At 37.4% G+C, this 288,358-nt stretch overlaps 2 protein-coding genes across 11 annotated transcripts; both read left to right on the forward strand.

Annotated features, from left to right (window-relative positions):
* Positions 1-1,856: 1,856 nt before the first annotated feature.
* On the forward strand, positions 1,857-134,518 carry SCEL (sciellin). The gene is made up of 34 exons (XM_063714831.1): positions 1,857-1,912; positions 2,592-2,709; positions 5,746-5,805; positions 9,898-9,966; positions 13,753-13,821; positions 14,368-14,406; positions 15,444-15,524; positions 18,824-18,889; positions 35,797-35,877; positions 38,049-38,114; positions 40,211-40,270; positions 44,289-44,333; positions 46,084-46,143; positions 46,444-46,503; positions 48,815-48,874; positions 49,408-49,467; positions 49,830-49,889; positions 51,092-51,151; positions 55,419-55,478; positions 56,423-56,482; positions 57,403-57,462; positions 60,259-60,309; positions 61,257-61,319; positions 64,953-65,012; positions 65,154-65,213; positions 65,357-65,413; positions 74,997-75,059; positions 80,366-80,458; positions 81,154-81,225; positions 83,987-84,061; positions 87,450-87,558; positions 89,472-89,574; positions 130,879-130,988; positions 134,180-134,518. Exons 1-34 carry the CDS (start codon positions 1,870-1,872, stop codon positions 134,516-134,518), a joined length of 2,592 nt encoding a protein of 863 aa, XP_063570901.1. The 5' UTR covers positions 1,857-1,869.
* Positions 134,519-134,541: 23 nt separating this feature from the next.
* On the forward strand, positions 134,542-200,377 carry SLAIN1 (SLAIN motif family member 1). Of its 10 annotated transcripts, none has more exons than XM_054528698.1 (9): positions 134,548-135,401; positions 155,049-155,188; positions 178,678-178,827; positions 179,939-180,088; positions 182,179-182,520; positions 182,785-182,835; positions 189,186-189,341; positions 196,979-197,261; positions 199,293-200,377. In XM_054528698.1, exons 1-9 carry the CDS (start codon positions 134,770-134,772, stop codon positions 199,366-199,368), a joined length of 1,980 nt encoding a protein of 659 aa, XP_054384673.1. In that variant the 5' UTR covers positions 134,548-134,769; the 3' UTR covers positions 199,369-200,377.
* The last annotated feature ends 87,981 nt before the right edge of the window (positions 200,378-288,358 follow it).

Here is a 288,358-nt window from a genome sequence, read left to right on the forward strand (position 1 = left end):
CATTGGTTCTTAATCCACATCTTAGGTCAGGTTTCCCAGAAGCCATTTCTGAGAGGCATTTGGGTGCTTGTGACTTATTGAGGCTGTGCTTTCAGGAGAAGGGAGCGAGGCGGGGGAGGCCGGGGAAGGAAGTGAGCAAGGATGTGCTCTCTGCTGGTTGAGCTACAGCCGGATCCCAGCTCTGAAGTGCAAGTCACTGGATAGAAGTGATTCTATCTTGAGGCAAGGGACTGACCTTTTTTATCCCGGGTCAGTCAGCCACCGGCTGCAGGTTGTAGTGACTGGGGAAGTTGTGCAACCAGTCAGGCCTAACAGCGAAGGGCAAACCCTCAGGGAAGGTGCAGTCATGAGCCTGTAGCTGCCAAGCTTCAGACTGGTAAGGGAAACCTGGTCTGGACACTTACAGCCTCCACCTCTGATCTTCTGCAGTGCTACTGACATTCCAGAAACAGACCCGAAGGAAAATAATACCTTGACCCAAAGCAGTATGTCTTTCCCACTTCAGGTCCTATGGTAAGTTGTTGCAGGAAATACTTTCACATTAGAGGATAGGAGGTGGGGGCTTTTAGAACCCCAAATTATAGCTATAGACAACTGTCCAATAATACTGCCTTAAGTCCAATAGCATTGATAGTTTAACAAAGTGGTTTTTTTGTGTACATTATTCATTTGATCATCGCAGCAACTTAGGAAGCCGATGGCAGGTTTCAATAGCCTCATTTTGCAGGGAGGTTAAGTGGTTCATTCTCAGATGTTGAATGTGATAAAGATGGACCTAAAACTTGCTTCTGACTTGAGCTTGAATGCCCCTTCTATGTTCCATACACAGTCTGGGTGAGATGGACACTGGAAAGGACATAATATCCCACTTAGGGTGACCAGCCATCCAGGTTTGTCCAGGACTTTTCTGGTTTGAAAACTGAAAGTCCCACTTTCAGGAAGACTCAGAGCTAACTAACGTGCACAAAGGCCCCCAATACATTTATGATCCACAAAAACATTCTAATTTTAATTTCTTTCAATTACAAGAAAAATATTGATATAATAATAATAATAATGAAGCCAGCCAGGATTATATTCATACTAACATAGTCATAAGATACAATTTTAAATTTGTGTGTGTGTGTATGTCTGTGTGAGTAAGAAGGGACCCTGAAGGCAAAAGTGCCTAGGATCCACAAAGTCATAATTCAGTTCTGGGGAACTGGATCAGTCCTGGGCAGACTGGTGCTGTGGGTTACCTTAACCCCTTAACACCAGAAGAGTAGTTCAGGAACTTTGAATTTTCCATGTGGTGGTTGCCTAAAATCACCAGTGTTTCTCCAAGTCTGTGATTTCCATGTGCCTGGCTGCTTTCCTTCTAATTACACAGCAGTTTCCTGAGTTTGCTTTAGCTTTTTTCAGGAAGGAACTGAGGAGCCCTTCTTTGGGCATTCACAGTGTGCTGTGGGTTCAGCACAATCTCTCTCTCTCCCTCTTGACTATGACCAGACACTTGTCTAACTCATTTTTCTGTCCCCAGCACCAGGCTCAGTGCCAGGCACACTGTAAGCACTCCATGCGTAATTATTGATTGAATAAATGAATTCACTGATGGCCTGATTCTACCGATTGCTTATGATATAACACTGGAATCACAAAACTCCCTGGGCCTCATCTTTTTCATCTGTAAAAGAAATATGTTGGAAGAGATGAACTCTCGGGTTCTTAGGGGCACTTTATGTCATGCATTTGTTATGACAGATCATGTGACTATGTCACTGTCATTGAAAAGTGAATCTCAGTCATGAAACAGTCACAGGTTCTCAGAGTCATTGATGTACTTTCTCTATTTCCCATTTTTCTTTTAGGTCCTTACTGGAAGACAGCATGTCCAACGTTACCTTGAGAAAAATGTCTCCCACAGGAAATGGTAATGTACATGATGTTTCTCTCGCTCAGAAAATTTTAAAATTTTGGAAAAACAACTCACAGATCTGAATTCTTTAATACAAATATTGAATGCTTAGAAACAACAGTCTAATTTAATTATCATTGCAAAGTTAGGCTTAAGAAAAAGTATATATGCTGCAGCTTTTAGTCATGTAATTGGAATTCAATTTTTTTAAATTAATAAAAATATCTTTTTTTAAATATGACCTTCTTTGTGTTTGGCTCTTACAGGATAAAAGAATTAAGTTACTTAGAATCAAATGACCAGGACTTATTGACTATTACTATGTATTATAAAAACAGTCTTCTGTGGGCTTCTAAGATATATTTCTTATGGGGTAAAATGGCCAACCCACTAAATCCTGGCTCAGTTTATCCCAGTCTGGGAGTTCTCCTTTCCCAGGAGCTGGATGGGGCCTCATGAGTGGCACTGGCAGTTTCAGTTGGCACCTGAGCAGCTTTATGTGTTATCTTTGGTGATGGGGTATGGGATCTGTTCTTTCTTGCTGGTACATCCTACTATGAAACAGTACTGCACTTGCCAGCCTAGAAGATTGATGCTGGCCAATCAGACGTGCCTCTCAGGATTTTCAGGTTAACAAGCCCACGCTCAACTCCACACTATTACATCTTCCAGTCTTTCATGTTTCTGTTGATAGAAATGAAGAGCACCACTCAGGGAACCACACGGAAGCAGCAGGATTTTCACGAGGTGAACAAAAGAAGAACTTTCTTACAGGATAACAGTTGGATAAGGAAACGCCCTGAAGAAGAAAAGTAAGCTGGTGTGGAGTGTGTTGGGTGGATGGAGGGGCAGAGAGAGGCATTCTCTGTTTGGGAAGCTAATGCTTATCTGAAAAGTGAATACTTTTCTCCTGAAACACTTTGTTGCATGGTCTAATTTTTGGTAAGACTTAGTAAGCGTAAATAAGTTTCACATCAGAGTTTCAAGAATATCTCTGCCATTTTAAATATACACATACATAAGAGAATGTGAGTCATTACTGAGAGAGAGCCTGGTTATTACCTAGGATGGGTGTTTGTGCTTACTTGGTAAACTGGAAAGAAAACATGACTTTCCAGTTTCCAAAAAGGTAACAGTTAGTCCGGGATTGGACAGTTCCTGCTATGTTGATCATGTCAGCTGAAATAAACAAAAATAGTATAATTCCAAATTTAATATATACAATTTTGATATGTACAAGAGAAATTAAAAAAAATTACCGGCTTATTTTAGTGCCATCTACTTCCAGGTGCTGGGAAGGTGAGATATATGGTATTACTTTGTAAGTGCTTACCACCAACAAAGTTTTGTTTGTTTTGAGCGTGCTTCTACTAGCTGAGAGGTTTAAAGATTTGAAAACTACGGCCATAGGCATATAGCCTCATTGCCAATATAGATTTGCAATAGGTATTTGTCCAGTCTGGATATATATGATTTTATGTATATGTTATAAATTATGTAGACATTTTATGATTTCTTTGTTATTAAGCTTGGTGTTAGATACTTTACGTATAAAGCACCACTAATTTTACAATAAAACACAAGGTAGGTGTTATATCTCCTTATTTTACAAAGGAGGGATCTGAGCTCAGAGAAGCTAAGTGACTTGTCTAATGGCACATAGCTATTTAGTGGTAGAGTTGAGATTTTAACATGGCCCATTGTTTTTCCATTACACAAATGTTTCTCAACCAGGGGCAATTTTACCTCCAGCAGACATTTGGCAAGGTTGAGAGACATTTTTGTTGTTAAAATTGAGGAGTGCTTCTGGTATTTAATGTGTAGAGAACAGGGATGCTGGTAAACATCCTATAAATCACAGGACAGCTCCCACACAAAAAATTATCAAACCCAAAGTGTCAATAGTCCTGAAGTTGGGAAATCCTGCATTATAGGATCCTTACTCTAAACTATCTACAAACTCTGCAGATATGGTTATTTGAGGGGCATTCTTGTGAATGTTAAATTTAAAATATCTGTTAATTTCTGTTATTGAATATTATTATTTCAAGGAAATATATGGGTGTTTAGAGATTTAGAGACTCACACTAACTTTTGGAGTTAGCACTATTGGACAACAATCATTTCCTTCCATAAAACAGCATTTATTGCTTCTGTCAGAGCATTTCCAATTTTCTGTAGTGATAGTGTCATGTGAAATGTAGACCATACATTTTGGATTGCCAATATTTACGCAGATGAATGAAGATAGAATGTATAAGACAAATCACAGTTGGGAGGAATGTTGCTTTTATGCCAGGCATGCCTCCCCAGGAAAACCCAGGGAAGCCAGCTTGGATGGCATAGGAGCTGCTGAATGCTTTGATGCTTCCCTGATTACCCCGGCCCAGTTCTGGGCTGTGTGTTATAATTCCGCCTCAGATAAAAGCATGCCTGGTATCTGCTCCTCTTTCAAAAATTTCAGTAAGAGATATGGAGGAAGATAGGAAAGTTCTCTTGGGGTCTTTGAGACTGTGTATTTGCTGGCATTGTTTCACTTTTACTGTTCATCTTTCTATTTAATTGTCTACTACAGTTCTTTTATAGCTTCATTTAAAATGGTACCAGAAGCCGGGCATGGTGGATCACACCTGTAATCCCAGCACTTTGGGAGGCTGAGGTGGGCAAGTCACTTGGGGTCAGGAGTTCGAGACCAGCCTGGCCAACATGAAGAAACCCTGTCTCTACTTTAAAAATACAAAAATTAGCCAGGCATGTTGGTGGGCACCTGTAATCCCAGCTACTCGGGAGGCTGAGACAGGAGAATTGCTTGAACCCAGGAGGCAGAGGTTGCAGTGAGCCAAGATATCGCACCACTGTACTCCAGCCTGGGTGACAGAGCAAGACTCTGTCTTAAAAAAAAAAAAGGTACCAGAGTGTTGAGTAATGTTAGTGGAGCATAACCAGGAAAAATGTGGTATTTCAGGTTTCGTTGGGTTGACATGAAATAGGCTCAGTTACTTTCTGCCTTGGCTCAAATCCGAAGGCTTCACTACATGTTTTGATATTTCCTGAAAGGGCCTGTACTTTCAGTTCCACTGTACAAAATAAGAATGATATTACTTTGAGATTTTACATATGAAGGTCGATTGCAGTGTTGACTAGTAGGAAAAGCAATGATTTGGAATGAAAAGATCTGGGTCCTAGACCCACCTCTGTTACTTGCTAACCTTGTGGTATTAGGAAAGCCAGAAAATCCCCAATCAATTTTCTCATCTGTGAACTGGATATGACAGTGTCTTCCCTGCCTAATTCATAGGATTATTTTAACAATTAACTAGAGCAAACTGTATTCTCATGGTTCAAAAGTAGGCTAGGTCTCCTGTGAATTATAAATCTCCTTAACCACAAATATTGGTACTGAGTTTCCCACATTTTATGAAGGAGAACTGTCAAGTCCACCAACATATCCAGACATAATGGGCTTACTTAAACACAATTTGTGGAAAGCTTTTGTATTTGACTTCATGCCAAAAAGGACTCTTCTAATACATATAAAGTAAATGGGCTCATATTCCCACAGCCTGATAAAACAAAACACAACACAACACAATACTCATTCATTGTTGAATCATGTAGAAACCTCATGGGATAAATGATCATTTGTAGGGACAAACTTGTTTCTTTTCTCATGCTCTTTCAAGTGGTGACTGGTTAAAATAGATACATAATTTTGTGTTCTCACAACTGAAGTAAAATGAATTAACCTTGCCAAAAATTGGGAGCTCGCCCGCGTGTCGCTCTCATTTAGTGCTTAGTCAACATTGTGGTAACTTTCTATGTGACATACTTTTGTTCTTTCTTTGCAGAGATGAAAATTACGGTAGGGTGGTGCTCAACCGACATAATTCCCATGATGCATTGGACAGGTGGGTGTTCAGACATGTTACATCATGAGCAGAAACACAAAGATGGTAGTTTTCAGAGAAGACTTGTTCAAGACAGCTGAATATTTGCAGCATGCCTCAGGCTTTCCCCGATGTTCTGGGCATGTGGAGGAGAATCTGTGATATCATCAGAGGTTTCCACAAGGAAACTCTGTCTCTCCAGAACCATGACTTGGAGGCAGAACATAACCAACCCTCTGTGCATCCCACTGAGGTGGCCCTCCTGACAGGCAGGGAAAGCACTCTCATAGAAACATGATCATATCAGGCCGGGTGCCATGGCTCATACCTGTAATCCCAACACTTTGGGAGGCCAAGTTGGGAGGATCTCTTGAGCCTAGGAGTTAGAGACCAGCCTAAGCAACATGGCCAGACCCTGTCTCTAAAAAAAAAAAAAAAAAAAAAAAAAAATTAATTAGCTAGGTGTGATGGTGCGCACCTGTCGTCCCAGCTACTCCAGGGGCTGAGGTGGAAGGATTGCCTGAGCTTGGGACATTAAGGCTGGAGTGGGCAGTGATGCTCCATTGTACTCCAGCCTGGGTGATGGAAGAAGACCCTGTTTCTCAAACAAACAAACAAACAACAGCAACATGACCAGATTACATATCTCTGAACCTTAGGGAAAGGAAGTCTAAAATACAGAAATAACAACTACAGAGTTCACTTGCTTTATGGGACAGTACCTTTCTTTTTGGAAACTCCTGGGCTAGTGGGAAAACATGAACTGATCCTCAGTGGCAAATAGACTGATCAAAGCAAATTAGTAGAAAAATTAAGACAAAACAGTAATCACAATGATATAAATAATCTCGGATTGATAAAAATAGAGAATATTCTTACTAAAACACAGTTGTACTCACATCCGTACAAACAACCACACCCATCAGAAGAACCTAATTATTTATCAGACACAAGTTTTATCTGGTCTAGTAGCTTGTGTCTGTTTGTCATTAAAATGTAATTAGAAAGGGAGTGTGACATGTATACATATGTAACTTACCTGCATGTTGTGCACATGTACCATAGAGCCTAAAGTATGATAATAATAATAATAATAATAGTAATAAAGAGAAAAAAAAATTAGCAAAAAAAAAAAAAAAGAGGGAGTGTGAATGTCTTCTATGGCGTGGATCTTAAAAAGTTAAGCAGACACTTGGGACATGTCTATTTTTGAAACTTTTGTTTATGAATTTCTCTCAACCCTTTTAAACTTTTTCATAATTGTGACCTGTTTTAAGGGTGCTGAGCTTATAACCCTCTACACAGAGTTGCTGTTTCATTTTCCTGATGCCAGCTTTAGTTCATCTGATTTACTGTTCTGTGATCTGGCAGACTCTCTGCCGAGGCCCTGTCCTTTGTCTTTATGGTTTTGAAAATCACAGCCTGGTTCTCAGCTGGCTCTGATCCCACCAACAAAGGAGAGGCTCATCATTTGAGTCCAGCCACCTCTATGTTACTCACCTTTCTCTGGAATGTTTAAGAACACAAATGCTTGTGTTTTTTAAGTGTGAAATATGCTTCATATTCTTAATGTACATACAATGTGTTTTAGGTTAACAAGAGCTTAATGCCTTTCATGCTTATTTCATATTTTAAATTGTATTGGTTTCCTGAACCCTTCCTCGTGGTGGCCAGCGTTGTGGCTAAAGTAGAATATCAGTCTTTTAAGGAACAAAAATCTGTAAGCCCTAGACATTTCCCCCTTGACCTATAACTAACATCACAGAATCAATTTCCCTAAAAGAGTAGGGCAGATTGTTTTTCTCCTGGTACTTGCTCAGAGGATGTCACTTGTCATTTTTCTGCTCTGCAGAGGCTGTCTTTATCTTGATGCCCACTCAACAGCCACTTTGGAGCACCCGCTATGTGCCAGCATTGTGCCAGGTGCCAGGAATACAAAGATGCATAGAACATAATCTTTGACCTTAAAATATCCATAAATGAAAATACTAAAGTTTGTCATGGAAAGTGCTATAGTAGAGGTGTGTGAGTGCACTATGGGAATAGAAAGGAGGGGAGACTAACTCTGCCTGAATAATCAGAGACCTCACCAAGGAAGTGGTCTTTGGTGTTGGCGATGTTGCTTGAAGGATTATGAGGAAAAATTTCTTAAATGGGCAAAGCTGGCTGGTGGGCATGGAGCAAGGACAGAAGCACTTCCAGCAGAGGTGACAATGTTTGCAGAGAGCTGGCATGAGTGGGGTCTGAAAATAAAGGAAAATAAATAATATACTGTCGTCACCTTAGATAATACCTTCATATTATCCACAGTTGGAAAGTTTGACTGTGTACATGTTCTGGTAGATCATTTAAACATGTCAAATAAGGATGATAGCCAAATAGCACCTGTAGGAGGGCTTCTGTGCATCAGTAGCTGTGTTAAGAGCTGCAAACAAAACAAAGTCCCTGCTTCCACAGAACTTGCATCCTAGTTGAAAGTAAGGGAGGGGAGAGAATGAAAATAACATGTTGAAACATGTCTTATTGTTATAAGCAGTAGGAAGACAATGGCCACCTAGAGACATAGTGATGGTGTCTGGGGAGGCGCTGTTTTCTGGAAGGGGTCAGATAGCCCTCCAGCACCTGCTTGCATTTACACATTACACACGATGGTGAACCACACCATGAGTTCACTCTGGGGTTGTATTAAACATTGGGGGAGTTGTATTTGGCATTTTTCTTCACTCTTTTTCTTGCCTTAACTGATACTGTTCCTCTACCTCTATTCGAAAATGTTCACATCTATTTCCCCTTCAAGGCCCAGCTAAAACTGCACTTCATTCTGTAAAGCCTTCTCTGGTTTGTATACCTAGAAATCAGCTTTCTCAGCTTAGAACTTCCTTACACCTTACCTAAACCTCTTTTATGGCACTCACTACTTTCTGTCTTTGGATGTACATACCTGATTTGTCCATCTTGCTCTGTGTAGATAGCAGCTATAGTTATTTTATTCTAGACTTCCTTATATTTATCAGTACAACAGTGTTGATTAATATAGGAAATGTTACTTTCTCCACTACTAATATAGCAAATATACTTTTTGCACTATTCCTAGCACTGTTTATATTGAGTACATCCAAATAGTTGCTTAGTGAAAATATGCCACATCAAGTTTAAAATTAAATCTTTAGTATCTAGTCTTAGTACTTATTCTAATGCAATACTTTGGATATGATGGCTTTAAATGATACTTGGAAATGCAAACACAATAAATAATGAAGAATTCTCCAAAGAGCTTGCTTGCTTTATATCACAAGGTTGTATGAGGCATTAAAGAGGCTTTTTTTTAATGTTTGATCAATCTGATCAAGATCTTTCCTTTGCTTCCATGATCATGATTCCTTCTATTGAACCTTCTATCCTCTTTTCTGTTATTTTCTAAATTCCGCCCCCCCCCATTTTTGCTCATCTGTCTTGCTCTCCTCTCTTTGCCCTTGTCTCTCCTGTTCTTCCTATCACTCTTCTCTCTTCCCCTTTTCCTCCTGTCCTTCCTTTCTCTCACTTACCACTTTCTCCTTTTCATTTTCCCCAGCTTTTCCTGTTTCCTTCCTTTCCTTTCTTTCCTGTCTTTCCCTTCCTTCTGCCTGTAAGTACCCTTCTTTCAACCCTATCCACGGTGCTGAGTATTAAACAAAGCATTTATGGATTTAGTCCATGGTGCTGGTTTATGGCATTGCTAAAACTCTGCAAACAAAATATAGTTGAGTATAAAAGATTGAGTTCCTATTATGTAGAAATAAACAACATTGAAAAAAGTACATATTAGTTATTAGCCATTTTGAGTGTTGTTTGTTGTGTTGTATGATTTACATATCCTTATCCCTAATTTGAATATGTTACATTGTTATTAGAAATAATTGAAGCCAGAGAAGAATCTTTTATTAGCATAGGATATTGGATTGTCCATAATTTATTCTATCCAATTTGGAAGATTTGGGTACTCCAAATCTATCTTTCCGTGGTAACATGTACATTTCCTACTGAAATAGGTCAAAATACTGCCATATGTATGATAGGTTTTATAAACTCTTTTTGTAATTTATTTGATTTTTTTGGTAATTATTTTTGCTACAGGAAAGTAAATGAGAGAGATGTGCCAAAAGCTACAATTAGTCGGTATAGTTCTGATGACACTTTGGACAGGTAAGGTGCTTTTGAACCATATAAGTGGAATGCGTAACATATTAAATTCCTTTTCTTATAAAGTTATGAAGTATTTAGAAGTTTACCAAAATAAGGTTTGAATTGCTGGTATTTTATTCCCAGGGATGGAGGGCTCTAAGAATTGAATTACCTTCTTCAAATCTCACAAAATCTTGGCTAGATGCATTTCTAAAATCTTGCTAATAGTAGATTAATATGAAAAATTCTTAGAGACACTGATTTGAGTACAGCTAGGGTGGGTACTGTGCGGAATCTGTTAGTTCAATTTAAAATGAAGAAGATAGGTGTTTTATTGTGAATATGTGTAATCCTTGTTCCAACATTTGGTTCTTCCACACTGATGGTGGAAAAACATCAGTCCATGCAACTGCTTTATGGAGAGACTGTAAATTTTAATAATACAATAGTTTCAATCCACTCCAGGACAGAGATGTTAGCTCTTTACTTTCTCTTTAGAAAGTGAAAATACTCATTTGACACTAGAGTCTCCACAGGGCTCCAACGTGTGTGCCTGCTGTTAGTTCCTTCTTACATGGAGGGAAAGGGCTCATCTCTACCGGGAAAATAGGGCAACTTCTATTCAGGTTTAAGTATAAATGCCACAAATCATATCTTTAGTTTAGATTTGGTAGAAATGCTTAGTAAGCATAAGTAAAGGGCAAAGTTAGCATCTTTAATAGGAGTCGTTTGGACTCCTATTAAATAGGCACCATGAATACCCAAACCCAGTGCTAGTAGAGTTTACTCCCTGCAGCTAAAGATGTGCTGCAATTGTAGGCGAAAATGGCACCTACTGGGTTTTAAGCAAATACGTGGTAACTTACAGCATCCAATAGATTCTAAACTCAGACTATGCCAGTGTTGATTAATGTAGCAAATGTATATACCTTCTGCACTATTCCTAGGCTTTCAAGTCAGTCACCCTAACAGAGGACAATCAATGCTGGTATCCTAAAGAGTTGGTCTTTCTCTTTTAAAAATTATCATCCTTGTCAAAAATGAGTTTGTAATATGTGTACAAGATCTCATCTCCACAGCGGTGCATAGAGAAGAGGTAGATAAAATACCTCTGTCCATTCATCCTGGTCTTGCAGATGATTAATTGAAGAAGGAAACCTATTTCTAGGAATGAATTTTAAAGTGAGATAATTGAGCCTTGAGTAAGGTGGAAGACTTAAGCTTTTGTAGGCTGTGTGTCTGAACGTTTATGTCAGGCCAGCCGAGATACAGCCTGGGAATGTGGGAAATAGACTAGACCTCACAGGCAATGTAGTTAGGTCATTCTCAGCCTTAGCTATAAATTAGAACCATTGAGGAGGCTCTTAAACTTTATTGATGCCTTGGTCCTACTACCCCTCACTCCCCAAATCCTGATTTAATTAGCCTGAGGTGGAACTCAAGCATTTTTTTTCAAGCTTATAGAGTAATTCTTATGTGCAGCTGAGATTCAGAACCACCAATATAGCTCAAGCCCTTCATTTTATACCCTCAAAAGCAGGCCCAGAGATTACATGATCTATTTACACACTTTAGTGGTATGTTTGGGAAAAGTATCCTGGCAGCTCATTCCCAAGGCACTAAATGTGGAAATAGATTTGAGGAAGAGAACACAGGGGTTAGTAAAGAAAGGCAAGTCCTGTTAGCAGGAGCCAAACTTCTGTAATACAGACCACTCCAAAATGTAAGACATGAAATAATTTTAGGAGGAAAATGATCAAATATATCTGGTATGTGTGCATTTGCATTTTAATAATGATGCACTTGTTTTAATGAATATGAGAAAAGTACTGAGTTTACATTTGAAAAGTTCCCTTTAAAATATACTTACCTGTGTAAAATGTGAGGTGTGCAAAAGAAACATAAATGTGTATGTAGCATGCAGAGATAGTGGGTTATAACTAATTTGGAAAACCTAGGTTAGGAGGCCCTCTAGTGCTCCATTGTGAAAGTATAACTTTTCCTTCGGCTTTTCTGATCATGTTGCTAATTACATTGTTTGGTATTTCAAGTCTCCAAGACCGATTTTTATTAAAACAACTTATTTTATATCACAAGTTGACAGAAATTTAATTTCCAGGATAAATACAAAATTAATCTCCCCCAGCAATAAGAAATCAACATACATATTGGAATAGTGGTTTAGAGTTCTCTCCATTACCATTGATAGACTTATTCCCTGGGTAGCATGAAAGAGACTATGAGAGGTGAAGAATAAAGACTAAAGGAAGGTCTGTTAACCTAATATATGAGTTTTGGGAACAATCATACTACAGAATCGAATATATGACATTGGATCCCAGTGAACGATTTGGGAGATAGACTACTTTCTACTTGTGTTGCCAAGAGAAAGCCACGTAATGACTCTGAGACTCCATTTATTTATCTATAAAATGAAAATCATTATACCTACCTTGTAGGGATGTTCTGGAGAGTAGAAAAAACATATCAAATGACCAGCAAGAAGTAGTAGGTATGAGACAAGGAAAGAAGGAACAGGGGCCGAAGTTATGAGATCCCACCATTGGCATATAATGATAACCTTCCTTATTTGTGCTTTCTGACTCAAGAAGCAGATGAACATACCTTTTCTAGATCTATGAGATTAGAATGATTAAAATCTCTAATGATCTTTTGGACTCATTACATGTATTAGTCCAAGTAAACTAATTTGTCAAGGTAGAGAAACTTTTTAACAAATCTGCTTCCTCTCTTCCAAATCTAGATGGTTTAACACAGTATAAGGTACTACTTGACACATCAGAGTCCAGTGTGATTTTCTGGAGTCCATGAAGTGACTCAGGGACCTAAGTTCTTTCCATATTTTGATGCTGCCATATTTATGCTGCCATGCGTACTAAAGCCATAGTAGAAGGGGCAAGAAAGAACATGGAAGATCACCAGGAGGTCTTACAGTGGGTCTGGAAGTGGCAGATAACATGTCTGCCCACACTCTTTAGTTTAGAGCTCAATCACATGGCCCCAACTTAATTGCAATGAAGGTTGGAAAATGTGGTCTCCCTGATTGCTCAGAAAGAAAAGAAAATGTGTTTCGCAAACACATAATATTGTTTATGCCACAAACCTTAAAAAAAAACCAAGTATTTCGTTGATGCCTTTTACTGACATAGGAAGTACTGTCATTGACAAGATGTATCATTAGATAATAATGAAAATGAAAATAGTTAATGAGTTAAATGCTCGATGAGTCAGGAAGACAAACAGGCAAAAGGCATAACACTTTTAAAATTTCAGGTTGGGTGCTGTGGCTCACACCTGTAATGTCAGCACTTTAGGAGGTGGAGGCGGGTGGGTTACCTGAGGTCAGGAGTTCGAGACCAGTGTGGTCAACATGGTGAAACCTTTTCTCTACTAAAAATATAACAATTAACTGGGCGTAGGGGTGCGTGCCTGTAGTTCCAGCTACTCAGGAGACTAAGGCAGTAGAATAGCTTGAACCCTGCGGGCGGAGGTTGCAGTGAGCTGAGATCACACTACTGCACTCCAGCCTGGGCAACAGAGCAAGACTCCGTCTCAAAAAATAAAATAAAATAAAATTTCAAACTATATTAAAACAACCTTATAAGTAGATTTTGTCATAAGTAGTTTCTTTTTATTTAAAAATTTTCTAAAATGTAACACTTGAAAAATAGTTCTCTTTACTAGAGAAAGGCTTATGTTGTTAAGCTATTCTAGCATGAAAATGGTCTGAAAGGAGTTTGATAATTTAAATATTTATCCAGACTTTTGTCTTATTTCTTTATAAAGGATCTCAGACAGAAATGATGCTGCTAAAACATATAAGGCCAACACCTTGGATAACCAACTAACCAATAGGTACCAGTATCTGCTAACTACGGGAAAGGCTCAAGTATAATATTTTTCTAAGTGTTTCCTATGTACTTGCAATTCTTCAATCCTACTTAATATCTTTCTGTAAATTCTTAGTCTCTATCATTACTCCTGTGGATGGCTAGAATAAAACCTTGTTGTTTAGCTTAAAAATCAAGAGCACTTGTAGCTCCAAATCACCATTCTTACCATATTTATGTTTCTGTTTAAGTTGTCCTGGTGGCAAAATTATGAAATAGGTGCAAATGCAAATTTTACATTATTATTGTTAAGGAAAATTACTGAACCCAACAAATAAAAATATTGGGCTTAAAAGATACTAAATTTTCAGAAGAAAAAAATTCTTTGGAATCTAGTACCAGAGACAAAATCATGAAATCATCTTATGAAATTTATTAAAATATGATGCTTTCTATTTCTTTCTCTCACCAATGTCTAACTTTTAATAAATCTAAATTCAAGAATAATTCCAAATAGATGCAAATGTTCATTCTTCATTGTTCAAACTTTGCTTTCTTTCTCTCTTACCAGGAGCATGTCCATGTTTAGATCACCGGAAGCAACAAAATTGTGTGTATTCCTTCTAATTATAGTATATTTCTTTTTATGTGTTCAAGAAAAACTAGGGAAAACCACCTCAGGCCAATTTTATTGGAATACAGCCATGCCCCTATTGCTCTGGCAGAGTTGAGTAGTAGAAGACAATACCAAAATCGTCTGCAAAGGTTCAAATGTGACTATCTGGACTTTTGCAGAAAAAAAAGATTGCCAATCATTACTCTAACCAAACACCAAAGCTTAGGTCATCCTTTCTTTCTTCTTCTTTATTAAAATCTAGACTCCTTATTTTTTCCCCTACAGGGCTTTTCTTCCCTCTACTCCCACAATAATTAACCCTTCCTCCACACCTCACTTCCTTCCCCACCCACCCTCCACATGTATGCCTCCTCCTTCAGAGAAAATTGAATTGGGAAAACATGGGGTGAGCTAAAAATCTGTTTAAATGGAGCACATTTTCCCTGGAATGTACTACTGATGGTTACAAGCAGCCCAAATCAGACAGATTTATAAACTTACTTTATTTTTGAATTCCTATTTATGTATAAAGTAATTTATACACTGGATCAGACCTCTCAGCGCTTGAAATGGGCCTGGGTCACTTCCATTTTTGAGGCTCTGCATATATGAATAAATGCCAGATAGAGGCTTAAGATGGTATGATTTAAAAATTTTTATTAAGCAGTAATGCTTCTAATGCAGAAAACCACAACATAATTAGTTAGTCACAATATAATCACAGGAGTAAAAGAAATGTGAATCTGTAGCATGCCAGAATTGATTTGTCTGAATTTCCAACAGTTAATGTCATTTTATGAATCACTTCTTTATTCTATTCCTTTAGTTTTAGTTAGTTCTATGAGAACCTGACAACTTCTAAAATATGTCAACTAAGAAAGAAGATTTTTGGCTGTTTTTCCATCCTCAAGTGAAACATTTTATGAACAGACGGCAGGCAGGAATATGAGTAGAATTTAAGACTTCTCAAAGGTAGGCTGAAATGAAAAAGTTTGAGAGTGTGATTAATTGTTGCTCTTGTCATTAAACAGGCAACCTGGCGGTTCACTGAATGCCAACACCTCCAACACCATAGCATCCACTTCCGCTACTACTCCTGTGAAGAAGAAGAGGTACGATGAACTCATTGTGTCTACCTCTTGCTGATACACTATGAAAGACTGCATTAGAAAGCTTCCTCCTCTTTTTTGTGGGGATCCAGCATCTACATTCTGCTGTTCCCAAACTTCAGCTCTTTCCCCCAGCAATCTCTTTCTCAAATATAGAGTCTTGTTTTCAATTCCTTTAGGGCCTTGAATTTCTAGGAAATGTTTTAGATGATAGAGCTCGCATGTTAAATGGCAGACTACTTGAGGTAGCATGTTTCATGGAGTCCTGCTGCTGGGAATGCCTTAACCTGAAATAATGATGAATGTAGGGCCACATGCTGCCATGCTCCTGAAACCGGCCTGTATCTGGAGATGCCGCCTCTGCTCTGTGGATTGGGCTGGCCTTGCTTCCAAATGCAGAGTCAAAGACCCTTTCTGGAGACATCCATCTGTATTTGTTTGATTCTTGCCTCCTCCACCGACCTCCTCTGCATGGTTTCCCACATTCTGCTGGTGCTGAGTCCTATGTAATTAGCAGGCACAGAGGAGTAGTTGGACCAGTGGCGACCAAATATTCTTCATGAGACAGAACATGATGGTGGAAGAGATGTTTGCATGTTGAAAAAACCCCAGGGCTATAAACTGTGATGCAAATGGAAAACAAGCATTTACAAACATCAATGCTTTTAAATGTTCTCAATTTCCCTGTCTGTACCTGGGTGCATGCTCTGTACAGGGTAGGTGCTCAATGTTTGTTGATGGACTGGCTGACTTTGCCATGGTGCTGCTGGAGAAAAATGACTTATTCTGTTTTTTCCTTCAACAAAATTCTGGCTGTAGCTGCAAAGTCTCAGAAAATGTGATTCATCTTTCCCTTGAACCCAAATTTCATGTCCCTTGACCCTTTGCCTGGTAAAAACAGATTCCTAAGTTTGAAAGAGAAAGTTTAGGTCAGTCAGTTCAATCTCCTATCTAGTGCAAGAATCTTTTCTCTGACATTTTGGGCATAATTCAGGGCCACTGAAGCCATCAATAAGACTCTCACTATTTTGGGACACATCTTTGACTTGCTCTCCTGGGTAGCATCTATTCCTTACGCTGAGCTGGAATCTGCCTTGATTGACTCATTCCTTGTCTTAGTTCAGTTCTGCAGTGGCTCAGAGAATAGACCTACTTAAACAATTTAAATCGAGCTTTCCTGTCTGCCTTTTCTTCTGTAGTACATATCATTCTCATCTGAATATCTTCAGTTTTCATCCGTATCTTGATCTTTCTGCTTAGCAATTGCTACCAACTAAAATTATGACCTAGTGATGTGAGGACATCTTTCTAATTGAGGTTAGAACTGAAGCTAGTGCTGCTATAATATTCACTTACGCTTCAAATGTTTTTACTTGTCAGAATTTTCTATCAGTTTCTTTTCTTTTCCTTTTTTTTTTTTTTTTTTTGGAGTGTGCAGTGGTGCAATTTCGGCTCACTGCAACCTCTGCCTCCCAGGTTTAACCAATTCTTTGCCTCAGCCTCCCGAGTAGTTGGGAGTACAGGCACATGCCACCACGACCAGCTAATTTTTGTATTTTCAGTAGAGATGGGGTTTCACCATTTTTGCCAGGCTGGTCTTGAGCTCCTGACCTCGTGATCCACCCGCCTTAGCCTCCCAAAGTGCTGGGATTACAGGTGTGAGGCTCTGCGCCTGGCCCACAGTTTTTTAAAAATTATATTTTGAGGCCGGGCGCGGTGGCTCACGCCTGTAATCCCAGCACTTTGGGAGGTCTTGGCGGGTGGATCACGAGGTCAGGAGATCGAGACCATCCTGGCTAACACGGTGAAACCCCATCCCAGCTACTCGGAGGCTGAGGCAGGAGAATGGGGTGAACCCGGAGGGCAGAGCTTGCAGTGAGCTGAGATCGCGCCACTGCACTCCAGCCTGGGAGACAGCGAGACTCCATCACAAAAAAAAAAATAAATAAATAAAATAAATAAAATAAAATTATATTTTGAAGCTGGGCACGGTGGCTCACGCCTATAATCCCAGCACTTTCGGAGGCCGAGGCAGGTGGATCACCTGAGGTCGGGAGTTCGAGACCAGCCTGACCACCATGGAGAAACCCCGTCTCTACTAAAAATTACAAAATTAGCTGGGCGTGGTGGCGCATGCCTGTAATCCCAGCTACTCAGGAGGCTGAGGCAGGAGAACTGCTTGAACCCAGGAGGCGAAGGTTGTGGTGAGCCGAGATCGCGCCATTGCACTCCGGCCGAGACGCATTGAAACTCCATCTCAAAAATAAAAATAAAAATAAAACATATATATATTTTGAGTAGAGTATAAGATTGTTATTTTTGTCGTGAAATAGTTCAGACATGCAGAAAAATAGGGAGAATAACATGATAAATATATATGAATTTACGATCTAGACTTAACAATTGTCATTATTTTCCAGATTTGCTTTAGATTTCTTTTTAAAAGAAATGTCTTTTTTTATCCAGCCCAAAATGTCATGAGGACTCCTACTTCTAAGGGATATATTACTTAAAGGTCCATTGTTTTAAGTCTTTGATGTAAGGAATTCCTTTCATAACAAAAATAATAAACTCTCGATTTAGTGCCTTTATAAAAAAAGAAGCAGGGATCCTTGGCCAGGCACGGTAGCTGACGCCTGTAATCCCAGCACAGGAGGCCGAGGCAGGTAGATCACCTGAAAAAGTTGTTCTCAATCAGGTAGACAGTAGAATGATAGTTACCAGAGGCTGGGAAGGGTATGCGTGTGGTGGGGGTGGGGACAAAAAGAGGATGGTTAATGGGTACAAATATAAAGTTGGATAAAAGGAGTAAGTTCTAATGTTTGATAATAGAGTAGAATGACTATAGTTAACATCATATTGCATTATTTCAAAATAGCTAGAAGGGAAGACTTGAAATACTACCAACACAGAAGTCATAAATGTTCTAGATGATGGTTATCCTAAATACCTTGACTTGATCATTACACATTCTATGCATGTAACAAAATATTCCATGTGCCCCATAAATATATACAAATATTATATATCAATAAAAAATTATATGATTTGCAAAAAAAAAAAAAAAAGAAATGTCCACATTACTTAGTGCTAAAGGAAATGAGAAAAGAGGTTTACTTGGAGGAACAGATAGCCTAGAATATAGGACAGTTACTTCCTACTTCATTTATGAAATAGTGTTCATTTTACTCCCAAGGTTTGGTATAATCTCATTGTCTTTTTCACTGTCAAATTATTTTCAGACATGTGGGTGGGATCAGCCTTTCAATCACCATGTTTATTACTGTGTCATTTCTTAACAGGCAGTCCTGGTTTCCACCGCCCCCTCCAGGTTACAACGCCTCTTCAAGCACAGGAGCCAGGAGACGGTAAGGGAAAGGTGTCAGGCATAATTGCTGTGCCATTAGATGGAAGAACATGTCAGACATTGACAACATATAATTGTGGATGTTTTGGGATAAATTGGAGGCAATCTTGTGAACTCTCAGCTCTGTACAGGAGAGTGTCCAGTGGGAGTAAGGTCAGGGCTACCAAGTACCCTGGTAGGACATCTGACAAACTACTAGGAATGAGTAGGTGGCTGTATTAGATTGCTAGGGTTGCTTACAGCCAAAATAAATGAGTGCCACAAACTGGGTGCCACAAACTGCCACGAAGTGCCACTGGGTGGCTTAAACAACAGGAATTTATTGTCTCATAGTTTTAGAGGCCAGAAGTCCAAAATCAAGGGTTCAGGAGGGTTGGTTCCTTCTGAGGACTGTTAGGGCTCCCCTAACTTCTGGTGGTTTCCTGGTAATCATTGACATTGCCCAGTTGGTACAAGCATTGACCTGATCGCTGCCTTCATCTTCACATGATCTTCTCCGTGTGTGCATGTCTGAGTCCAAATTTCCCTTTGTTATAAAGCAACTAATCATGTCTATCCTACTACAGTATGACCTTATCCTAACTGAACTAATTACATCTGCAATGACCCTAATTCTAAGCAAGGTCACATTCTGAGGAATTGTGGATTAGGATTTCAACATGTGAATTTTGGGGGCATAGGGGACACAACTTAACCCTTAACAGTGACAGTGGGAGAGAACAGACTCAGGCATCAGACAGGGGTTCCAATGTGGGCTCCTGATGCCCAGCTGCCTCCAGGCTGTGCAGAACCTGGAGAACTGGATGAGGTTATCTCTGACAAGTTGTTCATAAACGTTAACTGACAAATGAGTATTTTCTAATTTTATTTTTTGTTGAGAGTAATAGTTATAACTAAATGATAGATCAGGTGGAGGACACCTTATTCTACAATTTCCATGCTAGGAATGCCAGCAACAATTCAATGTAATAAATACTTAATAAACACTGCTGTGTGTCAGATATTATTCTAGGATCTTGGGATATATCAGTGAACAAAACATGGAGCCTACACTCTGGTCTTTAAGGAAGCATGCTCTATAATCAATATCATCACTAACTCAGAAACAAAAACAGGTCTCCTATTTAGTTTACTTTTCAGGTATCCAAAGATGTTTGTATGTCTCAACTTCTAGAATACTTTCATGTTTCAATGGGATCAGTTTTTCTAATTCTGACTATTGGAAAAGAAAATATTATTAAACTATGTGCTTATTTAATATTAGATTGGTTTATTTTATAAAATTTTCATCTACTGTGCAGACTTCTAATGTCTCTTTCATTTCCAAGTAATGGATATATTTAGAAATACATGTATTTTGCAATAATTTGAGTGGGCTCTATAAGGATGTAAATAAACTGTAGTTGGTCACTAGACACAAAGAGCTCGAGTTGCTTTTTTTATACCTGTCATTACATCTATCTATCTATCTATCTATCTATCTATCTATCTATCTATCTAATCTATCTCTGTCTGCTTGTCTGTCTACCTATCTATAACTAAATCAAATTACTGAACATGTTGAGCAGTCACAACTTGGAATCACATTCACCTACTGTTACAATGTTTTATTTTAGAACCTGCTCATCTACAGATGACTTCCAATTACATGAACTGCCATGTATGAATTACATTTGGAGTTTAAAACATTCTTTCCCCTGAGGCTGTTATTAGATACTTCCCTATGGGTGATACCTTTGATATAAGGAGCTATCTAAGTGGGGAAAATGTTGACTAGGAGTTAACTAGTTATTATTTTTTCTGAGTATTGTTAATATCCATTCAATTTTGTCTTGATAGAGAATAACTGGTACTTTTCTTAGATATATTTATTATTTTAAAAATAACTTTATATTTTTGTCCTCAACTCATCATTCCAATTATTCATTATTCCAATATCATTATAAAAAGCAACTGGTTATATAACAGTGTAAAACATGAAGGATTATTCATGAATTAACATCTCATGCTATCAATGCCTGTTGAGGTCATGGATCTGTTTGCACAGAGCTGATGGGATCTGGCTCTATGCCCTCCCTCACAATTTATGCATTGCTGGATGTGATTTACATGGAAGATGAAATGAGTTACAATGTTCCTATTTCTGATTCTTGGCTCAGATCCATAGCTCTGGAACTAAGGGAAAGAGGAGACTATTAGGCTAAGTTGATCAATTTATATATCTATTCCTTTTTTAGAGTCACAGATCATTAATATAATGGCTAAATGAAAAGACTTCTCTTTGAGCATCGAAAATAATGTCATGCCAAGCCTTCAGGGGAAGGAGAGAATAATAACAATATAGCAATGCCTTTGATTTTTGAAGTGATTTTCTTTGGAAGAGCTCAAAGTACAGCTTCTGTTTCTCACCTTTAATGCCAGTGCATTCCCAGGGCTGAGAAACAGCCTTTTTAGTAAATACTGGAAAGTAGAAGCAATTATTAAATGATGAAAGGGACTAAAGGCTTCACAAAGATATCTTTGTTCCCAGAGGAGCCCAAAGAAAATGAAAATAGGTCAAAAACAGATAAAAATGGGGGAATATGATTGATAACACTAGCTAATAGCTCAATGTTAAACATTTCCCTTTATCTTTCACTAATACACTGGTATTCATCTCTCTCCCTTTTCTCCCCTCCTATCTTCTCCAAAAGAATTTTCCTGTTAAGACTGACACCCTCACTTTTTCTGTTCTTAATTTTGCAAGCTTTTACTTTTTCACCACCTAATCTTTCCCTGAAATTTCATTTTCTCTCATCAAACTTCCCTGTCATCCAGGAATGAGTCCTTTTCCTGGAATTTCCTCTCTTGACCTCTCTGTAGCCCTTAACACCATGGGTTATCCCATCTCTCCTTTGTCCCTTTCTTAATTTATATACTATGGAAGAAATCAAGTTCACATTAAAAACTTCTGTTGTATTGTGTTTTGATTAAAATCTATTACAAGCACAATGTAAACCACACCCAAAGGGACTTAAACTTTTTTTTTATCAACAGAAGAGCTCATAATATTATACCTTTGTTTAAATGTATATCTATGCCTATGACTATGTTAGTCTATCTTTATAATTAATATATCTATTCCTATATCTACATCTGTATCTATACTTACATGTAATTATATGTTTATAATTAACACAAGGCTGGTGAGGTTAACTAGAGCTGAAATGAGAAAATAGAGTTTTTTTAAATTATCATATTTTATAGTTAAAGAAAAAATGAAATTTCCTGAGAAGTGTCATTTTATGTGTGATATACATTAGTTATGCAATAAGAGAGTTCAGACCTGGGTGATCAAACAAAATTTTGGAGTTAAGACTTGAATATCTTTGAAAGCCTCTTGTCCTATTTTTGTAAATGTTCAAGAGAGAATCTGTAATTCATAACAGCAAGACATGCCATGTAAAGTTTTTAATTTAAATAAAAACTTTGGCCCTTCTAGCTTATTTCTAAGCTTGCTTCTTAGACATTGTGATTTCACCCATTGGGATATTGATGTTTTCTGTCTTCTTTCTTGTCTTGCTAAGAATGGAAATAACCAATACAGTGTTTTGAATTATCAAGATATGCCAAGCAGATTATCCTTTGAAGTCTTCTTATCAGAACATGTTTTCTTTTGGTTTTAATCAAGACTGAATCAGAATTTTAGCTTTATAACTGTTGTTCCTCATTACATTCCTCTGTCTCTCCTCCTACCTCTGATCAAATTCCTGCTTCACTGGTTTCCCTATTTTCCACGTTCAAACCTCTTTCATCTTACAAAATGTAGTTCCTGAAAATTTGATCGCCTAATCTTACAAACCTACTCAGCTGACACCCTGCCTCTCTTTCCATCTCAGCCAACATTCTTGGAAGAGTTGATGATGCTTTTCATCTCCATTTTCTGCTTCCTATCGCCATTAGTTCGTGGAAACAGCTCTCCCTAAGTCACTGATGACCTTGCTTATATCAGTCTGTATGACCTTGTGACCCTTCAAAGGGCACCACAGACTCTTTATGCCCTTATGAAATCTCTCTTATTGTGTTTCGAGAACCAGCACACTCCCCCAACACACTCTTCTGGATTTTCTTTCTTTTTCGATTTCTCAGCCCTTCTTACTTAGTCCCTCAGCTTCCTCATCATTTACTGCCAAGCCATTAAATGTTGATGCTCCTAAAGGCTCCAAGTCCCTCTTCTCTTCTCCTCCTGTTCTGTGCTCTGCCTTTCAACAGCAGCATCCAGATCCAGGGTTTCACTGGCCATTTGTGTACTCACCACTTCTTCATTTATATCCACTCCAGATCTCTTCTCTGAGTTGCCTTTGGGTAGCCCACTGCCCATTGTCTCAAAGACACCAGAAACTCAATGTGTTCAAAATGAAATCCATGCTTCTTCGTCCTAACCTGGTCCCCCATCTCATTCTCCTGTAATGATAGTTTAATGGGAATAGCATTGACTCTCTAAATTACTTTGGGCAGTATGGCCATTTTCACAATATTGAGTCTTCCTATTCATGAACATGGAATGTTTTTCCAATTTTTTGTGTCCTCTGTGATTTCTTTGAGCAGTGGTTTGTAGTTCTCCTTGAAGAGGTCCTTCGCTTCCCTTGTTAGCTGTATTCCTAGGTATTTTATTCTCTTTATAGCAATTGTGAATGGGAGTTCATTCATGACTGGCTTTCTGCTTGCCTGTTGTTGGCGTGTAGGAATGCTAGCGATTTTTGCACACTGATTTTGTATCCTGAGACTTTGTTGAAGTTGCTTATCAGCCTAAGAAGCTTTTGGGATGAGACGATGGGGTTTTCTAGATATAGGATCATGTCATCTGCAAACAAAAACAATTTGACTTCCTCTCTTTCTATTCAAATATGCTTTGTTTCTTTCTCTTACCTGATTGCCCTGGCCAGAACTTCCAATACTCTCTTGAATAGAACTGGTGAGAAAGGGCATGGCCATGTGTATTACTCTGTTGCCACACTGCTATGAAGAAATACCTGACACTGGGTAATTCATAAAGGAAAGAGATTTAATTGACTCACAGTTCCACCTTGCTGGGGAGGCCTCGGGAAAGTTATGACCATGGAGGAAGGCAAAGGAGAAGCAGGGACCTTCTTCACAGGGTGGCAGGATGGAGTGAAGGCAAGCAGGGGGAGGACGCCAGACACTTATAAAACCATCAAACCTCCTGAGAACTCACTCACTCTCACTAGAACAGCATGGGGGAAACTGCCCCCATGATCCAATCACCTCCACCTGGTCCCACCCTTGACACATGGGGCTCAGGGGGACTACAATTGGAGGTGAGATTTGGGTGCGGACACAGAGGCAAACCATATCACCAGGTTTTGATCTGATTTCCCTTCAATATTTCGCTTCTATGTTACCTCTGTCCTATTCTCTCAGCTCCACACTAAACCAGCTATAGTTTCCTTGATGTGTCCAAATGCTATTTGGATAAGGTCTTAATAAAGATATGGGATGGTGGGAGTGGTAGCAATATATTGCAGAAGCCCACACCAAACTACCTAAAATGAAATATTGGAAATCCCTGTTCATAAATTCTTTGGCCATCCCTGTTATTGGGCATTTTTGTTGGCTGATGTTTCTCTGCAGGCCTTAACCTGCTGCTGTTTTGCTCAACAGCCCCTCACTCCTTTCTTCCACCTTCACTCTCCAGCCCTCCGGTTCCTGTTAACTACTTATGCCAGGGAGTTTAGTCCTTTTTTTTTCCTGCGCTAGCCTATCCTTAGAGAATCTTATCATAACAAAACATGACATATTCACTTTTTGAGAGGCATTCTGTGCTACTTTTTAAAATTAAATTTTTCTTGTGTTATCATTCAGTCATTCAGTCACGCCAACATTTAAAACATCAAAGCTATCATGGACCTCTTTGTATTCCTTACTGTGTTTATTCAATCATCATTGCAGCGAGTTCCAGGGATTAGGGTGCTGATGGAGAAAAAAGATATGACCATGAGGTAGCAGAGGCATACCACAAGCCTAATTTGGGTGGTGCTTTCACAAGTTTTGCTTCTGAGGGAGTCACTCACCACATGAGAACCTCCAAAGGCAACTGCAAAGAGACCACCACCAAGAAAGGGAGGAGGGTGAAGGGACTCCTTGGGGAGGAGGGATCAGAGAAAGGGCTTTCATGTCTAGATGATGTCACTCAGCATCATGATGGGAGTCCCAGAGCAGAGAACTCTGAAAAGTGGCAGGAGCTTTGAGTCCTTTATAGCCCCAAAATCTGGAGAATATGAATGTACAAATAACCATACCATAAGATCAACTGTGGGGGCATGAGAAGAACATCAGTGTTCTCTGGGAGATCTGATGTTGTAGGAAGAGCTTCTAGCAGGGAACTCAGAGATCAGGTCCCCAAAGGGGTGTGGGATTTGGGGGAAAGAGAAATAACACAATGCTAGGTTTTTAAGCCCAGGGTAATTTTAAGCATAGTAATGCCACTAATCAATGTGGGAAGAAATCAGAGCAGAATGGGGAGTACCTAATTGGTCTTAAGCAGCTGACACTGTGCTTTGTTTTGAGCAGGTAGAGTCTGGGACACTGGCAGGATATATTTGTAGCAGTGATTCCCAAGTAAAGATAAACAGCTACAGGGGAGGAAGGAGTGTGCTCAGGTAAAAGGCAGCTTCCAAAGATCTAGGTTTGGGAATGAACCCAAGGATTTGAAATGTAGTATCTTTAGAGTGAAGACACCTGTTGAGAAAAGATTAAATGAGAAGAAAATGAAAGTTGAACTTTGATGTATGTCTATACATTAGGTGTGTTGGGGGGCTGAAGTTACATGGTAAAGGTAAGGTGTAATGAGAGGTAGGTAGGGTGAAGGCAGTGTGGGTCGATGGATTCTACCATCTCAAACCAAGCCATCCTTCAAGAAGTCTGGCATGAATTTTACTTCCTCCCGAAAGCTTTCATACTCTAAGGTGTTATTTTTGTCATCTGGACTCAGAAGGCTTATTATCTTTGATTCTCATTTAGCAATTAATTGTGCATTACTCTGACACATCACTTACTATGCAGTAGACTCATCAACTAAATGGCATCATCTTATAACTCTCTGAATCATCAAGTAAATTTATCCATTGTAGTTTGTCAATAAGTACATATTGATTGATAGATTGATTTTAATATTTATTAATATCTACTAGACAATGAATTTCCCTCAACCTGTTTTCTTGTTTGTCTTTTTGTAGTTGTGCTGTATTCTATGTGCTAAGTAACACCTCTCTCTCTTCCTCTCTCTGTTTCTCCCTGTCTCTGTCTCTTTCTTTTTCCAAAACAATTGTTGGGCTCTGCCAGGAGTACAAAAAGGAGTACAGAGAGAAAACTCAGCTTCTACCAGGGAGTCATTTTGAGCCAGGATTGTTAAACATGAAGGCTGGCCCTCATCAAGGGAGGGTCCTTGGGAGTATGATAAACACAAAGGTCAAGGTAGACACAAAATATGTGGAGTGTGGAGAGGGAGGCAGTAGACGTTGTATCTGGGATAGAGTAGGCTCAAAGGAGGCAATGCCAGAGGTAAGCCTTAAAGAACAAACAAGCGTTAAGCCAGATGCAAAGGGGAGGTGTGCATGGAGGCGTTCCAGGCAGAAAGGAGAGGAGGAGCGGAGTTCCTGTGCCAGAGAGTACGGTGTGTACGGGCGTGTGTATGTGAGTGTATTTGTATGCGTAGAAATATGGGCTTCCCATCCATGGAACATTCTCTGCATTTGTCCTTTATCAATTATGTTTAGTGGTAGCAGGAAATCCAGTAATTCCAAATCTGATGTTATGTGGGAAAATGTCTTTTAATGTAAGACACTGTGTGCAGATATCCACTCATAATTTGTGGTAAGCCTAAGAACCCTTTTAGAATATCATGTTTCTATTTTAAGAGTTAATGTTGTGCTGTTATGTAATTTGAGCTCTGACCATATGCTGTAGATTTGGAATATGTACAAAAGAAAGTGCAAGTGTTATCAATGTAGAAAATTACTAGAAGGTCAGAGCCATGTTCCCCTCTTCCCACTTCTTTTGTTTTATGATCTGCCTGAAAGCCTGATGCAAAGCGTGTCAGCAATCACTTGGGGATGTCTTCATTTTTCAAGTTCTTAAACACTTTCTTGTCTTTGAGACTTTTAAAAGAGTGGTAGCATTTGCCAGACGTGAGCCAATGGAGGGAATAATAGGAGCCATCTGGAGAAATATTCAGGTGCATCACAAGGAACTAGAGAAATAACAGTTCTGGAAAGTTGAATTTCTTTCTGATTTCAGAGCCTGCCATTAAATTTTTGTATTCTGTTTATGGTAAATTCAAATGATTCTGACTGTGTATTTAGGTGACTTGGAGATTCAGTGGTTAAATGGCATGTAAAGCTCATTTAAGAACCTCATGGAAGCCAAACTAAAGTACTTGCTTAACAGACAGTATGAATATTTATGAATGTTATTCATTATTCTCATTTAGGAACAATAATGAAGCCACCACTAGAAATGAATGTGCTTTTTTTCTGGAATCATTTTTAAAGATAGAAAAGAAAATAATATTTGATAAAATTAAAGTAGTAGAAACGCATCTAGGAAAATTGCCATATAAATATTTTCCACATAATTTCTCATCCTTATTTGTTTCGACCTCTTCTCCTTCAGTGGTTATTTCACTTCCTGTTAGCTGATTGGTAGACTTGGAGGAGGAAAAAAATATCCTGATTGAGAAGTGAGTTGCCATGGCAACCTTGCACTACAGTTATATTTTTCTGTCTGTAACTATAAATGGTAAAATGTAACCTTTCTAATTATGCTGCAACATTTTTAACTCTATTGGTACCAAATCCTCTACAAAGTTTGATGTCATGCTAAATAAAAGCAATACATCTCATTTTTATCTCAACAAAAAAATATTTATGTTAACTGGAATCTCTTTTGTAGAAATGAAGATTCTATGACATGCAATAAAATATCAAAATACAGTGATTTAAAAATCTTACCTGAATGCCTAGATTGCTCATTCTAAACATTCAAAATAATTAAAATATTAGCCTGAGTTTAAGTTTATTATTTTTAAAATGTGTTGTTTGAACAGAAAAAGGAGAAACCTAATTCAGAATCTGTAAATGAAGGTCTTAACTTTTAGCAATGAATTATTTTTTCTTCAGTCCTATGGGAACAACCTAGACAGTCCCTGATTTCCTAACACTAGTTTGAAGTAACTCATACATTTAAACAACAAATGCAAAGCATCCCTGCTTTGCCCAACCCAGATTCCCACCTCCCCTCCCTCTCTTGGAGCTCCTGTTGCCTCCGCCCCTGCCAGGGGGGCTCCTGGAAATATGAGGACGCAGGGAAGCTCTAGGTTCAAAAGTAGGATAGAGAAAGAAGCTAGGAGAATCAGGATACCTAGGGTCGAGCAGTCTGTCAAAAACGTCACCTTGCTCCAATCATAAAAACCAAATAATTTGATTTTTTAAAAAATTATTTCACATTTCTCCTAGTATTGCTGGAAGGTCTATCGACTAGAGATTGTAAATTTCACCTCAATTAGAAGCATGGCAGGTTAAAGGGATTGTCTCTGGTCATTCAAATCTTAGTGTCAATTATATAAATCAGGTTTCTTTCCTGCTAAAACTGGGCAGAATTAGAGCATGCTGAGGGAATGGAGGCTTGCATTGTGTGGAGGGGAGTGGAAGATGGCTTTGGAGGAAGAAGACTGGGAGGCAGGGAGTCCTGAGTATGGTGAAGTATAGGTGATAGGGACATGCTGTGGCATAGGGTTTGGGAGAGGACAATGGGAGTGGGGGATGGGGGTGAAAGGACCAAAATTTTGCTTGGGACTGTCTTCATACTTGGCAGCCCGTCTTTGTCCTCTCATCTCTCTGTCTCCTCTCTTAGCTATGTGCAGAATGTCATATAATGGAATCACACATGATATACACCCTTTTCATATGTTTGCATGTGTTTGTTTGTCATCTGTGTATCTTCCTTGGTGAAGTATCTGTTAAATATTTTTTTGAAACAGAATCTCACTCTGTTGCCCAGGTTGGAGTGCAGTGGTGTGATCTTGGCTCACTGCAACCTCTGTGTCCTGGGTTCAAGTGATTCTCATGCCTCAGCCTCCTGAGTAGCTGGGACTACAGGTGCGTGCCACCACGCCTGGCTGATTTTTTGTATTTTTAGTAGAGACGGGTTTTCACCGTGTTGGTCAGGCTGGTCTCAAACTCCTGACCTCAGATGATCCTCCTGCCTCGGCCTCTCAAAGTGCTGGGATTACAGGCATGAACCATCCTGCCAGGCCCAAGTATCTTACATCATTTGCTAATTTTATTTCTGCTGGTTTGTTTACTTATTGCTGAGTTTTGAGTTTTAAAAAATACATTGTGCTTGGAAGTCCTTTGTCAGATATGTGAATAGCAAATATTTTTTCCAGTGTGTGGCTTGTTTTTCAATTCTCTTAACAATGCACTTTTCAGAGCCAAAGTGTTTTTTTGAATTTAATGAAATCCAATTTATCAAGTTTTGCTAAATAAATTATGCTTTTGGTATTATGTTTAAGAACTCTTTGCTTAACTAATGATCACAAAAATTTCTTCTGTTTTCTTCTAAAAGTTTGTAGTTTTATGTTTGACATACAGATGTGTGATCCATTTTGAGTAGACTCCTTTTTAATGCTGACTTTTTTTTAGTTCACTTGATAATAGTTGAAATATTTTTATGTCTTTGAGAAAACATCTAAGGACAAAAAGCTGCTATGACTTAAGCAATACTTAAATTTGTGTATCTTTGTATCTACTGACCAATAAAAGTTGACTCATGTTCCTATAGAGCCAACTTAAATTTAAATTTTATTAACCACAACAGCATCTACATACATTTGAAAAGCACAGTACATGAACGTCAAGGTACTTGTGGAGTTGAGGATTCCCTGCAATAGCGCCACCCTCCCTCATTCACGTAGTGGTTTACCTTCCACAGATCTGGGCCAATCTCCTCCTTTTATAGACAAATAAGCAGAGTTTTGGAGGGTAACAGAGCTTTTTTCCAGAGTCAAAGAGAAAGTTGGTGGCAAAGCTAGCCTAGAATCTAGAATCTAGATCTCCAGAATTCTAGTCCAGTGCATGCTCCATTACTAGGTTACAGTTTACTGACTGGCCATTAGAAAGCGAGGCATCATCACAGTAACCATTCTTTTGAGCATGTGCCTTGCATTCTCCAAGCTCTTCGAAGGCATGGACTACATCTTTTCTAGTCCTTGACTGCCCAGTTACGGCTCATATACTGTTATGTGTCCTAACATTATAACTGGGGCAGTTGTGGAGTAAGTGCTTTTTGAGCAAATGGCTCCTTCTTTGGGCAAGGAAACATTTCAGATCAACCAATTTTTAATAGATTCGTAGTGAAAATACCTGGAAGAGAATCGGCTGTCTACAGTATGATATAGAGAAAATTTAACATCAGAAAGACCAGCTTGAAACCCTGGCTAAGCACAATAGAAAGTGGAAACAAAATTCACAGTTAAATGTTAGAGACAATGATTCTTTGTTCAACCTAGATTTCTGCTGCAGTAATAAAATGTTCACACAGCCAGACTCGAACAGAAGTCACAGAGCCAAGCGTGTTATCCAAAAAAGCCATGAGGAAAGACGTGATCTTTGCAGCAGCATATGGAAATGAAGTAATATAGACAGCTATCTTTACAGTGTTATTTCTTTTAGCTTTGGCCTTTGAGCTACAGTCTGCAAGTGTTCACATGTTTCTCATGAAATCCACTTTTTTTATTCCTGAAAGCTCATCATGATAGCCACTAGTGTGGTGGCATATATCCTGCAGGACCCTTGAGGGGTCTGGGGATGGGTGAAGGGGAGAGCCGGGGTCAACTTACCCAAGCTTAAACATCGTATCTCAAAGCAGAATTCAATGAAGATCATTCCAATGAATGTCTCTTGTTTCCTTCTCTTCAAAACATTCTGGCCACAGCTTCCTGCCTCACTCTTGCATTTTAATCCCCCTGCTTGGCATCACATCATGCTCCTGGCACAACATGAATGACTCCTCTCATTGCCCGCCCCACCCCAGGGCTTGAGTTCTGTCATCTGTGGCTGTCATTGCAGTGATGCAAATGAAAGCTCCTTTGAGGTAAATGGAAGTCAACATGGCATCGCCTGGCTCCTGGCCCAGCAGGGGTGTAAATGCATCACCCTCGGAAATAAACATGCTCCTCTGCTTTTCTTGGCCTTCATAACCGCACATCCATCTTTCTCTTTCCTGTGTATTCTCCAGACCATTTCAGATCTACTTCTACTCACCTCTACTCCCCTGATCCACGCAATCTATTTACCCACCTCTTTGAGGCCCTAGACATTTTAAAATGGAAGAAATTGAGTATGTCATTAACATGACTGTAACATAAGTAAAGCTTGGCACCATCCCATTTCTACTTTTTGTAATCGTCCTTTCCACCTTGTTACCTCTTTCCTGCCTGTCCTCAGACATCTAGTGTTCTGTACAGCCTCATTATTATCTAGGACTGATCACCTTCTTCCCCCTTTCCTCTGCCTCTGGAAGGCAAGCATGTAACCAATGAATCCACACAAATACACTAAAGACTCTGTCACTTGATACATACACCCAACAGAAGGATATTTTCCGAGAAAAGAAGATGGTGGCAATACAAACAAAATACTGTAGAATCTGCCACTAAGCCAGGATGGGAAGACTATTTCCATGTAAATTGCTCTTCCAGAAATATCACACAACACAATGACTCAGCCAAGTACCTGGCACCTAGTAGGTGTTCTGTAATGGGATTGACAGTGGAATTCTATGAGGAAGCTAAGCTTGCACAGATTTTGAAAGCTGCAAATCCCTCTTTGGTACCCGTTTCCTCCCTGACAAAGAAATTCAGCCAATCACTTCCTCCTTCATTCTTATGCCATACACAATCCTAGTACTTGGGATATAGCTGTCCTTTTAGGAACTTTCAGTTCAGTGTGGGAACAGAATAGTGTGATATGTGCTGTGAATAGGGTTGTTATGAGGGAATGTAGGATGTACCTAGCATGGCTTTGGGTATCACTGGAGATAGATACCCCTAAACCAAAGTCTGAAGGGCAAGGAGAGAATTTCCAGGTGAAGGGAAGAAGGAGGTGCTCCACAGCGGGGAGAAAATATGGTGGGGTGCATTAGGAAGGGTAAGAGTTTGTCACATCTGCAGCCCTGGGGTCATGTGGAGTGAAAACAACAACCACTACAGCAGAAGACACTTAACTATTTCCTGTGTGGAAGCCAAGCATGAGCACTGTCTTCTGGCTTCAACGTCACCATCAACATGAGAGCCAAGAGACCCACCGTGCTTGGTGCTCCACTATCCATCACCCACGGCCTCACCACCACTCTGCTGAAAGGTCTCACGACTCATTCCATCATGTCCTGTCCATAGACCCTCATTGAAACCCCAGTCAGGTCATTTCTGATCCACCTGGACCATCTCCACAGAGCTCTGTACCTCCCTGAACCTGACCCAACCTAATATCAAACTGAGATCTCAAACTCTTTCACTCCACCTTCTGAGCATGTCAATTGTCATTGCCAAAATCCTCCACTCTTCAGCCTCCCCTCTGAATGATCTCCCACTTTTTGTTGTGTTCTTCCAGGGGACTGTGCTTCCATAGCCTCTCTCTCAGCAAGGGCTGTTTTCCCTCTAAACTGACATATCACAGGGTCGGAGGAAGGTAGGGGTCTTGTTTGCTTCTCATCACCACCTCCTGTTAATTTTAACTCCCTCCTCCCTGAAGCTCTCCATCTCCTTTGAAGCCATGCCCTCGTGAGCTTCTCTCCTTTGTTGGAGTCATCTGAAGGTCTCTGAGACACTCATGCTCATTCTTTGAAGCCTTCAGCACCAGGCTCACTGTCTTTCCTAAACCCTCCTCTTGTCATAATGCTTGGTGATTTCAAAATCCATACAGAGGATCCTTCCCCTCCCCGACCTCTCACCTTTGTGACCTTCTCCCCGATGATCTTGTCCTTCCTGCTACTGCAGCCATTGATAGATCTTGCCCTGTAAATAACCACATACCCTACAAAATTACAAGACTTCTACTTCAAAGCTTTCCCTCTCTGGCTCCTGCTTTCTACCTGTCCAGCTCACTCCCTTCACTCTTTTGATTCCAGGAATTCCTCAGCCCCGTCACAATCACCAGTCCATTAATTCTACCAGTTTTTTCACAGTCCCCACCACTCATATTCTCATTTCCCTCCCTGCCCATCTCAAACTCCACAGCCCCCATTGTAACCCTTTCCTTGCAGACCCCTTCCACTCCCTTGCCATCATTCTCTTTGTTGCTCTCACTTGGCTGAATTTTAAACGTGGCTAGTGGTAAATCCAACTCTCAGTCTATTCTGTTCCTCCTCTCCAACCAGTTGAATATGGCAAGAGGAAACAACGTCAAATAACCTGATTTTAGGCCCATGAGTACTAACCTCAACTGAGCCATTGGTATGAACCAAGGATCCTTCAAGAGACAGCACAGCGTGTGGAGGGTTTATGCAGCCAGACTTTCTGGTTCAGATTCCCAGCTCTGCCCCTTATGAGCTGCATCATCATGAGATATTTATCTTTATGTTCTGTGCTTCAGTGTTTTAATCTGTAAAATGGGAAGAAGAATAATACTTACGTCTGGGATTGCAGTGAGCATTTCATTAGTTAATATACATAAAGTGCTTAGAAAAGTTCCTGGCACATAATGACCCCTTATAATGGTACATCATCATCTTATTACATTTCCTGGGTCCACTTACTCTTCTGCTTGCCTAGAAAACCATTTCACACATTTTCTTCCCCTCTTTCTTTCTCACACAGTCCTAACCCCTACTCAACCTCCTCACTTTGAATCAATGATCTTGATTACTATTTTACTGAGAAAATATATGTAAACAAAAGAGAACCTTCCTCACTCTGAGTCAATGAACATATCCCAGCTATACCCATCTAGTTCTTTCCCTCTTGCTGCTGTGAATGAGCCCTCTGTACTTCCATCTAAGATCAACCATCCCCCTGTGCCTTAGGTCCCATCAATTCTCAAAGTCATCTGTCTAGTGATTTCCCCCTCACTCTCCTGCATCAGTGATTCACTGGATCATTCCCATCATCATATCTACATGCTGTAGTAACCTTCCTCGATCCATCAACCTCGAAGTAGCTACCCATTTCTCTCTTCCTTCTTTACTGCCAAACTGCCTCAATGCCTCTATCTCCTTGCTTCTCATTTTTTCCTAAATCCACTCGTATAATTTTTTTTTTCCACCATCGTTCCATCAAAACTGCTCTTATCAGGGTTACCAAAGACCACTCTGTTGGCCAAACCATGGTAATTTCCCAGTCCTTGTTTTTATCTGATTAACAGTAGCATCTGAAATGGCCAAGTACTCTGTCCTTGAAACTTTTCTCGCTTGGCTTCTGGGATGCCACGCCCTCCTATTACTCTTGTTTCCTTCTTGGCCACTCCTCCTGATTCTTTTGCTGTTTTCATCTCATATTCTTGACCTCTAAATATTCCAGGGCCTGAAGGTCCAACCTCTGGCCCTCTTTTTGTCTCTACTTACACTGACTCCCTTAGTGGTCTCTGCCAGTTTAAAGCATTAAATACTATCTCTAAGCTAATGATGGCTGTATTTATATGCTTTTTCTCCAGATAGCCTCATGGCTTACTCTATTACTTCCTGCAGTTCTTGGTTCAAATTTCACCTGACAGAGAGGCCTTCCCAGTCCATTCTAAGTAAAATAATCTTCCCACCCCATCAGTCTATATCTCCTTATTCTGTTTTATTATTATTATTATTTGCACAGCACTTTTCTTCTTCTGACATGTATTTATTTGCATATTGAAAGCCTTTGAGAACAAGGACATTATCCAGCTCACAGAGAGCCTTCCTTGCACATAGAAAGCTACCAATAAATGTTTGTTTAGTAAAAGCACAATCTCATTCAGTCCTGACAATACCCCAAAAATCCTATTAGAAAGATTATTAGAGATGAAGAAACAGAATCAAGTTAACCTATTACCACACAGCTGGCAATTCAGGCAGCCTGACTCCAGCCCACATGCCTATCTACCTTGCTACAGAAGCCAGAAGGGTACACAGGATCAGAAGGTTCTTTCACTAGGTACAGAGTTTATGTTGAGGACAAATAGAGAACCGCTGGGGTGGTAGTGGTGGAACATAGGGGAGTGACATACTCTTAGTAAGGTGCTGACTCCATCCAAAATGTGCACATAATTGCCCATCTCCAGTTCCTACCTCATTAAGTCCTGCCAACTCAGAGACTGCTGCGGTGCTTCACTGGAAAGTTTAGGCTGACAGTAGATTGTATATATGCTTTGTCAGCATCAAAGTGGCCTGTGCTGACAATATTTAAGTCAGATTTAGTTAAGAGCTTCAAATCAATGCTACCTTGAGGTCTCTGAAATTAAAGCCTTTTCTTGCTGTTTCCATAGCAGCCTGATAGTTGACATAATCCCCGAAGAAGCTTATATGTTAATACCCAAGGACCATTTACAGTTTTCATGCACTGCTGACCTGAAATGCCATGACTAGAGCTAGATATACTAGCAAAATATTGAGGTATTTAAAGAACATAGTATAGTCCAAACTATAGTGAAAGAGGATCAGGTTTTCAAGAACCTGATTAAATAAACTTTTAAATACATGTATTTTAAATATTTGACTTCTTTAAAGTTTAGTGCTCCATGGATTCTGACCTTTCAGGTACCTCACACATGGGGGTTGTAAGATGCAAAGGATATTTTTATGTAGGCAATAAATGCATTCAGTTAATAGATGCTAAAATTTACCATGTTTCCATGGTGAAATGAACTGCTGTTTTCTGTTTTAAAGGGAACCAGGTGTTCACCCTCCAATACCTCCAAAGCCCAGTTCTCCTGTTTCTTCTCCTAACCAGCTGAGACGAGATAATAGGTAAGACCTAGTACTCCAGAATTTCTTGACAAATGAAGTTCAAGGGAAATGAATGTAAATGGATTGTGACCCGCTGTGTGTGCAAAGCATGAATGTTTTGTGTGCACATTCCCTAAAGAAGCGCCTGTAGAACTTTTTCTAATTTTATTTCCCAACACATATGTTTATTTATGTTTGCCTTTGAATACTAATGGCTAACTTGTCTTAAGAAAATATGCCTTCAAGATAAAAATGGAACAATATTCATGTTCAGAAAGTGTTTGTGCACAGGCTTTTTATATATTAGCTCCTAATATATAAATATAAATACATATATGTATTTGGCATGTATTATATATAATATACATATAAACCATATTAAAAATATATTTTTTTCATGTTTGTTCCAAGTTAAGTTTCCCACTAAGAGATACAGATTCTGATGAAAGATGTTCTTGAAACTTTGTGTTGCCACTCAAATCCTTGCTTATGTTAGAAATACCTTTGAGTAGTTCTTTAATCTTTTTTTTAGTGAAGGGATTTGTAATTTATTTCAAAACTATCACAAATTTTGAAAGATGTTCTAATTGACTTGTCTCTGAATCAGGAAAAATAGACTTGCTTCTCAGCTTTAGAATCTCTGTCACTCTGTAATTAATACTTGGAAACAAATTCAGAGATCTGAAACTCTTCCCATGTGTTACATTTAAACTGTTTAATATATCTTGAACAATTTTTCAAGATGTACACCCCACATTTCCATTATTATTTTGAGATTAAAAAATGGTAACTCAATGAAGATTGACTACATTACATCTGCTTGATTGCCTACTGTTGCTTCTTTTGTATTTTTGCTCTTTGATGGTGATTTTTTTGAACACCATGTAAGACACAATTATGAAACTATTCTTTAATAAGACACAACCATCAAACTACTTTTTAGTAGACACAATTATAGAAATATTCTTCATTAAGAGAGTAACTTCAGTTAGAAAGTTTTGACTGGGCAGCAGGACTATGTAGCAATAGTTGTTAAAATTCCAGGTTTGAATTTCTGTTCAGTGAAACTGCACAGGATCTTTGAAATTTTTTCCTTAGGATGAGAGCGTAATTTTTTAAATTGAGTCAAGAGAATATTTCTTCACTGAACTAATTAAAAATATAGATCAGATGTATAACTTTTTGTTTGTATGATGGTTATACTGATCTCTTAAAAATATCTTCTCAAGCTTTTTGATCTTACATTATTTTTCCTCTAACTCTTCTAGTATTGAGCAATTAAATCCCAATTTGAACAGAATTTTTTTAAGGGGCTAAAATTAATTGGCCTTAGTACCACCTATATTCTAATCTAAAATCAGAGTCACTAGAGCTACAAGCTTGTTTAAATTTAAAGGAAGCTGAATTTCACAGGATTTTACTACTCAAATTTCTTTATTCTACCAATGATCTAAAAAATAAAATTGGGACAACTTGCATGTTTTTTAAAATCCTGACTACTTTAATCACAGCAAGATGATTTTAATGAAAGAATATGAAATGGAAGTGTTTCCTATGTAATTAACACATGTCCTCAGGAGTATAAAAAATAGTTGAATATAGCTTCTTGAGAACAAGTAGGAATGTATAAGTAGGTCAACCATATACTTTAAAAAAGAGTAGAGAAAAGTCTTAAATTGTGCCAGAACCTAACATAATAAAATTTAATTCTGTCAGCTTAGTATGGTCATTCCCAATGTGGTAGGTGTACTTGAAATGTAGACTTTTTCTTTCACCTTATATGAACAAATATATTTCTTGATAGTATTCAAATGGGATAATTCTTTAAGAAAAAAATCCCTTTGATGCCCATAATAAAAATTAATATTTTAAAATATATCATTATATAATAGAGATAAGTATGAAAATGCTTTATTGATGGAGAAAAAAAAACAACATAAGCATATTTAGAACTTATAAGTCTAGATATACCCGGTGGTTTACAAATATACGATAAAGATAGATTAAATTACAAACTCAGTATACTGGAGTTCCTGCCAACCCAAAGAGTTTAAGTTTGTTATCTCAGGTAGTGTTATGGTTCCAACAAACACTGATCTTTTTGTGCATAAATTTTTAAAAATAAATTTCAATTTATCAAAAAAAGTGTTTTCTTTTCTGACTGATATAATCTTTTAACTTTGAAAATATAGGCAGATACATCCACCTAAACCGGGTGTATATACAGAAACCAACAGATCTGCTGAAAGAAATATAAGGTACACTGATTTCTATTTATATCTACGTAACTGTAGCAATGATAAAGTATGCTTTCTCAGCACATTAAAAAATGCAAGGCAATTAATAATAAGGTAGACGAAATCAGTTTTCCAACTGACTCCAAAATAGTAATAAATGTTTTTGTAGGCACTTTCAGAATTTTGTTCCTTTTAATTCTATCCCAAACTTTCCATTAAAAAAAACTACCAAAATGGTGTGAACAAGATAACAGGATAAGCTCAAACCCACTAAAGGCAGGAGAGCTTGTTCACCTCTTTATTCCCAGGACCTGTTTTGAGGTCTATGATATAGTTGGTGTGGATGTATAAATAAAGAGGTGGAAATACAGTTGTTCAGTTGAACTTGTGCTACAAAAACTTTGTCTAGTGTTGGCTGAACATAGGCATGTCCAACTCCTCCTGCAGCATCGGGAAGAAGCCATTGATGCCATTTGGTAAAGGGACATTCACCAAATGTTGTGGGGGGGAGGGTAAGGTGGCATTCCCCAAATGTCTGGTCTCCTGATTTACACTTCCGATTTATGCTTGTTGTCTTGCACATCCTATTTAGTCTAGCATTTGTTCAGGATGTGTCTTCTTTTTCTCCCTTTTTTAAGGAAAAAAAATTAGTTTTTGAAAATAGTTTTTAAACAGTACAATTTTATAGGTCTATCAATATGATAATTTTTCAGTCAAAAGATTTTTATGACTGAAAAAATTATTTTGAAGTTTAAAACTTATATACTTTTCATTTTTTATATTATCCGCGTTTGGCTTTCAGTAGAGTCCCATTCTAAAAGACACATCACATGGATTCTCTTCTTTGGAGAAAGTGATGTTTCCCTTGTTCTGAGGAGCTTACAGCACCACTCTTGGCATTCCCCAACCTGTGTTCTATGTGCCACAGGATGTCAATGCATGTTCTGCAAAAGAAGAGTTCAGTGTTTCACTACATTTAGGAAACACAGTTAAATAGAGTTTTCTGCCACAGAACTTTTCAGAATCTTTAGTGTGCTTATGTGTATTCCAAATCAGCAAAAGTCGGTTACATTTCCCAACTTACTTGGCTACAAAATCCTTTCTTCATGGAACCTTATTAACCTTCTATGAGATACTGAGTTCTTTTCTTTTTTTTTCTTCTCCTTCTTTTTTTTTTTTTTTTTTTTTTTTTTTTTTTGATAGGATCTTGCTCTGTCACCCAGGCTGGAGTGCAGCAGAGAACTCATAGCTCACTGCAGCCTCAAACTCCTGGGCTCAGGAGATCCTCCTGTCTTAGCCTCCTGAGTAGTTGGGACTACGCTCACAGGCCACTACACCCAGCTAATTTAAAAAGAAATTTGTATGTGGAGATGGGGATCTCCCTTTGTTGCCCAGGCTAATCTTAAACTTCTGGCCTCAAGGGATCCTCCTTCCTTGGCCTCCCAAAGTTCTGGGATTACAGGTGTGAACCACCACACCCAGCCCACAGTTCTTAATTACTATAAGAATTTTCCTAATTGTTCCTTTTATGATCCAGGGATATCGGCATTGATCTGATTTGGAATACATGAGCCCTCTATGTGCTCAGGTGCTTCCACTTATTCTAGAGTCTGAGAAGACAAACATTTTCACCCTTTTAGGGTGAAAAGGAATAATTAATTAATTAATTGTATCTGTTGCTTAATGCTGCTTGGTTCTGGTAGAAAACCTTTTGAACTCACTTCTGTGTTTACTTGTTAGTTAAATGGATTTTGTTTTCTGTGTCCTTTTTGTAACATAGAACCTGGGAGCTAGCAGTACAAGTCTTCAGGAGAAAATGTAGTTATTTCAGTGAGCACTAGATGGCAGAGCCAACACCCAGGTGGAATAACAGAGGGGAGTGTGTGTGTGTGTGTGTGTGTGTGTGTGTGTGTGTGTGTCAGTCAACGGGGGATGTGTGTGTCTCTACGTGCCATGAGCTGACATAATAGAACCATTTTGTCATTCTGTTAAACTCAGTAATTCCTGAACACCACCTAGACTACTGACTTTATTTACTGAAAACAAATGAGAAATTTTAGCTCCTTCAAAAATAGCTCCACTGTCATTGACCTGTATTTATTTTTCATTGTTTGAAGGAGTCAGGATCGTGATAACATCGTCAAAGTGGCAACTTCACTTCAGAGAAGTGACGAAGGGTGAGATCTCAGAGCTTTTGAGCTTGGGTTTTATCTTCCCTGGTGTTTCAAAAATGCTTAACCACACCTTTAAAAGTTCCAAATATGAACAAAATCCTAGTGCTGTATATTGTATATAATTTAAAATAAGAAAGCATCAGTTTCTCCAGATAAGTATTCCTGAATAGTGGATGGTGCCGACATTTATGGACACTCTTCCAACTCTGCTGCTTTTTCTGGCAATTTTACTCACCCAGTGACCTCAGCTGTCAAGCCCCATTCCAAATATCCAGTCCTGTATTTATGTTGCTGGTTCAGATCTCTACTCATCTCCTAGCACCCCCGCTCAGGATGTCCAAGGTCATATCCAAATTCCCCTTCCCAAATGTGCTGTTCCTCATTTCTCTGTTCTTGCATTCCTGCAGGCTCACCTTTCTGGAATAATTCTTGATTCTTCCTTCTTCTTCCCTCTAGGTAGTATCATGCATGCATGAATTAAACATCTAAAATGTCCCTCATGTGTACACAGACTTCCCTTCACAGATTATTCATAATCTTCACAGATAATTAATAATCCTTCACAGATAATTAATAATCTTCACAGATAATTAATAATCCTTCACAGATTATTAGAGTAGCTATTCAGCTTTACTTACACTCTTCAGGCTTTCCTTCCACTAAACTATTATCACCCATCAATGCCAGAATTTTTCCAAAGATTCTGCTCAATCACTGAACCAGATCCTCATTGCCCATTCAATGGCATATAACCTCATTCAAAGCCCTTGCCAACCTGGCTCCAGCCTCACATTCCAGTTATTTCTGTTTTCACTCCTATATTTATCCTACGTTCATATCAAGGGAAACCATTTTCTCTCTGTAGTTTCCAAATACTCTGGCTTTATTTATACCACATGGTAGCCTTTTCCAGCCTCAAGCCACCATGCCAATCCATCCAAGCCCTGCCCATTGTTCAAGATCCGGATCAAGTGGCACCTTCTCTGTTGTCTTCCCTGAGTGATCCAGTGAGATGTGACTTCTGTCTCTATTAGCACTTAGAATTGCACTATTCATATTTTATAAGACCGAATCATACTCAGTTTTGTTTCCTGTTATTTGCGTAAATGTGTTACCTTCCCTATCATCTCTATAGTCTCCCAGGGCAGATATTTTGTCTTATTTGCCATTTACAGTGTGTGACATAATGCTTTGTACAAAGTAGGTGTTTAACAGATTATGGTAAAATCATAATATTCCATTGTTTAAGTCCAAAGCTCTCAAAAATATTCCTTGTTTAATAGATTTTAGTAATGCTAAGAGTGTTGTTAGAGATTGCAGTCTCTGTCAAAAGAATTGAAGAGAAGAAAATGTGACACTTGGCTTTTCTGTGCAAATTCATAAACAAAATAGGAGCTCTGAATCCATAGAAATTGAGTGTATAGAAATTGTCCTGAATGTTTCATTTCCATGTCTTCCCTCATTGAAATGTCCAGATCTCTAATTTTATTGATTAATTTTTGTTGCAGGTAAGATTTTGTTTCCAGTAGGGATTAGACAGTGGTTTGGTGGGTGATCGGGATATCTGAGAAACAGATAAGTGAGTGACTCTGAAGGGAAATTGTGGTTTGGTGTAAATCAAATAAAAACCATGAGAGAGGCAGTTAGTTTAACTTTCCTGTCCCTGCTCCCTAGCCGTAATGCTCGAATTCCACAGCCAGGTACATTTATCACAGAGAGAAGTTGCTGCTTGACAGGGATCAGGAAAAATGTTCATGGTAGTCATCATGTTGTTTCTTTGGACCATCCACAGGGAGTAGAAATGGCTTCAGTTATCCGAGCTGCTCTTTGTGAAATGGAATGTTACTGCTATCTGATTAAGAGCATTTAATTTGTTACAAATGCAATGGTGAAACTTAATATCCAAAGCTTTCATCAATTTAAAGTCATTTCGAAAGCTAAAGTTTTTTATTTGGAATACAGTATCCATTTTATTTGATTTGCCACGGAGTGTCTTCTCATGATTTATGCTAATTTTCTTGGGATAAAGCAACTCCAAATCCTGATAATCTCATCATTGTGACTCATGCCAGTCAGAAAAGCCTGGGGCTAAAATTTATGGGACTCGTGGGTTTGCTCTTTCCCTTGGGGACATGAACAGATTGTTAGTCTCAGAGTTAGTGGGTAGAATATCAAGCAAGAAACAGTAATGGGTTACTGTACCAAGTGTTTGTCACACACAAGGGTAGAGCATTAATTTTTTTTTTTTTTTTGGTTAGAGGCAGCAACTTTTGTATTTCAGTATTTATTCTCAGGCAACAGTTCTACCATTGATACCTAAAACTACTTGACAGGATTCATCTATGTACTGGCTGTTGATTTAGGGTCTCTAAGAGGACTACCCTCAGCAGCTATTCTTGCCATAGTGTCATTGTGCCAGGCATCTTCAAGCACATAAGTGACTCAGCAATTGCATCTCTCTAAAGGCTAAGTCGAAGTCTTGGTGTTTCTAAGTGCAATTAAAAAATAAGTATAGCAAGCATTTATTAGGCTGGGCGTGGTGGCTCACACCTGTAATCCCAGCACTTTGGGAGGCTGAGGTGGGCAGATCACCTGAGGTAAGAAGTTCAAGAACAGCTTGGCCAACATGGTGAAACCCCATCTCTACTAAAACTACAAAAATTAGCTGGGCATGGTGGTGCACACCTGTAGTCCCAGCTACTTGGGAAGCTGAGGCAGGAGAATTGCTTGAACCTGGGAGGCGGAGGTTGCAGTGAGCCAAGATCATGCCATTGAACTCCAGTTTAGGCAACAAGAGTGAAACTCTGTCTTAAAAAAGAAGTATAGCAAGCATTTATTAAACAAAAAATTTAGTAATGATAGGGCATTATTTATTATAATGGCCCAAATTAATCAGGAATTTATGACTTGTTAGGCATTGTGCTAAATACTTTATATGCATGAGCTTATGAATCTTTTCTGAGGTGGGTATGATTAGTATTCTCATTTTACAAATGGGAAAATTAAGTCCACAGAAGGTTAGGTAAGTCGCCCAGATTCACCAATGAATAAGTGATGAATCCTGGATCGTACTCCATGTGTCCTTAACGAGGAAACTTGAATGCGTAACTACTGATTTGTGAACAGAAAAACTTGCTGAGGAAGGCAAGAGAGGTGGGGCAAGGGGTGTGTGTGTGTGTGTGTGTGTGTGTGTGTGTGTGGTCGGGGGATGGGTCATGAATAGAAAAGTTAGAGAAAGGACATACTGTGACAGGGAACTAGAGGAAGAAACCAATAGCACTGTGGTGAAACCCCCACCCCACCTCACCTAGGCTGCCCGCTTAGGGGAGAAAGTTGAACCCAGGTGGTTTAAATAGAATTCCTGAACCTAAGAATTTAAATAGGTTGCTCCTGAAGCAGCAGCCAGAAAGGGCTTTGCAGTTGTCAAATGTGGAAACAGGCTAGCAAATTTAGCTGACCTGGAAATGAAGTAGCAGAGCTCAAGAAGGAAGCCAGACTTACTGATGAACAAATGTTTTCTAGAAGCTATGTGTGCAAGTACATTGCGCAATGCTATAATTAATGTACCTATGCGTGGACTCAATTAAAAGTGGGTATTAAGTATCTACTGTATGAAAGACACTGTATTAAAACACAGAAGTGTGTCTGATGTAAAATACAGTTCTAAATTTTTAGTGGTGTGCATACGTGTGCCTGTGCTGAGGTAGGAGCATTAACATGAGACCAGTGTGCAATGGCTATAACTCAAAGTATAGTCACAGAACTGTCATAAAGCAGGTGCAGGAAAAACAAATGCTGCAAGGGCTCCAAAAATGTAGAGGACTCTATTCAGTTAGAGGACTAGGAAAGGCTTTCTGGAGAAAGTGGTGTTGGATGAGAGCTTTGAGGATCATCAGGATTTTCGCAGATGATAAAAGTGGGATGTGTTGCATTTCAGAGAACTGTTATTTTAAGGCAAATTTACCCTTTGACCCCGGGCAAGCTTTTTACTAACGTTAAGCATTTTTTTCTCTTCCCAAAGTGAAGAATTGGATAATCTCATCAAAATGAACAAAAGCTTGAATAGGTAAGATTTTTAAATGTTTATTTTTTATTACTGAGTTGCATATTGTGACTTTTTATGCCTTTCCAGTCTTTGAGCGTGAGAATCCACATACCAGGGTAGTCAAAAATATCCTACAAATCTTGAATAAAAGCTTGCAGCAATCATCATCATTTCATTGTTATGATGAATGGTTATTAAAGTCTAAAGATACTAATATGAAAGTGTTCTTGATTTTCATACTCCATTTGTTTATTAAGGCAGTTATATAAATAACCACTTTTCCTGAAATATTAATTCACTAAAATGAAAACAGAATTTGGTTTGATCATGGAATAATTTTAGTTTAACCATTACAAAAAAAATTTTATTATCATAGCTAATGTTATATTGTTTATTATTATTTTTTGAGACAGAGTCTTACTCTCTTACCCAGGCTGGAGTGCAGTGGTGCAATCATAACACTGCAGCCTTGACCTCCTGGGCTCTAGCCATCCTCTTGCCTCAGCCTCCCAAGTAGCTGGGACTACAGGCGTGTGCCACCACGTGTGGCTAATTTTTAATTTTTTGTAGAGATGGGGTCTCACTATGTTGCCCAGGCTGTATCTTCTTGTTTTGAATCATTTATAATTGTATAACTTGAAATATGCCAAGAGAGAAAAATGAATAATCAAGGCTTGTGTTTGTGGTACATATAATGTAAGCAAGCTCTCTATTACTTTGCATACTAACCCACTAAACAGTGATCAAAGAGAAGGAGAAAACAGGGCAAATGCCAAATGAATTAATTGATCAGAGGATCCCGAGATGTGTTTTTCATATCCTGTTCTGGCAATAATGATCACTTAATCTGCCGCTCTTCAGTTTCCTCATTTACAAGGAGAGGAGGTTTTAGATCAGGAGTCACAGACTCCACGGCCCACTGAGACCAGGCAGCTGTGAGTGGGTGAGGAGACTGACTGTATGAAACACAGGCAGTGAGATAACTGGGGCCAAAAGGAGAGCAAATGCCCTGTCTAAGCACAGAGCTGCTTCTTAGCTCAGCTCCAGCTGAGGGTCTCCACTGAGTCTAGTGTTGCAGGACAGAAGGGCATTCTCAGGAGATCCTGAAAATCCAGTTTTGTTGTTTGTTTGTTCATTTGTTTTAGAGACAGGGTCTCGCTCTGTCACCCAGGCTGGAGTGCAGTGGTACAATCATAGCTCACTGCAGCCTCCATCTCCTGGGCTCAAGCAATCCTCCCACCTCAACCTCCCAAGTAGCTGGGACTACAGGCACCACCACCATGCCTGGCTAAGTTTTAATTTTTTGTAGAGATGGGGTCAGACCATGTTGCCCAGGTTGGTCTTGGGCTCCTGGGATCAGGTGATCCTTCCACCTTGGCCTCCCAAAGTACTGGGATTACAGGCATAAGCCACCACACCTGGCCTGAAAATTCAGGTTTCTGTGTGTCCTGACCATCATTGTAACATGGGCTCACTTTAAAGCCTATGCTTGAAAGCTAAAAGGGTAGAAATGCTCCATGAATCCAAGTAACACCTCTGTAGACCTATTGGGGTTGACAGATCCCCAGTTTATATCTTTTATTTTGTTTTCTCTAAGGCCCACTACAATTTAAAATTTGAATCTATGAAAATACCTATTTCAAGAATTGTAGTTCATCTTCCCCAACAAGCTTCTGTTTCCTGTCTTAGATGTAAACTGGTCTATGTTCTTATAGAGTTAAGCATTGGTCATTATCACTGATGAGGCTTTTTTAAATCAATACATTTAAAGGAATCAAGGTCTTGATGGTCTCTTCAGAGCAAATCCAAAGGTAGACGAAAGAGAGAAAAGGTAAGTGCATCTGTCTCAAATCTGAAAATCTTATCTTGCAGATTGCTCATCTTATTCCTTCAGACATTAGCTGCAAGGGGGTTGTATCCTCTGGCATGGAAATATACTAGCAGATGGGGTAGTGCTCTCAGCATTGTACATTTAGTTCAGACATAATTACCCAGAAGGATTTCTGCTCTTCCATTCAATAAGAGTAAATGAGCAATTCATGGAGAATGTTTATTGCATCTGACCTTTCAAGATACTACACAATTTCATTTCAATATGCTGCCTTTTATGTGAATTTCTTTGTGTTTTCAGAGCCAAAAGCCTTGAAAGTCTTATCTATATGAGTACCCGGACAGATAAAGATGGCAAAGGGTAAGATTTTATTAAGACAGACTATTTTCATTGAGTCCCAGACAGTATACTATTTTCCGGAGGAGACCTCCTGCTTAGGACAAGGGTCAGGCAGGCTGGTGGAGTAAGCCTCAGACTGGGGTCCAGAGATAGTGTGTATCTTGGTGCTGGCTCTGCCACCAACATCAATCTGGGTGACCCTGAGCAAGTTATGTAATTTCTGGAGAGCTCTGTTTCCTCATTCCATAAAATGAAGGATATGACCTAGATGATCTCCCAGTTCCCCTTCATATCTAAAATGGAAAGAAATACAACTAGCTGTTACAAGTAGTGGAGAATAGGTTGGTTTATGAACTAAATGCATTTATAATAAGGCATTTAGGTGCTGGGAGCATAGCCCCTCACCACTGAAGTCTCTCGCTGTCTTTTTCTTTTCTTTAAGGCAGAGTCTTTCTCTGAGGCCCTATCTTGGCTCACTGCAGCCACTGCCTCCCAGGTTCAAGTGATTCTTTTGCCGCAGCCTCCCGAGTAGCTGGGATTACAAGTGCCTGCCACCACGCCCAGCTAATTTTTGTATTTTTAGTAGAGATGGTGTTTTACCATGTTGGCCAGGCTGGTCTTGAACTCCTGACCTCACGTGATCTGCCCACCTAGGCCTTCCAAAGTGTTAGGATTACAGGCATGAGCCACCACGCCCGGCCACCACCGAAGTCTTCAGAGTGTATAAAGGCACTTCTCAGTTGGAATCTTAGTTGGGTCATTTCATATGTATATCTCTTCATACGTATTTGTGAATATCTTTAAATGAAAAGCTATGCTTTTATTCATTTTAAATGATAAAATGGGTTAATTTATGATTAGTAACTGAACTGATAGCATTTAAGAGCTTACCTTATAGTTCTAGCCTGACTAATATACTAGATAATTGGCTTACATGACTGATATTATTTTTCTTGTTGAAAGAAACCAAAGCCGTGACAGTTTTACTAGAGAAAATCCCAGAATAGTCAAGAATGACAAAGGGCAAGGATTTATGAGATCTCTACTATTTTTGCCTTCCAGATTGGCTGTTTACTTTGTATTTGGTTAGTCATGAAATTTGCCTTTCTAACATGAGAATTATTTCTATTGTCACAGTTATTTTTAAAAACCATTTATCTGTGCCAATCTGTGCCCAGAATGGCATTCTAGCTTTCCAAACCAATCTCGGCGATGCATTCATAACCCTTTCTGATGTAGAACACTTAACAAAGTCTACATGATGAAAAGCGTTGGCAGTAACCATCACACAGGCTTGTTAATAACATATGATTATAATGTAAACATGCCAACATATTGTAGGCGATTTTTTTCAAATGTGGAATAGATAAAGTTGAAAAACAGTCTTTTTTTGTGTGTGTACATGGCTATATGAGCTTTCTAGGAATAGATGAGGTTCCAGATATTTTTCAAAAACAGTTTGGAGAGTTCTGCAAAAGTGGTAGACAAAAGGAAAAGTAGGATGAGCATCTTAAGTAGATCATTTTATGGGCTAGGAAAAAGATTTATAATCTGGGATAATTTGATAACAACTGAGTTTTGCTGCAGGAATAACTGATCTTGTCTGTGTGGCAGGGAAAAAGTCCTAGTTCTTTTTTCGTCTTCCCTTCCTTCTTTCTCACATTGAAGTAACTTAAAATGTCGACAGTCTTATCACAGAGAAATCAGAGAGAGATGAAAATGGCAAAGCATAATACTTGGAAGCTTGGGGGAATTTAAAGAGATTAGTTTTCATATTCGCTAATAATTTTTAGTCATTAGCGTGTGAAAGTCTTATTTCATTTATAGAAAGTGCTGGGACCATAACAGTTACTTTGACTTTACCAAGGTGACTTCAGACCCTTTAAACACATCTGCTAACTTTTTAAGAGAAATGACTTGTCTGAAATCTCAAAGTATTTAGACTTGATCAATTGATTTCTACCCCGATGTAAATGATTTTCATGCTTAAATAAGACAGTATCTCAATAATGTATTAAAATCAGCCTCCCACCAACCCACTTGCAAGAAAGCAAAAGCCAAGACCTTGGTTAAAACTTTTAAGTTGACTCCATCATAACTGAGTAATGGTTGGTATCTTAGTCTCAGGCTGCTTATGTATTTTGCATGATGGATAGAGCCACCTGAATTCAGTATTTCCAAGGACTTCTGATCCTTTAGGCACTGATTACATCTTATGAGATTCTCTTGTGGGAAATCTGCTGCTGTCATTACGAGATTCTGAATATATCACTGAGTTGCTCTTGCCTCAATCTCTCTCTTTCTCTTTTTTTTTTCCCCCAATGTTGTAAAGAACCCAAAGCCTTGGAAGTCCGATTAAAGTTAATCAAGGGACTGACAAAAATGAGAAAGGGTAAGTCAATCTCCTACCTTGATGGGGCTCTTTTTATTCAGGTTAACTTTTTATACCTCATTAGGAATGGGAGGTTATGCTTTCCTTTGTGACAGTGAACTCTTGTACTGCTTTGACCCATCAGACCTAGTAGGCAAAAGGAATATGTTGAGTGCTGTTTCCTTCATAGGACCTCTGATTTGAGTTACATTGAAGTAGGTGCAGGAAAACCTGCTACATAATCTCTTATTCCATATTTTCTTAAATAATTAAGAGATGAGTCAAATTTTAATTTAAATTAAGAAATATAAAGGTCAAAATTGCACAGTGAGAGCCACATTGAGAAGTCTTTCTAAACTGATTTAGACTTGTTTAAATGAAATGCTATTGTGGAAATTAATAAAGGTAAGTTAAGGATAATTACATCAAAGCTCTTTCTGGTCATTTGGTCCTGAAAACACCTGACACCACATTCAGGGACATTCTTAATTATACAGATTTCAGAGAAAATTGTACTGTAACCTAACTGACAAGTTTTGGTGTTTTTTCCAAAGAAGACAGGATCTCGAATCTGTTGTTAAAGTGAATGCCAGGATGAATAAAACGAGCAGAAGGTGAGAACTGAACAGATGTCTCTAAATATTGGTTATTTTCTCTCATATTAATTATGTGATATTGAGGGCATCACATCTTTGTTTGGCTTCTCTCTTCTGTGTCTAATCCCTGGTTCCCTGATCTTCACTTCAAAGAATCTACAGTATATTCGATCTAAATTTACATTTACATATAGCCCAATAAAATCCTAAGGATTAATTAAACTATGTTATTGATTGACAATTTTTATACTAAAAGCCAATTTAATGTCAGTATAATAATTTTCTCCAAAAGCTTGAATTAATCGTTGGGAATACAGAAGATGTATGTGTCTAATATTATGGGAATGTTTTGAAACTGATATAAACTTTTTTTTTAAAAGAAGTGAAGACCTTGATAATGCTACCAAAGTAAATCCCAAAGGAAATGAAAATACTACCAGGTAAAAATAGTTAATGTCTTTAATTATGGTTTCTGTTAAGTGTCAATCGGAAGATAAAATAATTTGGCTTTTTAGCTTCATAATCATGTTTTATTAGCATGGAATTAGACAATAAAGATAGGCCACACGACCATCCCTCCTTGTCCCCAATAAAACCACTAACTTTTGAAGCATTGTCTTAATGTTTGATAGTAAATTGCCTTTTTGCCCAGATTTTGGGCTTTGATTTGTCTTCAGAGTAAGTGACTGAATTGAATTTCTTTGTGCCTAAAGAATGCACAGTCTTGACAAAATTTTCAAAGTGTATTTCCAAAATGACACAGATGGCCAAGAGTGAGCCATCACTGAAGCTCTGGTAATTCAACTCCTCTAAGGGTGGTGGTCTCAGGAGGCAGCCCAGGGGAGGCTGGGCTGGCACACACAGGGGGAGTGAGGACCTCCCACCACCTTATCTCCTATTCAGAGCTGTGTTGACATGGCAGTGGCACCCAATCACAGTGCTTCTGCCTTCCCCTCCTGTCCCTTTTAGATTCTGCTTCTGCCTTTTATGATATCAAAGTATTTTAATGGGGTGGCCTGTGTCCCCCTGGGGAGTGAATCATTAATTTTTCTATGACGTGAGCTGTTTTTTCTTGCCGTTTTTTGCTCACCATGATCTACTCTGAAGGAAATGATATTTAAAAGGGTTTAGACTAGGTAGATAGCTGAGTTTATATGAAAGCATACATTCTTATTCTTTTAGTTAATATTGTTAAATTCTTGTTATTATGAAATTATGATTCTCAACATTATTCTTACTACTTAAAACAGAATAGGCAATTGTATCCAGTTTGTTGAGTAGAAATTTATATTGTCTGGGTCCAGTGTAGAACTTAATCTAACTTAATGTTATTTCAGTGCTGCCTGCTTGGAGTGTTCTAATAAGATGTATCTGAAGGCAAAGTTGATTTTGTTAAATAACAAGTTTCATATATACTTATGTATTCTGAGAACAAAACAAAAAATCACATTTATTACTAACAAGCAACCTTAAATGGTCTTCAGCTCAAGATGTAAGAGAATATTTTCTTTTAGAGCTTTAAAATTTTACATTAATACAGAAAACTTGTATATTTACCATTTCTTAATTTTTCCAGCCATTATTCATCTGATTAGTGCTATATTTTAACATCATTGATTAAAATTAATTTCCTTTTTCAAAGAAAACAAGACCTTGATGGGCTTATTAAAGTGGATCCTGAAACAAATAAAAGTATTAGGAGGTAAGGCATTTAAAGTTCCCCTCTGCCCTTTGTTTGGCATTTAGAGGCACATTAGAATTCTGAGTGTTGGTATTCAGGACAGTAAATTGGAATTCAGGCCAAAACAAACTAAGCTCTTTTTTCTCTAAACACTTTATAGTAAGTAATTCTGTGCAAGTGATACACCTAAATCTCCTGCATTTTATTCTTGGGCAAAGTTTGTTATCAAATAATATTGAGAAATTAAATGGGAATTTGGGCGGACCTTCTCTACTGAACTAAATGATTTATTTCTTTGTATGCTAGTGTGAGTACATGTATTAGTGTATGTGTGTGAATATATAAGTAGTGTGTTTATATATAAGTGCATGTATGTATGTGTAAGTGCATATGTATGTAGATGTAAGTAGTGTATGTGAGTGTATGTGCATGTGTATCAGTAGTGTGTGGATTTAAGTGCATGTGTGTATAAATGCGTGTGTGTATAAGTGTGTGTGCATATGTATAAGTGCATGTGTGGATGTGTATATGTATGATTTACATGCGCGTGTGTGGGGTATTTGTGTGTAGTCTGTGTATGTGCATGTAGTGTGGTATGTATTTAAAGATGAAGAGCTTAACAAAGTGTGCTTTGTTCTTACCCAAGAGTTGTCAAGTAAGTCTGGAGAGCTTATGTCTTCTTGCTTTTTATTTCTTGTAAGGCAGATGGAAAATTTTTGAAACTGAATTTGTTGGCATGTTGCTGAAAACAGTAACAAACAATTGCATGTAGTTTCCCTTGAATTCCTTCCCATTCAGTAAGCTCAGGTCATGATATTGTTTGTTGATTCTAACATGTGTCATGGATGCCTGCAGGTCCAGTTGGGAGGGCAAAGGCTCAGTTAGTTGAAAAGCTGGTGTGCACACTGTCACACCTGCCCTGTTTTTGTAGGTGTGGCATGGTCAGAGGCACTGTGACCCAATGAATTCGAGGCTTGCACAAGCTTGCAACCCATAGAAGGAGAAGAAAGCATTGATTTCCTTCAGTACCTGGGTGGTTCAGGGAGGTAACCTGAGGTAGTCAGTGTGAGCAGGGAATCCAAAAATCCTAGGTTCGAATTGTGGCTCTATCACTTGCTAATTGTGTCCTTGTGCCTCAATTTACTCATTTACAAAAGAAGGATCATAAGATTCTCATGCCGGGCACATAGTAGATACAAGTAATTGTTGCAACAATAAAGATTCAGGTGAATTATATTTTCATCATAATTTAGTGTTCAAATATTTAATTTCGACTTTCCAAGAAAAATCCATATTCCTTTTCTAATTTTTACTAAAAATAATATTTCCAGGCCAAGCATGGTGTCTCAAGCCTGTAATCCCAGCACTTTGGGAGGCCGAGGCGGGTGGATCATGAGGTCAGGGGATAGAGACCATCCTGGCTAACACAGCGAAACCCTGTCTCTATTAAAAATACAAAAAATTAGCTGGGCGTCCCAACTACTCGGGAGGCTGAGGCAGGAGAATCGCTTGAACCCAGGAGGCAGAGGTTGCAGTGAGCCAAGATGGTGCCACCACCACTCCAGCCTGGGCGACAGAGTGAGACTCTGTCTGAAAAAATAATAATATTTCCAATCAGGACTTATTTTTCTTCATATGTTGGTGTGTGTATATGTGGGCATGCCTATGCTCACGTGTGTATGCATGCATACAAATGTTTTTGTGCATGTGTGCATTCATGTGCATGTATACATGTATGTGTCTATATGCATATGTGATTTCCCATGTACATGAGTGTGTGCATTGCATGTGTGTATGTTGTACATGTGTGATTGCATATGTATGCACGATGCTTGTGTTTTCATGATTGTACGTGTAAATATACACATGTGCTTTTGTGTGTATATGAGTGCATATGTACATGGATGTGTATGTACCTGTGTGTGTGAGCGTATGCATAGCACATGTGTCTATATTTGTATGTGTGTACTTCCTGTGGGCTTTTGAGAATAGTAGTTGTCATTTCCTTTTTCTGAACATAATGAAGTCTGTAGATCTTTTAAAAATAAAGCAATGGTCTTTTACTTTCTCAGTAAAGCCTCGACAAGCTGATATTTTTCTATTTCAGACTCATTCCTGCCTTAAGGCTTCAGCATATACTGTTCCTACTTCCTGGAATGCTCTATCCCCATATCATCACCTTCTCAAACAGGTCATTTCTGACCACAGAATATAATTGAGTCACTGTCCTGTTCCCCACCCCTAGTACTGCAGGCACCAACTGCTCTTTTTAATTTTCCTCATAACCTATAGTGTTATTTGGAATTGTGGTATTCATGTATTTGTTTAATTGTATATTGCCTGAAGTTGAAATGGAAGCCTCATGAGGTCTAATCCTGTGTCTATATTGTTCACATTTATCCCAGAGCTTGGGGCAGGGTCTGACCCATGGTGGGCTTTCCAAAACTGTTTGTGGATTGAAGTAACCCATAATACTGAAGATATATACACTATGAGGTATTGCTTTACATAAACTCACATATTATTTTACATTATTACATTAATAGTAGATTACTACATTAATCTACTCTTCCTTGTGGACTTTATGAACTATGAGATTTAAATAACCTTATTTTATTATGTGCTTTATTTAATATTTAAAGAGATCAAGTCCTAAAAATATAGTTAAAGCAAACTCCACAGCCAACACAAAGGGAGGAGTTATAATGCTTACTGTTTTGTTATTTTTTTGAATACACAAGTCTGGAAATAGCGTCCCGGGAATTTTATTTTTCTCAGTCACTGGCCTTCAAATCCCACATACTTCATTTAGGCAGAAATCAACAAGGAGTAATCTGGAGTAGAGTGATTGCTTCTGTGGGGCTAATTGTTTCATTATTTGCATGACAAAGGTTCAAAGTAATTATTGCTACTTTGAGTCTGTATATCACATTCTCAGACATCTGGATACAAATAAAAGACTTGAATCAGCATCTAGTTGCTTCCAAATATCTGTATCTTTGATGTTGTGTAGATACAGCCTTGGGGCTTTTGGACATGGCCTTAATAGGGTCACAGAGTATGGAGATGCAGTGCAAAAGGGCCTTCCTATGGATGTTCTTTTCCCTATGTGGCATCCTCTGTAGATCAGAGCAGCATTTATTGCTGCTACTGGTATGCAGAAAACACATGTAGATGCAGGGAGAAAAGCAAAATTTCACTAAGATCAGAAACCGAGGTATACTAAAGAGTAACAAGAAACTACTAAAATGTTTTCGATGACTGTGTGGAACTTTATTTTATTTATTTCTGAGACAGTGTCTTGCTGTGTCCCAGGCTGGAGTGCAGTGGTGCGATCACAGCTCACTGCAGCCTCAAAAGCCTGGGCTCAAGGGATCTTCTCATCTCATCCACATGAGCCACATGAGTAGCTGGAGCCACAGGTGTGCACCACCATTCCAGGCTAATTTAAAAAAAAAATTATGGAGACAGGATCTTGCTATGTTGCCCAGTTTGGCCTCGATCTCCTGGGCTCAAGCGATCCTCCCACCTTGGCCTTCCAAAATGCTGGGATTACAGGAATGAGCCACCATGCCCAGCCAGTGTTGCGCTTTATATTACAGTTGATATTACTGTAAGATATTAATTACAGTTGATATATCTTACATTTCAGAATGTTTCAGAACTCTGTAGATTTTAATATTCCTATTGTTTGTTGCCAAAAACAACTAGTCAAAATTCATAATTCTAACACACAGTTATAAGTACCAGAAGCAATTACTAGGTTGCATATCGTAGATTTTTAACAAATTGGTGTATTAATCTTAATACAGTTTTGTGATAGAAAAATCTGCTAATGAATGCCAATTTTACAAAACATGGATTCTCCAAAGCTGGTTTTAAAGTTCTACATGTTGGAGGTTGATAAAGAGTATGCCTTCTGGAATTCTTCATGAAACAAGTATATAGACTAAGTTACAAAAATGTTTTGTGCACCTGGTAAAAGCTAAAATTATAGCATTTTTAGTGCATAAAAGTAGAGAGAATCCTAGTGCAATACTTGCTAGCAGCCAAATGGCTCTGAGACTAAAATAATGTCTCCCTAAGTCTCAATGAATTTCAGAGACGTACAAATCCCTACATATTTCTGCATAGTCATCTTTCGCAATCTTCAATCTTCAACTCCTTGGCATGATCTCAATGAGTGTTTACACTGCTTCTGAGTTTTAATGAAATAGCTTTATCTTCTTGTTGTCAGTCTACCATTGTTACATGTTGTCAATCTTACCATTTCTTCAATGTTTTAAAGGGGCCAGAGCCTTGATAATCTCATCAAAGTGACCCCTGAAGTAAACAGAAGTAACCAAGGGTGAGGACTATGTCTTACCTCTCTTCCTTCCCCTTCGCCATCCATTTGTGGCACTCAGAAAAGAAGATGTGTTGAAAAACCTTTGGATTGGGATTAGAAAGTCTGAACCCCATTACTTACCAGCTTGGTGTCTTTGAACAAGTCCCTTGAATGCTGAGCTTCAGCCTCCTTAGTTATAAAATGAGGATCATAATGTTTGTTTGGCTGGGTACGGTGGCTCACGCTTGTAATCCCAGCACTTTGGGAGGCCAAGAAGGGCGGATTACGTGAGGTCGGGAGTTCAAGTCCAGCCTGGCCAACATAGAGAAACCACGTCTCTATAAAAAATACAAAAATTAGCCAGGCATGGTGGAGTGCACCTATAGTCCCAGCTACTTGGGAGGCTGAGACAGGAGAATCGTTTGAACCCAGGAGGTGGAAGTTACATTGAGCCAAGATCCAGCCACTGCACTCCAGCCTGGGTGACAGAGCCAAACACCATCCCAAAATAATAATAATAATATTTGTTTTTTGTCACTTGATAGTTGTTAGGAATGAATGAAATAATGGGTATAAAATCCATTTTTTAAAAAAGGATATTACAAATGGAAATTATTAACAAAACAGTTTAGTTATAGCTATAGCATTAGGTGGAATGCTTAGGGGAAACAGGTGAGAGTTTTTAGCAGATATTATGTCACTCATTAACTGATTTTTTTTAATAGAGTCTTGCTCTAATTATATGGTTTTGTTTTGGGGGTAAATGAGAAACTACGTCAGTGTACCAGTGATTGGTAAGAAGGTCACAAATTTTAGTCTTTTAAATTAAGAGCATAGACTGGTATCAATTTATCTCAAAACTCAATAGTAAAATTTATCTTGAGTACATATATCCTTTAAATCAAAACAGCCAATTGATTTAATTCCATTTTTATTTATCATGTTTTTTGTTTTTTTGTTTGAAGTTCCAAAGACCTTAATAACTTCATCAAAGTGAATCCAGGAACAGAAAAAAGTACTCAAGGGTAAGATTTAATAAGCTCCCTTTTTTGTTTCATAGTAACCACTGCCTAAAAGTATAATTAAAGCATCATTTCAGCTGACTGATGCTGAACTCAATGATCCTTCAAGAAAAGCCGTGTAACCCTGCCTACCTCACATCTGAAATGTTAAACATTTTGGTCAACCAATTTCTGATACAATGAGACAATTACTCTTTGACTAATCAGGAATAAAGTTGTTTTCCCAGGATGGACAGGACATTTTTATTCATTGATTTATTATTTTTCTTAAGCAGAAGGGATGGATGACACAGTAGAGGGGAAAGAGAACTAGACCAGACCCCATAGTTGTGGGTCTAGGCCTGTCTCTGCTCCTCTTACCTGTGTGTGCTCGAACTAGTCACTTCTGCTTGGCTTCAGTTTCTTATCCTCAAAGTGAGGAAATTGCACGAGGAGCTCTCCCAACACTCCCAAATCTAATTCAATTACTAACTTCCAATAGATGTTTGGTAAGGCACAGGCATTCTGCAGCCAGATTACCTAGCTCTAAATCCCAGCTCTGCTACCACTAGCCATGGGGGAAAATTACTTAAGCTTTCTGTGTCTCAGTTATTCCCTCTATGAAACTGGAATAATAATACTTCCTATGTCATAGGATTGGTGTGAGGATTAAATTAGACAAATCATGTAAATCACTAAGAAGAGTGCCTGGCTGGGACATCAAACATTTTCTAGAAGTTTTTATTCATTATTTCTCTCCAGTTTTAGTTAGGTCCCTATATGTATATTCACAGTCAACACTGAAAACCCCCAGCCCTCTGAGATGATCTCTAATTTTATTATTTTAATAAATATTTTATAATAAAAATATTTCTCAGTTTTAACGAACACTTGAAACCATTCGATGCAGATCTACCACTGATCTGGTTTTCTATGTTTTTAAGGGGCCAAAGTCTTGACAGCCTCATTAAAGTAACTCCTGAAAGAAACAGAACTAACCAAGGGTAAGGTTTATGGAACTCTCTATTTCTCCCCCACTTTTTTTTCCTAATGAACTTAAAAACATGATAAATTGTGTGGTGGCTCATGCCTGTAATCCCAGCAGTTTAGGAGGCCGAGGCGGGAGGATCATGAGGTCAGGAGATGGAGACCATCCTGGCTAACACGGTGAAACCCCGTCTCTACTAAAAATACAAAAAATTAGCTGGGCGTGGTGGCGGGTGCCTGTAGTCCCAGCTACTCAGGAGGCTGAGGCAGGAGAATGGCATGAACCCAGGAGGTGGAGGTTGCAGTGAGCCGAGATGGTGCCACTGCACTCCAGCCTGGGCGACAGAGCGAGACTCCGTCAAAAAAAAAAGATAAATTGCATTGTCCCACCATAGAGACAACCAATAATGGTACCCAAATCAACAGATCCTGTGTCGGAAATCTAGTGTTCAAGCACTTACTGAAGGCTCTCTGGCCACGGGAGAGAGAATTCCTTGAAATACAGGAATGATCTCTTACCAGTATGAGATTTGTGTTCCATGCTGAGGATTTCCTTAAAAATTAATGGGGATTCCCCATGAGACAAAACATCACCCTAAACAATTTCCCTGATCTAAGTAGCCTAAAGAAAGGTCTTCATATGATAAAAAATTCTTCCTCCTTCTTCTTCCATCATGTATTCCCTGTCTTCTTACTGTCTACCACCCAAACAATTCTTAAAGTTGGGAAGTCATTTAAAAAATTATTCTCAGTTCATTGAAAAAAGAATGACATTTGTCTTTTATATAGAAAGAATCTTCTCTAAGACATATCATGTTAAGTAAATAAACAGGCATAGCAAAACCACCAGCTTGTAAATGTATATTGTTATATGAATTTGAATATCAGTTAGATGTAAAAGATACCAAGATATATATCTTCTCTCAGCAGATTTCCTATCTTATTTTGCATATTGGAATACAGTCTATTTTACAGTATGTGGCTATCAAACAGAGCTTATTTAGACTAGATCAGAGGTCAGCAACTTTTTCTTAATGGGCTAATAGTAAACAGTTCTGGTTTCAGGGACAAAATTGTCTCCGTTTTTAACTAGTCATCTCTGCCAATAGTGTGAAAGCAGCCATAAGTACCTTGTGAACAAATGGGCGTGGCTGCATTTCAATAAAACTTTATTTACAAAAGCAGGCTGCAAGTTGGATTTAGCTTGAGGGCCGTAATTTGCTGACCCCTAGACTACATAGTATTTTATTTGAGTGTGTGAAGAGAATCAAATCTGAATGTAGTTGAGGTGGATTCTGAAATACAGCCTACCACCCCCCTGATTTGGCATATATTAATACAACTTTATTTTTACTATTGAGGGTCAGACACTAAATCCAGAGACCATATAATTACATTACACATTAAGATTCAGTGAAAGACAGTTGCCTTTTCCCTCTCCCAAGATGACTTAGTTTCTAAAGGTCACCTTAGGTCTAAAGGTGAAGATGGCCTGATTATTCATGGCCTTTCCTTTATAATGTTTGAGGCTGTATTTTGGTAGCCACATGCTGCCATGTATTGCATTTGGTTGTGTGTCTTTCTTTTACTTGGTAGTGAGACTTTTGACTTCAGAGAACCTTTTGCTGCTGTGTAGTCTTGGACAAATTGCTTAACCTCCTTTCAGCCTAAGCTTTTTTATGTGTAAAATCAGGATTGTAAGAGTTAATTTCTTCATGAGTTTCTAGAAAAATTAAATATGATCATGTTTGTAAAACACTTAGTGTTCTAGTGCTTATTAGACATTATCTGTTAGTATTATTATTACTCTTACAATTTTTTCTTCATTGTTAAATCCCCATAGCACTACTCAATATGAAGAAGATAGCAAATAAATTTTCCTGGGAGGTTGAATCTTATGAAATGACTGACATTCAATTATTTTTGACCAACAAAATGGCAATTTTAAACAGTTCAATGTAATAGAATATAATAAATTTACATGGAAGGATACACACATGATAAAATGAACCTATAGATTAGTCCTAAAGATTAGTTAAAAGTCTTTCCAATTATTTTCTCTCCAGGATATATAACATATCATCCAATAATAACATGTAACAAATTAGGTTTCCTATTCAGGTCTTTTGGTGTTAGGGTTGGTATCATTACTGTGATAACAGTAGCATGTCTGTAGAGCTATGAATGCCTATTTGAGTGTTTATAATAAAAACATAAATTATATAAACTGAAGCCTTGCTTGCTCTAATTTAGCTTTGCATGAAGTGTGATTCTGAACTGATTTAATATCTTGGGGTAGTGTGAATATTATATATTTATATTATATATATTACCTGCATAACTTAGAATCAGAAAATAACTGCTTTTTTCTTTTCTTTCTTTTCTTTTTCTTTTTTTTTTTTTACAAATAATCTCAGTGTTTGTTTGTTTTGGAAGAAGGGGAGCAAGGAACATATGGAAATAATGAATAATTTTATATTTTCTCTCACTCATTGTAACCTCCAGAAAATATTCTAAATGCTCTAATTCTGCCACACAGATAAAGTATGTAAAATAAAGAGTTTAGGAATAATTCTGCTTTGAGGTTAACGTGAAAGAAACAAGAATAAAACTAAATTAAATTATCATATATACAAATGTATGCAAGAAATGAATTGATAGTAGCCACCTGTTTTTACATAAGGATAAAAATTTAAGTATACATGAAGTTTTAAATTAGCAACAGTCATTTGATTAATATTAAGGTTGAAAAATATACAAATTATTGAATTTTAGTTGACTTAGTCAGCTATTGAAACTTAACATTTTTTTAGGAACCAAGACTTGGAAAATCTTATCAAAGTGATCCCTTCAGCAAACAAAAGGTAAACTTATTAAGATTATTGAAGACTTCTTAGCAAGTCTCCAATTTATGCCCCAAAATAAGATTAATTATTTAACTAAAGACATTTGGAAAGGGGACATGAAAAAAAATGAGAACAAGTTGATGTGTAATAATGCTGGATAGATTTTTCTATTATTGCTTTCATTAATTTCATTATATTATTGTAGAAAATGATAATATTGAAGGTAATTCTGTGTAATTACTACTTTAGAAATTCCTTTGACACAGTAATAGCATAACTAGATTATAACCATAAATTCGTAGTTAATAAATTACAAGTTCATAAAACTGAACAAATCAGTAAATATTGGCTTTCTGTTCTCTCAGAAACCCAGGGATTAATATTTAAATGACTTGTGAAAAAACTGACAACATAATATTCTTATACTTGATTAGAATATTTTTTACATGACATTGAATTTACTTCTGTTCTTGAGAAATTAAGATCCGTTATACACTGGACTAAAGTTAATAAAAGCATGGCAGAGAAACCCCAAGCTATCACTCATTGAATTATTGTGAAGATAATGTTGGTGAAAAGCATTGTGTGGATGTAAGGGATTGTTATGAACAGGAGACAGAGGGAGGGTGTTGGGGAAAGGAGTGTGGAGTTTGGGGTCCAGTTGCTGTGGTTGGAATTTTGGTTCACCCTCAGCCACTTAGGTATCTGGCCCCAGAGAGTGCCTTAATCCCTCTGAAATGCAATGTCTTTGTTTATAAAGGCTGTGGAGGTGGGGGCGGTGGTGTTAATATTGATGTCATTGAGTTGTTTTGAGGATTAAAAAAATGGTAACTAATATATATAAATTGGAAACTCAGTAAACTTATGAGTTTTTACACTAGGATTCTATTGAATGACTTACACCTGTCAAAACAAAAAAGAAATGCCAGTATGAAATTTGCCGATTTCCTCTAATTTTGTTTTAGCAGTGAACAAGGTCTTGATGAACATGTTAATGTCAGCCCCAAAGCTGTCAAAAACACTGATAGGTAAGAGATGGATGTGATTTTTGTTGTGTTTCTCCTTAAGTAAACCCAAAATTAATAGAAATGATTTAGAATTATTCTATGGGCAAATTGAATATAAATCTCAAAATATCATCACAGGTGGAAACCTAGATGTCTCAGTATTTGTTAATTGCAAGAAAGAGAGGCAGCTGGAAACAATGTATGGCGGTGCTTTCTCTTCTGTAAGCCTCCAGTAAAGGAATTGAACAGAGCGATTGGAGAAATGGGCAGGAAGGAGCATAGGTAGTTTAGGAGCTGTTGATGTTTTGTTTTGTGTGGTATTGAAATTAATACTTTTGTCTTTGAAATTGATGATAATTTATTAATGGTAGTTAATTTTTTAAAAAAGACCTAGACACTTCCATTAGACTAATCATTAGCAGTATCATTCACCTCATTTTAGAAGAGTTTTCTGTTAGTCAGTGGAACTTTTATGAGGTTCATTATTTTAGAGGTTTACTGTGCTCAGCAAGGTTATGGACCTAAAGTTTAATAATTCTTGAAGTAATGTCAGTGAGATAATGAAACTCACTTTTTGTCTATGGTTAAATGAAGACTTAATATCATTTACACATTACTGTTTTATATATAAATATATCTTAAGAATGGTTTCACTATTTCCCCTTTTAAGTTTTGTTGGTACGTATACAAATTGTAAAATTTTAGAGATGGAGGGAATGAACCTTAGGATACCTTGGCCCAGTAGTTTGAATAATTTTGAAAACCAATGTTCCAGATGAATCTACTCATTTTGCAGAAGAGGAAATTAAGACTCAGAAAGGTTAAGTGATTTGAGCAGGGCCACAGAAAAAATTAGTGGAAGACTGATAGTAGTTCTATGATCTCTTAGGCAGTGAATAATTACTGAGCACCTACTGGGGTCACAGCCTACAACTAGGTATCATTACTTGTAAATTAGGTATAATTATAGGTTGTGGAAGCCAAAAAGAGAATTCAGTGGACATATTCAATCTCATTAACAGCAGGCAATTAACATAGATTAAAGCTAATTATGTACCAGGGGCACAGAGATGTTACACCAAGACAATAATATGTTGTCAGTTTAATATATTACATTTTGGAGCACTCATGTACTGCTTGCTGAATATAGAATACATTGTCCATGAGTTGCATTCTTAAAAAGGAGACATATTGAAGAGCTAATTAATAAGCACAGAGGCAGTAAAATTCATATTCATGGAGTCCTAGGAGGAGGTGTTTGGAGATGGACAGAGCCTTGGCGATTATCCAACCCAATCTCCTCATTTATAGATGAGAATACTGAGACCAGAGGCAAAAATCTCACAGTCACCTGTGAGATCTTCTAACTCCCAGCCGAACTCCTAGTCTTTACATCACAGCACACAGACTTTGATCTTAAAATATATAAAAACTAATTAAGCACCTTGGAAAATAGCAGAGGCTGTAAAGATAGGAGTGTTGCTCTTGCTATGAGATGGCCAGGACCTGTTTTTCACTGTTCTCACAGGGTTACTTAAAAGAATACTTCATAGATTACAATGGCACAAATGTGCAAATGATTGCAAAACACTTTACAGCTTGCAAACTGCATGAAAGTAATAATAACCTAAATATCCTAATGTATCCTTTACTACATTCTTAAAGCTAAATAAATAAAAACAGTAACTTGAGAGAAAAAATGTTACATTTTCCTGGATAAAATTTAGACATTCTTGCTTTGCAGGATCTAGGGCCTGAAAAAAATCTACATATTTGTTGTTTTCAAAAATTGCATGATGCTATCAATCAAGGCAATTCAGGACTGTTCCTGAGATTTTTGTTTTATTAACACATGGTGTTGCCTTTATAGGAGTGGTGGTAGAATATAGCATATATTTATGTTTTCTAAGCTAATGTTTCTCAAATGTGGGTTGCAACTCATTAAAGGGTCTTGGAATTAATTTAGTGAATGGCAATCAGCATTTTTTCTTAATTAAATAGAATAAACTGAATAGAAAATATGAGAGTTCTTAGATAGTAAGAATATTGTTTCATAAAATTTATGTCTTTGTGTGTGTGTGTGTGTGTGTGTGTGTGGCTGGCTGTCTGTAAAAGACAGTATTAGGCTGTGAAGTAAAATGTATTTCTCATTGGGCTTTATGTAACAGTGGTTAGAATATCATTGTTCTAGATTATTAGGTAGATTAAATTTTTGTGCTCAGTAGGACAGTGAAAATGGAAGTTCTAGTGGATTTTTTTATGTTACTTACTCTTAATTATGCTGACACATAAATATTATCTGTGGTTACACTAACCAATATTGTGATTAATTTTGTATTTTTTTAAAAATGTGACTTTTGAGCATACTGTCCACTCTACAAAGTTTTATTCTTTATATTTTATAATAATATGTGAAATTAACCTCATTTTAAAGACTGTTGTCTTTCTGACACAGTTTAGTTTTATGACAGATTTTGCCATGAATTTACACAAGGAGATTATGTTGTGGATAGTTTTCATTTGTCAATCATTCTTTTAATAGTATTTATAGATATCAATTTATTATGTTCAATTGAAAATAATATCATAGAAGAAAGCTCAAAACAGTGAAAATTCAGTTAGAGACTTTCCATGGACTATGGAGAGGTGAGAACCATGAAGAATAAATCAAACTAAATGAAGCCCTGAACATTCTATGGAAAGGTTGAAGGCTGGGGAAGAAAACGCAGACCTTTTCTCAGACCTTCTGATGATTCATCTCTAAATGATGCTCTTTTGGTCCCTAACCTTGCATCCTTTTTTTTTTTTTTTTTTTGAGGAATAAAATGTATTTTATTTTTATATAAGGAAAAAGCACTGTTGCGGGGAGAGGTACATCTAGATTGTTTCTCAGATGGTACTGGAAGCAGGTGTTGTCAGTTCTGCAATCTCTTGCCATGGTAACTGCCATGTATTTCTCTGAATAAGTATTAAAATCAGTTCAGAGGAACACTTTGAAAAATCACTACTTTTCCGCCCTTAAAACAAGGGGTTATGCTGAGGCAGTGAATTATAGCAAACTATGTAAGAGGAAATACTGTTCTGTGGCTAAGAAGAGAAACAGGAAGAGTTTCAAATGGGAGCGGACAGTTTTCAGAGTATGTAACTCATTTCACTATGAACAACTGAGTTTAATTCAGTTTTTCAGCTATCAGAGAGGAAAGAAAAGTCACAATTTTGATGGATTGCTGGAACTCTCTTTGCTAAGCTTTATATTAAGAAGAATCCCCATTTTAGAGTTTATCTTTTAGAAAAGTAACGTCCTTAGTTGATGAACCTGATTTTAAAAATAAGGATATTAAAATCAGTTGGTATCTTCATAATGTTAACACATTCAAGAATGAACAATTGTCAGTTAGCAGTTGTTTGCTATGGCGACTTAAGCAGCATGGCCTTGTAGATAGGCTCTGACAAGAAAACGTATGAAATTAGAGTAAGTTTTCTTCTGATAAAGCATAATTCTTCATCCCCTAAACTGGTTAGAAAACATATTTCATAGTTAGTCAATACTAAAATAATATGTCTCATACTATTATCCTTTCTTTCCATTTCCAATTACCTTAAACCTGTGATTATCTCTAACCCAAGTTGCTTTAATATTTTTTCCACTTAAAGAAAACAAGATCTTGATAAACTCATCAAAGTGAATCCTGAAATTTTCACAAACAATCAAAGGTAATAAAACTATGTTGTTTTAATGTACTTTGGTCAGAAAGAATATTAAGTTTTATTATTACTTCAAGCAGATTTATAACCTTAATATTACCAGAAGAACTTCAAAATTAACGTGCTCTCATTTTATTTTTTGATTTAAAGAAACCAAGATCTTGCTAACCTCATCAAAGTAAATCCTGCAGTAATCAGAAACAATCAGAGGTAATCAAATAGAAGCAGTCAATTCATGTTTTTATTTGTCTGTTGCCCTGGATGAAGTGGATTTATAATGTTGCTTTATTGACCTAGCACAACCCCAAGATGTATTACTAATCTGAACTTTTTTCTCTCTCTCTTTTAAACAGCCAAGACTTGGACAATCTTATTAAAGTGAAACCTTCAGCTCTTAGAAACACTAATCGGTAAATGACCTTGACTATCTTGACATGTTTACAAGTTTCTAGGGTAGGAACTTCTCCCTCCCTCCTTGCCTCCCTGCCTCCCTCCCTCCCTTCCTCCCTTACTCCTTTCCTCCCTTCTTCCCTTCCTCCCTTTTTCCTTTCTTTCCTTCCTTCCTTCCATTTCATTCTATCACCCAGGCTGGGGCACAGTAGCACAGTCATAGCTCACTGCAGCCTCAAAATCCTGGGTTCAGGTGATCCTCCTGCCTCAGCCTCCTGAGTAACTGGGACTACAGGTGTGCACCATCATGCCCAGCAAATTTTTAAAAAATTTTTTTAGAGATGGGGTCTTACTAGTTGCCCAGGGTGGTCTCAAATTTGGGCTCAGGCAATCCTCCTGCCTCAGCCTCCTAAATTGCTGGGATTACAGGCATGAACCACTCCTTCCTATCCTTTTTTTCTTTTCTCCTTTCTTCCTTCCTGCCTTTCTTTTGAAGACTTTTAGTTTTCTTTGGTGTGTTAAATGAGGCTACATTTATGACCCATCCCATGTGACTCCTGTCAACAAGGAAACAAGGAAACATACTGCACTCTTCTGAAATCAATCGCACTATTTTGAAATTAGTTCTGGGCTTCTTATTTGCACTAAAACAACTTAGTGTTTGTTGTCTACAGAAAATAGAGTTTTAGGACTGAAATGAAAGAAATAAATACAATTAAACAAGGAAAAAAGATATTTTGAAGAAGTTGAACCAAACTAATCGTTTATGTGGATGTCTGTAAAATATTAGAATGCATGTCTGTAGAACATTGGAAAGAATATTCATGCTCTTCAAAATCCTAGATCCACAGCTAGTGTGGGCCCACAAAATATTACCAATTTTAACCATAAGCTTCCATTTTACACTCTTAAGATATCTTATAATTTGCTATTTGATATCTTTCACATAAACTGCTTTATTAATGGATAATAAAGTAATAGATAATGCAAAAGAGTGCACTGTAGCAGAAGTCCAAATTGCTCTGCTGACCTGAAATTGTGTCATAATAAATACATTGCTGGAAATAGTAGTCCAATATTCTGAAAGGACAAAAAGAAATTAACATATGACAAAGTACTTTGAACCCATTAGGAGAAAGAGGAAAGTGTAATCCATGATTGGCCTAACTCTTACATCTCCTAGCTTGTTTTCTGAGTATCATATTTTGTTCTTGCTGTTTTGTTACTTCTTCAGCACCCAGGATGTGACTGGCAATTCATGTACATTTAATCTTCACAACAATCCCATGAGAAATCTGTTCATGCACCCTATTTTGTAGAAGAAGAAACTATAGCTCAAAGGTACTAAATAACCTTTTCAAGAAAGAAAGTACACCCTGGACTTAAACTCAGGGACTTCTAATGTCATTACCTAGAGGAAAAACAAAGGATCTGTGGTTAAATCAGCTCAGACTCTCTTCTTCTTTCCATTCTTCATATTCCCTATGCTCCTCTTCTGCTCATACACAGTTAAAGGACTATGATCAGATGTATTTATTCTGGAGGATTATTATTAAAATGACAGTGAGGAAAGAAAACACTTGCTGCATGCGGATTTTCTAATAGCTGAAATAACAGTGGACCCTGCTGCTGAGAATCGTACGGAAATATCTTTGTTAAGTAGAGCCCTTTCTTTATAGTGGCATTTGTTGGGTGGATTTTTCTTTTTATCAGTAACAGTTTTAGGAAGCTTCCAATCATGTTGAAAGTGGTTAGGTTTAATAACCACGTTATGTAATAACTGACAGTGAAAAATGTAGTCTCTCACTTTCTCTCCCACATCCCCTCCCCAACCCCTTTCCTCCCTCAGTCCCTCTGACAATTGTGCTTTGTTGACAATGGTAACTTTCTCAGAAGAGTTTTTTGCCTTTTGTTTTATTAGAAGAGGCCAATTTGGTAGAAAGTTAGTTTGTATTTCAGCAACTCCTAATCAAATATTCATAGAAAGAGGACATTTTCCATATACAGATATGATTACTATAAAAAAATTTAAAAATATTGGCTATTGTGTTGTTTTAAGATGGCGGCTTGATTCACAAATCTAACCTAACCTATGTCTAATTATTCTTTAGTAGTATGCCAGATTTGATGAGAATCCTCTGGGATGTTCAAGAATTATCACAAAGCAGACAAACAGGAAAGACTGAACCATCTATTTGAAAAAAGTGACTTCATTCAATTGGTTCAGCCACCCGTATCTGTAATCACTCCATTCTGCCCTCTTGATTTTAATGCAACTATAAAGGAGAGTATTTTAAAAGTGCCTCCCAGTAGGAAGAACAGTAACAAGGCACTGTTATATCAATTCAGTGTGACACAAGCACTGATTATTTAATAGTATAACAGCAGTGAATCAGAGTTCTTTCATCTGACTTTGCTGACATTTCCAGCAGCTGTATATTTAATTCACAGTTAGGGGCTGAACAAACTACAGCCATTGATCAGAATGTAAGCAGGCATCCTTGAGCTTCTTCTAGGAACAAATACAGATGTGCACAAAATTTTCATTTATTCAGTAAGAATTTGCATGACTTTTAGCAGTAACTGTTTCACATTTTCATCAACCAGTGTCAAAGAGAGATATTCAGTTATCTGTAGCCTATAAACTGTGGTAGACTGATTATTAAAATGCTACCTTTCTGCTCCTGAATGAATATTGAAAAGCATCTAGTGACACCAAGGCCTTTACAGTTAGAAAAGGCATCCTTCATCTAAAGTAGAAAAAAAAAATACTCAACTGTTTGTGGCATTATACTTCCATCTTCTTAAGGATTTCCTATTTGTTAAGACATCCCCAAGTTTTTAGTATTCCAAAAAGAGAAGAGTTCCTTCCTAACTACCTATTGCATATTTTTCATATTTCTGTTAACATAAACTTGGGGACAACCTTGACTCTTTCTGGTGTTTCATTCCCCATAATCAATCAATCAATCACTTTGGATGGATCACCTAATAATCTCAGGGAGTGGTCCAAGACAGTTCATCATACCCACTGGTACTGTAGTCCAGATTATTGTTCAGCCTCCTGACTTGCCCCTCTGCTGCCAATCTCCCCTTCTGCCCTTCAATCCATTCGCCACCCTGTAGAGTGATTTTCCTAAGACACAAATCTGATCATGTCATTCTGATTAAACTCCTTCTGTGGCTCCCCATTGCCATTGCATAATGGCCATGCTCCTCCTTAACCTGGTCTCTAAGCCCACCATGATCTGGCATCTATGGGCTTTCCCACTCCCATCTATTATCGTTCTCCACCCAAAAGCAAACCCCACCCACACACCCTCTAACTTGCATACTCCTCACTCCTCCTTCATCGCTATTGCTTGGCTAACTTTTACTTTTACTTATCCTTTAGGTATCAGCTTAGGTGTCTCTCACTCAGGCTCTGGGAAGCCCCCCTGACCCACCATGTCTGCATCAGATGCTTCTTCTAGATGTTCTCGAGCTGTCTTTTCTGGCCCATAACATTGGTCTCTTCGAGGGAGTTATTATTTAATCATCCCTTTTTGACTATAAAGTCTTTAAGGGTAACTACTGGGTCTGCCTTGTTTATTTCTTTACCCATAGTGCATAATGCAATGCCTGGTACATGTTAGGTATTTAGCAAATATTAAGGATAAATCTCAAACTCATCAATGCCTTATGATAGTCCACTTAGAGAAAGTCTAGCCTTCCAGCTGTGACATTCTGAGCCCCTATGAGTGAAACAAGATGAAAAGAATCAGATTTCTTATGACTGGTCTCCTTGCTTGAGCCAATGACTATCTTTTGCTCATGACATAATCTCAATAAACTATAGTGAATTGGAGCCACTGAAATTCTTGGTCGCATCTTATATTTAAAATACCCAAATTGCCGAACTGCTGTATGGACCTGTTAATTTCTTTAATACTGAATCTTTAAGACTCCGTTACTGAAAAGACTTATAAAAATATGTAAAACTATAAAGAGTTGGGCCCATTTTGCTATGTCAATAAGTTGAGGAATTATACCAGTTCTTTCACTGTATTCTCTATTCCTTTCAGAAAGACAGATATTCCTTTTGAACTAACGCCTAATGCCTAAGATTTAGTTCCTGGCATAAAAGGAATACCATAGTAAATTTTTTATATGAAGACTCTTAATTTTGTAAATATGTTTGATACTCTACAAAAACAATTTAAATGAACTGTATGGTGAGAAACATATTGCTGCCTATTAATAAATACCTCCCACACCCACATGAGAAAGGAAGAACAGTTAGGAGTGAGCTAATAACTTTCTCATATGCAGAGCTTCTCCTAGGAAAAGTTATATAGTAAGAGACATAATTCCTTGGTCCCCAGAATCTCTATTTTTTTTCCTTCACCTGCTTTATAAGACAGTGTTATAGTTTTTGATGTGGTAGTAGAAAATAAATGACATTATTATAACATGGATAAATTCTTATACTCAAAAATTGTCCTGTGGCTTTACCTCATAGATAACTCATATTTCTCCCCAAATATTTTGCAATCTACATTTTAAAAACATTATTAGGCCAGGTACCTGTAATCCCGGTACTTTGTGAGGCTGAGGTGAGAGGATGGCTTGAGGCCAGGAGTTTGAGACCAGCCTGGATAGCATGGTGAGACCCTGTCTCTACAAAAATTAAAAAATTTAGCTGGGTGCAATGGCATGCACCTGTAGTCCCAGTTACTTGGGAAGCTAAGATGAGAAGATTGCTTGAGCCCAGGAGTTCGAGGCTGCAGTGAGCTATGACAGCACCATTACACTCGAGCCTGGGAGACAGAGCTAGACCCCAGTCTCTAAAAAACAAACAAAAAACATTATTAGTTGCAATAGTCAGTAACAATTTGCTCTTCAATAATTTTCTGTAACTACAGAAAGTTGGTGATTTCCTTAGAATTAATTCCACTTGCCCATAAATGTATAAAATTGTAAGGTCTGCCTGCCTTCTACACCACCACCATGAAAGAGGTTCGGAATCAAGCCTCTGCTTAACCCTGCAGCATTTGGCTGCATTTCTATAAAAATCTATTTTTCACAGTTGGCTTACAGTTCTTTATCTTATACCACAGTGTAAAAGTCATTATGCAATTGATGTGGTCTTAATTAAAGAACAAAAATTTATTTGTATCTCCTTTAACTTGGAAAGCTTATGAGTCTGTGCTTCTTTTACTGGATCTTCAAATGTAGCTGATGGCATCGATCAGAGTGAATAGCCAAAGTGAATACACATTTTGTACTTTTCTTCATCTGGAACTTTCTATTTTGCATTAAATGTTAGTGTAGATTATTCAGATTAAAATCTTGGCTGCTCTGAGTGCGGTGGTGTTTACTACTAACTACTCACACCAGTTATAGATTTCTTTGTTCCTTTTCCACTTCCACTGCTTCACTTGACTAGCCTTAAATAAATAAATAAATAAATATTACTCTACCAAACCTGATATGTGGTACTATTTAATAAAATAAGAAAAATGTTATGAAACAAATAATAATATAGTTTATTTGGTGATTTGCAACTGTACCACTTTGGAAATGTCTTTCTTTGAAGGCATGCATAGGTTGCAATTTTGAGTTATCTATCTGTAGTTGTTGGATTTTTAAGATTCTGGCTTCTTCTCCTTTCTCAGATCCAAACCCATTCTTTCTCCCCCTCATGAAAACTAAGGTACAAAGAGGTTGAGCGACAGGTGGGCAGTATCTACAGCAGCCAGGATGATGCAGTATCTATAGCAGCCAGGAGTTGAAAGCCAGGAGGAGTTGAAGATGTCCACCATAAGGCTGAGAAAATATATGTAATCACATTGTGAGGGTAGAAGCAGACCTGTATTTATTTGTTAGGGCTGCATAACAAACTACCACAGACTGGGTGGCTTAAAGACAAGTATTTGTTGTTTCACAGTTCTGGAGGGCAGAAGTCTAAGATCAAGCTGTCAGCAGGGTTGGTTCCTTCCACAGAGTTGGTTCCTTCTGAGGCCAAAAAAGAAGTATCTGTGCCAGGCCTCTCTCCTTGGCTTGTGAAAAACTTGTCTTCACTTTTTTTTTTTTTAAAGTTTATCTTTTTTGTTGAGATGGAGTCTCGCCCCCTTGCCCAGGCTGGAGTGCAATGGCGGGATCTCGACTGACTGAAGCCTCCTCCTCCCCAGTTCACACAATTCTCCTGCCTCAGCCTCCTGAGTAGCTGGGATTACAGGCACCTGCCACCACGCTCAGCTAATTTTTGTATTTTTAGTAGAGACGGGGTTTCACCATGTTGGTCAGGCTGGTCTGGAACTCCTGGCCTCGTGATCCACCCACCTCAGCCTCCCAAAGTGCTGGGATTACAGACGTGAACCACCGTGCCCAGCCAGAAAACTGTCTTCACTTTATGTCCTCACTTTGTCTTCCCTCTGTGTGTGTCTGAGTCCAAATTTCCTCCTACAGAGACACTGTTTGTAACTTGATTACCTCTGAGGGCGCTTATCTCTAAATAAGTTCACATTCTGAGCTATTGGGGGTTAGGACTTCAACATATGAATTTGGGGGAGTACATAATTCAACCCAGAACAAGCTCCAAAGGTACTTAAACAAAGCCAGGACTGAGAGCTGTGCAAAAAGGAAAGAAATATAATATATGCATTCAGGGGTGAAGTAAGGTAGGTCCTGGGTGATGGACAGAGATGGAGGTGAAATGTCCATAACTGGCTTTACTGGTCTTTTTTCCACATGGATGTGGTGGACACTATGTCCCTAGATATAGACAGACCAGACAATCTTAAAGGTTCATGGTCTAGGCTAATACTTTCCCCCTGGGGTTCCTTTAATATCTTTTCTCAGAGCTGGGTAAGGTTGTAAGAGGTTTCCCCAAAAAAGAAAAGATAATTTAAATTAATTCCACAAATATTTATGGAGCAGCTACTATGTGCAAGGCCATGTTAGGCCATAGTAATATGACCCTACTCTCAAGTTGTAATGAAAGCCACCAGTTTCCCTATAAAACTAGCACTCAGTTCCTCTAGCATTAGCACTGGAAGGGGAATCACTTTGAGAAACAAAGTTCTAATTGCCCAAGATTCACACCTCCTGATGATCTTCCACTATTTACCACTGCCCACCATCCCAGTTTGACATACCTAAGAAATTGGATCATGGAATACCATGATACTCCCTTTAATTTTATTCCACTATCCCCAAATATTTAGTAAAGTATTACTTAAAACATTAAGGGGAAGATCTCTTAATGGCCAAGGTTGTTAAGATAGTTTAGTGACTCCTTATGCCAAGAAGGTGGCTCTAGTAATTAGTGGAGACCTTCAAGGATTAGGCAAATCCAAAGACTCTAGTCACTATTTCTAAATTTGCAGGATTTATGCTGGGAGATTATCTTACTCAGTTCTTGCAGTTATGTAGAAGAATTCAGTTTTGAATTTTACATCATTTGGACTGCAGAGCCAATAATTTGATACTTCCGAGCTACTTCTGAAACCTAGTACTTTTTACCTGTATTAATTGGCATAGTTCCACTGTAACTCATTTAAAAAGTAATTTACCCTAATTTCTACAGTTTCAAAAGTATGCAGTTAGTGTTTTAAATGTGAGGCTTAAGTATGGCTGGGGAATGCTGCCGAATTTGCATATTTTACCAATTATTGTTGGCTTGGATGTTATGTAAAAAGAGTATTAAATCTCACCCCACATAAACATGAGAACATTTTATCATATTTTGCATCTTTATCAATATTTGTGAGTGAGAGTCTGTATACTGATTCCATGTATAATAACCTTATTTGAACCCACTATTTAGGACCACGAGAGGGGAGATTTTTTAAAAACAGTTAATTCCAAAGATGTGACAACTTAGGACAGAAATAAAAATGTGAAAGTGGCCTCTCAAAATGTGGAATCAATAGTGTCAACTGCAGGATCACTGCACTACTATTTTTTTTGTGCTTATTCAACTCACCCACAACTGTAGTCATTGTGTGTATTAGTCTGTTCTCATGCTGCCAATAAAGACATATCCAAGACTGGGTAATTTATAAATAAAAAGAGGTTTAATGGAGTCACAGTTTCACATGGCTGGGGAGTCTCACAATCATGGCGGAAGGTGAAGGAGGAGCAAAAGCATGTCTTATGTGGTGGCAGGCAAGAGAGCTTGTTTAGGAGAATTCCTATTTATAAAACCATCAGATCTCTTAGGACTTGTTCACTACCACAGGAACAGTGTGGGGACAACCATTCCCATGATTCAATTATCTACACCTGGCTCTACCCCTTGACACATAGAGATTATTACAATTCAAGGTGACATTTGGGTGGGGACACAGCCAAACCATATCATTGTGCCATGAATTTTATTTACATTAACTTACTCATTCTCACCACAACTGTATGAGTTTGGACATTAGTGTCCTTCTTTACAAAATGATATGGTTTGGCTCTGTGTCTCCACCCAAATATTATCTCAAATTATAATCTCCACATCTCCACATGTCAAGGGAGGGACCTAGTGGGAGGTGACTGGATCATGGGGACAGTTTCCCCCATGCTGTTCTCATGAGAGTCAGTGAGTTTCCACAAGATCTGATGGTTTAAAAGTGTTTGGTGGTTCCCCCTGGCAGCCTTATGAAGTCTTATGAAGAACGTACTTGTTTCTCCTTCACCTTCTGCCATGATTGTAAGTTTCCTGGAGCCTCCCCAGCTCCATTTATCAAATCACTCCATTTATCCCCCACATAATGAATTATTTATTCAAATTTTGTGTTGATTTCTCTTGTTTCTGTGATCCCTAAAGCCTAAATAAGGTCTCTGGGTAAACATCTAAGAATTGATTTCAGGTGGGCAGATGGCATCATCTCAAATCTTGACTCTTCCGAAAATTAATTAATTGGCGTTGGAAAATTGACTTTGCCTGTCTGAGCTCCAGATGCTGTTCTGCAGGACTTTTGTGAGATCTGAATGAGATAATTCATGTGAAAACACAGTACTTCATGACACAAAGATAGTACTCATTAAATGTTAGCTGAAAAGAAGTCGATTAATGGGTACAAATATACAGTTTGATAAAAGAAATAAGACCTAGTATTAGATCAGTAGGGTGACTATAGTTTACAATTATTGATTGTACATTTCCAAATAGCTAGATGAGAAGACATTGAATAAGTCTAGCATAAAGAAAAGATAAATATTTAAGGTGATAGATAGCCCAAGTACACTAATTTGATCTTTACAAATTATATGAATGTATTAAATCATCACACATACCCTGAAACTTTGTACATCTATTATACATCAATAAAAAAAGAAAAATGAGCTGAATATGAATAAAAATTAGTGATTTCTTTTCAGATCAGATTTCCCAAACCTTCCAAAAAGTTAGTTCTTTATTTCTCTTTCACAATGTAATCCATACTTCCATGTTTGATCCATGAGTTGTATGGATCAAATAGCTCAATGTCAGATATTCAATCTCCCATAGCCTGATAGACCACAAATGACTGTGTCTAAGATTATGTACTGATTTTTAAATATTTTAGCATTTTCTTATTTCTATCATTATGTTGTAACTAAATCATATATATATATTTTTTTCCTTAGAGACCAGAACCTGGAAAATTTAATTGAAGTAAATTCTCATGTGTCTGAAAACAAGAATGGAAGGTAAAGCTTATTATAATTCACTTTTTTTCTTATGAGTTCTATATGCATCTGCATATATTGTATAGCCTTAGAAGATTATATATATAAAATATAATATATATTATATATATAAAATATAATATTATATATTATGTAATATATAATTTGGATAATGTGTATGTATATGTGTGTATATACGTGTGTGTGTGTATATATATACGTGTATATATATATACACATACGTGTGTGTGTGTGTATATATATATATATATATATATCATCCCAATACAAAAATTTACAAGGTGCTTAATAGCTAATAGGGAAAAATTAACATAATTCTTATTCTGTTAGAATTTGTGACTCAGGACCTGCTGTTCTATTGCTTAGTGTAAATGGCATCATGGAAATTCAAAGCTCTTTGGGGCTGTGAAGATTTATTTTTACTTACTGTTGCTTGGTAAGCTCTCAGCAGTGCAGAAAGCACTCTGGGAATCTCTTCCTTGGATGCCTAGTGCTAAAAGAATGCATGAATTTATCACAGCCACAAAACAGGACCTAATTTTGAAATTTCTTTACACCATAGGGTATAATAGCTTTAAAACTGTGATACCTTATTGGCCATTACAAGAAAGGTTAGGACAGGAGCTATACTTCATTTTTGTCACAGACTGTATATTTCAGGAAAAGTTAACTTTTCCATGTTTAGCAATTCTTACCCCTACATATGAGGGAATACTAAACACAATAGGTTACTATTTTCACCTTCATAAGGTGCAGTTACCTTTTCTATTAATTTTTCTATGAAAAGAAATGATATTGCTGATTTCATCTGCAGAGAATGGAAAAGCTAGGAAAAGAGCTGGCTCATTTTTCTTTTTCATACTGTCTCTAAAAGGTTCCTGAATCCGACAGGTAGAGAGTTTCTTTCCATTCCTTTAATTCCCCAAAACATCATCTTCCTTCTGTTTGTGACCTTGAGAAAGTCTTTGAGAGAATGAGGGAAGATAAATTTTCAGTAGAATCTGCTTATCCTGGAAACACATGTACTATTTTGGGAATAGGACTGGGCTTACACTTAACTAATCTCGTTCAAGTATTATTTGGAAGTGATTGGGGTAAAAAAAATTACAAGTAAATTATTACATAAAATTAAGGAATTTCCCATGTGATTTGAGAAGCATTCCAGTTCCATTGGGCTTGTTCATGAAATGGGATTAATGAGGAAATGGAATTTCATGCAAGTTCAAGAGCAGGAATGGTGGCATTGCCAGGCCTCAGAGAGATTTCACTTGGGAGATTGCCCATTCTTGACCTGAAGAAGTTTGGAACCCTTGGACATTAACTAGAGATCTTTGTTACTAATGGAACTCAGCTAGTCACTGAGTATTGGCTTTTGTCCATCTTTTTCCTGCCCTTCCCTGTACCTATCGGCTTCCTTATTCTCTGCTCTTCTGTTTGATAATCAAAAATTTTTTGCCTCTCAGTTTTTGCTTCTTTGTAACTTCAGCTTACTCTACCTCTTCAGGTACTCTAATGAATCAAATTAAAAATCTAAATAAGAGTCCCAGGAAAATCTGCTAAACTGAGACGTGATTCATTTTATGAATGTATTCACTTTACATCGTAATTGGATGCCCAAGCAAATACATGTTTTCTAATTTGTTTCGTTAAGAAGGTAGGAGCCAAGGGGAAAGTTCCACTTTGCCCTCTGAAGCTTTGCTGAAAAATCAACTCCCAAAAGGCAGCGTAATTAGAGAAAAGGCACACAAATTTATTTAACCTGTTTGATGGGAGCCTTCAGAATGAAGACCCAAAGATACAGGGGAAATTGTCCATTTAATACTTAGGTTCAATAAAGTACAGAGAGCCATGTAGAAATATGATTGGACAAAAATAATATGACCTAATGGCAAGAGACCGAGTAGGGAAAGCCAGCAAGGCCTGTGTCCCTAGATTCTTCTTAACCTCTTGAGCATGCATTTCTTCCTTCTGGGCATGGGGCAGAATCCTTCTGGATTGGGGATCTTATGACCTACAGTCAAGCAAGGGATGTCAGAGAATTTCTTTATGGCCAGTTTTTACATAGAAAGAAAGGTGAAGGGATAGGTAGAGTAATAATTTTAGGTTTTATGGCTGGCTTTGGGGAAAAGGGGTTTTGGTTTGTATGACTTGCCTTGGGGAAGACGGATTCTAGTTTCTTTGGCTATCCTTGGGGGAGAATGAGACTGAGACAGGAGGGCAGGAGAAGGTCAGAGAAAAACTTTTGCTTCTGAGGCTTTCATTTTGGGGTACTTTTTCTGAGACTCAACAGGAATAAGTTTAAATATTTTTATTTCAATTCTAAATTATAGAGTCTTTCTCTAAACTAAATGGTTTGTGACTATGAGTGAAATTAATTTCATAGGGCCATTTCACAGATTTTAAGAACTGTAATACTTTTCAAATCATATAATTATAAGGTGGCTAGACAATTTTGTTTATCTATTCATCACCTGATGACATTTGGATTGTTTCACTATTGGGTTTTAATTCACTATTTTGATTAATGTTGCTATGAACGTTCGTATATGAGTTTTTGTGTGAAAATGTGTTTTTATTTCTCTTAGGTATATACCAGGAGTGAAACTGCTGGATTGTAGAGTAATTCTGTGTTTAACCATTTGAGGAACTGCTAGACTGTTTTCAAAGCAGCCATATCATTTTATATTCTCACACGCAGTGTATGAGGGTTTTAGGTAAATTTTCAAGGTGAATTTATACTGTAGGGAACATTTTCTCAAGTTTAAATCCATTTGGAATTCTATAAGATTCAATACAATGTTTGGGTTTGTATTTGTAGAGTCATTGCTTAATTAAGAAACAAAATTGTGACCATTGATTGGAAATTACAATTCAGCAATTTGTTTCAATGGAGGATAACTTCCTAACAATTAAGCCATCAAGTGACATATGCTATGAGTCATGAGTTCTCCTTTACAAGGATTATTCAAGGCATTTGAGAGGAATAATTTGGCAGAGGTTCTTCTATTACACTGTTTCGCAAACTTTTGGGTACATCAGAATCACCTGCTATTACAGGGACTACACTTTGAGAATCAATGCTCTTTTGAGTAAGAGGTTGGACTTCCCAACCTCTAAGGCAGTGATTCTCTACCTTGACTGTATAAGGAACTCACTGGAGAGCTTTAAAGGTTCCTCGTGACCAAGCTGTACCCCAAACCAGTTAAATTAGAATATCTGGATAGGGGGCCCAGTAGCATTTTAAAAGGCACTGCAGGCTGTTTTGTTGGTTGCCAAAGTGTTGTCTCTCCAACTCTATTCCTATGGTTCTAAATAACAAGAAGTTAGTCTTACAACTTATTGTCATGAAGATACATTTTTTGTTGTAAAATCTGTCACTATCCCATGAAAAACAAAGACTTGGCAGACTATCACAGACCCTAGGAGACCAAAGAGACATGATGGATATGTAGATATGATATCCTGGATTGGATTCTGAAACAGAAAAAAGTCACCAATGTAAAAACCAGTGAGACATGAATCTGTAGTTTAGTTCATAGTATGGTACAAATATTAATTCTGTAGGTTTGACAGCTCTATTATAATTATGTAAGATATTAACCTTAAGGGAATCTGGGTGAAGGTGTACAGGGACTCTCTGTGTTATCTTTGGGATTTTTCTGTACATTTAAAATTACTCCAAAATAATGGTTTATTTTTTAAAATTATCATCCTCAAAGTCTACATGAGGAGCAAAATCCATCGAAGAATTTGTTGTCCCACATTCCAAACCTAGCATTTGGTTTTTATTCACAGTTATAAAAATTAAATCTGCCATGAAGGCATTGTCATTAATCACATTATAAACGCAACTGGGAAAAGATACCAGTATTAGTCAGCATGGGCTGCCATAACAAAATACCACAGACTGGGTGGCTTACACAATGGACATTTATTTTCTCACAGCTCTGGAGGCTGGAAGGCCAAGAGCAAGGTCCTATCAGGGTTAGTTTTTGGTGAGGCCTCTCTTCCTGGCTTGCAGATGGCCACCTTCTCACTGTGTACTCACATGGCCTTTCCTCTGTACACAGAAGGAAAGATATCTCTGGTAGCTCTTCCTCTTCTTATGAGGTTTCCAGTTCTGTGGTGTTAAGGCCCCACCCCCATAACCTCAGATGACCTTTATTACCTCCTTATTAACCCTGTCTCCAAATATAGTCACATTGAAGGTTATGGCTTAAACATATAAATTTTGTGGGAATACATCTCAGTCCATAACAGTACTGTTGGCAAGTCACTTATCTCTCCTGTTTGTGGATTTTGCAAACTGGTGATTTTTGATTGCTGAAGACAGTGCAAATGCATTTCAAACTCACTGATAATCTCTGTCCTTTGACGCTGTCTACTTCTTAAAGTTGGGTTTTGTATTGTACGTTATATGATCTGAACATTTTCAAGTGATTCTTAGCTAGGTGTGTTATTCTTGGGATAACATAGTCTAATAATCGTGTTAGAAAACCTAGTAATATTAATTCCACCTTCTCATCACTTAATAAAATTTTAGCTCACCTGGATGTTTTGTGAAACATCTGCCTTAAAACCAGATGGTTTTCTGTATGCCAGAGATAATATGTGAAAAAATGCTTTCCTCTTCTTTGAGAGCTATATCAGCCTGTTTGAGAATGATAAGGCTTGATTAAGACCTGAACCCTCATTTAGGTTTTCATGTCTCTTCTATGTCAGAATTTACTAACATGGAGGAGGAAAAGGAGCTTAAATTTTCTCTATTTTTTGCATTAAGAATCTCCTCTCTTCCATAGGAAAAAGCAAATACGCCTACATTTTGTTAAGCATCATGATATTTTTAGATTAGCAGAAATCCAGGTCAGAGTTCTTCTGCTATCTTCAAAATATTGCCTTCCATTAAAAACAAAATGAAGACTGGAATTTCTCAAAGCAACCTCTGGATCATTTTCATTCAATTGATAAATTATTAGATATATTGTACATGGGAAGCTTTCTATAATGGCATTGCTGGTGTGAAAATGTTACAGGAACCAATTTCAGATGATTTCTGTCCTTGATAAAAAGGGCAATGTTAGCTAATGTGGCACATACCTATAGATTATTCTTAAAGGTAAGGCAGAGGTTTCCATAGAGGGAGTAAAATAGCACACGCATTCTATTTGTGTTATCTGTGTAGAAGCCAGGCAAACATAAAGAGATTCACATTGTAAAATAATGTTAATTGAGAAGAACTTTAATAACACAAAAAACTTCTAGTGACCTTGATTTGAAGTGCCAAATACTTGTGTTTGCTTTCTCAGGCTAGATGCCCAAGTCAATGGGTTCACCAATGCTCTACACAACCAGTCCACAAGAATTGCTTCCCATTCTTATGAAGCCAGGAACAATCTCAGGTACTGCGGTCAACTGCAGAATAAATGACAGGACTATTCTCCCTTTGTTTTATAAAAATACCCCACATCCAACTTGACCCTTTCTTTGAAATGCAGAAATTTCTAATTTTATGTGGGGTTACCTGCATAAACAGCTTTACACAAAAGTATTGAGTTAGTGAATGTGTCATTGTGTGACATCTGGATAGGAAACTATCAAGTGTGATTTTCCCTTAAAAAGTCTACAATTTAAAAAAGCATGATTGTGACATTAGTGTGACATTCTTTAGGTAGATCTAAAGGCTTCGTTAAATCAGATATTGTCATGATAGCTAATTAAGGTCTACTTTTGGTTTGAGGTTTATGAAGAAAGTTATGGTTTGGAAATATGAATGAGACATCAGAGAAAGAGACATTAGAACATATTATACAAATATTCAAAAATAATCCTCATATTCTACAAAAGAATTACTGAGTGATCAAGTTTTGTAACAATACTTAGGAAGTAAACCAAGACAGTGGAAGTTAAAAACAAAATGGAAGACAAAAAAATTTTTGCAGTGCTGTGTTGATACCACTCTAACATTCATGTTTCAAAATTATAGTTCAGAAGGAACATATATGCATTACATTTTGCATTGAATTAGAAAATAGCCTTGTTTTTATTATCCTTGCAAAGAAACTTTAATCGTGAAGTAAAATGATTTGTTTTGCAGCTCTAACACTGGAGCCAAGCAGGCAGGACCACAGGATACTGTTGTGTACACAAGGACATATGTGGAGAATAGGTATTCAAAATTTATTTCAAATATATTGCTTCATTTTATAATTTTGAAAGGATCTGTGTTTAATAAGAGATGCTATTGTTTTAGAGTGTGCTTCTTTCAAATAGAAGACCGTTTATAAGCACATTGAGTTCTACATATATAATTCTCTATAATGTTTCTGATATTATGTACTTGGGCTATAAATAATTATAGTCATTAGATGAATTCAATAATATTTTAATATAACACATGTATACATAATAGGGTTGCCATTTGAAAGTTCTCACATAAATGTATCTAACTATATGGTTAAAATAAGCCTTATAAAACGCACAACTATTCCTATACTAATTTGGAGTTCCACTTGAATTAAATGATTCTATCTACTGTTGTTTACCGCCAGTCTAAAATAAGGGGTATAAATTTGAGTAGTGCTATTGTAAATAATGCTGCAATAAACACCTAAAGTATAATAATGATAATAATAATAATAATAATAAAAGAAAAAAAAGAAAAAAAAAATTTGAGTAGTGCATCTTGGCCCAAGTTATGGGATATTGATGTTTCAATTGAAATCTGCTGCTTGGAGTGATGGATATTGAGGAAAATGTAAACCAAGGTCAGGGCTCAATAATTCATTTGGTTTTCAAGGAATATAAAACAAGAATTGTCCCAGTTGTGGAGTACAATAATGGTGGGGCACACAAATGCTGGTATACATGACCCATATGTTAAGCTAAGCCCATTTCAAAGAGGTCTAAGAGAAGAGTATTCAGGGAGGCTTCTGTGTGGAAGGCAGTCGTGATGGAGATCCAGGAAATACAATACATGTCAGAAGGTAAGCGATCTTCCAAAAAAGGTTTCTCAAACCCATGTATAATTTACCTTGTAAAATGCAACATCAATATTGATTTTTTCCTTAATCCAATTCTCGCTCTCTGGAGTATTCAAGTCAGTGATTTCTGCTGTCTTTCAATTAAACTAAAAGTTAAAACACTTCAGAGTAAATTTTAAAATAGCAAGGAGTTACTAAATCTGAAATAAATTGATAAAAAGATGAGTAATATCAAATAGTATCATAGTAAAGGCAAGGTGTGAAATATTGGCGAACAATAACATAGGCTTTTTTTTCTATATTTACATAATAATCTCTCACATTTTTATCCTTATGGGATGTCACATCAATACATTTTGATTTTTAAAGAAATTTCTTATGGGAACTAATGCCAAACAACCACAATATTGATTTTTGAATAATGGATGATTTATTTAAGAATAGGAATATTCTGCTAAACATCATACTCTAGATTTTTTAATTAATAGGATAGATGGATAAAATAATATTAACTTGATTCATGGAAGTACCAAGACTAAAGCATACTTATTTTATTATGATGACTATGGTTTATTTTTTTAAAAGTACATACTGTATACCCTGTACATATATGTACCATGTTCACATATAGAACAATAATTCTCAAAGCATAGTCTCTGGGCCAGTATCATCAGCATGACCTGGGAACTTTCCAGAAGTAAAAATTCTTTGGCCTCACTCCTGCCTGCTAGATCAGAAACTCTGCAGCTCAGGCCCAGCAACCTGTGTTTTAACAAACTCTTCAGATGTTCCTGATGTGCATCAGAGTTTGAGCACCATCATTATAAAAAGATAATATTGTGGCATATCAGGCTAATAGTCTGTTGACCGGAAGCCTCTGAAAGGTTTCGTTGTCTCCTGTACCTTAACCTAGCAAGGATGGTGATGTACCTCGGACATCCTTAAGTTTCCTAAAATCTACATTGACAGGCAGTGTGGTACAGTATGGAGTCCCTAGAGTCACATTTGAGGTTGAATCCTTCTTTGTCATTTCCTAACCATGTAGCTCTAGTGATGTTACTCTTCCAGTCTCAAGTTTCCTCATCAATAAAATGGGAATCATGACATGCATCCTCCATAAATATGTGCAAATTTTTATGTAGCATTTTGGGATTATGTGTTTCATAAAGTAGATTTTAGTTCTGACGGCAGTCTGCCTCCAGGAAATTTGGAGAGAGAGATAGATTTCTCATTTAAAAATCCCAAGTGAGAGCCATGTGGTTATCACTCATTGTATGAAATAAAGAAACATATTGCTTCTATTCTTAATATATGCCCAGATAGCATAAGTACTTGGGAAGCAATTATGGGAGCCAGCTGGTTAGGACATTACAGATTTTATTTGTCTCTGGGAAAGAGTGGTGTTTAAAAGCTGGGATAATCTACATAATAGAAAACAGAAGACTTTTAAAAATCATACTTCTTTTGCTTTCATTCTAAATTATTCTTTCTTGGATATATTCAAGTAAAAATAAAAATTTTGCATGCTTTTTCTAAAAGTTCAAGAATCTCAGTTTCTCTCTGTGAATGGTGTATGTGTCTGTGTGCTTGCCCTGTTTGTGCTTTGTGTATTTTCTTTATCTACTTTACATTCTGTGTAGCTTTCTTTAGTAAACAGATGAGGTGCAAGTATAAATTTCATGAAAGATTAGGACTTCTTGTCCTGCTCACACTTGTTCCTGTATTCCTTACCCTACTCTCTATTTATTTTGGTATATATGTCAAATTGGGTGTGACTTGTGTATCAATATTTCTACAGATTAAAAAAATGTGTCAGTACATCATCCTGGCTTGTAACATACACAAAGATAAAATATTATGAGGCTTCATGAGGTGGTGTGAGTGTGTTTTCTTATCTACGTAAGGAAAATCACCTGATTCTCACATGTCCATATATTATGTTCCTAGTAAATCACCCAAGGATGGATATCAGGAGAATATCTCTGGAAAATACATACAAACTGTTTATTCAACTTCTGATAGGTGAGTATGTCTTTATTTCCGTACATAAAAAGTGCACACATACAGACACACATAAATATATACACACACACATATATATACACACACACACACACACATATATACACACACACACATATATATATATATATACATACATATATATATATTTCTTGCTGTTCTTTGTACTTGGAGATGGTTCTGCTGATGTTTCTTGTCATGTATGTGCATGGGCAGACCAAATTGCAACTCAATAACAACTTCTGCATCCAGGAATTTGTTTCTTGGCTTCCTGGCTGTTGCTGCTGTCCGATTTTGATGCATATTATCAAAAGACCTTTCTGTGCCTTACAGCTGCCTCCCAGGCCAGCCCCTCTGCTGCTGGTGATCCCCAGGAGGCCCCAGGACTGCCACATTATTAGCGTTTAGGCTTCATTGCATCCATAGACTGTGCCATCAACCCCCCCTTCTTGTGCTTTTCTGCAGCCTTCTTGGCTTAAAAACAGCCATGCAGATATGCTGCTGTGACCCACTCTGGGCCCAAGCTCAGTTCCCAGGAGTGGAGTTATGATGAGTATTGATTGAGTGCTGGTGAACTGGCCCTGTTCCAGGTTTTTGCTGTTAGTGATCCTCTTTTACCATTTAATGTTCAGTGGGTCACCTAGGTGACACTTATGAGAGTATGGCCTGCAGATTTCCAGTGAAGTAAATGAAAATAAATAATTAGTATTTCAACCCAAGCCCTGGAAACAAGCCATCATGCAAATGTCTGATGTTCCACTGATGGTGTTTCTTTATAGCAGGGGCTGGAGATATGACTCACTCAGGGTAGAGATATTTTATTTTCATATGTAGTCTCAGCTTCTAACACAGTGCTTGGTACCTAATGTGTACTCAGTAAATTTTTTTAAAAAAAACATGAACCTATGTTCCATTTTCTAACGGAAACATGGGTGAACCAGGTATCAAAATTATATCCCTTTCTTGTCACTTTTCCAATATTTTGCCCATTAGCAATGCTTTGCTGAGTGTCTTGCCTATAAGTCACAACTCTTTGAGTAGTAAAGTCATTGACACCAGAATTAGAACTACAGATATCATCTGGATAGCCAATTAAAAAAAACAGATCTAGGTTTTCATAATGCTTCGAAAAGATCTTTGACTAACTGTATGATCTTAATAAAGATAGTACCAACATCAGTGCATTTCCTGAGCTTGTATTTCTATTATTAAGGGAGGAAAGCATTCTCCATAAAAGTATTGCTGTTAATAGAAAGACTTTAAACCCTATTCCTAAAATGGCTTTGAAATTTTTCCTAGTCATCAGTGCAGAAGTCAGTTCTCCATGAGACCAGTCAGTTATACAACCTTTTGCTGTTGATAGTGTGTGAAATTGGTGATGTTCTTACAGTTCTTATTTAAGCATGTCAATCCTGTTTAAAGTGGTTTCCCATGTAACCGGATAAAGTCCAACATCTTTTGTACATTCTCCATGGCCCTTCAGAACCTGCTCCTGCAGAATATTCACTGATGCTGAATCCCTCCAAACACCCTCCCAGAGTAGCAAGTTTGTATGTTCTGTTCACTCTGCTTGGAATTCCTCCACCAACCCCTCATCCCCACCCCACCAAGCCCACCTTGAGAGCTCTTTCCTCTTCAAACAATGCAGATAGCACTCTTTTCTGACAAGGCTTTCCAGACTTCACCTCAGGGGTTAGTGGTTCTCTTGACTCTGTTCTCCTCAGTCTGTCCACGTACCTGTATTCCACTGTGCATTTCAACCCAAACCCTGGAAACAATCATGCATGTTATATCATGCATCTGGTTTCCCCAGTGGAAAGAGCATCTTGTCAGAGGAGACTGTCTCACCACTCTTCGTATTTGCAGCTCCTAGATCAGTGCCTGTGGAATGGATGAAGGACATAGAGCACCTATTTTCTACTTTTGAAGTGCTTACAGTCTTAAATAGGAAATTTAAGTGTATGCATACATATGTGTGTGTGTTTATGGATAATCCATAGGAAAATATTTGCCAGGTAGCTATAAGCAAGTGGGTACAGAACAAATAAAAACAGAAAATATTTATTTATATACATGAGACTTAGAAAGACATTACTAGAATGATTAAAAGTATAAAGCTAGATAAAGTTTATCTACTATAATGCCTTTCTTCTCCTACTTACTTTTCCCTTCCATTCTCTCTCCTCTCTGCTCCTACTTCTGGGCTTGATAATAGATTAGTGGTTCCTGGGTACGACTAACTCATTTCAACACAATGAATGCAACAGATCTTTGGACTTATTGTGTTGGTACCACGCTGCCTCCATTCACATCTTCACTCTTCCACTCACTAGTTTCATGATAGTGGCAAGTTACTTATCCTTCTGTGCCTCTTTCTTTTTAATAAAATGATGATAAAATTAATAATAGTGGCTTGTCAGGAATATTGTGAAGAATAAGTGAGTATATAAGTGCAGAGAAAAGTGTACTTCACATATCATATAAAGGGCTATATAAATATAGCTTAATTTCACTACCCCATTACATATCCTACTCTGGAAATGTCAGGCCTGCATGCTAATATCCTGAAACTAGTATACTCTGCAGGGTGCTATTTAAGACTGTCCTAAGACCTTAAAAAAGGAAAAGGATCCTTTCTTAAGGTTCTGGTGTGACTCAAGATATTTTGGATTCTGCTGATCACATCTACAGATCATTTATCATTGAACATTATTTTCACAAATATTTAGTATTTGTTATTTAATAAATAACAAAACTCTCTTTTCTTCCCCATCAAATTTGTGGTGGGGTTATATCTTGCTGGAGGGTATAAATTTTGTCATGATAGGTATCCTTATATCCTGAGTCTTCCAGTGGCACCAAGAGGAGTGTTTTGGTGACTCTGGCCCCTACAGTCCCAGGCACTACAGACTCATCATTTTGTGAGTTTATCTATGTGCTCTTGAATGGATTTCTATTTTGGGCCTGTTGAATATTCTGAGAGTTAAAAATGTATATTAATCTGCAGCATAATTTTTCCATGTAATCTGTAACATGATATATGTAAATTCATAATTAAAAGCCCTCAACTACTTCTGAGGAGTACTTGAGATATTTCCTAATTCAATTAGGAAACTGAACATCTTTGTCCCACCCAGATGAACTCTTGATTTCTGATGAATTAATAATTTGGGACTTTCTCTCATTTTAATTATTTGATATCATTTTGAGAAAACTAGAAGAGTCAATTCTATTACTAGAATAAGTAAACTCCAAACTTTCCTTGATTTTTGTGAAATTTTCTAAAGTATCATCAAAATTAACATACCGTTGCCATGTGAGTTTATAGGGAATACATCTGTCTTTTGTATTATGGCAAATTTATTTTTAATTGCTTACATCTCTTTAGGTCTGTCATTGAAAGAGATATGTGCACTTATTGCCGAAAACCCTTGGGTGTAGAAACTAAAATGATTTTAGATGAATTACAAATTTGCTGCCATTCTACTTGCTTTAAGGTAAGGATGTGTTTATTTCACTTAACTAATAAAAAATTGCATAATAACTGGAATAAAATAATAATTTAATGTAATACATGAGATGAAGCAAAAGCTTTCAGAAGCACTGTCAGCCACATTAATAGTACACTATTTAAATATTTCTGAGTTCTGCAGCCTAAACCTCAAATGTTTGTAATTACTATCTTGGCTTTAGGCTTGCAGTTGATTACTGACACATTTATTCACTCTTACCCTAGAGATTTAAATCTGTGGGGAAAAAAAACCCAATTGTTCTTTTTATAAAAGTTTTTGCAACAGTTTACTAAATTATGCATTACAGAAAATATGTGATGAAATCAAAACAAGAAAATAAATTGTTGAGAAGAAAGCTAGCAGTTTCTTACCTCATGAAATTAGGACCAATGGGTTTAACAATAGGTGAACGTCAGTCTGCTTTTGAGAGCATAATTAGTGGTAATTAATTGTGGCTCAATAAATACTAATAAAGCTTTTATTAGTAGACTAAAGCTTCATAGTTTGTGCTTTCAAAGGATGTTTCTTTGCATTCTCACCATAACATTGGGTGGATCAACATCATTGGTTTTGGTGTAACTGCATAAGCAGTAAACGGGAATCTAAAGACTTGAGTTCTAGTTTTGCCTCTGCCTGTAACTATGTCTGTGTGACTTTGGACAACCACCTGAATTACCTTGGCCTCAGTTTCCCTAACTGTAAAATGAAGTGTTGACTAGACCAGTGGATCTCAACCCTGGCTGCATATTATAATCATCTGGGGAGATGAGGAAAAAATAGAATGATCGGGACCAGCCCCAGTTAAATCATGAATCTTAGAGGTGATTATTGGGCATTGGTATTTTTAAAAAGCTCCTTGATTAATCTAATGTACAGTCAGTTGGAGAAACTATGGGCCGAATATATGGTTTCTTTCTAGTGCAACATTCTACGGTTGATACAAATGATCAAATCCAGTCAAAGAATGCAATACTTTGTCAACTGATTGCTTCTATTCCTATTACTTTCAAACAGTGACACATAGCAATCCGAAATATGGTAACTCATTTTGAGCAAAACATTCCAATTTTAGAGCATAATGTACAGAATTCTATATAAAAATATAATCTCCAAGTTGTATAGTTATGAAAACATAAAGTTTTTTATTTATGAAATATATTCAATTAAACAAAACTTAGTCTGTAGCTTTTTATTTAAAATTACTATGCAGAAAAATTTAAAACAAGAATATTCTCTTGATCATTGCTTTTGGTAAATAGAAATATTTTCATTTATTACATTTTAGACATTTATTTCTATTTTCAATGTAATTTCAATAAAGTATTACCGAGAATAAAAACAAACATATTCACACTCTTAGAAAAATACTGATTGTTCTATAGGCGTAGCAATAGAGAGCCACATGAACTGGTTTAGACATATCCAATTAATCAATGAGAGTTTACTTCAGTGAATTTGTTTCTGAAAGCCAACCAATCGGTGACAGCCTCATGCTTTAAGGTCAGCCAATCAGCAGTGGACAAGTCTGAAGCAGCGGTCAGCCCTTTCCTACTTCTAACCAGCACAACTCAAAATAAACTTTTTCCCAAACCCAGTCAGATCAGCAGTTTATTTCTCTCCATGAGGTTGTGCCTGGACAGCATAACTAGCTCTCCCTTAAGTTAGCAAACAATAAATGAACCTTTGTGTTTTTTTTTTGTTTGAGATATTGAGTGGTCATCTTGTCCTTGGCAGAAACAATTTCTGGACATTCATATCTACAGCACGTTGAGTGAAGTAGAAAACTTCAGTGATAGACATCCCTTAAAGGTGCCTCGATGGTAGAGAGATGATGTCTGTTCATCTAATAATCTAGATTTCATTTACGATGGAAACTTTATATATATTTTTTTCTTTAGTGTGAAATATGCAAGCGGCCTTTGGAAAATCTACAAGCCGGTGACAGTATTTGGATTTATAGACAGACAATACACTGTGAACCTTGCTACTCTAAAATTATGGGTAAGTGTTACACTCTGTAAACATTTAACACTTTTGTTAACCTTAATGAGCATTTGGTATCTTAAATGATACTATTTTAAATAATGATGTATTTTAATAAAGTAAAACATTTTCCTAATTATATTTAGTTAATAATTCAGCTGCAGATATTCATACTATGGTAGCATTTTATTTAATGGTGTGAAATCAATCAACTTTTATATTGTCTTCTGGTATCAGATTAGATATAGATACAACTAAACCAAAAGGTCGCTTATTTTAGAAAATTTTCCATTTTTTTCCAAACAAAAAAGATATTATCTACTCACATAATTGTTTAAATTGAAGTCCATATTCATAAATGACATTTTATGCTTGCACTTGAATATTGTATAATTTTTAACTAAATTTGGTTATTGCATTAAATGCTTTGAGTATTACTTTTAAATTGAAAATTTAGTTAATTCTACGTAATTCTAAAAAATACAGCATTTAAGTTTTTTATCCACCTAAGATCAATGTTACTATAATTTGCACTCTTAATTAGCATATGTAATGTGAGAAAAGGATATTGAGGACCTGCGTTTTTAACTAACATTTTTTATAAACTACGTATGAAAGGTTTAAAAGCTAATTTAAGAGATGTGCACATTGTACGGTAAATTAACAAAATTAAGTCCTGTGAAACTTGACTGGTTTTTAAAAGCTACTATCTGCATTTTCCTTTTAGATTCAATAGTAAGTAGATAAAATAACCAAAATAATATTGAGAAGATGGTCAACAGTACTATGTGAAAGGCACTTTTTCCTGCTGTCTTGTTGGTGTAATGAATGAAAGAGGAACACTTGGGACCCCTATGTGGGATCCAAAGTATGGAATTTAATGACAAATGTGTGATATTAATGAGCTACTGGGAGACTACATCCAGAAAATGCTCTGAAAAAAATATCAGAAACCCACGTTCCATCAGGCTGCAGAATCAATTACAAGAACCTGCCTAATTATATTCATACTTTGCCTTCTATATTCTGCTTCCCCCAGAGAGTTCCCATATTCAGTTTTCTTCCTGAGTTAGTAATCTTATGATGATCTAATGTTATATAATGGGTCTTGATGTGCATGGTGGTAGCTCTAAAATTTTTATTCTCCCAGAGTTCATGATGTGGCTTAGTGGGTGTGATTACCAAAAGACTCAGAAGTTTTTATGCCTTTTCCTCCCTATATATACTCCCTAGGCATTGCATGTTTTATAGTACATATAAGTTGTCAAGAGATGACTCTCAGACATCTCATAAATATGCATACCAGTCATCTGGTACGTCATGTACACAGTATGACCAAAAGCCACAGCGATTATTTCAGAAGTGGAAGGAAAAGTGGAATCCTTAATCTACCACTACTTTGGGTGAATAATTGTCTGTAAATTTTAATGATGAGCTTGTTTTTGTACTGAATTTGCACATCTTTTTTCTTTTGATTTTCAGCAAAGTGGATTCCATAATTCTGGCACAAGGAAATCAAGATGAAAAGCACTCATTAAGGAATTAAAAGTTACAAGTTTTATCTTAATAATATGTAATCTAGAAAAGCTTTCACATTGAAGATCAGCTCTTGTAGAAAATGAACAATTCTGTTATTGCATAAGTAATCTAATTGTCTTCAATAAGGTCACACACATAAAAAGAGCCATCTGGTCTCTGGCTAGAGTTAGCAATAAAAAGTTCAAATGGTTCCAGATTCCAATGTCAAAGGAATGATGCATTACACTCCAGCCAGGTCCATCCCTGCTCCATATGTTGGCTGTGAGTGGTGGTTTCCATTTAAACCAAGTTTCTCATTTCTTCACCTTTTTTTCTCTAAGAATTTGGATTCGTAGACATTGACATCCTGAAGAACTGTCAAGGAAGCAAGATATGCTTTCTTCATCTGCAAAGGAAATACTAACAGCAATTTTCTTATACAGTTTGGCAGAAAGATGTTAACATAAAAAGTTTATAGACCTCAAAAATCACTAAACTTTCCAGATCTCTGTGCTATTATTTGTAACATAAGGGGCATTGGATAAAATGATTTCTAGGATTCCTTTTGCTTCCCAAATTCTCTGATTCTAAAGCAGTTTTTAGTTTGCTCTTTGGAAACATATATGTATACGTGTTTGTTAAGTCTATTGAACTAGGTAGGACATATAAACAATTTAATTTTAGTGTCATTGTTTAATCACAGACTTAGTGTTTGAAAACTGTGTTTTAAAAACAGAAACAGATTGATGGGTAACAGGTAAAATATGACATGTATAGCTTACATGTTATTATTTGTTAAATTTTCTTTGTATGCATTTCAAAATCTGGGTATACTTATAATCCATTAGAAGTAATGGTTATGGACTAAAAAGATATGTTCTTTAGTATGTTATATATACTCATATTACATAGCACTATATTTACAAAAGGCTTATAAAAATAAAATGAACTATCAGTTACATAGAATCTTTATGTGAAGTGTTTGTAAATGTAATTTACTAACATTAATTTTGTCAATTATAGTGATTATAATCTATTATATTCTCTGTTGCGCTGTTTAACTTATTTTTAACCGCTCAAGCTATATATTTTATTTTTAAGAAACTTTTCTGAAGAAATTGAACATGTAATAATCATGTGAGGAACTAGTATTGTTAACATTGGGAAATTGAACTTCTAAACCATTTAATTGCATATAGCATATATTGCATATATAGCATATATTGCATATAGCAACTTTTTTCTAGAAAAAAGATGTATGGAACATGGAAGTGGGGGCAGAATTCTAGAGAAGTTTTAAGGCAGTTATGGAAAACTGCTATAAACTAGGGAGATTAAAAGATTATCATGTATTTTCCAAATGTTAATACATTCAAAGAATTATTCTCCTGTGTAATAATTTCATGTCTCTGTTCCTCTTAAAGCTTGGTTCACAAAGTGTTAAACACAAAATGCTTATCAAAATACAGCAATGTATAATTGTTGTCCAATGAAAAGGGAGCCAGGAAAAACAATTAATAATAATTTTATATTCATTAATTCATGCTTGATGAGAAGCAGTGGTAATTGAGCCACATGTTTTATTGTTCTTTTATTATATGCTATCAGAGTGATCAAAAGAAATAATTTTCTCAGAGTTGAAATTCACTGCAGAAAAGGATGGATGAAATAGTATCCCTTTCTTTCATATAAAGTATATTAACATCTGAATGCTTTTGTAGTAATTAAAATCATCTGAATATCATTTAAAAAGTATAAAAACGTAAAAGGAACACATTTCTCATTTTTCTATAGCTGTTTAATGGGCCCTCTCTCCTACAATAATGTATTAAATCAAACCAAAAGCTGTTGTAAAAATGGAATAGACATGAAATGGAGAGAGAAGTGTTTCTGATTCATCAAGATCACTTCATTATGTCTGGGTTTATGTTCACTATAGAAGTGACAGATTCCCAAAACAACTTACAAGATCTCACATTTTTTGCAGGCTATTAATTATGTTATGACTGACACTGTTCCTGGGCACAATTGCCTAAATCTAGGGATACTAGATCCTGAATTCTATCACCAATAAAAAGATGTCTCTAAAAGAGAATGAATAGCTTCATCATGACAATATCCTTCTAAATAAAAGTCAAAGACATATAATAATCTCAGGAATAGTATAGTATAAAATGATATTCTCTCTTTTAATAAGGCCAAGAAATAAGAATTTATTCAAGAAGTAATATGTATATCTTAATGGTTTGATTGCAATCACTCTACTTATTAGATATGAGTGATGAGATGGTCCAGCTATCACTATTGTGCATTCCCTGACTTGTTTACTATGATAGAAAATTGTGAGTGTTTGGAACATTCAGCTTGATAAAGAGCTCTACCAAAACAAGTAACTGTTGGGTCTACATCATGGCAAACTAACAAGGATGTTGGTTTTTTTTTTTTTTGTGCTACTGGATTTGCTGGTTATTTTGATACAATGTAAATAAATTGCTATTAAAGTTCCACCTATTCCCTAGTGCTTAACAGTTCCCAGAGCCACCTATAAATATGTGTATAACGTGGGCAAGCCATATTCCCTTTTGGGCCCATTCCCTACTGTTTAAACTATGGGGTTTAGAATATTGACTCTTGAATGTTTCCACCAACTTAAATATCACACGACTATGAATCTATTCCTGCTACTTATCTGGTTCTTAGATGATATCTTTTATTAGATGCGTAAGAGTTGTTGAATATTTTGTATGTACTTTAGAATTGCATGTTGACTTTATCACAACACAAGTTGAGGCACCATTTTGACCCTTATTTACTGGATCTTTGTCCTGCTTAGAAAGTATGTCTTCTGGCCAGGCACAGTGGCTCACACCTGTAATCCCAGCACTTTGGGAGGCCAAGGAGGGCAGATCACCTGAGGTCAGAAGTTCGAGACCAGCCTTACCAACATGGAGAAACCCTATCTCTACGAAAAAAATACAAAATTAGCCAGGCGTGGTGGCATATGCCTGTAATCCCAGCCACTTGGGAGGCTGAGGCGGGAGAATTGCTTGAACCCAGGAGGCAGAGGTTGTGGTGAGCTGATATCGTGCCATTGCACTCCAGCCTGGGCAAAAAGAGCGAAACTCCATGTAAAAAAGAAAAACGCCTTCTGAGAGATATTACTGAAATACTCAAATGTATGAGGTAGGCAGTGATTTCAATGTTTTCACTGTATGAGAGGAAAGTGAACATCATCATTGCCTTATAAATGCCTTCTGGAAAGGGTCTTTGTATTCTCTTTGATACATTCTTCTCATTAATACATTTAAATGCCCAATTATTCTAGGTTCCTTAGAAAAAATGCATGGTTTATAATCTATCATCATTCATTCATTTATTCATTTGTTCTGTTATTCAATAACTTGAAAAAAGACCTACGTTCTAAGTCCCAGGTATAACCCAAACAGTCAAGGTTCCTGACCTCATGAAACTTACATTCTAAAGCCAGCAGGAGGTGGAGGAGGAGTTTGAGAGTCAGAAAACAAATTAACACAATAATTCTGAAATTGGTAAGACTTATGAACGAGTGAAACACAGTGACTAGGTGAAGGGGTAGTTTTAGAAATAAGGTGGTCAGGTGAGGAGGTAATATTTCAAATCAGATCTGGATGATGGGAAGGAGTCAGCCTGGGAAAAAGCCATCCAGGAGAAGATGTCTTAGAATTGGCCCAAATCAGGCCATTTGTCTGGGCTAAACTGAACCTTGCTTCTTTTAAACGTAATGAGATGGAAGTTCAAAGGTGCCAGGAGACAGAGACCAGTCAAAAGATTTGTAAGTTTCCTCTATTTGTAAGACTTGTAAGTTTCCTCTATTACATGGTTACACGGGGAGCCATGTAAGACAAAAATCAGATATTACTCAGACTGCTTTCAATTCTCTGCCATGGTGGGTTACCCAAATGGCTGCTGAGTCCTGGACTTCAGGCTGAAGTTGCTCACCTGGGCCCAGGAAGGCTCTGGTGACTATTTCAAAGGTGGGATGAGTAAGGTCTGAACCAACCTGCATCTTGAGGGGAAGTAATGGATCCTGTAAGACATTTCCTCTCCTCATCTGAGGCCCTAAGGATCATATCCCTTTCTGTTTTCCAAATAGAAACATTAAACAGTAAGGCAGCATCATTTCACATTTAGGAGAGACTTCTCATAGGAATTTTATAAACGTGTTATTTTCCTTTGTTACAATATGAATAATGCATCTGGAAGAAAGAAACTTTTGATCTTGGTATAACTTTCTTAACAGCTAAAATGAAGTAATCTTACCTGTTTTCCTAAGACAAAAGGAAAGACTGTGAGCTTTAGGGGTCCTTCAGCTCATAAAGGCAAACCGAATTGAAAGTCCCCACAAGAAAGTGTTTAGGCCCTAAGTCCAGTGAAACTTCAGCGTGGCTTAGGAAATACTAAAGACATAGAAAGACTGCCAGGAGGCTGGAATTAGGAGGCTGGAATAGGCATGAAGAGATGAGGCTGAAGAAACAGGCAAGAGGCTGGTCGTCATAAATTCATAATGCATCATTAAAGATATACATCATTAAGTGAATGTTGAAATTTGGTATAATTCATTTATGCCTTTTAGATTTGTATCATTAAAATGTTGAGTCTGATTGATTTCACAAACAGGTTAAAATTATATTAAGACAAATATAGTCAACTGATTTTTGACAAAGGCACAAAGACAATTCAATGGAGAAAGAAATAGTCTTTAAAAATGGTGTTGGTGCTGGAAAAATTGGATACTCAAATGCAAAAACAATGTAAACAAACAAAACCTACGCACAGACCTTACACCTTTCACAAAGATTGACTCAAAATAGATCACAGACTTAAATGTAAAATGCAAAATTATAAAACTTCTAGAATAACACAGGAGAAAAGCAACATGAGTTTTTAGATATATCACCAAAAGCATGCTCTATAAAAAATGGTTGTATATAAGTTGAACTTTGTTAAAATTAAAAACTTCTGCTCTGTGAAAGACATTGTTAGGAGAATAAAATATAAGCCACCAACTGGAAGAAAATATTTGTAAACACATATCTGATTAGAAACTTGTCCCTAGTATATAAAAATAATTCTTAAAACTCAACATAAGAAAACAAAAAACTTAGTTTAAAAAAAATGGGCAGAAGACCTGAACAGACACCTCACCAGAGAAGATATACAGATGTCAAATAAGCATATGAAAGATGTTCAGCAACATTTGTCACTAGGAAAATGCAAATTGAAACAACAAGGAGATACTACTATATGCCTATTAGAATAGCTAAAATCTAAAAACTGATAATATCAATTGTTAGCAAGTACTCAGAGGGATAGGGACTCTCATATTCATTGTTATAGGAATGCAAAATGGTATAGCCACTGCCATAGTTTGGATGGTTGTTCCATCCAAATCTTGTGTTAAAATTTGATCCCCATTGTTGGAGATGGGGCCTAATGGGAGGTGTTTGGGTAATTGGGGAAAGTCCTTTATGAATGGCTTGGTGTCATCCTTACAGTAATAAGTGTGTCTCACTCTATTAGTTCCCACAAGAGCTGCTTGTTAAAAAGAGCCTGTTGCCTCCTGCTTCTTTTCTCTTTTTATTCCTTCCTCTCTTGCATTAGATCTTTCACACACTGGCTACTCTTCATCTATTACCATGAGTGAAAGCAGCCTGAGGCTTTCACTGGATGTCCGGTCTTCCAGCCAGCAGAATTGCAAGCCAAATGAACCTTTTTTCTTTATTAACTACCCAGCCTCAGATATTTCTTTTTTTTTTTTTTTTTTTTGAGGCAGTGTCTCTCTCTGTCGCCCAGGCTGGAGTGCAGTGGCGCGATCTCGGCTCACTGCAACCTCTGCCTCCCAGATTCAAGTGATTCTCCTGCCTCAGCCTCCCAAGTAGCTGGGACTACAGGCGTGTGCCACCAGGCCCGGCTAATTTTTTGTATTTTTAGTAGAGACGCAGTTTCACCGTGTTAGCCAGGATGGTCTTGATCTCCTGACCTCGTGATCCACCCGCCTCAGCCTCCCAAAGTGCTGAGATTACAGCGTGAGCCACCGTGCCCGGCCAGATATTTCTTTGTGGCAACACAAATGGACTAAGATATCCACCTCAGAAAACAGTTTGGCAGTTTCTTAAAAAGCTAAACATAGTCTTAAAATATGATCCAGAAATTGTCCTCCCAGGTATTTACCCAAATGATTTGATAACTTATATGCATACAAAAACCTGTACATAGATATTTATAGCAATTTTATTTATAATAATAAACAGCTGGAAGAAACCAAGTTGTCCTTCAATAAAGAAATAGCTCAACATACTGTGGTATATCTATACAATGGAATAATATTCAGCAATGAAAAAGGAATAAACTACTTAGTCTATAGAAACATGAATATATCTCAACTGCCTATTGCTAAGTGAATGAAGACTCCATACTCTATGATTTCATTTATATAAGTCTGAAAAAGACTCCATACTGTGTGATTTCATTTATATAACATTCTAGAAAAGGCAAAACCATACAGACAGTAGACAGATCAATGATTGCTAGGGATTCAGGGAAAGTGTGTGTGTGTTGGGGGTGGTGGTGCATATGGAGAGTTGAATAAGTAAAGCACAGGGAGTTTCTTAGGGCAATAGAACTATTCTGTGTGATACTCTAATAATGAATACATGACACTATGTCTTCATCAAAACCCACAGAACTTTACAGTACAAAGAATGAACTCTAATAATTGACAAATTAAAAATATCATTTAGGAGGTCAGGGGCAGGGGATTTCAACATGAGATGCACAATGTGACAAAAGAGTCTAATGATACAGTATCACTAAAAAGGTAAGGGGGAAAAGGTCTTGACCTAAGTGACTTTGAAAATGAGTAAAGATTGTAAGACTGAAGGCAAAAGCAACTGTATACTGACATTGTACTCTAGTTGATAAAGTTCTTTTCCATGGGCATAAGGGTTAACAACTCTGAAACCACTATACATGTATCCTGGAATTGAACAATTAAGTAAATGGATAGCAGATTGTGGGAGCCAGGCTTTTCACTGTTGCAATTGGTGGTTATGAATAAGCAAGCAAAGGAGGCTAGAATGATCCATGTGGCAATGAAAAAGAGTTGGAATTATCAGTATGAACTCATGTTGGTTTAACACAGATGCAGATGGTTATATATAGAAAAATTTGTAGGTATGTGTATATAAATATCTATATCAGTTACCATACATATATATATTTCCTTGCTCTCTCAGATGAGAATGCCTAGAAGCAATGAAACTCCACTGGCAGTGAGCATATCTTGCATTCATGTGTTGATTTCTCATACCATCCCCCATAGAAGGAACCAGCACTCTTTGGCGATATGGCTGGTTCTTGGACTAGAGCAGGATGTACATAGGATAAACCTGGAGCATCTTATAGTGCCAGAAAATAAGGAAGAGCTCAAACACACACATATGCACACAAAATGATGTGAATATGTTAAAGGGACATAGAGAAGTCAACTGAAAGAGCTCCTAATGGCCAAACCTGGGAACAATTTGAACAACAAAATAAATTATGTAGTATTGAATTATAACCCAAAGTATAAAATAAATATCCATGAGGCTATGATGGCATAAGTAAATAATGGAATAAATAAATAAATGGAGAAGAAGACAGAAATCTCCCATGTGAAGAATTCCAGATAATTTATGTAGCTATCCCATTGTTAAGGAGATAGAACATAACTCTCCACTCCTGAAGTATGAGCTGTGCATAGTGACTTCCTTCCAAAGAGCACAGTATGGAAAGAGGGAGGAAAAGAGTAACTTTGTGGTGGAGAAACCTGACAAACACTTCCTCAGCCAAATGATCAAGATTAACATCAACAGTAATAAATCATATCACTGGCACATACCCTCAATATGATGTGATAAAAGTGGCCCTATACCTCTGCATTCTTCTTCCTTGAAACGCATAACTCCAGTCTAATCATGAGATAAATATCCTTGAAACCCATAACTCTAGTCAAATCATGAGATAAACATCAGAAATATCTTAACTGAGGGCCCAGTACTCCTCAGAATTGTTAAGGTTATCTAAAACAAGAAAGTCTGAGAAACTGTCATAACCAAGAAGAGGCTAAGGAGATATGACAACTTAATGTAATATGGTATCCTGGATGGGATCCTGGAATGGAAAAAAAAAGACATTAGGTAAAAACTAAGCGAATCTGAATAAAATATAGATTTTAGTTTATAATGGGTTTATCAGTTATGACAGATGTATGATACTGATGTTGGATGTTAATAATACAGGAACCGAGTGTGGGGTATACAAGACCTCTACACTATCTTCACAATTTTTTTGTATGTCAAGAACTACTCTAAAATATAGTTTTTAAAATAAATCAAATTGAAAAATTAGTACGAAAACCTCTATGCCATTTCACTATTGCTAGTTAGATATTGTATTAGGTAGAGTAGAGGCTAAGCTTCTGTAACAATGAAATTCAGAAAGACAGTGGCTCCAAACACATAGAAATTTATTTTTATCCCCACATAACAGTCCAGAATTAGGTTGTGGTCCAGGGAAGGCAAGCAGCTCTGTTTCTAGGTCATCCAGGGATGCAGGTTCCTTCTGTCTTATTGCTCCACCATCCCCTAGCAAGCTGCTTTCAATACCAGGTCAAAGCAGGCTCTCCAGCTCTGCTTCCCCTTTCCAGCATCCAGGCAAGGGGGAGTGGAAAGCAGCCATCTTCCTTTTTAAGGATGTGACACAAAAGTTGCACATGATTTCCACTCACATCTCATTTGACATGCCCTGGGACACTTGACTAGGTGTAGTTGCACAAGAGAATGAAATGTAATCTCTAGCTATGACTTTCCATTACATTTAAGGAGTTTCTATTACTAAAGGAAGAAAGCAGAATGAATATTGGGAATAAAGAGCAATATCTATTAAAAAACTGTTTCTAGAGTTGCTTGTTCAAGTACCCAAGTCCACCTTTCTTCCTACACACATAACTCTCCTCAAGGAAGACATCTCTAAGTCCCATTCAATTACCCATCCAGCTAACAGGCTAGGAATTCTGGTTGACCCTTAGTGCCCTCTGTTAGGTGCTGATATGACTTCTTCCAGTCCAGAGACCTATAGATTGAAATATGAGTTACCTATCCTCCCAGGCACCCAATACATGTCTGTGGAGTAGGAACAAGATAATCACAATGAGAACTCTCATTCAGAAAAGGGAAGGATGGAGATTAGCAGTCTGTGGTCTGTGTTAGCTAACAATTTTGCCTGGCAGTAATTATGAAAAGTTTCCCCTGGTATTAAGTTCCTGGGATTGACCTGGTTCTGCTGTCTGAGAGGAACGCCCTTGTCCACTTGCCTCCATGGTCGCACCTGAGGTGGACATTGGAGAGTTTGGCCTCCTTGTGGCTGCACAGCTTTTATGACCTGCTTTCTACAGGTGTGGGTTTGGGGACAGAAAGGTTACTTCAGGGTGAGAGGAGGGAATGGCAAACTATCATAGCTTCTGTAAGTCTGGTTTATGTTTTATTTTTAAGCAGTACAATCTGCTCAAAAATGTAATAGACTTCTAGTCTATATCCTTCTAGTCAGTTCCATATGAGGGCAACCTTAGCAAAGGCCTTAGGTGGTCATAGTTCTTCCATCTGCAGACTCTTCTGTTTTATTTACTGGCTTCCATGCTTGGCTCATCCCTCTCTCCCTCAATTGAGTGATCTTTGCAGGTGAGTTGATTCCCACCATTTGAGGAAAAGAACTTAATGGAAGGCCCTGCCTGAGTTTCTGAGAGACAGTGATATCTTTTGCTCTTTGTCATAAAGTTGCAGTTGGATTTCCTAGTGTATTAATCCATTCTTGCATTGGCATAAAGAAATACCTGAGACTGGATAATTTATAAAGAAAAGAGGTTTGTCTCACAGTTCCATAGGCTGTACAGGAAGCATAATGCTGACATCTGCTCAGCTTCTGGGAAGGCCTTAGGAAACTTACAATTATGGAGGAAGGCAAAGGGGGAGTGAGGCAGCTCACATGGTGGGAGCAGGAGCAAGAAAGAGAAAGTGGGGAGGTACTACACACTTTAAAACAACCAGATCTCATGAGAACTCACTATCTTGAAGACAACACCAAGGGGGATGGTGCTAAACCATTCATGAGAAACTGCCCCCATGATCCAATCACCTCCCATCAGGCCCCACCTCCAGCATTGGGAATTACATTCAACATGAGATTTAGTGGGGGCACAGAGATCAAAACCATGTCATCTAGCTTGGTTAAATCCTCAATCACTGGACTCCCAGTCTGCCTATCTATCCATCTATCTATCTATCTATCTATCTATCTGATAGATAATAGATGTACATATATTCAGGGTACATGTGATAATTTGATACATTCATATAACCTATAAAGATCAAATCAGGGTAACTGGGGTATTGATCATCTTGTTTATCTTTTGTATAATTTGGATTATTCTCTTCTAGCTTTTTGAAATATACAAAGACTTATGATTGTTAATTATAGTCACCCTACTGATCTATTCAACACCAGGTCTTATTTCTTCTCTCTAACTATATATTTGTACCCATTAAACATCATCCTTCCCTTCTGCCAACCCTTCCTGGCCTTTGGTAACCACCAAAATACTCTCTATCTTCATGAGAACCACTTTTTTTAGCTCCCAATTATGAGTGAGAGCATGTGATATTTGTCTTTCTATGCTTGGCTTATCTCACTTAACATAATAACCAACAGTTCCATTCATGTTGTTGCAAGTGACAAGATCTGATTCTTTTTTATATCTAATATCATATATATGTATATATATATATAATTTTCTTCATTCATTCATTGATAGGCTTTTAGGTTGATTCTATATTTTGGCTATTTTGAATAGTGCTGCAGTAAACATGGTAGTGCAGATATCTCTTCAATATATTGATTTCCTTTCTTTTGGCTAGCTACCCAATAATGGAATTGCTGAATTATATAGTAGTTCTATTTTTAAATTTTTAAGGAAACTCCATACTGTTTTTCAGAGCGGCTGTACTAATTTACATTCCCATCAACAGTGTAGGAGGGTTCCCCTTTCTCCACATCCTCAGCAGAATCAATTGGTCCCTGTCTTTTTTATAAAAGCCACTTTAACTGGAGTGAGATGATATCACGTTGTAGTTTTAATTTGCATTTCTCTGAAGATTAGTGATGTACATTTTTTCATATACCTATTGGACATTTGTATGTCTTTTTCTGAAAAATGGTCAGATCTTTTGTCCATTATTAAGTCAGATTATTAGATTTTTCCTGTTAAGTTGTTTGAGCTCCTTATATAGTCTAGTTATTAATCTCTTGTCAGCTGGATAGTTGGCAAATACTTTATCCCATTCTGTGGGTTGTCTCTTCACTTTGTTCTCTTTCCTTTGCTGTACAGAAGCTTTTTAGCTTGGTGTACTCCCATTTATCTAAGTATGCTTATGTCACCTGTGCTTTTGAGGTCTTATACAAAAAGTGTTTGCCCCAACCGATGTTACAGATAATTTCCCCCATGTTTTCTTCTAGTAATCTCATAATTTCATGTCTTAGATTTATGTCTTTAATCTATTTTTATTTGATTTTGTATATGGTGAGAGATAGGTTTCTAGTTTCATTCTTCCTCATATGGATATTCAGTTTTCCCAGCACGATTTATTGAAGAGACTGTTCTTTCCCATTGTTCTTGGTGCCTTTGTTGAAAATGAATTAGCTGTAAATGTGTGGATTTATAGCTGGGTTCTCTATTCTGTTCCATTGGTCTGTATGCCTGTTTATATGCCAGTACCATGTTGATTTGGTTATTATAGCTTTGTAATATATTTTGAAGTCAGGAAGTGTGATGCCTACAGCTTTGTTCCTTTTCCTCAGGATTGCTTTGGCTATTCCTGGGTTATTTGGGGTATTTTGTGGTTCCATATAAATTTTAGGATTTTTTTCTATTTCTGTGAATAATGTCCTTGGTATTTTGATAGGGATTGCATTGAATCTGTAAATTGTTTTGAGTAATATTGACATACAAATTCAGCAGTATTAATTCTTCTAATCCCTGATCATGGAATAGCTTTCCAAATTTTGTGTCCTCTTCAATTCCTTTTACCAATGTTTTATAGTTTTCCTTGTAGAGATCTTTCACTTCTTTGGTTAATTCCTAGGTATTTTACATTCTTTGTCATTATTGTAATTGGAATTATTTTCTTGATTTCTTTTTCATATTGTTTGCGGTTGGTGTATATAAATGTCACTGATTTTTTGTATGTTGATTTTGCATCCTGCAACTTTACTGAATTCATTTATTGGTTCTACCCACTTTTTGGCTAAGTCATTAGGATTTCTAAAATATAAATCTTGTAATCTGTGAACAAGGCTAATTTGACTTCTTCCTTTTCAATTTGGATGCCCTTTATTTCTTTCTTTTCTTTTCTTTTTTTTTTTTTTTTTTTTTTTTGCCTAATTTCTCTGTCCAGGATTTCTAGTACTATGCTGAATAAAAGTGGTAAAAGTGGGCATTTTTTCTTGTTCTAGATCTTAGAGAAAAGGCTTTTAATTTTTTTTCCCATTCAATATAATGTTTGCTGTGGGCTGACAAGAGGTATCTTGAGATATCTTCCCTTCTATAACCAGTTTTTTAGGATTTTAATCATAAAGGGATATTGAATTTTATGGAATGTTTTTCAGAATCTATTGAAATAATATGGTTTTGGATATAGATATAGTCTATTCTGGAGAATGTTCCATGTGCTGATGAAAAGAATGTGTATTCTATGACATTTGACTGAAATGCTGTGTAAATGTCAGTTTTGATTACAGGTCTCAGGGCTGAACTGCAACATGTAGGCATCTGTGCTTGCGAACTGACTAAATTCTGCTTTACTTCATCTCTCTCCTGGTAAATGCAGTGTCTTTGTCCATTTGAGCTCTGATAGCAAAATACAATAAACTGGGTAGCTTATCAACAGCAAAACATTATTTCTCACAGTTTTGAAAGCTGCGAAGTCTAAGATCAAGGTGCTGGCAGATTTGGTTTCTGCTGCGGTCCTACTTTCTGGTTCAGAGATGGAACCTTCTTGCTGTGCCTTCAAGTGGTAGAAAAACAAAGAAGCCCTCTGTGGGCTCTTTTATGAGGGCACCATCTCATTCATGAGGGCTCCACCTTCATGATCTAATTACCTCCCAAAGGCCCCACCTCCGAATATCATCACACCAGAGAATAGGTTTTCAACATATGAACTTTGGAAGGATACAAACATTTGAGCCATAGCATTCAGTAAGAAACAGTTAAAATATATGAATATTCTAGGTTTTCCCAATCTCTTTTTCTAGCATGGGCTTCGTAGGTAACTAAGGCAAGTGAGAACTTTGCCAAATATTTTGCCATGGCATAAGAAGAGTCAATAAACTTTTAGTTTTCAACATTTATTTCTTCATTCCTATTGCAAAAACAATTAACTAATAGCATGTGTTTTAGGCTCCTGTTTGATAGCACCTGATTCCTAGTACCAATCTCTGTATAAATTAGGGCAGAGCTAAGTGATGTAGCAAAAACCTCTAAAATACAGTGGCTCAAACAAGATAGAATTTTTTTTAAATATATATTTCTCCCTTGAAAACAAAAGTAGGCTCTGCCCAGGAAAGTGTCCCAAGCATATGTTGCACTGCTGTCCGCTAGTATCTCATGATCAAAGCCAAAGGCCGGGTGCGGCAGCTCACGCCTGTAATCCCAGCACTTTGGGAGGCTAAGGCGGGCAGACTGCTTGAGGCCAGGAGTTGAAGACCAGCCTGGACAACATAGCGAAACCTCATCTCTACAAAAAATACAAAAATTAGTGGGGCATGGTGGTACATGCCTGTAGTCCCAGCTACTTGGCAGGCTGAGGTGGGAGGATCACTTGAACTCCAGAGTCAGAGGTTGCAGTGAGACAAGATCTCACCACTGCACTGCAGCCTGGGCGACGGAGTGAGACCCTGTCTCAAAAAAGGAAACAAAGCAAAACAAAACAAAATAACCCCAGCTCACCAGCTCTATAATTGCCCCAATGAGAAGAGAAAAAGAATGGATGTGATGAAGAAGCTGCCCTATTCCTTTCACTCATATCCAATTGGCCATTTATATCCCATTTCACACCTAACTCCAAGGGAGGTTGTGAAATGTAGCTTCTAGCTACATGCCTGCTAAAATGAGGGTCTTATAACTAAAGAAAGACTATGGGAGCTGGTAAAAGTCTCAGCTATAGATTCCTGTGAGCCAGGGCCTCTGACCTGGCCCCTGCGACAGCTTATCAGCAGGTGGTAGCCCATAGCCTCCTGCGAAACATCTCTTTGCATACAAAGATACTGTGATTCAATCTCCCCAATGATTTTTAATAATGTCTTTTCCTGTTGAACAAAGGATTTAAGATCTGTGTGGTGATTTTAGTATGATTCTGACCTGATGTCCTCAATTTACAGGATCTGGAGATGAAGAGAGTTGGGGACCTGACTCTCCCAGGTAAACAGCCACATTCAGCAGACGGGACATTCCAAGGACTTAGAAGTTATCTCCCAGGGCTCTAGGGCAAGGCCAAACTCTGATTGCTTCCATGAGATAGCCAGTTTGTTAGTGGCAAAGCTAAGATTGGAACCCAGCATGCTGAAATTTCTTTCACTATATATGGGGTTTTAAAATGAATACGATAATCTAAAAATTATCCCACTAGAATAGAATACAGTGACACTTAGCCTTATATGCCATTCTCTTATTTGGATAATGCAGTATTTTATTAACTTTTAGAATTACAGTGACACGCTGCTAACTCCTACTTAACTTGTGATTTTTACTTGTCTGGATCGATTTTATGCCATACATTTGCAAAGTAAGTTCTGTCCTATCATGCATTTGTATAGATTTCTTCTTTCGTGAGTTACTTCTTGTACTCTGCATGTGTCACCATTAAATTAGTTAAATTTGTAGTCCTCTTGGAGCCTGTTTAACATGAGATGCTTTAAAACATCAAACCCTGGGACTAAATAACAATTTTACTAAAGTTAATATGCATTATACCCATTCTATACATACTTTTAATTTACTATATTTATCACTACTGTAAATAATACATTAAATCATCATTTACTCCTTTAGAAGTTATATCATTTTCCATATTTTGCTATTTTGACTATGTATTCTAATATTTTCTCTGCAAGTATAGCTTGTTGGTCTACAATTCTAGACTTGTTCTCCTCTAAATGTGGCCCCCCTTTTCACTTTTAGGCTTTTCGATAGATACTTTTATCTTACATTTGTGTGTAGAACTGTATTCTCAATGCACTTCTGCAAAGTTTGTGGGTCCCCAAGACTATCCTCATTTCTGACGTCAACTTTCAAGTTCCAGGGTCTCTAAGACCACCTTCAGTTCTGACACAACTACCAGTTTGGAAGGTCCCCCAAGAAAACTCAGAGAAGCTGTTATATTCACAGTTTATTATAGGCAAAGGATACAGATTAACATAAGCCAAGGGAAGAGGAGCATAGGGCAGTGTTCAGGAGACGTTAATGTTGAGCTTCAGTTGTTCTCTTCAGTGGGGTTGTGTAGACAGCACCTATTTCTCCCAGCAATGATGTATGACAATATGCACTGCATAGGGGCAATGAGGGAAGCTCATCCAAACCTTGGTGTCCAGAGTTTTTACTAGAATTTTGTCTTGTGGACATGGTTGACCACTTGCATGGCTGACCTTAGTCTCCAGCCTCTCCAGAGGTACTGATACTGTATGATCCAAAGGCCCCACCATAAATCATATTGTTAGCATAAAATATCTGCCATGGTCCAAATCCGCCAGGTAAACAAACACGCACTTAGCAAGTAGGACATTCCAAGGCCTTAGAAGTTATCTCCCAGGACTCTAGGCCAAGACCAAACCTCTCTTAGAGCAATGTTAATATTTTTCTACACGACTTTCATGTCGATAATGTAAGCCTTGTAAATCCAGACATTCTCAGGGTTCAGTCCCATAACACTGCTACAGTCAAGAAGGGTAGTTTGACTCCTGAAACATAATTAAAAAGAATTCCATCTTTCATAAGACGCCTCTCAAAGGACACTCAAGGGGATTCAAATACATACTCGACATCTTATTAAAATCCCCTTTCCTTTTCTACTTCTCTTATCTTCAACCCCACCACCCTACCCCCACAGGACCCTGGCCTTCTCTTCTTTTTCTCTTCACATTATTTAGTAGATTGGTTTAGGCTTAAATTTAGCACAAAATTATATTTATCCTTTAAGAGGTGAGAGGAGGTGGGGAATTGGGCTTGTCAATGCAGACTTTCTTCGATAGGTAGGAAAAGGGAGAAAATGAAAGGTACACCCATATTAATAATGTGTTGACATCATTGTAATTCTACTCACTGGGCACCAACTGTGTTTCAGGCACTTTACATACCTGTGTTTCTGGTTCTAATATCCCACCTTTTTAGAGATGTTACAACCTGAGAAAATTTTTAACAATCGTTAAGTGAAGGCAGAATTGTTCAAGAAATGCTAGAGGAATATACCAATGAAGTGCCTAACTCCATGATATTTTAATATGGTAAAGGAAATATATAGCACACAGGAAGAAAAATGAAAATGTATAAAGATCAAAATATTCAGCCTCAAAAATTCTTTTTTTCTTTATTTGTTATTTTTTTATTCTCATGGTTTTCTTCAATACTGCATAGTTAATATAGGAGAAAAAGGGGAAAAATCTACAGGTTCTACTAAATTTTAACAAAAATAAAATTCTAAAATGGAGGCATATGGAGAGAGAGATATATATATATATCTTTTTCATAAGCTATTGAGACTTCTGTCAATTCTAATATATGTGGAGATGCTTGAGTTCATTATAAACGTTTCTCTTTTTTTTTAAGACAGGTTCTCATTCTGTCACCCAGGCTGGAGTGCAGTAGTTTCATCTTGGCTCACTGCAGTCCTGACTTCCAGGGCTCAAGGGATCCTCCTGCTTCATCCCCCAAGTAGCTGGGACTACAGGTGTGCACAACCATGCTTGGTTAATTTATATATATATTTTTTTAAGAGATGGGGTTTTCCCCATGTTGATCAGGCTGATCTTGGATTCCTGAGTTCAAGCAATCTGCCTGCCTCAGCCTCCCAAAGTGCCGGGATTACAGGCGTGGGCCACTGTGCCTGGCCACTAAGAACTTTGAACACATTTTGTTTAGTAGAGAAAAATCAGACAGAAAGAAACTTATTCAATGATCTTTATGCCTTAACAGGTCACCAATTCATTTGCTAAGCTGTTCATATAGATGCTTCAAGTGAATTAAACCCAAATTTGAAATGCACTTTATAATTTATTCTCTGGCTAAAGAAAACAACAAACCTTCATTTCCCACCTCCATCACCCTCCACTCTCCCATCCCTATCCTACTGCCACTTAACTGCAATCTCGGACACTGATGCAATGGCAGTTAATATATATGTTTACCATAGTATACTTACTATCTGTATGTTTTTAGAACAGGGCACAAATATCACCAATATATCTCTGAAATTAGCTTTATTTCCTTAATCTCCTCAAATATCCAGGTAGTGCTCACATTTCACAATTCATTTATGCTATAAATGTTTTCTCCTTATTTAAGCTTATTTGAATTATGATTTAATCACTACACATTGTTGATATGTCCTCTCTTTTAGTATATAGGTTCCTCCTCTGTCTCTTTTTTTTTTTCCTCTTGCAATTCTGTTGTTGCAGAAGAAGGAGGATGAGAGGAGGAGGAGAAGGAGGAAGAGAAGGAGGAAGAGCAGAAGGAAGTTGGATCACTTGTCTTACAGAGCTTTTGCTGATTGTATTTTTTGTTTTGTTTTACACATGTTTCTCAGTCCCTGTATTTCCATGTCTTGAGATGTGATCAAATTCAGATTTTGTGTTGGTGGTGGTGGTGTGTGTGTGAAGACTACTTAATCAGTGATATAGGGTACTTTCATTAGAGGCGCATAATATCTACCATCATTTTGTGAGATTAGCAATTCATTAGACATTGCTAAATTGTGCTGTTTTCATTTTATTTTTCCCTTTTCATTTATTAGCCAAAATACATCTATGAAAAGATACTTTCTTTCAAAATAATTAGGTTATCTTAAATTTTTATAGAAAAGGTAGAACAAGAGCTTTATCCTTCATTAGTTTTCAAAATCATAAGTCAAAACTTTAGTATTCTCCAAAGGTGATTTATGTATTTAAGTATCATTTTGAACTATGGACTTAAATATATTTTGTGTTTCCATCCATGACAGTTATTGTTCTTATTGATATTGAAATGGCCCCATCTCTGGACAGTTGGGAGCTTATTCAAGCCGGCTTCTCTGTCCTTTTGACATAGTTCTACTAGTTTTTGATAATAATTTTCAGGCTCTTCTAGTAAATTTTCTACCTTAGATCTCTAATAAGCGCCTTTTATTTTTTTCAAGAACACTGTTCTTTTAGTGGAATAGTTAAAGGACCACAATCTAACCACCACGGTTTCTCACTGCAATTGGGTTGATCAATATCTGTAGGCCATTTCAGTGGATAATACTAAAAATAATTTTTTTTATTAAAAAAGATAAATGACCTTACACTGATATTCCAATTCAAATTTATTTCAGGACTCTAAGGTCAAACTCATTGATCTTAGTGGATATCTGTTTTTTTTTTCTGTGCTATTAATACCAGTTGTCAATGACACAAACAAAATGCTCATTTGCTTTATTCCACAGTGCACACATCAGCACATCAAAGCAACCACACCAACCCCACTATCACCAATATATTTCTGTACAAGTCAAAACCACAATGAGATCGCATTCATACCAGGTGGAATAGCTATTATTAAAAAGTCAAAAAATAACAGATACCGGTAAGGTTGTGGAGAAAAAGGAATGCTCATACACTGTTGGTGGGAGTATAAATTAATTCAACCATTGTGGAAGACAATGTGCTGATTCCTCGAAGACCTAAAGACACAAATACCATTCTACCCAGCAATCCCATTACTGGGTATATATCCCCCAAAATAGAAATTGTTCTATTATAAAGACACATGCAAAAATTCAGTAGGGCATCATGGCGGATGGGAAGCAGGACTAGATTGCAGCTCTGACTCAGATGGACAGAGCAGCATGTGAAGGCTCGCATTGTGAATTTTAGCTCCAGAATGACCGCAAAAACAAACCAGAAACCCCAAAGGAGCCACAGACACTCTGAAGGAAGCAGATTGCTCCTGCAGGACCCAGGAGACACCTCAAATACTGTGAGTGCCCAAACTGCGGAAGTGGGAAAGGGAAATCCTCTGCTCCAAACACACACCCCCAACTGGGGAAACTGATGGTCTAGTTTGCAGGAGAAGCTTTTGACCTTACCTGGAGCTGAGTCAATTTAGAGAGTCGAGTGAAATACAGGGGTAGGGGAAGCAGCGGGAAAGGCCCTGGGAGCTTGTTGCAGCCACAGCAAGACCCACCCAAGGAAAGTCTGAGATCAGACAGCCTAGCTCTGCCCCCACCTGATGGTCCTGCTCTATCCACCCTGACAGCTGCAGACAAAGGGCATACAATCTTGAGAGTTCTGGGGCCCCACCCATGGCCGGCTCCTCTCCATACTACCACAGCTAATGTTCTCTGGAAAGTGCCACCTCCCCACAGGAGACCAACCAGCACAAAAATAGAACATTAAACCACCAAAACTAAGAACCCTCACAGAGTCCATTTCACCCCCACCACCTCCACAGGAACAGGTGTTGGTATCCACGGCTGAGAGACCCATAGACGGTTCACATCACAGGACTCTGTGCAGACAACCCCCAGTACCAGCCCAGAGCCAGGTAGACTTGCCGGATGGCTAGACCCAGAAGAGAGACAACAATCACTGCAGCTTCACTCACAGGAAGCCACATCCACAGGAAAAGGGGGAGAGTACTACATCAAGGGAACACCCTGCAGGACAAAAGAATCTGAACAACAGCCTTCAGCCCTAGACTTTCCCTCGGACAGAGCCTATCCAAATGAGAAAGAACCAGAAAACCAACTCTGGTAATATGACAAAACAAGGCTCTTTAACACCCCCAAAAAATCACACTAGCTCACCAGCAGTGGATCCAAACCAAGAAGAAATGCCTGATTTACCTGAAAAAGAATTCAGAAGGTTAGCAATTAAGCTAATCAGTGAGGCACCAAAGAAAGGTGAAGCCTAATTCAAGGAAATAAAAAAAAAATGATGCAAGAAGTGAAGGGAGAAATATTCAAGGAAATAAGATAGCATAAAGAAAAAACAATCAAAACCTCAGGAAACATTCGACACACAGGAATGTGAAATGCGCTGGAACGTCTCAGCAATAGAATTGAACAAGTAGAAGAGAATTCAGAGCTCGAAGATAAGGTCTTCAAATTAACCCAATCCAACAAAGACAAAGGAAAAAGAATAAGAAAATATGAACAAAGCCTACAAGAAGTCTGGGATTACGTTAAACGACCAAACCTAAGAATAATCAGTGTTCCCGAGGAAGAAGAGAATCCTAAAAGCTTGGAAAACATATTTGAAGGAATAACTGAGGAAAAATTTCCTGGCCTTGCTAGAGACCTAGACATCCAAATATAAGAAGTACAAAGAACACTTGGAAAATTCATCACAAAAAGATCGTGGTCTAGGCACATTATCATCAGGTTATCTAAAGTTAAGAAGAAGGAAAGAATCATAAGAGATGTGAGACAAAAGCACCAGGTAACCTATAAAGGAAAACCTACCAGCTTAACAGCAGATTTATCAGCAGAAACCCTACAAGCTAGAAGAGATTGAGGTCCTATCTTCAGCCTCCTCAAATACAACAATTATCAGCCAAGAATTTTGTATCTAGAGAAACTAAGCATCATATATGAAGGAAAGATACAGTTTTTTTCAGACAAATGCTGAGAGAATTCGCCACTACTAAGCCACTACTACCAGAACTTCTAAAAGGAGCTCTAAATCTTAAAATAAATCCTGGAAACACATCAAAATGGAACCTCCTTAAAGCATAAATCACACAGGACCTATAAAACACAAATACAAGTTAAAAAGCAAAAATGAAAAAACCAAAGTACACAGGCAGCAAAAAGCATGATGAATGCAGTGGTACCTCACATCTCAATACTAACATTGAATGTAAATGGCCTAAATGCTCCACTTAAAATATACAGAACCACAGAATGGATAACAACTCACCAACGAACTATCTGCTGCCTTCAGGAGACTCACCTAACACATAAGGACTCACATAAACCTAAAATAAAGGGGTGGAAAAAGGCACTTCATGCAAATGGACACCAAAAGCAAGCAGGAGTATCTGTTCTTATATCAGAAAAAACAAACTTTAAAACAACAGCAGTTAAAAGAGACAAAGGACATTGTATAATAGTAAAAGGCCTTGTCCAGCAGGAAAATATATCCTAAACATATATGCACCTAACACTGGAGCTCCAAGTTTATAAAACAATTACTAATAGCCCTAAGAAATGAGATAGACAGCAACACAATAATAGTGGGGGACTTCAATACTCCACTGACAGCACTAAGCAGTTCATCAAGACAGACAGCCAACAAAGAAACAATAGATTTAAACTATACCTTGGAACAAATGGACTTAACAGATATGTACAGAACATTTCATCCAAAAACCACAGAATACACATTCTATTCAACGGCACATGCAACTTTCTCCAAGATAGACCGTATGATAGGCCATAAAACAAGCCTCAATAAATTTAAGAAAATTGAAATTTTATTAAGCACTCTCTCAGACCACAGTGGAATAAAACTGGGAATCAACTCCAAAAGGAACCTTCAAAACCGTGCAAATACATGGAAATTAAATAACCTGCTCCTGAATAAGCATTGGGTCAAAAACGAAAGCAAGATGGAAATTAAAAAATTCTTTGAGCTGAATGATAATAATGACACAATCTATCAAAACCTCTGGGATACAGCAAAGGCGGTGCTAAGAGGAAATTTCATAGCCCTAAACACCTATATCAAAAAGACTGAAAGAGCACAAACTGACATTCTAAGGTTATACCTCAAGCGACTAGAGAAACAAGAACAAACCAAACCCAAATCCAGCAGAGGAAAGGCAATAACCAAGATCAGAGCAGAACTAAATGAAATTGAAACAAACAAAAAAATGAAACAAAAACTGGTTCTTTGAAAACATAAATAAAATTGATAGACCATTGGCAAGATTAACCAAGAAAAGAAGAGAGAAAATCCAAATAACCTCATTAAGAAACAAAACAGGAGATACTACAACTGACACCACTGAAATATAAAAGATCATTCAAGGCTAGAAACTAGAAAACCTAAAAGAGATAGATAAATTCCTGGAAAAATACAATCCTCCTAGCTTAAATCAGGAAGAATGAGATACCCTGAACAGACCAATAACAAGCAGCAAGATTGAAATGGTATTTTAAAAATTACCAACAAAATAAGTCCAGGATCAGATGGATTCACAGCGGAATTCTACCAGACATTCAAAGAATTGGTACCAGTCCTTTTGACTGGTACCACAAGATAGAGAAAAAGGGTACCCTCCCTAATTAATTCTCTGAAGCCAGCATCACCCTAATACCAAAATCAGGAAAGGATATAACCAAAAAAGAAAGCTACAGATCAATATCCTTGATGAACATAGATGCTAAAATCCTTAACAAAATGCTAGTTAACTGAACCCAACAACATATCAAAAAGATAATCCACCATGATCAAGTGGGTTTCATACCAAGGATGCAGGGATGGTTTAGCATACACAAGTCAATAAATGTGATACACCACATAAACAGAATTAAAAACAAAAATTACATGATCATCTCAATAGATATGGAAAAAGCATTTGACAAAATCAAACATCTCTTTATGATTAACATTCTCAGCAAAATCAGCATACGAGGGACATATCTCAATGTAATAAAAGCCATTTATGACAAACCCACAGCCAACATAATACTGAATGGGGAAAAGTTGAAAGCATTTCCTCTGAAAACTGGAACAAGGCAATGATCCCCACTCTCACCACTTCTCTTCAGCAAGGTCCTGGAAGTCCTAGCCAGAGCAATCAGAAAAGAGAAAGAAATAAAGGGCATCCAAATCAGTAAAGAGAAAGTCAAACTGTCACTGTTTGCTGACGATATGATCGTTTAACTCAAAAACCCTAAAGACTCCTCCAGAAAGCTCCTAGAACTGATAAAAGAATTCAGCAAAGTTTCCAGACACAAGATTAACGTACAAAAATTAGTAGCTCTTCTATACACCAACAGAGGCCAAGAGGAGAATCAAATCAAGAACTCAATCCCCTTTACAACAGCTGCAAGTAAAATAAAATAAAATACTTAGGAATATACCTAACCAAGGAGGTAAAAGACCTCCACAAGAAAACTACGAAACACTGCCGAAAGAAATCATAGATCACACAAATGAATGGATACACATCCCATGCTCCTGGATGGGTAGAATTAATATTGTGAAAATGACCATACTTCCAAAAGCAATCTACAAGTTCAACACAATCCCCATCAAAATACCACTATTATTCTTCAAATAATTAGAAAAAAAAATTCTAAAATTCATACGGAACCAAAAAAGAGCCTGCATAGCCGAAGCAAGATTAAGCAAAAAGAACAAATCTAGAGGCATCACACTACCTCACACTACTGGTACTGGTATAAAAATAGACACATAGACCAATGGAACAGAATAGAGAACCCAGAAAGAAACCCAAATACTTACAGCGAACTGGTCTTTGACAAAGCAAACAAAAACAAGTGGGGAAAGAACACCCTTTTCAACAAATGTTGCTGGGATAATTGGCTAACCACATCTAGGAGAATGAAACTGGATCCTCATCTCTCACCTTATTCAAAAATCAACTCAAGATGGATTAAGGACTTAAACCTAAAACCTGAAACTATAAAAATTCCAGAAGATAACATAGGAAGAACCCTTCTAGACATTGGCTTAGTCAAGGATTTCATGACCAAGAACCCAAAAGCAAATGCAATAAAATGCAATAAAAACAAATGCAATAAAAACAAATGCAATAAATAAATGCAATAAAAACAAATATAAATAGGTGGGACTTAGTTAAACTAAATAACTTTTGCATGGCAAAAAGAGCAGTCAGTAGAGTAAATATTCAACCAACGGAGTGGGAGAAAATCTTCACAATCTATACAGCTGACAAAGGACTAATATCCAAAATCTACAATGAACTCAAATAAATAAATAAGAAAAAAACAAACAATCCCATCAAAAAGTGGGCTAAGAACATGAATAGACAATTCTCAAAAGAAGATATAAAAATGGTCAACAAACATATGAAAAAATGCTGAACGTCACTAATGATCAGGGAAATGCAAATCAAAACCACAGTGTGATACCATCTTACTCCTCCAAGAACGGCCATAATCAAGAAATAAAAAACAGTAGATGTCTGCATGGATGCAGTTATCAGGGAACACTTCTACACTGCTGGTGGGAATGTAAACTAGTACAGCCATTATAGAAAACAGTGTGGAGATTCTTTAAGGAACTAAAAGTAGAACTACCATTTGATCCAGCAATCCCACTACTGGGTATCTACCCAGAGGAAAAGAAGTCATTATAAGAAAAAGATACTTGCACACACGTTTACAGCAGCTCAATGCACAATTGCAAAATCATGGAACCAACCCAAATGCCCATCAATCGATGAGTGGATAAAGAAACGGCTGATGATATATATATATGATGGAATACTACTCAGCCATAAAAAGAAATGAATTAATGGCGTTTGCAGTGACCTGGATGAGATTGGAGACTATTATTTTAAGTGAATTAACTCAGGAATGGAAAACCAAACATCATATGTTCTCACTGACGTGGGAACTAAGCTAGGAGAATGCAAAGGCATAAGAATGTACAATGGACTTTGGGGACTTGGGGGAAGGACGGGGGGTCAGTGAGGAGTAAAAGACTACAAATAGGGTACAGTGTATACTGCTCAGGTGTTGGATGCACCAAAATCTCACAAATCACCACTAAAAAACTTACTCATGTAACCAAATGCCACTTGTACCGCAACAACCTATAGAAAAAAAAATTGAAAATTTTTAAGAAGACATATGTACATCTATGTTCACTGCGGTCCCATTCACAATAGTGAAGACATGGAATCAACCTAAATATCCATCAATGATAGACTGGATAAAAAAAATGTGGTACATATACATTATGGAATACTATGCAGCCATAAAAAAGAATGAGATCATGTCCTTTGCAGGGACATGGATGGAGCTGGGGGTCATTAACCTTAGTAACTAATGCAGGAACAGAAAACCAAATACAGCATGTTCTCCCTTATAAGTGGAAGCTAAATGATGAGAACACATGGACACATAGAGAGGAACAACACACACTGGGGTCTATCTAAGGCTGGAGCGTGGGAGGAGGGAGGTGGGAGGAGGGAGGTGGGAGAAGGGATAAGGAAGAATAACTAATGGATACCTAATACTTGGGTGATGAAATAATCTGTACAACAAATTCCCAGGACACACATTTACCTATGCAACAAACCTGTACATCCTGCACATGTACCTCTGAACTTAAAATAAACGTTTTAAAAAACCCAATATATTTCTGGTAATTTCTTCAACTCAAAAGTATCTCAAGAAAACAATGGAATCTGCAAACTGGATCATTCTTTCTTAATCAAAGACTAATTGTTTGGCTTAAACATATTTACTTGGTGTTATTGAAGATCTGCCATAAAATGTTGAAATACTGTAGTTTGCATGGAGGTTCACCTCAGAAGGATGGTAGCATTTTCTTCTCAGAATTAGTACCTTGTAATTCAAATGGATTATAAAAATGTCTATAGCTAATTCTTATCTCTGCTGTGCATTAACCAGAAGGCTAACATATTTGCAGGGAAACTCTCTTGTAGTGTGATGAGACTCACAATGAGTTGGTCTTCCTCCATGAGAAAGGCACAGTAGGGGTCAAGCCATACCCAATTACACCATGGTTTTGTCTGGTATCCCTGAACAGTTACCATAGACACTTTGAAGTATGGAAGTAACAGATGGTAAATTTAAAAGAACAGCTTCTTAAAATTTAAAACAAGTCCAAATGTAAACCTCCCTCATCTTCTCAATTCCATTCTTTGCCAAAAAAAAAAGGGAGAACAACATCACAAGTATGATTCTAAGCTGTTTATTTTTGAAGTATCATTTATCCTAGATTTCAAAATCCATTATAATTCCTATTAAACAGTGGGCTTTTTTTTTTTTTTTTTTTTTTGTGGGGAGGAGGAGGGTAAGCCAATGCTTTATTTTTATAGGCTTTTCCTAGCTGATGACCAGTATGTGGAAACAATAGTCATGAGGCTACAACTTCTAGAAGGCAGTAGCAGAGAGGCAAGCTGCAATCACTGCCCACTTCACTCTTCCAAATTGATTCAGGACATCAAACCACTATATCTGAATGAATGTGAAAAAATGTAATCTTTCTTTTATGTGAAAAATGTCTTATGTAATTTATCTTTTTGTTTTTGTATAAGAGGGAGAAGTTTAAAGTCATTGTAGCTTCCTCTTATTCTTTGAGTGAGGATGAGGCATGCTGATTAAGTAGTGTATGGTGTGCACTAGAGGCTAATGTTGAACGGAAGCTGTAACATGGGAGAAAACACATAGTATGACTTCTACTGTGGCATGGTGTTAGGATGCAATATTCAGCTTGTTTAAAAATAGATAATAAAATAGTGTAGACTTCCTGTCAAAAGGACATTCAAAGTTTACATTTTGAATCACTCACAGACCTCCATGTTCAAACGTATACCCATGGGAGCAAAGCATAAAATAAAATTTTAAAAAAGGGTAATACTCTTTATGAATGAGGAACTTAAGAGAAATGTTGGATTGAAGCCCCAGAACTGCCATTCTCAGTATCAGAAGCAGCAGAAGCAGTAAGGATATCAGTCTCCAGGTCCAGGGAGAAGTAGGGTGGAGAGGCAAGTCTCTCTCCTCCCTCCTTTCTTTTTCTCCTATCCCAGGAAAACAGGCAGAAAAAAAAAGTGTTGCCAGTTGCTGGCCAGAGGTATAGCTTATAAGAATCGGAGTACTAGGAAAAACAGCAGGACAGACTCAACTTTCAAGACCAAGCCTAGCCAACATGTCGTCTAGCTCCAAACTATCCCAATATCATGGTGGATAAGACCACTGAGCCATTAGAAAAAGATCTGGTTTTGGACTATGAGTCCTAGGGGCTGGGCTGAGGCAACCACAAAAACTAAACAGAGAGGAGGAAGAGAGATAAGAGAAAAATAGCACCAAGTCAAGGTGGATCTAAAAAGCAACATTCTAAAATATACAAATAAAATTAACACCAAGAAAGATATAAAGTAAAATCAAACCTTGGGAAATATAATAATTTTAGACAAAATAGAAATAGAAGTGCCATTTTAAAAATACTTTAGAACATATATATTTAAAGTCAACAAAGAGATACATAAAGTGATAGCATAATTCAAGGAAACGGGAAATCACACAAAAGTAATTTTTACAACTCAGTAGACTGGACAAACTCTAAACTGGAATTATCAAAGTAATACAAATAGATTGAGTGGCAATACCAATGAATTCACCAAAAATTTAGCAGAGAGAATAAGAGGAAAAAAATTTGAAAGATTAATTAAGAGATATAAAGATATATCGATATAGAGCTAGATATAAATAAATGAATGAGTGAATAAACACAGACACAACCATGAAATTCCACCCGCCTCCCCACTACCGCAGAAAAGAATGGAGAAAAAGGCAGAAGCAACAAGAAATGAGATAAAAACTGAGAATTTTCAGAGTTGATGAAAGACATCAGCAGTCAGAAAATACACTCCAGAGTTTTGTTTTTGTTTTTGTTTTTCCAAGATGGTAGATTAGAGGCTTTTCTAGCATGTCTCACTCACTTGGAAGAAGCAAAATTGTGTGTAGAGATTCATACTGTGAAATTTCATTCAAGAAGAAACATGAGAATTCAACAGAAAAGCGAAAGACAATTTCAGATACTGGGAAAGAGAAAGTGGGCAGGCAGCCTGCATGGTGGGGTCTGGCTAAAAACTGTGTGAATCCCCAGTACAGGAAAGGGTGAGTGAGTGTTTTTCTGTGATCCATCTCTCCACTGGAGAACTGTGGAACCCTGGCCATGGGAGAGGACCTTGACTCTCCTAAGCTTAGGGCTAACATGGGAAGCAGCCAGGAAACTGTGAGAAGAAACGGCCCTGGGATGCCTCCAAAGCATCTTCCCAGGCCTGGGTGCTGACAGGACAGTGCCATTCTTGATGCTAGCTCACAGCAAGCCATGCAGAGTCCTGGAATTTAGCAGCAGTGGCAGCTGTTGGCATAAGAGTCTCAGTATGGATATTGGAGTACTGGGTTTCAAGCAGAGGAGGGGCCCCACAGCCAGAACTGAGAGACGAGTGAAGTGTGGGCTCCAGCCACGGGCACTGGAATTGGGCACCCCCTCTTCATGGGACGAGAGCAGAGGGAGATTTGCCTGAGAGGCATGGTTTTGGTTCAGATGATGAGTATTATAGCTTTGGATGGCCTTGAGGACTGAAAGCAGACTGCATGTGACTAAATGTTCCAACTGGCTCCATTGGTAGGGAAAGGAGAGTGAGCCCGATTGGGTCTACAGAGTGAGGGAGAGACCTGTCTCATTCCTGTTCATCTGACCTTGGTGGCAGCGTCACTCTCTGTTCCTGTTCCTGGGACTTTGGTGCAGCAGTGGTTGCTCTGCTCCTTGCCCAGGCATTTCTCCAGCAGCATAGTGACTGCCTCCGGATCCCCCCAGCGGGGCTAGTGCTTGCAACCACTACTGGGGGACCTGAGTGCAGGCTTGCCAAAATCAGCTCCATCCAGTATCAAACTCCCCACCTGAGCACAGGACCCAGACCACTGAGTGTTCCATGCCCAGCCCGTTGCCTGGGACACCCAAGTACTTCTCCTGGTTAACAAAAATCAAGCATAAACCATATTGCTACCACTTCAGCTGCTCTTACCTGCAAATACCCACTACCTACTGGCTTGGAGGTTGACCTGCACAGCCCATCACAGCATGTGCTGACACAAATGCACAGCACTTGAGAAGGAGATAAGCTTCTTGTGACCTCTGCTATCACCATTGCCCATGCCACCCTGGCTACTCAAGAGTTGATGAGGCTGCTGTCTTGTCCAGTACTCCACTACTACAACCAACATTTGATAAACCACCCCACTGATATGGCTATTTATAATCAAGGAAATAATACAGAATCTTCACCATTGAATACACCCAGAAGCAATGCCAAATGGCTCCACTCAACATATATCATAATCACATCCTCAAGGAAAAAAAGGTCCCACCCCAATGAAAGTAATTTCAAAAATAAGAAGCAACTGTTTAGATGAAAATAAATAATCATATTAAGAAGTAAGGTATTATGACAGAAGAACACAGTAATTCTCCAGCAATAAATCCTAACCAAAAAGAAATGCTAAAAAATGCCAGATAAAGAATTCAAAATAGTGATTTTAAAGAAGCTCAGTGAGATGCAAGAGAAATCTGAAAACCATTACAAAGAAATCAGAAAATCAATTCAAAATATGAACAAGAAATTTACCAAAGGGATAGACATCTTAAAAAACAAACAAAACTCCTGGAAATGAAAAATTCATTGAAGTAATTATAAAATACTTCTAAAAGCTTCGACAATAGACTAGACCAGGCAGATGAAAGAGACACAGAACTTGAAGACAGGTCTTTTGAATTAATTCAGTCAAAGAAAAATAAATAAAACAGTATTTAAAAGAATAAAAAAAAAACCTTCAAAAAGTATGGGACTACATAAAGTAACAAAACTTACAATCCTTTGGTATTCCTGAGGGATTAAAAAAAAGCAAAAAGTTTAGAAAAACTACTTAAGGAAACAATTGATGAAAACTTCCCTAGTCTAGCATGAGATTTAAACATCCAGGCATAGGATGCCCAAAGATCACAAGCAAAACACATCGCAGAATAGACTTTGCCAGGACATACAGGCACCAGACTGTCTAAGTCAATGTGAAGAAAAAAATCCTAAAATTGCAAAAGTGTCTAGTTACCTACAAAGGAAACCCATCAAACTAACAGCAGATTTCTCATTAGAAACCTTCCAAACCAGAAGAGAACGGTATGCTATTTTCAAAATGCTAAAAGAAAAAAGAGAAAAAAATAAAACTATCAGTCATGAATTTTATATCCAGCTAAAACAAGCTTCATAAATGAAGGAGAAATAAGGTCATTCCCAGATAAGCAAACACTGAAAGAATTCATAACCACCAGAATGGACCTACAGGAAATGCTAAAGGAGTCCAATATATTGAAACAAAAAGGTGATATTTGCCATTATAAAAATACATGAAAGTAAAAACTCTCAGGTCTTATACAACGATTACAAAGCACAGGAGGAAGATAGAGGAATCAAATGGCACTATGACAGAACTCCACCAAACCACTAAGCAAACAGAGAAAAAAAATAGAATTTACCAGACAACTAGATAACAATGAAAAATATGACAGGAATAAAACCTTATCTATCAATATTAACATTGAATGCAAATGGATTAAGTGCTCCACTTAAAAGATATATATTGGCAGAATGAATTTAAAAACATGATCTAACTATATACTACTTACAAGAAACTCATCTTATTGGTAAAAATATAGATACATTGAAAATAGAGGGGTGGAAAAATATATTCAACACATATGGAAACCAAAACTGAGCAGGAGTAGCTATACTTATACAGATAAAACAGACTTTCAATTCAAAACAGTAAAAAACAAACAAAAAAGAAAGTCATTATAAAATTATGAAGGATATATATTCAATAAGAGAATAAAATAATCCTAAATATGTATGCTTCAAACACCATTGCATCCAGATTCATGAAACAAATATTACTAGACCTAAAGAATAAGGTGCAATAATAGTGGGGGACTTCAATACCTCACTGACAGCACTAGACAGATCATTGGGACAGAAAAATCACAAAAAAACCACTCTACTTAAATTAGACTTTTGACCAAATTGACCTAATAGATATATACACAACGTTTTCTCCAACAATTGTAGAATATACATTCTTCTCATTGGCACATGGAACATTCTCAAAAACAGACTGTATATTAAGCCACAAAAGTCTCCATAAATTGAAAAAAATTAAAATCATATCAAGTATCTTCCCAAACGACAGCAGAATAAAACTAGAAATCAATACCAAGAGGAACTCTGGAAACTATACGAATACATGAAAATTAAACAACATACTCTTGAAGGAACTTTGGGTCAATGATGCAATTAAGACAGAAATTTAAAAATTTTTTTGAAATGAATGAAAATGGAGACACACAACATATCAATCCCTCTAGGATACAGCAAAAGCAGTACTAAGATACAAGTTTATAGTGTCAAATGTCTACATAAAAAATAGAAAGATTACAAATTAACAACCTAATGTTGAACTTCAAGGAATTATAAAACTAAAAACAAACCAAACCTAAAGCTAGCCGAAGAAGAGAAATAACAAAGAACAGAGCAAAACTAAATGAAATTGAGACAAAAAATACGAAGGATAAACAAAACAAAACAAAACAAAACAGAAGTTGGTTCTTTGAAAAGATAAACAAAATTGGTATACCACTAGCTAGACCAACCAAGAAGAGAGAAGATCCAGATTAACATAATCAGAAATGAAAAAAGAGACATTACAACGAATACCCCAGAAATACAAAATATTATCAGTGACTTCTATGCACAACTATATGCTCATAACCCAGAAAATCTAGAGAAAATGGATAAATTCCTGGAAACATACAACCTCCCAAGACTGAACCAGGAAGAAATACAAATTCTATACAGATCGATAATGAGTAGTGAGATTGAATTAGTAATAAAAAAATCTTCCAACAAAAAAGAAGCCCAGAACCAGACAGATTCACAACCAAATTCTATTAAGCATATAAAGAAGAAATGGTACCAATCCTGCTGAAATTTTCCCCAAAAAATATATAAGAAGAGAATTTTCCCTAACTCATTCTATGAAGCCAGTATCATCCTGACACCAAAGCCAGGCAAGGATACAACAGAAAAAGAAAATTATAGACCAATATCCTCAATGAACACAGATGCAAAAATCCTCAGCAAAATACTAGCAAACTGAATCCAACAGTACATCCAAAGACAATACACCATGGTCAGGCAGGGCTTATTCCAAGGACGCAAGAATGGTTCGGCATACACAAATCAATAAATGTGATTCATCCTATAAACAGAATTAAGGACAAAAAGCTTATGATCACCTCAATAGGTGCAAAAAAAGCATTTGATAAAATTTGGTATCATTTTGACACCAAATTTCATGACTAAAAACCCTCAACAAACTAGGCATAGAAGGAACACTCCTCAAAAGAATAAAGGCCATATATGACAAACCCACAGCTAACATCATAATCAACAGGGAAAAGTTGAAAGCATTCCCCCTAAGAACTATAACAAGACAAGCATGCCCACTTTTACCACTCCTACTTAACATAGTACTAGAAGTCTGAGCCAGAGCAATCAGGCAAGAGAAATAAATAAAAGGCATTCAAATAAGAAAAGAGGAAGTGAAGTTATCTCTTTTTGCTGATGATATAATCTTATATCTAAGAAACCTTAAGACTTTACCAAAAAACTCTTAGATTTGATAAATGAATTCAGTAAAATTTCAGGATAAAAAGTCAATGTACAAAACTCTATACACATTTCTACACACCAATAATGAGTAGCATTTCTATACACCAATAATTATCAAGCTGAGAAACCAAATGGGCAATTCCATTTTAAATAACTACAAAAAAAAAAACAACAAGGAATATATTTAACCAAGGAGGCAATTGATCTCTACAAGGGAATCTACTGATGAAAGAAATTGTGGATGACACAAGCAAATGGAGAAACATCCCATGCTCATAGACTGGAAGAATTAATATTGCTAAAATATGCATACTGCAGAGAGCAATCTACAGATTCAATGCAATCCCTGTTAAAATAGCATCATTTTTCACAGAATTAGGAAAAGATATCCTAACATTCATATAGAACCAAAAAAGAGCTTGAATAAAATCAAAGCAATCCTGAGCAAAAAGAACAAAGCTGGAGGCATCACATACCTGACTCAAATTATACTACATTGTTACAGTAATCAAAATGGCATGGTATGGGTATAAAAACAAACATATAGATCAATGGAACAGAATCAAGAACTTAGAAATAAATGCACATATCTAGAGCCAACTAATCTTTGACAAAGTTGACAAGAATACACACTGGGAAAAGATACCCTTTTTGATAAATAGTCCTGGGAAAATTGGATTGCTATAGGCAGAAGAATGAAACTGGACCCCTATCTCTCACCGTATACAAAAATCAACTCAAGATGGATCAAAGGTTCCAATGTAAGACCTGAAACTATAAAAATACTAGAAGAAAACCAAGGAAAGGGTCTTCTGGACATCGGTCTCGGCAAATAATTTATGACTAAGACCTAAGAAGTACAAGTAACTAAAGCAAAAATAGGCAAACTAGAGTTAATTAAAGTAAAAGCTTCTGCACAGCAAAATAAATATTCAACAAGTGAACAGACAACCTGTAGAATGGGAGGAAATATTTGCAAATTATGCATCCAACAGGGGACTGTTATCCAGAATTTACAAGGAACCCAAAAAACTCAACAACAACAATAAAAATAACCCCATTAAAAAGTGGACAGAGGATGAGAATAGACAATTTTCAAAAGAAGACATAGAAATGACCAATAAGCATATGAAAAAAATGCTTAACATCACTAATCATCAAAAAAATACTAATTAAAATCACAATGAGATACTATCTTACATCAGTCAGAATGGTTATCATTAAAAAGTCAAAAATAAAAGATGTCAGCAAGGATGCAGAGAAAACAGAATGCTTGTACAAAGTTGGTGGAAATGTAAATCAGTAAAATCTGTACAGAAAACATTATGGAGATTTCTCAGAGAATTAAAAATAGAACTACCATTCAGTCTAGCAATCCTACTAGGTATCTACCAAAAGGAAAGAAATCATTATATGAAAAAGATACCAACACTCACATGTTTATTGCAGTACTATTCACACTAGTAAATATATAGAATCAACCTGAGTGTCCATCATCAACAGAAGATTGGATTAAAATGTGGTATACGTATATACGATGAAATAGCATTTAGTCATAAAAAGAATGAAATCATATCTTCTGTTGCAACATGGATGGAACTGGAGGCCATTATCTTAAGTGAAGCAACTCAGAAACAGAAAGTCAGATACTGCATGTTCTTACTTATAAGTAGGAGCTAAATAATGTGTACACATAGACATAGAGTGTGGAATGATAGAAAGTAGAGACTCAGAAGAGTAGGAGGCCAAAAGGGGTGGGATGATGAAAACTTGCTTAATGGGTACAATGTACATTATTGGTGTGATGGATACACTAAAAGCCAAGACATCACCACTAAACAAATATACGCATGTAACAAAACTGCACTTGTGCTCATTAAATTTACACCCATAAAAAAGAAAATGTATACCAGATAAATAAAAGTAAATGCATAATTAGACACATTATGAGGAAATAGCAAAACACAGACATGTTCTTAAAATCTACCAGGGAGAATAGAGACTTACAATTAAACTTATTATTACCAGTAGATGCCAGAAGAAATAAAATTATGTCTTTAAAATTCTTAGGGAAATATCTATCTACCCAGAATTTTATTTCTAGCTAAAGCACATTCAAGAATGAAGATAGAATACATACATTTTCCCACAGACCCTTACTAAAAACAAACAAACAAACATACAAATAATTTTTATAAAAAGGAGACAGAAACACACCCAGAAGTAAGAGAGATAAAAGAAAAAATGCATGTATAAATTGATTTTTTAAACTAGTCGTTTATTTACTGTTAAAATAACTATTTGTGTGTGTATGAGTGTCACCTCAAAAGAGGTGAAAGTAAAAATCTAGGCAATAATTAGTATACAGAAAAAGTGTCAATGAATTCTAAAATCCCTGTTCTATTCATACAAGGAAATAAATTGAAAATTTGTTAGAAAAATTTATTCTTGAACATGATTCTTAAAAAATGAAGGGTAACTGCAAGTAACAGAAATAAAATTCATAGCATTTGGATGAGCAGAGGGAAAAAATGAAATATATAAATTTAAAAATCCAAGGAAAGGTAGAAAGGGGGACAAAGTGTAGTGAAAACAAAATATTCTGATAAAAATAAGTTCAGAAATAGCAATTATTACAATAAATGTAAATACCTAATAAGTAACAGAGACATAAGATTGAATGATAAAATCCAATTATATGCACCTTATGCAAATCACTTCTAAAACAAAGCAACTTAGAAAGATCCGAAGATTAAAATTACTACCTAAAAGAAAGCTGAAGTAGCAACATTAATATTATTAATGTTAGATGGAATATATTTTAAGGTAAAAGTAATTAAACAAGAAACATTACATAATAACAATTGGGATGCTTCAAAGAATATCTAAATCATGAACATGTATGCATAAAATATGTAAAACAATAAACACATATTTTTACGTATACATTACCATAATAGCACGTTTAAATACTTTTCTTTCAGTAATTGATAGATAATGACTAGGACTACTGAAAATTTGAATAACGTAAGTAGGCAATTCGATTTCAAACAAATATACATAAGTTATGTGTCTATATAAATATTATACATTTAGATAAATATATTTATATTTATATGAATTATTATATGTGTGTAGGTACCCTGCACCTAACAAATAGAATGTAGACATACTGCTACTCCAGTACAAATTGAACATTTCCATATATTCATAACGTACTAAGCCACAAAGGAAGTCCCATCAATTTCAAGGAATCAAATTTATACAGACCATAATTTCTAATTACAATGCAACTAATTAGGAAACAATAGTAAAAGACTGATTTATTTAATTTTTTTTTTTTTTTTTTTTTTTTTGGAGACAGAGTCTCACTCTGTCGCCCAGGCTGGAGTGCAGTGGCGCGATCTCAGCTCACTGCAAGCTCCACTTCCCGGGTTCACGCCATTCTTCTGCCTCAGCCTCCCGAGTAGCTGGGACTACAGGCGCCCGCCACCACGCCCGGCTAATTTTTTTTTGTATTTTTAGTAGAGACGGGGTTTCACGTGTTAGCCAGGATAGTCTCGATCTCCTGACCTCGTGATGCACCCGCCTCGGCCTCCCAAAGTGCTGGGATTACAGGCGTGAGCCACCATGCCTGGCCAAGATTGATTTTTTAAATATGTACACACATATTACACTGAGCCAAAGACACAATTACAAAGAACTTACAGCCAAACAACCACATAAAAAAATTACAAAATTGATGAGAATCACCCAAAATATTTTTGGTAAATCTTAGCCTTCAGTTTATTCTGTAACAAGAAATACTTACGTAAAAGACCTATTGTAGTAGGCAGTGCTATACATGAAATATTTCCAGTTCTGCTGGCCATATGGTACCATAGCATATCCCTGTTCCCCTAAGGTTAGTTGTAACCATGTCACTTGTTTTGGTAAATGAAATGTGAGTGGAGGGAACTTTTGCCACCTTTAGGCAGGAGCTTTATGAGCTACAATTCAGTTGGCCAGATCATTTTTTTTCCCTTGGCAATGTCAGAAGCATGGAGATGGAGCCTCTCTTAGCCTATGCACCGGAGCGAAGATGAACCCTGAGTCTGTATCATCCTTCTGCCTGTCCACATGTGCAGTGTAGCAGCATCAAAGGAACTGATGTCACCACCTCATTTTCAAGTTAGGCTTCCACAGTAATTCTCTGGATTTCTGTCTTCTAAAGCTGAATTACTTTAGATTTTCTTCTTTCAATATGCATTTGCCATTTGTTGGCCTAATCACCAAACAAACATGTAAAAATAATTTTTATAAGGAAACAGACCCAGAACTAAGAGAGGTATAAGAAAAAATGCAAGTATTAATTGATTTTTAAGCTAGTAATTTAACTATTTACTGATTATTTTATTGCTTGTTATTTTTTCTGTCTCCAGTCTTCTAGTAATATCTGAGAGCTTTCAGACACAGTTTTCCATGTGCTAATACAAATTGCTTATAAATACCATCAAGAAAAGCCCAGAGTCTGAAAACAGAGGCTTTCAGCTGGTTATAAAACTGGAAAACTGTCCTGTGTCTTAATTCTCCCTTATCCTACCAATTTGACCATCCCTTAGTTACCAGAACCTTTCATCTTTGATCGTTTTGCATTTTGATTTGAAGACAACCACAGCTTTCATGAAGTATTCTATGACAATTGACACATATTTTTTTTCTGAAAATAAACAAAAAATATTCCTGATGATTAAAAAAACAACAACATGTCTGTAATCACAATGACCCAATCCTTTTCCGACAGGATTATAATCATTGTTTCTGTGAAGGATCCAGGATGAGATATTGTGGTTGAAACACAGATCACCCTTTTATAATATCATTGTTACTCTTTTCTGAAAATTAATTATTTGCACAGACTATGAAGGTTTGTTTTGAATAAACTTGCAGCAATTTTTCTGAAACTGACTTGTAACTTCCAGAATGTGAGGATTTGGCAAAGAGAATGGGGTGCACTATTTTCTGTGAGCTGCCTTCCATTGCAATTTACCTAGATTCCAAGAGTCATGTCCTTGCACCTGTGTCAGATTCTGTTATGAGAATGAAAAGATCCACTATCAGGAGGGCTTGTTGCCCTGCCATGTCACACAGACTTTCAAATGATTTCTGGCTTTTGTTTGTAACACTTAGGTGTGATGGCAATTTTTTTTTCAGAGGAGTTTTATAAAAGCTCTGTAAATTATCAAAGAAAACTAACCATTTTCAATTAAAGAAAAAAATCGATCACATTGACTTTTATGAGAGAAACATTTGAGGAAAGTGAGAAAATAAATAATTCTAAATCCCAATATTTTCAAAAGCTTTAAGGTAGATAGCCAACGTGATAGTAGGATAAATTACCACATTTTTCCAGCTAGATTCAAATTATACCGAATTCATTCTTCTCTGTAAAGTTAAATTTTGAAAAATAAAGGTGCTTTTACATAAGATATTATTTTTCAAAGTTTAAGTAATCTTGGGCACTTATTTTTAGTAACAGCAAATCTTGTTCAAAAATGTCTATTTGCTTTGGGTAAAAAAGTTTCAGATTTTGAAAAAAAGTCTCTGATGGGTTTATTTTTATTTTTTTATTTTACATTTTTGAACTTTAAAACATTTCCAAAACCAGTATTGGATCTGTTTGGGTTTGATATAGGTCATGACATTGTTTCTTTTGAGTATTCTTAAGAGTGGTATTGACATTTGAAGAATCCAAATGGCTAGAAATGCAAAATAGGACAGTGATAATTTATGCTGTTTTAGTCATCTGCTCAGAAATGCACACTGAATGAATAGCCATTGTACTGTCAAAAATGTTGTATTAGCACTGGGAACTTTGTTGATCTTGGAAGCTTACTGTTTTCTAATCTATGCTTGGTGACCTTTAAAGTTCCAGTAATATTTGCCTGTTAATGAATCAGACTTTGTTCAAGGCATTCCATTGACTGATTTTGCATTAATCAATTGTTTTTTACTTAAAAGCCACAAAGACCAGAGCAGAGTACTCTGCTTGGTGCTGCTTAAGACCTAAAAAGAGATACTACAGTTTAGGAGCTTGGCCTCTGAAATCAGACTGCTTAGCTTCAAATCCTGGTTCTGCCACTTATGGCTGGGTAACTGTGGGCAAATTGACCTCTCTGTGCCTCAGTTTTCTCATTTATAAAATAAGGATAATTATCTCAAGGAGTTGTTTGACAATTTAATAACTTAATAAATGTAAAGGGTTTAGAGCAATTCTTGGCATTTAGTAAGCACTAGATAGCTTCTAAGATAAATTGTAGAAAGTGTCCTTCTAATGGCAGTAATACATATGTGAGCTATTCATAAAAACAAAACAAATCGACCACAGAGGAAAAGATATTGATGAAGAATTACAGCTGGGTACTATTTCCTAGTTTTCATCCCATGAGGACTGATAAATGAATATCACAATACTTGCCCTGATGCCTTACCTAACAGCTTGATGAGGAGAACCAAATGAGATAATGAATTCTCTTAAATGAGGAGATCCAAATGAGATAATGGATTCCTTCCTTCCTTCTTTCCGTCCTTCCTTCCTCCCTCCCTCCTTCCCCTTCCTTCCTTCCTTCTTTCTTTTCTTTCCTTCTCTTTCTTCTTGCCTTCTCTTCCTCTCTTGCCTGCCTGCCTGCCTTTCTTCCTCTCTCTCTTTCTTTTAGAGATGAAATATCACTATGTTCCCCAAGCTGGCCTTGAATTCCTGGGCTCTAGCAATCCTCCTTTCTCAGCCTCCTGAGTAGCTGGGACTACAGACACGTGCCTCCATGCCTGGTTGAAATAATGTTTGCTTTCTACTTGAAGCCTTCCCAAAATTTTTAGCCAAAATTGCTCCTTCTTGATCACTCCCTATGCTGTTTATTTATATTTTCTTCATGATACACAACACTAATTTTTGTGTTATAGTTAGTTGTTTATATGCTTCTTTCTCCAACTAGATAAGGCCTTGATGGTGGAGACACCGGTTTCTTACTCACTTCTTAAAACTCATCTAGCACTTGAAAATAATAGACGTGTAATGAGTGTTTATTCTAAAGGGCTCTTACAGGTATAGCTTGACAAATCAACAGAATGATTATTATTACTATTATTGTTATTATAACTACCACCACATGTGACCTTATAGGGCATAATTATGTGGGTTTTGGGCATGAACATGAGTAGTAGAGTTGGGTGGGGTTAGAATGGAGCAACTCACACAGGGATTTTTTTTTTTTTAATAAATTCTGACTTCTTGTATTTCTGTTTTCTCTTTCCATAATCTCCCTACATTAAAATACAACACATTAGGTGCAGCAAGTATTTTCCTGGCTATTAACTGGGTCAGATGTAAAATAATTGATTATTATGGGATCTGCAAAAAGCCTCTAGTCTTCCCATGTTGTTACCATATGATAAATAAGGTTTATGGAAATAGCTAATTATGTGTTTGTCTAAATTCCAGCTAGAACTTGGGGATTTATTTATTGATTCATTTATCCTTTAAAAATTTTTGAGTATTTCTTTGCCATGTGCTAGACACTGTGCTAGGCACTGCACACGGGCAATGCGACCTGGTTCGAGTCTATTCTGTATGTATAAACAGGAATCTCCATGAAGAGGCATAAGAATCACTCAAACATTGTGGTTCAAATCAACTTGAAAACACAGTTGGGGATCTTTGATCTTAGTTTAACATATTAGGTTATTTTCTTTTCTTGCAGTAATTGGATCTATAAACTTGAATTAATGTAGTGCTCATATTAGGGTATGTCAGCTGCACTGATCGCAAAATTTAAACATATGAATCTTATTCTAGGAGAAATTTTACTCTGGCCCACTAGCAACTGCTAAGAACCATCATTTTCATGAGTGAACTTGGGCAAGTAACATAACCTTGTAAGCTCATCTGTAAAACTGGGATAATAACAAGCTGTTTCTAGATTTCCTTTGAGAATTATTTTTATATACTCAAGAACCTATGGGTGCTTTGGCGATTCTGTTGCTGGATCTATTTAATGTTCATAGACACTATTAGAAATATATGTCAAAAATACTAATTAAAATAAGTTCATGTGCTCTCTTAAAATTCACTAGAGTGATGATAGTTCTGAAGTGTAATGAATAGAGAGAAATATGCATTTCTTTATCCAGTTTTGAATGTGTGATATGTGGATGTTTCACATTACCTTATGGTGTATCAAATGTATGCTTAAAGCATAAACTTTTAAATGAGACATGCACTTTCATTTTTCATATCCTCTTTGTAAACCTCTGAAATCACCTACATATTTTATTTAAAATCAAAACATTACAATTGAGCAACTACAGCATGCAATTTCTTTCAAAACACAAAGCTTACTAATTTGCATCAAAATAAAAAAATCAAGACTGCTTAATTAAAACCTTGACATCATCAACCTCTTTAATTATACGTTAAAGAGACTGGCATCCTGGGGACACCAACTTGAAATCAGTGCGCATTTTGAGTGTCTCTGGTGTGTGTACATGTGCAATTCACAGAAGGGAAAAAAAGAGGGGCATTAAGAGAAAGCAAAAACATGACTTAAATTTTCTTTGGACATTAATAATTTCACACTTTTAAAACAGGTAGGAAAAGGGCAAATTTGTCTTTTCAGAAGAATAATGCAGACTAGAATTGTAAAACAATGTTTCATCTCTTTTCTATGTCTAAATTTCAATGCATGCTTTCTTTTTAAAGAACAAAGATTTTTATGATAATTATTACTTAGAAAACAGGGTTCAAAAGCTTGACTACTGCTTGTTGGATGTATATAGACCATATTGGGTAAATGAAGGAGGAGAGGGCTGTCTGTTTCTCTCCTTTAGAGTGTATATAAATTGTGCAGTAAAATGACTGCTTTTCTTTACATCTTAATTCTTGTTGTCTTCACTATTATGTGCCTATTCCCAATTTCTTTCTCTAGTGTGGGACCCAGCAGTTCTTTGTTCTCATTGTGTCTGTCGTCTCCCTTTCTTTGTGTTGCAGGGAGATACTGCTACCCGCATCTGCCACTGAGCATGCGGGAAAAATCCTTCAATAGATTCTTTACTTAGGACTTTCAGTAGTATTACTCCACTTCTCCAGGTTTTGGTAATAACCAAAAAAATCGTAAAGATAGACAGAAACTTGGAAAGGTGATGGGTGATACAGGTGGTCAGGTGGTGGGCTAGCAAGCTGGGACACAGGGAAGGTTAAGGGAGTCATCACACGCATTTATCTAATTTATGGAAGATCTCACCAAGCATGTTAAATGCAGAACATCCACCCTGCACACAGAAGCTAGAGATGTAGATTAACAACAGAGAAGATACAAGTGTTTCTGAGCAGGAAGACACAAAACCATATCTAAAACCAGTAGATACAATGTGTTAGCAGTTCCAGAGAAATTAGGTACATTGTCACAAAGATTGGTATGTAAAGTCCCTAGCAAGGACTTTCACTAGACAGTATATCATCTGAGGATGAGAACCAGTGGTGTAGATTTTTCTAATAATATAATCTCAGGTTTTCCTCTGATTGTGTTAAACACTCAAAATGCTAAGTCAGTATTCATTGAACACAACTCGATGAAATTCTTTTGCTTAAAATCCTCTTTAAAAAGAGCAGATTTGCTCATGTTTTCCAAGTGGTAAGAAATAGCAGGTTTGCAGGTGAGATTAAAGTGTATTGGGTAGAATTCTGAGGTTTTCTGTTTTCTGCTTTCCCACCAGCAAGCCTGACTTTAATAATTTATACATTATTTAATAGAAGGAGCACTAAACAATTTTACTCATATTTCTCCCCATAACCATTTTTGCCTATTGTACTCATTGCCCGCATCACGAGCTCTTAGAATGGTTCCTGGCACAGAGTAGGTGCTCAAAGATCTTTTGTTTGGGGAATGCGTGAATATACAGAGTATGAAAAAAAAAAGCAGTTCTTCTTTTATTGTGACAAACAATGGTGGTAACAGTTCAAATTTGACTATTTTAGAATAAATAAGTAAACACTTGTCTCCTTAGCAGCTGGCCACTCTACCTCTTAGAGAGAGGGCTTTCTTCTCTTTCTTCTCGGTCTCCTGTCTCCCACCATTTTGTTTCTCTATTACCAATGAGTATATGAGTGGCATCGTCTCAAAGCCTTTCTGTTCCCCCTATCTCCACTTTTCGGTTTCTAGAATAACGATCCCCAGTCTTTAAGTTTTCTATAGGATTCGTTAGCCAGTGGCTATTAAGTGCTATCATGGAGCCTAACAGAGAGCTGGGAAGGGAGCAAACCAGCGGGCCGGAGGTGCACTACTCGAGGGCCAGCACCTGCAGCTGCTTCTTTGGGAACCCCCTGGTTCCCGCAACTGGCTCAGAGACCCGCGCAGTTCGCTGTCCCGACAGCGGCAGGAGGAGGTGCCTGTTGCGGGAAAGTTCAGGCCAGGTCCAATCAGGCACCTGGGACTAGGTAGCGAGGGTGGGTGCGGCTCCCCGGCCCCCACCCGGGCTGCCGGCCCCGCCCCCTGGGTGGGCTTCCCCACGGTTCTCCGCCCCCCACCCGACCCGCCCCCTCGGAGCTCTCGCCCCGCCCCGCCCCGGGGCCGCGGCTAAAACCCGGAGCCGTCGCGACGCCCAGGGGACTGGAGGGACGCACTGAGCATGTGCAGATCAGCTCGGTGGTGGCTGCCGCGGCCGGAGGCGAGGGCCCGGTGCTGATGCGAACCGCCGGCTCGGCCTCAGCCCGCGCGTGGTCGGCCCCCCAGGCCGGGGCGACAGGGAAGGAGTCGTAGCCTCCCCGTGGCCCGAAGAGCCGGCGCGGCGGCGCGCACTCCCCGGCGGCCGCGGCGCCCTCGGGGCCCACGATGATGGCGGAGCAGGTGAAATGCGCCTCGGCGGGGGTCAGCTCTGGAGCGGGCTCCGGGCCGGTGGTGAACGCAGAGCTGGAGGTGAAGAAGCTGCAGGAGCTGGTGCGCAAGCTGGAGAAGCAGAACGAGCAGCTGCGGAGTCGAGCGGCCAGCGCGGCCGCCGCCCCGCACCTGCTACTGCTGCCGCCGCCGCCGCCGCCCGCCGCGCCGCCCCCCGCTGGGGCCTGCAGCCCGTTGGGTCCTCGGAGCCCCCCGGCAGCCACGGCCACCGCCGCGGCCTCAGGGGGCCTGGGGCTCGGGCTGGCGCTGGGCGCGGGGAGCGGTGGCGGCAGCGGTAGTGGCAGCGGCGGTGGCTCCAGCCCCGCGTTCCCGGGCACCTTCTGCCTGCCTAGCTCCGCGCCCTCCCTGCTTTGCAGCCTGGCGCAGCCACCCGAGGCGCCCTTCGTCTACTTCAAGCCGGCAGCAGGCTTCTTCGGCGCGGGCGGTGGCGGGCCGGAGACGGGGGGCGCGGGGACGCCGCCGGGGGCAGCTGCAGCGCCGCCTTCGCCGCCCCCCACGCTGCTGGACGAGGTGGAACTGCTGGATCTGGAGAGCGTAGCCGCCTGGCGGGACGAGGACGACTACACCTGGTACTGCCTGGCTCCGCTCCCTCCCCGAGACCCTGGCCTCGGGGGCTGCGGGCACCGGGGAGCAGGGGCGGGGGGCGGACGGGGGTCCCCTCGCGACAGCCGGCGTGACTCCCCGCGGCTCCCGGAGGGGCCGACCCAGCAGGTGTTGAGCCAGGCGGTGACACTTCCCACGATGAGGCTTCTCACGAAGGCAGAAACCTGTTTTCTAATCGCTCCGACTGCGGATGAACCGGCCCCCCTTCCCCCCATCTGCCATGGGTTCTGCTATTTGCTGATTGTTGGGTCCCAAGCTCCTCGTTAGCATTAAGTGCAAAATCCATGTCATCTTGTCTTTTTGCTCAGTGCTGCTCTTTTCCCCAGTGTTTTCGGAGGGATGACGGGGGATGGTAGGGGTTGGCCTCTGTTTGCGACTGTTACTGTTCTTTCGTTTTAAACGAACGCTGGACAGGATTTGCGTGCTCTTCCTCCTCGGGTGGCATCGGAAGCCGCGCAGTGATGGATCTCTCTTTATAGAGAGGTTCGTTCTTGCTGTTTGAATTTTGCAGTCGTGTGCCCTTTTGCGTTGCATTTTCATTGAAATCTTATTTTCAGAGACTGACTTGCTTTTTAAAATGGGGTGACCTCACTGGCTTTCCCATAAATAGTGCCAATAAAGAGGACTTTTCTTGGAGTGGAATGAACAGGTGGGAGGGACTTTTTTATTTATTTATTTTTTTACCTAGGAACCAACGAACTGTCTTTAATTTTTTAAATTAAACGGTAGAAGAAAAGTGAGATTAGAGAAGCCTTATGTTCTTATTTCTTAGAAACTTTTTAGCTTGGTTATCAGAAAACTTGAGGCTGACAGCATTTATTCAGTTGACATCTGGTTAGCACTGTCTACTTTCCATGAATGAGTAACTTTAGGGGGAGGCTTGCTGTAGTCCTTCTTTACTTTAGGTCCTTTTTATGTAGGACCCTTTCTGTTTTTCCAAGCTGGATTTTCGTTACTTTCTTTGTGTCTCTGTTGCATGATTGCATGGAAGGGATTGGGAAACGGAGATCCTTACTGGTTTCCTATTGGGAACTGCAGTGTTCCTTTTCCCTTACACTCTATCATGTGAGAGCTCTAACTGTAAAGTACAGTAGTTAATTGGTTTGATTCAAGAATCAAAATATGTGGAGTTACAGTAAGCCTTTCAGAGGTGTATTCATCATCCACCTTAATACTTTTTGGCAGCTGTGCAGGTAGCTCAAGGTGTAAAAAAATCAAACAACTCATCACTTTCGGGAACTTAAAGCCATTCTTTCAAAACTGCACCCTTCTTTCTATAAAGCCCAGGGTGTATTGTAATCTCAGTTTCAGCCTGAATGTGGTACTAGGAAATGCTCTCATGATGGTCCTTAGATTTCACTAATAACTCTCAGCCCTTGTGCCACTTTCAAATTATTTTAGGTTGATTTAGTCCCTACTTAGCCTTTTCTGATGGTGTGTATGTAAACAGTGGAAGGAAACTTGTTTACATTTTTGATGGGGAGATATATGGGATCAGTTTTATGCTTAAAATATTTGCATTTTAAAATTTATTGTGATATTGTTTGTAAATATGAGATTAGTAATCTATTAATAACTTTCCTTCTTTTGAATGGATTTCTGTCATATTTAGTTAGCATCCTACTATTACTAGTATTTTGGTACCTAGGCTTTCTTTTTATAGTTTAATTTTGTCCAAATAGCATTGAAATAACCAACTTTAACAGAAATCACCCACTTAGTGGTATTAGTATATTAGCTCTTCAGATGGTTTGAAGCAAATCAAAGTTGAAGCAGGTTCTATTTCATTCAACAAGTATATAGGTGAAAAAATCAAAGCCTTGATGCTTTACAAATGTTTCTAGAGACAAATGGCAGAGAATCTTCCTGAAAACAAGCCTGGGATTAGAATTCCAGGTGGAAAAACAAGGAGGGTTCATTAATCTTAGTGGGATGGTCTTAAAAATTTTAAAGTTACCTGATTTACATAATTTTATTATCACATTTTATGCATCAAGATTTTTTTTGCATTGCAAATCTTTTTGATGAAGAAAATATCAACAGGATTTAATTTTTAAAGCTTAACCCACTTGTTAATGCTTGCAAAGCACTCTGTTCCTTTATCACTGCAGACTATAGTGTCCCTGTCGTGTGGTCTCGGAAATAAGAGTGCTGTTCATTTGGATTCCCTGATATGTTTGCAGGATGGCAACTTATTTTTATTTCCTGTGTTTATTAAGAAACAACTGGAGTGGGTATATAGTACCTTATTTTAAAAATATTTAAAACTACAAGTTTTACATGCTCATTGTAAAAAAACTAAAACATAGATGTAGGTATAAGGTCACAAAAATTATCTTCCTTGTTCCCAATTTATTACCGTGACTCAGAATTCACCCTGTTAATACTCTGTAGATCCTTCAAGATAAAAAAATATAATTACAAAAATCAATATACAAACATATACACATCAGTTTTTTTTTAACACTTGCCTTTCATTGACCATACATTGGACATTTGTGTATTCATGTGACATCACGTCTCCCAGTAACAAAGGCATCATTATTAGAGTCACAATATTAAGGAACAAGTTACTGTTAACTGTATCACCTACAGTTTTTCATGCATTTTTTATTATGATTTCATCCTAATGGGTTGAACAAAATGTATTTGCTTATTTATTTAGAATAGTACTTCCTGCTAAAATGTCATAAGTTCAGGAAAGTTTACAAATGTAGATTAATCACTGGATATTTTAGCTATTCTTTTATGTAAGTATATCTTTTCTAATAAAACCTTAGAATACATTATTTTCCTTTTATTAACAACTTGGACAAAATTTGGGTTAAGAGTTATGTGTATAAGGAAAATCATGACTAACAGAACCAATATTTTCTTTATGATAGTTCATTAGTTAATGATTAACCAGGTCTTTGAGATCTTTTTTCTGAATAATTATTTAACCTATAAGTAGTGTCTTAAAAAAAACAACTTTAAGGAGAATGGAGTGTTATGCTCTCCCTTTTGACAAAAAAACTTTGATGAAACAATTTTCTTATTTCTTTGAATATTTATCTTAATTGAATTTTAAGTCTTGAATGTTGCCTTAATACTACCTGATTATCTTAGCACAGTATTGCTGGAATTAAGTGTCTCAGAAAGTTAAAGTTGATGGCAATTCCAGAACCTGAATTCTGAAGTCCTCTTATAGCCCTATAGTAAAACTCTCATCCTGCTATACTGATTCCTCAGTTATCTTACTAATTTGATAGGCTTAGATCTCCGGAAGACCATTGGCTAGAAAGGAAAAGGGAAAAGTCTGAGTATCAGGAGCAAATAAAAAGCTCAGAGGGACTAAAATATCCATGCATACATGGGACACAGTGTGATTGGATGCTTTTTCTATCTTTATGGAAGAAATGTTTTTAAGATTTATATTTGTCCCAATGACACCAGTCTGTGAAGCACCAGAGTACAAACAGAATAAGTCAGATTGGTCTAAAGTGACAATGGGAGCCATTAGTTAACTGCATACTAGACCTTCCTATGACCTGTTTCAGCCCTCTTATTTCAGTGTTGAGGGACAGGAGCTCTGAGGCAAAATGGCTTATGTAAGCTCTTCTAGTTACTGATAGAGTTCAGACTAAAAATCAGATTATTTGTCCAGATTCAGAAGTGTTTACATCACTGATATTTTTTTTTCCCCAGAGCTAGCTGTGTAACTCATTAGTAAGTTTATAAAGTCAATTTCGTGGATTGACCAGCATTTTTAAAAAGTGAAGTGCAGTAGAATAGAAAATCAGAGTTTATCACATCTTATAATACAATGCTTGCTTTAATTAAATGTGTTTCAGTTTTATAGATGTGGAAATATTAAACGTATTTTTGCATTATGATCAAAGTTAGAAAAACTCTATACTGTTTGAAAGCAAAATGGAGAAAGCAGGTGGAAAAGCACTGAAGATAGTATAGTACTCTGAAGGGAAGTTAGGTCTTGCACACCTCAACCAGGAAGACGGTTCTATATGAGAAAATGCCACGATAAAAATAAGTCAGCCAATATAAAATACAGCCATATAAGGAGGCTTTATTTTAGTAGAATGACAATTAACAGAACATTGAGACTATATAAACAGGATGTGGCAAGGATTTTTAACTTTTCCAACTGGGAAAGACAATACAAAAGTTGTTAATTATGCAAGGAAAAATGGTGACTTGTACAAATTAAGGAAAATTTAATGAATGAGATATTCATCTTCCACATGTAATACCAAGACCCCAGACAGCTGGCTAACATCATTGCCAATTTTTCATCAAAGCTGTTGAACACCTTGTGCTATACATATGGCACAGCTAAATTAGACCACCTAAACTGCTTTTTGCATAATTGATTTTCAGTGAAAAGACCAGAGGGTGCTTCCCTTTCTGACAGTGCTAATTGAAAATGTACAATGTTTTCTAGGAGCAAATGGAGTTGACTGAAGTGTATGATGTGTGTTTGAAATAAGTAACTTTTAAATGTTGAAGTGAGGTGCTGAAGTAGTTTAGCTCTAACTGGGTGAGGCAGGGTTGGGGGTGGAGGGAAAGTTTGTTATAGGACAGCTTAGTAAGTTAAAGCTTGAACTTCATGTATCCTTTTAAGAGCCTGTTGGAACTAAGTATTGTAGCGGCTATCTAGTTTGATCTTAGCAGGTGCCAGTGACTCAAACACTGTTACAGAGAACTAAAGATTTGTTGATCGTGCTTATTAGTGTTGATGTTTCAGCTTTCCTTAAAATAAAACTTGCAGTGATTGAAGGCTCTTAAAATTATTTGTCTGAAAATTACCACATATTACTTTTCAGTGGCAGGTCTAAAAAAAAATATATATATATATACACATATGTATACACACATATATATACACATATATATGTATATATTATGTATACATATATATAATATACATACATATATAAAATATATGCTTGTATATATAAAATATATACATATATAAAATATATGTATGTATATATATGACTGTACCATTTGTTTTTTGTATTATCTGCAAAAAGATGACTTTAGAACCAAATATTTTGAGAATAACTGAGACTTTGTTTTCCAGACAATTGTCATACTTCATTGGAAACATTCAGGGTTATCATGGGCTTTGTATTATTTTTGGTCTCCCAGCATAGAATGTGATGTGTATGGAAAAGAAGGGGTTCTATGAGAAGGATAGTAGTTTCTGGTGTGTGTGGTTTGGAAGCAGTTGAAGAAAAGTTAAAGAAAATTAGAGTGACATTCCAAATAGTAGTTTGAAATGTATATTTCAAATATAATTTGAAGAATTCTGAAAATTTAGATTAAGACTTTTCAGATGCTCTTGCCAGAATCCAATATACCATTAATGAAACTACTGAAGTTGAAAAAAATGTTTATAAGTCACTAGAATGTATGATGCACTAATGATGGCCAGATAGGATATTGTAAATGTTACTTGCATTCTAATGACAATGAATAAAGTGATTTTTAAAATGACTCTTTGGAGGGTTAGAACTATATAGGAGAAATACAGATTTTTTTTTCTTAAACCTTGCCTATCTAATTTTGGAGCTGTGTTGTACTCAAGGAGTTTTTAGCCACATGATCTCTATAACTAGTTTTTTGTATTATCTGCAAAAAGATGACTTTAGAACGAAATATTTTGAGAATAACTGAGATTTTTTTTCTAGACAATTGTCATACTTCACTGGAAACATTCAGGGTTATTGTGGGCTTTTTCTTTCTTTAAATCCAGCTCTAGGCCAAATTATAGAAACACTAGGCTCAAAGCTATCCTGCTTACTGTCAGGAGACTGACTCTGAAAATGATCACTTCTGTCTTAATGCCATACATTTGTGTAGCACCTCAACAGTTTTATCAAAATAATATAATAAATAACATGTTAGTAGTTTTCAAACTCCTCTCATTAGGCTTATTACAGGAAGCAGTTCTCTACTCCCTCCTCCTGCTGAGTCCTTCACATAGGCATCACTTTATACTCTACTAGCTGTTTCTTTTTCCTAAACAGTCTTTATACTTTTATGATCTTAGATATCTATGGACTTATTATGAAAGATGAAAACTTAGCTCTCTTCCTCTCACCCTTGACTACCATATCTCTTTTCCCTTCTCATAATGGTTTTTATGGTTTTTCTTTTATATTTAATGTCTGCATTATGATTATAATTTACTAGCTGAGTCCTGTTAATTGCATGTTAAACATGTATTTTCTCTGACCCCTTTGTTCCTCCAAGAGTTAGTAATGGCCCTTCTTCTCTCCTCTTCACTTTCTTTAATCACCTATCAGAAATTATTTCCCCAAACACGCTAAAGGAGCCATAAAATCCCTCGTTAAGGTCATGCACATTTGGCAATCTGTTAAATCTGCTTTTTTAAAATTTATATTGTAGTGCTATCCCCTCTGAAACTCTTAATCTCATTGCTGTAGTTTTTACTGTTTGCCCCCTAAGCTGGATGCATACTGCTGTTGCCACGGGAACTCTTTCAGTTTCTTGGCTAATGTGGATTCCCTTCTTCTTAAATCCTTTTCCTTTGTATTTTATTTATTCTCTTAGGTGGGGCACAGCCTTCAATAGCTTTCTGAGAAAGGAGACCTGCATGAGAGGCACACTTTGAGATCCTGCATATTTGAAAATGTCATTATTCTGCCCTTACATAAGATTCATAGTTGGACTGGCTATGAAAGTCTAAGTTAACCTTTCCCTCATGTTTGAAGGCACTGTTCCATTTTGTTCTAGCTTCTGTTATGTTCTAGCTATTGAGTGCACTGTGTTTGGGTATGTAATCCTTTTTGACTTTTTCTTTTGCTCCCTTTATTCCTAGTATTCTAAAATGTCATGTTGTACCTTGGTATGGGTTATTTTATTTGGTATACTGGACATTCGTGCACACTTTCACTCTAGAATTGCATGGCCTGACTTCCACTCTGGAAATTTTCTTGCTTTTTTTTTTTTCTTCAAAATAACTTTCCAGTTTCTTTCTTTTCTTTCTTTCTTTTTTTTTTTTTTTTAAGAACTTGTAACAGACAGATGTAGGTCATTCCATCTGGCTTAATCACTTGATTTTCTTATCTGTCTTATCCCATTGCTAATCTGTCTTTATTTTGTTTTCAGGAGACTTCTTCAACTTGATATTCCAAACTCATTTATTGACTCTTTTGTTTTTGCTATGATAGTCTCATTTCCCAAGCATGAATAAACTGTTTTTTTTCAATATCCATGTGTATGTGTGTGCTTGTGTGTGTGTGAATGTAACATTTTCTTTTAGATGATATAAATTATATTCATCTTGAAATTTTCATGTGTTCCCTGCATTGTTTTTCTCTTTGGTTCTCTTTACCCCCTCTACTTTTAGTCTCAGTGTTTCACGTAAAAGGAATATTTCACATATTTGCTGTCACTGGTTGTCTGTTCATACCCAAAGGAGGTACTGAAGCTGATCTAAAACTCTTAATGGATGGAGCTCCTTGGTGCAGTTTACTAGTGATTGGATGGGTAGCCAGCCCACATTCAAGCATCTCTAGGTCTTCTCTTGGATTCATCTTTTTCTCTATGCATAAACCTTCTATACTCCTAGGAGATGTAAGCAAGGCAGTCATTTCTAGGAATATAAAGAGAGAAATGGGACCAGAATTCTAATGAGTCAGCATGTGGACTTCCATTTAATGTTTGGTTAAGTAAGGTACCTCATTTATCCTTCAGCTAAGTTTGGTGTGCCTGAAGTCAGGGCTTCTCTGGATCAGCTTATTCACATAGCAAAGTCTCTGGTCTCAGGTTGAGATGAAGAGGGGTGGTAGGACTGGTTGTATTGGAGGGGATTTGGGATTCCAGTTGTCCCTTAGGTAGACTTTCAACTGGATTCACTGCTTTTAGTGCCATGATCATCCCTACCTTCTATGAAATGCGGGGTGGGAATGAGATATAGTACCAGACAATAGGAATTGGACTATGGAGTATGAAAGAGAAATCTCCATAAGTGAACATGGCATAGTGGGTCACTTAGAAACTGAATGTGCCTGTAGAAATGAGCATTCCTTTTGAATATGCTGTGAGGCAGTGTGGACAAATGAAATATTTGTATCACATAGGCCCTAAGTAATTGAAGACACCTTACCGTGGTGTTCCCCTACAAACAAAAAAAGGACTCTACCAAAAAAAGTGAATGGGAGTATCTGGAATCCAGAGTCAAGCTGGTTGGAGGAAGCTTCCTAGCAGCAGAAGAGATCAGCAATTCTCCCATTGGATACTGGAGGTAGCAGGCAGAGCAGTGCTTTAGATAGCAGCTTCAGATGGTAGCTGAGAGGGATTTGAAAACAACAGGCACAAGCTCAGCAGAAACATGAATTCTCCCAGCAGAGGTTGACAGACACCTCATTCGGGAGAGCTCTGGCTCGCATCTGGCAGGTGCCCCTCTGGAACAAAGCTTCCAGAGGAAGGAACAGGCAGCAATCTTTGCTGTTCTGCAGCTACTGCTGGTGATACCTAGACATACAGAGTCTGGAGTGGACCTCAGGAAAACCCCAGCAGACCTGCAGCAGAGGAGTTTGACTGTTAGAAGGAAAACTAACAAACAGAAAGGAATAGCATCAACATCAATAAAAAGGACGTCCACACAGAAACCCCATCCAAAGGTCACCAACATCAAAGACCAAAGGTAGATAAATCCATGAAGATGAGGAAAAAACAGTGCAAAAAGGCTGAAAATTCCAAAAACCAGAACACCTCCTCTCCTCCAAAGGATCACAACTCATTGCCAGCAAGGGAACAAAACTGGACGGAGAATGAGTTTGATGAATTGACAGAAATAGACTTCAGAAAGTGGGTAATAACAAACTCTTCCAAGCTAAAGGAGCATGTTCTAATACAATGCAAGGAAGCTAAGAACTTTGAAAAAAGGTTGGAGGAATTGCTAACTAGAACAACCAGTTCAGGGAAGAACATAAATGACCTGATGGAGCTGAAAAACACAGCATGAGAACTTCATGAAGCATACACAAGTATCAATAGCCAAATCAATCAAGCAGAAGAAAGTATATCAGAGATTGAAGATCACCTTAATGAAATAAAGCATGAAGACAAGATTAGAGAAAAATGAATGAAAAGGAATTAACAAAGCCTCCAAGAAATATAGGACTATGTGAAAAGACCAAACCTACATTTGGTGTACCTGAAAGTGACTGGGAGAATGGAACCAAGTTGGAAAACACTCTTCAGGATATTATCCAGGAGACCTTTCCCAACCTGGCAAGACAGGCCAACATTCAAATGCAGGAAATACACAGAACACCACAAAGATACTCCTCGAGAAGAACAACTCCAAGACACATAATTGTCAGATTCACCAAGGTGGAAATGAAGGGAAAAAAGTTAAGAGCAGCCAAAGAGGGATTACCCACAAAGGGAAGCCCATCAGACTAACAGTGGATCTCTCTGCAGAAACCCTATGAGCCAGAAGGGAGTGGGGGCCAATATTCAACAATTTTCAACCCAGAATTTCATATCCAGCCAAACGAAGCTTCAAAAGCGAAGGAGAAATAAAATCCTTTACAGACAAGCTAATGCTGAGAGATTTTGTCACCTCCAGGCCTGCCTTACAAGAGCTCCTGAAGGAAGCACTAAATATATTGTTGTTGTTGTTTTTGAGACAGAGTCTCACTCTGTCACCCAGGCTGGAGTGCAATGGCGCGATCTCGGCTCACTGCAATCTCTTCCTCCCAGATTCAAGTGATTCCCCTGCCTCTGCCTCCTGAGTAGTTGGGATTACAGGCACCCACTACCACGCCTGGGTAATTTTTTGTATTTTTAGTAGAAGTGGGGTTTTGCCACATTGGTCAGGCTGGTCTTGAACTCCTGACCTCAGATGATCTGCCAGGCTCAGCCTCCCAAAGTGCTGGGATTACAGGTGTGAGCCACCACATCTGGCCTTGGAAGAACTAACAATGGAAAGGAAAAAACAGTACCAGCCACTGCAAAAACATACCAAATTGTAAAGACCATTGACATTATGAAGAAACCGCATCAACTAATGGGCAAAATAACCAGCTGGCATCGTAATGACAGGATCAAATTCGCACATAACAATATTAACCTTAAACGTAAATGGGATAAATGCCCCAATTAAAAGACACAGACTGGCAAATTGTATAAAGAGTCAAGACCCATTGGTGTGCTGTATTCAGGAGACCCATCTCACATACAAAGACACACATAGGCTCAAAATAAAGGGATGGAGGAATATTTACCAAGCAAATGGAAAGCAAAAAAAAAAAAAAAAAAAAAAAGCATGTGTTGCAATCCTAGTCTCTGATAAAACAGACTTTAAACCAACAAAGATCAGAAGAGACAAAGAAGGGCATCACATAATGGTAAAGGGATCAATGCAACAAGAAGAGCTAACTATCCAAAATATATATCCACCCAATACAGGAGCACCCAGATTCATAAAACAAGTTCTTAGCGACCTACAAGGAGACTTAGACTCCCACACAATAATAGTGGGAGACTCTAACACCCCACTGTCAATATTAGATCAATGAGACAGAAAATTAGCAAGGATATTCAGGACTTGAACTCAGCTCTGGACTAAGTGGGCCTAATAGACATCTACAGAACTCTCCACCCCAAATCAACAGAATATACATTCTTTTCAGCACCATGTTGCACTTATTCTAAAACTGACCACATAATTGGAAGTAAAACACTCCTCAGCAAAGGCAAAAAAATGGAAATCATAGCAGTCTCTCAGACCACAGTGCAATCAAATTAGAACGCAGGATTAAGCAACTGACTGAAAACCACATAATTACATGGAAACTGAACAACCTGCTCCTGAATGACTACTGGGTAAATAACGAAATTAAGGCAGAAATAAATAAGTTCTTTAAAACCAATGAGAACAAAGACACAATGTCCCAGAATCTATGGGACACAGCTAAAGCAGTGTTCAGAGGGAAATTTATAGCACTAAATGCCCACCAGAGAAAGCAGGAAAGATCTAAAATCAACACCCTAATATCACAATTAACAGAACTAGAGAAGCAAGAGCAAACTAAATTCAAAAGCTAGCAGATAACAAGAAATAACTAAGCGGAACTGAAGGAGATAGAGACATGAAAAACCCTTTTAAAAAATCAATGAATCCAGGAGCTGGTTTTTTGAAAAGACCAACAAAATAGATAGACTGCTAGCCAGACTATTAAAGAAGAAAAGAGAGAAGAATCAAATACACACAATAAAAAATGATAAAGGGGATATCACCACTGATCCCACAGAAATACAAACTACCATCTAAGAATACTATAAATACCTCTATGAAAATAAACTAGAAAATCTAGAAGAAGTGGATCAATTTCTGGACACAAACACCCTCCCCAGACTAAACCAGGAAGAAGTTGAATCCGTGAATAGACCAGTAACAAATTCTGGAATTGAGGCAGTAATTAATAGCCTACCAACCAAAAAAAGCCCAGGATCAGATGGATTCAGAGCCAAATTCTACCAGAGGTGCAAAGAGGAGCTGGTACCATTCCTTCTGAAACTATTCCAAACAATAGAAAGAGCGGGGCTCCTCCCTAACTCATTTTATGAGACCAGCATCATCCTGATACCAAAACCTGGCAGAGACACAACAAAAAAAGAAAATTTCAGCCCAATATCCCTGATGAACATCAATGTGAAAATCCTCAGTTAAAATACTGGCAAATTGAATCCAACAGCACATCAAAAAGCGTATCCACCACGATCAAGTCAGCTTCATCCCTGGGATGCAAGGCTGGTTCAACATATGCAAATCATAAACATAATCATCACATAAACAGAACCAATCACAAAACCACATAATTATCTCAATAGATGCAGAAAAAGCCTTCGATAAAATTTATCACCCTTTCATGCTTAAAAACTCTCAATAAACTAGGTATTGATGGAACATGTCTCCAAATAATAAGAGCTATTTATGACAAACCCACAGCCAGTATCATACTGAATTGGCAAAAGCTGGAAGCATTCCTTTTCAAAACTGGCACAAGACAAAGATGCCCTCTCTCACCACTCCTATTCAACATAGTATTGGAAGTTCTGGCCAGGGCAATCAGACAAGAGAAAGAAAGAAATGGTATTCAAATAGGAAGAGAGGAAGTCAAATTGTCTCTGTTTGCAGATGACATGATTGTATATTGAGAAAACCCCATCGTCGCAGCCCAGAATCTCCTTAAGCTGATAAGCAACTTCAGCAAAGTCTCAGGATACAAAATCAATGTGCAAAAATCACAAGTATTTCTATACACTAATAACAGATGAACAGCCAAATCATAAGCGAACTCCCATTCACAATTGCTACAAAGAGAATAAAATATCTAGAAATACAACTCACAAGAGATGTGAAGGACCTTTTCAAGAACTACAAACCACTGCTCAAGGAAATCAGAGCGGACACAAACAAATGGAAAAACATTCCATGCTCATGGATAGGAAGAATCAATATCGTCAAAATGGCCATAGTGCCCAAAGTAATTTATAGATTCAGTGCCATCCCCATCAAGCTACCATTGACTTTCTTCACAGAATTAGAAAAAACTATTTCAAATTTCATATGGAACCAAAAAAGAGCCCATATAGCCAAGACAATCCTAAGCAAAAAGAACAAAGCTGGAGGTATCATGCTACCTGATTTCAAACTCTACTACAAAGCTACAGTAACCAAAACAGCATGGTATCATGCTACCTGATTTCAAACTCTACTGCAAAGCTACAGTAACCAAAATAGCATGGTACTGGTACCAAAACAGATATATAGACCAATGGAACAGAACAGAGGCCTCAGAAATAATGCCACACATTTACAACCATCTGATCTTTGACAAACCTGACAAAAGCAAGTAATGGGGAAAAGATTCCCTATTTAATAAATGGTGCTGGGAAAACTGGCTAGCCATATGCAGAAAACTGAAAACAGACCCTTTCCTTACACCTTATGCAAAAATTAACTCAAGATGGATTAAAGATTTAAACGTAAGACCTAAAACTGTAAAAACCCTAGAAGAAAACCTGGGTAATACCATTCAGGACATAGGCATGGGCAAAGACTTCATGAGTAAAACACCAAGAGCAATGGCAGCAAAAGCCAAAATTGACAAATGGGATCTAATTAAACTAAAGAGCTTATGCAGCCTACTGAATGGGAGAAAATTTTTGCAATCTGTCCACCTGACAAAGGGCTAATATCCAGAATCTACAAGGAACTTAAATTTACAAGAAAAAAAAAAACCCATCAAAAAGTGGGTGAAGGATATGAACAGACACTTCTCAACAGAAGACATTTATGCGGCCAACAAACATGAATAAAAGCTCATCATCACTGGTCATTAGAGAAATGTAAATCAAAACCACGATGAGATGCCATCTCACACCAGTTAGAATGGCGATCATTAAAAAGTCAGGAAACAACAGATGCCGGAGAGGATGTGGAGAAATAGGAACACTTTTACACTGTTGGTGGGAGTGTAAATTAGTTCAATCATTGTAGAAGACAGTGTGGCGATTCCTTAAGGATCTAGAACCATAAATACCATTTGACCCAGCCATCCCATTACTGGGTATATACCCAAAGGATTATAAATCATTCTACTATAAAGACACATACACACGTATGTTTATTGTGGCACTGTTCACAATAGTGAAAACTTGGAACCAACCCAAATGCCCATCAATAGTAGACTGGATAAAGAAAATGTGGCACATACACACCATGGAATACTGTGCAGCCATAAAAAAAGGATGAGTTCATGTCCTTTGCAGGGACATGGATAAAGCTGGAAACCATCATTCTCAGCAAACTAACACAGGAACAGAAAACCAAACACTGCATGTTCTCACTCATAAGTAGGAGTTGAACAGTGAGAACACATGGACACAGGGAGTGGAACATCACACACCAGGGCCTGTCGAGGGGTGGGGGGCTAGGGGAGGGATAGCATTAGGAGAAATACCTAATGTAGATGACAGTTGATGGGTGCAGCAAACCACTATGGCACGTGTATACCTATGTAACAAATCCTGCACGTTCTGCACATGTATCCCGGAACTTAAAGTATAGTAATAAAAAAAATAAGGAAAATTGGTGAAAAAAGTATTGAGATAAGGAAACTCCACAGTTGACTAACTAGTGGCTCATTTCTGTCAGGGCTGTGGTATTCATGGCTTTTTACATACGTGGTAGATGGCAGCTATGAGTTTCTCATCTTAAGAACTCTGAGGACTGGTCATGGTGGATCACGCGCTCATCTTAAGAACTCTGAGGACTGGTCATGGTGGATCACGCCTGTAATCCCAGCACCTTGAGAGGCTGAGGCAGGAAGATCGCTTGAGCCCAGGCTTTTGAGACCAGGCTCGACAACATAGGAAGACCCCATCTCTACAAAAAAACTTAAAAAATAAAATAGCTGGGTGTGGTGGTGCATGCCTATGGTCCTAGCAACTCAGGAGGCTGAGGTGGGAGGATTACTTGAGCTCAGAAGGTCAAAGCTGCAGTGAGGTGTGTTTGTCCCACTGCACTCCAGCCTGGGTGACAGAGCAAGACTATGTCTCAAAACAAAACAAACAAAACCACAAAGCAGTGATTCCTTATCTTGTGACTTTTTAAAAATTGCTTTATTGGAATACAATTAATATGTAAACTGCACATTCTTGTAATGTACAATTTGATAGACTTTAACATGTATATATACCCAGGAAATCATGACCACAGTTAATGTGTAGTGAACAGATTTCAACACTTCACGTTTCCTGTGGCCCCTTGTTTTCCTTATTCTTTCCCTCCTGATCCTTGCTACCTCCAACCCAGGCAACCCCTGATCTGTTTTCTGTCAGTTTAGATTAGTTACCCAGACTGGAGTTCAGTGGCACTATCTCGGCTCACTGCAACCTCCACCTCTCGGGTTCAAATGATTCTCTTGCCTCAGCCTCCTGAGTAGCTGGGATTATAGGTGCATGCTACCACATGCAGCTAATTTTCGTATTTTTAGTAGAGACCGGGTTTCACCATGTTGGCCAGGATGGTCTTGATCTCCTGACCTTGTGATTTGTCCGCCTTGGTCTCTAAAAGTGCTGGGATTACAGGCAGTTTGCATTTTTTATAGTTTTATATCAATAAAGTCACAGAATATGTACTCTTCCATTTGTTTGTTTTGGTCTGGCTTCTTTCAAGCTAGATAGTTATTTTGAAATTCATGTTATTACATGAATCAGTAGTTCATTTTTATTGTGGGACCTGTTAGATTTCATCATTGTAACCATGGCTTGTTTATCCACTCATCTTTTGATGGGCACTTGGGTTGTTTTTAGTTTTGGGTTATGACAAATAAAACTGCAGACATTTATGTTTAAGTCTTCATATGAACATGCTTTCATTTCTCTTGGGTAAATACTTCTGACTTGAGTGTCTGGAACAGACAGTAAGTGTAGGTTAACTTTTTAAGAAGCTGCCAAACTCTTTTCCAAAGTGATTTCACCATTTTTCATTTCCATAACCAGTGTATGAAGTTTTCAGTGGCACCAAATCTTTCTTAACACTTGCTATGGCTAGTATTTTTCATTTTAGCCATTCTAATAGGTATGTGGTAGAATCTCATTGTGGTTTTAGCTATTTTTCTAATGATTAATGATGAACATCTTTTCATATAGCTGTTTGCCATAATAGGTCTTCTTTGGTGAAATGTGTAATCGAACCTTTTGTCTATTTTTAAAATTGAGTTGTTTGCTATTTGTAGTTTCTTGTTTTCTGCATAGAAGTTCTTTGGTAGATATATGATTTGCAGATATGTCTTTCCCAATCTGTGGTTTATCATTCATCCTTTTAGCAATGTCTTTCAAAAAGAAAAGTTTTTAATTTTGATAAAGTCCAATTGATATTTTTTTCTTTTATGGATCATATTTTCAGTCTTATAAATTGTATCTAAGAAGCATTTGCCAACTCAAGGACACAAATACTTTTACCTTTGGTTTCTTATAAAAATGTTACAGTTTCAAGTTTTACATTTTTGTCTGTGCTCTATTTTGAGTTAGTTTTGGATATTGTTTGTACTGTGGATCAAAGTTTTTTTTTTTTTTCCTCACATATAGTTACCCATTTTGTTCCAGCACCATTTATTTAAAAGACTATCCTTTAAATCGTATTTTACTAAAAAGCCTCCATATATGTGTGGTTTTATTTCTGGGCTATTTTTTTCCACTGATCCGTTTATTTTTATGCTACACTAAACAGTTTTCATTACTGTCATGAGCTTCAATCAGTGGTATAGCTCTCCATTTTTTTCTTTAACATTTGTTTGGCTATTCTAAGATCTTTGCATTTCCATATGAATTTTAGATCATCTGCATTTCTACAAAAAAGCCTGCTGGGATTTCTATTGGGATTTTGCAAATTATGTGGACCAATTTAAGGAGAATTGACGTCTTAATATTTAGGTTTCTTACTCACGAAAATGGCATATCTCTCCAGTTATGTCCTATTTAATTCTCAGAATGTTTTGTAGTCTTCAGTGTTCAGGTCCTACACATCTTTTGTCAGATTTATCCTTAAGCATCTTATGGTTTTTTAAAAAATGCTATCGTAAATGAAAAGTGAAATTTTAAAAATATGAATTCGTTTGTTGTTAATATATATAAGTATACAATTGACTTTCCTACATCAATCTGATATCTTACAGTGTTGCTACTAAACTCACTTATGCTATTATCATTTTTGTAGATTCTTCAGATTTTTTTACATAGATGATCGTGTCATCTGTGAATAAAGACAGATTTACTTGTTTCTTTCCAATGTAAATGTTTTTAATGTAATGCCTGATTGCATTGGCTAGGATCTTCAGCAGAGTGTTAAATAGAAGCGATGAGAGCCAATGTCTGTGTCTGTTTGATATCACAGGCAAAGCATTCAGCCTTTTACCATTAACTATGCTGTTTTTGTAGATGCCTTCAATCAGGTTGAGGATGTTTCTTTCTGTTTCCGATTTGATGAGAATTTTTATCAGGAGTGGATGTCAAATGCTTTTTTTTTCTATTGATATTATATACTTTTTCTATTTTAGTTAATCTGGTAAGTTATATTGATGTTTGAATTTGTACCAACTTTTAATTTCTGATATAAACCCCACTTATTAATGGTGAAGTATGCTAATGGTGAAGTTAGACTCAATTTACTGAAATATTTAGACTTTTTACATCTGTGTTCATGTGTGATATTGGCCGTTAGTTTCTTAATTTGTAATGACTGATTTTGGTATCAAGGTAACACTGCCCTAATAGGATGTATTAGGATGTATTCCCTCCTCTTCTGTTTTTCAGAAGAGTTTGTGAAGAACTCATATTTTCTTTAAATACTTGGTAGAGTTTAGCAGTAAAGTCTTCTGGGCCCAGATTTTTCTTTGTGGGTAGTTTTTTGTTTTTTATTTTTTGATTACTTTTCTGGCTATTTACTTTTAACTTATTTGTATGCCCATGTTTAAGGTGCATTTCCTGTAGGAAGCATATAATTAAGTGTTTTGTGACACTTCCACCTGCCTTTAAGGAAAAACTTGTCTGCAAGCTTATCAGATGATTTTCCCTCAGTTTCTATTGGCTAGGATTGTATCTGGGGCTTGGGCCTAAACCAGTCATAGGCAAAGGGGAACAATGAAAATACCATGATTGGCTTAGCTGAGTGCCTCTCAAGATGTGGTCTCCAGGCCAGTAATATTAGCATCACCTGGAAACTGCTTAGAAATCCAGATTTTTTGACCCTATGCATCAAACTTAAGGGGTGTGGTTTAGCAATTTGTCTTAACAAGATGTTTAAGTAATTTTGAGGCATGAGACATTGAGAATAACTGGCCTGGACTAACCTATACTTGTGAGTAGGGAGAAGTACCGTGTGCCAGACAGTTAGGGTATGTTGCAAGGAAGTGGAAGGGATTATTACCTACATAAGTAGGTGATAATCTTGCCATAGTAGGACTGAGCTGGGGCCCAAGAATATGATTTTTAACTATATGTACTCTTGATGGAGTCACAACTGTGCAACACACTCTAAGGAAAAAAAATAATATATTGGACTTAACAATTAAATCCATTGAGTATATATTGGACTTAACAATTAATAATATATTATTAATTATATATTAACAATTAATAATATATTGGACTTAACAATTAAATCCATATTTTAGAGTCCTCATCTGTAACTGGAGTGAACAAACTGTCTCAAGGGCAAATCAGAGCTGTTGCATGTTTTGTATGGTGGGTAAGATACGGTTTTACGTTTTTAAATGATAAAAAAAATACAAAGAATGTGAAAACTATGGGAAATTCAACTTTCAATGTCTATAAATCAATTTTAAAGGAACACAGCCATGTTTATTCGCTTACATATTGTCTAGGATGCCTTTGGACTGGAATGGCAGGGCTGAGTAGTTGTGACAGAGATAATGTGGCTTACAAAGCCTGAAATATTTACTTGCTGGTCCTTTACAGAAAACATTTGGCAATCCCTGATCTATAAGAATAATTTACCAAAGAATAGTACATTCCCCAACCATCTTGGATAACTGATAAATTACTCTAATAGGTGAACGTTTTGTCTAGAACAGTGAAAGTATGAATAATGAAGTATGTTATTTCAAGAATATGTGCTTATTAGAATTGTGGTAGCTTTGTTGGAAGGAAGATTACTTTAGATTTGTAATTAATGTAAACTTATAGTAGTAAGGTGTCATGTATTAGAGCCAGCAGTTTTGGGGAGGTAATTCACCCTCCCCCCTTTTTTAGTTAACTGCTGCTTATTCCTCAAGATAAACCTTTCTGTATAGCCCTATCACTGAAAATATTCTAAAATCTACCTTAACATGGCATATTAATGAGAGAAGCCTTTTTATAACTTGCAGTGCCTCTGGGTAGTCATTTTGAATACTACCCATTACTGTGTAATGGTGTAGGTGCTAAAAGTGAACTCTTCGTAAAACATATATTTTAAAGCTCTTTGTTTGGCTTTAATGAAAAAGAAGCATATACCAAGGTTAGTATAGATTTGAGACAGGAGAAATATATGATTATGTAAGGGTTCAAAGAATCAAGTGACTGGCTTTTACGGGTGTTTAGACTTATTTTTAAAAAATACACATAAGATTTGCCTTGTTTGTCACATCATGTTTACCTTCATTAACCCAAGTTTACAAAAGATTCTGTTGTCAAAGAGAAAGATGAAAATATTCATTTCTTGACATGTCAATAGAGATAGTAAAATCATGATAGTGCCTTTTTAGGGCTAGTTTAGTTAAAAAAAAAAAAAAAAAAAAAAGCCCTTGATCCCTTGATCTCTGATGCTGAAACACACAGGGGGAAAATTGTTAGACCTTTTTTTGGAAGTTCTCACCAGGCTACAGGAAGTGTCATATTCTATTTGGGGATATTTGCCTGTTAAAAACTATTTCTGATACTTTGAAGTCATCAAATATGAGTTCTGTTTCTATGGAAGTTGTTAAATACATGTTGCTTTCCCCAGAGGGAGGTACTCTGTGTATACCTATATCATACCTATAATGTAGATTTCTTTTTTTAAGGTTATACATTGGCTCTTCAAAGACGTTCACCTCATCAGAGAAATCCCTGACTCCTTTGCAGTGGTGTAGACATGTCCTAGATAACCCAACTCCTGAGATGGAAGCAGCGAGACGTTCCCTGTGCTTTAGACTGGAGCAAGGTAATTGTGAGTGTGTGCATTTACATTCTTCAACTCTTGTCACTCTCAGTGCTGCTTTTGTTGCTGGTTTTGGAATAAACATTTCAGTTGAAAATTCTTACCCTGAGGTGCAGCTGTTGCATGCAATTTGCTTCACATGTATTACACATCAAGCTTTCTCAATGTAGGATATGTTTAGTTTTGTGCTTGATTTTAGCCATATTTTTAGTTTGCTTTAGTTCATATTGCAATCTAGGAACACACATTTTATTTCTTTTTTTTTCTGTTTGCAAATATACCAGTCAATAAAATTGTCAGTTATCAGTGCTCTGGGGTCGGTAACAAGGTTGTGTGGCTGGCTTCTAAGGCAGAAAACAGGGTTTCATGGGGATCTGAGTACTGACCTTATTGAGTGTCTTTAACATTTAGTTGGATGTATAACTGGAAGTGCTAACCTTTAAAAACTAAGAAATCTTCATATTGTCTGTAACATTAATTAACTTATGGAACCTAACAGAAGTTTAAATTTAAAAAAAGGCAGTTGGAAAAACAGCAAAAAGGAATGAGTGGTACTCAGTTCCTTGCTATTTGATACAGGGAACTACTTGAAGCTGTAATTATGTAGGCTTTTGGCTTGTCTCTTAACCTCTGGGCATCTGTTTCATCCTCTGGGAACACTGTTTCTATTCCATGGACCACCTGCATTCAAATCATACATGAGCTTCAAAGTACAGATTCCGGAGCCTCCAGATTAAAGAATCATACTGTTTGAGGGTAGGGTCAGGGGAGTCTGCATTGACAAGTTCACCAGTGTGATTCTCATGTACACTGATATTTGAGAACGCTGTCCGTGAAGCTCTTTGAGGGTAATGAATAACATGTTTGGACATAAGACAAAGTATTATAGATAATGCTTCAAGAGCTCTTAATTCTGTGACATTCATTACCTTTACATTCTTGACATACTTCATCTTATTCAGTGTAACTGAACTCACCTTTAGAGGTGAGAAGTATGAAGTTGGGAGAAGTTCCCAGGGTTACAAGGCAGAATGATACTCAGGGACAGAGTCAGAGCCAGGGTCTCTCTGAAACCAGAGACTCCATACTTAATTAGTATTCTGTACTGCCGTATTGGCATGGTCATAAGTAAATATCAACAGAAATCTGTTTTAAATACTTGGAAGGTGGGATGAAAGAATGTATTTTATTAACGTTTTAACTGAAATGAAACAGGTGACTTAATAATGGAAAGTTGAAGAGCAGTGTAGAGACAAAGGCATGTTAGGGTTAAAACTTTGGTGATAGATGCTCATCTAACAGAGCAGCCATCTCAGAGTCGGAGGCTGTAGTATTCATTCTGTTCCCATTTACCTGAGTGACTCTAAGAAAACTGATACGGTTTGGCTCTGTGTTCCCAGCCAAATCTCATCTCCATTTGTAATCCTCACATGTAGAGGGAGGCACCTGGTGGGAGGTGACTGGATCATGGGGGTGGTTTCCCCCATGCTGTTCTCGTGATAGGGAGTTCTCATGAGAGCTGATGGTGTTAAGTGTGGCACTTCCTCACTCTTTCACTTTCTCTCTCTCCTGCCACCATGTAAGGATGTGCCTTGCTTCCCCTTTACCTTCCACTATGATTGCAAGTTTCCTGAGGCTTCCCCAGCCATGTGGAACTGTGAATCAATTAAGCCTCCTTTCTTTATAAATTACTCAGTCTCAGGTAGTATCTTTATAGCAGTGTGAGAACAGACTAATACACAAACCATTAAATCCCTTTGGATTAACTCTTTGAAGGATTATATAGACCATTCCTAAGCCTCCTTACTTAATCCTTGACTCAGTGACTTATATCTACATTTTAACATACGAATTTGGCTCAATAATTTGAAGTAAAATTCAAATTGAATTCAGAATTAGTCCTTTATCTCAGGGGTCAACAAACTTTTTTTTGAAAGGAGATAGATAGTCAATATTTTAGATTTTGTGGGCTACATAATCTCTGTCATGACTGTTCAACTTAGCCATGCCCAGAAAACAATGATCAATGCAGAAATTAATGAATGAGGATGCATTCCAATATAACTTTATTTACAAGCACTGACATTTGAATTTTGTGTGGTTTTTCACATGTCACAAAATGTATATATTTTTCCCAATTATTAAAAAAATATGAAAACATTTCTTAGCTGGTGAATTATTACAAAAGCAGGAGTGAGCTGGATTTGGGGTACTCTCGGCCACAGTTTACCCACCCCGGCATTACGTCATTTGCACACTAGATAGATTTACATACATATAAGCATTAAGTCATTTGCACACTAGATAGATTTACATATAAGGTTAGGTTTTTGGTTTTTTTTTCTAAAAATAGAAGAGAAACTTTAAAAAAGTATAAGTAATCCTAATTGGTGGTTGCTATTGAGATATTAGACTAAGTGCTTTATTATCTGATTTTCCTTTCATTGATGTGGAACTCAGGCAGAATCGTGAGGTCATGAGGACATGAACTGGCATACTGCAGTTTTGTTCATGATGTAATTTATTTAAACTTCTTGTTAAAGTTTAGAGAACGAGTTTTTCAAAACCAAAATTAGTCTTTTACTTAATTTGTATATAAACTCAAAACTTCTTTTGCTGTGAGACTAAATGTTTTTATTACAGAGATCCATAATCCATAATCCTGTTGAGATAAGAAGTAACCAATTAGGTTGTTTACTGGAGAAAATTCTTTTTTAAAAAATTCAACTTATATTTTATAAAATATGTCTATAGTTTAAAAAATAGTCTTACAACTGTTATAAGACAAATATCAAATTGCTGCCCCAATCTCTCATGCCCTTTTTATTTCCCAGATGTACTTAAGAAAAGCTATTTGTTTTGGTTTTACTGTTTACCTCTCTTTTTAAATTCCATGTTTATATGGCCATTGCTTTGAATTTTTTCATTTTAAACATTATCCATTGGCTTTTGACTTTGGATGGTGAAGATTTAATTTTTACACCTCACTTCTATATTTTTTCTCTGCATGTCCTTTCTATGTAACCTTTTACTACCTTTAGGGGACATCAGTATTTATTATGATAGAAAGTTATATTCAAGCCATGCAATATTTTATCATTTCTTTTTCCATCTAACTTTTTTGTTTTTGAGACAGATTCTTGCTCTGTGCCCAGGCTGGAGTGCAGTGGTGTAATCTCAGCACACTGCAACATCTGCCTCCTGGGTTCAAGGGATTCTCTGGCCTCAGCCTCCTGAGTACCTGGGATTACAGGTACGCGCAACCACGCCTGGCTAATTTTTGTATTTTTTATTAGAGATGTGGTTTCAGCATGTGGGTCAGGCTGGTCTTGAATGCCTGATCTCAGGTAATCCATGTACCTTGGCCTCCCAAAGTGCTGAGATTACAGGCATGAGCCACTGTGCCCAGCCCATCTAACATTTTTTTCAGAATTAATTGGAAAAAGACGCCTAGTTTTGTTGTTGTTGTTGCTGTTATAATTTATAAGACAGGGTCCTTGTCATTAATTTATCCCCAAACTCTCTTGATGAACCATCCGCAGTATGAGACACATAAATCCAAGAATTTTGTTTTGTTACTGTTCCTTCAGGCAGCACCCTATTCTCTTACTCTACTTGGAACTAGTCATCTTTAGCCTCTGAAGAGCCATCATGGTGGGACTTTCTTTTGCTTATCCTGGGAATTCCTCTGGCCCCTCTTCAGTGCTTTATTACCTGCTTCTGAGATACAAGTACTTTCCTTTCTATTCCATTAAAAGAAAGGAATATTTCTGCATTTGCTTTTTTGGGAGAGTAGAGGGAAAAAGGATATGTGGGAGGTAAATTTTGAGAACCTCCTGTGTTTCAAAACATCTTTATTCCTACTTTCACCCTTATGCAGGATTGTTATTTGGGTTAGGTATAGAATTCTAGGTTAAAAACCATTTCCCACAGAGTTTAGAAGGCATTATTCCATTATATTTTAGCTTCGGAGTTGCTGTTGAAGTTCAGCACCGTTCTCATTTCTGATTCTTATTTGTGACCTTTCTACCTAAAATAACATGAATATTTTAGAATATTGTCTTTTATTCTTGGTATTCTGAAATTTCATTTATTTTGTGTGTGCTATAAACTTTAGTTCTGCAAAATTTCTTGCATTATTTCTTTGTATTCGTAGCCCTCCGCCCTTGTTTTCTCTATTCTTTCTAGATACTTCTGTGGGTCAGAATCACCTGGATTGATGTTCAAATTTTATATTTTTCTCTCTGGCTTTCTATTCTTGATTTTGTTGCTGTTGTTCTACTTTCTTGGAGATTAAAAAAAAAACACATCTTCTAAACTCTACTGCTGCATGTTGAGTGACTTCTATGTACCAGGTACCATTGTAGGTGACGGAGATGCATCAGTGAACAGCATAGATATTAAGTCTCTGCCCTCATTGAGCTCACCTTCTGGTATTCAGATTTTCACTTAGTCCTCTGGATCTGTAAGGTATTTTTATTTGTGTTTGTAAAATCTAGTGGCTTTCTATTTCAGTTTATTCAGGTAATGAAGCCTGTCTTTGATAAAAGTAGGAGAGGAGCAGTTGCCTGAGCAGGCAGGGTGGGGAGCTGGAGGGTGTAAGTGCTTTCCTATAGATTTTCAGTCATCCGGTTTTTTTCAGTTCACCACAGAACTCCCTACACTCTGTGGTACTTCGCACCTATGATTCCAGAACCTTGCTAGGTCCTTATTAGTTTCTTTTTGCCGTAAGGCCATAGAGCAGAGGATGTCAAAACCCAAGTCTCTTTCCGCTTTTCATTTCTAAGATGTTGTGACCATCCCGAGTGTGATAATTGTCTCCTGTCCCATTCAGTCTTCCTATGGCTTTATAAGAGTTTGAGTTTAACTCTTACTGTAGTGTGGTTTTATAAGAGAATAGGGAGGAATTCATAGTTAATCCCCCATATTGAAGAATACTTACTGGCTTTCAGTTAAGGGGGTCCTTTGTCAATAATGGTTGATTGACAGATATCAAAAATTATGGTTTTGACCCACACTTTATTCATAACATAAAGATTTAATTGGAATAATGCGAGCTTTCCGTATTTTTGGTTCAATAATTCTCTAATAAAGCATTTTTCTTTTTTTTTATTATACTTTAAGTTTTAGGGTACATGTGCACAACGGGCAGGTTTGTTACATATGTATACATGTGCCATGTTGGTGTGCTGCACCCAGTAACTCGTCATTTTATTTTTCTTTTTGCTTAGACTTAATTTCTCCCTTGGGCAGTCAGCATTTTTGAGTAACAGACATTACTGAGTGTTTTCTTTGAGACTAGAGTTGTTTCTTTTCATTTGAATATAAATTGCCCAAGGGAATGGACTTTGTTTTGTTGAGCACCAGTTCTCTAATTCGTAGAAGGGTACCTGACACAAAATAGATGCTGTTGCTAAAGTAAATGAATGTTTTAATTTTTTTTTTGAGCCCAATGTAACTATTACTACTGTTTCAGTTTTGGTTTTGAATAATTTAAGATGGGTCCGGGTCCTTGCAACATTTTCCTTATTAGCCAACCGCTTATATTCAGGGCATAGACTAGCATCAGTTGAAGTATCAGCTTGCAGTATTGCTTTCCCATTCACAAGCATGTTTACTTTAAAACAATCAGTTTCTACTTATCTTACACATTTTGTTGCAAAGTGATTAATTGAAGTCCTTAGGAGTTATACGTCTCCCCCTGTATACACAGAAATTAAAGACACTTCACTAAGAAATTCACAGCCATGAGTAGGAGTGATGAGAGGTAAACAAAGGGTAAAGCTACCCTCTCCTTTTCACCCTCTTCCTCTCTGCATTATGCTTTTGTCTCTCATACTCTTAACTCTTTCATTGACAGATAGGTAAAAGTTCCTTAATGTGAGCCTGGAGCTTCAGATGAGATGCTGCTTATGTAATATTTGAGCAAATATTTTCGAAACTTGGTTCCTCTTTTTTGACCTTAATGTTTTGAAAAGAAAATGCTTCAAAAAGTAAAGATTAATTCCTTTGTAGGAAATGTGGAGAGGGGCATAGTTGTGAGGAGCCAGAATGTTTCTGGTGGGCAGAGCTGGTCTTAAACCCTCCTCTGCCTTATTTCCTCTTTACCCTAGGCCGTTGGCCCAGGCTGTTTTCTTGGCTGCAAGTGAGCCACGGTGGTAAGTTAGCCATCCCTCCTTGTTCATGGAGTAAGCATCCCCAGGAAGCCATCTGAGTAAGGGTTTATCAAGGTTGGTTTCTGTAGGTCCATCTGGCTGCATTTCTCCCAAGATTGTTTCTAACTGCACAATTGCTAATGAGCTTATTTGTACTGTAACTTCTTGCAGGGCCCAGGCCTATTTCTGTTCTTGCTGCCTACGTTTGTGATTTCATAGATTCCTCAAAAAGCTTTCATGATGTATCTGACAACTTTTGACCCTGGACCTGGATAACAAAACTTGCTAAGTTATGAGAGAATGTATGGGACACAGTTAAGCTTTGTCTTGAGGTTGTGAGAACAAGCTTATTAGAATTCTGCCCTTCTGCAGAAAGTTTTTTTTTCCTAAAGAAAATGAAGGAAAGGGATTTTTATAAGATTTAATTTTGTAGGGAGACAGCACCTGCATTATCACTGTTTTTAAAATATTGCTAAAAAGTATGTTGTCTTCACAACCACAGTTTTGCAAATGGTTAAATATTTTTTAAAAGATATAATAAGATAGTTATTTTTAGTGCATATAGTATATTCCTACAGATGACTAATATGTATCTAATACCCCTAATTCTTATAGGGAATATTAATTGACTTGGATCTAAGAAACTTTTTTTTTTAAAGACAGGGTCTTACTCTGTTGCCTAGGCTGGAGTGCAGTGACGCAACCACGGCTCACTGCAGCCTTGACCTCCCTGGGCTCAGGTGACCCTCCCACCTTAGCTTCCCAAGTAGTTGGGACTGCAGATGTGTGCCACCATACCTGGCAAATTTTTTGTAGGGGCGGGATTTTGCCATGTTGCCCAGGCTGATATTGAACTCCTGGGCTCAAGCAATCTGCCCACCTTGGCCTCCCCGTGCTGGGATTATAGGCATGAGCCACTGTGCTTGGCCCTAAGAAACTTTTTATTATAAATTGCAAAACTTATTATCCTCTTTTCCAAGCTGATCTTTTAATATTCAGATTTTACAATTTATAAAGTCTTATGTATCATGTAGTCAGCACAGTCAAGTTACTTAAGTTTTCTCAGCCTCTTTTACATTTGTATTTATTTTGTAGTGTTGTTATAAGGAAATAGATATTTGTAAATTAGATGAGATAATGGCTCAAATATTAGGTGTCTCCCCCTTACACTATATTTGAATAGTGTAAATGGCTTTTTTGGATAATCTACAGAAAGTATTGTTAAAAGTGAAATAACATTACTGGAAATTAAAATCTCCTGGCATCTCTAAATCTGCCGTCTGTTGGTATAAAGTTAACTAATAAAGCCTAGAATAGAATAATCTCTCTCTTTTCTCCCCCAGAACACTGGCCACTTATTTGAGTATGCAGTCTTCAACAAAGCTCAGTATCTTGGTTGGTTTTCCTCTTTTGAAGATGGTCCTAACGATGTTTGCTTTCTATTTTGAGGCACCCTGTTTTGTGAACTTCTTTTTATTTAGTTGTTAATGTATGTGCCTTTTTCCAAATAGATTAAGCATCTGAAGATGGAGGTCTATACCTAAAGTTGTTTTTTGAATCACCAGTGCTTAATACATTTTTCAGCATGTTTTAAGTACTGAATTTTTTTTTGTGATTGACTAATTTGAGTATGTTTAAATTTTTTAAGTTGGGCAAAAAAAAACAAAAAACAAAAAACAATTTTTCTTGAACATTTGGTGTTGTAAATGGAATCCTACTAGCCAAGCCAAAAAAAACCCTCAAAAAACCAAAACAGAGTGGTGTTCATTAAAGTGTTAGTTCTGAGCGTGGGGGTTTCAGTCTGTTTTGTTCATTGCTGTAACCCTTTCTGTGCCCGGAATAACTTCCATCGCACTGTAGGTGTTGCATGCTAGTTGTTGAAGGAGTGAATATGGCGGAAGTTTTCACCATAATAGTTATGCCTCATCCCTGCTCCACTGTGATTGAGAGGGTGGTCCTTATTTCTAGGGCCTTGCCTAGTAAGTGGGGACATTTAGCAGATTTCACAGGGCTATTTTAGAAAGATTTCTGGAAATATTGGATGTGAAATTACTTCAGAAATGTGGAGTACTACATAGATATACAGAAACATTCCTAATGTACAGATTTTCATTTAGAAATTGAACATAAAATACAGGGAATCCTCTTTGCCTGGCTACTTATACTTCATAGAAAACAAAGTCTGTTTTTGGCAGAGGGTGGGTATCTGTTTTCTCTACCTACAAATACAGATATTTGTTAGGGATCTTACATTGAAAAATTTGTAAGTGTAGTTTATTCAACAATCATAGAAAATCCCTGACAATCTCTTTAGTTGGTTGTTTTTATTTTATTTTTTATTAGATCTATATGTATTCCATTTCTAACTTGCCCATCTTTCTACCCTCCTCCACCCCTTTAGAATAAAAATAACAAAACTGCATAGAACTTTCATGGGTAGGATTAACTCACTTGATATCCTAAATTGAAATAAGGCTAATCTAGGGTCTTGGTAAATTCATGCATGAGGCTGGGATGTTAAATCACCAAATAATGATCAAAAGCTTATCTAAGTAATTTGAAACGCCCAATATGTGGCTCAGTTAATTTGGGGCCAGTTAATAAAAGCTTATCTTGGCTTAAGGTACTTGAATGTCTATAACTATTGAATCAGGACAGGTCACATTTGAGCAGAGTAGGTGTACTTTTCACAAATAGTGGAGGCCTACACAATTATATCCTTGGCTCATGTTTCGCTATGACCATCTGTCATTTCCTCTGGGATTATATACTAAGGAAATGTGAATAGAAATTACCCCATTCATTGAGTTTTTCTTTTATCTTCATATGGTGCCAGTTCCCAATCTTATTTTAGTTGTTATAAAGGAGTGTTAATGTCCAAATTTAGCCGATGAAGAAGAAAGTTGTAGACTAATCCACAGTTCTGCAAGTGACCCTTTCTTTTGTTAAAATCCTCACAGATTGAACTGAGACATTAAGCTTATCAAATGTCTGTCTTCTGGAACCTGTCCAGTCTCTCCTTACTTGGCCCAAGATGTTATCTCCACTAGCTCATATTTCTAGTCTCGAGATGCTCTGTCAAACTTGGAACACAAAATTAAAACTCAGTCTGTGGGGTTCATTTTGGGTAAGCTTTGTAAAGAATTTCTTTTCTCACTGGAAAAACAATCTGGAATCATATTGGAATTTTTGTGCAGAGACAGGGTCTCCTGATACATGCTATCATTCCTGTGTGCTGAAAATGGAAAATGCATTGTCATAGCTGTGGGATTTCATCACATCTTTATGTTGCTTTGCTCTTATGTTCAGAATAGCCCCAGTGTATTTACTTCAGTATTGGCAATGATTTAGTACAGTAACAGATGATAAGGGATTGTGTTTCTATGAAATTTGCAGGTTCAGTCCATTATACCCTACAACCTGATATGTGTTTGCCAGATTTCCTTAAATAATCCTTTTTTCTTTTGCTAATTTGTACTTGTGTTTCCATGTGTTTTTTTTCTTTGATTTCACTTTGCATTTCTACCGTGATTTGAAAAGTGTTTTTCAAAATAAACAATAATGGTTGTTCTGGTGAATTTATTATTGACATGCTATTTTGTTACCTATCTCCACCAAGGAAAAAATAAAACAATAGAGATTCTCCCAAAGTAGTGGTCTACTGCTTTCATACTACTGTGATGGTTGATTAAATTTGACTCTATGGTAGTGAAATTCTTTTTTTTTTTTTTTTTGGTAGGTGTTGGTACCTGTTTCTTGGGACCTCTACAGAATAGTCAGGTTAAAAGCAAGACTTTCTAGATTCTCTTTCTGAAACACTGGGGCTTGATCAGATGATTACAATACATGAAATGTGTTGAGTACTTATTAGGTACAGTCATAGTGCTAAATACAGGGTGCAGTGGCAAGCAAGATGAGCTCAGTGCCTGGCCTTGGGAACATGCATTCTGGTGCAAAAAACAGATGACACAGATAGCAGTTCTTTATTCTTCCTGTCCCATAAAAGAAGCATAATGATGCGAATGGCAGCCTGACCCAGGGGTATGGTCAGAAAATGATTTCCCAAAGACGTGAGGCATCAGCTGGGACCTGAGAGTCACTGGGAGTTAAGCCAATAACTCTGTGTGTGTGTGTGTGTGTGTGTGTGTGTCTGTCTGTGTGTCTGTGTCCATCTGTTCGTCCATCCAACGGGAGGAGGAGGTGAGGAAGAGTGTCCCAGGCCTTTTCTGTCACTGGGATAAGCCATAACTCAAAGAAGAGTCTTTCAGTCTCAGAGACATTGGAGAGGAAGGATAGCAATAGCATGTGGAAAGGCCCTGCAGTGGAACATGATGTGAGGAAACATCAGGCTGTTGTGGTGAGGGTGTAATGGAGGGAAATGACTCTAAATGAAACTAGAAACTAGACATGTGTGCAGCGTCTTCAGGGCAGTTAAAGATTCTGGATTTTATCTTAAAATGGTTGAAAAACCTTTGAATAATTTTTAGTAAAGGAGTGATGTAACTGAACAGGTAAGCTACAGGATATTACCTGAATTGTCTTAGAAGGCAGAGCCTTTTTTGGAAATCTGGTGAACTGTGGAGAGTGAAATAGTGGTTTTAGAAATTCTTTGGAACATGGGTAAGGTTAGGCTTTAGCATTTTTTTAAGGGAGAGTCTTAGATAAACTTGGAAATGTTTTCTTCTTTTTCATTAATATCCCGAATTTCTTGTGTGACTACATGTGAGAAATGGTAGATGAAAATGTGGCCAAGTTCTTGTGACACTTAATTTACTTTGGAAACATAAGGGTTTGATTTGTTGATGTTCTCAATTATTTATAATATTTGAGAGCTTTAAACTTCTATATAGTAATAAGTTTCATATATTTGAGTTTTGGAGCTCTTGTCAATTTCTGAGTTTAATTTTTTTCTACTGTCATAGTTGTAAGGTTGTATTTCAAGAAACAGTGTATTTAAATTTACTAGTCTTTTGAAATGCAGATTTGCTGTCATCGGGTGTGTCCTGTACTTGTATATATGTATTTGCATATGCATGCTCAGTGTGGTCCTCCATTTTTATAGAATTTTCAGATAAATGAAGTTGGATCAGTAAAAGGATAGCTGCTGGGAAAACAAGCAATTAAATCATAAGTTTTTTGGTCATTTTTAATTTCTTAGACGTACTGAAGGAAGAATGGACAGGTCTAAGAACCAAGCTGCTTCTCTGAAAGTTGGCCAAAGGAATCTACCAAAATGGGATGGAAAGTATGAGAGAAGTGAGGGGACAGAAAAAGACAGACCCAGAACCGCTCATGTTTTAACAGGAGTTCTAGAAGCAGGAACGTACTGAACAAAGGAAATAATCAGTAAATAATAGAAGAAAATTTCTTTGATAGATCCTCAGGATGAACTAAGATAGATGAAAAAAAGCCATGCACCTAGATCTCCTGGTTATTGAATTTCAGATTTTCCAGAATTAAAGATAAACTATTCCTTCATTTGAACATTATTGGGAATTTATCTATAGTATAACAAACTTCAGACATTTTATAAGTGATACTGGATGCTAGATAAAAAATTAATATTGTCTTTAAAGTTTTAAGGAAGAAAGTTATTTTCAAACTATAATCCTGTACTGAAGCAAATAAGTGTAGGAGCAAAAGAAACTTTTGGTTATGCAAAGTCTGGATTTTATCTTGAAATGGTTGAAAGTTTTACCCTTTGTGCACCCTATTTTAACAGTGGGAACAGTACAAGGAAAAAAGATCGCATGAGATCTAGAAAACAGTAGCCTCGGAGATGACCTAGGAGAAGCTGAGAAAGATGAAGATGAAATAAGACAGTGATTGACTCTCAGGCTTGTGATATTCTTCACCTGGTGGTTGTGTTCCAGAGCAAAAAAATTACTTTCTTTACCTTGGTCCTGTCATATCTAGTGATCACCTTATAGCTATCCCAATCACAGCTATAAAACAGAATGAAAATCCAATAAACCTTGACAGTGTAAGAATAGAACTGTCAAATCTGGAGATGGATACAGAGAAGGTGCATATGTACTAAATAACCTTTCATGGTGGGAAATCAGATACCAACAAGGCGATGATTGGATTGTCTATTGTCTATTTAAAGTTATATACTAATTATGTAATTGTATTGAAATTATGAAAAACAAAGTGGAAAGTGGGCCTGGGTGGGGAAGGAAAAGAGACTCCTGTTTTAGGCCTTTAATGTATATTTTAGTGTTGTTTTGTGTGCAGGTGTTTTAATAAAATCATGAGTGGGTTAGTTTTAGGGCCAAAGATAGTTTTCCCTTGGTCAGAACTCTGAATTCGTATATTTACTTTCTATCGTCTCTTAAGATTAGTGGGTCAGAGGCCTTTTCTGTTACTGGGATAAGCCATAACTCGAAGAAGAGTCTTTTAGTATCAGAGACATTGGGGAGGAAGGATTATACAAATTCTCTTCTCATCACTCTTCCATTCAATAACTGCCGGTGCTTTCTAAAAGCTTGGATTTGCCACCACACTTTACCCAGTCATAGGTGTGAAGACTCTTAGTAAAAATCTAGTCTGTCCTTTCAGAGGGAGGGCCCTCTGTTTTCAGACATGAGATTATTTAGCCTATTTCTTCATGTAATTAGATTCTGTAACATATTGCTTACCTTACCTCATGATTTCAGTGTAGAACCTGTAAGTTATTCTAGCTGGTTGTCAGCTTGCATTGTGGCTGTAGTCTAAATTGGAAGCAGCCGTCTGTAATCTGCTTGACAACATCTCATTGTTGCCAAATTATTAGATCAGTCCTCTTCCTCGTTCTTTTAAGATTAAATTATTAAGTTTGATTTAAACTATAGCAGACACACAGATCTAAAGGGAAAATGGCTTCTATAAAAGGGAATCTTTAAACATGCGTTGAAGTGTAATTACTACTACATTCTTTTTTAAATCTCCCCTATTAATTGCAGATGGGAAGTCAGAAGATGACTTGTGAAGTTGTAGTGGTCACTCTGGTCCTGGATAATACTGGATTTGATCTGGTGTGCCTAAAGCTGTTGTCTTATCTTCAGTTTTGACCAATGATTAAGTGGAAACAAGTTGATAGTCAAGATAACTTCCCCTTTCTGACCTTTATTTTTCAGCTCTACTTTGAGACTGTTGTCCTGGTTAAAGAAGTCCCGCAGAAGGATCCAATAATAGTCATGAGGGAAGAGCATTAGATGTGCGATCATGCAGTGGGTTAAGATCTGAGAAGTAGATAAGGTCTAATCCTTTAATTATGATTAGATGCCTTATCCATTAAGATTATGTTTCCTGTTAAAACCTAAGAAACATTTGACCTTTTAAACTTAGTGTCAAGAATAATTATAAAACTATGATTTCTGTGGAATAAATGTTATTCAGTAGTACTCCTTATGCAACATGGTGGAATTTGTAACTCTCATTCAACAAATATTTATGAAACATTTACCTGCCAGTTGTCAGGAGTATACAACTGCTTTGTTACTTTTGAACTAAATATATTTTAAAGCTTAATCCTAATATCAAAAGTGATTTTCTTCATTAACTCTGGATATTAATTACATATGAACTAATGAACTCTTGCATTGGGTATTTCTTAAAGATGGTATATAAATCATGTTTTAAAAATATTACATTTTGAGTATAATTGGAAATTTAAAGATTGAGTATCTATAGTATCCTGGGATCATAGGTACTCATACATATATATGATGGTTAATGATTTTTAAGTTATTACATTCATTGTCATAGTTTAAATGAATGGGAACTGCAGGAAAAGATACTAACTTTCTGATAAGTTTTTCATAGCTAAATTTGAAGATTGTGAGACTTGGGTATAATGACTAACTTACTTTGATTGAATCGTCCCTAAGACTACCAATTAGGTGCATTTACTAGTTCTTCAACCCTTCTTATGTAAATACACTGACAAATACATTACAGTTGAATTCTGTGTATTTCATGCATGTCTGGTAAGGAGTACTGTGAACATCTGCTTCGAAGTAGTAGGACTTCCTAGACCCCATATGCTTGTTTATCAGGTCGTCAAGCACTGTGGAGAAACTAATGCTACTCAAGTTTACCCAATAAAAAATATTGGATCAGATAAGCTGCAAGCCATATGTTACTGCTCCAGAAGGGTTGCTCAGGTTGGAGCCAAGTCAGCAGCACTTACCTACTGTGAACTTACAGCCTTTCCAGAAAGCTTGTATCTCAGTCTGTGCAGACAGAGTTTATAAGAGTGAACCAGTAAATTGCTGTCTTCACCTTGGTTTTTGAATTCTTTTGTTAAAGTTTAGTGTAAACATTTGAGGACATCTGTGTGCCAAGAATTTCTATAGGCTCTAGATATGTAAAGATATAATATCACCTAGGAAGTTTATACCTGAGAGGATGGTTTATGGAAATGGAGATTTTCCTACCCTGGTGGTTTATGGGTTTGGGTCGAATGCTGTGTTCTGGGTAAAACTTCTTGCCAATTTAAGGGAGAATAAAAAATACTTAAAGGAGCTGATGTTTCCTTTACCTTCACTGATCTTAGGCCATTCGGTAACTGGTATTTATAAAGGACTAGAAGTTGGATTCCTCTGTTTGGCTTGGAACTGAGGCTTGCATGCCTGTTGTATAAAGAAAGAAAAAAGCAGGATTTGCTTCACTTACTTTTTCCTTATTTTCCAGAACTCTGGTAATGAACATCATTAAGAGTCAAGATAAATAAGTAAGAACTGTTGACCTATCCTGACCAAGCTTTTGAAGGTCAGACAGTTCAGTTTTGCTTCTGAGTTGGTAACAACTGAGGAAAGACTAAGTCTCCATAGTTGTCTAGGTAGATACAGCATAAGAAGCCAGCCAATTGTTTTGAGAAGACTAGGTTAAACTTCTTTAGAATCAGGAAAAGTGAAAAGTAGAAAACTCCTACAGAATCTTTTCTCCTACCTAGCTTCTAGAACATTTTCTTTCAGAATGTAGAATGTTGGCCGGGTGGTGGCTCACACTTGTAATGGCAGCACTTTTGGAGGCTGAGGCAGATGGATCACCTGAGGTCAGGGGTTTGAGACCAGCCTGACCAATATGGTGAAACCCCCTCTCTACTAAAAATACATAAAACAGCCAGGCGTAGTAGCACATGTCTGTAGTCTCAGCTACTCAGGAGGCTGAGACAGGAGAATTGCTTGAACCTGGGAGGCGGAGATTTCAGTGAGCTGAGATCGTGCCACTGCATTCCAGCCTGGGTGTCAGAGTGAGACTCAGTCTCAAAATAAAATAAAAATAAATAAATAAATAAATAAATAAATAAATAAGAACATAGAATGTTTTTGCTACAACTTGCTATAACATTTCATTAAAAAAAATATTACCATTTGTGAATGCTTGCTGCAGGCTTTCATCCTGTACCCATGAAAAGCCTGTTTATTTCTTCCTACAAACATAACCTTTTTTCATATGAGAACACTGCACCATTTAAGATGTTATGATTTGTTCCAAATTTCAAAGCTAGCATGTGGCAGGATGAAGACTGGAACTCGGGCATCTGAATTCTTACTCAAGTGTCCTTTCAGTCTTTTCTTGGTCTTTATTACAGTATGTTATGGAAAACTGTAGTGAAGAAGTATCCTTTCAGCCATCACTGCTATGTCTCAACACCTGATGCTATGGTTCCAGCCCTGCACGTTTTTCTGAGTGACTATTATAAAACTGGTAATATATGGTGGCCCGAGGTTGACACACTATGGCCATATCTGTTTTTATGCCTGTTCCTGTATGGCCTAAGAGCATTTAAAATGTAAAATGTTAAATGCCTTTTATGTTTTTTAATGGTTGAAAAAAACAAGAATATTTCATAACCCATGAATATTAAATTCAATTCTCAGTGTATATAAATTGAGCGTAGCTATGCTTCTATAAAACATTTTCATTTCAGTTTTTTCAATAGCTGCTTTCATACCTAATGTCAGCATTGAGCTGGTGTGACAGAAACCCTATGGCCAGCAAAGTATCAGCTGGCCCTTTACAGAAAATGTTTGACCACTGTTAGTCTGTGGCTGTACTCTCATTTTGGATACAGCCTTCCAGACCCCATCTAACTCTTCTCAGGACCTTCCCTGTGGTTTCTAAAATTTCCAGTGGAAGATTATCTTCAGTCACTGGGGTGGTTTTTTTTTTCCTCTTAATTATGGTAAATTCCTCTTAATTATGGTAAATTTGTTTATTTTGACAACAATATGACTCTCACACAGCCAATTTCAACCTGAACCTGTAAGACATAAATACCCTTTACAGAATGATAAAGCAGGCACATGCTAACATTTTCAGTCTCAGCTCTTGTGTTGAGATTAGAATTGTTCCAGAGATATGCTTTTCAGACTCACCCAGGCAGTCACTTTCATGGTTAACCATTTTCCTTGTTTCCAGTAGTGGCCATCCTAGCCTTTTACTGCATGAGGTTCTTTATTCCAGCCTCTGGAATAAATATTCTCAGCATATTTATTGCCTGTAACTTACAGATTAAAAAGCCTTAAACTCACCTTCCTCTCCCTCATTCTCTGTATTCTGTCTTTACCTCCCTGTTTCAGAGGAAGTGAGAACCCTCCCTTTCCAAGGCTGTTCCCCCTAGCTAATCTCTGTCCCATTCTTCTCATCTCCAGGAACTTTTTTCCATGCTTTTCTTTTTCCTTAGACTCTTCTCTTCTCTATTATTTCTAATTTCTAAGTCTCCTTGATCCTAAAAGCCATCCTCCCTTAAGCCTTATACTCCTCAAGCTACAGCCCTCCTCTTTTTAAAAACAAACAAACAACAACAACAACTAAAAAAACATTTATAGCCAAATCTCTCTTCAAAGACTTTTTCCTCACCTTATATCTGCCTGACCTGCTAACACTGATTTTTCCTTATGTCTTCTGCTGAATCTGCTCTCATCAGTGGCCTGATTGTTCTAGCCAGTAGCCTCTTTTTAGTCCTCATCCTACAGGCCCTCCCTGAGTAGTTGCCACTATTAACTGTTAGCTCCCATGTTGAAACTCTTCTGCATTAGTCCTTTTTTTTTTTTTTTGGTTGGGACTGGACACATCTTTGAGCCTCTGGAATTCTTCTCCCCAAATGACCTTTCTCAGTTTCCTTTTCTCATTCTCCATCTCTCTACCCTAAATTGTTCATTCCAGTCCCTTCTCTTTTCCTTGTGTATGTTCTCCTTGGGTGATTTCAATCATGCGTCATCTAACACCTATTTGTTGATGTACCCTGAATCTGTTTGTCTCTCTAGCCCTCTTCCTGAACTCCAACTCCATACTGGACACAAGCACATAGGCATTTCCAGTAACCATCTTGAGTTCAACTAATTTTTTTTTTTAATCTAAACATGAATATCTCATGCTCTCCATGTGTGATGGCATCAGTGTCTCAAAAACTAAAGCATTAGCTTTGGTCTCCTTTTTTCCCACTCCCTATATTCATTGGGTTGCCAGATAGCTGCACTTCAGCTCAAATGTGGCTCATTGAACCTATTCTCACCAAATGTTCTGCTTGTGTTTTTGTTCAGGACCTCATCATGTCTCACCAGGTCTATTTACAAGCCTCTTAACTGGTCTCCCAGACATCAGTCTCCATGCCCATTTAGTTCATCATTTCTATGGCTACTTATGTCATCTTCATAAAACGTAATCTGATTATGTCTTTCACCTTCTCAAAGTCAAAACACTAACTGTTCATTAAAGTGTAAACTGTTCATTAAAGTGTATAGATATGAAACAGTGCAAAACCCGAACCTACCAACCTCTCCAGCCCTAACTCTTCTCTTATACCCTATACTTTAGTGCAAACATTTGCCATTCCCTGAATGTACACTGCTCTTTCATGTGTTCTTGGTTTCATATGCATTACTTCTATTTAGAATGGTATCATATCCTGTGAGATAAGCTCCTCAGCCTTCAAGGGCCACATTAAACCTAATGTCTCCTGAAGTGTTTGGATTCCCCCAGAAAGTTAATCATTGCCTTTACTTTACTCTGAGTGTACTCCTCATGGTGCTTTTACTGCACTTACAATATGACATCATATTCCACCTTACTTGCCTGTCTTCTGTAGTAGCTGGTCTTTAGAAAGCTACTTTCTTTCTAAGTAGCTTAGAGTGGGAAGGAGAGGAGAACAGTCACCATATCTTATTCATGTCAGCACCTGGGGCATCTGATATTGTGGCTATTGAATAGCCACAATAGTTAGTGCCTATTCAAATGAATAGAGAAATGAATTTTAAAAAGTGGGTGGGAGTATAGGGGCCAGGCAGAATTCTCGGAATGACTGTGGAGCAGGGAAATGCCACATGCTGTGTGTATCTGTGGAAGATATTTAGGTAACTGCTTGGAGACTGACCTTTGAAGTTTTTTAGTGTCTGTTGCCAAATGTTGAATAAAGGAATGACTCTAGATGTTGTAAACGTTGGGCATCTGAATCATTCTGGAGCACTACACACACACACACACACACACACACACACACACACACACACACACACACATACACATATACATATACATATATATATATACACATATATACATATACATATATACACACACATATATACATATACATATATATATATTTTTTTCTCAGGTACACGGCATTACTTATGAAGATTTAAATAAAAAGTTGGCCAGTTCTACAAGGCAGAACCTGGATTAGGGAATGAGGGAGAATATAAATTTGGCTAGCTGGGAAGACAGCCATGAGCATGGATACAAAGCCGTGACTTATTTAGAAAATAGGCTGTGAATTTTAGTAAAACAGACCTCAAGTTTGCTGCGAATGAGTTTTTATTGGGTTTGCTAGGTATTAAGCCTAGCTATTAAGCCCAGCATGCATTAAGTATTTTTCCTAATGCTGTCACTCCTCCTACCGTGGATGGAGCTAGAAGCCATTATCCTCAGCAAACTAACGCAGAACAGAAAACCAAACACTGAATGTTCTCACTTCTAAGCGGGAGCTGAACAGTGAGAAGACATGGACACAGGGAGGGCTTGTTTTCTAGAATAACTTCTGCCCGATGAGAAATGTGGCTCTCCTGTTAGAACTCACTAGAAAGAGTGAGGGTCCTGACCTCCAGGGCTTCTTCACCTAACTGAAACCAACCCAGATGCCATGCTATTGACAGTAGAATGTATCGAAATGCTACCAAACGGCCGAAACAGAATTGCAGCCATTTTGTAACTCTTTCTTGGATTGCAAGAAATGGCAGCATTTCCAGAATTCGGTGGCAGCTTTGTTGCCTTCTTGCATGGTTTTCCACCGGTTAGTGTGCTTGGCATAATCCTTTTAACTGTGCGATGCAGTACTGTAGGAACTAACTCATGTTAGTGTCACCTGTTTAACCACTTTTCCGTGTTCGTTACCCCAGTCACAGATCCTAGGCCTTAGTAATATAACATCATTTAGTTGGAAACCGGAAGACTGATATAAAATTCAGCAACTTAGAAGTATTAATGAAGTGCTTCTCCAGGTATATTTTTCACCGAGATTTTAGCTGGTTTGAAACATCTAATTAGACTATTATTTGTCTTCAGAGTTAACAGAATGATACTTAAGTTTAAAAAATTGGGCAAAGTAATTTATATGTCAGGATAGGAGTGGTAGAAGGGTTTGAGATAAGGAAATATTAGTCAACTTGCCAAAATTTTGACCACATTTAGCATTTATTGAATGCATACTGTGTTCCAAGTCTTGTATTAGGTACTGAAATGACTGTAGTGAGAAGAATGAAAAGGATTGTTGCCAGAATATATTATAGTGTTGCTTTATTTTTGAACTCTTTAGTTTAATGCACTACTGACCTTTTGAGTCTTCTAAGATATTAAATCAGTTTTTTCTTTTATGTGAATTAAGTAATTGCTTTCTTAAATTTGGTTTTGATTATGTGTAGAGACGTATCTATTTAACAACAATTTGAATACTTTACTCTGAGTCTAAGCAAAGATGACCAAGCAATGGTAGGAATGTCATTGTTTCTGGGAACTTTTTGTTGGTCACAGAATAATTTTCAGTGTGACAAATTAAAGAAACTTAGGTTGTTTCTTAAACCCATTCTGTCATCTGCCTTTTTATGATTTTCTTGATTTTATCACGGGAGCATTTATGAAATCTAGTTTTTTTGGTCATACTTTGCTTAATGGTATACAAAAATAACTACACAGATGTGTTATAACTTTTCAGTCAGGCAACTTTGAAAATATACAAAAAATAATAGACCGTTAGTCACCCTCAACTTATTTTTTTGAAAAAAAAGATGAGGTATCAGTCTACAATGTAGTACTTTATCACATTCATTCAGTAGAAGATGATTTTCAGACAAGGGAGGTGAAGTAGAAAGTTTAACCAATAAGGGTGCCTCCTTAGGGTAGCTTCAGAGACACTGTAGAGGTGGGCATGAGATAAATGGCAGTCTGTAAGGGTGGTAGCGAAATGAGCTGAAGTACCTTTAAGGTCTTGCATTTGATGGAAAGCTCCTGCGGTACTTTAATTGATGAGAGTAACACAGTTAAAATACATGACATTCAGAACAGGTTTGCTCAGAGCAGTGTTGGTGGCTGGAAGTTTGTTGAAGAGCGGGTTGCAGTAATCTGGTGAGAGGTGGTGAGTGGTTAAGAAAGTTGTGGTAGAACTGCAGAGAGTATGCAGAAAGAAGTGTCCTGGGAGGCAGTTTAGCTTAAGGCATTTGGGAAAGAAAGCTGTGCCAAGTATCGTACATTGATTCAGTGTGTAGTCCTGTTTGGGGCCAGTTTGATGCTATTCTAGGGATTGGAATAAAATGCAAAAATGCATAGTCTATGCCATTTCCAAGTTTGCGACCCCCCCCCCCTTTTTTTTTTTAAAAATAGAACTCTGGAGTAGGAGTATAGGGAAATTTAACTGTTGTTCAAAAATGTATCACCCATTTTTTCTCTTTTGGCAAAATTGCCTCACTCCTTTCTTTAGAGCTATTTTGGTCATCACTGAGCCTCTTGAATCCTAACAATTTTATATACCAAAAATCCATTGAGATAATTGATTGAAAAAGATAAAATTGCTCTTTTTTACAAGTTCTTTTTGTTTGTTTTATTCTTTATAAAAGTGCTTCCTGTTACAATTCTTTAGCTATGTACTGAAGAACAACCAGGATGTGATAGCTTCCACTCCTGTCCTCCTCCTCCTCCACTGTAACCTTGGGCACTAGTGGAGCATTATTGTTTTGTTAGCTTGCCTCTACAATAATTTTCCTCCCCTTTCTGAAAAGCTTCAATGCTAAACAACAATGTAGAGCATTCTTTCTTGCAATAAACGCTAATTGTGTTCTTAGTTGGGATCTTGCTGTCATAGCCACAATAACTGTGTCAATTGTGCGGGGAGGCTGGGTCACAGTGGTTATTGTGCAGAGTGATGAATGCTGCTTACTTGTGATGTGCTGCCGCCCGCATCTGTGGGTGAGAACACGCAGTTACTGTAATTTGCCTGGCAAGTGATCAAACTGGTATAACATAACATCATCTGTTAGGCAAGATAGCAGTCACAAAGAACTATTGGCCTTTTAAAATATAGAATTTTTAATGAGAAACTTTGAATAATAGAGATTGAACATGCGAGAACAGCTACCTAGTGTGTGTTGCATTATTAACCCCTAGTTTGTAGTGTATTCTGGAGTCAAGTTGACCTACATAGAAGAGAAGGAACTGGAAGTGCATGTCTGTGTTCTGGCTCCGATTGGGAAAAGCTGCTTAACCACTGTAAGTTACAGGTTGGATAAGTGACATATATGACTGGTGTCAACTGGCAACCAGGCTTCACAGTTTCATGAAATGTGTGGATTCTGAAAGTGTTGTCATTGCAAATGTAGTTTCCTTGCCTAGTTCTTCCACATACTTAAGGAAAAGATATTTTTAATGTAATTGTTAGAATGTGTTGGTACATAATGATTCTGAAGTAAAAGGAAATATTTTGTTTTTTTTTTAAGTAAACTTGGTGTTTTGCAAGGATCTGAAGAATCCCAGTTTGAGGCTGATTATTTTCTTGACTGTCCACATCCCACAGTTTTTTTTTTTTTCTCTCCATCCCACTGCCCATTTTAAAGCACTTTTCAGCTGTCTGATTGCTCATTAGCATTGCTCATTAAAAGTGGTCTGGGGGCATGCATTTCAAAGCAGTCCTTTTAATACTTGGTTTTTCAAGTTTTGTCAAATTCCCAGTGAATACAAACCAAGTTATTTCTTGAAGTTTAGCCTTGTTTATATTTTTTATATTATTCCTTGTGCTTAGTACATGTCTAAATGATTACTTTTCAGAAAAGTGAATTTTGCTTAGCACATTGATTTGTATCTCAGGAGAGTAAACCATGTTTGGTGTGACTTAAGCTTTTATGATTTGGGATTTGTGTGTGTGTGTGTGTGTGTGACCCCAAGAACATGGAGATACAAGGGGTGGTAATTTTGGAGGGGAGAAGTACATTAATTAGACAAGTGAGGTAATGTAAGAATGAGATCATCTGCCCATGGCTGGTATAATTCCTTTTTGTTCATTATATTAATTTAAAAAATAATATTAAAGTAATAACATGTATATTCCTACCTTGAAAAGCTAGTTATATAAATAATATGTATGTTTAATGCAGATAATTTGGAAGTTTTTTTTTTAAAGAAAAAATCCAAGTGATCACCAATAGTCTCTGTACCAGCCACCTAAGATAGTCATTGTTAAGTTCTGGTATAGATACCCCTCTGTTACTTTGTACACTGCTTTTCCTTTAAACCTTGTTTTGGTCTGAAGGCCATTTGGAAACACAATAGTCATTCTAAGTCCTCCCATAATCCGATAATGAATTTACATAAAATATTTTTTATCAACATTTTCTGATATTAACTGAGTAGAAAAAATATAGAATTACATATAGTTAATATTAAGAACATTTCCCTTAATTCCTAAAGATTAGGAAGATTATAAACTTGAGTTTTTCTTTTGACACTAATCCTTTTTTGTATTGCAAAATACTAAATCCTTATATGGAAATAGAAAATGGAAAACATTTCTAACGTAGAAACTCAAAATAAATTTTCATTATTATACAGGCATGTTGGCTTTAATCAAAGTAAGATTGATTTACTTTTTTAAAATGGATGTATAAATAAGACCCTCATTCCCAAACTGTTTATTTTTTATATATTTTTTATTTAGATAAGTGGAAGTCAGTTAAGATAGTCCTATGAAAAGTTGCTTTGTCTTTTTTTTTTTTTTTTTTTTTTACTCTCTTCCCTTTCTCCTTCTGACAAGTCAACATCTGCTTCCATATAGCTAACTGCTGCTATTTTCTGCTTCTGTGACAGCTAGCCGATGGCGGAGTCTCTTCTCTTCAACTGCCTCACTGGCTTTTCCTTATAGTCCTGTTGCAAGACTCAGCCCTTATAGCAATGGCATTAATACTCCCAGCTTCTCTAAAACCTCAAATAAAGCAATACTAACACCTGAAAAAACAGGTAATATTTTAACTTCTTGACTAGCTGCTTGCTTTGTAATTCAGTTACTAAACACAGCTTAAATATTCATCTTTCATTTGAAAAGCTTGAGAATAATCTTAGAATGGAGAGTTTGTAAGCTGCACACTTACTTTGGGTACAAAAGGCCTAGCACTAATTTGTACTCTAACACCATTGATCTACTGCTCTCAATTGTGTGTAGCAGACAGTCTTCCCTCTTTAGCAAAAGTATATGCATGCAGTTCTGCATTTCCAAATGCTTATGTGCTTTTAAAATTAAATGTCAAACACAATTTAGGTAGTTTTTATTATTCAAGATTGTAAGTCTTTATTTTTTTTAATTTTTTTCTGGTAGCTTTTAAATTTAGCTAAGGCTGTGTAGAAGAAAATAGTCATAGTGGCTTTTTATGAGATGAGGATCTCACCATTTTCTTATTTTTCTCAGCATTGGTGTGATTCCATTCCTATAGCCTTCTTCTATTTGTTCTTTGGTTCTTTTATTTGAAGCCATTGATTTTTTTATTCTCACGGGTGGATATAAGTCTCCCGTGACTGCTCTCTGGTCTATATTATGTGGGTGTTCTATATATTTCTGCATATGTATGTGTGCCTTTTAGATGTGATATTCTTACCCATTTGTAGCACTACTGTTTGTACTCATTAAGAAATGGACCAGATTAAAATTTAATTTAAAAATATATAATCAGTTACTGTCAGACAAGTGTGTCTTATTATTAAAGTATACATGAATATACTTATACCATGCCTTTAGATATATACATATCTAATAGGATGTAGATTTTAGCAGTAGTGAATTTTTTATTGTGATAAAAAATATAATGTGAAATCTACCCTCTTAACAATTTAAGTATATAGTACACGGTGACTTTTTAAATTGTGAAAATTCAATTTGAAAACAATGAACAAGTGGTTTTGTATATATGAATTGTGTACACATGATGTGCACGTTGACCATTAAATGGTGACATGTTGGTGATTTTTGTAACATGAAAACATGAGACAAATTCCTGACTGTTTATATATGGATTATAAAGCATGTATAGATATCAGTCCTGCAGATGAAAGAACACACATTTCCTTTGTGTTTCAGGTTACACTTCCAGGGGCTCCCCGCTCAGTCCCCAGTCATCTATCGACAGTGAGCTGAGTACTTCAGAATTGGAGGATGATTCTATCTCCATGGGATATAAATTACAGGACCTCACTGATGTTCAGATTATGGCTCGTCTGCAAGAAGAAAGTATGTGTTCTTTCTAAACTAGCAAAATGAGGCTTCCACTTGGAATATACAGGCAGAGGGGGAGGTTCAGGCATTTCTCTCCAGGTAATGGGCAAATAGTTAGATTCTTGCTCTCATACTGTCCTACTTTTTAGGTGGAGCCAGTTATATGCTTCTCACACTATCATGAGGTGGTAGGACTTAGTCTGATGAAAACACATTGATACATGGACATTGCTGGTATTGCCACTGTGGAAACAGATGGACAGTTTCCTAAAAAACTAAAGGTGCAACTTCCATGTGGCCCAGCAAACTGCCCTCTTGGATATTTATCCCAGAATAGTGGAAATTTGTGTTCACACAAAAACTTGTACGTGAATGTTCTGAGCACCTTTGTAGCCCAAAACTGGAATTAGCTTAGATGGCCTTCAGTAGGTAAATGATTAAACCAGTCATGCTACATCTATACCACGGAATACAACTCAGCAATAAAGAGGAACAAACTACTGATATACACAACATCTTACTTGAAGCTCCAGGGAATCATGGTGAATAAAAAAATTGATCATAAGAGAATGCATACTGTATAATTCCACACATATAACATTTTGAGATGGCAAAATGTTAGGAACAGAGGACAGACCAGTGGTTGGTGGAGTTAGGGATAGGGCTTAGGGTCTCAAGAGGGTCTCGTAGCTGGATGTATTTATAAAAGGACAACACGGGATTTTTGCAGTGTTGGTAGTATTCATTGTTGGGTCTTTGAACGTGTAGGTAATAAAATTGCATACAGCTTAATACTCTCTCTATCTGTCTCTGACACAGACACAGACACACACACTCACACACACACACCCCTCCGAAAATCTGAATAAAATGAGTAGATTATATCACTGCCAATACCCTGGCTGTCATATTATTCTATAATTTTGCATAATGTTACCACTGGGGGAAACTGGGCAAAGTGCACAGTTTTGTTTTTTTTTTTAAGCACTGCATGTGAGTCTACAGTTATCTTAAAATTTCAGTTAAAATGCATTGACATACTTCTCCAGGTAAATAATTGTGAAAGAGTAGATAAGTAGAAATAGGATAGTTTTTCACTGGTTCTGCGATAAAGTTACAAAAAATTATCTGGGAGTGAACTAGTTGAAGGGCATTAATGGTATCAAAAGGCACAGAATTGGAGTGTTTGTTTTGGAGTTATCTTTTCTGCCAACATAAGTAGAAATAATCAAGTATCATGTAAGCATAATAATTTCCTGCTTTCAGAATTAGTCAAGGCTTCTATGAGAAACATGGTAATGCTTATGCAGGATTTAATAAGATACATTTTTAAGGGGAAAAGTGGTTATTTTCTATCATTATTTAGTAAAAGCAAATTTAAATACTCTTTCTAAAAATATATATGGCTAAAAGATTGTATGTCAGTTTCAAAAGTTAAGTAGTCAGGGATAGACCACTTTTTAAAAAAATTGTGGTACTGGCAATGGGTTAAATAATAAGAACTTTGTAGTTTGACTATTTTTAGATGATTACCTTATAGGATGACCTAAAACTATTAGAAGTATTGGGGTGTCTGTGCTTTGAAAGAGATAATATTAGTAACATAAAAGAACAATAGAGAGATGACCTTGTGGGAAAATATTTGTACCTCGACTTTTAAACTTTCCCTTTGACTTTAAAAGTTGGGGGTGGGGAGCAGAATGACTTCCTACTTGGGCAGAGATTTGAAGATTTTAGTTGTTTTAACTCATAGCAAACTATTCATAATGAGAAGAATATTTCTTCCTAAGTTCCCCTTCTAAAATATCTCTTGATTTGAAAAGGGGAAATTGATAGATATTAATGAATGAGCTGTGGCAGGTATACATAATCTTCACTGGAATTGGGGCAATCTTTTTGCAAAACAGAATTGTCCAGTATTAGATATCTGTATCATAGGTAAATGTGATTATTGTCTTGGTAAACTTGTCAATTTATTAAACTTGAGAACAAGATAATAAGTCTCTGTGAGTAATTTGGCACAATTTTTCATCTAATACTTGACTAATTATAACTAAATGTTAGCTAGATCAAAATACATTAGAGTACTATTTGTTATTTTATAGGTCTCAGGCAAGATTATGCTTCTACTTCAGCATCTGTATCAAGACATAGTTCCAGTGTGTCATTGAGTTCAGGAAAAAAAGGGACATGTAGTGATCAAGAATATGACCGATACAGTCTGGAGGATGAAGAGGAATTTGATCATTTGCCACCACCTCAGCCTCGTCTTCCAAGATGTTCCCCTTTCCAAAGAGGAATTCCCCATTCACAGACTTTCTCCAGCATTCGGGAGTGTAGGAGGAGCCCCAGTTCCCAGTATTTTCCTTCAAATAATTACCAGCAGCAACAGTATTATTCACCTCAAGCCCAAACTCCAGATCAGCAACCAAATAGGACCAATGGAGGTAGGTTGTATGCTCTTTTGGTATTTGATATGCTTTGATTTTTTTATATGTGGTCAAGAAATGGTTTTTGTGTTTTTGTTTTGTTTTTGAGACAGAGTCTGTCTCTGTCCCCTAGGTTGGAGTGCAGTGGCACGATCTCAGCTCACTGCAACCTCCACCTCCCAGGTTCAAATGATTCTCCTGCCTCAGCCTTCCAAGTAGCCAGGGTACAGGCATGTGTCATTAAGCCTGGCTAATTTATTTTTTATTTTTTATTTTTCGTAGAGATGGGGTTTCACCCTGTTGACCAGGCTGGTCTTGAACTACTAACCTCAGGTAATCTGCCCGCCTTGGCCTCGCAAAGTGCTGGGATGACAGCCACCACACCCGGCCAAGAAATGATTTTAAGAGAAATATAGATAATTGGTCAATGTTTCTCAGATTAAAAATCATCCTCCAGACCTTCTCAGTTTGGTCTAAATTTGCATCTCTAATTGACTGGCTTCTGATTATGTGTCCCAGATTTATAAACTCACAGCTTCCAGAAAACCTCCATGACATAGCTGGCTTGGAATGAGTTATAAATGTGTGGCATCTCTGCATTGTTGCTGGTGCCTGTGGCACAGGCAGGGTTGTACGAGCTGAGAAGTTTGTGGTCAAGCCCATGGAGGCAAAGTCTTTGAGTTGTCATTCATTACCTTGTCCACAACCTTCAGTCTCTTACTGTCTGTTCCTAGCACAGAGTGAGGTTGTAAGCATGAATGATGATGCTTGCAGAGCATGCTGCTCTTACACAGCCAGATATAGGCAAGTTTGGGATGTGTCTTTCCCTCTGATCTCCTGACATGTAGAATTAAGATCTGTGTAGCAGCAGGAACATGGAGGCTGCTTTCCATTAGCATTTGGCAGGGTAATGGGAAATTGATCTGTCTTGTCAGCATGGTGGGTTGCTGTCTGTGTCATTCTTTCATACTTTTTCTATTTCTTCATCATTTCTCTTTCTTCCACACTTGCAGGAGTTGGACTCTGACTTCTAAGAACTATGGGAGAAGCAATCATGTAATATTCTAAGCCTGTTGTGTTTTTATACTAATGATCACCTGAACCCTCACACACAAATTCTGTATATTATGGAGAAACAAACCAATCAAAAATAATTTATAATTATACAATTACAGTTCTTAATTATTATATAGCACTATTTCTCAAAGCTGGGTCCAGAAGTGATCAAATGGTCTTTAAAAATATTTATAGGCCAAATATAAATTTTGTATTGGTGATCAGCCATAACCCTGTATTTCGTTTTTACCCTTTCTTCCTTTATACTTGTATCATTCATGCTGATGCTAATTAAGAGATAATTTGGAAATATTTAAAATTTTATATTTGTAATTTCTCTTACTACCTTGAGATTTCAAGTTTAAAGGAGTGGTGGCTAAAAAATGTCATCATGACTAACATATTAAAGCTCATAGCATCAGAAAGACAATGTATTCCATGTGCTTAGTGGAAGTCATAACATCTTATTAAAATTGAGAGGGCACCTAGAGTCATTTCTCTAAAGCTTTTTTTTTTTTTTTTTTTTTACTTAAGTGTTTTAGAACATCGTAGTCAAGTTGCCAAGCAGATGCTAGCTCTGCATCTTGATTGATATTGTCAATGGGATCATTTTTCTCCACTTAGCTGTTTGTTGCACCTCAGAAAAGTGGTATTCGCTTCTATCAAACACCGTTTGAAAAGGATTAGGTTTCTGTGAATCCTATGCTGGGATATTCTTCACAGGAAAGTGGAGACATACCACAGTTTAGGTCCCTTTATTGTAGTTTTATTTTGCCTAAAATGTCTAGTTTTCACAATACAAGAAAAATGGAATACAAAGGCAATTTTCTGGATATGACTTCTGACTAATTAGCTTAATGGTTGAGAGCAGAGGCTCTGAAGTCCAGTAGATCCTGTGTTTCTCAACACTCTAAGGTTTGGTTTCCCTAACTAAAATGTGGACAAGATAATATCTATCTCTTAGGAAACTTAGGTATAATTTCACACCAAACCATCTGGTACACATTTTCTCCACCGAAGTATAGTATAAGGAGTAAATGAAATAATGAATGTTACATTGCATGTAGCCTGGAGTGGATGTGCTGACTAAAGGTTGTCTTCTCCCCTTCTGTTTTTAAACTTTTATTAACATATGATTCAGATGTCCTAGCCTGCATTTGTTACTATAGAATATTGAGCAAAAAACTGTGAAATAAGAATGGTAACTTTGAAACTAATCTATTAAATATTTTTCTAAATTATCAAAATAATATAGATAGAAGAAAATAATTGTTAAACCATTGATTCATTTTAAAATAATTGAGAATAAACTAGAAATGTATATTAATATTTACTGCTTTTGTAGTTCCTACACTGCCTAGATTTAAAGAGATGGGTCATAAAACTTTCTGGGATATTTCTGGGATTCATAGAATTAAAAGAAGCGTAACTGGAATAACTTGCTAAATATCAAAATGACTAAACTTGTAGAATCTTTACCAACTTTTTTATAATTCTATGGTATGGCAGGGGTTACTGGTGGCATGATGTATTCCTCATTGTCATGAGGACCTCCCCTGGAGCCTGTGTTGCCTGGATGCCTAGATCTAGCTGTTTGGTGGATAATGAGTGTCTCCTTTAGTCCTAAAGATTCCTGAGTCTTTGTTCATAGAGTGGTGAGTCTTGCTGCCTCTTTAATGTGAGCAAGCTCATTTGAATTCTTTACTTGGTCTATTCTTCCAGTTTCCTGCTGCATCTCAGCCCTTGAAGACTAAACTGCTGATTTCGTGTGAAGATAGAAATAGAACGTTACTTTTGGTTCCCTGAACTTTAAAGAATATGTGGTTATTAAAACGTTCCACATTGTTTGACAGGAAATGTACCTCATTTCCAGATGGTCTGACACAAGTTGGAGATCACAGCTTTGTTCCAAGGGGAATAGTGTCCTAAATATTTACACGTGGAAGACCTGATTTTTAAGAGCATATTTCAAGATTAAAGCTTTGCGAAACTGACTTGTTGCTTAAATATGAGTAAAGATTGGTTTTAAAGACTAACACAGATTAGAGACATAGCCAAATGTAACGTATGGACCTTGATTGGATCGTGGTTTAGAGGAAAAAGCTTATGAAAGATATTCTTGGGATGTCTGAAAAATTTTGTATGCAGATTATCATATGATATTGTTAATTTGTTTACATGTGATTACAATATTGTGATTCTATAGAATTTTCTCAGGAGATCAATATGCATTTAAAGTGTCAAGATGTCTGAAGTTTTATCTTGTTTAGCAAAGCAAACAAAAGTATATGTGGAGATAATTAAATATGGCAAAATGGAAACAACCAGTATAGCCAGGTGGAAAAACAGGTGTTTATGATACTATTTTTTTAACATTTCTATATGTATGAAAACTATTGTAGTAAATAGTTGGAGAGAGATTTTAAAAAGAAATATAGAAGCTCAATTAATCTTCTCAATAGCATATAATTATGTTCCTGTGCCTCCCTGCTGCTTAAAAATATATGTATTGGAAATATATATAGTGAAAATAGTCTAGTACTGATAGAGGCTGACTTTTTTACACCAGTTTTTGTGATAGTCAAAGGATCTAGATATGGCCACTAAGATTATGTAGAGATGAATCCTTCTAATTCCTTCCTTCTTATTACACACTGTCTGCCAAATCATACACATAATATTTGCTGATATATAAAGTACCTGCTCTGTGAGGCTGGGAACTTTAATAGGAATTTGGGAATACGAGACATATGATTGTTAAAAATAGGCATCAAGACGATAATGAGGAAAACTGCCAAGGAATCTAACAGTCAGTGGCAATATTTGAGCATCCTTACTGTAGAACTACACACAGAAAGTAAAGAAATGTGTGAGAGATAGATACTTCCAGCTGGGAAGTCCATAGAAAAGCTTCTCTATGGTGGGGATAATTGTGCCAATTCTTAAAGTGTTAGTAAGAGCCACATGAGTAAAATATTCTTTTGTGCTTTCTACGATAGTACTCTCTACAATTTTTTATGCTTTCTTATTATACATATTATCTCAGTATACTTATTGTGCTTGTTTAGTCTTCTGTCTTTTCCACCCCAAGGGAGCAAAAATTGCTGGACATGGCAACATTTAATAGGTATTAGTAATGTCAAAGGAGTAGTGTATGAAACGGGAATAAGAAGAGCTGAGTTTGATTTTGACTTGAATGCCTTTTGGATTAGTATTCAAGTATATCATTATTTTCTGGTTTTGCTTGAAAGAAATGACCACAAGATTGAATGCTCTGATATGTGCACTTTAGTGTTTTGGGGTATATATCAATAAAGATAAAAACATCTTGTAAGTTGGAGGGGTGAAAAAAATTTTAGATATTACAATGATTTATGATCTTCCATGGTTTACCCCTATCAAAATGTTAATCTTTAGTATTTATTTTATTTGGGAAAAAATTTAATTTTAAGTTTAATTACATTTATTTTAGATTTTCTCTTTAGGATCAACAATGGGTGGGGAAGGATTGAGAAGCACTGGTCTAGACTATAAACCTAGACCATAAATCTTGACTATAAACTCAGTGAGACTTGGGACTGTATCTGCCTAATACACTGTGGTATCCCCAACAGCTCACAGAGTGCCTGGTATTTAGTGTAAACACAATAAATGTTTATTCCCTTGTTCATTTGTTCCTTCTCCAAAGTGAGGATTGGTGTCCACATGGAGGGACCAGCCTGCTCACAGGTATGAGAGAGTTCTCCCCCGTGGTCGGGGAGCAGGCTGAGAGGCCAGGCTAGAGAAGTATAAAGAGCCTGGGCCTTGAAGGCCTCATCTAGGCTGTGCTCAGGAGCTTGGCCTTTCAGAAGAAGGAGCAGGGGAGGAATTGAGTTGGAGGGATTTCAGCAAGTGGGTAACTAGATGCGTGCTGTGCTCTAGGAAGAGTGGAATCGGCTGTATGGGAGATGGATGGGAGAAACAAGACACAAGGGTACATGGAGACCAATTAAGAGAATTTTGTGAAAATGTAGGTGATTGATAATGAGGTAAGAACTAGGTGGTAGTAGAAGATTCACTAAATGTTTATGAGGCAGAATTAACAGGACTTGGAAAGTATGGTGCAAAGAGAAGGTGAATCTTGGGAGACTCCCAGACTTTTGGATTAGGTGATGTGCTGGACAGGGCTACAATTTATGGATCTAAGTAATGCAGAAGGAGTAGTGTGTGAAGGGGAGAAAGGAATGAATTCAGTACTTGAATTAGTTTTGTCCTTGAATTAGTTATGGCTTAGTACTCGTATATATGCTTTTTTTTTTTTTCAGTTTAAGTGACCTGACATAGGTACTTTAGTTTTTGGGGGATGTGTATTGATCAAGTAAAAAGTGTCTCATAGAGTTGTGGTCTTGTGGCTGGCTTATTTCACATGTGTTATTTCACACATCTCAACATTGAGATCTGTATGTGACTCTCTGCTGCCTCTTGGTGGCAGAAGATGAACTTAGCAAGGCAAAAAAATTGAAGCATTCTCTTGGTCTTTTTTATCTGCAAACATTTGGTGGCGTACTCATGAAAGTTAAAACTTTCCAGAGATTAATGTGGTCATGTTAATGTGATAAGTGGATATTTCAAGACATCTGAAGTTTGAATTTTATTAATTTGTTCCATTTTGATATGGTAGCAAAAGATTCAGTAAATGTTGGTTTTGATTCTTCTAGGGTTTTTTTTTTTTTTTTTTTTTTTTTTTTTTTTTTAAGAAGCATGTAACTTAATTTCTAGGGTTGTTTTGGTAAATTTGATGGCTATGAGATTATTTTCTAACTTTTTAAATATAGTTTTAGCCACTTATTGAATAGGAACAGATAGCTAACTGCTTAGCTAGTCCCTATGTCTTTTTATAGAAGTCTTGTTCTCCTTTAACATTGTATTAGTCAGGGTTCTCTAGAAGGACAGAACTAATAGGATAAATATATATATGAAGGGGTGTTTATTAAGGAGTATTGACTCACACGATCACAAGGTGAGGTCCCATGATAGGCTGTCTGCAAGCTGAGGAGAAAGGAAGACAGTCAGAGTCCCAAATCCATAAAACTAGGGAAGCCACCAGTGCAGCCTTCAGTCTGTGGCCAAAGGCCTGAGAGCTCCTGGCAAACCACTGATGTAAGTCCAAGAGTCCACAAGTTGAAGAACTTGGAGTCTGATGCTCAAGGGTAGGAAGCATCCAACACAGGAGAAAGGTGAAGTCTGCTTCTTCCACATTCTTCTGCGCTTTTATCCTAGCCATGCTGGCAGCTGATTAGATGGTGCCTATCCAGATGGAGGGTGGGTCTACCCCTCCCAGTCCACTGACTCAAATGTTAATCTCTTTTGGCAACACCCTCACAGACACACCCAGGAGCAATGCTTTACATCCTTCAATCCAATCAAGTTGGCGCTCAATATTAACCATCACACATGCTTATTTGGTGGGAACCCTTCTGGTTGGGAAGGGTGTTTTCCTGTACAATAGGTTAGAAAGCTTGATCATCAACATGTAATAATTTTTATTTATTATTGAGCACAATATGACTTTTGTTATTTGCTTTTGAAAGCTAGTATTTTGGTTGCATAACATCTGTCATTTTTAACTTAGTAAAATTCTTTTCCAGATAAGCTCCGAAGAAGTATGCCTAACCTAGCCCGGATGCCAAGTACAACTGCCATTAGTAGCAACGTTAGTTCTCCAGTCACCGTGCGAAATAGTCAGAGTTTTGACTCAAGCTTGCATGGAGCTGGAAATGGAATTTCAAGAATACAATCTTGTAGTGAGTATAATTATTTGATATAATTATATATTGTATAATTGTATAATTATTTTTTATAATTTTTAATTGTAAGGAAAATATCTGTTTTATTTCTTTATATTTACTTGAAACAACACTAAACTTTTTTCCTTGCCGTGTAACTTATTTTTTTATTTCACCATTAGAGTTGAATAGTATTTTTACCAGTGCCTGTAGTATCAATTAATAATAGTAAATTGTTATTTGTATAATAATAGTAAATTATTTGTAGTCCTTTATATCCTAGGATAGTAGTACTACATGGTGATTGATTTATCCACTCATACAAAAATTTTTTTCCTTGCAGATCCTCCTCTTTCTAGCTGTCTACCTGAATATGCACACTTAATTCTGTTTAGCCGTTCCTTTTGTCTTGTTTTTCACCTGTGCATACTTTTGTCTTTTTCCCCCCAATGAAGTTTTATTTTAGTGTGTCTAAAGTAGTTTTTATCCACTCTATTTTAGCTTACCCCACATTCTGTTACTTACTTTCTATGTTTTAACCAGCAGTGAGTGACACAGTGAGCATTAGGCCTAGTGCTGTGTATCTTCACTTTATGAGGGGATGTGCTACTTCGGCATCCCCCCATTGCTACTCATGCTGTCTATATGGGTTGTTGCAGTTAAGTCTTACACTGACTTCTAGGAGGAAGGCACAAGGTCATATTACCAGTATTCATAAAAATGCCCAAACTTGGGAGGCTGAGCATGTTCTGAGTGTACTAGCCAAGAGTCATCAACCGGATGTCTTAAGTCTGCATCCAAAATGGTTTGTAGCTTTTCTCCCTCAAACTTAGTTTTGGGTGTCAAGTTGTATCTCCCTAACATGCGGTGATCTTTCATTTCTTTATGTTTTAGTTCCTAACAACCAAGTGACATCATTTACTCTGTACAAGGAACTGTGCTAACTAGTTTATATTCATTATCTTATTTAGTTCTACCAACAACTCTATGAATTAGTTTCTACTGCCATTCTTATTTTGTGGAAGAGGAAACAGTTCTGAAAGGTTAAGGAACAGTTTGTCTAAGGCCATGCAGTTGAAAGAGCAGAGAGGCAGACCTAGGTCTGGTTACTCCCAGAGCTTTTAACTGCTATCATATTCTAGCTCCACGTGCTGTTCTTCTCTGCCTAGCATTCTTCCTTTTCCTTCTTCGTTCAGTTTACTCCTATTTACTTTTATAATACAGTCCAAATACCATGCCTTTGGAAGTCTTCATTGCTTACTTGATCACCCTAACACACTTTCTCAAATACCCCCCAAACAATGCTAGAGTGGATTAGATTTTTTGGTGCTTACCTCTGTTATTCAATGTACCATGTTTTACCATTAATATGTTTGTCTTCCTTACTAGATTGTAAGCTCCCTCTGGGCTTGGGCCATCATTTATTTGATTTTCTGTTCCCAGTGCCTGACGTGTTGCCAGAACATAAGAAACTCTCAGTGAATGCTTGAATGAATGCCACAGGATTCTATGTTAAGGCTTGACCTATTAAATATTTGGAACCAATGACTTGTATAAGGACACATAAACAACCTATGAAATTTGCCAAGAGTAGAAACCGAGAGGACTGACAACTCATTTTATGTCAGGAGGTTAGGAGAATGGGCCAAATGTATCATGAAGAAATTTAGCTGATAGAAATATACAATTCTATGTCTGAATTACAAAAATCAGTAACGTACCAGCCCAGACAACATGACGAAACCCCGTCTCTACAAAAAATACAAAAATTAGCCAGGCATGGTGGCACATGTCAGTAGTCCTAGCTACTTGGAAGGCCAAGGTAGGAGGATCACTTGAGCCTGGGGGGTTGAGTCTGCAGTGAGCCAAGATTGCACCACTGCACTCCAGCCTGAGCAATAGATAGAATGAGACCCTGTCTTGAAAAAAGAAAAAAAAAATCAATAGTGTAAGTGTAGGATGGGAGAAATACAGTTTGGAGAATAGCAAATATGGTAACAATTAGGAATTTTTGTTGACTCCAACTCAATGTGTATTAGCAGATTTGAATGCCAGAAAAATGTATGTAACCCAAAAGAGAATGTACACTGCAAAGAATGTTCAGCTTTGATTGAAGTACCCCCAAAATGACGGGAAAATGTCAAAAGGATACAGGAACCAAGTTGAAGGAACCTCCTAATGGCCAAATTTGGGGCAGTTTGAGCCACAGAGTAAATAATTATAGTAATGGATTATAACTGATGGAATAAAATAAATATGCATGGGTTCATACTTAATTGGATAAATAGAAAGAGGGGAACATGTTCTTTGTAGTAGATTCCAATTCATGCATGTAAAAGACATGAGGAAAATATAAAAATCATCATTTCTAAGTCAAGCATAATACTGAGAGAGAGCCCCCAAGAAGAATATTAATGTGTAGGAGAAGGAGGACTCGCATAACTTTTGTTTCAAATCTTAAGATTATGCTCTCATTTGCTTTCATTTCTGAGCATTCTAAGCCACTGTTCTTTATGCATTCTAAGTTCTTATCATGACAATTTCTGGTTCTGGGCCATTTTGCTTTCTGGAAAGAACAGAGGTAGGATAGAGTTGGAAAGGCTGCAAGTATAGAAGGAGGAACACAGTTGTAGTCAAAGACCTGGTTTTGGGTCTTTTCTTAATCATAAACTCTTTGGAAAGTTAAGTATTCTTTCTCAGTCTTGTTTTCTCATTTGTAAAATTAGGATTATGCCTATTAATTCTAACTAGTTTCTCTTATGTGTTTTTTTTTAAATCAAGGGTGGTTATATATGTTACATGTAGGAGAGATAGTAGGACTCTATTCCTGAATAAACTGTTCTGTAATTTCATTTCAAATGAAATTGGTTGGCATTTCATTGACTCTGCAGATCAATTTTTGGAAGATCTTAACAATATTAAGTCTTTGCATCCATTAATATGTAATAGTCCTTCATTGACTCAGGTCTTTAATATCAGTGAAGTTTTGTAGCTTTCTATATAGAGGTTTTATGTTTCTATAGTTAAATTAATTTCTAGGTATTGTGATTTTTAATAAGTAGTATTTTTATAAATAGTATTTCCTCAGGTTTCTTTCAGTTTCTACTAGTTTGCTGGTATTTTGAATAGAATTGATTTTTGTGTTTTGATATTGAATCCAGCAACTTTGCTAAATTAATATCTCCTAATAGTTACCCAACATAATGAGTGCATATGATCACCAAAACATGTTCAAGGAGGTTCATAAAACCCCAAATTAGAAATAACCTAGCTTTCTGTCATCAGGGGAATAATCACATTTATACAGTGGAATACTGCTTAGTAATACAGCAGCAACACAGGTGAATCTCACAGACAAAATGTCGAGTGAAAGAAGCCAGATTAAAAGGTTAACATACTAAAGAGTCTATTCCTAGGAAGCTCAAAATAGGGAAAAACAGTCTGTTGTGATAAAAGTGGGAATAACACCTTTGGGGGAGTTTTGACTAGGAAGAGGCGTGAGAGAGCCTTGTAAGGTGCTGGTGATGCTTGTTATCTTGATATGATTAGTGGTTACATGAACATGTTCACTTTGAAAATTCACTGAGCTGTAGACTTAAGATGTATGTATTTTATGTATTTTATGTATATTATGCTTCAGAAGAAATTGAGCCAAATTCATGTGTTGAAGGTTTTTAAAAAATTAACACTTTTTTTGAGCAGTTTTCAGTTTATAGAAAAATTGGACAGGAAGTACAAAGAATTCCCATGTAATCCCTCACCCTCTGTATCCTCCTAGTTTCCCCTATTATTAACATCTTGTGTTAGTGCAGCAGACTTGTTACAGTTGCTGAACTAGTATATTAAAAATTTGCATGGTTAAAAACTAGCAAATTAAGGCATTACAGAATTGATTAGAAAGAATCTTAGAGATGATTTGTCAACCAAGAGAACTTTGCTGTGTCACAAAGCTAAATGGGAACACACCTAAGGGAGGATCTTATATAGACTTTATTTTTATAAAGTTTTTTGACTACTATACACATGTGTCAGCATTTCTTTTTTTTTTTTCTTATTTCAATAGTTTTTGGGGTATAGCTGGTTTTTGGTTACATGGAGAAGTTCTTTAGTGATGATTTCTGAGATTTTGGTGCACCTGTTACCAAAGCAGTGTACACTGTACCCAGTATATATTTTTTATCCCTCACCACCCTCCCAGACTTCCCCACGAGTCCCCAGAGTCCATTATCTCATTCTTATGCCTTTACATCCTCATAGCTAAGCTCCCACTTACACAAGAGAACATACGATATTTACTTTTCCACTCCTGAGTTATTTCACTTAGAATAATGGCCTCTAGCTCCATCAGAGTTCCTGCAAAATATTAATTTGTTTCTTTTTATGGGTGAGTAGTATTCCTTGGTGTATATATACCACATTTTCTTTATCCATCCATTGGTTGATGGGCACTTAGGTTGGTTCTATATCTAAGCCATTGCAAATGCTGCTGCTATAAGCATACGTATGAATGTGTCTTTTTTTCAAATAATGACATCTTTTCCTTTGGGTAGATACCCAGTAGTGGGATTGCTGGATCAAATGGTAATTCTACTTTTCGTTCTTTAAGGAATCTTCATACTGTTTTCCATAGTGGGTCTACTAATTTACACTCCCACCAGCAGTGTAAAAGTGTTCCCTTTTTGCCACATCCACACCAAATCTATTGTTTTTGACTTTTTAATTATGGCCATTCTTGCAGGGTAAGGTGGTATCTTCTTGTGGTTTTAATTTGCATTTCCCTAATGATTAGTGATGTTGAGCATTTTTTCATTTGTCTGTTGGCTGTGTATCTTTTTTTGAGAAATGTCAATTCATGCTCTTTGCCCACTTTTTTTTTTTAAATTTTTTTTTCTTTTATTATTATTATTATTATTATTATTATTATTATACTTTAGGTATATCTCCCAATGCTATCCCTCCCCCCTCCCCCCAACCCACAACAGTCCCCGAAGTGTGATGTTCCCCTTCCTGTGTCCATGTGTTCTCATTGTTCAATTCCCACCTATGAGTGAGAATATGCGGTGTTTGGTTTTTTGTTCTTGCGATAGTTTACTGATTACTTTTTTTTTTTTTCTTGCTGATTTATTTGAGTTCCTTATAGATTCTAGCTGTTAGTCCTTTGTCAGATGCATAGTTTGCAGATATTTTTTTCTACTCTGTGAGTTATCTGTTTACTCACTGATTATTTATTTTGGTGTGCAGAAGCTTTTTAGTTTAATTAGGTCCCATTTATTTATTTTTGTTTGAGTTGCTTTTGCTTTTGGGATTTTAGTCATGATTTCTTTGTCTAAGCCAATGTCCAGAATAATTTTTCCAATATTATTTTCTAGAATTTTTATGGTTTCAGATCTTATATTTAAGTCTTTGATCCATTTTGAGTTGATTTTTGTATAAGGTGAGAGGTGGGGATTCAGTTTCATTCTTCTACATGTGGCTTGCCAGTTTTCCCAGCACCATTTGCTGAATAGGGTGTCCTTTCCCCAATTTATGTTTTTGTATGCTTTATTGAAGATCAGTTGGCTGTAAGTATTAGGGTTTGTTTCTGGGTTCTCTATTCTGTTCAATTGGTTGATATGCCTATTTTTATAGCAGTACCATGCTGTTTTGGTAACTATAGCCTTGTAGTATAATTTGAAGTCAGTTAATGTGTTGCCTCTAGGCTTGTTCTTTTTGCTTAGTCTTGCTTTGGCTATGTGGGCTGTTTTTTTGGTTCCATATGAATTTTAGGATTGTTTTTTCTAGTTCTGTGAAGAATGATGATGGTATTTTGATAGAATTGCATTGAATCTGTAGATTGCTTTGGGCAGTATGGTCATTTTCACAATATTGATTCTTCCAATTCATGAGCATGGGATGTGTTTTGTTTGTGTCATTTGTGATTTCTTTCAACAGTGTTTTGTAGTTTTCCTTGTAAGATTTTTCACCTCCTTGGTTAAGTGTATTTCTAAGTATTTTATTTTATTTTTTACAGATGTTGTAAAAGGGATTGAGTTCCCTCTATTTAATTTTCAGCTTGGTTGTTGTTGGTATACAGCAGTGCTACTGATTTGTGTACATTGATTTTGTATCCTGAGACTTTACCAAATCCATTTATCAGATCTAGGAGCTTTTTGGATGAGTCTTCAGGGTTTTCTAGGTATATAATCATATTATTGGTAAACGGTGACAGTTTGACATCCTGTTTTCCAATTTGGATGCCCTTTATTTCTTTCTCTTCTATAAGTACTCTGGCTAGGACTTTCTGTGTTATGTTGACTAGAAATGGCAAAAGTGGACATTCTTGTGAAGGATGTTTTGTTCCATTTCTCAGGGGGAATGCTTTCAACTTTCCCTCATTCAATATGATGTTGACTATGGGTTTGTCATATATCGCTTTTATTACTTTGAAGTAAGTCCCTTCTATGCCTGTTTTGTTGAGGGTTTTTATCATAAAGAGATGCTGGATTTTATCAAATGCTTTTTTGTATCTATTGAGATGATCATATAGTTTTGGTTTTTAATTCTGTTTATGTGATGTATCACATTTACCGATTTGCCTATGTTAAACCATTTCTATATCCCTGGGATGAAACCTGCTTGATCATGGTGTGTTATCTTTTTGATAGCACATGCATCAGTATTTCTGTGTATAGATTTTGCCTTGTATAATTAAGCACATTTTTTAAGGAAAAAAAATTTAAGGAAAAACTATTTTTAAGGAAATATTTTCAAGAGATGATAAATAAAACCATAGATACTTTTTTGGGTCTTTTTCCCCCTTATATTTATTTCAAAAAAGTATTTATATATTTCATGATTAAGTAAATTGAACTGTTTTAGAAAACAGGGTATGTCCATGTTTAACCACGTTGCAAGTACTAGGCAGCAAAGGCTTGGGTAGTTAGTATGTAAGCAGAATTCTGCGCATAAGTTTCTATTAAATTTGATTGTTTTCCTTGGAGAAAGGGATTAAAAAATTTCAAAACTTCTGCCTACCAATTTGTTACCTTTTAATGTGAAATGATACACAAAGTTGGATCAGTATATTGATGAAATTTTTAAGGGTTCTTATCCAGCGAGTTCCCAGTGCCCTTCATTTTATAAGTTTTGCTACTATTATAAATGTAATAATGCCCAGCAACTCAAAGAGATAGATAAATGACATAATGAATATTATTTAAGGAATATATCTGTAATAAACTGTTTGTACCTACAGATATCACCTCTGTCTTCTTTTCTGTAATTACAACTATTAAAGTATCTCCTCATTTTATTTTCATGGAACCACCACCAAAGCAAGCATCAAGAAATCCTAATGTCTAGCAAGCAAGCGGGGAAGACTTTGTCTTGTAAGAACTCAGACATCATCACATTTGTAAAGGAAAGGAGGCTGTGCTTAGAACTGGCTTCTGCATATAGCCAGGCACTCCAGAATGTGGCTGATGGACAGACCAGGAGATCTTTGTCAAGGATTAGAATTTTCCATTACTCAGTGCTGTCTGGAACCTATATTCCATTTATCTCCTTCTGTATATATTGTACTCTGAGGCATAAGGGACTCTTCTGAAAATAACACACATTTCCTAAGTTGGATAGTGGTAGAAGCTTGCTCACGTGAATATCATTTTCTCTTCTAGTTCCATCACCGGGACAGCTTCAACACAGAGTCCACAGTGTGGGGCATTTCCCAGTGTCTATCCGACAACCTCTTAAAGCCACAGCCTATGTGAGTCCAACCGTTCAAGGCAGCAGTAACATGCCTTTATCGAACAGCTTACAGCTGTATTCCAACACAGGAATCCCCACACCGAACAAAGCTGCAGCTTCTGGGATAATGGGTCGCAGTGCACTCCCAAGACCTTCGTTGGCAATAAATGGGAGTAACCTGCCTCGAAGCAAAATTGCACAACCTGTTAGAAGGTAAGAATCTTTATTTGCATAACTTCATTTGCAGTTTGGAACTAGAAACTGCTCCAGACACATGCTGACTTTTCCTTTGGCTCACTTTAACCTTAGTAAGTCACTACCCTTTATGGCCTGACTTGTGCTCTCCTCCCTTTGAAAAGTGATGGATATCCCTGTGTGGGTCAGGTCCCCTTCTCTCTGATGTCATTTTCTTCCCTTACTCCCTCATCACTATCACTCCTAAGACGCTCTTTGCTTTTGCTTTTATCAGATAAGCTCTGTCTCCAGAGCTTTTGTAGCTTTCTGCTCCCAAGTTATTTGCATGGCTTGCTCCGTGCCTCCTTCAGGTCTTTGCTCAGATGGCAGCTCTATCCAAACATTGTAGGGCCGGGGGAATTTGACTCTTTGGTTCATTGCTGTGTATCCTCGATGCCAAGAACTATGCCCAGTACAGGTAGGATCTCAAATATTTGTTGAATTAGTCATTTTTAATCAAAATATGGAAAAATGTGTCAGGCATATGTGCACATGCACACCCTCCTCCCACACATTTATGGTTTGAAAAGCATCTTAATGACATTCACCTGGGGCTTTATCAGCTTATCTTGGTAAGTTCAGTATGGTCCAGGTAGAAATTTTTTTTTTTTTCCCTTCAAAGTTTCAGAGTACTTCAAAGGACATTTTAGTCTAGCTCTTGGTCTTGATGTTCCCTTCTTGAACTGGATATGATGGAGTATCTTATATTAAAAATCCATAAAAGTGGTTTGAGGAGAGATTGGTAGATGAGGAAATAAAGACAATAAATACAGACAGCTCTTTCAAGAAATTAGGATATGAAGGAGGAGAAGGAGGAAACCATAGTAAAAAGTTTGAAAGAGGTGGAACAAGCAATTTTTTTCTGTCTTTATGCATTTATGGATATATAAATAGTTTTGTTTTTTTTTTTGTTTAGAAGTAATAGATGCTCAGATCAACAACAAATTTCGAAAAACAGAAACTACTGAAAAATAGAAAAGTAAAGAATGACCCATAATCCTACTGCCAGATAGAAATAATTTTGGTACATGTTTATTCAGTAAGTTTTGGCTTACTCTGCTTTGTAAATGCAGAGCTGTGTCATCATGCTGATGGCTGACTAGAATCACATTATTTGATGTATATGGTTATTGTAGACCATACATTTATCCTTGACTATGTGTCTCCAAACTAAACTCTTGGAAAGGTCACTGCTAGATAATATGAGATGGTCTATTTCCCCAAACTTAAGCAAATGCTAGGTATTATTCTTTTTAATTTTTTTAAATTTAAATTATTTATTTTATTTATTTTTTTAGAGACAGGGTCTTGCTCTTTTGCCCAGGCTGGAGTGCAGTGGTATGGTCATAGCTTGTTGTAACCTCAAACTCCTGGGCTCAAGTGATCCTCCTGCCTTGCTAGGACTACAGTGCATACCACCACTCCCAGATAATTTGAAAAAAAAAATTGTAGAGACAAGATCTTGCTATGTTGTCCAAGCTGGTCTTGAATTCCTGGCCTCAAGTTTTCCTCCTGCCTTGGCCTCCCAAAGTGTTGGGATTATAGATGTGAGCCACTGCACTCAGCCAAAGATTCTTTTTAAATGTTTTGCCAATATGGTAGGCAAATCTTCAATTACTAATAAGGTTTTGAAAATGTCTTCATATTCATTTGCTGTTTGTATTCAACAGAGTAACCATTTATGTTTTTAGGCCATTTTTCTAGCCAGGAGCCTATATTTTTCTTATTTTAAAGTATGTTTTATACATTAAGGGTATCGGCCCCTTTATTTATGTTGCAAATTTACTTGTGCAAATACAACATGCATGACACTTTGCCACGAACTGGGGCTCTGGGAGATAAGCATGCAGTGAAGACCCGTAAGTGTGAACCACAAGGTACACTTGAGATGGTGCCAGTGGCTTCTCATTATTGCAGTGAAGGAACATAGATGGGAGGGTATGTCAAAGTAAGTGATGTGACTCACAGGATTATTAACAATCTCTTTCTCGGTTTTTCTTGTCTCTTTAGTTTTCTTCAGCCTCCAAAGCCTCTGTCTTCACTCAGCACTCTGAGGGATGGAAATTGGAGAGATGGTTGCTACTGATGCAGTTTTATGTACCCTTGAAAAATGGGAAAGAAGTAAAAATGAGGGTTGTGTTACCTAGCTGGCTGGGTAGCAGTGGATGTTGGGATATTCTTTCCCTTTTGTGTTTTAATATATTTACTGCATTGTTTCTCAATGGACCAGTCACCAGAGACTAATTATTGCACTTAAATATTTGCCTGAGATACTGCAACATTCTCAAACCCATGGTTGCAGTATTGTGACACTTAGATCTAGGAAGTTTTTGTAGAACTGCTCTGTACCTGAATACTTTTTGAGAGAATTAAGATGTATCAATAATGCTTTGCCATATGAGTTTTTTAAAGTAACTTGTTCAATTTACTTACATGTTCTAAACATCTTTCCATTATATGTTCTGTATTTTAATACATTGCATATTGACAACTAGGTTCTATAATGTATGCTTTGAAATTTACTTTTTTATAGTTTACAGGAATTTTATTTTTTGTGCCTATTTCTTTTTACACCTATGTGAACCACTATGGAACAACTTAAATTTTGTGCCATAAAAATATTTTTGTGGTAAGGTACTATTTTTTTAGCTCTAGGGATATATCAGCAAAAACACATCATGCAATTTGAGAGACATAATTTTGTGTTGAATGAGCACAACATAATTTGAAGCATTGCAAGGAGATAGCCAGACAGCAGAATTAAATAGTCCTGTCTTTTTCATTTTTAATTTATTGTCATACATGGGTTTCATATTTATAACGGCATCCTGAGCTCATTGCACTTAATACCTGCAATGTTTGCTACTGTACCACAATTGACTTTCAATACTTTATTACGAAGGATGAAACTGTAATGTTTTATTAACAATGCTTCTGGAAATGAATGCATTTTAAAGCAAATAAATCTTTTTGATAGACCTTTTACAAAATCCATTTGCACTAATGAATGCTTTCTTATGGCATATAACTTAATATTTGTTACTGTGTACACTGCTGTTTTGGAATGTTCAGAAATAAAGACTCTATTTCAGCAATATCAGGTCATGCATGAATGTGCAGCATAAACAGTATAACCACATGTGTTTCACTACAATTGTGACAATGGTTATTGTTACTCTGTTCTTGTGCAGGGCATTTATATCTCAAGCAGGTAGACTTAGAATATTCACATTTGTAAAATTATTTTTCTTTTCCCAAGTACTCCTGATAAGAAATGTGTGATTTTTCTTACATTAGTTTCAGTTAGGTAGTTTTACAGTGAGGTTTAGGTCCATTTAAAGAGGCCACTAAAACTCACGCAGCATGTTGCTGAGAAACGCATTTACAGATGAACATTGTCAGTGGAGATTTTAATATTTTATAGGAGTTGAATTTGAAATACTTTCTCAGTATCAGTAAAATAGCAAAGTACTACCCTTATTCTACATTATATTTGATATATGTTGGAAAACTTTACTTGAAGGTACTGTGGGAAGTTTAGGCAAAGATTTTTATGTTAGGTTTTGAAATGGAGTTCTACCTATAGTCATTAGAGGTTTCTAGTTTTTTTAAAGTGTACCTTTGTATGTAATTCTGTCTAGAACTAAAAGGAATGTTTGTTTAAATAACTTGCACTTCAAGTGGAATGTGAGCTAGAGGAGGTGAGATACGAAAAGGGAAGTAATATTTATTAAGCACCCCTTCAGTCAAAAGAACTGTGCAAGATATTTTATATACATTTGTCTAGGACTAACTTTCACCTACTATTATCACCATTTTAAAGATGAAGACACTAAGTCCCACAGAGGTGATTATTTGTCAGTTTTTGCATCACTATAAAGGAATACCTGAGACTGGGTAATTTATGAAGAAAAGAGGTTTAATTGGCTCATAGTTCTGCAGGGTGTACAGGAAGCGTGGTGCCAGCATCTGCTTGGCTTCTGGTGAGGCCTCAGAAAGCTCACAGTCATGGCGGAAGGCAAAGGGGGAGCTGGTGCATCACATGGCAAGAGTGAGAGCAAGGGGTGGGGCGGGATTTCCACACGTTTTAAAAAAACAACCAGATCTTGTGTGAACTCAGAGCAAGAGCTCACTTATCACCCAGGGGATGGCACTAAGCCATTCATGAGGGATCTGCCCCCGTGATCCAATCACCTTCCACCAGGCCCCACCTCCAACATTGGGGTCACATTTCAACATGAGATTTGGAGCAGACAGATATACAAACCATATCGTTTTACCCCGGCCCCCAAGTCTCATGCCCTCCTTGGATTGCAAAATGTAATCTCTTTCCAACAGTCCCCCAAAGTTTTAATTCATTTCAACATCAAGTCCAAAGTCCTAAGTCTGACCTGAAACTCATCTTCCACCTATGAGCCTGTATTATGAAAACAAGTTATTTACTTCCAAGATACAGTGGTGGTACAGGCATTGGGCAAACATTTCCATTCCAAAAGGGAGAAATTGGCCAAAAGAAAGGGGCAACAGGCCACACACAGGTCTGAAACCCAGCATGGTAGTCATTAAATCTTAAAGCTCCAAAGTAATTTCCTTTCACCCCATGTCCTCCATTCAGGACACACTGGTGCAAGGGGTGGGCTCCCAAGGCCTTGGGCAGCTCTGCCTCTGTGGTTTTACTGGGTGCAGCTCATGTGGCTGCCCTCATGGGCTGGAGTTGAGTGCTTGCGGCTTTTGCAGGCTCAGGATGTAAACTGCCAGTGGCTTTACCATTCTGGGGTCTGAAGGGCGGCAACCCCCTTCCCACAGCTCCACTAGGCCATCCCCAGTGGCAACTCTGCAGGGGGACCTCCAACTCCACATTTCCTCTTAGCACTGCCTTGGTACAGGCTGCTGTGAGGGCTCTGCCTCTGCGGCAGCTTTCTGCCTGGCCACCCAGGCTTTCTGATACATCCACTGAAATCTAGGTGAAAGCTGCCAAGCCTGCTTCACTCTTGCATTCTGTGTACTTTCAGACTTAACACCATGTGGAAGCCACCAAGGCTTATGACTTGCCCTCTAAAGAGGCAGCCCAAGGTGTGCCTGTGGCCCTTTGAGCCGAGGCTGGGGCCAGAGTGGCTGGGATGCAGGGAACAATACCCTGAGACTGCACAGTGCAGTGGGGCCCTGGGCCTGGCCCCTTAAACCATTCTTCCCCCATAGGCCTCCTGAGCCTGTGATGCATTGGGCTGCCTCAGAGATTTCTGAAATACATTTGAGGCCTTTTCCCCATTCCCTTGGCTCTTCTTCAGTCATGCTAATCTCTCAAGTGGTTACTCCACAGGCCACTTGGATTCCTTCTCTACCACAGGGCCAGGTTGTGACTTTTCCAAATTTTTGTTTTGTTTTATACAGAGTCTTGCTCTGTTGTCCAGGCTAGAGTGCAGTGGCATGATCTCAGCTCACTGCAACCTCCACCTCCTGGGTTCAAGTGATTCTCCTGCCTTAGCCTCCAGAGTAGAGTAGCTGGGACTACAGACATTCACCACCACACTGGCTAATTTTTGTATTTTTAGTAGAGACAGGGTTTTGCCATGTTGGCCAGGCTATTCTCAAACTCCTGACTTCAGATTGATCTGCCCACCTCAGCCTCCCAAAGTGCTGGGATTACAAGGTGTGAGCCACTGCACCCGGCTGACTTTTCCAAATTTTACTCTCTGCTTCCCTTTTAAATATATATTCTGACTTTTAAGTCATCTCTTTGCTTCTGTATCTGATTATAGGCTGTTATAAGCAGCTACAGCACTTCCTGAATGTTTTGCTGCTTAGAAACTTCTGCCAGATACCCTAAGTCGTCTTAAGTTCAACCTTCCACAGATTCCTAGGACATCGGCACAATGCAGCAAGCTCTTTGCTAAGGAGCAACAAGGGGGACCTTTACTCCAATTCCCAGTAAGTTCCTCATTTGCATTTGAGGCCTCTTCAGCCTGGCCTTCACTGTCCATATCTCTTATCAGCATTTTAGTCATAACCGTTCCAGTCATTTTCTAAGAAGTCCCAAACTTTTTCTCATCTTCCTGTCGTTAGCCCTCCAAACTCTTCTAACCTCTGTTACCCTGTTCTAAAGCCACTTCCACATCTTCAGGTATCTTTATAGCAATGCCCTACTCCTCAGTACTAATTTTCTGTGTTTATTTTTTTGCATTGCTATAAAGAAATACCTGAGGCTGGGTAATTTATAAAGAAAAGAGGTTTAACTGGCCCACAGTTCTGCAGAGTGTACAGGAAGCATGGAGCCAACATTTGCTCAGCTTCCCAAGAGGAGTCAGGAAGTTTACAATAATGGCAGAAGGCAAATGGGGAAGTCAGTGTATCACACGGTGGGAGGGAACGAGAGAGAGGGCGGAGGTGCCAGGCTCTTCAGAGCTCTCGTGTGAACATATTACCCTGGGGAGGACACCAAGCCATTCAAGAGGGAATCTGTCCCATGAGCCACAAACCTCCCACTAGCCCACTTTCGACACTGGGAGTTACATTTCAACATGAGATTTGGAGGGGACAAAATATCCAAACCATATTAGTGACATTAGTCTTGGGTAAACATTTAGCTAGTAAATAGTGAAGCTTACCTTTGAATCCAGGTTTATCTGGCTCAAAAGTCTTATTTTTCCCCACAACTATGCTTTCTTCCAATGAACACATGTAGCTGGTATTTTTTTTTAAATCACTTTTTATTCTGCAGAGAAAAAGGATTCGATTCATTCTGCATTCAAATGTTTGATTTATATTCAAAAAAGTTTGCTTAGCCCTTGCAATAATATAACAAAGATCCCTTCATCTTGGCTTGTACATTCTTGTTGGGGAGAGAACATAAGCCATAAACAGGTAAGAAAATCACTGCAGGTTAGGTCATAAGTTCTGTGGGTGAAAAGAGGAGATCAAGGCAAGAGGAGTTAAGAGAAAATAGGAGTGGGGAGGGATCATACTATTAAAAGGGTCACCTCAGTATATATTAATATAGGAGTTAAATTATTTAGGCAGTTAGTGAGGGTACAGGAGTCTTTGGTAAGGTTTTCCGTTAATGAAAAGGCAGCTCCCAAATCATTTCTTTTCTAACAACAACAAAAAAAAAACAGCCTGAAAAATCAAGCTGCAAGCATAGATAAGCAAGCTGGAAGCTTGCATACGTGAATGCCGGCAACCGTGCCAGAAGCATCCAACATGGCGGTTTTCTCTTCCCTTTTCCTTGTCACCACATGTGCAGGTGTCATGGCGCTGGCCAGGTAGAAACCCCATCTGTATAATAAAAGATTAGAGTGGGATGGCCAGCGTCTTCGAGGGCTATGTAAATGTCACACCTGGTCCAACCAATCCCCTGGGCCTTATGTAAATCAGATACCGCCTCCTCGAGCCCCTCCATAAAACCAACCGCATCCCGCTGCTAACAGGGAGATCCATTCGGAATCTCCCTCCCTTTACATGGGGGAGCTTTTCTTTTGTTCCTTTCACCTATTAAACTTTCTGCTCTTAAACCCACACCTTGTGGTCTTCATTTTTTTTAGTGCGAGACAACGAACCTCGGGTGTTTCCCCAGACAAACGATGCCGCTTCAATATCATTAAGGAGCTAGTATGAGCAAAGGCTTGACAATGGAGAGTTAGTCCTGAAGATGTTTCACAACCTTTTTCATCTGGAGTTCTACAGAACATGAAATAGTTGTAGTGACTATTTTCACAGTTCTTCCCAGGAGGGTTTATAACTATTATTATTCTAAATGCACAGGAAAGAATTTAATACATTATAGGCAGCGGATGTCCCAGGGCAGTGGTTTCAAAGTGTAATTCTAACACCAGCAGCATCTTTTGAGAATTTGTTAGAAGCTCATATTCTCAAGCATCATCCCAGATCTATTGAATGAGCCCTCTGGATGATTTGCAGAATTCCCTTTGAGAAAAGCCGCTAAAAAAAGAGGGAATAGCCTGTGTGAAGGCTGTAAGGTGGAGCATGCCTGTGTGTTTGAGGAAGAGCAAGGAGGCCAGTGTGTCTGCAAACAGGGAACAAAGAGGAAAGCCATACAGATGAGTTCAGAAAGGTGATGGGGCAAGGCCAGGTGGGATACGGTGGGCTACAAATGGACTTTGACTTTACTCTGAAACAGGAAGCCGTTGCATGGGTTTGGGCAGCAGAGTATGGGATTTGACTTATTTTAAAAAGCATTAACCTGGCACTTGGTGAGGATGGATTGTAGGAGGCCAAGTGTAGATGCCACCAGGATGAATTCAAGTATTTCAGTCTTTCAAATGAGATGATGAAGAATTGAACCAGTGTGGTAACCAGTGTGGTAGCATTTGAGATGGTAAAGCAGTCAGATGTTTAGATATATTCTAGAAATAAAACCGTAAGATTTATTTGGTTTGGATGAACCATTGGATTTGATGAGCTGTGTTAGCAATTGAGGAAAAACTCCAAGGGTTTCGGGCTGATCAACTAGGAGGACAGAGCTCCTACAACAGATATGGGAAAGGCTATGGCTGGGAGAAGGTTCAAAAAGCCATGGTTCTTGCGGAGATCACCAAAGTGAGTTCAGGTAGATAGGAGAGGACTGAGGACTGAGATCTAGGGCACTTAGGCCCTTTAGCTCATGTGAATTGCTCACAGGAGATACCATGGATAACAACCTGGAACTCATACAGGAAAGAGGATGCTTTTTTCTCCAATGTGGAAGGGAGTTGTAGTGTTGGGTTAATACAGACAATCTAGCATGGTTTACACTTGTGCTAGTAAGCTGATGCTGTGTAAAAAGTTAGCACAAGACTTAGTGGTTTAAAACAATATTATCTCAGTTTCTGTGGGTCTGGCACCTGGCTATGGCGTAGCTGGGTTCTCTGGCTTAGTGTTTCTTACAAGGATGCAGTCATCTCAAGCTTGCTTGTGGAAGAACCTGCTTCGAGTTCACTTTTGTGGTTGTTGGCAGAACCCATTTCTTTGTGTGCTGTCAACAGAAGCTGCGCTCACAGTCTCTTGTTGTGTGGACCTCTCCTTGGGCAGGTCAAAAAGTAGCATCTTGCTTCATCAGAATGATCCAACAAGATGGAAATTAAGGCCTTTTAAATATAATCTTGAAAGTGAGGTCTCATCACTTTTGCCATACTCTCTTTATTAGAAGCCAGCCACTAGGTCCAGCCCTCATTCATGGGGAGAAAATGACACAAAAATGTGAATGCTGGAAATGAGGATGATTGGGACCATCTTAATTACAGAAGCTGCCTGTAAAACATTGCCATTACCTTTACCAGATAATCCCAACCAATTTCCAAAATAACTGTATAATATTGCGTTTTTGCCAGCAGTGTATGAGAATTCCAGTATATCCTTGCTGTACATCCTTGATATTGTTAGTCTTTAACTTTTTAATCTGTAGGTGTATAGCAATGTCTCCTTGTGGTTTTAATTTGCATTTCCCTGGTTGCCAGTAAGACCAATACCTTTTCCTTTTCATTCATTTATTAGATGGATTCCTGTTCAGATCTTTCGCTTATTTTTCTTTTGGGGTTTTCTTGATAATTGCAGTAGTTCTTCATATATTCTGCTATAGTCCTTTTTTCATTTATATGTGTTATAAAAATATCTTCCCACTATGTAGCATGACTTTTAATTCCCTTAATAGAGTGTTTTGATGAATAGAATTATTTTAATATAGTACAATTTGCCATTTTTTAAGGTTACTCTTTTGTGTCTTGTTTAAGGAGTATTTCCTTACCCTAGGATCGTGAATACATTCTTCTTTATTCTAGAAGTTTTGTTATTTTACTTTTCTCCTATAAATTTATAATCTACCTGGATTTGATCTTTGTATATTGTACAAGGTAGGGTTACGATTGTATTTTATATTTTCCATGTGCATATTTAATTGTCCTAGTAACACTGAAAACTTCATCCTTACCCCCACTGCTCTTTGTCATAGCTTTATATTCGTCTGTTTTGGAGTTGTCTATTTTTGCACCAGAGCCATATTGTTTTAATCACTGTAGCCTTATATAAGATTTTCTAAATAGCAGAGCAATCCTACTCCCTTGTTTTCTCTTAAGAGTGTTTTGACTATTCTTGTCTCTTTGCATTTCCATATACATTTTTGAGCAAGCGGGTCAAGTTCAAGAAAAATATCCTATTGGAATTTTGATTGGGATTGCATTCAATTTGGGGGAAATTGAATCTTTACAATTTCAAGTCTTTTAATTCGTGAATATTGTCTACCTCTTACTGATTCAAATATCCTTAAATCTCTTATTAAAATTGCGTAGGTTTTCTATGGATAAATCTTGCCAGATTAATTTCTAAGTATTTGATTTTTTATGCTATTGTAAATATATTTTTAAAAATTTTATCTCTAGTGGTTTCTTTTTAATGTTTTATTCAACAACGTTAAATTTATGTTGGTTTATATTAACTTATCTTTAGAATACATAGAAACTGTAACTGTACATACAGTCAAACATATGGATGTTAGATTATTCTTCCTTTCCTATTTGTATGTTTTTTTCTTTCTTGCCTATGGTCTTTGATGCAATATTAAATATATAATAATAGGTATCTTCCTCTCTTTGCTATTTTCAGGAAAAAAGCTTTCTATTTTACCCTTAGTTTTAAATTTGCTAATAGTATTATTTTATTGTGAAAGAATGTGAATTTTAACAGATTTTTTTCTGCATCTATAAAATATGATCCTATTAATAATCTATTATTATTAATAGATTAAAATGATTATCTCATTTAATCTGGTAATATGCTGACTTTAACATAGATTTTTTGAATGTTGAATCAACTTTGAATTATTGAGATAAACCCAGTTTAGTCATGATTGTGCTTTTCTTTTAAAGACAGATGTATTTGACTTTCTAATGCTTAGGATTTTTGTCCAATTTTATGAATAAAATTGGTCCATAATTTTTTAAAAAACTGTCTCTATTAAGCTTTGGAATGATGATAGCGTTAATCTCACAGAGTGAGTTGGGGATATTTTGTCTTTTTCTATCTGGAAGAATTTGTGTAATATTGGAATTATTTTTCCCTTAAATATGTGATAAATCTCTAGTGAAGCCTTCAGGAATTAGAGTTCAGATCAAGTCATGTTTTACAATCTGATGTTGTATATACTTACTCTATTTCCAAGAGTTGTGATAAAACCTCCCTCTATAATGGTGAATGTAACTGTTCCCCCTTACAGTTCTGTCAAATTTGCTTTATGTTTTTTGACATACACCATATAACTTTGGTGTATACATATTTAACATGTTTTATCTTCCTGGCAAAGTAGACCTATTATCAATGGAACTATTCTTTATCTTTTTTTAATGTCTTGAAATCTACTTTTCTGATATCAAGGCTATGTTAAGGACTTTAAATTTTAAACACATCAGATTTCTTTTAGTGCTTATATAATGTATATTTTTAAACCTTTTACTTTCAAACTTTTGGAAATCTTATGTTGAGCATCATATAGTTTGTTGATTTTTTAAAAAATCTAGTATGAACATTGTTGACTCAACTTCAGCTTTTAAACCATTAGTATTTAAAATAATCACTGATATATTTAGATTTCAATCTATCACCTTTTTATGAGCTTTCTGTTTGTTGTGTCTGTTCCTTTGGTTTCCATTTTAGTCTTACTTTAGTTTGCTTTATCATTCTGTTTTAATTTCCTACTAGTTTGAAAATTATAGCCTAATTGTCTTTTGCTATTCTTTTAGTGGTCACCCAAGAAATTACAATTTGCATCTGCATCAATCTTTATCTTTACCATTCTTCTAGGCAGTATAAGGACCCTTAGTGTTATACCTAATCTATGTATGTGCAGTTGAAGTGTCAGCCTGGGACTGGGGAGAAGAAATCATATACAGACTTTAAGGCTGTCTGAAATTCAGAGAAAACAGTCTTATAAACAATGCAGCACTGTGTCGACAAAAAATAGAAAAAGATACACAGAGTGGTTTTGGGACAGAGGGAATGATCAACTTTGATGGGATCAGAAGGTTTTCCAGGTAACTTAAGTGCTATTATTTTATTTTAAACTAGGCTCTGAGTTTATCCATTCAACAAATATTTATTGAGGGTCTACTATTTGTTAGGTTTTGTGCTAGATGCAGAGGATGTTATAGCCAATTAGTCAGGCATGATTCCTATCCTCATGGAAATTACATTCCTGATTCTAGTGAGAAAGGTTCAAATCAAATAAGCAAAATACTATTTCCTTTCTACAAAGGAAAAAGTAGGAGCTGAGATATAGAATGGTAGGGAATGAGAGGAAGAGAAAAAGGATTATTTCAATAGGGGTTCTCTGAAGGTATCCCATTTAAATAATCATCCTTGGGACCTCCTCTTCTGAGAAAAGGATATTTAAGCTGAAAATGTACAGGAGTTAATCAAGTGAAGAGAAGGAGAAAGATTTTTCCAGGCACAGATGGGGAAGATTTTGGGGTGTTTGAAGGATCAACAGAAGATTGGGATGGCAGGACCTCAATGTGCTGGTGTCAGGACTGGCTACATCGTTTGTGGGACCTAGCACAAAATGAAAAGGCAGGGCCCCTTGTTGAAAACATGTTAAGAACTTCAGGATGGTGACAGTGGAGTATTAAACCAAGCCTGGGACTCTCCTAAGCATGGGTCCCTGCATACTGTGTAGGTGGCACACCAGTGAAGCCAGCCCTGGCTAAGGGGAAAGAGGTAAGAGCTGAGTTGGAGGAAGAAGCAGAGGGAAAATCCTGTGGAATTTCAAGGCTACATGAAGCACTTTGAGCTTTATTTCAAATTCAATGGGAAATGATTTCTTAATAATACCAGCACTCATAATGCTTTTCCTATGTGCCAGATACTCTGTGTAGCTCTTTAGAACGTTTTACTTATGTGATCCTCACACAGCCTTATGGAAGTAAATACTATTATAATCTCCATTTTAAAGATGGGGAGACCCAGGTGCAGAAAGGTTAACTTACGCCAGGACGCAGAGCCCTTAAGTGGCAGAAGTTGGATTTGAATGCAGTTCAGAAGGAGTGAGTTGAGCAAATTAAAAACTTACTCTACCTTTATATGAGAATAAATTAAAGAGAGCCAAGAGTGGAAGCAGGCACAAGGCCGGTGGACATTCCTTGCAGAGAGAGCAGTATATACAAAGGAATGGTGTGTGCAAGGAACTGAAGTTACATTGCTAGGTCAATCAAGGATTGGTTTAATTTAGCTGCATTGTAAGGTATAAGGAAGTGCTGTAAGAAACAAAGCTGAAAGCTGGGCAGGAGCCAATCTGGGGAGGGCCTTGTAGCTCATGCAAAGTAGGAGTGGGGAGCTAGATCTCTCTGAGGGAAGATGTGAAGGCAAGAATGATACCTAATTCTATGTTAGCCAGGCTCAGTGCAGGTAGCACTAATTAGCTTTTTTAAGGCAGAATTTTTTAAATTAATTTTTTTTCATTTCTATTGTTATGTTTTAGAGAGAGGATCTTGCTCTGTCACCCCAGGCTGGAGTGCAGTGGTACAACTGTGGCTCACTGCAACCTCAACCTCCTGGGCTCAAGTGATCCTCCCACCTCAGCCTTTTGAGTGGCTGGGACTAAAGGCACACTCCACCATACCCATTTAATTTTAACCTTTTTTTTTGTAGAGACAATGTCTGGCTATGTTATCCAGGTTGGTCTTGAACTCGTGACTTCAAGTGATCCTACCACCTCCACCTCCCAAAGTTCTGAGATTACACGCATGAGCGACCTTGCCTGCCCTAATTTTATTTTTGTAAGTGATAAATAAATGTACATATTCAGGGGGTACATGGTGGTGTTTCAGTACCTATCAGATCAGGGTAATTAGCATATCCATCATCTCAAATATTTATCATTTCTTTGTGTTGCAAAACATTCACTATCCTCCTTCTATTTGAAACTATATAAAAATATATTATTGTTAACTATAGTTATCCTACAGTGTTACAGAACACCAGAACTGATTCCTTCTATCTAACTATAATTTTGCATCCTTTAACATAAGTAGAATTTGGTAGAGGAATTCAGTGTCTACAAGATCACTGGGAGGACTGGCGGGCCCAATTAGGGTGGGCCTCTGAGAACAGCTCATAGCATAGCAGCACAGATCTGGCCTGCCAGGGGATCTGCTAACATGGCCAGAGACAGGGACGTGGGGAATCTGAAGCTGCCACTGGAACCGTTGGCTCCACTAACACACTGCACTAACTGTGGTCCAGGGAATCAGGAAGCAGCTTCGTGGCTGCATCATCATGCCTGCCACATTTGCACCAACAGAAAGTGGAAGGTCATATGTCCCACCTGTCCCACCCAGGAAAGTCATGGACCATATGTGGGGACGTCTGCGAAGGCTGCCACACAGTAAAGGCAATGTCTTCATGGCTGTGCTTGCCAACAGAAACACCATAAACTGCGGAACTGTCACCTTTCCTGCAATAGTGATGGGTGTGCCCTAAGTCACATCTGGAATCCTTGCAGAAAGGAAGTTTGATAGATGTGATTTTTAGCTTTATCCCTGTGCTATGCAGAGAGACATGCTCAGAGAAGCACCATATCCACCATGGAGATGATTGTATTCACCTCACAAACAGTGGATAGACTGGAAGGAAAATATAGGAGGGGCATGAAGATGGGAATATAGATGAAAGACTTGGTTTTAACTGAGCTAAGCCAATTTGGTGGTTTGTGCTTGGCAGATTCTTTTTAGTGCACATCACATCCAAGGGTTAGAGTGAGTGAGGGCTGTGGTCCACTCTCCCACAGTCTTGCAGACTAAGATGTTACAGGCAACGGCTTTACCAGATGCTTACCATGGCAGAACATGAGTCACTGCTTTCTGCTTCTGATACAATTTTCCTAATGCCCCCACCCCCCCGGCTTAACTGCTAAGTAGCACACATTTTACATTTCAGTCACAGAAACACTCAATTTCCTGCACTAATGATTATATTCCTAAGTATGGTATGTTAGTTTGGTTTGCCCCAAAGCAGATCCTGAGACAAGGGTAAGTAGCTTCATTGGAAGGTGCAGGAAATATCATAGGTGGGTGGGGAATTGAGGAAGAACTGGGAAAACTGGCAATGAAGAAGTCATATTAAGCAAGTTAGCACTGCGGGCAACTGGAAAATTCTACAAGAAAATTCTGAGACATAAATGCACACCTCAGGGCTAGCCTGCTCAGGAGCTGAGGTATGTATACACCTCCTCCCATCAGTCAAGGCTGAGGATGTTCCTGAGGGGTGTGTATTCCCAGCCCTCCTGTGTTGAAGCTGCCATCTCAGCTTTTGAGAAAGCTGTCAGCCCCCTGATAATCCCCTCCACAGTTGTCTAGAACTTGGTCACAAACTATGGTCCATGGGCCAGATTCCACCCACAGCCTACTCTTTTGTTGCAAGCTAAGGGTGATTTTTATATTTTTATAGAGTTGTTGAAAAAAAATCATATGTAACAGAGACTGTGGCCTGCAAAGCCTAAAATTCACTTATGGTTTTCACAAAGAGTTTGCCAATTCCTGGTGTACATGGTCTTGCAGTAAGAAATAATCCCCAAGTCTCAGGTTAAAAACAACTATTTCTCCATTGTGGTCTACATCTGATAGAGGGCAGAAGCGGGCTTGCTTTATGTAGTCACTCTACCTTATAATGCTTCCCTATAGCAAATCCTTCTGGTAGCAACACAAGGCACCAGGGTTTATAACAGCAGGGAGAGAGAATATGTAAAATAGAGCACCAACTAGGTCCCTCGTGCTTCAGACTAAAAGGGACACATGTCATCTCCTATAACTGTCTATTACCACCACCAGTCACATGACTGCAAAGGAAGCAGGGAAACATAATCTCCTGTGTCCAGCAAGGAGGAGAGACCTGGAAATACTGGTGGCCAGTACTCACGTCTACTATAGCTCTCTTGTATGATGTTCCCTTCACTTTCCCAATATAAACAAGATTTTGGTCAAAACATCATTCATTGATTTCATATATTTTCCTGGAGTTAATAACTGCTTCATTTAACAAAAAAGTGTTAGATTTCTTTGAGTTTGCAGGTATGGTTTTTACATTCTGCATGACTCTGTAAAAACTTCTCTTCCACGTAGTCAAGCTTATCAGATAATCAGTCTGTCAATTCTATTTTAATACGAGACTTTCTAATAGTTCTAGAACAGCTACAAAATAGTGCCAAGCTTCACTATTTTTCTTTTTAAATAATATTCAAAGGACTTATTAATAAGTTCAATATTTTGTACTTTCAGATATCTTGATTTTGAAGTGTGTAAGCTTTAATTTGAAGAACAGTTTAAAAAGTATTATGCCTAGGTCTGTCATTACATTGCGTAATCAATAAAACAAATATTATATAATATTATAAAATCTTGCCCTTTTTAAGGATGGTGCTCAAATGAATTAAAAGTTTCATGAGTAGAGTCAACACTTTTCTTAATATACTATTTGCACTTCTAGATCCAGCAGTTAAACTTGAACTTGATCATGCCTTTGTATTTTGCATGTCATTTTTCTTTTTCCTTCTAATAACAAAGTCATTTTGAAAGATAATTGAACTATTATAATGAAAAAGTAACAGTTGTCAAGAACTTAGCAAATGTTGAAAGAGGCATCCTGCAGTAATATTGAAAGTTCGTCACTCAAACTACTGGAAAGTCTCAACGTTTTTGCAGAGGATAAAGTTATGCTGCATTTTGTTTCACGGTTAATTGTAAAATACAAAATTACATTGTGGAACATTAATTGCATTAGTTTTCTATGGCTGCATAACAAGTTACCACAAATTTAGGGGCTTAGAACAACAAATTTATGATCTCATAATGTCTGTGGGCCAAAAGTCCAGTTTTGGCTGAACAGGGTTTTCTACTTTGAGTCACAAGGCTGAAATCAAAATGTCAGATGAGCTGCCTTCCTTTTTGAAGCTGGGGGCCGTCTTCCTAGTTCATTCCTCTTGTTGGCAGAATTCAGTTCCTTCAGCTGTAGGACTGAGGCCCTTGTTCTGTGGGGGATCAGCCCAGCGTCCAGCTCAGGTCCTAACAATCACCAACAGTACTTTTTCCCGTGGCCTCTCCTAATGCCCTCTTTTTTTTTTTTTTTTTTTTTTTTGAGACGGAGTCTCACTCTGTCCCCCAGGCTGGAGTGCGGTGGCACGATCTCAGCTCACTGCAAGCTCCGCCTCCCAGGTTCACGCCATTCTCCTGCCTCAGCCTCCCAAGTAGCTGGGACTACAGGCGCCCGCCACCGCGCCTGGCTAATTTTTTGTATTTTTGGTAGAGACGGGTTTTCACCATGGTCTCGATCTCCTGACCTCGTGATCCACCCTCCTCGGCCTCCCAAAGTGCCGGGATTACAGGCGTGAGCCACCACGCCGGGCCCTAATGCCCTCTTACGCTTCACAACTTTCTGGAGAGACCCAGGCCTTTTTAAAATCTGACTTGTGGCCAGGCTCAGTGGCTCACGCCTGTAATCTCAGCACTTTGGGAGGCTGAGGCGGATGGATCACGAGATCAAGAGATTGAGACCATCCTGGCCAACGTGGTGAAACTCCATCTCTACTAAAAAAATACAAAAATTAGCCAGGTGTGGTGGTGTGCACCTGTAGTCCCAACTACTCAGGAGGCTGAGGCAGGAGAATCGCTTGAACCCAGGAGGTGGAGGGTGCAGTGAGCCAAGATCATCCCACTGCACTCCAGCCTGGGCGACAGAGTGAGACTCCGTCTCAAAATAATAATAATAATGATAATAATAATAATAATAAAAATAAAATAAAATAAATCTGACTAGTTTAGATTTGGCCCACCGGGATACTCTCCATTTTGGTTGATCAAAAAGTCAGCAGATTAGGAACCCAATCATGGGAGTCAAATTCTATCATATGCACCCGTTCAGCCTGCACTTAGGAGGGAGTTACACAAAGCGTGCACACTAAGGGGCAGTGATTTTGGGAGCCACCTTAGAATCCTGCCTGCCACACTGTTCCATTATGTTCATGGTTGAATTAACTATCACAGGCCAGCAAATCAAACGAGATACTAGTGAGGAAAGGATCACATGCCACTTCCTAGCTAAGGCATGCATTCACATGATCCCATCAGTCAAGCCTTACATTTCTTGTGCTTCATGATGACCATATCCTGGTGCACACAGGTCATGTTAAGGGTCTGTGGGACCCCTTCTAATGTTTTCTACTTATTCTTTTCTATTTTATTTTATATCTTTTTTTAAAAAAAATCTGATTATGACTCACGAAATAGATTTCACAAAATGGATTTTATGATTCATGACAGGAAAAACAGTCTTAATGGACACGTTTCAATTAGTAATCTGGAAACATTTTTCTTTACAGAAAAAACACTAAAATATATTTATGCAAAAAAGTTTTTTCTGAATAAATCAATATGGACTAACTTACAGATGCAAATGGGTACACACCTGGGTAATCTTCAAAAGTTTATTTAAAATTATTACAAGACAATCAGCAATATCACTACAGTCCTCAGGAGGGCAGCATCTGCTCTAGGTATATTTGAAACTTAAGCGTGCTCAGAAGTTTTCTAGTGGCTAGGAATTCCGGTAAGTAAATTACTTAGAGTGTATTAATCTAAGCAAACATTGGTTTATGTTTGGCAATTGAGAATCAGTCCTGTCAAAACCGTAAGTGCTATGATTAATTTTTTTTTTTGTCTGACCCAAGAGGATTAGTTGAATTCTTTGTTCCTCGCTTCTTTCTGCTTGCATTTTTCCTTTGTCCTGTCTGTCCCTCTCTGGCTTATAGTCTTGCATAGGTGGTCCAAGTAAGGCCCAATAACCACGGCAGCTGAGGACATGGTGATCATAAATATTTTCTGCTAATTCAGAGTTGTTGTAAACTCCCTCTCTTAATTTCCGCACTATGTTGACTTCCTGACTTCCTGCTGCATATGCCAACTGGTGGCTCCCTCAGTGCCTCTTTTGTGAACAGACAGGACTCTCTTAACTGGTGCGCAAGAGGAAGTGCTGCCTTGCAGATGACTCACCATGTTCTCTTATCTTCAGACTCTCAGGTGCTTGAGAGAGGCTTTTGCTGACCCACAAACACAACAAAATCAAGCTGTCTAATCTGATGTTCTTAGACAGTTAAGCCTTTCTAGGCTTAAATATTGAGTGTGACTATAGAAGGAAATATAGTATATTGAATCTGTTCTTCCCACCTCTGTTCTGGACCCACCATAGTCTCACCCTAAAATCATGGTCTGGGTTGACTCCACTCTGTCACTAATCAACAGAAAATAGTCAGGAGGGTCCCACATACTCTAGTGAGACAGAGCAAATTTCCTGTCCAAATTACGTCCCTATTGTCACAGGTTATAATACTGGCTCTAAGTGTGTATTTGCTTCAAATAATTATATTTTGGGAGACATTGGGTTGACTGTATCATGTTTCTACACTTTTTTTTTTTTTGAGACGGAGTTTCACTGTTTTGCCCAGGCTGGAGTGCAGTGGCATGATCTCAGCTCACTGCAACCTCTGTCCCACAAGGTTCAGGTGATTCTCCTGCCTCAGCCTTCCGAGTAGCTGGGATTATAGGTGCCCACCACCACGCCTGGCCAATTTTTGTATTTTCAGTAGAGACAGAGTTTCATCATGTTGGCCAGGCTGGTCTCAAACTCCTGACCTCAGGCGATCCACCTGCCTTGGCCTCCCAAAGTGGTAGGATTACAGGCATGAGCCACTGTGCCCGGCCACGTTTCTCCATTTTTAAGGGCCTGAAGTCTGTTGAGTAGAGCTGCCTATGTGAATGTCATATTTTTTCTTTTTACCCATGTGCTACTTATAGAGTGTTGACACTTGATCTGCCTTCTCTTGCCTTTGGTCCTCTGCATTTGTTGCTTGCTGTGCTCAAAATGCTCTTCCCACAACCCTTTTCTTGTCTCCATTCCCTACTTCCAGAGTCACCTGATACCTCTTCTGGGATATCTTGGCTGTGACTGCTATGTCTTATAGCACCTTGACATGGTAGATGCCTATAGATTTGTCTGTCTCCCTCAACAGACTGTGCCCCTTCAAGACCAGGGCTATGTCCTCTTTCTAGAATCTGTCATGGTGACTGACACCTTGTTGACATGCAACGAAACTTTGTGTATGAATTAAATCACAAGTAACTGCTGAGGCTCTTTTTGACCTTGAGTTGATCGACAAGGTACTTGATATAATAGATAAGCTGTCGGTCAACAATATAGGTCTAATATAGGACCAATATAGGTAGAAAGAGGCCAGTATGGTGGTGATGATAGACACATGTAGAATCTGAAGAGGTCTAGAGGGGTGTGGGTTGCAAATGCAGCCCAATGCTTTGGTTCCGGGAGGGACAGGTGACAGGCCTTCAGCTTGGCGTGATTTTTTTCTGGTTTCTGGGACTACCAGGAAGGGACAATAGCCCTGTTTGCTACTTAAGTATGGGAGGAAGTGTGGACTCAGTAGAATGGCACTGGAAAACGAGAGAGAACATGCACTCTGTAGCATGGGCTTGACTTGAACCCCGAGTGAAATTTGAAGAGAAGGAGCCTCATATTCTGAAGGAAAGGAGGATTAACACACTGCCTGGTGGACAAAGCCCCAAATATAAGTTTGCTAGAGCGCTTTACTCCTGGTTTGGGCTTTACTCCAAAATGCATGCTCCTTTTTCCCTTCTTCTTTTTTTTTTTTTTTTTTTAAATCTCATTGTAAAAACCCCAAATCCTCTTAGAAAGTTATTATAACTATTCAGCACCACATCCCTCCCTTCTCGCACATGCTCTCAGGTCCCTTAACCTTAAGAGGCAACCCCAAACACTCATCTCCCCCACTGCTCAGGGACTGGCTTCCAGCAGCCCAGCTGGACCAAGCTCATTATCACTTCTTTCCCAGAAGTGACCCCTGCCGACAGGGTTGCTGTGCTTGAGTGCCTGAGCAACTCCAGAAGCAAGACTGTCATTTCAGTGCTTGAAAAGGAAATAGGCCTATGTGTAGAGAAAAGCGGTTTAGGATTTCACAGACCAGAAACATAGAATGGCAAGTTTCTATATTTTAAAATCCCAGAATCAACCATTTTAAATCACAGTTTGGAGATAACTTCAAAACCTGTCTTATTTCTGAATACCAGAAATGAGCACATTTTAGAACTTGGATAGCTTCTCTCCTGTGAATGCAGATATTCTCCCTTTGGTTATGGAATAGCAAACCCTTAGAGAATAAGAAACCTCAGATAGCTAACAGATGAAAGCTGAGTTGCTTTCCTGATATTATAGAGGATACTGCAGTTGATGAAAATACAAACCTTTTGTAATTCAGAACAAGTGTTTGAGGAACGTTGTTCATTTTGGGTGCACAGGTACACAGGAGCACAAGGGGTGAGTTGAGCGTTTCTCCTGTAAACATTTTTTTAAAATTGATAAGTGGATCCTAATTAAGCTAAAGAGCTTCTACAGAGAAAGAGAGCTATCAAAGATGTAAACAGACAACCTAAAGATTGGGAGAAAATATTCACAAACTATGCATCCAACTAAGGTCTAATATCCAGAATCTATAAGGAACTTAAACAAATCAGAAAGCAAAAACCAAGTAATCCCATTAAAAAGTGGGCAAAGAACATGAACAGACACTTCTCAAAAAAAGATGTGTAAGTGGTCAACAAACATGAAAAATGCTCATCATCACCAGTCCTCAGAGAAAGGCAAATCAAAACCGCGAGATACATCTCATACCAGTAAGAATAGCTGTTATTTAAAAGTCACAAAACAATAGATGCTGGCTGATGAGGCTGCAGAGAAAAGGGAATGCTTATAACACTGCTGGTGGGAATGTAAATTAGTTTAGCTGCTGTGGACAGTGATCTAGGGATTTCTCAAATAAGAGTTGAGCTACCATTTGACCCAGCAATCCCATTACTGGGTATATATCCAAAGGAAAATAAATTGCTCTACCAAAAGGACACATACACCCATATGTTCTTCACAGTGCTATTCACAATAGTGAAAACATGGAATCAACCCAAGTGCCCATCAATGGTGGACTGAAGAAAGAAAACATATACACCGTAGAATACTATGCAGCTATAAAAAACAATAAAATCATGTCTTTTGTGAAACATGGTTGCAGCTAGAAGCCATTATTCTAAGTGAACTAATGCAGAAACAAAATAAAATATCGCATGGTCTTGCTTAAAAGTGGGAGTTTAACATTGGGTACTCATGGACATAAAGATGGCAGCAAAGGACACTGAGGAGTATTTGAGGGGAAGGAGAGGGAGGAGGGCAAGGGCTGAAAAATCTACCTCTTGTGTACTGTGCTCATTACCAGGTGATGGGTTCATTAATACCCCAAACCTTACCTTCATTCAATATACCTACGTTATAAACCTGAACTTATACTCCCTGATCCTAAAAGTTGAAAAATAGAACAAAAAAAATTTTTAAAAATCTGTTTTTCATTAATATTCCCCAAAAGAAGAGAGTATCAAAATAAGTACCTAAAATGCAAAACATATGTATGATGTATGAAAAGATACAAGAAGTATTTTTCATAATAGCAAAAAATAGGAAATCAACCACATGAGAATCAAAATGATTCTCAAAATTATCAAAATAAATCAAATGAGAATCAAAAGGAATACGGGTAAAGAAACCATGGTACCCAGTGGAAGACCATGTGGTAATTAAACTGAATGAGCTAAATTATGTGGAACAGCATAGAAAAATCTTGAAAACATAATTCTAAATGAAGAAAACAAGTGACAAAGGATATGTTCAAAATGATAGCACTTATGCAAATGTTAATATTGAAACAAAAAATCATATAAACTGTATGCAGTTATGATACAACTGAAAAGTCCAAGAAAACTAAACCTCAAATTTCGAATAATGATTTTTCAGAGAGTGGGGTGAAGATGAGGGATTGGGCTTGTAGTTGCAACTATAATATCATCTTTTTTAAAAAAAAATTCTGAGGTCAATAGGGAAAGATGTTATTAAAGTTTATTGAATTTTTGCAATAGTACACAGATGTCTGTTTTATTATATTTTGTGTTTTTGGTGGTTTTGAAACATAAAAATAAAATGAAGGAGACATAAGCATCTAAAAATTATGTGTCACGTAAGAGTGGTTGTCAAAAGACTCAGCTCATCCATTCTTAGCCTTTTCAAACAGAAACCCTATTTTATTAAATTGTGCCAACCAAAGCCATGCCTCTGAAATCATTAGAGGAAAGGAGAGGCTGCGGGACAGAGAAGAAATGCAAACAAATACAAGTCTTTGGCTACAAGGAGGTTTTTATTTTCTCCCAAATGGGAGCTCTTTGAAGGAAAGGATTGTCTTTGATCTTCTTGTACCAATCTAGTGAATCCAGCCAAGTCCTAGGAACACAAAGATAGCTAAAAATATCAATAACAAAACGTTGAGCTGTTCTTATGAACAGCTCAAAGCACGTTCACATGGATTCCCTCCTGTCGCCTCACTGGGGTCCTGGGAATCCCATTCAGATCATGTTACCAGCGCCACTCTGTCTAATCGCAATGGTCTCATCCTTTTCAGTGTGGAAGCAGAAGTGCTTTGTTCTAAGAAAGATGACCTGGGAAATCCTGCTGAGATAGATGAGTCTGGATTGCATCAGGCTCATTACTGGATTGATAAACGTCGAGAACAATGACAATGTGTTATCTGCTAGATTTTATTGAAAGGAACTTGCATTCAATACTGCTGATTGTGACAAGAGCCTGAGCACATTTTCTCTCAGTGCCTACCATAACATTTCTGAGGGTTTGCACAGTGTCTGTCTATAAACTAGTGTTTTGAGGGTTCTCTGTGGGAAAGATGTAGTGAGAGTTGTGCCAAGGTGATTCAGGAATACTAGAAGTTTTCCTTTCATTCTTCTATATCTGTGCTCATGGGTCCAAGTTAGTCATCCTCTCTAGGCGAGAGAAGACAAGTACACATGCAAAGCTCTGTTCCAAAAGGGTTGATCATTCATACCACAGGTTAGCTACTAACGTAGAGAGCTGGAGAGCACCTGAATGTGCTGATTGTTTTTTCACTCTGCAGAGATCTTTCTGCCATTCACCTCCTATTTAGTAAATTAGGATAAGATAGTAAATAACTGTCATCTTTTGGTTCACAGCAAATAGCTTGATTGTTTCCAAAACATAAAGAAAAACCCCGGATATAACAAATTTTACAGCTTTCTCAGGTTGCTGAGTGGTGGTCAAGTGGATGTTTCATGCTGGGCCTAGCTATCTCAACAAAAAAACTATTCTAAAGAATGCAGAGAGGTTGATTAATGGATACAAATATACAGTTAGAAAAAGTAAGAACTAGTGTTGGACAGATCAGTAAGGTGGCTATAGTTAACAATAATCTTTTGTGCATTTCAAAAGAGCTAGAAGAGAATAATTCAAATGTTCTTAGCATAAAGAAAATATAAATATTTAAGGGGATGAATATCCTAATTACCTCAATTTGATCTAATTACCTCAATTCCACATTATATGAATGTATCAAATTATCACATGTTCCCCCAAATATGTATATCTATTATATATCAATTAAAAAATTTAGATAACAGAAAATGGATCTTATAATTAGGAAAAATACAAAATAACATTGTAAGTAGAAAAAAAGAATGCAGAGAAATTAAAGACATCAATCAACCTCTTTGTTGATTGTAGGTAGCAAATTATGATGTGAGGAATTATCAGCAAATTACAGCCCATGGACCAAATCCAGCCCATTACCTGACTTTGTAAATAAAGTTTTAAGGCAACATAGCCACGCTCATCCAGTCACATGTTGTCTACAGCTGAGAAGAGTAGTTGCAACAGAGACCATATGGACAATAAAGCCTAAAATATTTTCCATGTAGCTTTTTATAGAAAAAGTTTGCCAACCCCTGAAGTACACAATATAAGTTTTGAAACAAATGCTTTGACTATAAACATAAATTGTTATATAATCACTATTCTGTCTGGAAGCTAAGTGGAGCCTAATAGAAATGGATAGAACCCAAAGTCTCATCTCAATGATCGTGTCAACTTTTTAGTCAGTACTTGATATCTCATTACCTAAAGTCCTGCATCTTATCAGCCTATTCTGTGAAACAGGTCATGATGAGCAGGCAAGAGTTTGCATAGAAAAGCTAAAGGGAAATATGTGATAATGAATAAACAGATACTTTCTATAAAAACCAGTGTCAATCTACCTGCTGGAGATGTTGCTCTTGGGCATATGTTATTCAGCTTCAGGGATTTCAGAATTTCAGCTGTCAGCCAAGTCTTACTTGGCTCCTTAGTCAATCCTGACCAACTCAGCTTCATTCCCATTAACAGGTGTTTCCTGAAGTGATGCTAGAATTTGGTTGGCCTGAGGTCCAGATTGTCCTCTACTCCCGCTATGGGGATAAAGCCTCAAGCATGATCTACATGCCTAGGATTGTGACCACTTTTTATCCCCTATCTGCTCTTATACCTGCTAATACCCTGTCCCAATTGTATACTTTTCCTCCTTTCCTTAGTCAAAGCTCTCCAGGACCATGATTCTACCATGTAAGGATTTGAGACAACTCAGACCTCTTAGCAGTTTAAACAGCCTGGATCATAGCTGGATTTACATTTGCCCTCAGACAAACTCATCAGCAGTTTAACCATCCTGGATCTGTTGTCAGACACTGTGCTTTAAGCTGCTGGCCATTCCAGCAAAACCTTACCTTGCAGCTGAGTTAGCCTCTCTGGCTCATTCTCTAAAATTCCATGCTTGCTTCTCTTTCTCTGACAGCTTATTGTTGAAGGCCGGTGAAGCCTTTCAAATAAAAACATAAGGATTTTGTCCACAGTCTTCCTAAGCTATGAAATATGAGCTTCAAATATTTGAAATAAACAGTGTAACTGAACAAGTCTGTTAAGAGATAAATCAGTCAAACTAAGATATTTATCTAATGATTAAGCATCTTGCCTGTGAGCTCAGTTCCTCATGTGCATTTCAGAGAGCTTTCTCAACTCCCTTCAGGGAACAGGAATTGGTAAGAGGTCTGAATCCTACTATCATGGAGTAATGGGGGGACTAATAATTCCCTCCAGCAGTGACTCCTGTACTCACTGGAGCCTGTGGCCTTGCAATACCATTCCAGACCTCACAGGTGCTCACCAGAGTCCTCTGACACTGTCTTTGACTCAGGTAAGCACCTGTCACAGGGAATGCCCACTTACACTGCCCAATTAATTATCAAAAACCAGCATCGATGCCCCATTATTACCCAGCATTATATGAGGGTAGGGCCAACTCAGGAGCCACTACTTAGTCAGATGTCTGCATATAGTTACCTTACTTTTTGTTTAGACAACCCCAAGAGAAAGGTAACCATTCCCCAAAGTCCTCCGAGACCTAGTCATTTATAATGTCTGTAAAAATTCATCCTTCAAGGAAGATGCCTTCAAGAAGGCTAATTTTGTGGCTGGTCTTACTCTTCCCACTCTTGACCCTCCAACCCAGACTGATCCTTCAACACATAAGTCAGATTATATTTCTTCCCTGATTAATTAATTTTTAAATTTTCCTTTTTTTTTCTTAAAGAGACAGGATCTTGCTTTGTCACCCAGGCTGGAGTACAGTGACACTACTATAGCTCACTGCAGCCTTGAACTCCTGGGCTCAAGTAATCCTCATGCCTCAACCTCCCTAGCAGCTGGACTATAGGCACTTACCATAATACCTGGCTAATTTTCTTTCTTTCTGTTTTTGGGGGCTAAGGGGTGTACAGATGGGGTCTTACTGTTACCCAGGCTGGTCTCCAGCTCCTGGCCTCAGGCAATCTCCTGCCTTGACCTCCCAACGTGCTGCATCACAGCCTTGAGCCACTGTGCCTGGCCTCTTTCCTGATTAAAAGGTCTTGTAACCATAGCAATTATTAGGGCCCATGAGGCCCCATACAATCTAGCCTGTGCCTGCCTCTCCACACTCTTCACTCCCCATGTTTTTGCCACATTGGTGTGCATTTTGCATTTTGCATTTGCTCGTCCCTCTGCCTGGAATTCTCTTCCCCAAGGTCTTTGTACGGCCAAACTCAATCTTATCATCCATGTCTTAGCACAAATGTTACCTCCTCAGAGAAATCTTTCTGACCATTCTATCTAAACTAGGCACCCCAAGGCCCACTCACTCTCTACTCCATTACTCTGTTTATTGTTTTCATTAGTACTTATGACTCTATAGATTTATGTGTATTTATATTATTTATTTTATTTTATCTGTTCATCCATTCATTCATTTATTTATGTCTACATCCCAATGAGAATACTTCCAATGGAGGCAGAATTTCATTTGTCTTGTTCACTACTTTATTTTCAGAGAATAGTAGTATGCTCTCAATAAATATTTTTGGACAAAAGATTGAATGAATTAATAAAGTGGTGACTAGTTTTCTCCACTTCTGCTTTCATCGCTCATTCATCTTTCAGAAAGTGTCCAACTCTATTAGATCTTCAGGCACACACTGTCCATCAGGACTCATATTTCATATGTACTTTCCAGAAAACCCCTAAATTAATATTGAAAAGGGCCTGCCATGTCTTGATGGACAAATAGGAAACTTAATTGAACATCTCTACTATTATAGAATGCTAAAAAATTTGTTCCTCACAACATTCTCTGCCTAATGCTTATATATTTCTACAAGTTTATCAAATTAAATAATGGAGATGAGCAGGCTATGAAAAGCTTAAAATGTACAAATTGAGGTTACATGTGCATTTCAGTGACATCACTTATGGATTTTCAGAAATTCATGCTCTTAACAGAAACTATTTTGATAGAAAATGGCAGCCAATATTTTGAAATGTTTCTAAGCCATGTTTGTAACTGATTTCAGTACAGTTTGTCATGTAGGTTTATCAGCAAGGATTCAATCATAGAAGCAGAACCACATTGAGTAATAAAGGGGATTTATTATAGGGACTTACTTTCTGCAGTTCCAGGAACTGGATAGGTTATTATGTAAGTTTGTTACTCCTAGTGCTGGTCTAAGTCAGCTGGGTGAGAAGTTGTAAAGCGAAGAAGGGCATGAAGCACAGGAGATCAAGAACAAACTGCAACCCATGAGGATAAACTAGAACCTATGTTTATCTCTCACTGGGACTCATGGTGATCTCTGACTGCTTCTAAGTTTCCTGCTTGGATGATGTGAGTGACTGCAAAAGAGCTGGTACCTGCGCCTCTGAGAAGCTAAAGAAGATCTAGGAGGAGCTGGATACTGAGGCCTGGATACTACCCCATGCCATCAAGGTGACTCAGCTGATCTGGGACAATCTGCATGATGTGAACTACAACAGTACCTGACTCTCAACTGATCTTCCCAGTGTGAGCATGACAGCTGCTTTTCTTCTACCATATAAATCTCACACAAGTTCCTCTTGTGGTTAATTCTAACTTAAACCATGCAGGGAAGGATATTTTGGGAAGTATAGTTCCAATTTAGCTGACTTTACACAATACTAAGTCATCAAAGTAGATGGCATATGCTACTACAGTTTACAGTTTATACAGCCATAAATATATAAATTTCTTTGAAACTAATTGATTCTAGGAGTCAGTAGACCTGAGTACTAGTCTAAACTATCTCCAACCAGAACTCTACCTTTAGAAAGTCTCTTAAATACCCTGACTTTAAGATATTACATTGATTAACTAAAGGCATTTAGATGATATCTTTAAGTGGCTTTTCAATGCCATCAGGTCCTGACTGCAATATTTATCCTCTCATTTTTAAAAATATTTAAACAAAAAGTGTAAAGAAAACTCAAACTCAACCTATTAGTGTGATCTTTGATAAATACATAAATCTATATGTTGGTTCTAAATCTCAGTTTGGAAATACTTATTTTAGAGATATACACTGAACTCTAGATAAAATGATGCAATGTGTGGAGGTTTGCTTCAAAATAAAAAGTTTTTCCCCCCAAGATAGTGGATTCAAGGCTTTTAGCATGACCCAGTCACTTGGAAACAAGATAGTGCATAAAGATCAATTCTGTGAGCTTTAATTCAAGAAGGAAAATGAGAATCTACTGAAATTGTGAAGGACTCCCCAGATCTCAGGGAGGAGAATGCAGGAAAACAGCCTCTGTGACAGTGCCTGGCTGATAAAAGTGAGTGAAGCCTCAGTACATGAGAGAGGCAGAGAGCCTCCCTCTGTGACTCACCTTTCCACTGGAGATTTAAGGAACTCAGGCTGAGGGAGAACGCTTTGTTTCTCCCAATCCCTGGATCTAGCTTGAGGAGAGGCTTGGAGCTGCTGTAGGGGAAAGACACAGGAAAAAGTTGCAGGCATTTTCCCAGCCCTGGGACCAAGAGTAGGATACCACTTTTAATCCGGGTGCATACAAAGTCAGCCATTCTTTGGCAACCCAGCAGGGTAGCCATGTGGGCATTGTAGTCTCAGTTCAGGGGATGGAGTGCTTTCTCTGGAGTGTAGTAGGAGCCTCCACAGCCAGAACTGTAGAAAGCTCCTTATCAGTAGGTGCTAGAATTGTGCTTTCCCCTGTTTCAAGCTTGGGGTGGGAGGAGAGCTGCCACAGCTGCAGTTTCTCCTGGGTGATGAGACTTACAGCTGGGGCCAGCTTGATGACCTGGAACTGGTCTATGTGTGTCATTGGGTGCCCCAGCCTGCTATCCTGAGATCATGGTGCAGTAGGGCCCTCTCTGCACCACCCCCAAGCAGAAATTCAGGTATTTCGAGCAACAACTTGCCAGAATCAGCAGCCTGAGCCACCTCACTCTTCATGGATATAGATCATGGTGTAGTAGGGCCCTCTCCACTCCATGCCCAGGCAGATCTAAAGGTATTCAGAGCACTCCCTTACTTGGATCAGCAGCCTGAGACACCGTGTCCTTCCTGTACAGATATCCTGGTACAGGTGTGACTTCCCTGTTGTATGCTCTGGCAGATCTCCAGACATCTCAAGCACTCACTCTCCTGTGGCACTCTGAGCCATCACACCTTCCCTGTGCAGAGACTGTAGTGCAGGGAAGACCTCTCTGCTGCATGACTCCAGGCATTCTGAGTTCCAGCTTGCTTGAAAACAACAGCCTGAGCTGTCACACCCTTTCTGTGCAGAGATCTTGCAGCAGGGGGCCCTCTTTACTCCAAAAACCAGGCAGATCTCCAGGCATCTGGAACACTCACTCTCTTGGATTAAGAATTTAGGCTGCCCTCCATGCCAGTCTAGATGGGGGGCACTGGGGCCAAATAAGTTTCTCATCTCCACACCTAGACAAACCGCTAGTGCTTGGTGGCTGCCCACTGGATTCTTCTTTGGCACTGGTGCTTGTGCCTGCCATTGGAGGACCTGTAGGCAGACCTGCCCAGTGTGATCCTGCCCATCTGATTCCCTGCCAGCCTGAGGCTGAGCAGGGAGCTCTGAGCACTGTGTACTTCATGAATCAGCCCATTGCCTGAGGCAACAGAGAGCTTCTGCCAGTAAACAAGGATCAAGTAATATACCCAGCCACACTGGCTGCGGCTGGCTCTTTCTTACTCATAAGCACCATCAATTGGCTTGTAGGTTGAACAGGACAGCCCAGTATAAAAGCCTGCTGACAAAAGTGCATAGGGCTATAGAAGCAAAGCCAAAAGACCCCACCCAGGATTCTCTACTGTCACTTTCCCTAGGCAGGGGAGACAGGGAAAGGGAAATAAAAAACCCCAATAATATTATAGGGAAACAAATAAAAAGAAAAACAATCCACTTGCATGAAAATAATTACAAAAATTGTAAGTGCCAGCACCTTCAGATGAGAAGGAACCAGTGCAAGAATTCTGGCGCCGTGAAAAATCTGAATGTAATGACACCACCAAAGGATCATACTAGCTCTTCAGCAATGGTCCCTAACCAAATTGGAAACTCAGAAATGACAGATAAAGAATTCAAAACACAGATTGAAAAGAAGCTCAATGAGATTCAAGAGAAGGTTGAAAATTAACACAAAGAAACTTGTAAAGCAATCCAGGAAAAGAAGGAAGAGAGAAGCATTTTAAAAATAAATAAATCAGAGCTTCTTGAATTGAAAAACTCACTTAACGAATGTCAAGGCTGTGTGTGGTGGCTCACGCCTATAGTCACAGCACTTTGGGAGGCTGAGGTGGGTGGATCACTTGAGGTCAGGAGTTCAAGACCAGCCTGGCCAACATGGTGAAACCCCAGCTCTACTAAAAATACAAAAATTAGCTGGGCATGGTGGCACATGCCTGTAGTCCCAGCTACTTGGGAGGCTGAGGCAGGAGAATCACTTGAACCTGCGGAGGTTGCAGTGAGCTGAGATTGTGCCACTGCACTCTAGCCTGAGCAACAGAGTGAAACTCTGACTGAAGAAAAAAAAAAGAATTTCAAAATACAATTGAAAGCTTTATCTATAGATTGGAATAAGCAGAAGAAAGAATTTTAGAGCTTGATGATTGGTCTTTCAAATTAACCCAGTCAGACAAAAATTAAGAAAAGAGAATTGTAAAAAATGAACAAAGCCTTTGAGAAATATAGGGTTATGTTAAGTGACCAAAACTATGAATTATGGGCAGTCCTGACAGAGAAAGAGAAAAATAAACAACATGCAAAATAAAGTTGAGAGAATAATTCCAGAAAATTTTCCTAATTCTGCTAGACAAGGTTAGACCTAGCACCATGTCTGATCTGGAGACATAGACATCTAGATACAAGAAATCTAGAGAACAACTGCAAGATACTATACAAAATGAACATCACCCTGGCATATATCACCAGACTGTCCAAGATCAATGCTAAAGAAAAAATCTTAAAGGTAGTATCAAGAAAGCAGTCAGATCACATACAAAGAGAACCCCATCAGGCTATCAGCAGACTTCTTGGCAGAAAGGTAATAATCCAGGAGAGAGTGGGGGTTTATTTTTAGTATTCTTAAAGAAACGAAATTCCAACCAAGAATTTTATATCCTGCTAAGCTAAGCTTAATGAGCTAAGAATAAATAAAATCTTTTCCAGACAAACAAATTCTAAGGGAATTCATTACCACTAGACTGGCTTTACAAGAGATCCTTAGGAGAACTCTAAACATGGAAATGAAAGAACAATACCTGCTGCTACAAAGAAAGACAAACAAACTAAAAAACCACTTAAATACATAGCTTGTAGACTCCATAAAGCAACCACACAATAGTAACTACAAAGCAACCAGCTAATAACTTCATGAAAGGATCAAAACCTCATATTATATCAATATTAATATTAAAAGCAAATGGTCTAAATGTCATTTAGACTTAAAAGGCACAGAGTGGCAAATTTGATTTAAAAAAATTAATTAAGAAAAAAAAACAAGACCTATTTGTCTATTGTCTTCAAGAAATCCTATCTCACATATAATGACACCTATAGGCTTAAAGAAAAGGGTTGGAGAAAGATCATGCAAACAGAAAACAAAAAAGAGCAGAGGTTACTATTCTTAGATCAAACAGACTTTAAACCAACAGCAGTGAAAAAGTACAAAGAAGGGGATAACATAATGATAAAGCATTTAATTCAACAGGAAGACCTAACTATCCTAATTATATATTTCTCCAACATTTGAGCACACAGATTCATAAACAGGTACTCTAGGCCTATGAAAAGACTTAGATAGCCAAACAGTAATAGTGGGAGACTTCAACACCCCCGCCCCCTGCCAGAATTAGACAGATCATTGAGGCAGAAAATAAACCAGAACATTATAGACCTAAGTTTAACACTTGACCAACTGGATCCAATAGACATCTACAGAATATTCCACTTATCAACTATAGAATATACATTCTTCTCATCTGTACATGGAACATACTCCAAGATTAATCACATACTTGGTCATAAAGTAAGTCTCAATAATTTCAAAATAATTGAAATCATATCAACTATACTCTGAGACTGCAGAGGACTAAAAATAGAAATCAATACCAAGATCCCTCAAAACCACATGATTACATGGAAAATTGCACAACTTGCTGCTGCATGACTTTTGGGTAAACAACAAATTAAGGGAGAAATAAAAAATTATTTGAAATAAATGAAAATAGAGAAATAATACACCCAAATCTCTGGAAAGTGGCAAAAACAGCGTTAAGAGTGGTGTTTATGGTGCTAACACTTACCTTGAAATGTTAGAAAGATCTCAAATCAATAATCAACATCACACCTAGAGGAACTAGAAAAACATGAACAAACTGACTCCAAAGCTAGCAGAAGAAAAGAAATCATTAAAATGAGAGAAGGACTGAATGAAATTGAGGGCAAAATATCTATATAAGGAATCAACCAAACCAAAAGTTGGTTGTTTTTACTGAAAGGATAAAGAAAATTGATAGACTACTCACTAGATTAACAAAGATAGAAGATACAAATAAGCACAATCAGAAATGATAAAGATGATATTACAAATAATCCCACAGAAATACAAAAGATCCTTAGAGACTCTTATGAAGAACTAGTTTGATGCACGCAAACTAGAAAATCTCGAGGAAATGGATAAATTCCTGGAAGCACACAATCTCCTAAGATTGAATCAGGAAGAAATGGAAACCCAGTACTGAGTTCTGAAATTGAGTTAGTAATAAAAAACCTATCAACCAAAACCCAAACAATAAAATCCCAGACTAGATGGATTCACGGTCAGGTTCTACCAGACATACAAAGAAGAACTAGTATAAATTCTACTGAAACTTTTCCAAAATATCAAGGAGGAGGGACTCCTCCCTAACTCATTCTATGAAGCCAGTATTGCCTTGGTACTAAAACCTGGCAAAGACAAAACAAAAAAAGGAAACTACAGGTCAATATCCCTGGTGAAGTTAGAGGCAGAAATCCTCAACAAAATACTAGAAAAACAAATCCAGCAGCGCATCACCAAGTTAATTCACCATGATGAATTAGGCTTCATTCTTGGGATTCAAGGTTGGCTCAATATAGGCAAATCAATAAAGGTGATTCACCACATAAACAAAGTTAACAACAAAAACCATATGATCATCTCAATAGATGCAGAAAAATGCTTTTGATAAAATCCAACATGTCTCCATGATTAAGAAAAACCCTTAAGAAACTATGCATAGAAGGAACATAGTTCAAAGTAGTAGGAGTTATCTACGACCGACCCACAGCCAACATCTTACTGGATGGGCAATAACTGAAAGAATTCACCTTGAGAACTGGAACAAGACAAGGATGTTCACTCTCACCACCCCTATTCAATATAGTATCGGAAGTCCTAGCCAAAGTAATCAGGGCAAGAGGAAGAAATAAAAAGCATCCAGATAGGGAAAGAAGTTAAAGTGTCTCTTCTTCACTAGCAATTTGATTCTATACCTAGAAAACCCTAAAGACTCCACCAAAAGAGTCCTGGAACTGACAAATAACTTCAGTAAAGTTTCAGGATACAAAATTAGCAGCATTTCTGTACACCAATAATGTTCAAGCTGAGACACAAATCAGGAACATAATCCAATTTACAACGGCTGCAAAAAGAAAAAACAACCTAGAAATATATCTAATCAAGTAGGTAAAAGATCTCTACAAGAATTATAAAATACTGCTGAAAGAAATCATAGATGACACAAGCAAATGGAGAAACATTCAATGCTGATGGATTGGAAGAATTAATATTGTTAAAATGGCCATACTGCCCAAAGCAATCTACAGATTCAGTGCTATTCCTATCAAGCTACAAACTTCATTTTTCACCAATGAAAAACTAAAAAAAAAAACTCTTCTAAAGTTTATATATATGATATCTATATCTATATGTGTGTATATATATATATATATATATATATAAAGAGAGAGAGAGAGTGAAGAGAGAGAGTCTGAATAGCCAAAGCAATTCTAAGCAAAAAGAACAAAGCCAGAGGCATCACATTACACAACTTCAAACTATACTGTAGGGCTGCAGTAACCAAAACAGCTTGGTACTGGTATAAAAACAGGCACACAGACCAACAGAACAGACTAGAAAACCCACAAATAAAGTTACACATCTACCCATCTGATCTTTGACAGAGGTGACAAAAATAAGCAATGGGAAAGGACTCCCTATTTAATAAATGGTGCTGGGATAGCTGGGCATGCAGAAGAATGAAACTGGACCCCTACATTTCACCATATACAAAAATTAACTCAAAATGAATTAAAGACTTAAATGTAGGACCTCAAATTATATGAATCCTAGAATAAAACCTCAGAATTTATGGGAATTTATGTCTTGGGAAAGAATTTATGACTAGGTCCTCAAATGCAATTGCAACAACAACAAAAAAGATTGGCACATGGGACCTAATGAAACTAAAGTGCTTCTGCATAGCGAAAGAAACTATTATATCAAGAGAGTAAATAGACAACCTACAGAATGGGAGAAAATACTTGAACAACTATGTATTTGAGAAAGGTCTGATATCCAGAATCTATAAAGAACTTAAACAACTCATCAAACAAAACACAACCCCATGAAAAAATGGGCCAAATACATGAACAGACACTTCTCAAAAGAAGACATATAAGCAGCCAACAAACATAAGAAAAATGCTCAACATTATTAATCATTAGAGAAATGCAAATCAAAACCACAATGAGATACAATCTCACACTAGTCAGAATGGCTATTATTAAAATGTCAAAAATAACAGATACAGGCTAGGCTGTGAAGAAAAAGGAATGCATATATATTGTTGGTGAGAATGTAAATTAGTTCAGCCACTGTTAAAAGCAGTTTGGAGATTTTTCAAAGAACTTAGAACTACCATTCGATAGCAGCAATCTCATTACTGGGTATATATCCAAAAGAAAATTAATTATCTTCCCAAAAAGACACATGCATGAATTATGTTCATTGCAGCACTATTCACAATAGCAAAGACATACAATCATCCTGGGTGCCCATCAATGATGGACTGGATAAAGAAAATCTGGTACATATAAACCATGGAATACTACACAGCCATTGAAATGAATAAAATCATGTCTCTTGCAGCAACATGGATGCAGACGAAGGCCATCATACTAGGTGAATTAATACAAGAACAGAAACCAAATACTGCATGTTCTCACATATAAGTGGGAGCTAAACATTGGGTAATCATGGACATAAATATGGCAACAATAGATACTGGGGACTACCAGAGGTTGGAAGGAGGGAGGAGAATAGGGGCTGAAAAATTAACTATTGGGTACTATGTCCCATACCTGGGTGATGGGATCAGTCATACCCCAAACCTCAGCATCACCCAATATACCCAGTAAACAAACCTGCATCTTTCCCCTCTGAATCTAAAATGAAAGTTTAAGTTATAAAAAAATTCATATATACTTCGGCAAGACTAATTATTAACATTTTGCTGTGCTTGCTTTCCCTTGTTCTCTATATCTATCTATGCATCTCTTATCTTTCATTCTCTCTTTAGCTGGATCTCACTTTCTGCCTCTCTTTCTGTCTTTACATAGAGTGATTTGATTGTTTGCTGAGCAATTTGAAAGTAATGTACAGATATCGTGACAATTGCTGTATGCATATTTCTACCATCAGAGATTTGACTACATAAGCACAGTACTATCATCACCCCTACAATACTTTCTATTTACTTAATAATATTGAAAGTTCTCTTGTGCCCTCTTTGAGGTGTAACGTAGGTACTGGTGTTTTGATTTCCATTACTCTAGATTAGTTTTTGTCTATTTATATAAATGAAATTATGTATATATATATTATTTTGTCTTTGTCTTCTTTCATTTAATATAATGTTTTTGAAATTTATCCATATTGCTCTCTCTATATACAATTTTATTAGAAACTACTGGACAGTTTTACACAGCAGTTGTTCCATCAGCAATGAAGTTCATTCAGTTCACATCTTTACCAATATTTAGAGGGGGCATTCACTTTTGTAGCCCAGAGACACCATGGAAAAGTTTATCTACCTTGAAGCCTCTATACTGTGAGAAATCTCTGGCTGCATGGAGAAGCCATGTAGCTTCTCTATTCTCTAGTCTGTAGATGTTCTGTTCAATGATCCCGATGAACTGAGCCTGTGGTCATCTAAGCCCAGGTGCCAAACATGTCAGTGAAGATGCCACTCAACAATTCCAGTCACAGTCATTGGGTTACCTCAGCTGTTGCAGCCTTCCCAGCTGAAGACCAGATATTGTGGAGGGGAGGCATGTCATCCCCATGTGCTCTGTCTGAATTCCTGAGCCATAGAGTCCATGAGTTTAATAAAACTAAAACACAAAAACATTCAATATGCAAAATACAATTCAATCCCCCTATTTCTAGAGAAGTTCACTGTTGCCCCCAGCAGATACTTTCCGGTCCACCTTCACCGGAGAATAAACCTCCTGTTTTGTGTCTGTGTTGGAGGGGATAGTCACCCAGCTGTAAGGGCAGATGAGTGGCTTTGGAAGTCTGCTTCTTATAAAGACTTGAATGAGTTCTGTTGTATCAGCCCCAGTCCACATCTGAGCTGAGGTGGGAACTGATGTCAGGAAGGTAGGACACTGTTTTATGGACTCCATTAAATCAGTTGTAACTCCTCTTTGATTGGAATGTCCATCTTCCAAAATGCTACTGACATATACTGTTTCCTTTAGTCTCATCTACAATTCTTTTTGTTCTTATTAATTGGTATCATTTTTATCCTTCATTCTAAATTTTAGAGCTTGAGGAGGGCTAGAGATAAATGCATTTGTTTAATCCAGCCCCTTTAGCTTGAAATCCCTGCTTGAGCGTGTCAACCCAGTTTATTTATCCGCTTGTTTTCATAGAACTCATTTCAGGTGTCTTACGTGGATCTATGATGTTTCCTTTCTTCCTCATATATTAATTGGCAATATATCTCAATCCATGCCCCGCTGGACTTACAAGATCTGTCAAGCTCTTCTGCTGAAACAGATTCCTACTTTTAGAATCTTTTGATCAGCCCTGTGTCTCCTGACACGGGTATTGCTTTATTGAATATAATTATTATTCTAGCTTAACCAAATCACTCAGAATAATTATTACCATCAAAAGCACCCAAACACACTGGGGAAGAGTGCACTTATCTGTATTTAAAAACAGAACCCAAACTGTGCCTACTTTCTGGAAGATTACAATGCCAAATCTTCTTTAAACAACAGATCAGCAGCAGTGATTTCAGCTGTGTTCATTCGCGGATCCAGAGAAAGAGGATCTTCTTCTTACGGAGGTCAAAAGTTCCTTTGGATCATTTTGTAAGTAGTGAGCAAAGCATATTTGGAAGAGTGAAAGGCTTCCAGAGGTGATGATCACAGCCCTTCTGTTCACTTTACAGAAATTCGGTTGACAGAGAAGGCCAGGAAAAGTGGGAGTCAGGGCATTGGTAGGGACTTTGGGAAGTTTAGCAGGGTCCAGGGGAATAGGGCTTCAACCTCCTACCTTTACTTAGGTCTGCAAGCTCTGAACACAATCCACATTATCTTGAGTAGGAACTGTGACTCTGCCAATGTACAAAGCTGCACTCAAAATGTATACTTTAAAACCTCTGCTCTGATTTAGACAGCTGTCTTCACTACAGAGAGAGTGATTTTGGCTTAGGATTAAGGTCAAATACTTAAAGAGAGTCCCCAAGTTCTGCAGACCCTTATTTTTGCCCATTTACTCCTTTTGCAAGATCAGAAATAAGGCCTTGTATAATAACACTTGCTCTTTTTCTTCCCTCTCTTTTTGTTTCTGCCTCCTTCTATGCTTCTCCTCTGTACTATGTAATATTCATTGAATTTCTGGTATTAGAACTTTTTTTAAAGGTGATAAGACAGTTCTCATCTTCAAGACTCTTATAGTCAATGCAATAACTTTTAACATCGAGATTGTTATTCAGTTAAGAAGAGGAGGGATATTTCAAAAAGAACATATTTCTCATTTTTCATTGTCCTCTTTATTTAAAATCGCATTCTCTATTCTCTAGTCTGCTTTGTCTTTGAGCAGAAACATTATCATCATCCAAATTCATCATTTTTTATAACTCACATACCACCCACACTGCGAAACTCCCTTTTTTTTTTCCTCACAGAGGGATGTGTCATCTTTAGTTTGGGTTTGTTAGCCTTTAATTAGGAAGTCTGCGTAAACCCACACAACCTTTCCCTTGAGATACAACTGACTGCAAATGAACTCATCTGTTTTGTGTTTCTATATACATGATTCATGGGGTTAGAGTTGATTTCTTCTATTATCTTAATTGAATCCATCTTCTGCATGTGAATGTTGTTAAAGGAAATGTGAATTATGCAAGCGTAGGCAAAGACCTTGGGTTTGAGACCTCTTTTTATTATTAATTGGCTGGACAGCCCATGATACTCAGGCATGTTTTTGCCTCAGTTTCCCAATCCCAGGAATTCCTCTAGAACATTGGCTCTGTTTATTTTATAGATGTTGTAAATAAGAAAAGAGCCACATAAAAAAGGGCATGTAATGTTACCATTATTGCTTAAAACACTTTAAGATTGTGGAATATCACAAAATATGACTTCCCATTGCCATGATACTGACAAAAACAAGCAATGTTTTATATTTCTTTAGTGAACTTCATTGTCTGTTTTGGATTTATTAGTCAGTTACATGATTTCATTTTTATGCTGGAAAGGGGAAGGTTATATTCTTCTGATGAGATAACAAAACTTAAATGAATTCAACTTGTGAAGGTAACTTCCTTTGGCTTATAACTGCTTTTCGGGGCCTTTTCACACTATGCCTTGCTCCTATATCCGTATATTATTTTCTATCTGCTTAAGGGGAAAGTAACTTTTAAAAGTCTGACAGTAAGGTTAAGTTTTTCTGCTTGTTCAAACCAACAATAAAAAAGATCAAGTTCTATAAATTTACAGGAGATGAAAATAAGGGGCAACATTTATTCTTCTACGTTAAGATTTTTTTTCTTTTAAATCTACTTAGTGATGTTTCTTGTCTTTTTTCACAAAACCTTATAACAGGTTTACATATACATGTTTAAGAGCTAAATCTAAGTATACTTCTTTAGAGATGCATTATGTGCTATTTTCTTTAAGCGAATGGAACTGTTCAAGAGAGAACTCTGTAAACAAGTGTTAGGAACATGCTATTAAAGGATGTTTCTTAAAAATAAAATAAAATAAATCTATTTAGTTCATAGCTATCAGCTATTATTCCACCTTAAGAGGAAAATCTGTCTTCATAAAATAGAAAGCTATGATTTCTTAATTTTATAAAATTGATGGTCTCTATAATGCCTTAAGAATATTATTTGATTTACCAAAAATCTGATTTGCATATACGCTTTCAAGAAATTACCTGAAATCATACATATCATTCTCCACAAAGCAGACAGTCATCTTTTCTTAAGACTCTGTGTAGCTGTCTTATGTTTAGAGTAGAATCCAAACCACTTATCATAACATATAAGGGCCAATGTCATTTGGTCTGGGCCACTTCTGTGATGTTCTCTCTCACCAGTTTCCTCTTGCTATCTATATTCTCCTACACTAACTCACTGATTCATCTATTCCCTTGACAAATGCTTTTTGGGGACTTAATATGTATCAGGCACTGTTCTATACACTGTCAATACCACTAGAAGCAAAGGCAGCAAAGTCCTTGACCTTGTGGAGCTTACATCCTACTGGAGCACAGGTAATAAACTAAACAATATGTAATACATTAGTGATAGATGCAGTGAACCCTCATACAGCATGCAGTGCAGGGGAAAGATGAAAGGAAATATCTTTGAAAGGTGTGGATGAAATGAGAGGATTGGCCAGGCGTGGTGGCTCATACCTGTAATCCCAGCACTTTGGGAGACAGAGGCATGTGGATCAGTTGAGGTCAGGAGTTTGAGACCAGTCTGGCCAACATGGTGAAACTCTGTCTCTACTTAAAATATACAAAAATTAGCCAGATGGTGGCTCACACCTGTAATCCCAGCTACTTGGGAGGCTGAGGCAGGAGAATTGCTTGAACCTGGGAGGTGGAGGTTGTGGTGAGCTGAGATTGTTCCACTGCTCTCCAGCCTGGGCAACAGAGTGAGAGTCTATCTCTCACACACAAAAACAGAGAGAATAAATTTATGAAATTCGGTGGAAGAGAAGTCAAGGCAGAGAGAATAGCAAGTGCAAAGGCCCTGAGGAAGAAATGAGTTTGTGAGTTTGACAGAAAATGGGAAGAGGTTGTTACTGGAAGGATTTGAGGGAGGGAAGAATGGGAGGAGGTTCACGAGATTATAGAGATGGGCCAGGCAAGATCATGTAGGAGCTTGTAGGCCATGGCAAGGGGTTGGATTTTATTCACAGTGTAATTGGAATAGACTCTAAAACTGTAAGAGAGGAAACTGGAGGTGAGCATGGGCATTGCTGCAGTTGAATATGTGACAGATGGTGGTATCTGAGATTAAGACAATGGCAGTAGAGGCTGGAGACATATTTGGATTCTAGAAATATTTTTTAAGGTTGAGCTGAAGTAATATAATTGAATTCAATATGGTGTGTCAAGAAAAAAGAACTTAAAGATGACTCCTGAAATTTTAGGTGATACACCTGAATAAATTGTGGTCCCATTGACAAAAATCGTAAAGATTGAAGGAGGATTAGAAATTGAGGGGAGATCAAAGGTTTTGTTCTGGATATGTGGACTTTGAGCTGCCAATTAGACATCTATTGGAAGATGTCTAGGAAGTTCAAAATGTAAATCTGGAGCTCATGGGAGAGCTAGCAACTGGTGCATATGGATGATATTTGATGCTGAGGCAGCAGATTAAATCAATTAGGGAGTTGATGTGGATAAAGAAACAGGCAGGGAGCTGAGCCCTGGAGTGCTACAATGTTTAGAGGTCAGGAAGAGAAATTGCCCACATATGAGACTGTAGAGGAACATTTGCTAAGGCAGAAGGAAAACCATGCCATAGAGTGTTCTGGAAACCAAGTGAATAAAGACTTTCAAAATGGAAGAAATAACCAACAGTTTATCAAATGTTATCAAGCATGTTAAATGAGATAAGGACTCCCTTAGTAACTGGATTTGGCAAGATGGAACCACTGGCCACCTGGGCAAGGGTGACTGAAGTATAGTGGTGGGGATGAATTGAGCAAACATATTATTTAGCAACTCAGCAGCTGGCTAACAAATACGCTGATGCCAAACCCCATGACACAAGTTTACCTATGTAAAAAACCTGCACTAGTACTGCTGAACTTAAAATAAAAGTTAAAAAATGCATCGATTCAAAAAATCACAAAAACAAAAACCCAATAATATTCTTCTTAAGCTTAACAACGTATTAATGTTAATATTAAAATAGCTGAGTTGCCAGACTTTAAGGTCTCAGTTAGGTTGCATGAAGTTTGAATACATAAAATAAATGAATCCTGGAGACAGTTCTTGAATAAGATGGTCAGGCCCACAGGTAGCAAGGGGATAAAGAGATTACCCAGTTTCCAAGTCTATATGGTCTGAGTCCAAATCCTTGCTCTTCCAGCTGTGCTACCTTCACTAAATCAACCTCTTGAATTTTGGTTTCTTTGTATATGAAGTGGAAGTATTAATGATTGTGTCAAGAAATTGCTGCTAGAATTTACTGAAATTGCATATGCAAAGGGACTGATAAATAGTATTGTCACTTGTCTTCCTTCTCTAAAGTGTTATCAGAAAGTTGTGTGGACACATATGTCATTGAACACCGAAGCTCATGCCAAAGGGATGGACTTCTATCTCCTTGGATTTCTTTTATCCTGGAGAAATAAAAAGTAGCTCAATTTTAAAATGTTGGCTTCTGCTGTGCTCAGAATTCTTTTCCTGGAAGAAAAGAATTCTGTGCTCAGAATTCTTTTCCTGGAAGAAATTATTTGCTTGTTTTCTTTTTAAAGAGATGCAATCTCTCTGTCTCTCTCTCTCTCTCTCTCTCTGTTTCTGTGTTTCTCTCTCCCTCTTTTACTCTGTTCATCTTTCTCTTTTTAAATTTTATTTCAATAGTTTTTGAGGAACAGGTGGTTTTGGTTATATGGATAAGTTCCTTAGGTGTGATTTCCAAGATTTTCGTGTACCCATCAACTGAAGCATGTACACAGTACTCAATGTGTAGTCTTTTATCCCTCATCCCCCTCCCACCCTACTCTTGGGTCCCCAAAGTCCATTATCTCATTCTTATGCCTTTGCATCCTCATTGCTTAGCTCCTACTTACAAGTGAGACATATGATATTTGGTTTTCTATTCCTGAGTTACTTCACTTATGATAATAGTATCCAACTCCATCTAGGTTGCTGCAAATGCCATTATTTCATTCCTTTTCCAGGCTGAGTAGTATCCCATGGTGTATATATATCACATTTTATTTATCCACTCGTTGGTTGGTGGGCATTTAGACTGGTTCCATTTTTTGCAGTTACGAATTGTGCTGCTACAAACATATGTGTGCGAGTGTCTTTTTCATATAAAGACTTCTTTTCCTTTGGGTAGATACCCAGTAGTGGGATTGCTGGATCAAATTGTAGTTCTGCTTTTAGTTCTTTGAGGAATCTCCATATTGTTTTCCATAGTGGTTATACTAGTTTACATTACCACTAGCAGTATAAAAGTGTTCCCTTTTTACCATATCCATGCCGGCATTTATTTATTTATTTTATTTTTTAAAATGATGGCCATTCTTGCAGGAGTAAGGTGGTATCTCATTGTAGTTTTAATTTGCATTTTCCCAATGATTAGTGATGTTGACCATTTTTTTCATATGTCTGTTGGCCATTTGTATATCTTCTTTTGAGAATTGTCTATTCATGTTCTTTGCCTACTTTTTGATGGGATTCTTTGATTTTTTTCCTTGCTGATTTGAGTTCCTTGTAGATTCTGGATATTAGTCCTATGTCAGGTGCATAGTTTGCGAATATTTCCTCTCACGCTATGGGTTGTCTGTTTACTCTTCTGACTATTTATTTTGCTGTGCAGAACCTTTTTAGTTTAAGTCTCATCTATTTATCTTCGTTTTTGTTACATTTGCCTTTGGGTTCTTGGTCATGAACTCCTTGCTTAAGCCAATGTCTAGGAAAGTTTTTTCAATGTTATCTTCTAGAGTTTTTGTGGTTTCAGATCTTAGATTTAAATCTTTAATCTATCTTGAGTTACTTTTGTATAAGGTGAAAGATCAGGATCTAGTTGCATTCTTCTACGTGTGGCTTGCCAATTATTCCAGCACCATTTGTTGAATAGGGTGTCTTTCTTCACCGTATGTTTTTTTTTGCTTTGTCAAAGATCAGTTGGCCATAAGTATTTGGCTTTATTTCTGGGTTCTTTATTCTATTCCATCGGTCTACGTGCCTATTTTTATACCAGTACTATGCTGTTTTGGTAACTATAACCCTGTAGTATAGTTTGAAGTTGAATAATGTGGTGCCTCTAGATTTGTTCTTTTTGCTTAGTCTTGCTTTGGCTATGTGGGCTCTTTTTTGGTTCCACATAAATTTTAGGACTGTTTTTCCTAGTTCTGTGAAGAATGATATTCATCTTTCTCTTAATCCTTCTGTATATCTCTCTTTTCTTCTTTCTTCTTCCTGTTTCCTTTTATTTTCTGATTTACAAATAATACTTCTTTATTTTAGAGGGAAAGGAGAAAGAGGACACTTTTAATTCTCAAAGAGAATTTCCTACTAGATAACTTCTTGACTCACTTCTGGGTGCTATAGCTTCCATCTGGTTGAGGGAAGGGAGAGCTCATTCCTATTCTCATTTACCAGTGTGTAAACAAAGTGAAAGACCTCTGTGGAGACTGCTATGGATCTTAACTTTGAGATCTCTTTTGAGCTTCTCCGTTTTCCCCATTGCTCTTTTCTTTCTGCATAGTATCTTTTTAGCTGGCGAATTCAAGTCCTCAACAACTTTTGGAGTGGCTGAGCTCCTACCCCTTTTGCCTGATTGACCAGGATGTGATTGAGCCCTCACTGTTCTCCACAACCAGCTCTGAGACTCTTTCCAGCACCCTGTCCTGTTGTGGAGTACTGTTCCTCCAGGGCCATTGCTCAGGAGGACTTCTGTTCCCTGTGACAAACAATGACCTTTTAGGAAGCTACTTCCCTGAGCTCTTGTGGAAGCAATTTCTCTCCTGAAAGAGTTGTTGGTTGGGCTGCTTCTTTTGCTTATTGTTTCATGGAGGTACATGAATCTGTAGACACAAGATGTGCTCCAAGGCATCCCTTGAACAAGGTTACAACCCATTTTTGCCTAAATTGTGTTTGTTACATTCAGCTGACTCTCTGTGAAGAGGAAGGAGGCAGGCTTTGCTTAGGATTGTCTGAGTTGTGCAGAAACCAGACCTACACACTGAATGGAGCTGGGCTCTCTTTCTGCTCCTGGAATTAGGCAGGTTTTCTGTGCATGAGCTCCTGGAGAGCCTTCAACTGCTTACATGAACTTGACAGGCACCTGTGATTTATATTTTGAATCTTGCCCAAGTTTGTGAAGCAAAGTTTTGGTTTAGTCTGTGGGGAAGATTTTGAGCTTACGATGAGAAGACTACTTGAAAACCAGGTGATGTAAATTCATATGCAATTGCTCTAAGTTGTTTTTACATGAAGAAAATATGAAGTTCTACAAACACATATTGAGAGCCTGTATTGACGTTCTTGGCTAAGGAGCAGAGAGGGATGGAAAAAACTTGTGAACTCTGAAAAAGCCTGTCTACCCACTTTTCATTTTTTGTCTGTGCTTTGAAAAGAAGTTATTCATCATATAAACTATGCAAGTGTATCATGTTACTATATCCTGGAGCTCAGATCACATTGAGGTGCAGGGGCAAATCCAGTGGCAAATGCTAAGTCTTGATATCAATCAAGTCCTATTCAAAGGACTCATCTTTACAAAGCATATTGCGTGTTTGGAAGAAAAACTCTTTTTTTATTCCCATGGCAAATTATAACTAAAGGAAATATTTGGAATTTCTAAAAATTTGCAGGCTTTTACAAATATTAATGTGCTGGTGTTAGCTTCTTGACATTTTCTTATAAGAATCAACTAAATGTATTTGTTGTTGTAGGTGAATCAATGATCACATGAAATTTTTAAAGTCTAGTTTTGGTCTTCATTTCATTTGCTCTTCAGCTTTAAATGACCAAAGCAAATTCACCAAACTCTACAGAATGCTAATCAACAAAAGTTTGTTTTAAGAACCTCACGATAAATCAGTTTTATGTCCCCCATGTGAAAGTTCTAAGGTTTTAGAGGAGAATGTTAAAAGCAAGATATCAAGGGCCACTCTAACTGCATTTATTCTACATAAAATGAACAATAATAACAACGACAGAGAAACAAAACCCAAATGCCAAGCCCAACTGTCCGACAAATGCCAGATGGTTCTTATGACATAAAAAGTAACGTAGATATCAGGAAGTCACATAAGCAGAGAGGCCTGTTGGTTTTGTTTTTTTGTCCTGTCTCTACTACTTATCTTTTCTCTAAATTTTCCTTAGAGTGGAAAATAAATAAAATTCTTTTTTCCACATTTGTAACTACTCTAGGAATTGAGGGGAATCCTGCTGTCTTTTCTGGTGAGCTTGTGAAGCATAATGGCTGGTAAAAAGAACTCAGCTGCAGAGCATGAGATTCCACTAAACATCAGCAAGACATGCTTTTGGGGCTCTTGAAACACTATCGAGGGAAAAGTGTTGGGAAAGCACTCTGCTCTGAAGTTCCTGGGGCTATCTGATAGCTACAAGCTTCTGTAGCCTGAAGCGTAACCATATGTGAGCAGTGACACTTTAATTGTTGCTTTGCTTTTCTGGGTTGAGATCAGAAGTCTTCCAGCACAGAGCTTATTCACCCTTGGGAAAACCCACCCTCTAGATATCAGAAAGGAAGAATCTGGCCAAATTCTAGTTGTTGCTGACAGTTCAGCCACATAGATTTGGTCACGGTACTTTTCTCATTGAGCAAACAAATGCTGCTTGAGATTTTGAGGCTACTTAGGATGATGGCTGTAGTTGAAATGGTTAGAAATGACAAAAGACTACGTATTCTCTAAAAGTTCCCTTATGATTGTGGTAATTAATGTAATAAATAGCTATTGCCTTTCTAAATGATGATTATATACAGAGTTAGGGGGTAGTACACCTTGGCATGATGCAACATATAATAATATGTTCAGCCTTTGCAGAGGGTAGTGAGCTTTCCCATTGCACAGTAGTAATTTTTCATTTTTTCTTGTTCATATGTTCTTGTCTCCTTAGTAGTTATCAAATACCTGAAAAGGAGAGGCTGTATTATAGTTCTTTTCTATTGCTTTTTCGAGAAGGGGAAATTGAGTTCAGTTGACTCCGTGTTGATGAAGCAGCTTCTACTGAACGAGTGGACTGAGAATGAACCCACTTCAGTCCTAGTTTTGTATCCTGATTAAGAGTCTGGCTCTTTGGAATATCAGGGCTTTGGAGTGGGCTCTGGAGGTGTATTGATGACATCTTTGGGTACTTTGATCACAGCCCCTGCTTTACGCTCATGCTCAGAGAACAAATCCTGGCTGCCTCTTTAGGGGGTTAACATTGCCCCACTTTCTTGCTTTCTGCTTTATATATCGGTTCATGGCAGAACTTAGGAATTTTAAGGTTTTTTTTTTCCCCTCCTAAGGGTGGCAAACATAACTGTATGCAATCTCTTTTCCAATCTTTACTTAAAAATAGTACAACACAGTGATTGACATTTACCACATATGACAACTGACTATATGCTGAATACAGAGCCAGTGACATATATATCTTCTCTCTTTCTCAAGCCTTCTGTCCCCACTCAACATAATCAGCCTCAGTGGCCTTCTTTCTGTTGTTTGATGGTAACAAGTGTTTCCATCTCATAACCATTGTATTTAATAATGCCTTTACCTAAACCACTCTTCCCTCTCCTTCATATAACTGATGCTACTCATCACTTAGGTCTTAGCTCAATGTTACCTTCTCAACAAGACTCATGCAACCAATTTATCTATCACAGCCTTCATAGCATTTACTACTATTTGAAATTATCTTGTTTGTTTATTGGTTACTTGTTTTTCTGTCTCCCCCTATAAGAATGTACATTGAGAGGAGTAGGGACCTTTCCTGTCTTGTCTTCAGACCTATGTTCAGCATGTGGAATAGTTTGTTATACATAGTGTAGTAGCTACTCTACTAGTAGGATAAATGAATGAATGATCTCATCTAATATTTACAAAAAAAATATATTTTTTCTCACTTAAAAATGTGGAAATGGGAAAACTCAGGAAAGTTAAGTAATTTCCTTGTCATTGCAGAGTCAGTAAATGAAGGAATTTTGTGTCATTGGCTTTATCAGGTCTTCATAAGGCTCAGAATCTGTATCTTCATTTTCATCCTCATCTTTATCATACCTTCATGAGAATCACCTTGGAGTGTGACTGACAGATAGGCTTAACCCTAGGACATTTAGCCATTCATTTATTTATACCCTGACATGCTCTATAGAAATTTCATGGATACCATTCTTGGTCGAATAAGTGGAAGAGTAGAAACATCCCAAGAGTAGATCCGATTAAAAATGTTGTATGAAGCCAGGCACGAGATCAGATCATACAAAATGCCTATCAGAATCTTTGTTGCATTTTCTAGGGGTGAGCTGCAATTTTGGCATTCCATTGTCTGGAAGAGGAAGAATAATTACAACGTTCACAGTATTCACAAGACAAGAACTAACCAGAGATTCAAAAGCAGAATAATATTGGGACCCCAGAGAAGTATTCTTGGCTTTTCTCAGAAGGAAGACACTGTGTGATGTGAGGAATAATATCCTCTACAGCATCTATATGGTAAATATCATCAAAATTTTCATGTTTTCACTTATAATGTTATAGCACGTATAAGCCAGAGTGGGTAAAACATAAACTTATAGGTACCCTGAAAATAATGTTATGAGACCACCAAGAACAATTCTACAAGGACCCCAAAATGATGCTGTTTGGTTGTCTAGTTGGTGCTGGGATGCCTTAGCCCAAAGGCTATATTTCAAATCATTTTTTGAAGGATCATATTTATATCAGGTCATAAATACTTTCTTTAACCAGGGTGATCAGTACTGATCAGCATTTGATGTAAAAAATACACACACACACACACACACACACACACACACACACACACACACAGAGAACCTTGAGCAACTACCTGGAGTGCAAGGACTCAAATAGTGGTTATATATGTCACCATAAGCTTTGACAGTGAAGCTCAGAATAAGCTAGTATACTTGGCATAGATCATATTTTAGATAGGACACATTTTTAAAAAATCATACTCTCTTCTACCACCTCATGGCAGACTTGAGGCACTGAGCTGTCCCCTTGGCTTTCCATTTATGAATGGTGGCTTATTCCTGCCATAGTTTACAGAAAGTGAGACATTTAATTGTAACACTTAATCCAGTCTCATGTAAGTAATGACTTAATTTTGTCTAAATTTATTGAATCACCTGGATGGCTTAAAGTATTAAATGGCCCTAATAATATTTCCACACACAAGCAAGTCATTTTCAACAGTGGATTGATTGTACAAGACGGAAAACCTTTGGCTTGTCAAGCATATGTACAGTTGCCGGAAAATAAGTCAACGAAACACTAATCACTTCATTTAGGAACTAATAACATCAGCCCCAAGGCTACAAGAGCCATTCCAATGGGGCTTCCTCTGTGAGGGGCACATGATCTCTCTGAACTGGTAGTAGAGTAGATTTCATCAGATAAGCTGTCAAATGCTTCATAGAACATGCCTTGGAGAGTTAAGCTCCTACTGTTCATACAATTTTATCAGACACTAGCAAAGTAGATTTTCCAGTAAAACAGGAAATTGCCCTAAGGCTATGCTTTTGAACATTTATTCAAGATGTACTTTAAATGCTGTTTCAGCTGTCACTTCTTGCTATTGGCAGAAATGTTTTTGCTTTTGTTGCAGATGAACAGTTCTCTTTAATCACCAAAATCAACTAAAGTGTGGGGAAAACAAGAGCTGTAAAATTAGAGCGTTTGCAAGACAGGTTGAGGGTAGGTAGTTTTTGACACAAAAGCAATTCGAGTTCATTTGGAACTATGTTTGGGACTCTGAATTGGCAACAAAGAAATTTATGTTTCTTTTAATAACTTAATAAATATACTATATTATCACATATAAAGAGGCAGTATATCACACAGCGATTAAAAGCATATACTCTGAAGCCAGGCTACTTACTTTCAGATGCCAGTTTCAACAATTCAACTTTTGGGCTTTGGACAGATTACTTTACTGCTTTGTTCCTCCATCACCTCATCTGTAAAACAGGAATAATTACATAACCCATAGGGCTGTTGAGAAGAGTAGGTATAACACTTAGAAAGCATTATATAATTATATGTACATTCTATATTATTGTTATTATAGTAGTCCATAAAATCAGTAAGGGATCACATGAAAAATAGACTATAAACATATTGATTCTATATAGTAAAGTATCAGAATTAATAACTTTTGAAAGGAATATCAATATAACACTTTAAGAACTAATATAAAATTTTCAATTTTGTTTAGGAAGCACAGAATGTGTATCTCAGAAATATGGAATGAATGAACATACGGCAAATGAAACAGTCAATTTTCAATGAGTGAAATGCAGGACAATGATAACCTTCACATCTTTCACTAAGAAATAACCTCCTAGTAGATGGTACATACATATAAAATATCTTATTATGCAAATATCTTTATCATAACCAATAAATGAAAAAATACAGTTATTTCCCATTTTATTATTCGTGAATCCAAACCCGAGTCTCAGGAAATGACTGGTTGATCTCATGTGGTACTCATGTGGTCTTCTACTTTCTTCTAATCTGAGAATAGAAGAACCATTAATGTCTTTTGCCTCAAGTCATTTTTGAGGAGAATAAGTTCATTTCCTCAGTATAGGAAAAGAAAATGAAGTTGGCTCCTTGACGCTTGTCTTAACACCAGCATGGCACATGTATACATATGTAACTAACCTGCACATTGTGCACATGTACCCTAAAACTTAAAGTATAATAATAATAATAATAATAATAATGATAAAGGCAAACCTAATATTAAATTGTAGTCCAAATCTTTAAGTTTTTTCTTGCTGAAGAAGCAAACTGCTTTAGTGTACTTCATTAACCAGTGTGGATAACACTAGCAACACTGACTTCTAAATGCTTGGCTATTGGCATGAAGTAATGGATGTTACAAAGTTATAATAAGAGGAAATGTATAACAGACCCACTAAAGAGATACATTGTGTGAAGTGTCGTTATCTCAAAAAATGCTTTCCATTTTGTTATTTATACATAACTTCAAAGTAGCCATTAATACAATTAATTGAAGGAGACTATTAATACAATACAATTATAATTAAAAATTTGAATACTTTCTTATTTTACTAAGCTGTTATAGTTATTTTGGTACTTGTTACCAAGCCCTACAAAATTATACATGGAATAAAGAGTGAACCAATGAATAACTGATGTTTATTAAGCTTGAGCTTTGGGTCATTTTAGTCTCAGTGGCCCCATGAATTTCACACAATGCTCCTTATAAAATGAGAAATCAGGAATTGATTTTGATAATGCTACAATGTATAGGGGAAATTAAATGGACTGAAAATATACAACAGATGGTTAGATGTTTCCCAATCTCATTCCCTCTTCTTGGGCTGGTAGGAAGACTACATTTCCCAGCCCCTGTGGTAGCTAGGCTGGACTGTGTGACTATATTATGGTCACTTGGTGATCACATGTGACACGTCTTCGCTCTGGGCCTTTTCATAAACCTCCCTCCATATCCTCCATGTTCTCATTTCCTCTTCTTTTGCTGACTACGGAGACCCTGTGTTAAGAATGTAAGAGTCGGCCAGGCACGGTGGCTCATGCCTGTAATCCCAGCACTTTGGGAGGCCGAGGCAGGCGGATTACGAGGTCAGGAGTTCGAGACCAGCCTGACCAACATGGTGAAACCCTGTCTCTACTATAAAAAATACAAAAATTAGCTGGCTGTGGTGCTGCACGCCTGTAGTCCCAGCTACGTGGGAGGCTGAGGCAGAAGAATCGCTTGAACCCAGGAGGTAGAAGTTGCAGTGAGCCGAGATCGTGCCACTGCACTCCAGCCTGGGAACCAACCTGGGCGACAGAGTGAGAATCCACGAAAAAAAAAAAAAAAAAAAAAAATTTAAGAGTCCTGGAGTCATGGCTTTGAGGGGAGCTGCCCAAGAAAGCCTCTGGACTTGCATTGGGTTGCATATTAACTCACCAAGATTTCAAGGTCTGCTTGTGTATACTTGAGCATATCGTAGCTTATCCTGAGCAATGTCTCAGAATAGCTTGATAGATATTCAAAGCAAATATCCTCATAGATGTAGCATACAGGATTGGGCTTTTCCAATCGCTGTGAGAAAATTCCACAAGGAGGTGAGACAATGGTTCTGGTGTGTGCCAAGACTTTTGTTTTTAAGGAAATAGTTTACAAAAAGAATCAAATTATAAACCATCAAGCAGATTAAAATGTAGTATTTATTTTAGAATTATAGAATATTTTATGGGCAGGACCTCAGAAGTTGTCTGGTCAGTGCATACTCCAACCCCGTACATGAATCTCACCCACATTCACCCTCCACTTACTCCTTCCACAATTTGGATTACTACGATAATTTCTACTTACGAAAATTTGGGAGATTTTAAAAAATTTATTCTCTTTCTCTTTGTATTTGCTTGAACAGAAACATGTATCGAAATTTTTTTAAAAACTAAAAAAGGCAATGAATGTAACAAGAACCAAGATAAACACATGCCCCATATAGCCTGGCCTAAGATCCAGAAATGGATGTATGTGTGCAGGTGCATTCTGGGGGTGGGGTGAGGTTTCTGGAGAAATTAAGCACTATATGGAGACTTGACAGATGAGAAGGAGTTTCAGTTGCCTGGATAGAAGATGAAACCAGCCACAACATTTCCAGGCGTTAATGCACCTGGTGACTTTTAAGTTGAAGCCCATCGATACTCATTTACCATTTAAAAAATCATAGGGCCCTTAGGAATTATGCTTAATCTACTCTGCCTGTACTTTTATAAATGGAGCAACAAAGCCTGGATGACAACACATCTGTTTATAGCATGGATTACTGAATATCGTAAATCCACTGTTGGGATTTACTGCTCAAAAAAAAAAGATTTCTTTTAAAATATTACTGCTCACTGACAATGCTCACTGATCAGGCTCTTGGTCACCCAATAGCTCTGATGGAGATTTACAAGGATATTAATATTGTTTTCATGCCTGCTAACACAACATTCATATTGCAGTCCATGGATCAAAGGATTATGAAATGGTAAGAAATACTATAGCCTTATAAAATACAAGAAATACATTTCTTATATGTATGTATTACATATATATATACACACATATATATACATATGCACACATGCACATATATATGTGCGTGTGTGTGTGTATATATATATATATGAAACACATTTCTTATATGCCATAGACAGTGATTCCCTTGATGGGTCTGGGAAAGGAAAATTGAAAACCTTCTGGAAAGGATTCACCATTCTAGATGTCACTAAGAAAATTCATGATTCATCGGAGGAGGTCAAAATATCAACATTAAAAGGAATTTGGAAGAGGTTTGTTTCAACCCTCCTGGATGACTTTGAGGGGTTTGAGACTTCATTGGAGGAAGTACCTGCAGATAATGTAGAAATAGCAAGAGAACTAGAATTAGAAGTGGAGCCTGAAGATGTGACTGAATTCCTGCAATCTCATGATAAAACTAATGGATGAGGAGTTGCTTCTTATGGGTGAAGAAAGAACGTAGTTTCTTGAGAAGAAATCTACTCCTGGTGAAGATGCTGTGAACATTGTTGAAATGACAACAAAGGATTAGAAGATTACATAAGCTTAGTTGATAAAGCAGCAACAGGGTTTGAGAGAACTGACTCCGATTTTGAAGGAAGTCCTACTGTGGGTAAATGCTATCCACCAACACCTCATGCTACAGAGAAGTCTTTCATGAAAGGAAGAGGCATTGTGTGTTATTCATTGTTGTGTTATCTTAAGAAATTGCCACAGCCACCCTAACATTCAGCAACCACCACCCTGATCAATCAGCAGCCATTAGCATTGAGACAAGACCCTCCAGCAGCAAAAAGATTATGAGTCACTGAAGGCCTGGATGACCGTTGGCAATTTTTAGCAATAAAGTATTTTAAAATGAAGGTATGTATATTGTGTTTCAGATATAATACTACTGCACAATTAATAGACTACAGTATAGTGTAAACATAACTTTCATATGTACCAGGAAACCGAAATATTCACGTGACTCACTTTATTGCAATACTTGCCTTATTGCTGTGATCTAGAGCAAAACCCACCATATCTCTGAGGTAAGCCTGTATATGGATATGTACATGTACATACACATCTACATAGGCAACAAGATGCTGAAAAAGGCAAGTGAAACTGATTTTGACTTCTAGCCTCCAGAACTGCAAGACAAAAAAGGTTTTGCTGTTTTAAGCCACCAAATTCATGTGTATTAATTTGTTACAGCAGCCACGGGAAACTACTGAAGAGTTGAATCTTGTGGAAGTGGTGTGGTTCTGGGTTAGGAAATGCCATTCGGGTTTGGAATTGAGTATAGTAGTTCAGCTGAATTTCATTGAAATCAGAGTTTAGGACTCTGAGGCAAAGGTATAAACGGATTGTCCACTTGCTTGTTCAGGTTCCCTGGGACAACACAAAAGCAGGAGTACAGAGATATATTTTGGGACTGGGCACCAAAGTCCTGAATTCAATGTGGAATTAGTGTCAGAAGGTTCAGTGGAAGACAAGGGATGTGGAGTAAAAGAGGCTGGAACCAAGTTTCATTAATGTCAAAGAAGAGGGATAGTTACGTGAGGTGGAAGGAATACCTTCTACTGCCTGGGGAGTGGAGATGCCTCTTGGACATACAGATAGTGCAGAACGGGGCACCAGGAGAAAAATCAGTCTCATGGTTAGGGGCTACAGGAAAAGTGAAGTTGCAGGCAGTAAGCCAGATTTCAGTTCAGAGAAGAAGGTGCAGAGTGGATGTCTTACCTGATGTACATTTCAGTTCATTTGCTTCTTAGTTTTCTCAGAGATAGATGTTTTCAGAGTTAGATTTTATATTTCTCCTCGAATCACCTACTGGATATCTCCGCTTTAAAACACCTTTATTATTCTTTTTCTGTCAAGCGTGATCATTTAAAATATCCTTTAAAAACAGTGTTAAATGGAGTAGAAACTTAAGGCAGAAGAAGCTGTTGCATAACCATATTGCCAGCAACATATAATGCCATTTCCTTTTTTTCCCATCTTCTTATTTGTATAAATGTAAGGGGTATAAGTTTAGCTCTGTTACATGGATACATTGCATAGCAGTGAAGTCTGGGTTTTTAGTGCCACTATCATACAAAAAATATACATTGTACCCATTAAGTACTGTCTAATTTCTTACTCCCCTCGCATCCTCCCGCTCTTCCAAGTATCCAATGTCTATTATTCTACAGTCTATGTCCATGTGTACACATCATTTAGCTCTCACTTGTAAATGAGAACCTGCACTATGGTGTCACTTTCTCACTCGTTTGTTTTATTAGGGCCATAGGAACAAGTTGGGGATTATTTTGCATGAACAGCTGGCTATTGCTAGACATGAACACAGTAATTGGAAGTGATTTCTCTTTAAGCAATGCATCACTGGACCTGTATACTTTATATGAAAATGTTGACTTTCATTCAACTACTAAACTTTTTATAGTTACAAACATATCTGTTGCCAAAGCTCAGTCTTTGATATGCAAAGAATATGACTTTATTATGAAGCTTATAAAAGCTTATTCCTCAGAGTTTATCTGAATGACTTTCATCTTCAGTGGTCTGTGGAATATTACCCAGTCTTCACACTGCGCCTGTCTGGTAAGAAGACAACATATTATCTCCATTTTAGAGAATGAAAAAGAAGAATGGGGTGAGTCTAAGTGATTTACCTACATTAATTACATCCTGAAAAGAGATCATAGCCCTCATTTTTGATTTGTAACCTTGAGAATGTGTTTTGATGTAAAGCCTTCTGATGATTTTCAATTCAAAATCAATAACATTTCACACTATATAAAATATGGTAAGTCAATTCTGCTACACTTTGAAAATGTGAATTGGCTTCAACATGATTAATATATAAAGGAAGAATTTGAACATGATATGAAGTTCATGTTCATAAATGTACAATTTCATCCTCAGAAGCACTAGGTAAACACAGAAAACTACAGCCGTTGCAGCTGGCCCTTACAGCAAAGGAATACGTAAAGCCCACCCTATGCACCTCAAATGTCTCCCGGTTAACTAAAGTCTATGGGTGTATTATGATCCACTGCCCTCACTCCCCTTCACATCTACTGTTAACAACATTTTTGTTTTTCTGATTTCAGAGAATCCTCTTTCAACACTTTACAATGACTCACAAGCTACAACCCTTCCAGACACCCACTTCTGCAAGCAAACTTCGGATTTTGTTCAAGTAAAGTGCAACAGTTACTGCAGTATTTGTGTATTTCTTAACCACTTAATGTGTGCTACTCTTTTTTCCAGATTCTTGTCTTGTTTTTATGTGTCACTGACATGTGTGGCACCTAATCCCATATTTTCTCAGATGCCCTGTGGTTTATATTACAAGATATTGCATAGGGCAGTGATTTTTAGGAATGTGTATATCACATTATAGAAAACTGTATGTGTAATATAGATCATCACACTCTTAGACTCCACAAACAATGATCTAGCACTTGTTATGTTTCAGACACTGTTTTGTACATGGTGTGGGATACAAAGATGAACAGTTCTGGTCCCTGCCTTCTAGCATCATAGTTTGTCAGAGACTGTCACACACACAAATGTCTCTAATGATAAGTTATAATGTGCTCATAAATGAAGAGTTACAATGGTAAGGTGGAGGGAGAGAATAATTCTACCCCAGAGGATCTATGAGAGTTTCCTGGAAGACATAGGGTTTGACCAGCACACTGAGGAATGAGAGGTGCCTTTAGTAGGTATGAGGGAATGAGATAGAAAGGAGGGTTTTCTGATGCATCTTAAATGGCACTTTATTGTACTTATTTTTTTTTTTCTGTTTCTCCCTCTCTTCCCACCCTCTGACAGGCCGCAGTGTGTATTGTTCCCCTTCATATGTCCATGTGTTCTCATCACTAAGTGGCACTTTAAAGATGCTTCCATTAATTGACAATTCTGAGTCCATAATGGTAGAACTTTTGAGAAACAAACTGACTGCCAAGGAAAAATCTCCATGCGCCACAAACAGTTTTGGCTTTTTTTGAATAGATTGACAATCAGTTAGGAGTCTGAATCAGGTAAACCTAATTTTTGGTATTCATCCATTTTTCCTGAGAACAACACTTTTCTCATTCTTGCTGTCACTCTTCTCTAATCTCTAAATAATTTTCCTTTTCAGTGGTCTATTTCTGCCTGAACATTATTTGATAACACAGCTGTCACCCAAAAAGAATGTGGTCTCCTCCAGAGAGGCTGAAAACTGCAGAGGCATTTTTTAGGGAGGAGTCTGGAAGGATGCAGGAGAATAGGAAAACACATTCATTGAGCACCCACCATATGGCAGGCACTGTGAAAGTCAGTTTTATATATGTGATGTATTTGATGTCATAATAACCCCATGCATTTATGTAATTAATCATACCCATTGCAGAAGAGATGGAGACACTTGCTGAGCCTATAGTAGTAGTTCTTAACCTTGACTGTTCCATTAGAATCAAATGGTGGGAAGAGCTTTTAAAAATCCCTTTACCTAGACCATACTCAGCACAATGGAATTAGAAACCAGGGTGGTGTGACCCAAGCTTTCATATTTTTTTCCCATAATCCTCAGGTGGTGCCAAAGTTCAGCCCAAGTTGAGAACTACTGACCAAGAAAGTCTCTTATTCCTGCTATAGTGGCCTCACACAGGGAAGTTTGAGAGCAAACTCGTTAGTTTGATTTAAATGGCAACTTTGTGTAGATGCTACCATTCACATGATAATAGAACAGAAAAGGAGCTCACAACATTTTTTTAAAAAACTATTTTAAATTAGAAATTTGCTTATGTAGAATCTATGGGATTTGGGAGCTGGTTGGTTTTGGGAGGCAATTGTTCAGTTCTGCTTATCTAGGCTGGAGCAAACTTGGAAGGAAAAATCAGATGTATGAGGGAAGTTTCTGGGCCAGTCCAGACAGGGTATTTATTACCACGGAGATGCCGAAAACAAAGAGTAGTACAGATGGCGGGTGTAAATGATGCCCTCAGTTGAATCAAGTTGTCTTGAAGCCAGGTCTTGAATTAGCAGATACAACACAGTCCTTGGGATCCAGAAGTGAAAAAGGAAATTTTAAAATGAGAAGGGCCAAAATGCTTCAAGACAATGGGGTGAGCTAAGCACAGTGACTGGTGGTCACTCTTGGCAGGTACCATGTTGGGGGAGGTTGGCTCTTACAGGCATCAGACTCCAGATGTCAGTAGACAGGGAGGAATAAAAAATAATGACATGACAATAAATTCCTTAGGTGATAGTATTATAATGTCCATTATTACAAATAAGGAAGACAGAAAGAAGAATAGACTCTTGGTGGTTGGGGAGTGTGTATGTGTCAGTTTAGGGGAAGGCTCAGGTTGAGGATGATACGGGAGAGTCTAGGCAGAAAGGGAAATGATAAGTTTGCTTTTGGTACATATTTAGTTTGAAATGCTGGTAGTTTATTCCATGGAGGTGTCTGGAAGCCAGGGAAAGATATATAAAGTTGTTCTGAGTTTCAGTAGGTCACTGAAATATGCTGTCAGATACACCTTCATCCAGGTCCTTGGTTGATCAGTGTTCCCCAAAACTCTGGGCTTCTGATTCAGCCTCCAGTGGACTATATTTGTTGGCTATTTCTGATTCTGTAAGTCCTGATTAAAATCTGCAAGTACTCCCTGCATGTGTAGGCCAGAATTATTTAGAATGGCTTCATCAGTTTTCTAGAGAATACTGTAAGAGTATATAGTTCTTTCAAGAATTTACTCAGAAGTGTCTAGGAGTTTGGAGAAAGCAGCCTGGAAGGCCATGCAGTTTTTGCCTTCTCTTGGTTTTCCTGCTCTTCAGTGGTCATGCTGGATCTTCTGTGTTTGTTTTTCTCCCAATCTATTCTTTTACTGCTTTTTACCCAGGAGGCTGATCCCTGAAAACTGCTCCCTTTCTAGATTCTGATTGGGTTCAGCCAATGAGAAACCCTGGCAGGAGATCAAAGGACAGAAGGAGAGATAATCAGGGTATTTCATCTCCACCTCCTCCCCTCTTTGGTACTGCATCTTTGGCAGTTGCTGAAATACAGCCCTTGCCTCTCAGACCCTTCTTTGTGGCTCCGGTTTTCACTGTATCTTGATAACACTATTTCCTCCCTTTTCTTCTTTAACCAAATACATAGTAATGAATTCCTTCTGTTGCTTATCAGTGCCTCAACATACCTTGTTGGTTCCTTTAACCTTTCCCCGAGCTCTGTAATTATTCCCTTTATTAAAGTCTCTTCGTTTGAATAATTTTGGAGGAGGTGTGGTGACTTCTATTTCTTCTTGGGATCCTGATTTATGAGTTCTGAAGATGGACAAAGGTCCCAGCACATCCTTAGCTCCAAGTGAGATCCTATAGCCTAGAGGAGACCAGGATTTCAAAGCAAGGCCACCCCCTGCCACTAGGGGTTCCACAATTTGATAATTTAGGTCATTTAGCGTACCAGGATCTCTTATTATATTTCCTACTTGTAGACTAAAAGGATCCCTAAATATTCTTTGTGTTCCAAGACAAATGTTAATTACACCACTCATGATTATAACAAGATGAGGTTTAGTAGATAAAACAGCCACTCTACAGATATCAGAAAGGATAGTTAAGGATCTGAAAGATCTTTTCAGTGACATACTGTTTAGTGACTTGAACAGGAACAAATTATTAATATATTTTACTTTTAATGATGTGCTAACACGTTGTTTGAACTAAAGTTTCAGGTTTTCAACTAAGCATAGGCATGCCCAACATTTTTTTCCATAATAGTTATTGGAAACAAGGTTTTCATCTTATTTGATGTGACAAAATGATACTCTTCCATCCCCACATAATTATAGGCAGGAGCCTCATTGATGAATGTGCTATTTCCTTCATTTTCAGGTAGGTACTTACATTGGGCTTATCTAACTCAATGAGTAATCATAATTAAATAATTACAATGAGAATCATAATTATTGCACACACAAGAACTGGGACTTTATTTTCCTGCTATTAAAATGTATTGTTTCATATTTAGAGTTGTGAGGAGGACTTTTAAAAGTATTAAAGAAATATATAAAAATGACTAAAATAAGTAGGAGAACTTTCTGGGGTCCTTAAAAATAGGATAGTGTTAAATAAAAATAAAAGATTGAAGGATCAATTAATAAGTACTTTATGGTGTGATGGGTACTGCTTATTCATCCCCACTGGGGAAATAACATAAGGTTAAAAACTCTTGTTCTTTCAGCTCCTCTCTGATCCCTTGGCTGGAATTTCTTATATCTGAGGTGTCTTTTTTACCTTTGTCTCAACAATTCTTCTGGGCCAGGCTTAACTACATGGTGTGACAGAACTCATCTTGAAGGATAAACATGACAGATTATTCAACTAAGACATCAATCAATAGTGGCTGAGCAAAGAAGCTACATCCAGCAACCTGGCCACAGGATAGGCGCTGGAGTACCTCATTAGAGCCAGAGGGTTCAGTGCTGAGGGCAGCAAGTTCTTTTTACAACTAGTTATGCCTAATGTTCTATGTTTGCTCTGTCTCTTCATTCCGTAGTAAATTTCTGGAGGCCAGGAATTATGTCTTCATTTTAATTCCCCACAGCATCTCATAGGGAGCTTGGCACCTACATTATTCATCATTGACTTATAGTCAAGTCAAGGTTAACCTATAAGCACTAATGCTGACAGAAATGAATGAAATCCTTGCTTTTTTTTGAGCATAACTCATCTTCCATTTCATGTGATTGAGGAAGAGAGTATTTGCTTTGAGATGAGGTTTAAATTAGATTATTCAATAAAATTCCTTCTGGTTCTAGGATTCCAGAATTAAGTGCCAATTAATGAAGCCTCATAATGCTGATTGCCAAAAAAATTGATTACTTTGACTTAAGATATATGCTAAGGGGTAGACCTTATGTTGGATAGTGCCTCATGGTATGAACAGGCATTCTTTTCTCAGATGTCTCCTGAGTCATTTACATGTGTTTTGGGTGAGATTGGTCTTTTTAATGGGCACAAGAGGCAAAAAGTAAAGTCTTCCTTCCTAGTACTCATGTAATTGTTACCGATCTTCAGGGCTCATAGAAATAAGCAGGCTGTGGAGTTGATGAGGAGGCTGGCTGAAAAGCCCTATTAGAGGTGAACAGGGTCCCCTCCCTTGTACTCATTTGCACCGCTGGTAGAGTTAATGTTTTGAGTCTGAAGGACACTATGACTGTTATCGGTTTTATTGGACAAGTGAATATAAAGGTAATTAAAGAGACCATGCCTAATAACCCAACTCTTACAATTTAAAAGTAAGAAAGAGGCCTGATAGGGTACCAGGGATATACCTATCATCCTAATTAAGTGCTAACAAGACAGTTGTCCTCACTTTGGTAACTTCAGTGTATTCCCTGTGTTAACTATCTCCAACAAGTGGACTCATCTACAATTCTTAATTCTGCTCCATGGTTACCCTTCTTCATTCTCCACACGAGCAATGTTTCTATAGGCTTCAGTGTTTAGCAGATGGTGTCCCCAATGCACTCACCCCAAATTGCCCATCCAGTTTATTCATTCATCCACCTTTTCACACCTTCCCCCTGCAGTTCAGGTTTGGCCAAATTGCCACACAGTTTGCACTTGCCATCTCCTCCAGCGTTTCTACTTTATTAAGCAAGCACATCTCATAAATGAAAACAAGAGAGATGTGTGGCAAGCCCGTTCTCTTACTTTACTAAAAATTTTAAAAATCACCTACCCAACATGTAGTGCTTCAGGAATGTGAGTAGAGATAAATCCAATGAATCAGTAGAGATAAATCCAATATTTAAATGAACATGTATAATCGAGTGGCAGTTTTCTAAATCAGAGAAGCCTCTGGCTCTAGCTGTATTTAAAGACACCTCAATATTTTGATTAAATATGCCAAAAGGCAGAAAATGTTTTTAGAAATGTATAACAATGGTTTATGATGTACAAGGCAAAGAAAAACTCTTGTATAATTACCTAAAACCTCCCAATTTTATTTGAGAATTTGTTTAGCATCTCTTTTTAGCCTTGTTAACTATAAGTTTGAGTTCTGAGAATGAATGGCATTGACATTTTCTGTGAGGTGATCTATCAGTATTTGCTGAATGTTAATTCTAAGAAAAAATGGACTAGCCATTTCTGTATATAGCCAACAGGCCCAGGTATAGTTACATTAACATGACACTAACCTAAATAGAGAATTTGTTGGTGACGTTATGACACTTTACTCCTGATCATAATTTACAAAAAATAATTTTCTTTAGGCATAATAAACTTTTACTGTGCACAGCAATGTAAAAGGAGACTATTTGAAGCACAGGAAATGATTATTCTCTATTCAAATACATCTCACTGAAACTACTGTATCTTTTCTTTGTTCACACATTTTTCCCTTGACATTATTTTTTAATTTCTTCTTTATAAGACCTTCTACCAAGGTAGTTTGTTTCTGTAATTTTCTAACTATCAGTATGTATATAAAGAATTACATTTTTAAATCCTTTATAATATTTTACTTGGAATTTTAAGATATAACCTCTGGTCAAGTCCAATATATTTCTTCAAAATTCAGTCTTTATCAAAGAAGAGAGGTATTTGATTCTGTGTGATAATTGCTTATGGATACAAAATAATCAGTCAAGATCAGCTTGGCTGGGCAAAGTGGCTCATGCTTGTAATCCCAGCACTTTGGGAGGCTGAGGCGAGTGGATCACCTGAGGTCAGGAGTTTGAGACCAGCCTGGCCAATATGGTGAAACCCTGTATCCACTAAAAATACAAAAATTAGCCAAGTGTGATGGCTCATGCCTGTAATCCCAGCTACTCGGCAGGCTGAGGCAGGAGAATCTCTTGAACCTGGGAGGCGGAGGTTGCAGTGAGCCGAGATCATGCAATTGCATTCCATTCCAGCCTGGGCAACAACAGTGAGACTCCATATTAAAAAAAAAAAGATCAACTAGATACTTGATGAATGGCAGGGTTAGAATCATAGAAGCTAGCTGGCCCTGAATTGTTGATCAGTTAAAAACGATCATGGGGTTTTTAGAATAAAGAAATGACATCATAGAGTTAGTCTTTTTATACAATGTGTTAGGTAGTGTAGAGAAAAGACTTTTTTAATACACAGAATTAATTCAGCATGCAGAAAAGGCAAACCAATGGCATTTCTCTAATACAGTTGGAATAGATAATTCAGGATTCTCATCAGAGCTATCAGTGACTGAAAATAGGCAGCAAAATTGGCAAAATAACATTTTGTGTGTGTGTGTGTTGAAAACACTCAGTAAAATAGGAATGAATCTCTATTTCTTTAAAATGATAAAACATATACTTTAGACCAAAAGCCAGCATCTTACTTAATGGGGAAACATTAGAGGCTTTCCCATTAAAGTTGGGAATAGAATAAGATTGCCCATTATTTTCACTATTATTTCACATTGTATTGATAGTATCAGCCAAGAAAATTAGAAAAATGAAAGTAATTAGCAGTGAAAGAAAGAGACAAAACCACTTATATTTGTTGGTGACATGGCATGGAGGAAAAACTACTACAGAAGATATTAGCAATCATAAATAAAAACAAAATCCATGTTCAACATTCTGAAGAGCCAATTGAATAGACTCTCATTGGCTGAAAATGGGACAGTTTAAATATCAGTAAGAATAATGAGCATAACTGACTGAAACACATGAAATGTGTTTAAATCCATGAGTTCACAATAATGCTAACATTTAAAATTCCTAATTGGTTGCCATTTACGTTTAAAATTTAAATTCCTAATTGGTCACCATCTAGTATTAAAGGATACTAGAGAGCCAATTAATTACTGGCAAACTGGCAAATAAAGGGAAATAATCAGGTATTTATTCTGCCTTTCTCATACGAATTGTAACCAAATAATATGTAAGAGGAAGTTTCTCTTTATGGAAGAATTCCAACTAATACATAAAAAAGGAATGATAATTAGAAGATCCTTATTTTGTAAGCACTAAGGAATTAACAGATCTAGGCATTGGTCACCAATAGCTGCTAATAAAACAAAATTAAGACAATCAGAAATTATGAACCTCCTGGTGGAAGAATACAATGGCATCCATGAAGCAGTTTTGCCATTAAAAATTTTTAGCATGAAACTACTTAATCTTTAAAGCATCTACTTATTTGTAATTATTGAAGAAGATAGAGAGACATTTAAACTACACCATGGGGATGCATTCAGTAAAATCCAAACTCAGAGAAACTCTATGTGGTAAACATTGTTTTTCAACTTAAGTTGCAAAGAAATAAAAACAGACAAAGAATGACCCTGTGGATTAGATGAGATACGTGATACATATGAACCAATCACAATGAACTACATTTGGATCCTGTTTAAAAAAGAAAATACCTTTGTGGTGATCCCTGCAAGACCTCACTGTTCCCACCACTGAGTAAAGGTGACAGTGGTACCTGGTCCTATTATTAGAGTTCAGACCTCACCTTCCTCGCTGCCACCTGTCCAGAAACAGCCTCTGTACATTGCAGTGTCTGCACCCTCACGGTGCTCTTTCCTGAGTCTCCATCTTGAGAGGGTTGGCAAAGCCCAAGTCACATTCCTTGACCTCAGCTACGGGAAGGCCAGGAAAGTGAGTATCTGGCTGCTCCCATGGGCAGAAAGTCCTCCTAGTGTGGGAAGTTCCCCAACATAGGAAAGTATTCAAACCACTGGATAACCACAAAGTGTCACAAATGTCTATTCCAGAAGTTTTTATTTTAAGAAAAGTCAATTAGAAATGTATGATCACTAACAACACCATGGCTTCTAGACTGATGTTAGTTTGATGAAAGCTGGATTTCTGTCAGTCATACAGAACTGTGGTTAAATTCAGCCATAATTGAAATAGATTGGGATTAGTGAATGAAATACAAATCCTACTTTATGTGCTGTTTCTTTAAATCTTTATGCATATTGAAATATTTTAAAACATGGTAAATAGATGTTATGACTTTCTACTTAAATGTTTCAATAATTTTAAATATTTTAAAGTCTATATTAAATTAATTTTTATTTTAGTCAAAATAAAACATACTAATTGTATTAGTACTAAAAGACAGTGCAAAAGAGCTTTATGCTCCCCACCTACTGCTGTGCTCACCTTTTAGCAATGTATTCTGCTATTTGTATCCATTTTCAAAATAATGTGCATGCACTGATTTGATTCTTCTGTTTTATTTTATTTTTTACTTACTTTTTATTTTTGTTAGAGACAAGGTCTCATTCTACCACCCAGACAGGAGTGCAGTGGTGTGAGCACAGTTCACTGTAACCTCAACCTCCTGGCCTCAAATAAGCCACCCAAGTAGGTGACACTATAGGTTTGTACCACAATATTCAGCTAATCTGTTTTGTTGTTGTTGTTTGTAGAGACAAAGTCTCCCTATGTTGTCCAGGCTAGTTTTGAACTCCTGACCTCAAGTGATCCTCCTGCCTTGACCTCCCAAAGTGTTGGGATATAGGTATGAGTCATAACGCCCAGCCCACTATTTAATTTTAGACTTAATTGATCAACTGACTTCAATTATGATGAATTAGGATTTTAATCTCCCAGTTTCTTTTTCCTAATCCTCTTTTAATTCTCAAACTACAGTTATATTACAATCTTAGGTTAACTTTTTACCTAGTAGTTTTTTAAAAAAGTGATCATGTTCATTTTTAAGCCAGGTAATATATATAAATTATATTTCCTTCATTTTATGTCTTTTCAACTATTACTGTAGCCTGTTTGCTTTTTAAATTTGTTTTCTTAATTTTTGAATCTAAGCCTAAGTCTTCTGTACTCCGATAACTCTGTGCAATGCCTCTCAATTCAATTTTGCACATAGTCAAAACTATCAAAGAGTCGTTTTGCTTCTCTTCTGAATAAATTCTTCCTGAAGATTCTGAAGCAATCTGGACTGGTTGCTTTCCAGGCCTGCTGCCAAGTGTTCATAATTGTTAATACTGAATATATCAAAAAGGAACTGAGAGACTTTCATATGCCAAGTTTTATATGAAGTACTCGACACACATAACTTCACTGAGTCCTTACACGTTTCATTCATTCAATAAATATTTATTAGCATTTACTAAGTGCCACATGCTGAGTTAGTGGATGGGCATATACTATTGAGTAAACCGATGTGGTTCGTGGCCACACGGAACTTACAGTCTCGGAGAAAAAACAGGTGGAAATCATACCCTGAGATAAGCGGAGGGTGCAATGAGCACATGTAAAGTTTGGGAAAATCTCTGAGAAACTGACACTTGAGTTGGCACCTGACGGATTTGTTGAAATCATTTAGGCACAGTGGGTGATGAGAAGAAGGGAAGTGGGAGAGGATGTTCCAGCGAGAGGATGATGGCTCATGCTCAGGTCCTCTGGCTGGGTAGAGTTCCACATTTGCAGCCCTGGAGGTTTTAGGTACAGAAGCATATGATGTGCCTGGAGTGAAGGGGTGATCAGTCAGGGGCCCAGGTGCTATGCTGCAGATTTCATTTAATATCTACTTCTGGCTCCTGCAATTTGACAATCTCTTTAGGTTTATTACACATTAGTTTCCTCATTTTGGCTTTATTTTCCTACTTTTTTAGACATTGGAAGCTCTCAGAAGAATAACTACTTGCTCTCATCTTGATCCATAGGAATTGACCAGCTGACCAGCTGGCTAAGCACCCAAATGTGTGTGGTGAGGGTGAGACTTAAAAACAGAGCTCAACATCTGAAATCTAGAAACAATTTGGTGCCAGTGTTCTTCACATGAAGTTAGTGATGTGCTGCCAGTATTGCAACAGCATCCTCCTGGGACACGTTTCTAAGTAGGTGCTCTTTATTTATTATGGACAACTCTCTGATGAGGGACTAGGGGAAGGTGGCAGAAGCAGAAGAGATATGGTGTTAAGCTATGAATCACGGTACCTTTCCCAGAGAAAGAATTCAGTGCAGACACACAGCCTGGGACAATGGCATATTCACGCTCAGAAAACTTGGTTAACAAATTGTCAGAAAAAAAAATCAAGCAGATCTAAAAATCAAGAAGATCTATTGACGCTACAGAAAAAAGGATTGGAAGAACTTGAATTGTTCAAATTCAAAACAAAACAAACCTGAATACCAAAAACAATTGTTGGTCAAGAAGTACCTGAATCATAGTGCTATTTCAGAAGGTGTAGATCCTATGAGAATCTTTTCACTATTTGTTTGTAAGGCAATCTTTTACTGCTCCACTTATGGAGAGAAAGCATTTGGAGAAAAATGCTAGCTTGATAAATGTTTGAACTATTATAGTATTGGATACATGCCCAAATGTCATTTATCACATTGAAATTAAGCTCTTCTTTGCATAGGTAATTGTGATGCCTATAGTTGATAGCTGTTTGCAGGCGTGATCCAGTCTGAATGATGTATTTTCCCTCACATTCTTCCCAGTGATGGACAGTCTGTATTTGCCTCCTGCCAGCCGCATTGCAAACATAATATGCTCTTTGCAGCTTCAATCAAGATGTATGTTGTTTTAACCTGGGATGATGTTTGGTAAAGTTCTTTAGCTTAAGGAAAAATATTTTGTGCTCTGTCACACTTAATAATAACTCCCACATGCTTGAGACATGTCGATCACATTCAGGGATTTTCAGAAGAGTTTGTTTTTCTGTGACCGTAGTCAGTAACAAGATTCAGGCAGAAAACAAGACTCTTAACCTGAATTCTGCTGTTGGAAGGCAAAATAAGACTCTAATGGTGGAGGAAGAATATTCTACCTGAATTTACATCATGTTGTAGCCTGGCTCTTTGCATTTTGGTTTTATTTTGCTGTCTCCATGCCTTTTTTTTTTTTTTTTTTTTTTTTTCTGAAATGGAGTCTCGCTCTGTCACCCAGGCTGGAGTGCAATGGCATGATCTCAGCTCACTGCAAGCTCTGCCTCCAGGGTTCACGCCATTCTCCCGTCTCAGCCTCCTGAGTAGCTGGGACTACAGGCACCAGCCACCACGCCCTGCTAATTTTGTTTTTGTATTTTTAGTAGAGACGGGGTTTCACCGTGTTAGCCAGGATGGTCTCGATCTCCTGACCTCGTGATCCGCCCGCCTCAGCCTCCCAAAGTGCTGGGATTACAGGTGTGAGCCACCACGCCCGGCCTGCTGTCTCCATGCCTCTTATGGATGTGTCTGTATTGACTATCTCAGAGGATGACTGCTAGAAGGCAGGGACCTGGTTTTTGTCATTCTTTGTAAAGACCCAAGAACAATGAAGAACTTGCTAAAGCTATTGGGTGTGATGCCCAGAATGTTTAATCTGAAGCTGTCATTTGAGATTGTTATGGCTGCTTGAGCTGATAATGTAGGGGTAGTTTATTGATTGGAATGCTAGAGCTTGTCTAGCCCTTGGACCATAAACCAAAATTTGCCTGATTTCAGACACAATTTTTGATGGACTTACCCTAACCTATCTCAGATGACACTCACATATAAGTCAGAATATAAACTTAATAATGAAAATATACTTATTTACCTTTACCTCTTTCTTTCTTCAATCTCTCCCTTCCTTCCCTCCTGCCTTCCTTCCTTCCTTCCTCCCTCCCTCCTTCCACCCCTTCTTCCCTCCCTCCCTTCCTTCTTCCCTCTTTCACTTTCTTCCTTTCTTCCTTCCCTCTTTCCTTAAGTTGTTTAGTAAATTCCTCCTCTTTGCTTGAACTTTTATATAGTTTATCCTGTTTATGAATGCTCCCATGTTAATGATGAAGAAATTAAAATTCAAAAATGTTCAATAACCCATTCATGTTCACAAAGCTCATATATAGCAGAACACCAATATGAATTGAGATCTGTATAGCTTCAAAGCTACTACTGTTTTATTTATTTATTTTTACTACATTGAAATACATAGTCTTCTGGTCTACTAATTGCCTTTTTTTAATAGGAAATTCTTCATGGAAAACTGTACTGTAACTGGAAGTATTTGAAAATCAAAGTGAGAGATGAGCTGAATGGTACAACACAGGGCTGCTGTAATTGAGCAGTTTAGCTGGATTATTTTATTTTATCTAGGGATATAGCAACCAAAGGAATCCTGTGTTTAATTTTATAAGTCAGAGTACCCTTTCAGTTGTGCAGTATTTGAGATGTTAGAATAATTAATTTCTCTTTGGGCTCTCCCTTTTTCTAAACCTGCTGTCCTTCAGATGGGATACAGTATTACTAACCAGATGAGAAAAGACATTGTTGACATGCTGAAAATGGCAGATCAAAGGAGCCAAGGAGCCTGGTCCTTAAAAGCATAATGGAGCTACTGACCTTATTTTATTTTTTACTTTTTTTTTTTTTTGAGATGGAGTCTTGCTCTGCTGCTGAGGCTGGAGTGCAGTGGTGCGATCTCTACTCACTGCAACCTATGCCTTCCCGGGTTCATGCAATTCTGCCTCAGCCTCCCAAGTAGCTGGGATTACAGGCACCCACCACCGCACCTGGCTAATTTTTGTATTTTTAATAGAAATGGGGTTTCACCATGTTAGCCAGGCCGGTCGCAAACTCCTGACCTCAAGTGATCCACCAGCCTTGGCCTCCCAAAGTGCTGGCATTACAGGTATGAGCCACTGCACCAGGCCCACTGACCTTATCTTGATACTGCCTATCTCCAAACTACTTAATTAAAAAAAAAAAAAGCCCAAATATATATATTTATGGTTTACATCACTATTAGTCATATTGTTTTGCGACTAGCAACTGAAAGCATTAATGATACATTGAACTTGTTGGAGTGCGGCAGGCTCTGCCTAAGTTGATACAATACTGGAAAAGTACTACTAAATACAAATACTGGAAAATCACATTTGTGATGATTTTGGATTGTTTATCTCTTTGCTTGGCCCACGCATAAAATCAAGTTTCGGGCTAAAGGAGAAAAGTCTCAGTACTTTTTCCAGTATCTAAAAATGCTTTTAGATTAGGAGTGTCCTTACCCTTGAAGAATCTGCTGTTTCATGAAGAGGTGATCTTCCCATGTCTGAGAGGAGGCCGAATGTCACGGATGCTGTGAAAGGATGGCTGTGCTGGCTGGGACATTGGATAAGGTGACCTCTTCTAAGTCTTAATGCCTGTGATTTTCTAAGTGTTGCTGCCTTTAAATGGAAGTGGCCTCTTCATCACAGAGTCTTCACTGAGAAGAGTTTGGGCAAAGGACCCAAATCCATGCTTTGGTTCTGCCTCGACCTAGCATTGTGATTTTGAGAAATTAGCTTCCCCAAGTTTCTAGTTTTATTTTCTCTAACAATGAGATAATTTTCAATGAAAACAATTAGTTGGACACTCCCTCCCCCATCTCCTTCTTTCCCTTTTTCTTCATTTTAATGGCTTATTGCGTGGAGCCCCATATTTAGACCCATAGGAGAAGAGACGGTCTGGTCTTCCAGAGACGAAGTTGAAGTTCTGCTTTTCTGGCTTCCTTCTCATTTTAACCCTCTCCTCCCTGTGGAGCTGAGGAATGTGTAGAACATAGTTTGACAAACTCTGTCTTAAATGTCACCGAGTTCTTTTAAATGAGAACCTTCTATGATTCTACCACAGATTGAGCACAGAGTCATAACAAGGAGATCACAGCATTTACATCCGCCATGAGGAGGCAAACTGACCTGTTGCTTTTCCCCTCTATTGTTGAGTTAATATTGACTGAAGCCATTGTACCCATTGGCCCATGAACGTAAAGAAGTTTTATCAAAGAGCCATTAAGAACATGGAGTCATTTTGCTTACTTCTTAGGCCTTATCCAAATTTTAATATATGGTAGCTTTGAATGCAAGATTTCAGACCATTCTACTAAACTTCCAATCCCATTATACAAATGTTCTGATACAAGTCTTTGGTCACTTTTCACACAACGAGACTTTTTAGGCCTCATACAAATGACGCTATTTTTATACTGGGGCAAAATAACCTGATCACATTTCTTCTTTGTGTCTGAACTAAAGCTTGCCTTCTTCCTGAATGTGTGCCTTGAAATAAATGTGTAAATTAACACTAAAAATTTCATTCCTAAAGAGATTTCTTTATGCTTGTTTTATATCAAGTTCTTACTCTGCTTACACATTAAAGTTATAAAATGCATAGACATGGCCGTTATTAAACTTTGAAGATCTGGCATACTTCTATGTGAATGTTATTTCATCTATAGCCTTTGAATTGGGAAACTCCTTTGTGTGATTTCAACAACCTTTTGTCCAGAGTTAAATGCACTGACAGGGCTTTTAGACAGAGCCACAGAAAATTCTCTGCTGAATACTTAATCAGTTCCTAAGTTGGCAGGCTTCCTCTTTTCTTTTCTTCAAGACTATGTGGCTAGACTACTAGAGTTTTTTATTTGTCACTGAAAGTTTAAGACTAAATAATTTGGATATACTCTATATCATATTATTTTCATCACATACATTCAATGTTTTATACAATGTACATACACTGAGGTATGTTGAAATTTTATCTTTACATTTTTGAAAAATAGGTTTATGTTTTTACTAGTGCATTCCTTTACATTCAATAGCTTAATTCTTAATTATTTCACCTAATAGGATTATTATAATCTCTTTACATTTTAATACAGAAATCTGAATCAGATGAGATCCTATGTCTAGCAATTAAACAGAAGATTATTAGGCAATGAAAAATGTATTGAAAATTGCCATTATACTGAGTAAACAATGATGGAGGGAAGCCAGTGACATTCAAAATTTTCTCTTTGTCTAGTGTTTCACAGCAGGAACTGTTTCTGGCAGCTTTGTGAACCAAGAAAGGCAATATTCTTCTGGGGCGAGTCCTCATTCATTGGCTGTCTGGAGTGCATGGAGAAGAGCTTGACTGGTTGGCTGATTCCTGTTTCCCCACTTTCTAAGGAATCAGTTCAACCACATGTTTTCTCACTGTCAACTTTATACAAATAGACTTCCCTTGGCTATTGTTGGTCTTTCGAAGAAGGATCGAATCTTGTTGAAGTTTCTTTCTTACAGACATGGAAAATGCTGGTGGCTATAACACTCCAAACTATTTTTCTGGATCTTAATATGACTAGGGAGAGAGAAGGTCATTTTTGTTTAAGCAGGGATTGCATTTTACAGAAACATTGCCTTGAGAGACCCAACATGAATTACAACATCGTGATGTATTCAGCCAGATGTCTGCAAGACAGAAAATCACATGACTGAGCAAGGCATGTGAATGTTCTTAAAGGGGGACAAATAGAAAAGAAAAACCAAACATGTGTCAGATATTTCCTCTTTGCATCACATTATTCCCAATCATATGGATGCCTTATGTTTATAACTTGCCAATTATGAATTTCCCTTCATATATATTAAACTTAAGGATCACTATAATTTTAATCTTGTTAACAAACTTGCTGTTTGTCTATATCTATTTAGGAGATTAACATCCAGGGCTCATTAGGTATCTGTTAGGATGGTTGTTAGGGCATAGTGAGAAATTATTTTTTGGCACTCTCAACAAATGTATATGGATATACATTTAGTTTCTTGGGATCCTAGTCCACGTATTTGAAAAGTATATGTACTTGATGATCCTGAGCAAAACTGAAATCATTTGAATTAATTCATCTTTTTTTTCACAATTGGCAATCTCATGCTCAGTATGTTAATACATATTCACTAAATAATCATAGTGTAGATTGTAGTTTCTTAGTTGCACAGGAATGGTTGGGTTCTTTCAGGGATCCTTACTAGATAAGGATCAGAGCACTATTAAGGAAAGGGAGGATAATCCTGAGGTGTGGGAGGGGATGGTCATGGATTTACCTATTTTTACTATTTGCTCTATTTCTAACAACCCAATCACTTCTCCAGTGGCACAGGCCTCTGGCGTTTGGTAGGCACCCAATGCATTATTGCTGATGAAAGGATGAATTCTATTGCCAGGGCATCCATTTCATTTTCTCTGCAGCCACACCATCAGCATGGCAATTGCCTCGACAGCACATTCTTTTCATGATTGTTTTAAATTTCTTATGCTATTTTCCGTAAGGTAGTGGTCTATATAATTTTTAGTCATGCACTCCTATCAATTAAGTTTTGTGCATGCAGTCTCTAAATACATATTTTACAAATAAGATATTCTGTTGCTTTATAAAACATAGTTAATCAGTAGAAGAATGAGATTGTTAATAACAATTCTAATAATTATTTCTCCATTTTCATGGACTGTCTTGCTAACCTTCCTTGCACACTCTATTCTGGAGAACCTTGGCTGTTGAACGTATAAAGGAAGAAGAATGCAGTTCTTGCCTTGGGGAGCTTACATCTTATCTGGTATACCAGATAAACACAATGAAGGACAACACAGTGGTAAACAAGGTATTTCATGTCATGGTGGACTAGAAGACAGTCCCTGTACAGAATTTTGCTAAAAACATAAAATTTAAAACATATTTCAGTCTGCCACCTTTGATTTGTAGTAAGATACTTCTTATGTTGAATTGAGTTTAAGCACACTCCAAACTTTGCAATAGATACGTTCTGTTCTCTTGGAATCATACAGATTTAATATTAAGAACAATTTTTGTTTACTTCAATGTTTCTCTTTTTCTTCTATCCTGAAAAACCCGACCACTTAAAACTGTACTTCTAATCCCCAGCAGAGGAAATTTTACTTTTTGATGGGATACTTTTGACCTAAGTTTTGACTCTGAGGGAGGGATAGCCTAGGAGGCAGGTGTTTCATAAGTACATTCTAAAAGTTCATTTACTTCAGGCATGCAGGATGACATAGCAAAATGTTTATGGATCACAAACATAAGCGCAGTGATTCTGTAAATAACCCAACAACCTAACTTGTCTTGGCCAGAAATCTAGATACTGACATCATGGGAAAAATCCTTTTAGTTTGATGTATGCCTCTTTCTTCAGGGCTCTTTATCTTTTAATACCTAATTGTTCTACCTTGTATTTTTTTTTTTTTTTTTTTTTTGCATTCCCACTCCTTTTCTTCTATGACCTTAGGTCATATGTATCTATTTTCGTCACAGTCAAGGTGGCCCCTGCATGGTGGAAAAGGTCACTCCTTTAGTGGGAAACTAGTAAATATCTACCTAAAGTGAATTCATATAGTCATTTGTGGAGTAAATCATCTTAAGAAATGGTACAAAAATAAATTATTTCTGAATCTCTACTGAGTGAGGTATATTTGCAGGGAGATAATGGTATACTATTTATCTACTCATTTGTGCTATAACTTGACTATTTTAAATGAGTATATTAACATAAGGATTGTGCTCTATATACAATCTAGGAGAAAAAGGAGAAGGTCAAAAGCTAAGATCAGTGAATATGTCTCTAAGAATAGTTGTCCTGGGTCCTCTAGACAGCATGATAAGTATAGAAGTCTTGATAAATTACCATATTGCCATTTAGGTTTATAAATTCATTTCCTGTGATTTTGGTTAATGTAAGTTTTAGGTCACCGGAGCAAAGTCAACTTTGGACCCATGATATAGACAGCTAAAACCTATATTATGATGAGTCTACTAAGACACCACACAATAAAAAGCTCTGTCTGAGGCCCCAGCTGGCCGCTGTGACATGTTTTTAGCTTCCGCGTATTAGTTATAGTAATACTAGCTGCTGTAAAATACAAATCTCAAAACTTTAGCCACGTAACAAGATAAACTATTTATTCTTGTTTATTAACACTCTAATACAGATGTTCCTAGTGGGGGAGTAGGGGGGGGTTGTCCTGTGCAATGTAGGGTCCAGATTGCTGGTGGGGTGGTCTATCATCTTCAATACCTGGCTCCTCAGGTTGCCTTGGGTGTTGACATCTTACAGGGAAAAGGAGTTGGTGTGGGTAAGAAAGGCATATCACTTTTTAACCATGTTGAAAGGGAAGTGACATGTATCTTTCTTGCTTTGGTTCCACTGGGACAAGTCAGCTGTATGCCCATATGTAGATGAAAGGAGGAGGGGATTAGGAAATGTAATCTCTCATAGAGCAGCCAGTTCCCAGCAATTACTCCACAATAAGGAAGGAGAAGTAAAGCTCTGAAGAACTAACTGCTAAGCCCTCTCTGCCGATAGTATTGTGAAATGTTCCTACGGACAAGAAGAATGTTAAAGTAATCATTTTAAATCTCTCAGTTTGCAAAGCAAACCTTTGCTGCAATGTTTTATCTTTGTATACATATGTAACAAACCTGCACATTGTGCACATGTACCCTAAAACTTAAAGTATAATGATAATAAAATAAAAAAAAATAAAAAATAAAAAAAAATTTTTGGGTCATGTTGAAGAGGTACAGTTTCTCACCTGTATCTCAAACATAAAAAAAAAAAAGAACAAGGCATTCATCTTATATTAATGGTGAAAGTTTAAATTATAAAGTACAGCATTTAGATTACATTCAATATACAAAGTGATGGTGAATCCTGACAATTACCTACTTAATTTCATTGCTATAGACAACTGACTCATCTAGACCTATCATAGATTTGTCATCTAAGTTATATAACTTGGTTTGCTATTAATATTAACTAGATAAATGAAACAAACTCTTTGCTTGTTTTATAGTCTTAAACATAATATAAATTGTGCATTTTATTCTTTTCAAAACTGTTCCTAATTTGTTGGAAGGAAAAAAAGTATTTTTCTGTATGTGAAATAAAAAAAACCTCAAACATTTATTTTACAGTTTTGATATCTGTTCATGGAAATACTCAATGAATATCTCTGTGATATATCAGATTACAGAAAATATCACCCAAAGATAAATACATATTTCTTAGCACATAGTACTTTAGAAATATAGAAATATTTAATGGGCAAAAGATGGACTAAAGTAAATATTCAAGCTACTTTTCCATAGAAAAGCCTGAATTCTGTTTTAATATGTAATCTAATGTAGGTCTAGTCTTCTTGTTAATGACATTTTTCCTTGAAGATGCTTTACCTTTATTAATTCTATATTCAGTGAAATGAAAAGCAAACACAAAACCAAACAAATTATTTTAAACTAATTTTTTTTTTGAGACAGGATCTCACTCTGTTGCCTAGGCTGGATTGCAGTTGTGCAATCTCAGCTCACTGCAACCTCTGCCTCCCGGGTTCAAGCGATTCTCCTGCCTCAGTCTCCCAAGTAGCTGGGACTACAGGCACAGGCCACCACGCCCAGCTAACGTTTATATTTTTTAGTAGAGATTGGGTTTCACCATGTTGGCCAGGCTGGTCTCGAACTCCCGGCCTCAAGTGATCCACTGGCCTTGGCCTCCCAAAGTGCAGGGATTACAAGTGTGAGCCATCGCAACCTGCCTAAAACTAACTTTTGATTGCAATTGCGATTGTCTTTTTCTTTCTCTTTTTTAAAAACAAAATTTTTGTTCTTTTAATAAACTGAATTGCTGTCAGTCCTATAAATAGATCTGATTTAGCTGGATGTTTTATTGATTTCCAATTAGCAAGAAGGCATAGATTTGGCCTCGAACAGTGAGCCTAAGTATGTAACAGTGATGAGGGAAGATTTTTGGGCTGCTACCTTCCTCTCCAAAACAACATGTATTGAACAATTAGAATTCCTTAGGTGTTAGGATGGTGAGAAAATGAAAGTAACAATACCAATAATTAAGTGCCTACTCTGTGCTACCTGTGTTAGAGGCTTAAAATCACTGAATTTCAGAATAATTCTGCAAGAAAGATTTCATTATTCCCATTTTGCGTATGTGGAGCCTAAAATTCAAGGAGGTTGAGTGATTTGCTCAAGGCCACATAATTATTTTCAGGAGAGGCAGCATTCTATTCATTTGTGTCTGATCTCAAAGCTCTTATCTTTTTCCCCTAGGCTAATCCTCCTCTCTCAGTAAGGTATCCACAACAAACATTTTGGATCCTTAGATAAGTTTATTATTACACTTTTGCAGACATCATTCCTGCCTTACTCTGACATTAGTGACTGCCCTAGGCACTAGCATTTCACTGCACACCATAGCAATTATTTATGATTTGGAGATTTGCAGCCTGGGGCTGGTTTACCGGAACTGTTTTGAACAAAAACAAAAGGAACTCTTTTCTTGGTTGCTCCAGGATTCTTTGATTCTTTGATCCAAAGAACTCTGTTGTCTGTAGGAGACGTGGAGAAGGAGTACACACAGAGAAAGGCCTTTTCCAGGCCAGTGGCCTTGCTTGTTTTATATGAGTTTAACTTTCATACTAAATCTCATCCACTTCAGCAATTTCTTTACGGTTAATTAAAACTCCCTGTAATTGTTGTGGTATGGTAGAGATGGAATGGACATGACTTAGTAGTGAATAAGATGATTTCCAGGCACTGGCAGGTGAAATGTGTACCATTTTGCAAGGCAAAATTATATTATAAATCTTTGTCCCTGGTATATTGAGCAAAATGGATAAGGGTCACTCATAAACCCTCATGCTGCAGCCCCCAACCGCTTTTTAAGACTCAGCCAATGCCTCAATTTCTCCAGGAAACTTTTCTGACCTCTTCGTGCTCCAGGCTAGGCAGCCAAACTCTATGCTCCACAGCACCTTGTTATTGCATTGATTACATTAGCGTTACAATAGATGTTTGTGTTTAATAATAGTTTGAAAAATAAGACCATAACTTTGTCTTATAAGTCCTTATACTGCCGGTGACAGTTTCCAATGCCCTAAAAATTCTCAATATAAGTCTTTGAGAAGACCTGAATTGAGTTTCATTTATTTATTTAATAAATATTTAGTTAACACCTATTATATGGAGACATAAGGAAGAGGAAAATCAGACATTTTCAGCTTTTCATTTTTGCTACTAAAAGTCACCAGTTTGATTATATGAGATTGAAAATTTGTTTCAGGATTTGACATCTGAAGCCACACTCAGACTTGTCTGTGTATAGAACTAGTGTGCTTCCTTCAATTAGGCACCAGCCTTGTATAATCATCCTATGTGTGGACAACTGAGAAAGAGGATACCCAATAAAATAACATTCTTAATAAATCTTCAAAGGACAATAATTGACTAATTAGTTATTACTGACATCTGTGTATATATTTAAACATAGAATCACTGTAGTTAGTATTCAAATAAACTTAAACACCAAGTAGAAGCAAGTGTCCTTGCATAAAGTTCAGTTGTTATCAATTTCTTTCTTCTCATCACCAAATCTAAGCAGAAAATTTACCATGACCTTTTTCTTATGATCACATTTTTCAGGGCATATGTGCAACGTCAATGTAAATTTGATTGGATGTGTTAATCTTCTGCTTAAAATTTCATACTTAAATCACTGTTAGAATAAATTTAAAACTTTAAAATTTTTTGCATGAATTAAAAGGCCTCACATCCCTTCTCATCCTATTAAAGCCCCTTTAGTTGCTATTCATAGGCCCCCAACTGGCTAGCGGTTCATTTCCCTACGCTTTTTCATACAGTGTGAATGCTTCTGTTGCTGGAGAGCAGAACTTACCTCTCTCGTCCTTTTAGGAGCTTTCTGTGCCTGCCTTTAACCCTAATACACAAAACGTGTGTATGTGCTACCACCACATTATACATACCTTTTAAGATTACACTCATCACACTGCACTGTATTCTTTGCCTAGCTGCTTGATTTTGAGATCTAAGAAGGCGGGGACCATATTTCACCTATTTTTGAAATTTTACTGGCTGATATGGTTTGGCTGTGTCCCCACCCAAATCTCATCTTGAGTTGTAGCTCCCACAATTCCCACATGTGGGGAGGGACCTGGTGTGAGGTAATTGGAACATGGGGGCAGGTTTTTCCCATGCTGTTCTCATGATAGTGAATAAGTCTTATGAGATCTGATGGTTTTATAAAGGGGAGTTCCCCTGCAGAAACTCTCTCTTGCCTGACGCCATGTAAGATGTCCCTTGCTCTCCTGCCATGACTGTGAGGCCTCCCCAGCCATGTGGAAGTGTGAGTCCACTAAACCTCTTTCCTTTATAAATTATCCGGTCTCAGATATGTCTTTATTAGCAGTGTGAGAACAGACTAACATACTGGCTATTGACCAGCACTACGCAGTTTGGCTTGGGTTGCTCTACTCTGATCTGTTTAGAAAGACAATATTAATTTGACTTCTGACTTTTATTTTATTGTGGTAAGAGGTGTATAATATGGTGTTATTATCTATAGGCACAATGTTGTACAGCAGATCTCTAGGACTCATCAATCTTATATAGGTGAAATTTTTTAGTTTTGATTAACTATTTCCCATTTTCCCATTGCTCCAGCTTCTTTCAACCACCCTTCTATTCTTTGCTTGTAAGGGTTTGACTACTTTAGATACCTCATATAAGTGAAAGCATACAGTATTTGTCCTTCTGTGCCTGGCTTATTTCACTTAGCATAATGTCCTCCATGTTTAACTGTGTCATCACATATTGCAGGATTTCCTTCTTTTTAAAAGTCCAATAATAATTCATTGTATGTTTATGCTGCATTTTAAAATCTATTCATGCACTGGTGGACATGTAGGTTGTTTCCACATTTCAGGTATTGTGAATAGTGCTGCAATAAACACGGGAATGCAAGTGTTACTTTAAAATCTTGATTTTAATTCTTTTGGACGTGTATAGAAGTGGGATTGCTGATCCTATTACTGGATATGTACCCAAAGGATTATAAATCATTCTACTATAAAGACACAAGCACACGTATGTGTACTGTGGCACTATTCACAATAGCAAAGACTTGGAACCAACCCAAATGTCCATCAATAATAGACTGGATAAAGAAAATGTGACACATATACACCATGGAATACTATGCAACCATAAAAAAGATGAGTTCGTGTCCTTTTCAGGGACATGGATGAAGCTGGAAACCATCATTCTCAGCAAACTATCACAAGAACAGGAAACCAAACACTGCATGTTCTCACTCATAAGTGGGAGATGAACAGTGAGAACACATGGACACAGGGCAGGGAACATCACACACTGGGGCCTGTCAGGGGGTGGGGGCTGGGGAGGGATAGCATTAGGAGAAATAGCTAATGTAGGTGATGGGCCGATGGGTGCAGCAAACCACCATGGCACGTGTATACCTATGTAACAAACCTGCACATTCTGCACATGTACCCCAGATCTTAAAGTATAATAAAAAATAAAATAAAATAATATAAAAAAAGAGGTGGGATTGCTGGATCATATGGTAGTTCTATTTTGCATTTTTTTCATACTGTTTTCCATAACAGCTATATCATTTTGCATCCTCACCACAAGAGTTCCAATTTCTCCCCATCTCACTAATACTTGCGTTTTATTTTTTTTTATGATAGCCATCATAACAGGTGTGAGGTAATATTTCATTGAGTTTCTGATTTGTATTTCCCTGATGATTAGTCACATTGAGTATCCTTTCATATACATTTTGACCATTTGCATGTTCTCTTTGGAGAAATGTGTAAGTCCTTAGCCCATTTTTTATATTAGGTTATTAGTTGTTTTGCTATTGACTTGCAGAAAGGAGTTCCTTATATATTTGGAAGTTACCCTTTATCAGATGCAAACATTAGAAGTGACTTACTTCTTTTCATCTTCTTTTATCATAAAATACATTCTGCTATTTAAGATTCAGTTAAATCAGAGGTAAAGAGATAAGGTGCCTGCTTCATGCTCACCTCTTATTTGCAGTCCTAACTACCCCTCCCCCCACACATGCCCCCACCCTTTAAGGAAAGAGTTCTTTGGCAATAGTACTTCAAAGTTCACTCTAATAAGCTGGGAGCTAGACAAAGCTGATTCAGAATTTATTCTATCACTACACTTCATGATATGGTTTTGCTCTGTGTCCCCACCCAAATCTGACCTAGAAGTGTAATCCCCACATGTCAAGGGAGGGAAGTGATTGGATTATGGGGGTGGTTTCCCTCATGCTGTTCTTGTGGTAGTAAGTGAATTCTCATGAGATCTCGTGCTTTTATAAGTGGTACTTTTTCCTGCGCTCACACTTCTCTGTCTTGCAGCATGTGAAGAAGGTCCTTGTTCCCCCTTCGCCTTCTGCCATGATTCTAAGCTTCCTGAGGCCTCCACAGCCATGTGCAAATGTGACTCAATTGAACTTCTTTCTTTTATAAATTACCTAGTTCTTGGGGAGTATTTTTATAGCAGCTTGAGAATGGACTAATACACTTTATTAGTCATTCAACCTCTCTAAGCCTCCATTTGCTTGTCCGTAAAATGGAAATAATAACGTCTTCTTCACGAAGTCTTTATTATTAGTATTAGAGGATCAAATGAATGGAAAACACCTGGAATAGAGCTGGGTTCCTGTGCATGCTTACCAAAAGTCCTTTCTCTTCTCCTGCAAACCTTTGAATGCCTATCTTGATTAATTCTTGTTGTATTTATATTATAATGTTTGAACTACAGGCATTGGAATCAAACTTCCTAAGTACTCATCTTCTCTGGAATACCAACTAGTAACCAAGTAACTTAGTAAACTATGACTCAGTTTGTTTATCTGTAAATTAAAAAAATAGGCCGGGCGCGATGGCTCACACCTGTAATCCCAGCACTTTGGGAGGCTGAGGCGGGCAGATCACAAGGTCAGGAGATGGAGACCATCCTGGCCAACATGGTGAAACCCTGTCTCTATGAAAAATACAAAAAAAATTAGCCGGGCATGGTGGCATGCGCCTGTATTCCCAGCTACTCAGGAGGCTGAGGCAGGAGAATCACTTGAACCTGGGAGGTGGAGGTTGCAGTGAGCTGAGATGGCACCACTGCACTCCAGCCTGATGACACAGCTAGACTCCATCTCAAAAAAAAAAAAAAAAAAATAGTAGTATCACCCCAAGGAGTTGTGGAGACTAAATGAAATGTTTACTTCTTTAAGGAGTAGCCATTTTGTTATGATTTTCACCCTTGGATTTGTATTTTCACCCCTGGACTTGTATTTTAATACAGTTTAAAACATAGTGGTATGTTTCCACTTTTATGTGTTGCTTTTGTTTTATTGAGGACTATCAGAGAGGTTGATTTCTGAAATTTTTCTGTTTAAAGAAAATTTAAATTGCTATGAATGTCTACTAACCTCCCTGCCCAGTGCCTCTATTCCTTTGCAGAACAGCTATCTTGCTTTGTCAATTATGTGTTTCAGGTTGTGTCTGTCAATCACAGAAACCTGCCTTCTTGGCCACAATGATTTGTCCATGGGTGGAAATAGCTAACCTAAAGCAGACCGGTGAATTGTTTTCCTCAGAATGTTAACTTGAGTCAGTTCCTGCAGGCAAAGCTGTGAGTTATTAGACCCCGGGACAGAAGATGACCATATTCCCTGCAGTGTAAAACAAGTCAATCTGAACATGACTTCAGAATTATAGAGAGTGGGGCCAGGATGTTCTGATACCATTTGGTCTCTGGTTCTAGCCACTTCTTTGACCAAGCTGTACTCTGCCCTTCATTTGGCTACTTGACACCTCCATGAAATTCTCTTGGTAGCATGTTCAATTTCAACTGGGCTTCTATCACTTGTGATGTGTCAAATAACACAGAAAAATGTTGGTATGTTAATGATTGTTACAGAAGACAAGGTGGAGCCTGCTATTTTATTCTAATATTATTATATTATAACATGATAAGCATCTTTACGTTTTAAGTGCCCTTCATGTACATTACGTTTAATGACCATGTAATATTTCATCATATAGCTATATTAAAACTTTATTTAACTTTTCTGCTAGTAAGGTAAATTTAGATAGTTTTCTTAAGACAGAATTTTTTTTATCTTTTTATTTTATTTTATTTTATTATTATTATACTTTAAGTTTTAGGGTACATGTGCACAATGTGCAGGTTAGTTACATATGTATACATGTACCATGCTGGTGTGCTGCACCCATTAACTCGTCATTTAGCATTAGGTATGTCTCCTAAAGCTATCCCTCCCCCCTCCCCCCACCCCACAACAGTCCCCAGAGTGTGATGCTCCCCTTCCTGTGTCCATGTGTTCTCATTGTTCAATTCCCACCTATGAGTGAGAATATGCGGTGTTTGGTTTTTTGTTCTTGCAATAGTTTACTGAGAATGATGATTTCCAATTTCATCCATGTCCCTACAAAGGACATGAACTCATCATTTTTTATGGCTGCATAGTATTCCATGGTGTATATGTGCCACATTTTCTTAATCCAGTCTATCATTGTTGGACATTTGGGTTGGTTCCAAGTCTTTGCTATTGTGAATAGTGCCACAATAAACATGTGTGCATGTGTCTTTATTGCAGCATGATTTATAGTCCTTTGGGTATATACCCAGTAATGGGATGGCTGGGTCAAATGGTATTTCTAGTTCTAGATCCCTGAGGAATTGCCGCACTGACTTCCACAATGGTTGAACTAGTTTACAGTCCCACCAACAGTGTAAAATTGTTCCTATTTCTCCACATCCTCTCCAGCACCTGTTGTTTCCTGACTTTTTAATGATTGCCATTCTAACTGGTGTGAGATGGTACCTCATTGTGGTTTTGATTTGCATTTCTCTGATAGCCAGTGATGGTGAGCATTTTTTCATGTGTTTTTTGGTTGCATAAATGTCTTCTTTTGAGAAGTGTCTGTTCATGTCCTTTGCCCACTTTTTGATGAGGTTGTTTGTTTTTTTCTTGTAAATTTGTTTGAGTTCATTGTAGATTCTGGATGTTAGCCCTTTGTCAGATGAGTAGGCTGCGAAAATTTTCTCCCATTTTGTGGGTTGCCTGTTCACTCTGCTGGTAGTTTCTTTTGCTGCGCAGAAGCTCTTTAGTTTAATTAGATCCCATTTGTCAATTTTGGCCTTTGTTGCCATTGCTTTTGGTGTTTTAGACATGAAGTCCTTGCCCATGCCTATGTCCTGAATGGTAATGCCTAGGTTTTCTTCTAGGGTTTTTATGGTTTTAGGTCTAATGTTTAAGTCTTAAAATCAATGGGTGGAAAGCTTTTGATATATATTGCCAAATTGTTTTTAGGAAGGTTGTAGCCCCTGGAATCCCATCTGTACTGTACAAAAACACTATTTCATTGCACCATTGCTAGCACTGATTGTTAATAGTTTAAAATATTTTGATCATTTGTACTAGTAGAGTTCAAAATTTCCTCTCATGTTTATCTTGTGTCTATTTTTCTATCATTTGATTCCTAATGCACTTCTTACTGATGTATATACGTTTTTTAAATACAATTAACTTTTATAATATTTGTGTTATTTTTTTCCCTTTGTTTTATAGTTTGCTTTAGCTTTTGGTTACTTTTTTATATAACAAAGCTTTACATTTTAATGCTACTAAATATATTAGTCTTCCTTTTCCCCCCAATTACTATTAAGCTTAGAGTATCCTTCTGTGTTAAATATCAGATATTCACCTATATTTTACCTTTCTTAAAATAAATATTTAAAAAATTTCATCTGTCATCAATGTGGGATTCATTTTCTCCAAAATAATTAGCCGTTCTGAAAACTAATTATTGATTAATCTCTTCTCTCACCTATTGATCTATAATAAGATCTAAAACACAATGTATTAAATATTTTATATACATAAAAATGGTTGTTCATAGATCTATACCAACCATCTACAAATGTATCCTTCTTTCCCATTCTATAAGGTTTTAATTGTTTTATTTGTATATACTTTGATAAGAAATGACAATAGTAATAGCTATCACATATTGAGTGCTTGCTTACTATGCACCAGACATTGCCCTAAATAATTTCCATTTATTATAATTTTTAAGCTTGTCAAAAACTTATGAATTTCTAGGAAGTTCCTCTTCATTACTCTTCTTTTACAAATTATCCTTAGGTATTCCTGCCCCTCAGATGAACTCTAGAATTATTTTGAGAAGTTCTGTATTTTTTCCTTAAATATAAAAAAATCACTTAATATTTTTACAAATATTGCCAACATATTCTTCTGGAAGAGTGCAGTAGGGCTGGCTCAGCCTGGGATGTTGGGAGCAGGGACTGGACAAGGGCATGTTAGGAACCTACCCACAACTGCAGAGCAAGGGGATAGGGAGACTTGCAAATGAACAGACAGTATAGTGCAGTGCTGTTCAATAGAAATATAATAAAAAGTACATCATACTAAATTACATGTGTAATTTTGAACAACTTTCTAGCAGCCAAACAAGATAAAAAAGGTTAAATTATTCTGATAATATATTTCATTTAACCCAAGCTATCCCAAATATTTTCAAAAAGTTATCCTTATATAAATTATGAAAGGAATATTTTATATTTTTTCTACTAAGTATTTGAAATGGTGTGAACATTGTACACATACAGCATGGATTAACCTGGATCAGCCACATTAGGAGTGCTCAGTAGCTTCAGGTGGTTGGTGACTATGGTATAGCACAGCACAGATTTAGAGAAAGCCTCCAATCTTAGAAGAACAGCAGGGAGGAAAAGGTAGGCTAGGCCAGAGAAAAATTTCACAAGATAAAACCAGCTGTTCCATAGGGCAAATAGAGGGTGAATTTGAGAGTTGCTCAGAGAGGCAATCTAAAACTAGACCTTCTTTCAGAGTCTACATCTTAAGCTCTCAGTGAGTAGTGGTGCTAACAGGGTGCTGGTCCAGTTTAGACAATGATATTTAATCTTCCTCTATATTGCATAATCCTGGAGTGAACAAATAACAGAATATTTACAACTAGAGGAAAAAAGCTAGCATATTTTTAAAGTGGACTTTTTATTTTGTATATACTCAGGTGGTTTTTCAGTGTCATGGGAATATAAAATGAAAAGTTTGAAAAGCTTGTTCCAAAAACGTGAGGGTATTTGAGAGAAAAACTTACCTTCTTTTTTGTTTATTTAGGGAAGGCGATTGAACTGTTTATTAATAATAGAATACAGGACAATACTTCTCTGTATATCTGTGGAGAAGCATAGCAAAATAGAAGGCTTGTTTACTTACGGTGGGTCCAGAAGTTCACAAAAACAAGTCCAGAATTAAGAGAATAAATATATAGCTCTATGCTATAAAGAAAGTAACATCCAATGTTTCAAGAAACAATGGTGATCAAATATGCCATCTAAAGTCATCAGAAGTGAAGACTCTTCATGTTGTACAGTAGCTTCCCCTTATCTGCAGTTTCACTTTCTGTGGTTTTAGTTACCCATTGTCAACTGCAGTCTGAAAACATTAGATGAAATTTTAAAAATAAACAATTCATAAGTTTTAAATTATGTGCCATTCTGAGTATTGATGTAACTGTTCTATTTTATTATGTTATTGTTGTGAATCTCTTACAGTGCCTAGTTTATAAATTAAACTTTATCGTAGGTATTTATGTATGTATAGGAAAAAAACATAGTATATTTATATAGGGTTTGGTACTCTCCAAGGTTTCAGTCACCCACTGGGGTCTTGGAATGTGTCCTCTGTGGATAAGAGGGACTACCATGGCCTTTATTACCATCTAATTAGTAATTACTCATCTGCTTCTGTTAAAAAGGATGAAAGGCAAAGCAGATGCCTTCAGAAATACTAATGAAGATATCTGAAAAGAGAAAATTGCCAATACGTGAAAAATAGCAGTTCACATAGGTAGCAATAGTGAGGGTAATAGATTCAAATAGACTGACCATTTGCAGTTATTGTTTAAAACCCTGAAGGCTTTATGAATTGTTACCAACAGAGAGATAATGCCTGAATTTGTTTACGGGAAAGCTTTAGAATCTAGAATAGCACATATCTGACTATGGGCTCTAGTTTCAGAAACTTTTATTTAAGAAAGTTATTTTGGATTGAATCATGTGAAATTACCACTTTTGAGATCACAAATGGCTCAAGATCAGCAATTTCATATAGGCTTAAAAGTATCAGGTGTTGAAAACACTATGTTATTATGAATACAGGAAAATTTAGAAAATGCTTCAAATCTCATTAATCCAAACAATTCTGTTGGAGCTATCAGGCTGGCTATTTTACTGGGAGACAATCTGGGCATTGCTTTAGAACCGAAAATTTGAAATCAGGTTGCCAGAGTCCTGGCTCCCTAGTTATTTGCCACATGCTGTTGGGCAAATCATTTAATGTTTATCAGATCCAGTTTATTTATTCATAAAGTAGAGATATTAATAAATTATTTTAATCTTTCAAAAATGGGATTTAAAAATCTTTCATAAAATGGGATTTTAAAATGAGATTACTTAATTCCATAGAATAGGATTATTTAATCTTCTATAAAGTGGAATTTTGTCCATAAAATGGAGGTATTAATAAATGATCTTATTTAATCTTCCCCCCAAAATTATGAGTGAACACCATTCATAATGTTTTGGTAAAGAAATTTTAGAAAAATAACCCTCAAATTATAGATACACTTTTATGGGAGTTGTGCAAAGAATGGGTCTCATTAGAAAATCTAAATTCAAAAATTCAAAAGGCCTTGGCTCTATATCAGAATGAACATCATTCATAGTATTTTGAGGAAGGTTATATGAGATAATTTATGCAAAATGATTAAGAAAGTGCCTGGCGTTCAGTAAGTGTTCAGTAAATGTCAGTTTTTAAAAACTAAACAGTTTTATTGAAGTATAATTTATGCCATAAAATTTGTCCACTGTAGGTGTACAATTCAATAATTTTTCATAAATTTAAAGAGTTGTCAACAATCACCAGGCCGGGCACAGTGGCTCATGCCTGTAATCCCAGCACTTTGGGAGGCCAAGATGGGCGGATCATGAGGTCAGGAAATCGAGACCATCCTGGCTAACATGGTGAAAGCCCGTCTCTACTAAAAATACAAAAAAAATTAGCCAGGAGTGGTGGCAGGCACCTGTAGTCCCAGCTACTCGGAAGGCTGAGGCAGGAGAATGGTGTGAACCCTGGAGGCGGAGCTTGCAGTGAGCCGAGATCGCGCCATTGCACTCTAGCCTGGGCGACGGAGCGAGACTCCGTCTCACAAAAAAAAAAAAAAAAAAAAAAAAAAAATCACCATAATCTAGTATTAGAATATGTTCATTTTGCTTGTTCGCAGTTAATTTACGCTTCCATTCTCAGTCCCAGACAAACTCTGATCTGCTTAATGTCTTTACAGATTTGCATTTTTCTTAAAAATGCATGTAACTTGAATCAAACAATATGTGGTCTTCTGTTTCTGGCTCCTTTTACTTGGCTTAATATTTTTGAAGTTCAACAATGTTATAAAATGTGTCAATAAGTAGTCCCTTTTTATTACATTGTATTACATACTGCATTTTGAAATTCTATTCACCAGTTGACATTTGCACATTTGGGTTATTTCCCATTTGGAAATATTATAAATAAGGCTGCTATAAATGATTACAAATTTTACATGGACATATGTGTTCCTCGGGAATTGCTAGGTTGAATGGTAAGTTTATGTTTAACTTTTTAAGAAATTGCCAAATTATTTTCCAAAGTGGTGCATCATTTTATGTTCCCATCAGCAATGTATAAGGGCTGCAATTTCTCCACATCCTCACCACCACTTACTATTGTCAGTCTTTTTAATTATAGCCATCTTGTGTAAAATGGTATTGCATTGTAGTTTTAACTTAAATTTCTTTAAAGACTAATGATGTTCAATATTTTTTTCACATGCTTATTAACCATATATCTTTTTTTTTTTTTTGTAAAACATCAATTCAAAAAGGTTGCCCATTTTTAAATTTGTCTTTCTTTTTGTTAAGTTATAATTGATCTTTACATATTTTGGATACAAGTCCTTTGTGAAATGCATGGTTTGTAAATATTTTCTCGCAGTGTGTGGCTTGTCTTTTTATTTATATGTTTTGATGAGCAAAATATTTTAATTTAGATGAAATTAAGTTAATCAGCTTTTTAATGGATTGTGCTTTTGTTGTCACATCTAAGAAATTTTTGTCTAAAGTCACAAAGAATTTTCCTTTAGAAAATTTTGGCTGGGTACGGTGGCTCATGCCTGTAATCCCAGCACTTTGGGAGGCCGAGGTGGGTGGATCACGAGGTCAGGAATTCGCGACCAGCCTGGCCAACATGGTGAAACCCCGCCTCTACTAAAAATACAAAAATAAGCCAGGTGTGGTGGTGTGTGCCTGTAATCCCAGCTACTTGGGAGGCTGAGGCAGGAGAATTGCTTTAATATGGGAGGTGGAGGTTGCAGTGAGCTGAGATTGCTCCACTGGACTCCAGCCTGGGTGGCAGAGTGAGACTCTGTCTCAAAAGAAAAAAAAAAAAGTTTCTTTATTTTTCTAGACGCTATATAGTTTTCGTTCTTACATTTAGATCTAAAGTCTGAGTTAATTTTTGTGTATGGTGTGAGGTAAGGATCTAAATGCTTTTTCTCTTTTTCTTTTCTTTCTTTCTTTCTTTTTTTTTTTAAACATATGGACAGTCTGTTGTCTCAGCAACATTTCTGGAAAATCCTATCCTTCTTCCCATTGAGCTGCTTTGACATCTTTGTTGAAAGTAAGTTGACCATAAATATAAATGTTTATTTCTGGACTTTCTTTTTTTTTTTTTTTTTTTTTTGAGACGGAGTCTCACTCTGTCACCCAGGCTGGAGTGCAGTGGTGTGATCTTGGCTCACTGCAAGCTCTGCTTCCCAGGTTCATGCCATTCTCCACCTCAGCCTCCTGAGTAGCTGAGACTATAGGCGCCCGCCACCATGCCTGGCTAATTTTTTTGTATTTTTAGTAGAGACAGGGTTTCGCCATGTTAGCCAGGATGGTCTTGATCTCCTGACCTCATGATCTGCCCGCCTTGGCCTCCCAAAGTGCTGGGATTACAGGCATAAGCCACCGTGCCCGGTCTATTTCTGGACTTTGTATTTTATTCTCTTGATTCATATGTCTTTCTTTATACCAGTACAATCCTGCCTTATTACCGTAGCATTCTAGCAAGTTTTGAAATTAGGTAGTTCTAATTTTCTCCAATTTTCAAAGTTGTTTTGGTTATTTTGTTCCTTTGCATTGTCATATGTATTTTTGATCAGTTTAACAACTTATAAAAAATTCTGCTGGAATTTTGATCAGGATTACCTTGAACTTATATATTAATTTGGGAAAAAATGTCATTTAAACAATATTGAGTTATTCCATCATTGAACATGAAATGTCTTTTTGATTAGATATTTTAAAATTCATTTCAGTAATGTTTTGTAGTTCAGTATACAACTCTAATACCTTTTAGATTTATTCCTAGTTTATTCTTTTTGATTCTCCTGCCAATGAAGTTATTTTCTTAATTTTATTTCTGGATTGCTTGTTGCTAATGTTTAAAAAATACAAGTGATTTTTGTATGTTGACATTTTAGCTTGTGATTTTCCTAAACTTGTTTATAAATATAAACCAGTAGTTTTTTAAAAAATATAAATGTATTAGAATTTTGTATGTAAAGGATGATGTCATCCTCAAATAAAGACAGATTATTTATTTTTCTAGTATATACACTTTTAAGGTTTTTTTCTTGCCTCATTGCTGTAGTTACAGCCACCAGTACAATGTTGAATAGCAATGGTGAGTGAACATTTTAGCTTTATTTCCAATCTTAGGGGGAAAGCTTTTATCTTCTACCAGTAAGTTTGATGATAACTGTAAGTATTTGGCAGATGCCCTTTATCAAGTTCCTTTCTATTTTCTTCTAGCTTGTTGAGAGATTTTATCATGAATAGATACTGCAATTTGTTACATGCTGCTTATATCTATTGAGAAGAGAATCATGTGGTTTTGTCCTTTATCCTATTA

Source organism: Pongo abelii, chromosome 14 (assembly GCF_028885655.2).
Source record: "Pongo abelii isolate AG06213 chromosome 14, NHGRI_mPonAbe1-v2.0_pri, whole genome shotgun sequence".
Lineage (NCBI taxonomy): Eukaryota > Metazoa > Chordata > Mammalia > Primates > Hominidae > Pongo > Pongo abelii.

What these genes read in the sequence shown, in the direction of transcription:
- SCEL (XM_063714831.1), top strand. Translation starts at nt 1,870, where the DNA reads ATGTCCAACGTTACCTTGAGAAAAATGTCTCCCACAGGAAATG. An exon ending in ATGAACAAAAGCTTGAATAG is followed by an intron (nt 44,334 to 46,083) that starts GTAAGATTTTTA and finishes ATACATTTAAAG; the next exon opens with GAATCAAGGTCTTGATGGTC. An exon ending in GTAGACGAAAGAGAGAAAAG is followed by an intron (nt 46,144 to 46,443) that starts GTAAGTGCATCT and finishes TTGTGTTTTCAG; the next exon opens with AGCCAAAAGCCTTGAAAGTC.
- SLAIN1 (XM_054528698.1), top strand. Translation starts at nt 134,770, where the DNA reads ATGATGGCGGAGCAGGTGAAATGCGCCTCGGCGGGGGTCAGCTCTGGA. An exon ending in GGCTCGTCTGCAAGAAGAAA is followed by an intron (nt 180,089 to 182,178) that starts GTATGTGTTCTT and finishes GTTATTTTATAG; the next exon opens with GTCTCAGGCAAGATTATGCT. An exon ending in ACCAAATAGGACCAATGGAG is followed by an intron (nt 182,521 to 182,784) that starts GTAGGTTGTATG and finishes TATTTTTCGTAG; the next exon opens with AGATGGGGTTTCACCCTGTT.